The 244312-nt window shown below is 43.5% G+C and overlaps 2 protein-coding genes, 2 long non-coding RNA genes and 1 pseudogene across 11 annotated transcripts; 2 read left to right on the top strand and 3 right to left on the bottom strand.

The window, feature by feature from the left end:
• Positions 1–4988: 4988 nt before the first annotated feature.
• Positions 4989–104812, top strand: LOC105467660 (adenylate kinase 7). Of its 3 annotated transcripts, XM_071099636.1 has the most exons (18): positions 4989–5144; positions 11513–11701; positions 18130–18238; positions 22034–22128; positions 34874–34984; positions 51385–51465; positions 53478–53566; positions 57230–57320; positions 60657–60734; positions 62161–62310; positions 68701–68829; positions 70437–70566; positions 85603–85731; positions 87127–87195; positions 93448–93645; positions 97804–98024; positions 101687–101845; positions 103699–104812. In XM_071099636.1, exons 1-18 carry the CDS (start codon positions 5040–5042, stop codon positions 103735–103737), a joined length of 2172 nt encoding a protein of 723 aa, XP_070955737.1. In that variant the 5' UTR covers positions 4989–5039; the 3' UTR covers positions 103738–104812. The 3 variants fall into 3 exon arrangements, with proteins under 3 accessions (XP_070955737.1, XP_070955738.1, XP_070955739.1); XM_071099637.1 differs by lacking the exon at positions 60657–60734; XM_071099638.1 differs by lacking the exon at positions 62161–62310.
• LOC105467650 (phosphatidylethanolamine-binding protein 1 pseudogene) lies at positions 36855–51305 on the bottom strand (annotated as a pseudogene).
• Positions 104813–116896: 12084 nt separating the features above from the next.
• Positions 116897–118670, bottom strand: LOC139364188 (uncharacterized). The gene is made up of 2 exons (XR_011625571.1): positions 118540–118670; positions 116897–118311 (listed from the first exon to the last, which is right to left on the bottom strand). It is a non-coding gene; the product is annotated as an uncharacterized lncRNA (long non-coding RNA).
• Positions 118671–118716: 46 nt separating this feature from the next.
• Positions 118717–183832, top strand: LOC105467449 (poly(A) polymerase alpha). Of its 6 annotated transcripts, none has more exons than XM_011717054.3 (22): positions 118717–118942; positions 136547–136720; positions 137532–137598; positions 142658–142739; positions 144782–144891; positions 145310–145363; positions 148469–148580; positions 149304–149393; positions 149484–149622; positions 151179–151251; positions 152581–152701; positions 153673–153757; positions 158903–158956; positions 159436–159555; positions 160831–160940; positions 164486–164607; positions 168887–169029; positions 172636–172733; positions 172957–173195; positions 177402–177464; positions 179576–179650; positions 181678–183832. In XM_011717054.3, exons 1-22 carry the CDS (start codon positions 118935–118937, stop codon positions 181771–181773), a joined length of 2235 nt encoding a protein of 744 aa, XP_011715356.1. In that variant the 5' UTR covers positions 118717–118934; the 3' UTR covers positions 181774–183832. The 6 variants fall into 6 exon arrangements, with proteins under 6 accessions (XP_011715356.1, XP_011715355.1, XP_070955735.1 ...); XM_011717053.3 differs by having other exon boundaries at positions 118723–118942; positions 172633–172733; XM_071099634.1 differs by lacking the exon at positions 177402–177464 and having other exon boundaries at positions 118723–118942.
• Positions 183833–195823: 11991 nt separating this feature from the next.
• On the bottom strand, positions 195824–200921 carry LOC139364186 (uncharacterized). Its single transcript, XR_011625570.1, has 4 exons — positions 200618–200921; positions 199547–199716; positions 196518–196617; positions 195824–195906 (listed from the first exon to the last, which is right to left on the bottom strand). It is a non-coding gene; the product is annotated as an uncharacterized lncRNA (long non-coding RNA).
• Between the last annotated feature and the right edge of the window lie 43391 nt (positions 200922–244312).

Raw genomic sequence — 244312 nt, 5'->3', positions numbered from 1 at the left:
TTTACTCATTTTGAGTTAGTATGAAGAAAAGTGATTGTATGTTTAAGAATCGAAATTGTTCATTTTGTGATAAATGATTAATTCCAAGAGCTTGTTTCCATTTTTTAATTCTGCATTGTTACATTTGGATTTGAAGTGACTGAAGTGAGCTTTCTGTTGTTATTACTATGAAAGAGAAATGAGGAACAAGAGGAGAGGACGTTAATAAAACTACACAGATATACATGAGAATCCAGATATTAAAACCTCCATTTTACCTGTTCTGTTTAAAGAACTTAACCAGCAGATAGGCCAGGTGTGGTGGCTCACACTTGCAATTCCAGTGGTTTGGGAGGCGCAGGCAGGAGGATCACCTGGGGCCAGGAGTACAAGAGCAGCCTGCACAACATAGATCCCAGTTTTACAAAAAATTATAAAAGTGTGGCCTGGTGACACACACCTGCAGTCCTAGCCCGTTAGGAAAGCTAAAGCAGGAAGATTACTTGAGCCCAGGAATTGGAGACTGCAGTGAGCTATGATCGTGCCACTGCGCTCCAGCCTGGGTGACAGAACAAGACCGTGTCTTTAAAAAAAAAAATTACAAAACTTAACCAGATAAATTAAGCCTTGATTTCACTTCTAAAGCAAAAAGAAAAAAAAAAAAAAAACTTTTATGTAAATAACTCTTACAAATCAATAGGAAGAAAAAATGCAAACAGTGGGCAAATAATATTGATCAACTCAGAAAAAAAAATGCAGATGTCAGTAACTACTTGAAAGAGGTCCAACCCAACCACTAAGAAAGAAAAATTTTAAGTGATTGGGTCATTTCACCTACTAATTTTGTGATTCTTCTTATTTAAACTTAATACCAGTAAGGATTTAATGAGGAAGCACTCTTACAGTCTATTGGAGGGTATATTGGTGAAATCTTTCTGGAAACATTGGTAATAAATCCTTTACAAAGTTTATAACTTCTGAATTGGTAATATACTAGCAATCTAGCATAGGGAAATGATTCAGCAAAAAAAACTATTATATAAGGATGTTCATTTTCCCTAATGAAAAATTGGGAAGACTCTAAAGAGTGGTAAAGTTATACTACATCTTTTGATGGAAAAATATGCAACCACTAACAATCATGAAAAAATGGCAATGAGAAAAAATTATGCTACATAAAAAAAGGACATAAAACTATACATACTGTGTTTTGAAAAATAATTGTATATGTAACAAAGAAATGAAGATTATAGGCTGTTAGTAGTCATCACTAGGTGATAAAATAGGTAATTTTCATTTTCTTAATGCTTTTTCACATTTTATACATTAGCTTGTATGTACTAATTAGAAGCAGGAAATGCAATAGATGTGGGGTTTAAGCTAGCTAGAGGCTGTCTAGCAAAAGCACCAAGCCTTGCTGAGTTGTGTCTGCTCCCAGGATCCTTGAAGAGGCAGTATGATTATGAAGAGTGCACACCTCATTTCCCATAATGACACTCTTCCCACCTTTCCTCCAGGTCCGGCTGTTACTAATGTACTTAAAACCATTAGCTTCTTCTGTTGCACACTGTGCTGTTCTCTCCCCGGTGTTCGAAAACATAAAATGTGCTGTTTGAATGTTGAGGAACATAGTAAGAAAACACTGAGATTCTGATAGGTGCCACATCGACTTCAGAACTTTCTTTCCAATCCCTTTATTTTCTGGATGATACGGGTGAGAGAGACAGATTGAGCAACTTGCTCAGCAACTGCCTGTGAGCAGCGCAGTTGGATCAGAACCCAAGTCTTCTGACTCCACTGGCTGTCCCCCATACAGTATGTGTTAGAAGCCATCACGTTAACTTTGTGTTTATATGAAAACTGATTTTAAAAGAGGGAAATAATAACAAAGGAAACATACATTAGTTAGTATAATAGAATTAGCAGAATATCTGGCCCGGGCGTGGTGGCTCACACCTCTACTTTGGGAGGCTGAGGTGGGTGGATCACCTGAGGTCAGAAGTTTGAGACCAGCCTGGCCAACATGGTGAAACCGTCTCTACTAAAAATACAAAAATTAACTGGGTATGGTGGCACACGCCTGTAATCCCAACTACTCGGGAGGCTGAGGCAGGTGAATTGCTTGAACCCGGGAGGTAGAGGTTGCAGTGAGCCAAGATTGCCCCTGCACTCCAGCCTGATGGACAGAGTGAGATTCAGTGTCCAAAAAAAAAAAAAAAAAAAAAAAAATCTCCTTTTCTAACCTATCGATATATATAAAATTATCTAGAAGCCATCTCCCTTGTAACTATGGCAAGCTCATTTCATGAAAGAAACAGGTAAGTTATAATATTTCATTGTTAACATGACTGGTTGAATAACTTTCAAAGTATTTACCTGCTTAACTGCATATCAACAAGGAATGCAGAGATAAACTAAAAATTTGAATCAGATGAATTTTAGAATAGTTGAACTAGTAAGTCATTTGAAAGAATGCTGAAGTATATTTTCTAAGTTTTGCACTGATCTTGCATGAATACTTTTACATTTAAACTGACACTACTTTCTTGTTGATTTAAAAAAAAGCAAAAAAATGCCGGGCCTGGTGGCTCACACCTGTAATCCCAACACTTTGGGATGCTGAGGCAGATGGATCACGAGGTCAGGAGTTCAAGACCAGCCTGGCCAACATGGTGAAACCCCCTTCTCTACTCAAAATAGAAAAATTAGCCGGGTGTGGTGGCACATGCCTGTAATCCCAGCTACTCAGGAGGCTGAGGCAGGAGAATGGCTTGAACCCAGGAGGCAGAGTTTGTGGTGAGCCAAGGTCGCCACTGCACTCCAGCCTAAAGGATAGAGCAAGACTCCGTCTCAAAAAAATAAAAAATAAATTTGCTATGAGCAAACTGTTCCCAAATTGAGTTGGCAAAACCTCAAAGTGTTAGTTTTTCAAAACAAGTTTTAATGAGACTTGCATGCATAAAAAAGAAAACGGGGTGGGGACAGAAAAACGAAATATAAAGGCTCCCATCTGTAGAAGTGTGCCTTAGCCTTGCAGGAAAAAAAAAAAAGCAATAGTTTCTCACCTTTGGAGACCACTTCAGAAAATGCTTCACATGTGTCTTATTTAATCTAACAGCCTTGTTAGGCTAGTGGTATCACTACTATTTCACAGGCAATTTGACAGCCTAGGGAAGTTAAAAGATTGGTCCCAGCCTCCCACAAATGACTGGAGAGCTGAAACTCAAAGCCAAGTCTCCTAAGTGACTAAAAGCCCAACGCCTCCAAGCTGTCTAGAGATCGTGGGCCACCTCCGTTTTTTGAAACAACCAGTATTTAAAAAAAAAAAAAAAAAGGCCAGGTGACGTGCCTCACACCTGTAAACCACAGCACTTTGAGAGGCCGAGGCGGGCGGATCACTTGAGGCCATAAGTTCAAGACCAGCGTGGCCAACATGCTGAAAATCTCTCTACTAAAAATAGAAAAATTAGCCGGGCATGGTGGTAGGCGCCTGTAATCCCAACTACTCCGGAGGCTGAGGCCAGGAGAATCGCTTGAACCCGGGAGGCGAGTTTGCAGTGAACTGATATTACGCCATTGCACTCCAGGTTGGGTGATAGAGTGAGACTCCGTCTCAAAAAAATAAATGAAAAATTAAAAGAAGAAGAAGACTGGTGCCGTGGCTCATGCCTGTAATACCAGCACTTTGGGAGGACCAGGCAGGAGAATCTCTTGAGCCCTGGAGTTAGAGACCAGCCTGCGCAACATAGTGAGACCCTGTCTCTATTAAAAACAATAAAATAAAAAGAACGAGAAGAAACCAGGCACATACAATTGCTGCAAGTGTTAAATATTTGCATTTGACGAGTTAATTAATGCTTAAGGCATGAAAACAGTTCAACATGATCAGGCTATTCCAAGGGAACTGCGGGATGTATTCTTAGTCCACTACAACCTTTATGGTCCAGCGATCACCGAGTTGAATGTTATCTTTTAATTTGTGGATTTATCTCAGCAACTGCATGTATAATCTCGTCTGGAACGGTCAAGTCTAAATTTCGTCCCTTGGTAAGTGTGAGCGAATTCTGGGCACCCACGGCCTCCGGTCGCTCCCAGCCAACACCAGGGGTTTTCTTGGAACTTGCGTCTGGAAACATCCCCCAAGGGAGCTGAGCCCGCGGACCAAGCCGCAACTGCCCACGGCGGGACCACGCTAGCGTCGCTCGGGCGTTCCGGAGCCCGAAACTCCATGGCAACAGCTTTTCTTCGCAGCTGAGGCTTACGTCCCGTCACCAAGGCTAGAGCACCCCGTGGGAGCGCGCTCAGAAACTCCCACGCGTCGGGGAGAGGCCTAGGCTGTAGGGCATTCCCTCTTCTTCAGAATCCTCATTATTTTTAGTCATCGGGTCAGCGGACACTGGGATATGATTCCAGACTTTACCAACAACGGAGATAAAAAGGCACAGCAATCACATGGCCCCCTGGGACAGACGCCCAGGGAGACTCCGAAAGAAACCGTGCACTGCCCAAGGGCTCCCAGTGGGCAGCAAGCCAGGGTGAGACCCGGGCTGCACGCGCGGCGCCGCGGAGAGCACTCGCCAGGACATCCGCCTGGCGCCCAGCGGCCTAGAGAGCGCGCAACTGCGAACCCGAGCCCGGCATCGCCCAGAGCGCTCCGCCCAGCCCCCGGCATGACACACCACGCCCTGCCCGGCACGCCCCGCCCAGCCCCCCGGCACGACATGCCCAGCCCTGCCCGGCACGCCCCTCCCAGCCCCTAGGCACGACACGCCCCGCACTACCCAGCTCGCCCCACCCAGCGACCGGCGCAACACGCCCCGCCCCGCCTGGCACGCCCTGATTAGCGCCGGGCACGACACGCGCTGCCCCGCCTGGCACGCCCCGCCCAGCGCCTGGCTCTCCCTGCTTCGCCCACGACACGCCCCTCCCAGCTCGGCAAGCGTGCCCGGCGCCCAGGCCCCGCCCCCAGAGAGAGAACCTGCCCCGCCTCCCCGCCCCGGGCCCCGCCTCTTGGCAAGCGGAGTGACGCTTTCACCTTAGCAACCGGCGCGGCTCCCACCATGGCTGAAGAAGAGGAAACTGCTGCTCCCACGGAGAAAGTTATCCGGATCCAGAGGGTGTTTATAAACCTGCTGGACTCCTATAGCAGCGGAAACATCGGGAAGGTGAGCGGCGGCGGCGGCCCAGAGCCTCAAGCCAGCTCTCAGCTCCCAGCCCTCGGGCCCCGGTCCGCAAACCCAGCGAGGGTCTGCGCCCCAGGGCGCTGTCGGGGCCTTTCTTCAGGGAGGGTCCCGCGTCCTGGGCACCACCAATGCCCCTTGGACGCCAGTCTGCACCCAGGCTGGACAAGGGATCCTACGTGGAAGCCCAGGTGTCTGGACATCACTGGTCCATCCCCTGTTCCTCCTTTTAATGAGGGGAAACGGAGGCTAACAGGGAGGAAGGAACTTGCCCAAGATCACATAGAGTGTTGAGGCCAGAACCTGGACAGAGAGTCCAGGTCTCTTGCCTCCTACTAGGTTCGCTTTCTACCCCTCCATCGATTTTGCAGCGGGCAGCTAAACGAGAAAATAAATCAAAAAAAAAATTTTTTTTTTGAGACGGAGTCTACCTCTGTCACCCAGGCTGGAGTGCAGTGGCCCGATCTCGGCTCACAGCAAGCTCCGCCTCCCGGGTTCACGCCATTCTCCTGCCTCAGCCTCCCGAGTAGCTGGGACTACAGGCGCCCACCACGACGCCCGGCTAATTTTTTTTTTGTATTTTTAGTAGAGACGGGTTTCACCGTGTTAGCCACGATGGTCTCCATCTCCTGACCTCGTGATCCGCCCGTCTCGGCCTCCCAAAGTGCTGGGATTACAGGCATGAGTATATCAAATTTTTATATTGCCCATGAAGCGTTTTTCATTCATCCATCCCTTCAATATATGGTTTTTGAGCATCTATTATGGACCAGACACTGTTTGGGTCCCTGAGTTCCATTAAGTTTCTCACCTTTCTCTGTCTTTATCCCTGGAAAATGAAGATATTCAAAAAAAGGGCTCTGAGGCCCTTCGTGCTAATATGACCAGTTGTCAAAAGAAAGCCATGATTTTATCATTCTCCGTGGGTAGGACCCATCGATCTTAATTCTGTACTCTAGAGCTACAGAGAAATCTAACCTCACCATGAACAGACTTCTCTGAGGCTAATGACTGCACTTTCGAACGGGACAAATCTGTTTAAAATAGGATGAGGCTACAGTATGTGCCATCTGTATTAGTTTTCTAGGGCTGTGGTAACCAGTTGCCACAAACTGGGTGACTTTATAAAACAGAATTTATTCTCTCACAGTTCTTGAGGGCAGAAGTCCAAGATCAAGGTGTCAGCAGGGTTGGTTTCTACTGGAAGCTCCAGGGGAAGAACTGTTGCTTGCCCCTCTCCTAGCTTCTGGTAGTTGCCAATAATTCTTGGCACCCCTTGGCTAGTACACTCCAATCTCTGCCACCTTCTTCACATGGTGTTCTCTCCCCTGTGTCTCTGCATCAAAACTTCCCTCTTCTTCTAAGGACACCAGTTGTTGGATTAGGACTTACCCTATCCAATATGGCTTCATCTTAACTTGATTACATCTGCAAAGACCCTATTTCCAAATAAGGCCACATTCACAGGTTCTAAGAGGACAGGAATTTGGTGGGGGTAGACACTATTCAACCCTGTATACCTTCTAAAATGCATCCATCAAAAAACAGAGATTTAGGGTGGGGCGTGGTGTAATACTAGCACTTTGGGAGGCCGAGGTAGGTGGTTCACCTGAGGTCAGGAATTCGAGACCAGCCTGGCCAACATAGTGAAACGCTGTCTCTACCAAAAATACAAAAATTAGCTGGGCATGGTGGTGAGCACCTATAATCCCAGCTGCTCGGGAGGCTGAGGCAGGAAAATCACTTGAACCCACGGGGCAGAGGTTGCAGTAAGCCGAGATTGCATCACTTCACTCCAGCCTGGGCAAAAGAGCGAAACTCCATCTCAAAAAAACACACAAAAAAACAAAAACCAGAGATTAAGGAATATAATTTAGGTGTGTGTGTATATATACCTATATATATATGGCATATAATTATACAAGATTATATATATATGTATATTACATATGACCTATATCTACCAGAAGGGACTCTAAACACATGATACATCTTCCAAATTATCAGAAAAGGTAGGAAAGAAGAAGCAAAGACACAAACAAAACTGTAACAAAATATTTTTAAAGAAAGGAAGCATTACCACACAGGTGTAGTATAATCTTATTTGTGTTTTTCAAAAAAAAATACAGACATAGAGAAGACAGATGATTTATCTGTACACAGAAAATACACAGAAAATGTCCCTGAGGTCAGGAATTCGAGACCAGCCTGATCAACATGATGAAACCCTGTCTCTACCAGAAATATAAAAATTAGCTGGGCGTGGTGACAGGCACCTGTAATCCAGCTACTCAGGAAGCTGAGGCAGGAGAATCGCTTGAACCCGGGAGGTGCAGGTTGCAGTGAGCCAAGATTGCGCCACTGCACTCCAGCCTGGGCGACAGAGTGAAACTCCATCTCAAAAAACAAAAAGGTGACATTTAATCTAACATACACAGGATAAGGCTCAAGCCAGAGAAAATAGTTCTCAGAGGACACAGCAAAGGCACAGGTTCCAAAGTAGGGATAGGGTTGGCGGGTTTTGTGTGCACAGTGGCTAGGGGGCAGTGCACCAGGTTTCCTGGGCCCACTTCTTCATTAGGTGCAGCAAGTACTGTGCCCAGGGCCCATGAGACTTTTAGGGGCCCACAAAAAGTGTGTTAATTTCTTTTAAAATCAGAAGGAAACAAATCTTAGAGTCAATGAATGTGTTTGTCTCTACAGCATGCAATTGAGAAATATAATGTTTAATTTTTTTTTTTTTTTTTTTTTTTAAATGGAGGAGAGGGCCCACGGAGTCCAGAATGTGGCCCAGTCAGCTCCTAAGCAGGGATGCATTCATAGTCTGTGCTCCATAGAAATGTATTACATAGATTAGTGGAGCAGAGGCTAGCACAGACATGGTCAGGAGTTTCATTTATACTCTAAATTCAGTGGGAAGCCTTGAACAACGCAGGGGCTAGGGGTTTTGCTTTTCAAAAAGATACAGATATAGGACGCAGTGGCTCACGCCTGTAATCCCAACACTTTGGGAGGCCAAGGCATGTGAATCACTTGAGGGCAGGAGTTCGAGACCAGCCTGGCCAACATGGCAAAATCCCATCTCTACTAAAAATACAAAAATTAGCCAGATGTGGTGGCTTGTGCCTGTAATCTCAGCTACTCCAGGGGCCGAGGCAGGAGAATCACTTGAACCTGGGAGGCAGAGTTTGCAGTGAGCCGAGATCGCACCACTGCACTCCAGCCTGGGCGACAGAGTAAAAATCTGCCAAAAAAAAAAAAAAAAGATACAGATATAGAGAAGATAGTTGAAAATCTGCACGTAACTCTTATTTATTTATGTATGTTTAGAGACATGGGTCTCATTAACGTTGCCCAGGCTGGACTCGAGTACCCGGGCTCAAGTGATCTTCCCACCTCAGTGTCCTGAGTAGCTGGGACTGCAGGCTGTGTACAACGTTTGACTCCCCGGAACTAAACTACTAATAACCTATTGTTAACAGGACCCCTTACCAATAACATAAACAGTCAACACGTATTTTGTACACATAAAATATATTGCGTTCTTACAATAAAGTAAGCTAGAGGAAAGAAAATGTTTGTAAGAAAATCATAAAGAAGACAAATATATTTACTATTCATTAAACAGAAGTGGGTTGCCCTAAAGGTCTTCATCCTTTTTGTGTTTATGTTGCATAGGCTGAGGCAGAGGATGAAGAGGAGGGGCTGGTCTCAGGGGTAGCAGAGGTGGAAGAAAATAAGTGGACAAGTGTACCTACAAAGTTCAAACCTGTGTGGCTTAAGGGTCACCTGTATAAAAAAGGGAGGGGACATGAACATGGTTGAGATTAGGAATGAAGGAGAATCTAGGCATGGTGGCACACGCCTACCTTCCCAGCTGCTCAGGAGGGAGAGTGGGGAGGATCGCTTGAGCGCAATTTGAGGCTGCAGTGAGCTGTGATTGCATCACTGCATTTCAGCCTGGGAGGTATACATAGGGCCGAGTAAAACCTTGCCTCAAAAAAAAAAAAAAAAAAAAAAAAAGAATGAGGGAAGGGAATTTATCTCCTTCCTTAATCCCCTTTGATTTTGATTTTTTTTTTTTTTTTTTTTTTTGAGATGGAGTCTCGCTTTGTCGCCAGGCTAGAGTACAGTAGCACAATCTTGGCTCACTGCAACCTCCACCTCCTGGGTTCAGGCGATTCTCCTGCCTCAGCCTCCTGAGTAGCTGGGACTACAGGCATGTGCCACCATGCCCAGCTAATTTTTGTATTTTTAGTAGAGACGGGGTTTCACCATGTTGGCCAGGCTGGTCTCAATCTCCTGACCTCGTGATCTGCCTGCCTTGGTCTCTCAAAGATCTTGATTATTTTTTATAACAATATTTTTATAATGAAACTTCTTTTAGTATACAGAGATCTTTTTCTAGCAATCCCCCTGCCTTGGTCTCCCAAAATGCTGGGATTATAGGCATGAGCCACCACGCTCTGTACAGAGATCTTTTTCAAAAGCTTTGCAATAACAGAATTTTCTAGTTGGTCCTTAATTAATCAGGGCCTTTCTCAAATTCCAGGTAATTACTGATCATCTCCTCCAAGGAACATGGGAGTGGGAATATAAGGAATATGAGAGAAATGGAAGCTGTGTCTCGTCGTTAGGCTTACAGCCCAGTTGAGCAATGCCACCCTAGCCCCATCTCTTTTTGCTGCGCATCAATTTCCTCAACTGTGAAAGGGGATAATAAAATTGAATATGTACGTTTGAGAGATAAATGAAATGAAAACATACATAATTTACTTGGGAGAAATATATTCCAATAGGAGGTTGAAGCTGGCAATCTTGCATGCTAACCTGGACTGTTTTCTATCAAAAGAAATGAGGTGGGACTTTCTGTTTATTTGGTTTTATAATTTTTTATTCCCAAGGTATGGTAATTCCATCATTATTTATATATGCTTAATAGATAAAATAAAATGATTGTGGACATATATAAGTAGTTATTGACATATAAACAAATGAAACTCTTCACCACCACGGAGGCCACTTCTAAGGATAGCTTTTGGAAAACAGGAAGAGAAACTTTGCCAACTTCTGTCTATTTCATTATTCCATACTGCAGCCACTGGCCACATGTAGCCATTGAACACTTATGTGTTCAATGTGGTTAGTCCACACCAGCCTGGGCAACAACAGCAGTACCCCATTTCTACAAAAATAAATATAAAAATAAAAAATTAGCCAGGCGTGGTGGCACACACCTGTAGTCCCAGCTACTCGGGAGGCTGAGGCAGGAGGATTGGTTGAGGCCGGGAGTTTGAGGTTGCATTGAGCTATGCTCGCACCACTGCACTCCAGCCTGAGCAGCAGAACGAGACTCTGTCTCAAAAAAAGAAATGTGACTAGTCCACATGGAGATGTACTGTCAGTGTAAACTGCAGATTGAATTTCAGATAAAAAAATAAAATATCTCAATAATTTTTATATTGATTACATATTAAGTTGATAATATTTTGGATATATTGCATTAAATACCACAGCATTTCATTTTTTTTTAAAGGCAGAGTCAGCTTGCTCTGTTGCCCAGGCTGGAGTGCAGTGGCACAATCTCGGCTCACTGCAAGTGAGCAGTTCTCCCAGGTTCAAGCAAGTCTCCTGTCTCAGCCTCCTCAGTAGCTGGGACTACAGGTGTGCGGCGCCACACCTGGCTAATTTTTGTATTTTTAGTAGAGATGAGTTTTCACTATGTTGGCCAGGCTGGTCTCGAACTCCTGACCTCATGTGATCCACCTGCCTCAGCCTCCCAAAGTGCTGGGATTACAGGCATGAGCCACTGCGCCCGACCTCAGAGCATTTAAATTAATTTTACCCTTTGTTTTCACTTTTTAAAATGTTGCTTCTAGAAAATTCAAAACTACGTAAGTGCCTGTAGTCCCAGCTACTCAGGAGGCTGAGGCAGGAGGACCCCAGGAGTTTGAAACCAACCTAGGCAACATAGCAAGACCACATCTTTAAAAATAAATAAAATAAAATAACCTATGTGGCTCCTATTACATTTCTACATTTCTGTTGGACAACACAAATGTCATCCCTGTGACCCAGCTCTGCCTGCTGCTAGAGGAGTGCAGTATCCAGAAACAAGTTAATGAAGCTCTCTGACCCTGAGTCCCTCACCTGTAAAATGGGGAATTATAACAGTACCCACTCCTCCAGGAATTCAATCAACTTAAATGAAATGACAGTGTGCAAAGCATCTGCTTTGCCTTGCTGGTGCCCAGCAAGCACTCAGGAAAGGTAAGTTTCTAGAATCGTCATTCACTGGCTCCCTGACTCTAATTTGTTCTTACAACATTTGGGAAATTTCTGTTTCCTTGCAGTTTCTATCTAACTGTGTAGTTGGGGCTTCACTTGAAGAAATTACAGAGGAAGAGGAAGAGGAAGATGAAAATAAGTCAACTACGCTGGAAGCTTCCTCAACCAAAGTGAAGGAAGGCACATTCCAGATTGTGGGCACGCTGTCCAAGCCTGCCAGCCCGCGGCCTGACTTTGCGGTGGAGACGTACTCTGTAAGTCCCGGAGGCTCTGGCCAGGAGTAGACAGAGGGAAGAGTCGCCTTCGGCTCCAACGCCTTGACAACTTGTTTTACCGTTTGTCTCCCCTCCCCTCTCTTCCACAGACATGGCCAGGTTGAGGGAATGGCTTTCTGCTGTGATGGAGATTTACCTCATTGACCCCACTTTCAATTTTGGGCCAAAGCAAAGAGTTTAAATTAGATAGTGTGGGAAAGGATGGATCTAATTTGGACTTTCAGACTCATACAATTCTTCTCTCCAGCATATTCTGCCCAGGATTATCCAAGATGAGTCTGTGCCATGATGGGTGCTGTCTGTGAAGGACAAATAGGCCGGGTGCAGCTCACGCCTGTAATCCCAGCACTTTGGGAGGCTGAGAAGGGAGGATCACTTAAGGCCAGGGGTTTGAGACCAGCCTGGGCGACATGGCAAGCTCCTGTCTCTATTTTATATTTATGAAAATAATTTTTTTAAGAGAACCATCCTTTGGTAATGCGCCACTCAGGAATAATATACCATTGCTGTCTCCGGAAACAGTGCTGTCTCCACAAAACAAATTCAACACAGTCCTAGTCCTGAGACATTTAAATGTCTGAGAAGGAGTGGCCCCTTCTTCTCCCGGGCCATCTCCTCCCTTACCCTGCTTGCTACTCTCTGGCCTACCATACAGCTTTCTACATGCTGTACCCTGCAGCAGCCTTCTCTCTCTCTCTTTTTTTTTTTTAACCCAACCCACCTTATTCATCCTTCAAGACTTGTGTCACTTCCTCCAGGAAGCTGTTCATGATTCCTACTTCTCTCTCACTCCCAGTTTGGATTCTGAGCTCTTTTTTGAGCTCCCATATCATCCTTTATCTGCCTAGATCATAATGGTTTTCACACTCATTGTTATCACCTGTCTATCGTGGGGTCCATGGACATTGACTGTCAGCTCCTTGAGGATGGAGACCCTGACTTGTTTATCCCCGTGTTTATCCATGTATCTGTGGCACCTAACACAGCCACTGCCACAAAGTGGCCTTAATAAACACTAGTGGAATGGACAGATGCATCCCCTCCAGATATCTTTAGGACCTTCCCATTCACCCCCTTCCTCTGTCTTCTGGGTATTCTTTCTCATTCACCTCCCTTCTCTCTCTTCTTGCCACTGGCTTCTTCCTCTACACCTACACATATGCTCAATCATTCCTACGGTAAAAAGCACTTAACTTGACCTCCCTGCTGGCCACCAGCCTCTTTCTCTGCCCCTGGCCCCTGCCACCACTGAACTTCAGGAGACCACCCGCATTTGCAGGCCTCACCCATTCACCCCCACCATTCACTGGTCTATCCAATGCTGGCCGGCCCTGCCCACAACACTTCACAGGAGGTGCCCTGGCCAATGTCACCAGCAGTCCCCTGAGTCCCGAGGGCTTAGCTCACCTGGCTTCACAGCAGCAGCCTGGCTTCCGGAGAGAAACTCGCCTTCCCTTCTTGTGCCTCGGCTCTGCACTGACTAAGTGCCCAAGCCCTTCTTCCCAGCTGCTTTCTCTGGCTCCTTTTCCTCTTTTTACCCTTTAAAAGCAGTTTTCCCCAGAGCTCCCTCCCTTCCTACAAAGGTGACCTTCCTAAATTTTATCCAGCCCTATAGCTTCAGCTCCCCATATAGCTAATGCTTTTCTCACCTGTCTGTAGCCTCCAAATCCAGCTGCCTCCTAGACCAGTCTCCAGTTGTCCTGCAGGCATTGCTAAATCAACATATCCAAAATCATATTTATTAGACCCCCCACAAAAACACTCTTTTTTTTTTTTTTTTGAGATGGAGTCTGGCTCTGTTGCCCAGCCTGGAGTGCAGTGGCACGATCTTGGCTTACCGCAACCTTCGCCTCCTGGGTTCAAGCTATTCTCCTGCCTCAGCCTCCCGAGTAGCTGGGACTACAGGCGTGCGCCACCACACCCGGCTAATTTTTTGTATTTTTAGTAGAGACATGGTTTCACTATGTTGTCCAGGCTGGTCTTGAACTTCTGATCTTAGGTGATCTGCCCACCTTGACCTCCCAAAGTGCTGGGATTACAGGCATGAGCCACTGCGCCCAGCCCAAAACCACTCTTTGTGTGACTTTGTACTCTGGTTTGTATTAAAGACCTTGCTATCTCTATCAGTTGGGGCTGTCTTGGACTGCATGTCATAGAAAACAGAGGTGACCCAAACTGCCTTAATAAATAAGGAAATTCATCAGCTTATGTAGCTGGTGGCCCAGAAGTGGAACCAGCTTCAGAGCTGATCCACAGGCTCCAGCTCCTCTTCCTGCCCCTTCCTGGGCTTTGCCCTCTTTGAGGGATGACTTTATCTTCAGGCTGGCAGCAAGGCTGCAACAGTCCAGGGCCTTAGTTCATCATACACAGTGACACTCTGGCAAAGCAAACTTCCAGAAAGTCTCAAAAAAAGGAAGATGGACATTGCCAGCAGTCCCTGGCAAGCATCTCTTTGAGTCTCACTGTCGTGAATGGAGTCATTGTCCCTTTCCTGAGACAGGCACTTACCCTTAGATCAATTAGGCTCATCCTTTAAGCCAGAAGAGGGAGTTAATTTCCCGCAGGCTGAGGAGTATCTGAAGCAAAATTGGGGTTCTGTTGGAGAAAAGGAAGAGCTAACAGAAGTTTGTAGACAACAACAGTGTCTTTTATCCCATTCATCGTGCACTTGCCTTCCATCAAAGCTGAACCCCTCGGAGAGCTGTGGGCTCTTCGCTTGCCCTTGACCCTGAATCCTATTGGACATGGGGTCCTCAGCACATCTCTTTGTCAGGTGTCCAGTCTGCCCCTCCTTTCCATTCTCATAGCCATGTGCATTAGTTCCGATCTCCAGCATCTCTCACTACTCACCTGAATTTGATTCTGCAAATGTTTCCTGTGTACCCTAAGGATCCACAGATGAGCGTGGAGCTCACGGCTTGGCAGGGACTCTGTGACAGTAAATGTGGGCACAGAGCATCACCCAAAGCTCTCTGAAAGGCGCACCTAAGGAGTTCTCAGTCTTATCTAGAAAGACAGGCAAATGAAGCTTCAAATAGCTCCATGCCAAGCAGATCGAGGCCTCCTATGCTCTGATCTTGAGATCCTGGAGCCTCCATTAGCACAAAGTCCTGCAGATGGCCATCCCTTGGAAGGTTGGGATCTACTGGAGATGGTAGGGCTGAGGCTGGTCTTCCGTGGTTGAGTGGAGCTTGCCAGACAGGTAAGGGAGGAAGGAAACACCAAGCAGGGGGGAATGCCTGGGAAAGTATGTGGTGGCTGTGGCAGAGAAAGAGCATGGGCTATGGGGAGCCACGGAGAAGACACAAAGGTGGCAGAAAAGGTGAGGGAGAGTGCTCGTTTCAGCGGCACACATGCTGAAATTGGAACGATACAGAGAAGACCAGCAAAAATAAAGAAAAGAAAAGAAAAGGTGAGGGAGAGGTGAGAATGGAAACCGTTGGCCTGGTCCAGGTTATGAAAGGTGCCTCTACCTGGCTCAACAGGCCACCTACTATTCCCTGAGCACTCCGGGCTCTGCCAGGTGAGCTCGTATTCATCCTTCCAGCCCAACTCAAGTATCTTCTCCTATGAGACATAATCATGTCTTTCTCTTAGTCCATCGAACCTCAAATGTGCCTCTATCTATGACAGCCCTTTCCACATTTGGGGCTAGCTGTGCAGGTTGCACACTGTGCAAGAGTCCCTGGCTAAGGGAGTGAGTAGGGGCTGAAGAGCAGCCTGTTATGTTGGCTGTCCTGGGCCCCTTCTTATAATTTTTTCACCAAGCAGGTCACCTTTTTTCTCATTTGTACAAGGGCTTCATATGTGCTTGGTTGGGTCCTTGTCTACATTAGACCACAATTATTTGGTATAAATCTTCTCAAGAAAGCACATACACACACACGCGCACACACACACACACACAATGCTCCTTAGTATCAGCAGCTATATATTATGCATTTTTGCCTTTTTTACTACAGTCAAAAGCAGGGCCCACAAATGTTTGTTGAGTGAACAAATGAATGCACAAAAATAGTCACTCCACATTGGGTGAAGACAACCATTCTCTTGAAAATGTGGCTGTTTCGTCTTAAATAGATCCAACCATAATTTGACGCGTGTGCATGTTTTTCTATGGACACCACTCGCACCTGCTTTTACAAGCTGGAAACATAGATGCTGTAGCTCCTTTCTCTGGGACCACATCTAGAATACACATCTTTGAGCCCTTGTATTCTCCCAGTGTTTTCTTCTTTTCTTTCATGTGTTATTTCTGAATCTTGATGCATCCTAGGTGTACTGGGAAGGTAGTGTCCTTTCGCACTGTTATGCTACTGGTAAAGTAAAAATGGATGTTTTGTTCAGGATTGCCAGTGGCTCTCCTCTTGCACATTCAGTCCAGAGAAGGAATTGAATGGCTGGTGGTATGGGTTGAGTTGTTTCTCCCACACCCTGAAGAGATATATTGAAATCCTAACCCTCAGTGTTTCTGAATATGGCCATATTTGGAGATAGGGTGTTTGCAGAGGACATCCAATTAAATGGAGGTCATCAGCCAGGAATGGTAACTCACGCCTGTAATCCCAGTACTTTGGGAGGCCGAGCGGGCAGATGACCCAAGGTCAGGAGTTCAAGATCAACATGGCCAACATTGTGAAACCCTGTCTCTACTAAAAATACAAAAATAGTGGGTGCCTGTAATCCCAGCTACTCGGGAGGCTGAGGCAGGGAGAATTGCTTGAATCCAGGAGGTGGAGGTTGCAGTAAGCTAAGATTGTGCCACTGCACTCCAACCTGGGCGACAGAGCGAGAGTCTGTCTCAAATAAATAAATTAATTAAATAAATAAATGGAGGTCATGTAAGTGGGCTTATCATCCAGTATGACCAGTGAGCTTATAAGAAGGGGAAATTTAGACACAGATGGCACACAGGTAGAACACCATGTGAATATCAAGGCGGAGATCAGGGTGATGCATGTACAAGATGAGGAAAAGATTGCCGGCAAACCAGCAGAAGCTAGGGGAGAGGCACGAGACAGACTCTCCCTCTCAGCCCTTAGAAGGAACCAACCCTACAACACCTTGATCCTGGATTTTTAGCTTCCAGAACAGTGAGACTTTGGTTGTTCAAGCCATGCAGTTTGTGGCAGTTTGATACAACAGCCCTAGAAAACTAATGCAGATTCATCCAAAAGGATCTAGGGAACAGGACTGGAGAAACTAGCAACCTAGTGCATGCTGTTGAATTTAACAAGGATGTATTACCTTGCCAAAGCAGAACTGTCATTTCCTGAGGAAACGCATCAGCTTGCCTTTGTTCTTCAGCTTGGTTTAAAAGGTTCTACTTTAATACAGTTGGTCAAGGAACTGTGGAAAAAAGCTACTGTTCAGGACAATGGGAATAACAAATAATGCAAATCTTGGTTTGGAAATGCAGGCTTTTTTTATTGTTCTCTTAATGTACTCAAGGTATTGTACTATTGGGAAGTGTACTGGTATTCATGCAGCAAGGAATGACTAGTTAAAACACAGTGATCACCGGCTGGCACCATGACTCACACCTCTAATCCCAACATTTTGGGAGGCCAAGGTGGGCGGATCACCAGAGGTCAGGAGTTTGAGACCAGCCTGGCCAACATGGTGAAACCCCATCTCTACAAAAAAAAACAAAAAACAAAAAAACAAAAACCCAGGCATGGTGGCATGTGCCTGTAGTCCCAGCTACTTGGGAGGCTGAGGTATGAAACCACTTGGACCTGGGAGGTGGAGGTTGCAGTGAGCTGAGATCACGCCACTGCATGCCAGCCTGGGCAACAGAGTGAAACTGTGTCTCAAATTAACAAAAAAAAGCACCGAAAATGATCAGCAAAGTTACTTCTATTTAATGTATAAACTTTACATTTTTAATCATTAAAAGTTTCTGTATTTTTAAAATATTCCCAGATGTCAACTGTAATAAGATACCTTACATCTAGAAAGAGAGCAGATTAAATCCATCTTGAGAATTCTAAGACAATCCACATTCATCATTCCTCAGCACTTCTGAGTGATTCGTGATATCTAATTGCTCAAATAATCTTGCATAGAGTTTGAATTAGTTTTAAATGCCTCACTCATTTTCTTTCAGTGTGTTCTAATTCTTCCCTTCTGAATTGGAGCTTAAACAGCGTGCAGAAATAGTACCTAAGATTATTATGCAATTTTTAAATCATCTGTTCCAAGCTGTTTTCATAAACTTCTTTGTTACTTGAAAACTACACACAGAAGAGAGTCACAATTTCATTTTAAATAGAAATCCTCCTGCAAGCGTTTCCTGTGGGACTCTTTGGTGTAGCATACCTATTTTGAAAATTATCATTTCATCGAAATATTAAGGTTACCTTGTTAGCTGCCTGCTGCAAATGACTGTCAATTTTGTTTTTCAGGCCATCTCCCGAGAAGACCTTCTCATGCGCCTGCTGGAGTGCGACGTTATTATTTATAACATCACTGAGAGCTCACAGCAAGTGGAGGAAGCCATCTGGGCAGTCTCTGGTCAGTGAGGTGTACTCTTTTATCTCCAGAGATGCTATTGTAGTGCTGCTTACTTCACCTAATAGTCATCTAGGAACACTAGGCAAAGTAGGGCTATAGAAAAACTGGTCTGAGACATACCTAAAGTATGAAATCCGTGATAATAATATGAATAGATACTTCTGAAGAATAGAATATTTTTAATTATCAAAAAAATGAAGGCCGGCATAGTGGCTTATGCCTGTAATCCTAATACTTTGGGAGGCCGAGGTGGGAGGATTATTGAGCCCAGGAGTTCAAGACCAGCCTGGACAACATGACGAGACCATGTCTCTACAGAAAGAATAAAATAAAATAAATGTATTTTTTTAAATGAAACATTACCCAGGCTGAAGTGCAGTGACCTGATCATAGCTCACTATAGCCTCGAACTTCTGGGCTCAAGAGATCCTCCCACCTCAGCCTCCTGAGAGCTAGGACTACAGGCTTCTGCCACCGTACCCAGCTAATTTTTATTTTTTATTTTTTTGGTAGAGATGGGGACTTGCTATGTTGTCCAGGCTGGTCTCAAACCCCTGGAGGATGGCCTCAAGCCATCTTCCAGCCTCAGCCTCCCAGAGCACTGGAGTTACAGGCATGAGCCATGATGCCTGGCCAAAACATTTAACTTTTAAAATTCAACCTGACTCATTCCATAGGCACTGCTTAAGGAGGTGGGGTTGAATGTACTGGGGAGATACAAAGACAGATAAGAAAAGGCACCCCAAGGTACAAGTCATGACATAAGAGACAAGGCACCCGAGAGAAACTTTAACTTAACAAACAGGGATGTGCTCACAAGAAAGTTATGTATAAGGGGCATGTGACTTTAAGAGGGGAGGACTTATTTCTAACTCTAAATATTTGATTCAATTCAACAAATGTTCCCTGATGGCAAAGGTCAGGGAAAGCTTGTAGAGAATGCTTGTATTATGAAAGTGCTTTGAACAATGTAATGAATTCTAAGGACCTCAAGTCTAAGAGAACGAAGTGATGTTTATCAAGGTGGTGCTTTTGTGATTCATCTCCTCCAAAGCAACCTCATTTTTTTTTTTTTTTTTTTTTTTGAGACAGGATCTTGCTCTGTCATCTTGCTTTGAAAAATGTAATGAACTGTAAGGACCTCAAGTCTAAGAGAACAAAGAGGTGTTTAGCAAGATGGTACTTTTGTGATTCATGCTCCCCCAAAGCAACCTCATTTTTTTTTTTTTTTTGAGACAAGATCTTTCTCTGTCACCCAGTCTGGCGTGCAGTGGCGCTGTCTCAGCTCACTGCAATCTCCACCTCCCAGGTTCAAGTGATTGTCCTGCCTCAGCCTCCCAAGTAGCTAGGATTACAGGCATGTACCACCATGCCCAGCTAACTTTTGTATTTTTAGTAGAGACAGGGTTTTGCCATGTTGTCCGGGTTGGTTTTGAACTCCTGACCTCAAGCGATCCACCTGCCTTGGCCTCCCAGAGGGCTGGGATTACAGGAGCAAGCCACTGCGCCCAACCAAGCAACCTCATTTAATACATCAAAATGCCTCCATAGGTGCCTCTCGATTGTGAATTTCAGACATTAACCACTGACTTCTTGCTGTGACAGATGGGCATCGGCCTTTCTTAGGACCACCTTCTACCCCTCAAGGAAATGTAACCTTTTCTCAAGCTTTGACACTGCATTTCCTTTCATGAGCTTTAAAATGTAGAGTGTTTTACTGCTTTCTTCTAATAAAGAGGTTCAAATAATCAAGAAAATTTTACTTTTCTATTTAGACGAAAACTTTTAGCTGAATTACTTCCTTTTTGAGATATAGAGTGTTTGTTTGTGTCTGCAAGAAAGTATAGTCAGATATCCTTCAGTCTGTCACCAGAGTCACCTGGGAGGTAGGGGTTGGTTTACCTAATGCACAGTCTTAGATTTTGTTTTTCTCGCAATGGATATGTAATCCTTTCTTTCTTGTTTTTTTTAAAGATAGGATCTTGCTGTGTCACCCAGGCTGGAGTGCAGTAGTATATCATAGCTTACTACAGCCTCAAACACCTGGCCTCAAGCAATCCTCCTGCCTCAGCCTCCTGAGTAGCTAGAATTACAGGTGTGCATCCAACTATTTTTTAAAAACTTTTTGTAGAGACGAGGTCTAGACATGTTGCCTGGGCTGGTCTCCACCTTCTGGGCTCAAGCAATCCTTGGCCTCCAACAGTGCTGGGATTACAGGCGTGAAACACCACACCCGGCTATATATTATATTTAACAATGTTTTATTAAATTATTTTTAAATGTCTTAGAATTCTCCTATCCTTTTGCAGATACTATGGAAGGAAGGCAGGATGACAGAAGAGAAAGGAATACATTATTAGAAAGGAGAGAAAATATTTGCATATAGACGAAGGATGTGTTCAAAGGGAACAAGCAGATCATTCTAGACCTATTATAAATATCATAAATAAAAAAGAATAACCCAGTTAGAGGACCTCAAAGTGTGCCGAGTATTCACAAAATAGGCCAAACTGAAGCTCAGCAGAGCAGAAAGGTTAAAAGAGCAAAATTAAATTGAAGAGAGAATTTTTGTTATTAGACTAAAAATAGAAACAAAAGTAACACTTAAAGTTTGGAATAATACATGATCATAGTGTTCTTAGACTTAATTCAATAACACTTTCTTGTTTTAGGGTAGAAATCCATACATTTATTAGATCCAGGATATCAGCATTTCATTTTGTTGCTTATTTAGGGAATCACCTCATGATACTAGAATCATACCATGGCACCTGCACCACTTAGCCCCTCTGACAGTTTAATTAGACCTCACTTTGCAGCTTCAATATGTTTCTTGAAAATTATACATCATGAAGAATATGTTAATGGAATCCTTTAGCCAAATACATTCAAGGAGATTCAATGCTTAACTGTGTAGAGAGCCTTTTTGCAAAGCAACAAACCCTTTGGAAATAAAATGCTCACCTTTCCCTCTACCTCTATCCTAAATATGAATCCCTACAAGTTGTTGATAACCAAACGCTTCTGCCTTATCGGTGCTCTCCACTACAGCCCACAGCCCCGGGGTGGAGTGGGAAGGGCGGGCACACCCTGAATTACTTCCTTCCACGATGGCTTTCACTGAACAGGATTGCCTTATGGGAACTCCTAAGAGGCCCTTCTGATGTGGGGCCTCTGCTGCCCCATCCCCAGCCTGCTCCCTTTTTGGGCAGCTGGCTAGGTGGCATGGTGGGGACAGCACGGGCCTGGCAGCCAGACAGCCTGGATTGGACTCTCTGCCCCATCACTTCCCTCTATGATCCTGGGCAAACTGTGCCTCGGTTTCCACACCTGTAACCCAGAATACCTATCTCACAGTGGGGGAAATTCAACAAAGCCCATGACTTGTTCTAATTCATGTCAGCTATGATCCTATGATCCTTACTGTCACCAACCCTCCCAAAAAGTAAAAGCCCACGGCCAGAGGCCAGAAAACAGGAAGGGGCCACAATTTTGAGCTCAGCTTGGAAGGGATCAAGCAACTGATGAGCATAGTGGAGAGAAAGGGCTGCAGTGGAGAGCACTGATGAGGCTGAAATGCTTGGTTGTGAACACCCTGCGAGGATCCGCATTTCAGATACAGGTGGCGAGAAGGAGGAGGAATTTGAAGAATGATGATGGGAACAGGTCAGCGAAGCATCCGAGGTAATAGCACCCTGGTGTTAAGTGGCTCCTACTGGTGACTAATAGTACATGTGATTTAGAAACCAAATTGTGCATGGGTCCAAATAACCATTCTGTTTTTTGACCCCACAGCACTCAATGAAGAAGTCAGCCACTTTGAAAAGCGAAAGGTATTTATTTTACTATCCACAGTGATGACTTGGGCGCGATCCAAAGCCCTGGACCCTGTAAGTAGAACGTTAGCTTTCCTTTGGGTAACATTTCACCCTTAACACCTTGTAATCTGTGTGCGGAGGGAACTTCCTACAGCGAGTTGTGTATTCTCACACTCCTGAATCCTATCCCACGATAAGCACCCAACAGAGTTCATTGACTCTAAGCACATTCAATTCTAAGGGATTTCATCGTTTTATATGCCTCTAAGAAAGAAAAATATGCTGCCCATGAAACTATAGCAAAGCTTGCTTATCACTTCTGCTTTGTGTTTTAAACACACTGAAAAAGGTCTCTTTTAGACTTACTTAGACCATATTTTTTGTCATGTACATTCTTGTGCATACATTAAAAAGAAAATATAGGCCGGGGCGGTGGCTCACACCTGTAATCCCAGCACTTTGGGAGGCCAAGGTAGGTGGATCACCTGAGGTCAGGAGTTCGAGACCAGCCTGGCCAACATGGCGAAACCCTGTCCTGACTAAAAATACAAAAATTAGCCAGGCATAGTGCCGGGCACCTGTAATCCCAGCTACTCGGGAGGCTGAGGCAGGAGAATCGCTTAAACCGGGGAGGCGGAGGTTGCAGTGAGCCAAGATCATGCCACTGCCCTCCAGCCTGGGCAACAGAGTGAATAATAAATAAATAAATTTTATTTATAAATAAAATAAATGAAAAGCAAAAGAAAATGTAAGTAAATATAGTGATTATAGTATTCCCAAAACTTCCTCATATTCAGAGTCCATCTCTGAATCACACCACATTCTGTCTTTTTCCACACAACTCACGTCATTTATTTGAATCACATCATTTATTTGTAGGACTTTCCTATAAAGTACGTGGTTATTACGTTGCAAGAAAACATGAGCCACAGACATTCTTCCAACATTGCTTACTCTCTTGACTAATGTCAAATTGACATTTGCTGCTCTGTTCCCGTGCCTTGTGCCTATGCAGTACCTTTCCATTTCAGTGCTGAATCACGGTACACTCTTTTAAAAGGCAATTAAATCAACAGGAGTAGCACCTGACTCAAGTTGAAGTGATAACGATAGCAACGGTGTGTTCAAGGTCACAGTCACTGGCAGCAACATTGCCAGTGCTTCCCGACTGACTACAATGATAAACCATTGATCCCAGATATGTTCTAATTTCAGAAATGTTAAATGTGAAAAAGTGCATGATATGGTCAATGGACTATATTATATATAACAAGGAGATATTTAGGGATTCATCACACTTATTGCATCAAATGCTATGTATTTGTTTCACTGTCTCTCCTCTGGTGGACTGAGAACCCCCAGAGGGCAGGGACCACAGGTTTCATGCTCTTTCCTTGTAAAGTTTACTCACCTACTTTGGATGCCATCACCTCAAAGAGCAGGTCATGGTCATTTTATTCCTGTTATAATCCCTTTCCTCAGAGCGTCCAGCTAGGTGTCCACCATAAAACAATTATGAGTCAATGGACTGGCTGACCGCTGTGCTAGTGTCCTGATTGTCCCAACCAAAGTAAGCAAAATAATGAATAAGTTCAATAGCAGACTTCGGGAACAGCTGGGCGCAGAGGATTCAACAATGTCCTCAACGCTCACTGACTCTCTCTCTTTCTTTTATGGTTTATTTTCTGCCCTGAGTAGACTTCACTCTCTAGTAAGCCCCCTACACTGAATGGACTGAGAATGGGGAAGAGATGGTTCCACAAAGAAAACATGGGGCAGTGGCCCCTGTGTTAGCTCCTGTCCTGTGGCATGCACTCATCCTCTCACTGTGGTTTTAGTTTGCATTTCCCCAATGACAAATGATGGTTTTAAAAGATTTATCAAGGTGTAATCAATGTACTAGGCCAGGGGTAGTGGTGCACACCTATAATCCCAACACTTTGGGAGGCCGAGGCAGGAGGACTGCTTGAGCTCAAGAGTTCAAGACCAGCCTGGGTAACAGGGTGAAACCACATCTCTACAAAAATTGCAAAAATTAACCAGGTGTGGTGGCGAACCTGTAGTTTCAGCTACTCAGGAGGCTGAGGTGGGAGGATTGCTTAAGCTGGGGAGGTCGAGCCTGCAGTGAGCTGAGATCACGCCGCTGCACTACAGCGTGGGTGACAAAGTGAGACCCTGCCTCAAATAAATAAATAAATTTACTGTATTGTATACAGTGAAGTTAACCTTTTATAGTCCTGAGTTTCAACAACTGCACACAGTTGTGCAACCACCACAACAATTAGGATACAGAACACTTTCATCACTTTCCAAAGTTCTCTACCTCATGACACACACAAAGTCAATTCCAGTTGGATTACATAACTAAAATTAAAAAGCAAAAACTTTAATTTTTTTAAAGAAAAATTAGGCCCAGCACAGTGGCTCACGCCTACAATCCCAACACTTTGGAAGACCAAGGCAGGCAGATTACTTGAGGTCAGGAGTTCAACAGCAGCCTGGTCAACATGGTGAAACCCCATGTCTACCAAAAAATACAAAAATTAGCTGGGTAGCTGGGTATGGTGGCACACACCTGTAGTCCCAGCTACTCAGGAGGCTGAGGTGGAAGAATTGCTTGAACATGGGAGGCAGAGGTTGCAGTGAGCAGAGATCGCACCACAGTGCTCCAGCCTGGGCGACAGAGAGAGGCCCTGTCTCAAAAAAAAAAAAGGAAAAATTATAGAATTTATGGAGGATTCCTCAAACAAGACCAGATACTGCTAAATATGATTTTAATTGACAAATCTAGCTGCGATAGAATTAATGAAGTAATAAATAATATTTGTGTTTAAGATTTGCTTCTAAATAATCCAGGAGGATGAGGAAGTCAGTGAGGGTTTCGATATAACAGGACTGGTTATGCAAAACAAACAAGTTTATCCCCAACAAGTCTAATTGAAGGGGGCGTGGCAGAAGATGTGGCATCCGTTTGAAGTCAGAGTAAGCTGAGTAAGACTTTTGCTTGCAAGCAACAGAATCCAGCTTTCTTAATCAGAAAGAAGACGTGTTAGCGTAAACAATATCTTACAAAACCCACAGTCAGAGATGCCACTGGGCGTCAAGGACTGGGAGCCATGGGGAGCTCGGTAAAGTCTCCCACTTTCCTCTCTGCTTTTGTCTGCTTCTGTCTCCTTGTCATCGTCACAGGAAGTCTTTTTTGTTTCGTTTTGTTGTTTTGTTTTTAGAGACGAAGTCTATAACACAGAGACCTCCAAAGAAAGGTTTCCTCTGCCAGATTGACCAGGGTTGGCTTTTGAAAAGAGAGTTCTAATCATGGACTCTAAATCGTAATCCCTATAAGATAGACTTGGGATGGGAAGAAGAAAGGTGAGCTGCAAGGACTCCTGGTACTTACTTTCTTTCTTTCTTTTTTATTTTTATTTGTTTATTTATTTTTTGAGATGAAGTCTTACTCTGTCGTTCAGGCTGGAGTACAATGGCGCGATCTCAGCTCACTGCAACCTCTGCCTCCCGGTGTCAAGTAATTCTCTTGCCTCAGCCTCCTGAGTGGCTGGGATTATAGGTGCCCACCACCACGTCCAGCTAATTGTTGTATTTTTAGTAGAGATGGGTTTTCACCATGTTGGTCAGGCTGGTCTCCAACTCCTGACCTCAGGTGATCCACCTGCCTTTGCCTCCCAAAGTGCTGGGGTTACAGACGTCAGCCACTGTGCCAGGCCCTGACTCCTGGTACTTTCTTAGGTCTTCCTTGTCCTTGCAGTACTTTTTTTTTTTTTTTTTTTTTTTTTTTTTGAGATAGTCTTGCTATGTCACCCAGGCTAAAGTACAGTGGCATGATCTTGGTTCACTGCAGCCTCCACCTCCCAAGTTCAAGTGATTCTCCTGCCTCAGCCTCCCAAGTAGCTGGGATTACAGGCGCGTGCCACCACTCCTGGCTAATTTTTTGCATTTTAAGTAGAGATGGGGTTTCGCCATGTTGGCTAGGCTGGTCTCAAACTCCCGACCTCAGGTGATCTGTGCACTTCAGCCACCCAAAGTGCTGGGATTACAGGCGTGAGCCACCACCCCCAGCTACACAGGAAGTCTTAACAGCCAAGGAAACCAGTTCTAAGTAAAGAAAGAGTCACTAACATAATAGGTTGGAAAAAAATATTTGTCAGCTGATGACCTTATAAAAGATAAGCTCTGTCACTATGAAAAATGTCCCACCAGCAACCCTTCTGAGCACCCCCAATACACAAATTGTATTATCTGTTTTCCAGTAGAAGGAACTCCAGGACTCTGGAATTGGTAGGGAGTTGATTCTGTGTCTTGGGCCAGTGAAAACTGGGATAGGCTGGAACCTATTGTTGATGCTACAGAGCCAAGATCTTTTTGGAGATGTCCTGAGTAGGCCTGAGCGGACGAAAAGGGCCCCCATCGGCCACGCTGTGAGAAGGCGAGCATCACCAAAGTGATTCTGTCTGTTGGGTGTTTCTCATCTGCCCCTCCAGAGCTACTCTCTGCTCTTCTCCACCCTGCTCCAAACTTGTAGTCTAGATCAGCAAGCAACCTTCTCCTCTGCTCCCAGCTGGGTTTGGCCAGTGGGGCTCACCAGTGGGAGGATGGCGGAATGGAGAAGAATGAGGTCAGATCACTTATTCCCCTAGCTCCCTTCTTCAGAGTTGCTGTGGGTAGCCTGAGTCTCTGAACTCAAGCCACTGCGCCTGCTGGGCAACCTCCTGTCCCTGGGCTCTAATCGTCGCCTGCCCACTCAACACATTTGGATTTAGGATTAGTACAGAGCACCCTGTTCCCGGCTCCAGGTGATGTGGTTTCCCTACACCCTGCCCACATCTTCGTCAATAGTCCTATTATTAAACTCTCCTGAAATTACCCAACGTTGAATATGCTGTTTCTTTCCCACGAGGATCCTGACGAATACATTATGCTTAATTGAAATCAGTTGAGTTTGTGAAAAGCCATGCCTCCATAATGTAACTCAGAAAAGTGAATATTAGATTGTTGTAGATGCTGCTGGCTCCCTGTCATGAAGCCACCCCACTGTCTTCCTTGCCAGCAGAGCCATGACTTGTTAAGTTCAAGTGTCCACACTGCCCATGAGATCCAGAGAAGGGAGACTCTATCCACATTCCACGGGAAAATCCTGATGGATGCAAACTAGCCATGATGGTCCCATTCTTCTTGCCAATGATTGGCTACGGGGTGGGCATGCAATCCAATTTTGGGATGTGGGATGTAACAATCCTACTCCCCAAAATGTAGGGTGGCTTACACATGGAGGAAGTGTATAGCTTGCTCAGGTAAAATGTAAAACAGGTGTTCCTAATGATCAAGTCAGTCTTCTCCCAACTCTAATTCAAGATCCAGGCTCCTTCTGTTGGATGGTTCCAACACCTTCCAGAATGACCTCTGGGGCTGTTGTGCACACCTGCATCAGGCCTGTGGAGGGGGGAGAAACACAAAAAATTACGCATGGGAAGCTTTACGAACCAGGCTTGGAAGAGATGCTCATCACTTCTGCAAATTTCTTTGACTAAACCTCAGCCCATAGCTGAGGAGCCCAGAATATGTAGTATAACTGCGTCCAGGAAATCAGTCTGGTTTAGTCTCTGGCACAGAGGAAGGATGGCCAGGAGACTCCCAGGAAGGGCTCATCCCTGATTAGGAGAGACTTCAAGGAAGACACGGGCTTTCTTTCTCTGTGGATATTGTCACGTCTGGATGTGAAGCTTAGACTGCTGCTACTAGTCTTGCTATGATCCTGAAAAGAAAGGCCACATACAGGAGGCAGCGCTCAGAAGGCATCAGCAAAGCAGAGCCAGTTTCCAGTGGCAGGGTCTGGGGAAGGTGTGGTAGGCGCCATGTCCAGCCACAAAGGTGGCAAGAAAAAGTCCCTAAAACGGCCAGGGGCAGTGGCTCACACCTGTAATCCCAGCACTTTGGGAGGCCGAGGCAGGCGGATCATGAGGTCAGGAGGTCGAGACCATCCTGGCTAACACGGTGAAACCCTGTCTCTACCAAAATACAAAAAAAAAAAAAAATTAGCCAGGCGTGGTGGTGGGTGCCTGTAGTCCCAGCTACTCGGGAGGCTGAGGCAGGACAACAGCATGAACCTGGGAGGCGGAGCTTGCAGTGAGCCGAGATCATGCCACTGCATTCCAGCCTGGGTGACAGAGGGAAACTCCATCCCAAAAAAAAAAAAAAAAAAAGTCCCTGAAACAGCCCAAGTAACAGGCCAAGAAGATGCATGGAGGATGAAGAAAACAAGGCTTTCTTTCTCTTTTTCTTTCTTTATTTTTCTTTTTTTTTGAGTGTGCCCCAGATTGGAGCGCAGTGGTGCAACCTCAGCTCAGCTCACTGCAACATCCACGTCCTGGGCTCAAGTGATTCTCTGGCCTTAGCCTCCTGATTAGCTGGGATTACAGGCACCTGCCACCATGCCCAGCTAATTTTTTAAATGTTTTTGTAGCGATAGGGTTTTGCCATGTTGCCCAGGCTGGTCTCAAATTTCTGGGTTCAGTTAACCCACCTGCCTTGGCCTCACAAAGTACTGGGATTGCAAGTGTGAACCACCAAGCACGGCCGAAGATAAGGCTTTCAAGCAGAAATAAAAAGAGGAGCAGAAGAAATTTGAGGGGCTAAAAGCAAAGGCCATGGGGAAGGGACCCCTTGCCACAGGTGGAATTAAGAAATCTGGCAATTGGCTGGGCGTGGTGGCCCACACCTGTAATTCTAGCACATTGGGAGGCTAAGAGGGGAGGATCATTTGAGCCCCAGAGTTCAAGACCAGCCTGAGCAACACAGCAAGACACCATCTGAAAAAATAAAAAATTAATATTTTGAAAAAGAAATCTGGCGAGCAGTAAGCTGTTCCTTGTGCCTGAGGAGATGGTGACCCTTGATTCCATCCATGTGTATTTGAACATCTGGATTCCCTGCATCACATCTTTTGCCACCTGTAGCTGGAATGAAGTGTTGTCTTGGAGCCTATTGTACATTTAAAAATAAACTTTTGGAAAAAAAGAAAAACAAAGAAAAAAAACAGCAGAGGCAGGCCAGCCCGTGGTCCCTGGAGCCACCCTACTCAGGAACACTACTTATGGGAGATGATTTTCCCAGTGTGTAGGTCTTTTTGAGTTTGGTTTTCTGTCGCTTGTAGCCAAAAGCATCCAAATGGATAAAAACTGCGCAAAAATCAGTTTTGTTACAAATGAAGGGTAAATATTAATTTATTATTAATTAATTTAATAAATTAATTAAATTAATTTGCTAGATTCATTTAATTAAATTAATTAATGAATTAATAATTAATGTATTAATTTTAATAATAGGACAATCTTAATATATATTGGGGTTGGTTTTTCCCTTAGAACCTGTTCATTTTTAAAGTCTAGCTATGTGCTTGTTTCTGTATGTGTGAGTAAGGAGATATAACCCAGAGGTGACCCTGATTCAACCAAATATTCCAGAACAAGGGCCGATGGGCTCTGATTGTCACACATAATAACCAGGTAGGAACAGAGTCCACCAAGTGATCCACGTGGGCAATCAAACACAATGACCAATTAAAAAGAGAATCCAGGCCGGGCACCGTGGCTCATGCCTGTAATCCTAGCACGTTAGGAAGCCAAGGCAGGCGGATCACCTGAGGCCAGGAGTTCACAACTAGCCTGGCCAACATGGCGAAACCCCATCTTCACTAAAAGTACCAAAAAAATTAGCTGGGTGTGGTGGCGCATGCCTTTAATCCCAGATACTCAGGAGGCTGAGGCAGGAAAATTGCTTGAAGCAAGGAGGTGGAGGTTGCAGTGAGCCAGGATCGCGCCACTGCACTCCAGCCTGGAGACAGAGTGAGACTCCATCTCAAAAAAATAATTAAATAAAAAATAAAGAAAAGAAAAGAAAGAAAGAAAGAGAATCCAACAGGGTGTTAGAGTGTTACAAGATGACAGATTCGCCCGTTGGTCTAATAAAGGACAGGGGAGATTGCTCTGTAGACTGTGTTCTCTACCTCCTAGAAAGAGGAAGCCTCTAAATGACCTTAGTAATTATAACAAGATAGTAGTAAGGCAGGCTGAGTTTCCAGAAATGCTGACCGCCATCGATTTATAATGTAACAATGAAAGGATCACAGCTGCAACCCCTGCTAAAGGAAAGGTCAGCCACTCGCCCTTTACTGGAAAGGCAAAGGATGCAAACAGTTGGGAGGAACTAAAACCCATATTAAAGGTTTGGGTTCAAAATACACTTTATTTGTTGTGTTTGTAACAAGTGAAATTTAAGGACTAAAGGGAACACAGCCCAGCAACTGGTCGCAAAGGTGCGTCATACACAAACAGATCTCTGTCCCAACCAGGAATCGAGGAATGACAGCCCGGAACCTGCGGCCCCCTCTGGTTGGAGTTTATGGGCTCCAGTGCCACTGGCCAGAGAGAGATTGATCTTCCTTTTCTCTCAGTCACATTCTCAGAATGTCAGGGAAGAGATTGGCCATCCAACCTGTGGTTCTCTTGTGGTTCACCTCATGGAATGTGACCATTTCCCTGGCAGCCGTGGGGACAAAGGGTAGGGCAAATCCAGAAGAGGGGTGTTGGGCCAGTCACAGGGAGCAGGAGGGTGGGTTAGGCAAGCTGGCCCAGCACGCCATGTGAGCCAGGGCTGCAGAGGAGCCAGGACTCAATTTATCCTGAAGGCAAAGCTGACTACACTGTTTCCAGACTTGAGCTGGCAAGTGAAAATACAGGACACTGAGTTAGAGCTGAATTTCAGATAGACAGTGAATAATTTTTTAGCATACCTATACCCTGTGCAATATTGAAGACATGCTTGTACTAAAAAATTAGTCATTTATCTGAAATTCAAATTTAGTTGGGTGTCCTGTGTTCTACCTGGCAACTGTACGTGTAGGCCACTAGACCTGTTTACGAGGACAGTTAATTGTGCAGTATGTATTCACTAGGTATCTACTATGTACACAGAATTGAAGTGGATCTTCCCCTCAACAACTCATTCTCACAGCTTTTCCCCAAGGACATCTCCTAGCATCTCAGTTGCTCTAGCCTCACTCCCCTCCTCCCACCAGCCAACTCACTGGTAAATTCTGTTCATTCATCATCCGAAATGTATCATACACACATTTCATTCTCTTTGTATCTATGGCAACTTTCTAGCCAGCCTCAGCCTTTAGCTTCTTGAACTACTCAAATGGTTGTGCAGCTGTGGCCTACCTTTGTGCCCTCCAATCCATCCTCCACAGCACTGCCTCAGCCATCTTGTTGAAATGTCATTCACAACTCTGATATATCAGTAAAAACATGCGTCAGAATATCACAGGTACCTCCAGAATCTGTACAAGGGTGATATGTCAAGTTAAAAATACATGTATCAATCAATAGCAAACCAGGTGGCTAAAAGAAAGAAATACATGTATTGGAATATTACATGTACCCCAAATATATGCGCTATGATATATTAAAATATGTGTCAAAATATTAAATTAAATAAATTCAGATCATGTTGCCGTCCTGCTTTAAAAGCGTAAAACTCAACTGGGCTTCGTGGCTCAAGCCTGTAATTCCAGCACTTTGGGAGACCAAGGCAGGAGGATTGCTTGAGACCAGGAGTTTGAGACCAGTCTAGGCATCACAATGAGAGCCCACCTCTACAAAAAAAAATGTTTTTGATTAGCCTGGCATGGTGGCAAGCGTCTGTAGTCCCAGCCACTCAGGAGTCTAGGTGGGCTCAGCTGTTCCCAGGAGGTTGAGGCTGCAGTGAGCTGCGATTGTGCCACAGCGCCCCACCCTGGACAACAGAGTGAGATCTTGTCTAAAAAAAAGGCTTAAAACCCTTCCATAGCCTTCTGTTGCTATTGGAATGAATTGAAACTCCTTAGCATGGTTCAGAAACCCTGATAAATGGCTATCACCTACCACATCCCCTACCACTTCCCAGCTTGGCTCCAGTCATTTTCTCAGGAGCAATCGTACTCCTACCTCTGTAGGGTATTTTTTTGTTTTGTTTTGTTTTGTTTTGGAAAGGATTTTTGCTGTGTCACCCAGACTGGAGTGCAGTTGCACAATCTCAGCTCACTGCAGCCTCGGCCTCCCAGGTTCAAGTGATTCTCCTGCCTCATTCTCCCGAGTAGCTGGGATTACAGGCACCCGCCACCATGCCCAGCTAATTTATGTATTTTTAGTAGAGATGGGGTTACGCCATGTTGTCCAGGCTGGTCTTGAACTCCTGGCCTCAAGTGATCCACCCACCTCAGCCTCCCAAAGTGCTGGGATTACAGGCACCCACCACCATGCCCAGCTAATTTATGTATTTTTAGTAGAGACGGGGTTTCACCATGTTGTCCAGGCTCTTGAGGCCAGGTTGAACTCCTGGCCTCAAGTGATCCACCCACCTCAGCCTCCCAAAGTGCTGGGATTACAGGCGTGAGCCACCTCACCTAGCCTCAGTAGGGTTTTCATTGTGTGTTTCTCCTGCCTCTTCAGCTGTTTCCTTGTAAGCTCTGGGCTCAAAACTTTGGATGGGTTATTTAACTTAGACCAATGTGTTGTGATTGAAAGGTTCCATATTGAACACTATATTTTTAAAACCCTGAAACCCTGCTCCAACAAGGATCTCCGAATTTGGAAGGATTTTTACCAAATCACACTGTTGCATGGCTCTCAATTTTTTCTTCTGATTCCAGTAGGTTTTAATGTAGTTATTTTGGTTGCTTCCCTCTATGGGACTGCACAGGATGGGGGAGAGACTGAATATGAGGTACAGGTCAGTGAACTGTCAAGAAATATTTTTCATGCCTCATTCCCAGGGTGTACTTAATCTTAGCCAGTGAAACCAGTTTTTAAAGCCTGAGCCAGCGACCTGCACATGCAATGTTCTTTTTAACATGTTATTTATTTTGGGGAGGGCCAGTTTGGCAAAGAGAAAAAAGAAAAAACAATTTAGGTTAAAAAAAAAAAAAAAAAACTACAGGCTGGGGCGAGGTAGCTCATGCCTGTAATCCCACCATTTTGCGAGGCCAAGGCGGGAGGATTGCTTAAAGCCAGGAGGTGGAGACCAGCCTGGGTAACAATCGGAGACTCCGTTTCTACAAAACTCAAAATAAATCAGCTGGCATGGTGGTGCGTGCCTATATAGTCCCAGCTACTCAGGAGGCTAAGGCAGGAGGATCACTTGAACCCAGGATTTCAAGGCTGCAGTAAGCTATGATCAGGCCACTGTACTCCAACCTGGGCAAGAGAGCAAGGCCCTGTCTCTAACAAAAAAATATATATTTAATATTAATACCTTTATGGAATCTCAGTGGCAACCTGATACCATCTTTGTGAAAGACTTTTAGTTTTTAATTTTGTTTAGATTGAATTTAAATTATAAAATTTGTCTCCTAAAGCGTTTTTTTTTTCTTTTTCTTTTCTTTCTTTCTTTCTTTTTTTTTTTTTTTTTTGAGATGAAGTCTTGCTCTTGTCCCCCAGGCTGGAGTGCAGTGGCGCGATTTCGGCTCACTACAACTTCCGCCTCCTGGGTTCAAGCAATTCTCCTGCCTCAGCCTCCTAAGTAGCTGGGATTACAGGCCCCTGCCACCACACCTGGCTAATTTTTGTATTTTTAGTAGAGACAGTGTTTCATCATGTTAGCCAGGCTGATCTCAAACTCCAGATGTCAGGTGATCCACCCGCCTTGGCCTCCCAAAGTGCTGGGATTACAGGCGTGAGTCACCACGCCTGGCCTCCTAAAGCATTTTTAAGAAGAGTAAATCAGGCCGGGCGCGGTGGCTCAAGCCTGTAATCCCAGCACTTTGGGAGGCCGAGACGGGCCGATCATGAGGTCGGGAGATCGAGACCATCCTGGTTAACACGGTGAAACCCCGTCTCTACTAAAAAATACAAAAAACTAGCCGGGCGAGGTGGCGGGCGCCTGTAGTCCCAGCTACACGGGAGGCTGAGGCAGGAGAATGGCGTGAACCCGGGAGGCGGAGCTTGCAGTGAGCTGAGATCCGGCCACTGCACTCCAGCCTGGGTGACAGAGCGAGACTCCGTCTCAAAAAAAAAAGAAGAGTAAATCACTATTCAAATAAGTGGTATGGTTGGGTGTGGTGGCTCACACCTGTAATGCCAGCACTTTGGGAGGACGAGGCGGGCGGATCACAAGGGCAGGAGATTGAGACCATCCTGGCTAACACTGTGAAACCCTGTCTCTACTAAAAATACAAAAAATTAGCCGGGCATGGTGGCGGACGCCTGTAGTCCCAGCTACTTGGGAAGCTGAGGCAGGAGAATGGCGTGAACCCGGAAGGCAGAGCTTGCAGTGAGCCAAGATCGTGCCACTGCACTCCAGCCTGGGTGACAGAGCGAGACTCTGTCTCAAAAAAACAAAAATTAGCCAGGTGTGGTGGCAGGCACCTGTAATCTCAGCTACTCGGAGGCTGAGGCAGGAGAATCACTTGAACCTGGGAGGTGGAGGTTGCAGTGAGCCACTGCACTCCAGCCTGGGCAACAAAGCAAGACTCCATCTCAAATAAAATAAAAATTAAAATTAAAATAAAATAAAATAAGCAGTATGACCAGACTCGGTGGCTTATGCCTATAATCCCAGCACTTTGGAATGCCGAGGAAGGAGGATTGCTTGAGCCCGAGAGTTCAAGACTAGCCTGGGCAACACAGCGGGACCCTGTCTCAAAAATAAAAAAATAAACTGTAGTTTAAAACTTTATTTGAACTTAAAGGAACATATCTTTAGTCTTAGAAGTCATACGTATCTCTAATTCACCAAGTCTGTACCTTTTCTTTCTTTCTTATAATAGGAGGATTCTGAGGTTCCATTCACTGAAGAAGATTATCGAAGAAGAAAGTCTCATCCTAATTTTCTGGACCACATAAATGCTGAAAAAATGGTTCTCAAATTTGGAAGAAAGGTAAGTCTGGCATAGTGGAACATGGACATCATCTGAAGTCTTTAAACATCTCTGTTTAGTTTCCCGGGACTTACACCCGCAGATGTCTGAGCTTTAGGCTCATCCCAGGACACACTGTCCTTAGGGGTCCTGGCCCAGGTTCTGGTCCAGCACACTGGGTTGAAAGCCCAGTATCAACACTCAGCCGAGCTTGAACCCTCTACTACAAAGGGGTCTGTGTGTCTGAAAAGCTGTTTGGCCCAAAAGAGGCAAATAACTCAGAGTTGGAATGGGGAACCGGGGAGCCACGTTTTCCCTGTTCCCAGAATCTATCTCATTTGTTTCTGAACTCTGAAAAGTGCCTATTAACCTCCTCTTATGAATAAGGAGATGGGAGCCTCCAGAGGTTAAATAATTTGTCCAAGGTCACATAACTAGGATTTACTGAGCACTGTCCTGAGCACATCTCAGCCTTGACTCATCTACTCTTTCTAACAAGGCTATTCTCTATGCACATTGTTGTCTTCAGCGCATTTCCTGGTATGGTGCTGAGATTCAGACTGAGAGCCGTCAGCCACCAAAGCCTGTGGGGTTTGCTTTTTTCTTTGGAATCCAAAACCCCATCATTCAATAGAATTTATCTTGAGACATCCTTGGTCACTCACTGGTCGTTACGACGTTCCTGTAGCTTTTTTTTTGAGATGGAGTCTCACTCTGTTGCCCAGGCTGGGGTGCAGTGGTGCGATCTCGGCTCACTGCAACCTCAGCCTCCCAGGTTCAAATCATTCTCCTGCCTCAGCCTCCCGAGTAGCTGGGACTACAGGCGCCCGCCACCACACTAGGCTAATTGTTTGTATTTTTAGTAGAGGTGGGTTTTCACCATGTTAGCCAGGATGGTCCAGATCTCCTGAACTGGTGATCTGCCCGCCTTGGCCTCCCAAAGTGTTGGGATTACAGGAGTGAGCCACAGTGCCTGGTCCCTTCTGTTGCAGCAAAATTCATCATTTTGACACATCCATTATAAAATTATTTTATTTCTCTTGCCTTTCTTCAGAATAGATGATGGGTAAGGTCTGACAATGAATAAGTAGTGACAGCTGAAAAATTATGATGATGATTTTTCAATCAGGGTTTTTATTTTTATTCAACTATAAGCAAACAGCAGAATTAACACAACATTCAGCAGCTCCAGACCAGCTTTTCTTACCTCCATGAAGAACAATCAATTTAACAGACACAGATGTAGGGATTCCTGATAAGCTGTCAGCTAGCACTGCTGCCCATCTAGAGGGCCATGCCCCAACAACCGCAAAGCCACTCTCCCCACTCCTCTTTCCGGATCGCTCTCTAAAGGAACCAGAGTGATACTGACGCCTATCAAGGCATCTGAGAGGCCCGTGTTGGGGCTGAACCTCAGTGCCAGCCTCTGGTTGTCTAGCGACGGTGCCATAAAAACACACTGTGTACAGTTCTGGTCTCAGGATCACAAAGGCAGAGGCGACCAATGCTTTTTGTTTTGTTTTGTTTTTAACCTCCCTTAAAGATTCTTTGATGCTTTACTCTATTACTGTAGACCTGGTCTATTTCTGCCTAATTTTTTCTTTAAATTCTGGGTTGCTATTTTCATATTAACAATTTGATGACCCCATCATACACCAAAATATCCCCCAAAACGAAGTTCAAATTTGATCAAAACATAAACCAGAGTGAGTGACTAGAATGATAAAGGCCAGGCAGCGGGAAAAGTCGCCCTGAGCCACCACCTCAGTGCTCGCGTCTTGTCTGTCCAAAGGGGAGCAGGAAGAGGAGAAAGCTATTGACCATGCACCACTGACCTGGAGAACACAGCTGGGGGCCTCTCGGGCGGTTCAGGTCCCCGAGCTACCACCCCCTACTTCCCAGACAGCTGCTGGTACAGTTTGAGCACATAGTCGTCCCACTCGGCCTGGTAACACGTGCCGTCCCGAGCGCGTACTCTTTACGGAGGGACGACACCTTGAATTTGCCACGGTGGTCTCCGGATCGGTTGCTGAGGGTGGGCTCGTCACACTTCAGCGGCCTGTGCCCCCTGGAGGCCCCGAGCCCACATAATCTGGAGAGGACTGTGCCGCTGCTGATGTCACTGCCTTTCAGGTGGACCACCAGGAAATGATGCCATTCCCTGTATTGGGGGTCCTTCCTGCTGGGAGCATCCGGGCCTGTCAAGACCCAGGTGTAAAGTTTCCCTGAATCAAGAACAACCCACGAAATGCTGGTGGGTCTGTTCTTCACCTGGGTGGGGTCAGCACTGTGCCCCGCTCGTCCACCGCCACCCCGTTCAGGTGACATGCAGCGGGTGCTGCGGCTGCTCATCCACTTGCTGAAGGCTCCAGGGCCCGGACCGCTGGCTGAGGTCCACCCCCGGCAGCGGCGACACGGGAGTCACCGCCAGCTGAAAAATTACGGAGGGCGTTCTTCAGTGTTCTCAGTGTCTTACCCATTGTATCTCATGTCGTCTGTGTTTTTACTCATGGTAGCTCATGAGTTCTCGGTGTTTTACTCATGGTATCTCATGTCATCTTCAAGAGTCTCATATACGATTCCCAAAATTCTGTGAAGTAGGTACTATCATCCTCATTTAACTTGGAGAAAACCCCAAACTCTCTGAAAGTGCCATTACATTGTTCCCATTAGTGGAAGACCAGCGCTAAGTGAACTCTAATAATAGTTCTAAGATGACACCTAGTGGTCTCAGAGAATATTACAATAGGAACTTCTGTCCTACTATAAAAAGCACTTTACCAATAAAACACTGTGAGCATAAAACATTTAAAGAAACAACAGGAAATTAGGGATTCTAGCCCTTTTTATTTCTATAACCATATGACCTTAACCTAGTTATTACACTTTTGAGCGTACAATAAGTAAAGGGGCTAGATTGGATTTAAATTTATTCCAGTTCTAAATTCCATAACTATTATTTTATTAGAATCCATGATTTCTTGATCATTTATGTTTAATTTACAGGTTGAAAATGTATTCTCACACATATAAAGCTGATTTAAGTGAATAACAGTCTAAAATGAGAAGTATGATCAACTTAATATCTTTTTTATTACAAAACCTTACACTTGTCATTTAAATAATAAAATCAAAATTTCATTGTCAAAATCTATCCTTTTTATCCCCAACTTTCTTAATCACTCTTTTCTACACCATTAATAAGATTGATTCGGCCAATCTGGTCATCCCAATGATCCTTTTTGATCAGTGATGCTAATGTCTTCATCTGGGAGATAGACCCTTGGAAATCATCATTTAACACATTCATTAACAAATGTCCAGTTAGATCCGGTTACGGACCAGGCACTGTGATGAGGAGCTGTCCTCACAGCCTTCAATAAAGCAGACACAGTCTATGCACCCCAGAGGCTGGTTGTCAAGTGTTTATCTACTGCTATCACATCCTCAGTCAGCACATTCATTTACAAGATTACATACACAAAAGGTGGACTTCTATTCAGTATTTTGAGGCAAAGAGGAGACGCTAATAATTATACAAGTTGCAAAAATAGTCCTGAATTGCCTGATACCAAAATTGCGTTCCTTTTTTAATGAGTTGCATTGAATTTTTTTTTTTTTTTTTTTTTTAACACAGTCTCACTCTGTCGCCCAGGCTGGAGTGCAGTGGTGTGACCTCTGCTCACTGCAACCTCTGCCTACCCGGTTCAAATGACTCTCCTGCCTCAGCCTCCTGAGTAACTGGGATTACAGGTGCCTGCTGCCTGGCTAATTTTTGTATTTTTAGTAGAGACAGAGTTTCACCATGTTGGCCAGGCTGGTCTTGAACTCCTAACCTCAGGTGATCCACCGGCCTCGGCCTCCCAAAGTGCTGGGATTACAGGCATGAGCCACCATGCCTGGCCATAGTTTGTCTTGAAAACTGTTTTGTCTGATATAAGTATAGCAACTCCTGCTCTTTTTTGGTTTCCATTGGCATGGAATATCTTTTTCCATCCGTTTATTTTCAGTCTATGTGTGTCTTTACAAGTAAAGTGTCTTTATTGTAGGCAACAGATCAATGCGTCTTGTTTTTTTCATCAGTTCAGCCAGTCTATGTCTTTTGATTAGGGAATTTAGTCCACTTACATTCAATGTTATTATTGATAAGGACTTACTCCTGCCATTTTGTTATATGTTTTCTAGTTGTTTTATTGTCTTATCTTCCTCTTCTTTCTTTCCTTCCTATCTTGCTCTAGGGATGGTGATTTTCTCTGGTGATATGATTTAATTAGTTTCTTGCTTTTTTTTTTTTTTTTTTTTTTGAGACAGAGTCTCACTCTGTCACTCAGGCTGGAGTGCAGTGGTACAATCTCTGCTCACTGCAAGCTCCACCTCCTGGGTTCATACCATTCTCCTGCCTCAGTCTCCTGAGTAGCTGGGACTGCAGGCACCCACCACCACGCCTGGCTAATTTTTTTTATATTTAGTAGAGACAGGGTTTCACCGTGTTAGCCAGGATGGTCTTGATCTCCTGACCTCGTGATCCACCCTCCTTGGCCTCCCAAAGTGCTAGGATTACAGGTGTGAGCCACTGCACTGGCCTAGTTTCTTGCTTTTTATTTTTTGTGCATCCATTGTAAGTTTTTTTTTTTTTTTTTTTTTTTTTGAGGTTACAACGAGGCTTGCAAATACTATCTTATAACGCATTATTTTAATCCGATAACAACTGAAGGCTATTGGTGTAAAGAAACAAGCAAAAAGAAAACTAATTAAAAACTCTGTGCCTTACTTCTGTCCCCCCATTTTTTAACTTTTTGATGTTTGTATTTATATCTTATTGTACTGTGTCATAAAAAGTTGTTGTAGTTATTATTTTTGATTGGTTCATTGTTCAGTCTTCCTACTTAGAATAAGGCAGTTTACACACCACCGGTAAAGTGTTGTAATATTTTGTGTTTTCTGTGTGCTTCCTATTACCAGTGAGTTTTATACCTTCAGGTGATTATTTATTGTTCATTAATGTCTTTTTCTTTCTGACCGAAGTACTCCTTTTAGTGTTTCTTGTAGGACAGGTCTGCTATTGATGAAATCCTTCAGCTTTTGTTTGTCTGGGGAAGTATTTCTCCTCCATGCTTGAAGGAGATTTTCACCAGATATACTACTCTAAGTGAAAGTTTTTTTCCTTCAGTACTTTTCAATATGTCATGCCACTCTCTCCTGGCATGTAAGGTTTTCCACTGAAAAATCTGCTGCTAGGTGTATTAGAGCTCCATTGTATGTTATTTGTTTCTTTTCTTTTGCTGCTTTTTGGATCCTTTTTTAATCCTTTACCTTTGTGAGTTTGATTATTATATGCCTATAGGTTGTCTTCTGTATTAGTCCATTCTTGTACTGCTATAAAGAACTAACTGAGACTGGGTAAGTTATAAAGAAAAGAGGTTTAGGCTGGGTGTGGTGGCTCATGCCTCTAATCCCAGCACTTTGGGAGGTGGAGGTGGGCAGATCACCTGAGGTTGGGAGTTCAAGACCAGCTTGGCCAACATGAAGAAACCCCATCTCTACTAAAAATACAGAATTAGCTGGGTGTGGTAGTGCATGCCTGTAATCCCAGCTACTCAGGAGGCTGAGTTAGGACAATCACTTGAACCCAGGATACAGAGATTGCAGTGAGCTGAGATCATGCCATTGCACTCCAGCCTGGGCAACAAGAGCGAAACTCCATCTCAAAAAAAAAAAAATTGACTCACAGCACAGTTCCACAGGCTGTACAGGAAGCATGTTTGGGGAGGCCTCAGGAAACTCACAATCATGGCAGAAGACAAAGGGGAAGCAGACACATCTTACATGGCCTGAGAAGGAGGAAGAGAGAGTGAAGGGGCAGCTGCTACATACTTTTATAAACAACCAGATCTCATGAGAACTCACTCACTATTACAAGAACAGCAAGGGGTAAATCTGGCCCCATGAGCCAATCACCTCCCACAAGGCCCCTCTTCCAACACTGGGGATTACAATTTGACATGAGATTTGGGCAGGAACACAGACCCAAGCCATATCATGTTGTTTGAGTCAAATCTGCTTAGTGTTCTATAACCTTCTTGTACTTGGATGTTGATATTTTTCTCTAGGTTTGAGAAGTTCTCTGCTATTATCCCATTGAATAAACTGTCTATACCTATCTCTTACTTGACTTCCTCTTTAAGGCCAATAACTCTTAGAGGTGCCCTTTTGAGGCTATTTTCTAGATCCTATAGGCATGTTTCATCGTTTTTCTTTCTTTTGTCTCCTCTGACTATATACATATATATATATATTTTGTCAAGAATATATAGTTTTATTTATACTCAGAAACAAGTAGATCATGTATATATATATGAAGATAAAAATTAAAGGGATAATTGTATAAGTTTGCATGTAGAGAGCTTTGAAAACCTGTTTACTTTATATATATATATATATACACACACACACACACATACTTTAAGTTCTAGGGTACCTGTGCACAACGTGCAGGTTTGTTACATAGGTATACATGTGCCATGGTAGTTTGCTGCACTCATTAATTCGTCATTTACATTAGGTATTTCTCCTAATGCTATCCTTCTCCCATCCCCCCACCCCATGACAGGCCCCAATGTGTGATGTTCCCCACCCTGTGTCCAAGTGATCTCATTGTTCAATTCCCACCTGTGAGTGAGAACATGTGGTGTTTGGTTTTCTGTCCTTGCGATAGTTTGCTCAGAATGGTGATTTGCACCTTCATCCATGTACCTACAAAGGACATAAATTCATCCTTTTTAATGGCTGCATAGTATTCCATGGTGTATATGTGCCACATTTTCTTAATTCAGTCTATCATTGATGGACATTTGGGTTGGTTCCAAGTCTTTGCTATTGTGAATAGTGCTGCAATAAACATACGTGTGCATGTGTCCTTATAGTAGCATGATTTATAATCCTTTGGGTATATACCCAGTAAGGGGATCACTGGGTCAAATGGTATTTCTACTTCTAGATCCTTGAGGAATCACCACACCATCTTCCACAATGGTTGAACTCATTCACACTCCCACCAACAGTGTAAAAGCATCCCTATTTCTCCACATCCTCTCCAGCACCTGTTGTTTCCTGACTTTTTAATGATACCATTCTAACTGGCATGAGATGGTATCTCATTGTGATTTTGATTTGCGTTTCTCTGATGACCAGTGATGATAAGCATTTTTTCATGTGTCTGTTGGCTGGATAAATATCTTCTTTTGTAAAGTGTCTGTTCATATCTTTTGCTCACTTTTTGATGGGGTTGTTTGCTCACTTTTTTTTTTTTTTTTTTTTTTTTGAGATGGAGTCTCGCTCTGTAGCCCAGGCTGGAGTGCAGTGGCCGGATCTCAGCTCACTGCAAGCTCCGCCTCCCGGGTTCACGCCGTTCTCCGGCCTCAGCCTCCCGAGTAGCTGGGAGTACAGGCGCTGCCACCTCGCCCAGCTATTTTTTGTATTTCTTAGTAGAGATGGGGTTTCACCGTGTTAGCCAGGATGGTCTCGATCTCCTGACCTCGTGATCCGCCCGTCTCGGCCTCCCAAAGTGCTGGGATTACAGGCTTGAGCCACCGCGCCCGGCCGTTTGCTCACTTTTTGATGGGGTTGCTCACTTTTTGTTGGGGTTTTTTTTTCTTGTAAATTTGTTTAAATTCTTTGTAGGTTCTGGGTATTAGCACTTTGTCAGATGGGTAGATTGTAAAAATTTTCTCCCATTCCATAGGTTGCCTGTTCACTCTGATGGCAGTTTCTTTTGCTATGCAGAAGCTCTTTAGTTTAATTAGATCCCATTTGTCTATTTTGGCTTTTATTGCCATTGCTTTTGGTGTTTTAGTCATGAAGTCCTTGCCCATGCCTATGTCCTGGATGGTACTGCCTAGGTTTTCTTCTGGGGTTTTTATGGTTTTAGGTCTAACATTTAAGTCTTTAATCCATCTTGAATTAATTTTTGTATAAGGTGTAAGGAAAGGATCCAGTTTCAGCTTTCCACATATGGCTAGCCAGTTTTCCCAGGACCATTTATTAAATAGGGAATCCTTTCCCCGTTTCTTGTTTTTGTCAGGTTTGTCAAAGATCAGATGGTTGTGGATGTGTGGTGTTATTTCTGAGGCCTCTGTTCTGTTCCATTGGTCTATATGTCTGTTTTGGTACCAGTACCGTGCTGTTTTGGTTACTGCAGCCTTGTTGTATAGTTTGAAGTCAGGTAGCCTGATGCCTCCAGCTTTGTTCTTTTTGCTTAGGATTGTCTTGGCAATGCAGGCTCTTTTTTGGTTCCATATGAACTTTAAAGTAGTTTTTTCCAATTCTGTGAAGAAAGTTATTGGTAGCTTGATGGGGATAGCATTGAATCTATAAATTACCTTGGGCAGTATGGCCATTTTCATGATATTGATTCTTCCTGTCCATGAGCATGGAATGTTCTTGCATTTGTTTGTGTCCTCTTTTATTTCATTGAGCAGTGGTTTGTAGTTCTCCTTGAAGAGGTCCTTCACATCCCTTGTAAGTTGCATTCCTAGGTATTTTATTCTCTTTGAATCAAGTGTGAATGGGAGTTCACTCATGATTTGGCTCTCTCTTTGTCTGTTATTGGTGTATAGGAATGCTTGTGATTTTTGCACATTCATTTTGTATCCTGAGACTTTGCTGAAGTTGCTTATCAGCTTAAGGAGATTTTGGGCTAAGACAATGGGGTTTTCTAAATATACAATCATGTCATTTGCAAACAGGGACAATTTGACTTCCTCTTTTCCTAATTGAATACCCTTTATTTCTTTCTCTTGCCTGATTGCCGTGGCCAGAACTTCCAACACTATGTTGAATAGGAGTGGTGAGAGAGGGCATCCCTGTCTTGTGCCAGTTTTCAAAGGGAATACTTTCAGTTTTTGCCCATTCAGTATGATATTGGCAGTGGGTTTGTCATAAATAGCTCTTATTATTTTGAGATACATCCCATCAATACCTAGTTTATTGAGAGTTTTTAGCATGAAGGGCTGTTGAATTTTGTTGAAGGCCTTTTCTGCATCTATTGAGATAATCATGTGGTTTTTGTCTTTGGTTCTGCTTATGTGATGGATTACATTTATTGATTTGCATATGTTGAACCCCAGTCTTGCATCCCAGGGATGAAGCCAACTTGATCTTGGTGGATAAGCTTTTTGATGTACTGCTGGATTCAGTTTGCCAGTATTTTATCGAGGATTTTCGCATTGATGTTCGTCAGGAATATTGGTCTAAAATTCTCTTTTTTTGTTGTGTCTCTGCCAAGCTTTGTTATCAGGATGATGCTGGCCTCATAAAATGAGTTAGGGAGGATTCCCTCTTTTTCTATTGTTTGAAATAGTTTCAGAAGGAATGGTTCCAGCTCCTCTTTGTACCTCTGGTAGAATTCGGCTGTGAATCCATCTGGTCCTGGACTTTTTTTGGTTGGTAGGCTATTAATTATTGCTTCAATTTCAGAGCCTGTTATTGGTCTATTCAGGGATTCAATGTCTTCCTGGTTTAGTCTTGGGGGGGTGTATGTGTCCAGGAATTTATCCATTTCTTCTAGATTTTCTAGTTTATTTGCATAGAAGTGTTTATAGTATTCTCTGATGGTAGTTTGTATTTCTGTAGATCTGTGGTGATATCCCCTTTGTCATTTTTATTGCATCTATTTGATTCTTCTCTCTTTTCTTCTTTATTAGTCTTGCTAGTGGTCTGTTTTGTTTATCTTGTCAAAAAACCAGCTCTGAAGGGTTTTTTGTTTCTCTATCTCCTTCAGTTCTGCTCTAATCTTAGTTATTTCTTGCCTTCTTCTAGCTTTTGAATTTGTTTGCTCTTGCTTCTCTAGTTCTTTTAACTGTGATGTTAGGGTGTCGATTTTAGATCTTTCCTGCTTTCTCTTGTGAGCATTTAGTGCTATAAATTTCCATCTAATACACTGCTTTAAATGTGTCCCAGAGATTCTAGTAGGTTGTGTCTTTGTTCTCATTGGTTTCAAAGAACGTCTTTATTTATGCTTTCATTTCGTTATTTACCCAGTAGTCATTCAGGAGCAGGTTGTTCAGTTTCCATGTAGTTGAGCAGTTTTGAGTGAGTTTCTTAATCCTGCATTCTAATTTGATTGCACTGTGGTCTGAGAGACAGTTTGTTATGATTTCTGTTCTTTTACATTTGCTGAGGAGTGCTTTACTTCCAACTATGTGGTCAATTTTGGAATAAGTGCGATGTTGTGCTGGGAAGAATGTGTATTCTGTTGATTTGGGGTAGAGAGTTCTGTAGATGTCTGTTAGGTCTGCTTGGTGCAGAGCTGAGTTCAAGTCCTGGATATCCTTGTTAACCTTCTGTCTCATTGATCTGTCTAATATTGACAGTGGGGTGTTAAAGTCTCCCATTATTATTGTGTGGGAGTCTAAGCCTCTTTGTAGGTCTCTAAGGACTTGCTTTATGAATCTAGGTGCTCCTGCATTGGGTGCATATATATTTAGGACAGTTAGCTCTTTTTGTTGAATTAATCCCTTTACCATTATGTAATGGCCTTCTTTGTCTCTTGATGTTTGTTGGTTTAAAGTCTGTTTTATCAGGATAATTTGACCTCCTCTTTTGCTAATTGAATACCCTTTATTTCTCTCTCTTGCCTAATTGCCCTGGCCAGAACTTCCAACACTACATTGAATAGGAGTGGTGAGAGAGGGCATTCCCTCTCTCACCAGGATTGCAACCCCTGCTTTTTTTTTGCTTTCCATTTGCTTGGTAGATCTTCCTCCATCCCTTTATTTTGAGCCTATGTGTGTCTCTGCATGTGAGATGGGTCTCCTGAATACAGCACACTGATGGGTCTTGACTCTTTATCCAATTTGCCAGTCTATGTCTTTTAACTGGGGGCATTTAGCCCATTTACATTTAAGGTTAATATTGTTATATGTGAATTTGATCCTGTCATTATGATGTTAGCTGGTTATTTTGCCTGTTAGTTCATGCGGTTTCTTCCTAGCATCCATGGTCTTTACAATTTGGCATGCTTTTGCAGTGGCTGATACTGGTTGTTCCTTTCCTCGTTTAGTGCTTTCCTCATTTAGTGCTTCCTCGTTTAGTGCTCTTGTAAGGAAGGCCTGGTGGTGATAAAATCTCTCAGCATTTGCTTGTCTGTAAAGGATTTTATTTATCCTTCACTTATGAAGCTTAGTTTGGCTGGATATGAAATTCTGGGTTGAAAATTATTTTCTTTAAGAATGTTGAATATTGGCCCCCACTCTCTTCTGGCTTGTAGAGTTTCTGCCGAGAGGTCCACTGTTAGTCTGATGGGCTTCCCTTTGTGGGTAACTTGACCTTTATCTCTGGCTGCCCTTAACATTTTTTCCTTCATTTCAACCTTGGTGAATTTGACAATTATGTACCTTGGAGTTGCTCTTCTCAAGGAGTATCTTTGCGGTGTTCTCTGTATTTCCTGAATTTGAATGTTGTCCTGCCTTGCTAGGTTGGGGAAGTTCTCCTGGATAATATCCTGAAAGGTGTTTTCCAGTTTGGTTCCATTCTGCCCGTCACTTTCAGGTACACCAGTCAAATGTAGATTTGGTCTTTTCACATAGTCCAATATCTTGTGGAGGCTTTGTTCATTTCTTTTTACTCTTTTTTCTCTAAACTTCTCTTCTCGCTTCATTTCATTAATTTGACCTTCAATCACTGATACCCTTTCTTCCAGTTGATCGAATTGTCTACTAAAGCTTGTGCATGCATCACGCAGTTCTCATGCCATGGTTTTTAGCTCCTTCAGGTCATTTAAGGTTTTTTCTACGCCGTTTATTCTAGGTGCCATTCGTCTAATCTTTTTTCAAGGTTTTTAGCTTCTTTGCAATGGATTCGAACATCCCCCTTTAGCTTGGAGAAGTTTGTTATTACCGACCTTCTGAAGCCTACTTCTGTCAGCTTATCAAAGTCATTCTCCATCCAGCTTTGTTCCGTTGCTGGTGAGGAGCTGCGATCCTTTGGAGGAGAAGCAGCACTCTGGTTTTTTCCTCTGACTATATTTTTTAATAGGGGGTTTTCAAGCTCACTCTTTCTTCTTTGATCAATTTTGCTATTAAAGGACTCTGATTCATTCGTCAGTATGGCAATTGCATTTTTTAGTTCCAGAGTTTCTGCTTGATTTTTTTAAAAATTATTTCAATCTCTTTGTTAAATTCATCTGATGGAATTCTGAATTCCTTCTCTGTGTTTTCTTGATTTTCTTTGACTTTCCTCAATACAGCTAATTTTGAATTCTCTGTCTGAAAGGTCACATATCTCTCTTTTGCCACGATTGATCCCTGGTGCCTTATTTAGTTCATTTGGTGAGGTCATGCTTTCCTGGGTTGTGTTGATGCTAGCTGATATACTTCAGTGTCTGGGCATTGAAGAGTTGGGTATTTATTGTTGTCTTTACTATCTGGGCTTGTTTGTACCTGTCCCTCTTGGGAAGGAATTCCAGATATTTGAAAGGACTTGGGTGTTATGATCTATGTTGTATCTGCTTTAGGGGGCACCCCAAGCCCAGTGATGCTACAGTTCCTGCAGACTCATAGAGGTAGTACTTTGATAGTCTTAGACTAAATCTGGAAGAATTCTCTGGATTACCAGGCAGACTCTTGTTCTCTTCCCTTACATTCTCCTAAATATACAGACTCTCTCTCTCTCTCTCTCTCTCTCTCTCTGTTCTAAGCCACCTAAAGCTGGGGGTGGAGTGACACAAGCACCCCTGTAGGCACCACCACTATAACTGTGCTGGGTCAGACCTGAAGCCAGCACAGCACTGGATCTTGCCCAAGGCCTGCTGTAACCACTCCCTGGTTACTGCTTTTGTTCACTCAGGGCTCTGGGGCTCCACAATCAGCAGGTCACATAACCAGCCAGGCCTGTGTCCTTCCCTTCAGGGTGGCAAGGTCCCCCAGGCCCCAGGTGGGTCAAGAAGTGCCATCTGGGAGTCAGAGACTAGAGTGATAAACCTTAGTGATAAACTAAGTCTACCTGGTGTTCTGTTGTATTGTGGCTGAGCTAGCACTCAAATCACAAGACATAGTCCTTCCCAGTCTTCCTTCTTCTTTCCAAAGACAGAGGAGCCTCACCCAGTAGCCACCCCAGGCCACAAGGAGTACTGACAGACTAGTGCTGATGTTCCCTTAGGGTCCAAGGTCTCTTAAGTCAGCTGGTCTTGACTGCTGCCTGGCCTGGGACTCACCCTTCAGATGGGACTCACCCTTCAGGAAAATGGGCTCCCCTCTGGCCCAGGGCAGGTCCAGAAATGCCATTCAAGAGTCAGGTCATGGGCCGGGCGCGGTGGCTCAAGCCTGTAATCCCAGCACTTTGGGAGGCCGAGACGGGCGGATCACGAGGCCAGGAGATCGAGACCATCCTGGCTAACACGGTGAAACCCCGTCTCTACTAAAAAATACAAAAAACTAGCTGGGCGCGGTGGCGGGCGCCTGTAGTCCCAACTACTCGGGAGGCTGAGGCAGGAGAATGGTGTGAACCCGGGAGGCGGAGCTTGCAGTGAGCTGAGATCCGGCCACTGCACTCCAGCCTGGGCGGCAGAGCGAGACTCCGTCTCAAAAAAAAAAAAAAAAAAAAAAAGAGTCAGGTCATGGCAGAGACCCCGAGAGCTTGCTTGGTGCTCTACCCAACTTTCGCCATGCTGGCACCTAAGGTGCAAGACAAAGTCCCCTTTATGTTCCCTCTGCTTTTCTCAAGCAGAAGGAGTTTTGCCCCGTAGTCACCACAGCTGGGAATGTGCTGAATGTCACCTGAAGCCAGTAAGTCTCATCCAAGGCCCTCGACATAGTACCTGGGTATCATTGCTGGTTATTCAGGGCCCAAGGGCTCTCCAGTTAGCAGGTGATGAATGCTGCCGAGACTAGGTCCTTTCCTTCAGGGCAGCAGGTTCCCTTCTGGCCCAGGTTGTGTCTAGAAATGTCATCTGGGAGCTAGGGCCTAGAATGAGGGCCTCCCTACTCACAGGTGCCCCTTCCTGCTGTAACTGAGCTGGTGTCCTAGATGCGAGGCAAAGTTCCCCCCACTCTTCCCTCTCTCTTCCTCAAGTGGAAGGAAGGGGTCTCTTTGGAGCCGTGAGCTGTGCAGCCTGGCGTTAGAGGAGAGGTGGTGCCAGCTCTCCCTTGGCTGCCCCAGCTGGTGTCTCGGTATGTTGTGTGCCCTCCCCAGTCCACTGTCATTGGGCCTCGCTCAGCACTGGAACTCACCTAGAGTTGCAGTCCTTAGGGCCTGGACTGTCTTTCAAGTTTGCTTGGAGACACAGAGCGCTATAGCCCTCGGTGGCGAGGTTTGGAGGCACTTAAGTTCTGACCACTGATACCGGAGAGTCCTCTCTGACTCGGACTGGTTTAAATGCTCCTTCCGTGGGCTGGGCTGGTGTCAGCTGCGTTTGGTCTGGTTTTCCTTTTTGCTCTAACAGGACAGTGCTGAGTTCAATGCCTCTCAATGCTGTGTTCTCCCTCCTGCAGCGCCCAGAGATGCTCTCCTGCTGGCGGGGGTGGGTGGCTTTGGCAATTCCAAACTGTTTTTTCTGGTTCTTCAGTGCTCTTTCAGCAATATGAAGTTAAAATAGGTACTATGAGGGCTCACCTGATTTTTGGTTCTTATGAAGCTTTTCTCTGTGTAGATAGTTATTGTCCTTGCGGGGGAGACTTCCATCCCGCCATCTTGCTCTGCCTCTGGGCTTATCCTTTGACTGTTTGGTAGACTTTGGTTGAAAAACTGTCCGGGACTGTGGGAAGGCAGTTAGCAGGAGTTTGGGGGCAAGAAATGAGCCCTTTAGGCTAAATTTTCAAATTAGTTGGCAGAAAGTTTTCCATAAGTCCCTCTTATAATTTTTGAAATCTTTATCGTGTTTGTGGTTATGTCCCCCTTCTCAGGCCTAATATTTGTGAGGTGGGATTACTATCTTCCCACAAGAGCCTGAGTAACATTCTTCCTAAAAACTCCTGTAGGCTGGGCATGGTGGCTCACGCCTGTAATCCCAGCACTTTGGGAGGCCGACGCAGGTGGATCACTTGAGGTCAGGAGTTCAAGACCAGCCTGGCCAACATGGTGAAACCCCGTCTCTATTAAAAGTACAAAAATTACCTGGGCATGGTGGTTCTCACCTGTAATCCCAGCTACTTGGGAGGCTGAGGCAGGAGAATCAGTTGAACCCAGGAGGCCAAGGTTGCAGTGAGCCTAGATTATGCCACTGCACTCCAGCCTGGGCAACAAGTGAAACTCTGTCTCAAAACAAACAAACAAACAAAAAACTCCTATCTTCTTGCACCATCCCCTGTTTGCCTGAAGAAGCTCAAGCGAGTTTTCTCATTTGTGGGTTTGGGGAGGGCCTGGCCATGTGAGCTTGGCCCCTCTTCCTTCCCTTCTCTCTGGGACTCTGTGCATTTCACCTTCCTCATGCCCTGAGACTTATAGCAGCAGGCCGTCATGTGGAGAAGTCCCTCGTTGTCCAGTGTTGCCTGGGACTGGTTGGAAAAGTTAATTTTATTCCAGATTCAGGGTTAGGAAGCTCATCATCATAGATCACCTAAGGCATGGCCGCCAGTAGAGCTCGTATCAATAATAAAGATGGTATTTTGAGCTTATCTGGTTAAATATGGAGGCAGACAGTAGAGGCTGAGAAGGGTACTAGGGGATGGGGGGAGGGAGGGATAGTGAATGAGTACAAAAAAAGTTAGAAAGAATGAATAAGACCTACTATTTGATAGCACAACAGGGTGACTATAGTCAGTAATAACTGAACTGTAGGTTTTTAAATAACCTAAAAAGTGTAATTGGAGTGTTTGTAACTCAATGGATAAATGCTTGAAGGGATGGATACCCCATTCTCCATGATGTGCTTATTTCACATTGCATGCCTGTATTGAAACATCTCATACACCCCCATAAATATATATACTTAGTATATACCCACAAATATTAAAAATTAAAAATAAAGAAATATTGAGGCCCGTTCTTACAGTGCCTAAACTGCTCGTCCAGGGTGAAATGGACAATCCATGTGAATTTCCATCCTTGTGTTAAGACCCATCACCAGCTTCTTGGTTTCATGTGCTAGATCATTAAAGATCCTCATGGAAAGACCTGTTTTTCTATCCTCTTTTCCCCCTCAGTGCCCAGCACAGAGCTTACAGGTACTAAGTTTTCACAAAAACCCAGGCTTTAATTTAATTAGGAGTCCTTGTTAAATTTTAATAGTGGTCAGAGGTATTCCTGAATAGCATAGGGGTGTTGTTTCTCCCTTTAAGAGATACGATTTGTATCCCGAACAATACCTCAGTAACCTGCAAGTGTTGACGGAAGTTCCAAAAGTGCTCATTTTAACTACTAAAATAATCTAATTCAATATGATTAATAATATTACAGCCAGCTTTTTTCTTCTGTATTTTATCTAATAGACCAGAAAATTTGCAACTTACGTAGTTGCTGCTGGACTCCAGTATGGAGCAGAAGGAGGCATGTTACACACATTTTTTAAGGTATGGCTTTTCAGTGATGACATGGAATGTTTAAAAGTGTCTTACGATAAAGATACACAATTTGAAGGGAAGGTGTTTCTGATTGCTTTGGATGTGGTTAGTGCAATAGAATAGCAGAAAATGAAAGAAAGTATGGATGTGATACTTTTAAATACTGAAGATGTGCTTCAGTATTTAAAGGGAAAAGGGTAGATATTAGAGAAAGAGGAAGAATTTTTTTAAGATGTGGGTAAGCCAGGCGTGGTGGCTGATGCCTATAGTCCCAGTAAAGCACTTTGAGAGGCCAGTGCGAGTGGATGGCTTGAACCCAGAAGTTTGAGACCAGCCTGGGCAACATGGTGAAACCCTGTGCCTACAAAAAAAAAGTAAAAGGTGTGGGTAGATAAGAGGCAAGCGGGTGTATTCTTTTGAGTCTTTGATCAGCTGTTCAACATGAGGGAAGGGTAGAGGAATAGTCACTTATGCATTTATCTAGCTCAGCGAATCTGCATTTTTACGTAAGATAAAATAAACATAGGGCAGAGGAAGCAATCAGATATGCATTTATTTGTCAGGTGAGCCTAGGGATGACTTTGAGTTCTGTCCTTGTCCTGTACCTGTGAAGATAAGCTGTCAATTTACATTGTCAGGGTGAAATTCAACAGAACTGTTTTCGGGTAAAGCTCTGGGGGCCTACAAATAATTTCCTAGTGGGCAAATTGTGAGGAAGGTATGTAGCTTTTAAAATCTTTGAATGAGGCTCACGCCTGTAATCCTAGCATATTGGGAGGCCGAGGCGGGCGGATCACCTGAGGTCAGGAGTTCGAGACCAGCCTGGCCAACATGGTGAAACCCCCATCTCTACTAAAAATACAAAAATTAGCCAGGTGTGGTGGCACATGCCTGTGATCCCAGCTACTTGGGAGGCTGAGGGAGGAGAATCGCTTAAACCTGGGAGGCAGAGGTTGCAGTGAGCCAAGATTGTGCCACTGCACTCCAGCCTGGGTGACAGCAAGACTCCATCTCAAAAATCTCAAAAAATAATAATTTTAAAAAAGAAAACAAAAATAAAATCTTTGAACGAGAGACAGGTTTGCTTTATGTAGTTCCCAGCTTGACTTTTCCCTCCGGCGTAGTGATTTTGGGGTCCCAAGATTTATTTTCCTTTCACATTACCCATCACAAAATTCCCAGTTACTACAGTCAGCCTCCTCAACATCTCCCTTCTCTCCATCCCCACTCCGTGCACTTCCCACTTCCAAGCTAGGGTACCCCATCTCACCTGCACACCTGCCATCATCTCTCTCTCCCCATCGGACTCTCCTTCCCACCACTTCTCCACAAGGCAACAGAAGCAAGCCTGCTGGTGTCACATCACTGCTTAGAACCCTTCAACACTTTCTCGAAGTCCAAAATATCTTACAAGACCCAGTGGTCTACTGTGACCCCCACCCCTACCTCTTTCACTCTTAACAACAATTCAAAATAATCTAACACGTGACACTTAAACAGTACTCAGGATGTCTGTTTGGTTACTGAAATACTTAATGAGAAGAAAAGACGAGGATTTGGACTCTGAGGATTGGGGTTCCAGTCCAAGCTCTCACAAGTGTAACCTCCTGCATGCTACTTTATCCACTAAGCATTTCACTCCTGTACCGATGGTAATTATTTCCCGTCACCTCATCCCTACTGGTGGGGGTAATTTTAAATTTTAATTTGTCTTTTTTGTGAGAATTGAGACGTCATGCATGTGAAAACATTTCTTCTCTATATAGATGGCATGCGTATAGCTACTAAATACAACTGGTTGTAGATCTCTTGAAAAGTATTTCAGTCCCAAGGCTACACATTATTTCTCTTGGCAGAATTTGATCCTAAATCTCATCAGGGCTGATTTATAAAACACCCCCTGGAGGAAATTACTTAAGCAGATAGCTAGGCCTTGTGGATGCCTCTGACTGTAGACTTATGTGTGAGCTGTAATAGCCATCCACGTGTAACTGGGGGACATGATTTTGCTTTTCTTTCAGATGGCTTGGCTGGGTGAGATTCCCGCATTACCAGTTTTTGGCGATGGAACAAATGTAATTCCAACAATCCACGTTCTTGATCTAGCAGGGTAAGCATTCTCCCAGAGACATGACCTTCATAGAATTGGTTAATGTGTTTGTTTGTAGGCTAATACTTTTTGAGCATCTGCCCAGTGCTAAGACCCTTACATGCATTATTGTGTTTGTTCTTCATAACAACCCCATGCAGAAGGTACCATCTTCTCCATTTTGCATCTAAAGAAATAGTGTCCACTGTTCAAAAGTTCTACTTTCTGGTGACAAGTTCAGGTTCATCTCTTAGAAACTATCGGCAGAATAGCAATGCCCTCCAATTTTGGAAAAGAAAGACTTTGGTATGTGCATTCTGAGGACGTAGTTTCTTATTCCTTTGTCCCAGATGAGATTAATATGTGTAACTCACCAATTTAAATTCTAGAATTCAGATGGAAAACTGTAAACCTGAAGCTTTTTTCTTCTTTGACAGTTGTAGGTAAAGTTGACATATGTTTTTTATACTCACAGAGCATCTAAACCCTGTATTCAGGCAGGTCCAGAAACCCGTCTCCTCCTTTGAAGACCCTGACTTAAATGTAAGGTCAATGAGCTGGTTCACTGTGTTTGTGGTTCATCAGCTCCAGCTTCCGGGGACTTCATTCTGTCACCTCTATGGCACATGCCCAGAAGGGAGCAATTTCTGCACTTCCCCGAGGTTCTGGTTTTCAGATTCCCACTCTTTCCCTCATCCACTGGCCACTGGTAAATTAGTCACAACCTCAGATGAATTTCTAGATTTACTGGGAAATGAAGGAAGTTTAAACTTCAGGGCCACATCCCTGAGCAGATCCCTTTCCGAGACCCTGAACCTCATTTTTATTATTATGATGATTTTTTGAGACGGAGTCTCACTCTGTCCCCCAGGCTGGAGTGAGTGGTGCGATCTCCGCTCACTGCAAGCTCCGCCTCCCGGGTTCACGCCATTCTCCTGCCTCAGCCTCCCCAGTAGCTGGGACTACAGGCGCCCACCACCACGCCCGGCTAATTTTTTTATATTTTTAGTAGAGATAGGGTTTCACCGTGTCAGCCAGGATGGTCTCGATTTCCTGACCTCGTGATCCATCCACCTCGGCCTCCCAAAGTGCTGGGATTACAGGCATGAGCCACCGTGATCCACTTTATTATTTTTCTTAAAGGAGGATCCTCTAAGTCAGGGATATCCAATCTTTTGGCTTCCCTGGGCCACATTGGAAGAAGATTTGTCTTGGGTCACACATAAAATACACTGACACTAACGATAACTGATGAGTTTTTTTAAAAAATCTCATAACGTTTTCAGAAAGTTTATAAAGTGTGTTGGGCCGCATTCAAAGCCATCCTGGGCCTCATGTGGCCCACAGGCCGCGGTTTGACAAGCTTGCTGTAAACGGGCTAAGCTTCAGGCACTACAAAACCCTGGATCTGCTCCATCCCTGGGGATGGAGGGGCCGTAACATACCCATTTTTTCTGCAGAGATTTTACATTATGACATTACTGGATTTCAAAGATATAGAAGAGTCTTCTATATTATTAATATAACTTACTTGGCATTAGTCCTTAACATATTACTTCCAAACATAAATTAGAGTGTGAAATTATTCCCATTACAGAAGGACTTGGGGCCTGTTAAAAACAAGTTATAGGAGGCCATTGTTTTGGACTAAGTTCTTGTACTAGGCCCCAACAGACCAGACTGAAAATCAAAATGGAATCACCCATGCTAAAGCTCCAGGCACCAAACTGAAACTAAGCTGTTATCTGACCTTTCGAGAAAGCTAATTTCCCAAACAAGCCAGTTTCAATCTTCAATAGCTATGATAATAAAACTCTCTGTGTTTTCATCCTTATGACAAAAAGTAGCCTGAAGTAACTTGGTGCTAACCTATCAGTTATCTTTCCTTTTTTTTTTTTTTTTTTTTTTTTCTCTTTTGACATGGAGTCTTGTTCTGTCACCCAGGCTGGAGTGCAATGGCACAACCTTGGCTCACTGCAACCTCTGCCTCCTGGGTTCAAGCGATTCTCCTGCCTCAGCCTCCTGAGTAGCTGGGACTACAGGTGCCAGCCACCACGCCTGGCTAATTTTTGTATTTTTAGTAAAGACAGGGTTTCACCATGTTGGTCAGGCTGGTCTCGAACTCCTGATCTCAGGTGATCCACCCGCCTCGGCCTCCCAAAATGCTGGGATTACAGGTGTGAGCCACTGTGCCCGGCCCCGTTAGTTATCTTTCTGTTGTTCTACCTGTCCCTGTCTTACAAGGAAAGTAACTTTGAAATGACCAATGTGCTTTTTGTTTTTTGTTTCTGCTTTCTGCAGCCCTTTCTGCCTATCGAACCACCCGCCTCTGCTCATTTCACTGGCACACTTGTTCTATTTTATGGAATGAAATGTTGCCTGATTCTAGAATCACAAATAAAGTCAATTGAAATCTTTAACTAGATTTGTTATAATTTTATCTTTTGACAGGCCCATTTAAGTAGCATTTTTCCCCCAGAGGTTTCTTTGAAGATTGTCAAATATTTAACAGAGGAAAAAGCAAAAAGCTGAAATGTTCTGAGAAATGGATACAAAATAGGCTAGGCGTAGTGGCTCACGCCTGTAATCCCAACACTTTGGGAGGCCAAGGTGGGAGGATCGCCTGAGCCAAGGAGTTCGGGACCAGGCTGGACAACATAGTGAAACCCTGTCTCTACAAAAAATACAAAAATTAGTCAGGTTTGGTGGCTTGCGCCTGTAGTCCCAGCTACCTGGGAGGTGGAGGTGGGAGGATCACTTGAGCCTGGGAGGTTGAGGCTGCAGTGAACCGTGATTACACCACTGCCTGCCAGCCTGGGTGACAGAGCGAGACTCAAAATAAATAAATAAATGAATGAATAAATAAATATAGAAAGAAAAGAAATAAATACAAAATAAATGTGACCTGCACATTTGGAAGCATGGATCCGATTTATTTTCATTTTACTGAAAGGAAGCTAAGATGGAGGTAGAATTGACAAGTCATTGTGATAGACATCTATTCACTATTTTTTTCTCTCTGGAATTATTTAATTTTTGTTCCAATTCCTGCTCTTCCTCTCACTAGCTGTGTGAATTTGGGAAAGTTACTTATGGGAATAGCAGCAGTACCTACCTGCTAGGGCTGTGAGAATTCAGTGGGATCACACCTGTGCCGCCCTCAGCACAGAGGCAAGCACTCGGAAACCTTGGCAACTCGGAATAGGAAAGCAGGCTCAGGCACTGTTGCTACGTGACTTCCTTAAAAGAGCCACAGCTTGTCTAAATCTGTGTCTTATTTGTAAAATATCTCCCTAAAGCACTGTTGTGAGGCTCACATGAGCCACTAGATGGGGAAGGCTTCATAAACTGGGGTCCTACTGGGCTCAGGTCCCCTTGTTGGGAGACAGGGCAGTATGCTAGAAAGAAGACAGGTCCAGAAACAGATGGATCTGACGTCAAAAGCTAGCTCTTCCACTTTCGCAATAGCTCCTCAGCCTGAGAAATGTCACCGAACTCTTTAGCATCTTCCTCATGTGGAGAATGCAGATAACCATCCCAACCCTGACCTTACTGAAAATGGAGATAACTTATCAAAGCACCAAACCCCACGCCCAGTCATGGGGGTGGTGGTCAGTGAATTCTAGTTTACTGCATCTCTTTCGCCTTTTCCCTCTGATGATTATTTTACCTGTGGGTCTGCAGAGTGATACAAAACGTCATAGATCACACGCCGAAGCCTCACTACCTGGTTGCTGTGGATGAGTCTGTTCATACCCTGGAAGATATAGTCAAGGTACAGTGGTTTCACCTCATACTTTGATGACATATCATAAATAGTTTTGCCGGCCAGGCATGGTGGCTCATGCCTGTAATCCTAGCACTTTGGGAGTCCAAGGCGGGTGAATCACCTGAGGTCAGGAGCTCAAGACCAGCCTGGTCAACATGATGAAACCCCATCTCTACTAAAATACAAAAATTAGCCAGGCAGAATGGCGGGTGCCTATAATCCCAGCTACTCGAGAGGCTGAGACGGGAGAATCGCTTGAACCCGGGAGACGGTAGTTGCAGTGAGCCAAGATTGTGCCAGTGAACTCCAGCCTGGGCGGCTGAGCAAGACTCCATCTCAAAAAAAAAAAAAAAAAAAAGTTTTGCCTACTGGAGTGTAGTTATACAATCAGTTGTGCTAGCAAAACTGGGACTCCTCAGTAGAATATCCATAAAACCCAAACTCATTATCTGCATTTGCAGTGTATACTTTAACGTTACTACCAAAATATCCTTTCTGTGTCACATGCACAGAGGGAAATAAGAAAGACCACTGCAGGGCTAGGTTAAGAAGATGGCGATCACTGCACCCCAGACACACACGCAGCTGACACACCAGAGCCCTGAAATCCACCAACAGGCACTTGCCCCAAAGTGTTGATGTGCTCAGGTTCACCAACCTACTGGCCAATTCCAGGAGCTCTATTTTTAATATTATTTATTTGTTTATTTATTTAGTTTTTTGATACAGAGTCTCGCTCTGTCGCCCAGGCTGGAGTGCCATGGTGTGATCATAGCTCACTGCACCCTTGACATCCTGGGCTCAAGAGGTCCTCCTGCCTCAGTTTCTCAAGTAGCTGGGAACACAGGCGTGCACCACCATACCTGGCTAATTTTCATTCTTTTTCTTTTTTTGTCAAGATGAGGTCTCACCATGAGACCAGACCATGTCTGGTCTGAAACTCCTGAGCCCAAGTGATCCTCCTGCCTCAGCCTCCCAAAGTGCTGGGATTACAGGGGTAAGCCACAGTGCCTGGCTAAGTTTGTTTGTTTGTTTTTAATTTTTTAGAGACAGGGTCTTGCTCTGTCACCCAGGCTGGAATGCAGTGGGGTGATCATAGCTCACTGCAACCTCAAACTCCTGGGCTCAAATGATCCTCCCACCTCGGCCTCTGAAAGTGCTCGGATTAGAGGTGTGAGCCATTGTGCCCAGCTTCAGGAGTCTAGATCTGGGAGAGCTTCCTCTTCTAGTCCAGGCTGCTCTGGCTAAAGCAGCTACCATGTGGCCCAGCTAATGCAGCCTTCTCCTGGCTGCTCCCTATTCATTTTTAAGATTCAGCTCAAGCCTGAGCAACATGGTGAAACCCCATCTCTACCAAAAAAAAATAATAATAATAATACAGAAATCAGCCAGGCATGGTGGTGTGCCTGCAGCCCCAGATACTCAGGAGGCTGAGGTGGGAGGATCACTTCAGCCCAGGAGGCAGAGGTTGCAGTGAGCCAAGATTGTACCACTGCACACTAGCCTGGGTGACAGAGCAAGACCCTGTCAAAAAAAAAAAGAAAAAGAAAAAAAGAAAAAAAATTCAGTTCATCTATCTTCCTGTGCACCCTCCCTGCCTCATTCCCACCTCCTGCACGGGACAGGTGTCTCTCTTCACCCCAGGTTGTTTTAGTCTGTTTGAACTGCTACAACAAAATACCATAAACCAAGCAGCTTATAAACAATAGACATTTATTGTTCACAGTTCCAGAGGCTCGGAACTGCAAGATCAAGGCAGATTCAGCCAGGCACAGTGGCTCACACCTGTAATTCCAGCACTTTAAGAGTTCAGGTGGAAGAATCACTTCAGGCCAGGAGTCCAAGACCAGCACTGGGCATAGTGAGACCCCCTCTCTACAAAAAATTTTTAAAATTAGCCAGACTTGGTGGTGCACATCTATAGTTCCATCTACTTGAGAGGCTGAGGTGCCAGGATTGTTTGAACCCAGGAATTCAAGGCTGCAGTGAGCTATAATTGCACCACCTTACTCCAGCCTGGGCAATAGAACAAGACCTTGTCTCTTCTCATGCCTGTAATCCCACTTTGGGAGGCCGAGTCAGGCAGATCCCTTGAGATCAGGAGTTCGAGACCAGCCTGACCATCATGGTAAAACCCCTTCTCTACTAAAAATACAAAAATTAGCCAGGCGTGGTGATGCATGACGGTAGTCCCAGCTACTCAGGAGGCTGAGGCAGGAGAATTGCTTGAACCTGGGAGACAGAGGTTGCAGTGAGCTGAGATTGTGCCACTGCACTCCAGCCTGGGTAACAGAGCAAGACCCTGTCTCAAAAACAAACAAACAGAAAAATTGTGGGAAAAAAAAAAAGGCAGATGGTTACTTAGTTTTTATTTAAGATATATTCATAGATTAAAATTAATATTTATAAATATATTATAATTTATTAATGTAGTTTTATTTTATATATATATACACACACACACACACATACACACACACACAGCAGCGTGCAGAAAATAAGATTAAAAAGAAAAGGAATTGACTGGGCGCGGTGGCTCACACCCGTACTCCCATTCAGTGTCTGACGAGGGCCCGCTTTTCGGCTTCATAGATGTCGCCTTCTCCCTGTGTCCTCACATGGTGGAGGGGCGAAGGTACTCTCTGGGGTCCTTTTATAAGACACTAATCTCATTCTTGAGGGCTCTACCCTTATGATCCACTTTCCTAAAGGTCCCAACTCCTAGCACCATCAGCTTAAGGGTGAAGATCTCAACATGTGAATTTTGTGGGACACAGACATTCAGACTATAGCACAGAATCCCCTTTGCTGAGCTGCAGACGCTCCACATGATCATTATCTGTGTACAATTCTGTCTTTCTTTTCACACTGGGAGCTCTTGAGGGCAGATCCCGGGCCAGGCTCATCGTTATCTCCACTACCTGGCACTAATGCTATTTTTAAAAATTCAATTATGTTCACATTCATTTGGGGTTGTTTATTTGTTTGTTTTTGAGACAGAGTCTCACTCTATCACCCAGGCTGGAGTGCCGTGGTGTGATCTCGACTCACTGAAACCTCTGACTCCTGGGTTCAAGCAATTCTCGTGTCTCAGCCTCCTGAGTAGCTGGTACTACAGGCACGTGCCACCACGCCTGGCTAACTTTTGTATTTTTAGTGGAGACGGGGTTTTACCATGTTGGCCAGGTTGGTCTCGAACTCCTGATCTCAGGTGATCCGCCACCTCGGCCTCCCAAAGTGTTGGAATTGCAGGCGTGAGCAACTGTGCCTGGTCCATTTGAGTCTTATATAAAGTAAAGCCTTCCAGGTAAACCAAATAATATTTCAATTTTCCTCTAACAGTGTATCAGTAAAAATACTGGCCCTGGGAAAATCCAGAAAATACCCAGAGAAAATGCATACCTAACCAAGGACTTAACGGTTAGTATATGAGGTGTTTTTTGTTTTTTTTTTTAAACTATCTTTCTCAATAATATTATTATTTTTTTAATATCAGATAGGTTTTGGCTAAATAACATTGATCCATGAGGGATTTGGAGTCAGAAGGCCTAGGTTCCAATGCCATCTTCAACTCCTACCACACCAGATGTTCTACCCTAAGACAACTTACTCTTGTCTTCAGCTGTCTTTCCTGAAAAACCCCCAGAGGTCGTGGTCAGAAAATGTATTTGGGCTGGGCACAGTGACCAGCGTGACCAACAGGGTGAAACCCTGTCTCTACTAAAAATACAAAATTAGCTGGGCTTGGTGACACATGCCTGTAATCGCAGCTACTTGGGAGGCTGAGGCAGGAGAATCACTTGAACCCAGGAAGCGGAGGTTGCGGTGAGCCTAGATCGCACCATTGCACTCCAGCCTGGGCAATGAGAAACTCCATCTCAAAAAAAAAAAGAAAAAAGAAACAAAACAAAATGTATTTGGAAGCTATTTGATACGTAAAATGCCATTCAAACACTGGGAATTATTTTCTTTGGCCTCTTTCTAAAATTCAAACAGCAGGCTGAGATTCCAATTCCATCACAACAACAAAAAAACAGGGTTTTTTGCAGTGTGTTTTTTAAGCTTGCATTAGAATGCAATTCTTTTTAAGAATAAATTGCATTTAAACACTGCACTCGAATATGTTTCTGAAAGGACTGATACTATGGGTTGCCTTGAGGAGCAGAACTGGGTTGTTGGTGGTCAAAGGTCAGAGGGAATTTTTTTTTTTTTTTTTTGAGATGGAGTCTCGCTCTTCGCCCAGGCTGGAGTGCAGTGGTGCGATCTCGGCTCACTGCAATTTCCACCTCCTGGGTTCATGCCATTCTCCTGCCTCAGCCTCCCAAGTAGCTGGGACTACAGGCGCCTGCCACCACACCCGGTTAATTTTTCATATTTTTTAGTAGAGACGGGATTTCACTGTGTTAGCCAGGATGACCTCAACCTCCTGACCTCATGATCCGCCCACCTGGGCCTCCCAAAGTGCTGGGATTACAGGTGTGAGCCACCCCACCCGGTGGGAATATTTTTCTCTACACCTTTTGTTCTTCTAGATTTTGAACCATGAAACTACAGTATTCAAAAAGTAGATGCAATTAAAATATTTTAAAAAGAAAATTTGGATTTCCAGTATCTTCCTAGTCTTTCAGCCAGAATGTGGCCCGCCATCAGAGTAGACATGGAGACTGTTCAGAAGTAACATAGTATCACACAGGTGCTCTGTAAATACTCAGTGCTGGATTAATTGACTTCCACATTTAGTGAATGGATATTGTCTTTCTTTAATAACCGTAGTGATTTTGGTCTGTTAATGACAGTCAGAATTAAACAAAAAAAGACAAATCTCTAATTTTCCTCTATCTTTTAGCAAGATTGTCTCGACCACTTACTGGTCAACTTAAGAATGGAAGCGCTTTTTGTGAAGGAAAATTTTAATATCCGGTGGGTTGCCCAAACAGGATTTGTGGAAAATATCAACAGTATCCTCAAAGAGTACAAGCAAAGCAGAGGATTAATGGTAACTATCACCGTTTCCCATTGAAACTTCTGATTCAAGAGAAATAAATCAGACTTCTAAGTGTGATGATGCCAATGGAAGTATTTGCTTTTTCAAACATTCACATTTCTAATTTCAAGTTGTTTTTCAAATTTGACAAATTTGTCCAGGTCTAACAAATTTATGTGTATGTTAAATTAATACTTGTCAACCAAACATGAACAGTTTTAAAGTTAACATAGATAATAATGTATGCAAATTGCACATGATAGAAAGCTCCAGTGATGTCACGGTGTTGTCCATATAAAGGAGAATATTAAATAGGGAAAAATATCAAGCGCCTTGCTGGCTGGCTTGTTTCAGTCCTAGGTATACATGTGAGAGGTAGAAGAAGCCTGATTACTACTTCGATCTCTTTCTAAGTGGTCAGAGGACTCACTGGTCATTTTAATTATCACAGCTTTTCAAGGTCAATATTCTTTTTAAAAAATTAATTAATTGAAATGGACAAATAGATTACATACATGTATCCTGTACAACATAATGTTTTGAAATATGTAGACACTGTGGAATGGCTAAATCGAGCTAATTAACATCTGTGTGAACTCACACACTTACCATTTTTTATGGTGAAAGGTAGATATTCTTATCTCCATAGTATAGATGAGGAAACTAAGGCTCAGAGAGATGAAGTAACTTTTTTTTTTTCTTTTTCTTTTTCTTTTTTAGACAGTCTCACTCTGTTGCCCAGGCTGGAGTCCTGCAGTATGATCTCGGCTCACAGCAACCTTTGCCTCCTGGGTTGAAGCAATTCTCATGCCTCAGCCTCCTGAGTAGTACCTGAGCTTATAGGCGTGCACTACCACATCTGGCTAATTTTTGTAATTTTAGTAGAGATGGGGTTTCACCATGTGGACCAGGCTGGTTTTGAACTCCTGGCCTCAAGCAATCCACCTGCATTGGCCTCCCATAGTGCTGGGATTACAGGTTTGAGCCACCGTGCCTGGCTGCAGCAACTTTTTCTTTTTCTTTTTCTTTCTTTTTTTTCTTTTTTTGAGACAGAGTCTCGCTCCATAGCCCACGCTGGAGGACAGTGGCGTGATCTCGGCTCACTTCAACCTCTGCCTCCAGGGTTCAAGTGATCCTCCTGCCTCAGCCTCCTGAGTAGGTAGCAACTTTTTCAAGGTCACACAGCTAGTCAGAGATTCAAACTAGGTAGGACGCAGACGTAACTGGAATGTCCACGTCTAACTGCAGGGCCGCCGCACTTGGCTCTCTGAAATCAGATCGATGAAGCATCTGTGCGGAGCTTTGGCTGGATCCCAGGGAAACATTCGAAAGACAAACGTAGGTCATACACAAGAAAGTGTTTTGAAAACTGTCAAATGGCCTATGTGAGTAACAGGTGTCATCATAATCATAATTACCACTGTTGAAGGGAACGCTCTACATAAGCAAGTATAGTGTCACCGTCATATCCTTAGAACCATATTCTCTTGGGAGAAAAACATGTCTAGTTAAGAATAAGCAAAACATGTATCACTTAGCAAAAGAAATAATGATCCCTTTAAGCATCTAAGATCCTCATGGTGGCTGTACTGGGAGGTTATCCTGAGATATACACCAACCCAACCTCAGAGGTTAGACTAATGTCCTCTCTAGGTCAACTGTAACAACAACACACAGAGTAGAAATATGACAAGACAGTTTGAAGAGACCGTATGGTTCCTGATGAGCAAGACTGGACAAGAACATGATAGAAGGAATAGTATATCTAAAAACTAAATAGAATATGTCTGTCCCTAGGGGCAGTTAGCCACAGGAAACACTACCGAGGCCAGTGTAGACCCACAGGTGTCACCCAGAGACATCCCCAAAAGATGGAGTCTCAAGTCATGCACTTGCGTGATTGCAGTTCCTTTAGCAAGGAAAAGTCATTGCTGCTTCAGAGACAGATGCATCAAGCCACCTTGACCCATTGCCTCCAGTCAGTTCATCCTACTTCCCTTGTTCTCATCAAAGCTCATCAAGCAGCCCTGGAAGACTTGGCTCCCAGTGTCCGTCGGCTTGAAGGGAGTAAATGTACCAAATATGTGGACTTGGAGTGTGTGATTCAGTGGCAGTCATTTGATTCAGTGGCAGTCATTTGATTCAGTGGCAGTCATACTTCTCACTGTAAATAAATGAATGGATTGGCATCCTGGTTTTACGCCCGGATAAAGTGAGCCTACGCCAGGAGAAAGGACCCACTCTTGGTCCATGGACAAATGAGACACCTGAACTTGCTCAGTTGACAGCCGGATCTCAGGCCTTGGTGCATGCACTGCACCTCTCCAGGGACCCAGCCCGGCTCATCAGGACTCAGCTCCGGAACTGCCTCCTTCCGCTGCTGCCATCCTCCCTATCCGATGGGGCCTCACTCCTCACCAGTACCATCCATACTCCCTATCCGATGGGGCCGCACTCCTCACGAGAACCATCCATCCTCCCTATCCGACGGAACCGTGCTCTTCACCAAAACCATCCATCCTCCCTATCCGACGGGACCGTGCTCTTCACCAGAAACATCCATCATCCCTATCCGACAGGACTGCGCTTGCCAGAACCATCCATCATCCCTATCCGATGGGACCACGCTCCTCACCAGAACCATCCATCCTCCCTATCTGACGGGGCCGCACTCCTCACCAGAACCATCCATCATCCCTATCCGACAGGACTGCACTCGCCAGAACCATCCATCATCCCTATCCAAAGGGGTCACACTCCTCACCAGAACCATCCATCATCCTTGTCCGATGGGACAGCACTCCTCACCAGAACCATTCATCATGCCTATCTGACAGGGTCACACTGCTCACCAGAACCACCCATCATCCCTATCCGACAGGACTGCACTCCTCACCAGAACCATCCATCATCCCTATCCGACAGGACTGCGTTCCTCACCAGAACCATCCATCATCCCTATCCGACAGGACTGCGTTCCTCACCAGAACCATCCATCATCCCTATCTGACAGGACCGTGCTCCTCACCAGAACCATCCATCATCCCTATCCGACAGGACTGCGTTCCTCACCAGAACCATCCATCATCCCTATCTGACAGGACCACATTCCTCACCAGAACCATCCATCATCCCTATCCGACAGGACCATGCTCCTCACCAGAACCACCCATCATCCCTATCCGACAGGACCATGCTCCTCACCAGAACCATCCATCATCCCTATCTGACAGGACTGCGTTCCTCACCAGAACCATCCATCATCCCTATCTGACAGGACTGCGTTCCTCCCCAGAACCATCCATCATCCCTATCTGACAGGACCGTGCTCCTCACCAGAACCATCCATCATCTCTATCTGACAGGACCGTGCTCCTCACCAGAACCATCCATCATCCCTATCTGACAGGACCGTGTTCCTCACCAGAACCACCCATCATCCCTATCTGACAGGACCGTGCTCCTCACCAGAACCATCCATCATCCCTATCTGACAGGACCGTGCTCCTCTCCAGAACCATCCATCATCCCTATCCGACAGGACTGCGTTCCTCACCAGAACCATCCATCATCCCTATCCGACAGGACTGCGTTCCTCACCAGAACCATCCATCATCCCTATCCGACAGGACCGTGCTCCTCACCAGAACCACCCATCATCCCTATCTGACAGGACTGCGTTCCTCACCAGAACCATCCATCATCCCTATCTGACAGGACTGCGTTCCTCACCAGAACCATCCATCATCCCTATCTGACAGGACCGTGCTCCTCACCAGAACCATCCATCATCCCTATCCGACAGGACTGCGTTCCTCACCAGAACCATCCATCATCCCTATCCGAAGGGGTCACACTCCTCACCAGAACCATCCTGTGTGCTGCCTACTTCCTTCGCCGTCTTGGTTTTCTCGCCTGTCAAATGGTAGTAATGATAATAACCAACTCGGTGGATGAAATTATATAATCTGTAAGCATACGGACACTCTACCAACGGAAATCCTTTTCATGAGCACAATTCCAAAATTTACCTTGCAAAATACGGGCCCTCAGTTTCACAACTGTTTGGATCTTTTTGAAATAAATAACTATATGTTACTGATATTTTGACCTCTGTTAGAAATGAATATTTACTCACTGATTAGGAACACCACAGGGCTTCTTTAGCATTCAATCAAATTTATCAGCAGGATAAATGGTGTTTTTTTTTAATGAGTATGTTTTTTAAAAATTAGAATAAATTTTTTAAAAATTGAGACAGGGTGTTGCTCTGTTGCCCAGCTTGGAGTGCAGTGGTGTGACTGCGACTCACTGCAGCCTAGACCTCCTGGGCTTAAGCACTCCTCCTGCCTCAGCCTGGGCCCCCAAGTAGCTGGGACCACAGGCACATGTGACTATGCCCAGCCAATATTAAAAAAAAATTTTTTTTTTTTTGTAGAGACGGGGATCTCACTATATTGCTGAAACTGGCCTCGTTTTTTGTAGAGATGGGGACCTCCCTATATTGCTCAGGCTGGCCTCGAACTCCTGGGCTCCAGGGATCCTCTTGCCTCAGCCTTCTAAACTGCTGGGATTACAGGCATGAGCCACGATGCCTGGCCTAAAAATTAGAATAAATTAACTGTGCTAAAAATAATTGGCTAAGCATGGTGGCTCACACCTGTAATCCTAGCACTTTGGGAGGCTGAGGTGGGTGGATCACCTGAGGTCAGGAGTTCAAGACCAGCCTGGTTAACATGGTGAAACCCCATTTCTACTAAAAATACAAAAAATTAGCTGAGTGTGGTGGCGTGCACCTGTAATCCCAGCTACTCAGGAGGCTAAGGCAGGAGAATCGCTTGAACCCGGGAGGCGGAGCTTGCAGTGAGCCGAGATTGTGCCATTGCACTCCAGTTTGGGCAATAAGAGTGAAACTCTGTCTCAAAATAATAATAATAATAATAATAATTAAAGACCAAGCCAGGTGCAGTGGCACACACCTGTAAACCCAACACTTTGGGAGGCCGAGGCAGGAGGATTGCTTAAGTGCAGGAGTTTGGGACCAGCCTGAGCCACACAGTGAGATCTCATCTCTACAGAAAGTATAAAAATTAGATGAACATGGTGGTGTGCATCTGTAGTCCCAGATACTTGTGAGGCTGAGCTGAGAGGATGGTTTGAGCCCAGGAGTTTGAGGCTGCAGTGAGCTGTGATCGCACCACTACACACCAGCCTGGGCAACAGAGGGAGCGCCTATCTCAATACAAAACAAAACAAAACTAATAATTAAAGACCAAATTCAGTACAGAAATAGTATTCAGGCAGTAAATTAGGCCCCTTGCACACTGAACCAGAAATTCTTTGCTTTGTTACTGTTACAAAGGTAGCAAAATGCCCTGTACTGTGCACTGTCTTGTGAAACTGGCAGCATGTAATTCCTGAGCACTTACTCTTTAGTGATTTGAGTTGTTCCTGACACATCTTCTTACGTGGTCCTATCCACCAGGCCCAGATCAGCCCACATAGTTGGTGCCTATTGAATACCTACTGAATGAATGGACATGAACCAGAACATGAACTGTCTGACCAGGGGGCAGATGCTTTAGGGATGACATGGCAGCCACCGTGGTGGTGGTGGGGGTGGAGGCGTGGCTCTGGAGTCTCCACAGAAGAGTGACAGTTAGCCTGCAGAGTCCAGAGACTTTGTTTTCTTTTTTTTTTTTTTTTTTGAGGCGGAGTCTGGCTCTCTTGCCCAGGCTGGAGTGCAGTGGCCGGATCTCAGCTCACTGCAAGCTCCGCCTCCCGGGTTCACGCCATTTTCCTTCCTCAGCCTCCCGAGTAGCTGGGACTACAGGCGCCCGCCACTTCGCCCGGCTAGTTTTTTGTATTTTTTAGTAGAGACGGGGTTTCATTGTGTTAGCCAGGATGGTCTCTATCTCCTGACCTCGTGATCCGCCCGTCTCGGCCTCCCAAAGTGCTGGGATTACAGGCTTGAGCCACCGCGCCTGGCCGAGACTTTGTTTTCAAAAGACACTCCCAGCTGGGCACAGTGGCTCATGCCTGTAATCCCAGCACTTTGGGAAGCCGAGGTGGGTAGATCATGTGAGGCCAGGAGTTCGCGACCAGCTTGACCAACATGGAGAAAACCTGTCTCTACAAAAAATACAAAAATTAGCCAGGCATGGTGGTGCGCACATGTAGTCTCAGCTACTCAGGAGGCTGAGGCAAGAATCGCTTGAACCTGGGAGGTGGAGGTTGCAGTAAGCGAGATGATGCACACCACTGCACTCCAGCCTGAGCAACTGGACTCTGTCTCAAAAAAAAAAAAAAAAAAAAAAGCACTCCCCTGAAATAGAAAACCACTGTGTCTAGCTACAGATCATTCATAGCTTGCCCTATGTTCCTTACTCTCTCCTCTTTCAGCCGGTCAAGATCTGCATTCTCGGTCCCCCTGCTGTGGGAAAATCCAGTATTGCTGAAGAATTGGCCAAGTACTACAAACTGCATCACATCCAGCTGAAGGATGTTATTTCTGAAGCCATAGCAAAACTGGTAACACTTTAAACTATTTTCCTGGGCATTTTAATTAATTACTGTATTGTTCTTAGGGTGAAAATATGTATATTATTCGAATTAGCCAGCCGGACGCAGTTTAGATGATCCCAATTTTGTTGGCAACATCCGAGGCGTCCTAATCAGTAGCCAGGGGAACATCTGGCTTCTCTTCCCCCTCAGGCCTGAGCAGAGTGTTGACCTTGGCCACACTGGCGTCAGGGAGCTTCTTCACAGCCTGTTGGATGTGGCGCTTTCTGGCTTTGGCATCCGCATTGAGTGCAAGTGTGTGTTTGTCTCCTCTCTTCTTCGTGGCCAACTCAGAGGCCGGGGGAAGTTAGTTGATGATGGCACAGTGGTCACGCTGGTTTCTCCTGAGGACACTCTTCGGAGGATATCGGGGCTGCCCCTGGAGCCGCAGTGTCCTGGGACACCAGAAGGTAGATGACGTTCAGATCTTCTTTTCTCTGTGGCTGTGGACACCTTTCAGCACTGCCTTCTTGGCCTTCAAAGCTTTTGCTTTTGCTTTGGCTTAGGGAAAGAAAGGATCTTCCTTCTTTACCTTCAGAGCCATCTTGTAAAATAGCTTTTTTTCTGGGGGGGGGATGGAGTCTCACTTTATTGCCCAGGCTGTAGTGCAGTGGTACGATCTCGGCTTACTGCAACCTCCGCCTCCCGGGTTCAAGCGGTTCTCCTGCCTCAGCCTCCCAAGTGGCTGGGATTACAGGCATGTGCCACCACGCCTGACTAATTTTTGTATTTTTAGTAGAGACGGGGTTTCACCATGTTGGCCAGGCTGGTCTAGAACACTCCTGAACTCAGGTGATCCGCCCGCCTTGGCCTCCCAAAGTGCTGGGATTACAAGTGTGAGCCACCACGCCCAGCCTGAAATGGCTTTTAACTACTTTATTGGGAATTTTGACATTTTTAGAAATGCTTTTTTTAGTTTTATAATAAACAAGTAACTGATTTTATATGTCAGTAAACAGAAGATGTTATTTTCATTGAATTTTGTTGTTGCCCCCAGTTATGAAAACACAGAATCTACAGGGCTTTCCTCTGAGATGGAAGCAGCTTCCATGGGTTGCCCTTGAAATGTAGTCTGCCTCCAGCTGCGGTTCAAAGTGTAGCTTGTGTTCTCTCTGTTGCCTGGAACACTTTTAGGTGCTTTATTCGTGTTGTATGTTTCTCAGGGTATTATCAAACTTTATTTATAAACTGCTTTTTATCATTTTATTGGAAATGGCTGATACTGAGGTAGTTTTCATAAATGATTATTAAAAGTCTTGATTTCTACAACATGTGGTTCCTTCAAGGAAGATACAACCCAATACCTTAGAATAACACATTAGAAAAATGTTGACTCAAGCAGTTCCAGCATTAGCACAAAAATATACTAATCTCTTAAATATGCTGTTAAGAAAAACCTCAAGGATCTCATGTGTCTTTGTGGATATGCGCATCCTGCAAAATTTTGCATGACAGCTGTCATAGGGTACATGTCCTATTTGGGTCCCAAGCTTTTTCCAGGATCACCTGCCAGCTGATTTGTGAGTAGCCAATCAATGTGGGGCATCATCCAATGTGAATATCCCTGTGGTATGCAGGAGACGATTGTTGCCCCTAAGGATATAGGGGAAGGAGAAGAAGAAGTCGAAGAGGAAGAGGAGGAGGAGAATGTGGAAGATGCACAGGAGCTCCTAGATGGCATCAAGGAGAGCATGGAGCAGAACGCAGGTAATGCACACCCAGCAGAGAGCCGCGCCGCTCTTGTGAAGAGTGGCTATTTTTTAAAATCTGGTTATAAAAGACTGTTTACAAAAAGAAAGAGAAATAAAAGACTGTTTACTATTAAAAGTGAAGTACAGGCGGCATGGCTTATGCCTGTAATCCCAGCACTTTGGGAGTCTGAGGTGGGAGGATCACTTAAGGCCAGGAGTTTGAGACCAGCCTGAGCAGCATGGTGAAACCCCATCTCTACAAAAAAAAAAAAAAAAAAAAATATTAGCTAGGCAAGGCCAGGCGCAGTGGCTCATGCCTGTAATTCCAGCACTTTGGGAGGCTGAGGCAGGTGGATCACCTGAGGTCATGAGTTTGAGACCAGCCTAGCCAACATGGTGAAACCCCATCTCTACTAAAAATACAAAAAATTAGCCAGGTATGGTGCCGCACACCTGTAGTCCCAGCTACTCAGGAGGCTGAGGCAGGACAATCGCTTGAACCTGGGAGGCGGAGGTTGCAGTGAGCCAAGTTCATGCCATTGCACTCCAGCCTGGGTAACAAGAGTGAAACTCTGTCTCAAAAAAAATAATTAGCTGGGCATGGTGGCATGTGCCCGTAGTCCCAGCTATTGGGAGGTTGAGGCAGGAGGATCACTTGCACCCAGGAGGTTGAAGCTGTAGTAAGCCATGATCGTGCCCTTGCACTCCAGCCTGGGTGACAGAGTAAGATCCTGTCTCGACAAAACAAAAAAAAGAAAAAAGTAAAGTACAGAAATTATAACAAAAAAAAAATTCCTTCATAATCTCATTGTTAACATTTTGGTGATGATCTGTTGGTAGGATGGGGAAGAACTTCCTAAGTTAAAAAGAAAAAGAAAATCGGCTGGATGAGGTGGCTCACGCCCGTAATCCCCACACTTTGGGAAGCCAAGGTGGGTGGATCACCTGAGGTGAGGAGTTTGAGACCAGCCTGGCCAACATGGTGAAAACCCGCCTCTACTAAAAATACAAAAATTAGCCTGGCATGGTGGCACGTGCCTGTAATCCTAGCTACTCGGGAGGGTGAAGCAGGAGAATCACTTGAACCCGGGAGGTGGAGGCTGCAGTGAGCCGAAATCGTGCCATGGCACTCCAGCCTGGGTGACAGAGCAAGACTCCGTCTCAAAAAAAAAAAGAAGAAAAAAAAAATCACACGAGTTCATAAATTGGACAAACCAAGAAAAAATATTGTCACTGCTATGATAAATTAATATCCTTAATATAGAAAATGTTCAGGCAAATTGATAAGAGAGTTATGAAATCCTTAATAGAAAAAGAATGGATGAGGCCAGGCGTGGTGGCTCACGAGGTCAGGAGTTCAAAATCAGCCAGGCCAAGATGATGAAACCCATCTCTACTAAAACTACAAAAATTAGCCAGGCATGGTGTTAGGCACCTGTAATCCTAGCTACTTGGAAGGCTGAGGCAGGAGAATCGCTTGAACCTGGGTGGCAGAGGTTGCAGGGAGCCAAGATCGCGCCACTGCACTCTAGCCTGGGCAGCAAAGTGAGACTCCCTCTCAAAAAAAAAAAAAAGAAAAGAAAAAAATTGATTAATGAAATGGGCCAATAAGTAATACAGGAAGATGTATAAATAAATGGAAACTTATTCTTACTCGCTTAGTAATTAATTGTAACCAGTTTGCTGAACAAAGTAATCACAGTAAGGTGTTGCTTTAAACTCAGACTGGATTCGCTCTTTCCCTTGGATAGAATTTCAGGCTGGTTTCATTGCCACTCTTAGATAGTGAGTAGCCCCTTTGTTTATTCATGCTTTAGGAAGTCTGTTCCAATCAAATAATTACAAAGTGGGTTTTGAGCTGAGAGGTCTCTAAGGGATCTTGCTACCTGCAGGAAAGCAGTCAGTAGCAGTTATTAGAAAAATAAAGCCATTTCTTCATTTTTACACTTGGACAGTTGAGATCCTCCATCATCTGGTTATTGTAGTATCGCCTTCAGACTCATCTAATGCAGTTTCTCCTCTTGCCGACTTCTCAATCACCTTTATTTTCTCTCCTCTTCCTTCCTCCTCCCTTCTTGCTGGTGGCCATTTCTGATCCTCCAGGGATCAAGGACAGGGGAGAAGGACAGGGACGGATGTGGCCAACTCAGATGTAAGTTGGCATTGGATGACAGACGGCATGCTCACTGCTCCTTCATCATCTCTCAGGGGCTCTTGAGATTCTCCCACTGAGAACTGCCCACTGCACCGCTGGGGCATGGCTCTTGACTGCCTCCATGGCCATCACTGGTCTTCTGGTTCTCCACCCCTTTGTCCCAGAGGTTGCCCTCTTCCCAGTTACTCACCTCCACCTGGGTTGGAGACCCAGTTTCCCTCTCCTAACTTCATCCTATTACCTACCAGGTGTCCACATCACCCACGTTCCACTCAGGGAACCAGCGACTGTCCGGGGGCTATTTGCCATTGGCCAGCTTGAGGAGGGTTCGCTCTGGTCCCTGGTCCTGGTTCCTTATGTTTGTCACTGCCCGCTTCCATCGAGGTCTCTAGTCCCCCGACCCTTTCCCTGAAGGCCAGGTTAGCCCTGAACCTCTCTCCTCCTCCCCTCTACCAGATCAACCTAGTTTTCTAGGATGGAGAGGTGGTTTCGTGTGCAAACACCAAGTGTCCGCTGAAAGCAGCCCATCATCTGAGTCTTGGTTTCTGCTTCCTTGTGAGCTGCACCAGAAGGAAATGGCAGCTGGAATTCCAGAGAGATTTCCCAGAGGGGAAAGGAGTGCACAGACGAATGCTTGGGGGTATAACGTTGCCTGTGCCTTCCCATAAGGCATTTGGGGATCACTATTTTGGTTTTAGAGAGTCTAAAAGGGTGGAGTTGGGCACGGGGGCTCATGCTGTATTCCCAGTACTTTGAGAGGTCAAGGTGGGAAGATTGTTTGAGGTCAGCCTGGGCAACAGAGCAAGACGCCCCATGCCTACAAAAAAGAGTCTAGCAGAGTTCTGATGCTCACCTTTTGGGTGAGGTGGAAAAAAACAAGACATTCCATTGTGAGGACATCTGTCGATGGATATCTGTCAGGGCCACATTGACGGGTGTGGGGCTGGGAGTTTTAGGAAGCCACAGTGTACATGGCCATGTGTAAGTAAAGCTTACAGCTGGGGTGTAAGGCTAGAAACAGGGTGCCAGGAGCAAGGAACTATGCCAGCCCCTAAGGAGAGACAAGAATGTCTAATAATCAGGCTAACAGGACTCAGCAAACATTGAACTTTATTTATCTACTTATTTATTTATTTTTGAGAATGAGTCTCACTCTGTCACCCAAGCTGGAGGGCAGTGGTGTGATCTCGGCTCACCGTAACCTCTGCCTCCCGGCTTCAAGCAATTCTCAGCCTCCTGAGTAGCTGGGATTACAGGCACGCACCACCACACCCAGCTAATTTTTTGTATTTTTGGTTGAGATGGGGTTTCGCCATGTTGGCCAGGCTGGTCTTGAACTCCTGGCCTCAAGTGATCTGCACACCTTGGCCTCCCAAAGTGCTGGGATTACAGGTGTGAGCCACTGTGCTTGGCTGAACATTATTTATTGACAGAGGCCTGTATAATTGGCCTTTGCAAGGGCCCAAAAATCTTATCCAAGGCTTAACCTAACAGTTAAGTACCAACTGAGCTCTTTTCATGCTTGGGGAGGTGACCACATGGAACAAGAATTAGAGCAGAGACAGTGCCCAGCTGAGAACACTCACTGAGGCCCCCAGGCTCCTGAAGGGCCTGTCCTCGCACTCTGTTCTTCCCCCAGAGGTGAGAGGCCAAACAGGTTCAGCAGCCTCTGTCAAGAGAGATGTAAGAGGGGCCCTGGGAGGGGGCAGAAGAAGTGGTCGTGTGGGGAAGATAAGTCTTTAGAACAGCCAGCATCCTTCGAAGCTGCTCTCCCACATGTGACTCTCCGCTCCCCCACTTCCTACAAGATTGGAATCATTCAATTCCTTTTCACTTTCTCAGGTGTGTCCAAAAATCCCTCCGATCCATATTTACCTGAGACGAAAACATAGACCTGACCTATGTTTGAACAAAACAAGACCTTTGAACCCATGGCACTGAGGTCAGCTCACTTTTCCCTCACATGGCTGCATTTGTTATCACATGATTCCAATGATTCTAGCAAAATGAGTTTCCCAGTCCCACAGTGAGGCCCCTCCATGTCCCAACTCCACTCCCATCGGCCCCTGACGGTGCAGCAAAATAAGGGCTTTGTTACACCATAGAGTGTGCTAATTACAGATGTTGTGTTCACTTTACATATTTCAAAAGCATTGTGAAATTACTGGATCTAGTTGGTAGGATTCCTGGTGATCACTGGACTAGTCTTTCAACTTTTCTCTGAGTTTGAAAATAAAAAGGGGAAGAAAAGTCTGTAAATGTACCAACCTGATGTCTCTACTATACATGGGTCATTGTAAAATCTTGGCTTGCAGCTATCTAATTTTTTAAAAAACAAAACGCAGGCCGGGCGCGGTGGCTCAAGCCTGTAATCCCAGCACTTTGGGAGGCCGAGACGGGCGGATCACGGGGTCAGGAGATCGAGACCACCCTGGCTAACACGGTGAAACCCCGTCTCTACTAAAAAATACAAAAAACTAGCCGGGCGAGGTGGCAGGCGCCTGTAGTCCCAGCTACTCGGGAGGCTGAGGCGGGAGAATGGCGTAAACCCGGGAGGCGGAGCTTGCAGTGAGCTGAGATCCCGCCACTGCACTCCAGCCTGGGGGACAGAGCGAGACTCCGTCTCAAAAAAAAAAAAAAAAAAAAAAAAACAAAACAAAACAAAAAAACGCATGTTACTGTAATCAAGGCAAAGTTTCTTAAAACAGTTAACGTTGGCCGGGCATGGTGGCTCACGCCTATAATCCCAGTACTTTGGGAGGCCAAGGAGGGCGGATCACAAGGTCAGGAGTTCGAGACCAGCCTGGCCAACATGGTGAAACCCGTCTCTACTAAAGATACAAAAAATTAGCTGGGTGTGGTGGCGGACACTTGTAATCCCAGCTACTCGGAAGGCTGAGGCAAGTTGAACCCTAGAGGCAGAGGTTGCAGTGGGCTGAGATTGTGCCACTGCAATCCAGCCTGAGCGACAGGGTGAGACTCGGCCTCAAAAAACAAACAAACAAACAAACAAAAAACAGTTAACTTTGGCAGTGGAAGTCTAATCAGAACCATGACTCATGAATTAACATTGCGTTCTTTTCTGCTGTTGAGACTCACTGTTTCACATACTATCTTCCACAAGACTTTATTAAACAAGAAGATGAAGAATGCACTTGGAAGTCACAGAGCATGGCTTGACCACTTGCTTAGTTCCTCACTTCAGACCAGTCACTGCCTCTCTCTGAACCTGTTTCATCCTGTGTTAAAGAAAATAATAATAATAAGGGAGAGGAGCCGGGCACGGTGGCTCACGCCTGTAATCCCAGCACTTTGGGAGGCCGAGGCAGGCGGATCACGAGGTCAGGAGATCGAGACCATCCTGGCTAACACAGTGGAACCCCGTCTCTGCTAAAAATACAAAAAAATTAGCCGGGAGTGGTGGTGGGCGCCTGTAGTCCCAGGTACTCAGGAGGCTGAGGCAGGAGAATGGTGTGAACCTGGGAGGTGGAGCTTGCAGTGAGCCGAGATCGTGCCACTGCACTCCAGCCTGGGCGACAAAGCGAGACTCTGTCTCAAAAAAAAAAAAAAAAAAAAAAAGAGGAGAGGAGAAGACAGAATAAATCCACCAGCTTGGAGGATTAACTGAGGATAACATAATGATAACCAAGGGAACATGAATGAAATTGCACTGTAAACTCTAAAAACTTACACAGAGTACAGTATCACCAATAACAGGGAAGGGTGGGAATCACCACCGAACGGTCTGTGTCCATGGAAGCCTGGACATGGCTGCATTACAGTCACTGAGAATTCAATCCTGGCGCAATGTTACCAGAAAGGGGGTCTCATCCTAGATCCCAGGAGCAGGTTCTTAGATCTCACGCTGGAAAAAATTGAGAGTGAGCCGCAGAGTATAGTGAAGTGAAGATAGTTTATTAGAGACTACCCTATTACAGAGTAGGGTGTCCTCAGAAAACAAGAGAAGGAACGCCCCATAGTGAGAAGAAAGAGTTTATTGAAAGCTACTCTGTCACAGAGTAGGGCGTCTTCAGAAAGCATGAGGAGGAAGGCCATACTATAAACAGTGCTTGATTGTACAGGTTGTTTTTTTTTTTTTTTTTTGAGACGGAGTCTCGCTCTGTCGCCCAGGCTGGAGTGCAGTGGCCGGATCTCAGCTCACTGCAAGCTCCGCCTTTTGGGTTCACGCCATTCTCCTGCCTCAGCCTCCCAAGTAGCTGGGACTACAGGCGCCTGCCACCTCGCCCGGCTAGTTTTTTGTATTTTTTAGTAGAGACGGGGTTTCACCAGGTTAGACAGGATGGTCTCGATCTCCTGAACTTGTGATCCGCCCATCTCGGCCTCCCAAAGTGCTGGGATTACAGGCTTGAGCCACCGCGCCCGGCCTGTACAGGTTGTTAAGAACAGTATACTTGGCCAGGTGCTGTGGCTCACACCAGCACTTTGGGAGGCCAAGGTGGGAGGATCCCTTGAGGCAAGAAATTCCAGACCAGCCTGGGCAACATAGCAGGACCCCACCTCTACAAAAAATACAAAAAAATAGCCAGGTGTGGTGGTGCATGCCTGTAGTTCCAGCTACTTGGGCGCAGACACAGGACGATGGCTTTAGCCCTTGAGCCCAGGAGGTCGAGGCTGTAGTGTGGCCAAGATTGCACCACTGCACTCCAGCCTGGGTAACAGAGCAAGACCCTGTCTCCAAAAAAAAAAAAAAAAAAAAAAAAAAAAAAAAAAAAAAAAAAAAAAGGAGAGAATGAGAGAATAGTGTACTTTTTTATAAAGGCTTATGATCAACTTGTGACAGGCTATTAGTATTGTTTCTTATGTTACTTAAGAACATAAGTATGCTATGTTACTATTGATTTCAGCGAGAATTTACAAGTGTACTATTTAAAGCAAAACCTATTCTTAAACTAAGAATGCTTTTTGTTCTCGAAATATCAGGACATTTCCTTAAGTTCTCAGTCTTTAGTTAGTTAGCATCATTAACTCGGTCCCTCAACCATAAACATCTTGTGACCAAAAGTGCTCAACCCCCTGGGAATGTTACCCAGCAGGTTTGGCTTTATCTGGCCTTTATTCAAGATGGAGTCACTCTGGTTAGGACAAAGGATATTCATGACCAAGTCTCCAGACCCACTAAGGATGTATCTAGCTTGACAAGCCACTTAGTACGGATCCAACTGTACCCTAGAAATATTTTGTCAGTTTTATTTTACCTTAATATACATTTGTACAGGCAATAATTAAACAACTATTACACAACAATTCAGTGAGTTTACTAATTTTCAAGAATAATGCATGTAGTTACAAATGAGAGGCAGAAACACTGTATTAAAGACCTAAAAATAAGGCCGGACACAGTGGCTCACGCCTGTAATCCCAGCACTTTGGGAGGCCGAGGTGGGCAGATCACGATATCAGGAGATTGAGACTATCCTGGCTAAAACGGCGAAACCCTGTCTCTACTAAAAAAATACAAAAAAATTAGCCAGGCGTGGTGGTAGGTGCCTGTAGTCCCAGCTACTCAGGAGGCTGAGGCAGGAGAATGGCAAGAACCTGGGAGGCGGAGCTTGCAGTGAGCCGAGATCGCGCCAGTGCACTCCAGCCTGGGCAACAGAGTGACGACCCGGTCTAAAAAAAAAAAAAAGACTAAAAATACAAACATCATATAAATCAATGTCCACATTAATTCTGGAATTCCATACAAATAAGGTAAAAATTATATTACTTTGTCAAAGTAAAGGAAAATCATGTTTGTTTTTGTTTGTTTTTATCAATACACTAAAAGTAGATTAATGCCAAAAAGCTTTTATGAAACTTGTCAGAGTTCAGATTATTATGTAAAAGGATTAAAATAAAAGGATTAAACTGGTGAATGGTTTACCCAAGTATTCAAGTAGGTGAGTAAAAGAAACCAAAGAGGCCGGGCACAGTGGCTCATGACTGTAATCCCAGCACTTTGGGAGGCCGAGGCAGGCGGATCTCAAGGTGAGGAGTTAGAGACCAGCCTGGCCAAAATGATGAAACCCTGTCTCTACTAAAAATACAAAAATTAGCCAGGTGCGGTGGCAGGTGCTTGTAATCCCAACTACTCAGGAGGCTGAGGCAGGAGAATTGGTTGAACCCGGGAGGCAGAGGTTGCAGTGAGCAGAGATCACGCCACTGCACTCTAGCCTGGACGATACAGCAAGACTCCATCACAAAAAAAAATATATATATATATATACACACACACACACACACACACACACACACACAACATAGGAAGGAATGATACTTGGAGGAATTTTTTTTTTGGCGGGGGAGGTTAGGATTTTGCTCTGTCACCCAGGCTGGAGTACAGTGGTGCAATCATAGCTCACTGCAGACCCTATTTCCTGGACTCAAACAATCCGCCCACCTCAGCCTCCCAAGTAGCCACCATGCCTGGCTAATGTTTTCTATTTTTATTTTTATTATTTATTTTATTTTATTTGAGACGGAGTCTTCTCTCTGTCACCCAGGCTGGAGTGCAGTGGCACGATCTTGGCTCACTGCAAGCTCCGCCTCCCAGGTTCACGTCATTCTCCTGCCTTAGCCTCCCGAGTAGCTGGGATTACAGGAGCCCGCCACCACGCCTGGCTAATTTTTTTTGTATTTTTAGTAGAGATGGGGTTTCACTGTGTTAGCCAGGATGGTCTCGATCTCCTGACCTCGTGATCCACCCGCCTTGGCCTCCCAAAGTGCTGGGATTACAGGCGTAAGACACCACACCTGGCCTTGTTTTTTATTTTTTTTATTTTTTTTATTTTTTTGAGACGGAGTCTCGCTCTGTCGCCCAGGCTGGAGTGCAGTGGCCGGATCTCAGCTCACTGCAAGCTCCGCCTCCTGGGTTCACGCCATTCTCCTGCCTCAGCCTCCCGAGTAGCTGGGACTACAGGCGCCCGCCACCTCGCCCGGCTAGTTTTTTGTATTTTTTTTAGTAGAGACGGGGTTTCACCGTGTTAGCCAGGATGGTCTCGATCTCCTGACCTCGTGATCCACCCGTCTCGGCCTCCCAAAGTGCTGGGATTACAGGCTTGAGCCACCGCGCCTGGCCTGTTTTTTATTTTTAATAGAGATGAGATCTCCCTATGTTGTCTAGGCTGGTCTCAAACTCCTGAGCTCAAGCCATCTTCCTGCCTCACCCTCCCAAAGTGCTGAGATTACAGGTGTGAGCACCTGGCCCGTTCCTGGAGGGATATTAGCTGCCTACATACTTCATGATTAGGTATTTGGTGAACTTTGGGGATTAACATGAAAAATACACAGCCGGAGAGAGCTGCCCATTTTCCTAATAGAAAACAAACCTCATTTTTCACTAATGTCATGTAGAAACTCCATACCATTAATAAGCCTTTAGATCACCAACTTTGTTTTGGCCTTATTAAAATGCTGGAGAGTATCTCTTGATTTACAGTATTTTTTTTTTCTTTTTTTTTTTTTTTTGAGACAGAGTTTCGCTCTTTTTGCCCAGGCTGGAGTGCAATGGCGCGATCTCGGCTCACCGCAACCTCAGCCTCCCGGGTTCAAGCGAGTCTCCTGCCTCAGCCTCCCGAGTAGCTGGGATTACAGGCATGTGCCACCACCCCGGCTAATTTTGTATTTTTAGTAGAGACCGGGTTTCTCCATGTTGGTCAGGCTGGTCTTGAACTCCCGACCTCAGGTGATCCACCTGCCTCAGCCTCCCAAAGTGCTGGGATTACAAGCGTGAGCCACCGCGCCCGGCTACAGTATTTTTTTTTCTAATACTGCCCAAATAAACCTATAATGAACCTAAAGTCACGGGTAGGAATGGACATTCTGCATGCACAATAAAAAATGCAACTGAAAGCAAATAACCAACTCAAAATATTACTGAGGAAATCTGTAAGTGTAGATGAATATGCAAAAAAAAAAAAAAAAAAGTTCACATGAACACAAGTTTTGACCAGTTAAAAGTTCACTAGAGATTACATAAGAATTTTGGAGGCCGGGCGCGGTGGCTCAAGCCTGTAATCCCAGCACTTTGGGAGGCCGAGACGGGCGGATCACGAGGTCAGGAGATCGAGACCATCCTGGCTAACATGGTGAAACCCCGTCTCTACTAAAAAGTACAAAAAACTAGCCGGGCGAGGTGGCGGGCGCCTGTAGTCCCAGCTACTCGGGAGGCTGAGCCAGGAGAATGGCGTAAACCCGGGAGGCGGAGCTTGCAGTGAGCAGAGATCCGGCCACCGCACTCCAGCCTGGGTGACAGAGCGAGACTCCGTCTCAAAAAAAAAAAAAAAAAAAAAGAATTTTGGAAAGTGTATATGTATAATCAAGTAAAATATTTTAAACTAGTCCATCATGCCTCAGTTAGTTTTAAATTGCAAACTCCAATACACAGTTCTTTTAATAAATTAGTGCAATATGAAAGATTTGGGAATATTAATGTATCCATATTAGATCAAATTGAAGATTCCAAAATTTCTTCCAAGAGCCATCTTTTGCTGCTTCTTTTTTTTCTGGAGATGGAGTCTCACTTTGTCACCCAGGCTGGAGTGCAATGGTGCGATCTCGGCTCACTGCAAACCCCGCTTCCCAGGTTCAAGCAATTCTCCTGCTTCAGCCTCCCGAGTAGCTGGGACTACAGACGCACATCACCACACCCGGCTAATTTTTTTGTATTTTTAGTAGAAATGGGGTTTCACCGTGTTGACCAGGCTGGTTTCGAACTCCTGAGCTTAGACAATCCACCCACCTCGGCCTCCCAAAGTGCTAGGATCACAGGCGTGAGCCACCCTGCTGGCCGCTTCTTCTTAAGGTATTTCTTCCCTGAGCTGCTTACAGATACATTACCTGATTTAGACAAATTTATCCAAATATCAAACTGCCTGGATGAGATGTAGATTTTTAAACTTCTGTATCTCAGCAAAAAATGGAGTTTTACCCATTGCCTGGTGAAGTGAGTAAAAAGCCACTCATTTTGTTTCATTTCTAATTACCTTTAAGAATAGCTGTATGGATAATTCTAGTTCTGAGGTACATTTATTTACCAAGCTCAGGCTGGGACCCAAGTGGAACACTTCTGCTTCTGCTTCTACAAAGAAAAAGGAAAGTCACATACGGTGGCTCAACGCCGGTAATCCCAGCACTTTGAGAGGCTGAGGCTGAGGCAGGAAAATTGCCCGAGCCCAGGAGTTTGAGACCAGCCTGGGCAGCATGGCAAGACCCTGTCTCTACAAAAAAAAAAAAAAAAAAAAAAAAAAAAAAAAAAAATTAGCTGGGCATGGTGGTGCGCGAGGCACCACCTGAGCCCAGGAGGTTGAGGCTGCAGTGAGCCAAGATCCCGACATTGCACTCCAGCCTGAGTGGCAGGAGTAAGACCCTGTCTCAAAAAAAAAAAAAAAAAAAAGAAAGAAAGGGTGATCTCTCCCATGAGGCAGATTTCCTACAAATACATAGCTGTTGGACTCTTTCCTTTCTGAAATCACCGCTTGCTGTTTGGTCATCATCAGTTATGACAGTGCAGTTTCCTGGGGATGAGGGAACAGAAGCCAAGCTGTAATCCCAAATGCATTCCCTCACATTCCCACCACTGCTCAGGGGAGCAGCTCTCTATTTGTAAACATGTTTTAGTAATTATGAGTATGTGTTAATATGAACATTTTGAATATTACTGGTATTTGAAAGATACATTTAAATTTTTTTGTTTTTTTTTTTTGAGACAGAGTCTCGCTCTGTTGCCCAGGCTGGAGTGCAGTGGCACGATCTCTGCTCACTACAAGCTCCGCCTCCCGGGTTCACACCATTCTCCTGCCTCAGCCTCCGGAGTAGCTGGGACTACAGGTGCCCGCCACCACGCCTGGCTAATTTTTGTTGTATTTTTTAGTAGAGACAGGATTTTACCATGTTAGCCAGGATGGTCTTGATCTCCTGACCTCGTGATCCGCCCCCGTCGGCCTCCCAAAGTGCTGGAATTACAGGCGTGAGCCACCACGCCCGGCCAAATGTTTTTTTAGAAAAAGGATGACGTTTTTAAAAGCTATGTAGGAGGGCTGTGCTCATTCATTTTCAAACAGCACAGTTGCTGGCCATAGAGCTGAACCCTGGCCAAAGGTCATCGGATTATCTCTAAGAGATCACATTTCTCAAGAGAAAGGCACTTGGGCTGGGTCCTTTGTGTACTGGGTCACGCCTCTTAAACATCCCATAATTACCAAAAAATGCTGCTGAAGGTCCCTTCTTAATTACTGAGCACTTTCGTTCCGAATCAAGCAGAAATGAATGGCTAAACTCAGGGCCTGAAATAAACTGAGGGAGGCATTGAAGGGAATTGCAGCTAGATTTCTAGATTAAGTGCATTTAATTTAATAACAAAGCCATTGAAAAATGAAAATAGACTGCTTAGGCCGGGTGTGGTTACTCATTCCTGTAATCCCAGCACTTTGGGAGTATGAGGTGGGTGGATCACCTGAGGTCAGGAGTTTGAAACCAGCCTGACCAGCATGGCAAAACCCTGTCTCTACTAAAAAATACAAATAAAATTAGCCAGGTGTGGTAATGCACACCTGTAATCCCAGCTACTCAGGAGGCTGAGGCATGAGAATCTCTTGAACCCAGGAGGCAGAGGTTGCAGTGAGCCAAGATTGCACCACTGCACTCCAGCCTGGGAAACAGAGTGAGACTCTGTCTCAAACAAACAAAAAAGAAAATAGACAACTTAATAAAATCAGACTTAGAATATTAGTGAATCCTTTGACATGTTTTTATTTGGCTTCATTTTTTTTTTTGAGATGGAGTCTCGCTCTGTCGCCCAGGCTGGAGTGCAGTGGCCGGATTTCAGCTCACTGCAAGCTCCGCCTTCCGGGTTTACGCCATTCTCCTGCCTCAGCCTCCGGAGTAGCTGGGACTACAGGCGCCCGCCACCTCGCCTGGCTAGTTTTTTGTATTTTTTAGTAGAGACGGGTTTCACTGGGTTAGCCAGCATGGTCTCGATCTCCTGACCTCGTGATCCGCCCGTCTTGGCCTCCCAAAGTGCTGAGATTACAGGCTTGAGCCACCGCGCCCGGCCTGGCTTCATTTCTTGGCACCCCTGTGAACCTTACTGGGAAGTAATGTAGAATCATTCGGAGGAATTTCATTATGTTAAATACTACTTAAGATTTTTTTTTGTCTTAGCCATAATATTTAAATTTCTGAAAGACACAGTTATTTTCTGAACGTGTTACTGCCTAATGGGTGGTGTGACACTGAAAGGTAGAAGAAGGGAGAGGTGTTTTTTTTGTTTGTTTTTTTGTTTTGAGACAGAGTTTCGCCCTTGCTGCCCAGGCTAGAGTGCAATGGTGCGATCTTGGCTCACTGCAACCTCCGTCTCGCAGGTTCAGGTGATTCTCCTGCCTCAGCCTCTCGAGTAACTGGGATTACAGGCATGTGCTACCATGCCCGGCTAATTTTGTATTTTTAGTAGAGATGGGGGTTTCTCCATGTTGGTCAGGCTGGTCTCGAACTCCCAACCTCAGGTAATCAGCCCGCCTTGGCCTCCCAAAGTGCTGAGATTATAGGTGTGAGCCACTGCTGGGGGAGGTGTTTTAATTAGATCAGTTTATTGTCATTGATAGAGTAATAAAAAGAAGGCTGAACTTATTTATTTTACATTATGTAAAATGAGGGGGGGGAGGGAAGGAGGAGGGGGAGGATGAGAAGGGGGAGGAGAAGGGGGAGAAGGATGAGGAGGGAGAGGAGGAGGAGGACTCACTGATAAGGTAAAAGAGTAGTACAAACTCTGGCAAGAGCTTTGAAGATCAAGTTCTCTAACTTGTCAAACTTACATTACTATAATGTACACATTAAGCAAGGTAAGGATAGGGCTGTTTCTTGAACATTGTAGCTGTTCGATAATTATGATGGAATGATAGATGAATATTGTGGTGGAGTTGCAGCATGTTGTTGTTAAACCACTGTACCGGTTTTAGAACAAACTCCTCCCTCCTCATCCTCCCCAAGCAGTGCCAGGAACCCAGTGTCAGGGCTTGAGAGGGAACTGTCCAGTGGGGCTGAGGTCAGAAATGCCAACTGGAAAAGACAGGGAGAAGGGAGCCACGTTCTTTTCTGAAGCATTACAGAGAAAAGTGCCTTTGAGGGTTGGGTCAAGTTTGATTGTTAGTCAAATCCAGCACCTTCTTTTAGTAAATCATGTGCTAGCAACATCCATGAATGCTATCTCACAATTCTCACAACAGAAGCATTTATTATTGTATAGTAAGGTTACAGAGGTGTAATATCAAAACAGAAACCCTGCGGGGGGTTGCAGGGAGCTCTCTGCATTGCTCCAGTTGCTTCTCCTCAATCAATTTCACCACAAATTGGGATTACAGAACATTTTGAAAGTGCAGACATCAGCACTCGCCCATGCTCTTTCTTGCAGATGAGTTCACTGGGTTCTCCTACATTATTGTGCATTAGAATTCACGTCACGTTCAAAATACAAAATCACATATTTTTTACTTTAAGGGCCAAAATGTAATCCCAGCATTTTGGGAGGCCAAGGTGGGAGGACTGCTGGAGGCCAGGAGTGCAAGACTAGCCTGGGCAAAATCGCAAGACCCTTTCTCTATAAAACATTTAAAAATCAGCTGGGTGTGGTGGCAAGCGCCTATAGTCCAGCTACTTGGTAGGCTGAGGTGGGAGGATTGCAGAGCCTGGGAGGCTGAGGCTGCAGTTAGCTGTGACCACACCCCTGCATTCCAGCCTGGGCGACAGAGTGAGACCCGTCTCTTAAAAAAAAAGCAAAGCAAAACAAAATAGGGATTTCCAATAGTACCTTTGACTACACAACAATTTTTGAGATAACTTTAAAACAACTCTTATGCAGAATATGACCCCACAGTAATATTTACATATATGCTTTTTTATCAGGTCAACTAGACGATCAATATATAATTAGATTTATGAAAGAAAAGCTAAAATCAATGCCTTGCAGGAATCAAGGTTACATTTTGGATGGATTCCCAAAGACCTATGATCAAGCAAAAGACCTGTTCAATCGTAAGTTTGAGTGTTCTATTTTGAGTATTTATATTCAGGTAAGTTGCAACTTTATTGTTCAGAGAAATAGTCACTCAATTAAAGTAAACAGAAAACTAGAGAGACTATTTTTGAGCCTTGGCTCACCTTTCATTAGGTAGCTTTTTTTTTTTCTATGTTTTTCCCCCCCAGATGATGGCTCAAGGTGCATAGCCTTTTACAAATTTTTTACAATTTTATTGTATTGTATTGTGGCACAAACACTTAACATGAGATCTGCCCTCGGAACGGGTTTTTAAGTGTGCAATACATGATCATTGGCTATAGGCACTGGGTTGTTCAGCAGATCTCTAGAGCTTATGCATCTTTCCGGATTAAAATTTCATGCCTGTTGATTAGTAACTTTTGTATTTCCCCTCCCCAGCCTCTGGCAACCACCATCCCACCCTTTCATTCTTTGAATTTGACTACTCAAGTTCCCCATTTAAGTGGAATCATGCAGTATTTGTCTTTCTGTCACTGATTTCACTTAGCATAATGTCCTCAAGGTTCATCCTTGTTGTTGCACAAAGCAGAATTTCCTTTAAAAAAAAAAAAGCAGACCATTCGTCACCCCAGCTGGAGCACAGTGATATATATGATCACAGTTTACTGCAGCCTTGCCCTCCTGGGCTCAAGCGGTTTTCCTGCCTCGGTCTCCCGAGTAGCTGGGAGTACAGGCGTGCATGAGCACACCCAACTAATTTAAAATTTTTCTGGAGGTTTCACTCTGTTGCCAGGCTGATCTCTGAACTCCTGGCTTCAGGTGATCCTACTGCCTTGCCCTCCCAAATTATTGCGATTACAGGTGTGAGCCATGGTGCCCAGCCATTTCCTTCTTTTTTTTTTTTTTTTTTTTTTTTGAGACGGAGTCTCGCTGTGTCGCCCACGCTGGAGTGCAGTGGCGCGATCTCTGCTCACTGCAAGCTCCACCTCCCGGGTTTACGCCATTCTCCCGCCTCAGCCTCCAAGTAGCTGGGACTACAGGCGCCCGCCACCGCGCCTGGCTAGTTTTTTGTATTTTTAGTAGAGACGGGGTTTCACCATGTTAGCCAGGATGGTCTCGATCTTCTGACCTCGTGATCCACCCGCCTCGGCCTCCCAAAGTGCTGGGATTACAGGCTTGAGCCACCGCGCCCGGCCCATTTCCTTCTTTTTAAAGGCTGAATAGTATTCTGTTGGATGTCTATACCACATTTTCTTTATCCATGCATCTATCAATGTACATTTAGTTTGTGAGACTATTTCTAAAAATACATGTGCTCTTTATGGCTAGTTTTCATTAGTGCTTGCTACTTAAGATATTTGGATTTTTTTGCTGTGATCCATGGTAATAATATATTAATAAACACAATGAGGAATATTTTGTTTTCTTAGAGGAAGATGAGGAGGAGGAAGATGAAGTCAGAGGCAGAATGTTTCCCTTTGATAAATTAATTATACCTGGTAAGTTTATTTTCCCAAGATCACATTTAAAAGAATGTAAAATGAGGGGGGAGGAGGGAAGGAAGAGGGGGAGGATGAGAAGCGGGAGGAGAAGGGGGAGAAGGATGAGGAGGGAGAGGAGGAGGAAGATTCACTGATAAGGTAAAAGTAATTTTGTAAAACTACAAAAATTAGCTGGGTGTCGTACTGTGCACCTGTAGTCCCAGCTACTCGGGAGGTTGAGGCAAGAGAATCACTTGAACCCAGGAGACGGAGGTTGCAGTGAGCCGAGATCACGCCACAGCACTCCAGCCTGGGCAACCGAGAGGGACTCTGTCTCAAAAAAAAAGAAGAATGCTGTCTGATACCTGTCTCTTTTTTCTTTCTTTTTTTTCTCCCAGTAGCTGGGACTACAGGTGCCTGCCACCATTTCCAGCTAATTTTTGTATTTTTAGTAGAGACGGGTTTTCACCATGTTGTCCAGGCTGGTCTCAAACTCCTGGCCTTAGGTGATCCACCTGCCTTAGCCTCCCAAAGTGCTGGGATTACGAGCGTGAGCCACCTTGCCCAGCCTCTTTTTTTTTTTTTTAAACTACTCCTTAAGGAGCAGGGCTACACCATAGGCAGTGTGCCTAGAGTAGCCCCGATACCCCTTTTGTGCCAAAACAATCTTTTTGAGTTTAATAAAGTAGGATTTTTTTTTTTAGGAAAAAAATTAAAAGATATTCTCAAGCATAAACTTGCAAACTAGAGAATGCACCGAGGGATAAACATGAGGAATATTAAATTGCTGAAATGAATAGAAATCCCTGTGGGAACATTGTCTTCCACTGCTCTCTCCTGTAACAAAGCAAAAGGTAGCAAATCTATTGATGGCTTGACTTCCTGAGTCACGTAGGCTCCTTCCCTGCCCTGGTTTTGGTGCTAACCATGCCATCATCAAGACCTTCAGCTTCTGACTTGAGATTGCACAGGTCCAAAGCTTTTCAGCTCACTCTTAACTCCACAGCGGTTTTATTCCATCACATATTTACACAGGATTTCACAAAGTACTCTTGAAAGCAAGGCATAAGCAATTTATCGTACACAACAGGATTTATTTAGTACTGAGCAGGCATTTCTTGTGACCTTCCTACAAACGTTAACAAGTGTTGTTTTCAGTCAGTTTGCTTGAGGTGTATATTCATAGGGAATCATTTTGGGTCATAAGATCACTAGAAGAAAATCTATTTTCAGCAACTTAGGACAAGGCTGTAACTGAAAAGGGCCTGCCTGCTCAGTGGTATCCAGTCCCCAACGAAGGCAGCTTGTGTCTGTTACCTTCTCTTGGTCCAACACAGTTTGCAGAGAAGCTTCTGGAAGCACTGAGGCCACCAGATAGCAGTCATCCTTGGGGATGGATATTTATTGTTTGCCTGTAGGCTGTGAAGCCAATGGCAGAGGCATGAAATGCCACAGGGATGGTTTGTCTCAGATTTCCCATTAATTTAGGCAAATGCCTCAGAAAAAGTTAAAAACTAAAGTTGATTGGCCAGACACAGTGCCTGTAATCCCAGCACTTTGGAAGGTCAAGGTGGGAGGATCTCTTGAGCTCAGGAGTCAGAGACCAGCCTGGGCAACATAGTGAGACCTCATATCTACTAAAAAAAAGAAAAACAAAAAATCAAAAAAATTAGCCGGGGTGGTGGCATGCACCTGTAGTCCCAGCTACTTGGAAGGCTGAGGTGGGAGAATCACCTGAGCATGGGAAATCAAGGCTGCAGGTGCCCTGATTGCACCACTGCACTCCAGCCTGGGCAACAGAGCAAGAACCTGTCTCAAAAAAATTAATTAAAAAAATAAAATAAAAAGTAAAGTTTATTGTTGATTATTAGATTCTGGGTAGGTATGTCCAGTGTATGTATGTTTATCACTTCTAGGCAATATTCACTAATTGCAAACTGCGCTAAATCATAACACCCTCACTGGGGCAGCTGGATACATTTCAGCTCAACTGGCAATTTTTCGTGTGCAATTTGTCATGTGCCGGGCACTCATTGAACCTTTTCACAATCCTGCAAGGCAGGAATTACACCCACGTTTACCCAATCCAGAAGCTAAAGCCCAGAGATGTATACAAGTCCACTCACTAGTAAATGGTAGGGGGATTAAATTAAAACTCAGGTCTTCTCACTCCACCGCCTCCAAAACAGAATTAACGAAACCTGCCTGTAAGATAAGGAAATGGAAGCACAGAGGTCAAGTGACCAAGAACTCTTAAACGTAGGCCACTGGGCTGTCCTCTCTTTGTTGGACACAGTGCAAACACGTCTAAGACGTAATCTATTTGGAATGTTAATCTGTTGTTAGCAAACTACCCTCTTTCCAGAAATTGTCCCTATTTTCTATTTCCCTAAAAGAAATACCTGTGGGATTTTAATTGAGGGAGGGAACTGAATGGTAACACGGAAAGGTCAATGCCATTGAAATAATTTACTGCTTAGGATTCCCTAGAGATGGGGGCACATGGGGAATGCCAGGTTTGGTCAGGCGGCAGAAGCAAGAACAAAGGGCAAGATCTAGATTAAAGCCGTTGTTGGGGTTTCTTTGGGAAAGCCGAGACAGGCCACAGTGAACCATTCAGGACTGGCTAGTTTGAGTTTAGGGGTGGTCTCTAGTTGCCTGGGGCCTGGTCCTGGGATGATTTAGGGCAAGGGAAATACTGGCTTGCTGTGTGAGATTAGATAAACGGACTGAGTGGCTTGCATAGGAGGGGCATTCCCAAGTAAGTTGTTACTATCTTTAGGTATTGGCTAGGCCTGGGAAGGGCAGCAGTCTCTCCCCAGATCTGTAAGGCCCCCCTCAAGATATCAAAACAGGCCAGGTGGGTGGCTTACGCCACCTGCAATCCCAGGGAGGCTAATGCAGGAGGATTGCTTGAGTCCAGGAGTTGGAGACCAGCATGGGCTACATAGCAAGACCCCCATCTCCACACACACAAAAACATTTTTAATTAGCCAGGTGTGGTGGCATGTGCCTGTGGTCCCAGCTACTCAGGAGGCTGAGGTGGGAGGATATCTTGTGCCCAGGAGGTCAAGCCTGTGGTAAGCCTTGATCATGCCACTGCACTTCAGTCTGGGTGACAGAGTGAGACCCTGTCTCTTAAAAAAAAAAAAAAAAAAAAAAAGAAATCAAAGCATAAGACGGCCGGGCGCGGTGGCTCAAGCCTGTAATCCCAGCACTTTGGGAGGCCGAGACGGGCGGATCACGAGGTCAGGAGATCGAGACCATCCTGGCTGACACGGTGAAGCCCCGTCTCTACTAAGAAATACAAAAAACTAGCCGGGTGAGGTGGCGGGCGCCTGTAGTCCCAGCTACTTGGGAGGCTGAGGCAGGAGAATGGCGTGAACCCGGGAGGCGGAGCTTGCAGTGAGCTGAGATCCGGCCACTGCACTCCAGCCTGGGTGGCAGAGCGAGACTCCGTCTCAAAAAAAAAAAAAAAAAAAAAAAAAAAAAACAAAGCATAAGACACAGAAAATAAAAGAAACACATTCCAACCTATGATAATCCAGTTCTAGATGGTATTCTCTCCCAGTGAGAAACCACTGCATTTTACCACTGCTGTTAGCCTATGTCCAGTTTGATCCTTTCAAGACCTTAGTTGAAGGAGATAAGTTTAAAGTTGTACCTATCTGATGAATATTTGGAAATTTGTTAAAACAGATTTTTCGGCCCAGCACGGTGGCTTACACCTGTAATCCCAGCAATTTGGGAGGCCGAGGTAGGCAGATCACCTGAGGTCAGGAGATCAAGACCAGTCTGGCCGACATGGTGAAACCCCGTCTCTACTAAAAATATAAAATTAGCCAGGCATGGTGGTGCATGCCTATAATCCCAGCCTATAATCACTCGGGAGGCTGAGGCAGGAGAATCACTTGAACCCGGGAGGTGGAGGTTGCAGTGAGCCGAGACCGCGCCACTGCACTCCAGCGTGGGGTACAAGAGCGAGACTTTGCCTAAAAACAAAACAAAAACCCATAGATTTTTCATGTGATTCCAGATAGCCAAATACAGTGACCTCCTTGTTATCTACAGTCTCACCAAGCAGAAATCTATTACTTGCTATCCACAGTTAGCCAGTGCGAGGACAATAGACATTCTGAATAACTGTCTTGAGATACTGCAGAATCTTGAAGTTCTCTGTGAGTCACAAAGAGAATGAATGAACATTTTTTTTAAAAATCATCTAGTGAGAAGTATATTTTATCATATTAAAAATCTTTGCAAATTGGAAAGCCAAGGATGTTACTCATTATTTGATTAACTGGAATCTTACACCTCCCGATCAGCCTGGAAGAAAGGTAGAATATATTTTTGAAATTCACAGATTATTAACATAATTCACACATTTTCTAACAAATGAGTATCATGTTAGGGAAAAAAATAAGAAAGTTTTCATATAGATGTCTGACATCACAGAGCTTAAATGGATTCAATTTTCAGCAAATCTGTTGACATCATTTTGATTTCAGTACCGTACCAGCATTTGGGGGTTCAGATGTCTACCTTCCTTTTCAAAAGGCAGCCACTCATGAAAATCATGACAATCAAATGGTAAAAGATGAGCAAAAGATAGAACAACTTCCTTGCGAAACTGCCTCTCATATGCAGAATGGAGGTAGTATCAAACTATTATGAATTTACAGGATCTTATTCCACAGGCTGTCTCAGCCTTTGCTTTCACAGTTAGTATCTGCAGCAGATGATGTTCACATATGTCCACATGCCTCGGGGACACACCTCCTGTGGGCTTTCCCCAGTGCGCTTTCCCTTTTCACCCACTCAAGGAAGCTTATTAGAATACAAGTAAACAAGAATGGCATTATGATGTTACAAGCCAATACAATTTTAGAACAAAAATCAAATCATTCCTAAGTTCTGTTGAGCTCTAATAGATAGCAAGGTATTTGTGATGCACCCAGCCACTGATCTGGGCACCAGTGTACACTGGTCCTGTAGTTGAGAACCTCTAGGCCGGGCGCGGTGGCTCAAGCCTGTAATCCCAGCACTTTGGGAGGCCAAGACGGGCAGATCACGAGGTCAGGAGATCGAGACCATCCTGGCTAACACAGTGAAACCCCGTCTCTACTAAAAATACAAAAACTTAGCCAGGCGAGGTGGCAGGCGCCTGTAGTCCCAGCTACTCGGGAGGCTGAGGCAGGAGAATGGCGTGAACCCGGGAGGTGGAGCTTGCAGTGAGCTGAGATCCGGCCACTGCACTCCAGCCTGGGTGACAGAGCGAGACTCCGTCTCAAAAAAAAAAAAAGAGAACCTCTAAGAATCACAACTCACCTTGGAAAGTTTATTTCACTGATCCACACCTGAATCTCTCATTCACTCAACAATTATCCATTGAATTTGTACTAGAAGCTGAAGGAACAGCTGCTTTCACAGTTTAAAAGAAAATCACAGGTGGGTAAAATGGTCATTATTAACATGATCTGTGTGTTGAATTTGATAAGTGCTGACCATATCATGTTGAACGTGTTTCATAGTCAATGGCATTGAGGAAAGAGCTGGATCCATTAAAATTCCAAGAGGTGTTCCCATTTTTATTAATTTGGCAAACTGGCCATCAAAGCATGTTGCTTGTAGCCATAGTTCTCTTTGGAAGCCTGTGATAACTGTGCTGGACAGGAGGCAATGTGAGGCCAGGAGCCGTGGCCTATCCCTGCCAGCACTCGGGGAGGCCAAAGTGGGAGGACTGCTTAAGGCAGGAATTTGAGACCAGCCTGCACATAGTGAGACCTTGTCTCTCTCTAAGATAGATATACATACATATATGCATATATATGTATATATTTTTTAAAAAAGAGAAAAGAGACAATTTGAAAATTAGGAAGCTGATATCACAGGGTTATCTGAGATTTGCTACTTATGATTTCTGCTGCTTTTATTCGGAAGGGAGGAAGGGAGGAAGGAAGGAAGGACCGAGGGAGGGTGGGGGAAGGGAGGGAGGAAGGAAGGAAGAGAGGGAGGGAGGAAGAAAGGGAAAATAACAGATTGCACAAAATAGCAATTGGGCCTCATAGGGTGGTCTCTGGAAATGGGGTGATTTTCATCTATTTATCCTCCATGAGAGGCAGCAAAGCCAATTGGACAGGCTATTTGTGGCAACAGGAGGTCCTGGCGGGTAACCAGACACTTGGGTTACCAGGGCCCATGCGTTCTCCAGCACCCTGCTAGTTAGCTGCGCTGTACTGTGCCAACTCTGGAGTCTCTCCTTCTCCCCAGAATTCGTTTGTGCACTGGATGCTTCGGATGAGTTTCTGAAGGAGCGTGTGATAAACCTTCCTGAGAGGATCGTGGCCGGGACCCACTATAGCCAAGACCGATTCCTCCGGGCTCTGAGCAACTACCGGGACATCAATATCGAAGATGAGACTGTCTTCAACTATTTTGATGAAATTGAAATTCACCCGATACATATTGGTATTAAATGAATTCAAGGATAATGTGAATGTCCAGGACCCCCAGTAAAGCTTGGTGCAGGTCTAGCTGTAATTGTGGGGCTGGGGGAGGGTGGGGAGTATAACCATGGGTTGGGGCACAGGAAGCCATGGAATACACAGGGCACTCCTTCTGGGGAGTCATTCTACGTGGGGATTTGGTGGTGGGTGTTATTATTGTATGAGAATTTATGGGTATATTATGAAGTAAAATGACAAATCCTTTGTTTTTGAGACGGAGTCTTGCTCAGTTGCCCAGGCTGGAGTGCAGTGGTGCAATCTTGGCTCACTGCAACCTCTGCTTCCCGGGTTCAAGGGATTCTCCTGCCTCAGCCTCCCAAGTAGCTGGGACTACAGGCATGCACCACCATGCCTGAGTAATTTTTGTATTTTTAGTAGAGACGGGGTTTCACTATGTTGGCCCGGCTGCTCTCAAACACCTGACCTCATGATCCACCCACCTCGGCCGCCCAAAGTGCTGGGATTACAGGTGTGAGCCACCATGCCTGGCCAACAAACTCATTTTTTAAAAAAGAAATGTGTGTTCGGTGCTGGCTGCTTGGCCATTACCCCAGGTTCCTTGGGGGCAGTGCTCTGTCCCTGTTAAATTATTGGGCACTGGTGCTTTTCCAGACCCTTTCCTGGCCTTCTGACTGGCCAGCCCATCCCCGTAGCTACCCAGAAGAGCAAATAGCTCTTCACCGCATTCCTTCTTCTTTCCTGTAAACACAGCGCTGAGCTTAGCACCAGCAAGCACTTGTGATCCCGCATCACATCGTCACATCGGCCTCATCACCACCATTATGATTCCTGGCTCCAGCTCTTAGCTTTCACAGCTGCTGCGACTTCCCTGGGCTTGTTGAACCCCTGACCTACCTTTCTGGTTTTCTGGACCTTGACACTTATTCCTCCTTTGGGCTTGGTGAGAAAGAACCAGCTTCTGCCTGGTGGAAGCTTCCTGGCCAGGCCCACCCTTGGGACTCCAGGGGCTGCTCTCTACCCCCAGCTGCCCAATGGGAAAGCATTTGGGCCCTGGAGTATCGGGAGACTTAGTGCTAAGGGATAATGTCAGCAGGAGGAAGGAGAGCTAATTCCAGTTGTGGCTGGGCCTCAGTTTTCTCATCTGTGAAATAGGAAAATAATCAGGCTTGCAGGATTGTTATAAACAGTAGAGATGAGAGACACAAAGTGCCTGGCATGTTGAAGGAGTTCAACAAGTGGTCATTTTGTTATTCCTACCAATACTAAGGCATAAAATGACATACTATTATGAAATTTAAAAATGGCTGGGTGCGGTAGCTCATGCCTGTAATCCCTACATGTTGGAAGACCAAGGTGGGTGGATCACCTGAGGTCAGGAGTTCGAGACCAGCATGGCCAACATGGTGAAACCCCATCTCTACGAAAAATACAAAAATTAGCTGGGCGTGGTGGTGCACACCTGTAATCCCAGCTACCCAGGAGGCTGAGGCAGGAGAATCGTTGGAACCCAGGAGGCAGAGGTTGCAGTGAACTGAGATCATGCCACTGCACTCCAGCCTAGGTCACAGAGTGAGACTCCGTCTTAGGAAAAAAAAAAAAAAAAAAGAAATATAAAAATAACAATTTGTAAATCTGCAAATCTTTCTTGTCTGCACCCTCAGCAGTCACTGGGTTTTGTTCTCATCTAGACATGTTTCTGCATGTTGGACATGCTTTATATGTAAAAGCTAAGGGTTCTGCACCTCCTAGTATGGAAATTAGTTTACATTATTTAGAGAACTAGGAAAGAAGGAAGAATATATTTCAGAAAAATAGTGATTGTCATCTTTTCAGTTAGGTCCAGAAAACTGTTTACAGGAAGATCAGGAGAGCCCAGGGAAAAATGTTGAGAAAAAAAGAAATAACAGGGAGGAATGAATGAGTGGCCATTGTGTTCCGTCTCATCCTGTGCCCACCTCATTTGGCCTCATCTGCAGCTGACAACTGGGAAAGAATATAAAAGCATAGGGGAGAAATGCATCCTAAGGATGGGAGGCGGGGAGGGCATCTCACGGTAGGGGATGCAGCCCAGCCTCTGCAAGGTCTGGAATGGGGCCCTGGAAAGATGCTGGGAATCGCATCCTCTCATCAGCTCTGGCCTCTGCTTCTCTCTCAGTGTCTCTTTGTCATCTCTCTCTTTAGGCCAGGGTTCTCTCCCGCTCTGTGGCCTGTGTGGTAGGCTGAGGCCACCCCACACCCAGAGTTACAATGCTACACTGGGAGCTAAGGCCAGAGCTGACTTTACTCTGTTCAGTCCCACATTCCCTGAAGGGCAACTCTGCTGGTCACAGTTTGGGCTGAGGTGCCCCACCCCAGTCTAATCAGCAGTGGCCCGGCTCTGGGGTCAGAGTGGAATATTGCCAGGGGGAATCATTCCTGAGTACCTTCTCAAAGGTGTCCAGTTAGTGATATCAAGGTTGTAATTACTCAGAGTAATCAGGGAGAAATGCATTTATATTATATTATTTTATTTTACTTTTTCTTTTTGAGATAGAGTCTCCCTCTGTCACCAAGGCTGGAGTGCAATGGCACAATCTCAGCTCACTGCAACCTCTGCCTCCTGGGTTCAAGCAATTCTCCTGCCTCAGCCTCCCAAGTAGCTGGGATTACAGGCGTACGCTGCCATGCCCAGCTAATTTTTGTATTTTTGGTAGAGACAGGTTTCACCACGTTGGCCAGGCTGGTCTCAAACTCCTGGCCTCAAGCAATCTGCCCACCTCGGCCACACAAAGTGCTGGGATTACAGGCATGAACCACCACACCCAGTGAGAAATGCATTTAAATGTCACAGGTCAGGCAATGAGGAGCTACTCGATATGACTTTTTCTTTTTCATTTTTTTGAGACAAAGTCTCACTCTGTCACCCAAGCTGGAGTACAGTGGCTCAATCTCAACTCAGTGCAACCTCTGCCTCCCGGGTTCAAGTGATCCTCCTGCCTAAGCCTCCCAAGTAGCTGGAACTACAGGCGTGCGCCACTATGCCAGGCTAATTTTTGTATTTTTAGTGGAGATGAGGTTTCTCCATGTTGGCCAGGCTGGTCTTGAACTCCTGACCTCAACCTACTCGGCCTCCCAAAGTGCTGAGATTACAGGTGTGAGCCACCGTGGCCAGCTGTTTTTTGCTTTTTTAAGGGCTTGCTTCTGTTCACCAACTAGTGCATTGGCTCTGCTCCTCCCCTCTTCCCATGTTAGAACCCGGTGGTGCTTCTGGTCTAGGTCAAGGTCATACAAACATGGGAGGGGTGGTGGCTCATCCCTGTAATCCCAGCACTGTGAGAGGCAGAGGCAGGAGGACTGCTTGAGCTCAAGAGTTGAAGATCAGCCTGGGCAACATGGGGAGACCCTGTGTCTACAAAAACAAAACAAAACTATAAAAAACAAACATGGGTGGGGTGGGCACAGCAGTGACTATGAATGGGAGTGGGGTAAGCAGTTGCCCAGAGGAAGGTCTGAAGGGGCTTAGTACCAAAATTTGTCCGCTGCACACCGTTCTCTGCAGACACCTTCCAAGCAGCCCTAAGAAAGTGGTATAGAATTTACCACCTCAATGACCGTGGAGATCTCAGTATTTATCCATACACCATTTTTCTTTTTCTTCTCTTCAGTCTTGATACTAACATTTTTCAGATATTCTGGAGTCTGGATTTTTTTTTTCCTATTCAAGTAGACTCACTGAAATGGTTATTTTTTTGTGAATTGAAAACGTATCCCAGAATCGTTGATTTTCAGAAAGGTCACCCTGTTTGGCCTCCCACAAGTGCAGGACTTCCTTCTGTAGAAACCTCTGAAAGAAGTGTCCCAGTCTTTGCTTGAATACTTCCAGGCATGGAGAGCTCATTACTTTTCAGGCAATCCATTCCCCCATCCAACCACACTAATCAAGTCATCGTTAGAACTCATAGACCCAAGTCCACATTTCCCTACCCACGACTCTCAGACTCTGGTCTGATATTTGCCCATGAGGGAAAAAAGTCTGAACTATGCTGGCAATTAGAAAAGAAAGCCCCATGTGGTAATTTACATAATTGACTATCACAAGTTTATAGTAATAAAGAATTTTCCCAATTGCAGGCAGGCCTAGAATATAAGTATGTGTTGATCTCTCTCCTGGTATTTAAAGATGTAGGAAAACTTGAAGATGCTCAGAATAGACTTGCTATCAAACAGCTCATCAAAGAGATTGGGGAGCCTCGAAATTATGGTTTAACAGATGAAGAAAAGGCAGAAGAGGAGCGGAAGGCTGCGGAGGAGCGGCTGGCCAGGGAGGCTGCTGAGGAAGCAGAACGCGAGCACCAGGAGGCCGTGGAGATGGCAGAGAAGATAGCTCGCTGGGAGGAGTGGGTGAGTGGTGTGTGTGTGAGTCTGTGTGTGTGCGGAGCAGGGGTGCGGTGCCTGGCAAAGCCATTTAGGCCAGTTCCACTTCCCATCCTGCTTTAGGGAAATGTCATGAAAATACCCCAAACAAATTTGCGTTTGCTTTTTGTCATTTGTAACGTTTGAAAAAGGATATCCATGGTCTTTTGCTTAGTTTTTTCCCTTTTTGTTTTTGTTTGAGACAGGGTCTGGCTGTGTCGCCCAGGCTGGAGTGCAGTGGCGCAATCTTGGCTTACTGCAACCTCTGCCTCCTGGGTTCAAGTGATTCTCCTGTCTCAGCCTCCCCAGGGGCTGGGACTGCAGGTGTGCACCACCAAGCCCAGCTCATTTTTCTGTTTTTAGTTGAAATGGGGTTTCACCATGTTGGCCAGCTAGGCTGATCTGAAACTCCTGATCTCAAGTGATCCGCCCGCTTCTGCCTCCCAAAGTGCTGGGATTGCAGGCGTGAGTCACCGTGCCCAGCTTGCTTAGTATTAATAACAAAAACTAGCCATTATCAGGTGTATTAGTCATACAAATTCCTATAAATATGTAACATTTTACTATGCATTGACCTCATTATTTTATTTTATTTTCCTCCATTTACCCATGTAACCTACCCAGGTGGTCAGCTTCATTCAACCCCTCCTCATTCCCCAAATCACTGAGTGTAGCAAATAATTCTGCTTCCAAAAATAGCACTCTTAGGCTGGGCATGGTAGTTCATACCTGTAATCCCAGCACTTTGGGAGGGTAAGGCTGGAGAATCACTTGAGCTTAGGTGTTCAAGAACAGCCTGGGCAACATAGCAAGACCTTGACTCTACTAAAAATAAAAATAAAAATTAGCTGGGCATAGTGGCATGCCTGTAGCCCCAACTACTAGGGAGGCTAACGTGGGAGGATTGCTTAAGCCTGGAGGATTGTTTGAGCCTGGGAGATTGAGGCTGCATTGAGCTATGGTGATGCCACAGCACTTCAGCCTGGATGACAGAGTGAGACCCTGCCTCAAAAAACAAATACCATCACCAAAAATGACACCCAAATCTGTCCCCAGCTCTCTAATTCTGATTAGGGGCAGTGTTTCTCATCCGAATTATGCAGTGCTTTCTCACTGTCCTCCCCAACTCCAGCCTGGTCCATCTCCAGTCTGTTCCCAAGCAGCTGCCAGGTGATCCTTCCAAACTGCAGACCCACCATGGCCATTCTCTGCTTACAGCTCCTCACAGGCTCTCGATTATCACAATTTGATAAAAGTCCAAACTTGTCATTGTGGTCAAGGTCCTTTGTGACCTGGCTTCTTCTGATACTTCCTAGTTTCAAACAGTGCACCAATGATGGTCATCTGCATGACTCACTGCCTCACAGACACATGGCATCTTGACCAGAAGTCGTCTTTCTAGTGAGGCATTTCCTGGTCTCTGTAAAATTCAATGCCTACCCCTTCCCACAACCTGTCACATCCCCTTTTACACTTTTTAATTTTCCTCTTTGTACTTACTCTACCTATTTTACAGTTTATGTATTTACCTTGTTTCTTGCCTTTTCTCTGCACAGAACTTAAGTTACATGAGGACAGCGATGTCTATGTTGTTCACTGCCATATATCCAATGCTTAGAATAGTGCCTGGCACGTAACAGGCACTCAAAAAATGGAAGGAAGGAAGAAAGGAAGAAAGAAGGGAGGGATGGAGGGAGGGAGGCAGGCCCAATGCACACATTTTGGGTGCCTGATTAATCTTAAATTCCTAAAGTTTGCTGTGTCAGACTAGACATGGTTTAAGTTTTGATACATATTTTATTTTATTTTATTTTTTATTTTTATTTTTATTTTTTTTGAGACGGAGTCTCACGCTGTTGCCCAGGCTGGAGTGCAGTGGCGCGATCTCGGCTCACTGCAAGCTCCGCCTCCTGGGTTCACGCCATTCTCCTGCCTCAGCCTCCTGAGTAGCTAGGACTACAGGCGCCCGCCACCATGCCCGGCTAATTTTTTGTATTTTTTTTTTAGTAGAGACGGGGTTTCACTGTGGTCTCGATCTCCTGACCTTGTGATCCGCCCGCCTCGGCCTCCCAAAGTGCTGGGATTACAGGCTTGAGCCACCGCGCCCGGCCTTGATACATATTTTAAAACTGCCCTCCAGCAATGGCAAACCAGTTTACGTATCATCTAACAGGTGGTTATTTCCCTACACCTTCTCTAAACCTACTTTCTCAATTTTGCTCGCACATGTCAGGCTGATAAAAACTGTTCTCATTGTTTTGATATTCATTTCTCTGATCACTAATCTTACAGCTTTTTCTATGTTTGTTAAGCATTTATGTTTCTTCTCATGTTGCATATTTTCTCTGCCCATGTTTGGGCTGTGTGTCTCTTTCTAATTATTTTGCAAAAAGAACTCCTGATAAATTAGTTCAATAGAAACAGGAATGGCTCCAGTTGGCCTCCTGAGTCGTGCTGCTAGAGTTCAAATCCCACTCCACTCTCTCTGTAGGTATGTGGCCTTGTGCAGGCTCCTCTCTGTGTCTCAGTTTCGCCATCTGTAAAGTGGGGATAATGATAGTACCTACTTCATACAGTCATTGAGGTGACTAAAGAGGTAATATACGTAAACTATGCACAGCGCCTGGCAAGTAGCGTGCATCACGTAATATCCTCATCACATCTTTTTTATAATGTGTTGCAGTTTTTCTCAATTCATCATTTATCTTTTAACATCATTTATGATATTTTCTCTGACCACACAAAAGTTTCATGTTTACATGTAGTCAAATCCATCCACCTGTTTCCCATTTTGATTTCTGGGTTGGCAATCTTGCCAAGACCTCCTTTCAAACAAATATCAGCTAGGACTCTTTATCTTGCAAGTGATATTAAAAGCAAACTCAAAATGACTTCATCATAAAGAAACCCAGAGAAGTCCAGGGGTAGGGCTGGCTTCAGGTAAGGTGTGATATAGTGGCTCAAATGATGTTGCCAAGGACTTAGGATCCCCCTCTCTGTCCTGCCTTGCATGGGAGGCTTCATTCTTAGGTGCACCTACCATGCATGGCAGGGCACTTGATGTGCTCATCTTTAACTAGAATTTTTTAAAAAGACAAGTCAACAATTTACAAGTTATTATTAGTCATATATTTGTACTAGTACTGTTTACAATTTAGGTATTGTAAATTGTAACCAATTTTGATGTTGTGCCGATCCTTAATTAGAATCTATGGCCAGGAGGTGGCTGGATGATGGGTTTAAATCCCACTCAAACTAAACCACTATGCTGAGAAGGGAGATTTCTCAAAAGAAATCTGGAATTATGACTCCCACAAGAGAGGGTGGCTGTATGCTGAGCAAAGAATTGCACACGTCACTATCCCAATGCCCTCCAGACTTTCTAGTGGCATTTTTTTTTTCTTTCTATTTTGCTTCATCTGGGCAGCTAGACATTATTTTGGTGTAAGATGTGATCCAATTTATTATTTTCCAAATGACTAAGTTGTTATAACGCCATTTATGTATTTTCCCTGCTGATTGGAAATGCCATCTGTATCATAGATGGTGACTATTTCTAGCAGTGTCTCAGTGCACTCTAAGGTGAACTGTGTGAGTGTTCTCCCCTTTCTCACTACATATTTACTTTGCCCCCAAATGTTCTATTTTAGAATAAACGACTAGAGGAAGTGAAAAGAGAAGAAAGAGAATTACTGGAGGCTCAATCAATTCCCCTGAGAAACTATTTAATGACCTACGTGATGCCAACTCTTATTCAGGGCCTGAATGAATGTTGCAACGTCCGACCCGAAGACCCTGTTGATTTTCTGGTAAAATATTTAATTATTTTAAACATTTGAGGTCGGGTGCGGTGGCTCACACCTGTAATCTCAGCACTTTGGGAGGCCAAGGTCAGGGGATCACTTGTGGTCAGGAGTTAGAGACCACCCTGCCAACATAGTGAACCCCACCCATCTCTACTAAAAATACAACAACAACAACAACAACAACAACAAAAATTAGCCGGGCATGGTGTCGCACACTGTAGTCCCAGCTACTCAGGAAGCTGAGGCAGGAGAATCGCTTGAACCGGGAGGCTGAGGTTGCAGTGAGCCGAGATCGCACCACTGCACTCCAGCCTGGGCACGACAGTGAGACTCCGTCTCAAAAAAATAAATAAATAAATAAAACAAAATCTGCCTGAATCTTTTTTTTTTTTTTTTTTTTTTTTTTGAGACGGAGTCTCGCTCTGTCGCCCAGGCTGGAGTGCAGTGGCGCGATCTCGGCTCACTGCAAGCTCCGCCTCCCGGGTTCACGCCATTCTCCTGCCTCAGCCTCCCGAGTAGCTGGGACTACAGGCGCCCACAACCGCGCCCGGCTAATTTTTTGTATTTTTAGTAGGGACGGGGTTTCACCGTGGTCTCGATCTCCTGACCTTGTGATCCGCCCGCCTCGGCCTCCCAAAGTGCTGGGATTACAGGCGTGAGCCACCGCGCCCGGCCTTTTTTTTTTTTTTTTTTTTTTTTTGAGACGGAGTTTAGCTCTGTCGTCCAGGCTGAAGTGCAGTGGCACGATCTCGGCTCACTGCAACCTCTGTCTCCAGGGCTCAAGCGATTCTCCTGCCTCAGCCTCCTGAGTAGCTGCAATTACAATCCTGCACCACCACCCCAGGCTAATTTTTGTATTTTTAGTAGAGACGGTTTCACCATGTTGGTCAGGCTGGTCTTGAATCCTGACCTTGTGATCCGCCCACCCAGGCCTCCCAAAGTGCTGGGATTACAGGGGAGAGCCGCCACGCCCAGCCTAATCTGCCTGAATTTTAACAGAAAACCAGTCGAGATAACAAAATTATGTTTCTGGGCCGGGCGCGGTGGCTCAAGCCTGTAATCCCAGCACTTTGGGAGGCCGAGACGGGTGGATCACAAGGTCAGGAGATCGAGACCATCCTGGCTAACATGGTGAAACCCCATCTCTACTAAAAAATACAAAAAACTAGCCGGGCGAGGTGACGGGCGCCTGTAGTCCCAGCTACTCGGGAGGCTGAGGCAGGAGAATGGCGTGAACCTGGGAGGCGGAGCTTGCAGTGAGCTGAGATCCGGCCACTGCACTCCAGCCTGGGCGACAGAGCAAGACTCCGTCTCAAAAAAAAAAAAAACAAAAAAAAACAAAATTATGTTTCTGGTTATTTGGGAAATAGCTTCTAATACATTCGCCATTTATAATAAGATTTTTTTTTCCTCATTGGTCAAACCCATGTAGGATTTTTATTATTCATTTGAAAGTAAAAAATGTATGTACTTTTACTTATTTATTTATTTATTTAAGATAGAGTTTCACTCTTGTTGCCCAGGCTGGAATGCAATGGCACCATCTTGGCTCACTGCAACCGCCACCTCCTGGGATCAAGCGATTCTCCTGCCTTAGCCTCCCGAGTAGCTGGGATTACAGGTGCCCACCACCACACCCAGCTAATTTTTTGTATTTTAGTAGAGATGGGGTTTCACCAAGTTGGCCAGGCTGTTTTCGAACTTCTGACCTCAAGTGATCCACCGGCCTCGGTCTCCCAAAGTGCTGGGATTATAGGCATGAGCCCGGCCCTAGATGATTTTTAAATTGTTACTAATACAAATACATGACTAATAATAACTTGCAAATTGCTGACTTGTCTTTTTTTCAATTGTAGGCAGAATATCTCTTCAAGAACAATCCTGAAGCGCAGTGAAACTTTAAAGATCTAGTATTATCTACCTTTACAGAACCACAGATCACTTATTGTACTTTGAAAAACTGCTTTGAAAAATGCTTTTCCAGTTCTTAGAAAATTCTTTTTTTGTAGACAAATATACTATCAACTAGAATCCCTATTAAAAGCTATATGACATGAATGACTACGTCATTAAAACTGTATTTAAAATGTAAATTGATAAAGACATTTGTGCATAGCTCATGAGACAAATACCAATTGAACATTTTATTTGTTAGTCAGGTCTAAATATTACCGCTTCTGTACACTAATGTTTATAGGTATTTATAGCATGAAGAAAATCAGACTATATATTGTAGACTATATATTATTCTAACATGTAGGCTAATTTACATGACTTGTTATTGCCCCAGTAACAATGTTATTAGAAATGGAAATAAACTGAAGTGGTTTATGCCTGTTGACTCACAGTAAATCAGACAAGATTGGTGTCTGTAAGATTGCTTTTTTTTTTTGATGAAGCAATGGCTAGGGAAAGGTGGCTTTGAGTTCCGGGTCAGGATCCCAGACAATGAATCAGAGAAAACTGTAAACCTTTAGGCAGAGAAATTTGCATAACAGGATAATTCCAATCTTTGTGATAAGTAAGAAGTTGCTAAATATTTTCAACACACTTTATAACATAGGCATAAGTTATCAATCCTATGGTCTTTTCCAGTTCTAAAAATCCCGTAAGATTCCTAGAATTACCCTAAATGAGAAACTAGGTTTAACGGCATATGTATTTTATCCCTTTAAATAATGTAACCTAATACAACTGCCTGATTTTTTATTTGTGGTAAAATACATGTAACATAAAATTGACCACTGTCACCATTTTAAAGCATATAATTCAGTGGCACTAAGTTCATTCACAATGATCTGCAGCCACCACTATCTAGTCCAGAACTTTCTCATCACCCCAAATGGAAACCCAGCACCTATTAGGCAGTCATATTCCATTATTCCCTCCCCCGAGTTCCAGGCAACCACGAATCTGCTTTCTGTCTCTATGGATTTACCTATTATAAATAAAACCATACAATGGGTGGTCTTTCATGTCTGGCTTCTTTCACTAAGCAAAATGTTTTCAAGGTTCATCTATGTCATACAATGTATTAGTACTTCATTCCTTTTCATAGCTGAATACTATTCCATTGTATGGATATACCACATTTTGTTTAATTGTTCATTTGTTCGTGGACATTTGGGTTGTTTCCACCTTTTGGCTACTGTGACTATAACTGGCATGAACATTTGTGTGCAAGTTCTTATTTGAACACAGGTTGTCAGTTCTGTTGGCTAGATACCTAGGATTGGAACTGCTGTCATGTGGTCATTCTATGCTCAACTTATTGAGGAACTGCCACACTGTTTTCCACAGTAGCTGCACCATTTTACATTCCCACCAGCAGTGTATGAGGGATTCCAATATTCTGCATCCTCACTAACACTTGTTATTTTCTGTGTTTTTGTTTATTGTTTTTTTTTTTTTTTTTGAGTCAGAGTCTCGCTTCTGTCACCCAGGCTGGAGTGCAGTGGCCGGATCTCAGCTCACTGCAAGTTCCGCCTCCCGGGTTCCCGCCATTCTCCTGCCTCAGCCTCCCGAGTAGCTGGGACTATAGGCGCCCGCCACCTCGCCCGGCTAGTTTTTTGTATTTTTTAGTAGAGACGGGGTTTCACCGTGTTAGCCAGGATAGTCTTGATCTCCTGACCTCGTGATCCGCCCGTCTCGGCCTCCCAAAGTGCTGGGATTACAGGCGTGAGCCACCGCGCCCGGCTGTTTATTGTTTTTAATGGTGATCATAGTGGGTGTGATGTGGCATCATATTGTGACTAAGCATCTTTCAATGCACTTGCTGTCCATTTCGATGTCTTCTCTGGAGAAATATACAGGCATACCTCATAGATATCGAGGGTTTGGCTCCAGACCCCCACAATAAAGCTAATATTGTAATAAAGCAAGTCACCCCAATTTTTTTGTTTCCTAGTGCATATGTTATTTTTCCACTATATTTTACACTATCTGTTAACTGTGCAATAATAGCATTATGTCTAAAAAACAAGGTGCCTATCTTAATTTAAAAATAATTTATTGCTTCATGCCTGTAATCCCAGCATTTTGGGAGACTGAGGCGGGCGGATCACGAAGTCAGGAGATCGAGACCATCCTGGCTAACATGGTGAAACCCTGTCTCTACAAAAAATACAAAAAAATTAGCCGGGCGTTGTAGCTGGCGCCTGTAGTCCCAGCTACTCGGGAGGCTGAGGCAGGAGAATGGCATGAACCCGGGAGGTGGAGCTTGCAGTGAGCCGAGATCGTGCCATTGCACTCCAGCCTGGGTGACAGAGCAAGACTCTGTCTCAAAAAAAAAAAAAAACTTTATTGCTAAAAAACGTTAACAATAACTGGAGCCTTCAGTGAGTTGTAATTTTTTTGTTGTTAGAGGGTCTTGCCTCAATTCTGATGGCTGATGACTGATCAGGGTGGTGGCTGCTGAAGGTTGGGGTAGCTGTGGCTATTTCATAAAATAAGACGGCAATGGGCTGGGCGCAGTAGGCTCATGCCTGTAATCCCAGCACTTTGGGAGGTTGAGGCAGGTGGATCACCCCAGGTCAGGAGTTCGAGACTAGCCTGGCCAACATGGTGAAACCCCATCTCTACTAAAAATACAAACATTAGTTGGGCGTGGTGGCGTGTGCCTATAATCTCAGCTACTTGGGAGGACGAGGCAGGAAAATCACTTGAACCCAGGAGGTGGAGGTTGCAGTGAGCTGAGATTGTGCCACTGCACTTCAGCCTGGGTGACAGAGTGAGACTCCATCTCAAAAAAAAAAAAAAAAAAAAGACAGCAATGAAGTTTGCCACATTAACGGAACTCTTCCTTTCAAGAAAAATTTCTCTGTAGCATGTCATGTTGTTTGATGGCATTTTACCCACATTAGTATTTTTTCAAAATTTGAGTCAATCCTCTCAAATTCTGATACTGCTTTATCAATTAAGTTTATTAAATGTTCTAAATCCTCTGTTGTACATTTCAACAGTGTTCACAGCATCTTTACTAGTAGATTCCATCTTAAGAAACCACTGTCTTTGCTCATCTAGAAGAAACAACTTCTCATCTGTTTAATGTTTTATCACGAGATTGCAGCAATTCAGTCACATCTTCTGTCTCCACTTCTAATTCTACTTCTCTTGCTATTTCCATCACATCTGCAGTTACTTCATCCATTGAAGTCTTAATCACCTCAAAGTCATCCAAGAGGGCTGGAATCAACCTCTTTCAAACTCCTGTTAATGTTGTCATTTTGACCTCCTTCCATGAATCCGAAATGTTCTTAATGGCATATAGAATGGTGAATCTTTTCTAGAAAGTTTTCAATTTACTTTGCCTAGATCCATCAGAGGAATCACTATCCATGCCACCTTTAGCTTTATGAAATGTATTTTTTTTTTTTTTTTTTGAGACAGAGTCTCACTCTGTCACCCAGGCTGGAGTTCAGTGGCCGGATCTCAGCTCACTGCAAGCTCCGCCTCCCGGGTTCGCGCCATTCTCCTGCCTCAGAGTAGCTGGGACTATAGGCGCCTGCCACCTCGCCCGGCTAGTTTTTGTATTTTTTTTTTTTTTTTGAGACGGAGTCTCGCTCTGTCATCCAGGCTGGAGTGCAGTGGCCGGATCTCAGCTCACTGCAAGCCCCGCCTCCCAGGTTCACGCCATTCTCCTGCCTCAGCCTCCCGAGTAGCTGGGACTACAGGCGCCCGCCACCTCGCCCGGCTAGTTTTTTTTTTTTGTATTTCCTAATAGAGACGAGGTTTCACCGTGTTAGCCAGGATGGTCTCGATCTCCTGACCTTGTGATCCGCCCGTCTCGGCCTCCCAAAGTGCTGGGATTACAGGCTTGAGCCACCTCGCCCGGCCTAGTTTTTGTATTTTTTAGTAGAGACGGGGTTTCACCGTGTTAGCCAGGATGGTCTCGATCTCCTGACCTCGTGATCCGCCCGTCTCGGCCTCCCAGAGTGCTGGGATTACAGGCGTGAGCCACCACGCCCGGCCTGAAATGTATTTCTTTCTTTTTTTTTTTTTTTTTTGAGACGGAGTCTTGCTTTGTCACCCAGGCTAGAGTGCAGTGGCCGGATCTCAGCTCACTGCAAGCTCCGCCTCCCAGGTTCACGCCATTCTCCTGGCTCAGCCTCCCGCGTAGCTGGGACTACAGGCGCCCGCCACCTCGCCCGGCTAGTTTTTTGTATGTTTTAGTAGAGACGGCGTTTCACCATGTTAGCCAGGATGGTCTCGATCTCCTGACCTCGTGATCCGCCCGTCTCGGCCTCCCAAAGTGCTGGGATTACAGGCTTGAGCCACCGCGCCCGGCCTCTGAAATGTATTTCTTAAATAATAAGGCTTGAAAGTCGAAATTACTCCTTGATTCATGGGCTGCAGAATGTTTTGTTAATAACACGAAAACATTAATTTCTTTGTACATCTCCATCAGAGCTCTTGGGTGACTACATGCATTGTCAATGAGCAGCAATATTTTGAAAGGACTCAGTTTTTTTTTTTTTTTTTTTTCTGAGCAGTAGTTCTTAAACAGTGGACTTAAACTAGTCATTAAACCAAGCCATTGCACAGCAGTTCATGCCTGTAGTCCCAGCAAGTCAGGTGGCTGAAGCAGGGGATTGCTTGAGCCCAGGAATTTGAGGCTGTGATATGCAACGATCACACCTGTGAATCGCTACTGCACTCCAGCCTGGGCAACATACTGACACTCTGTCTTTTAAAAAAAAATTTTCAGTAAACCATGCTGTAAATAGATGTGCTGTCATCCAGACTTCACTGTTCCCTTAAGAGAGCACAGGCAGAGTAGATTTAGCTATACTCTTCAGGGCCCCAAGATTTTGGGAATGGTAAATAGACATAGGCTTCAACTTAAACGTACCAGCTACATTAGTTTCTAACAAGAAAGTCAGTCTGTCTTTTGAAGCTTTGAAGCTGAGCATTGACTGCTCTTTAGGTAGGAGAGTCCTAGCTGGCGTCTTTTTCCAATACAAGGCTGTTTTCGCTATGTTGAAAATGTTGTTTAGTGCGGCCACCTTCTTAAATGATTTTAGCTAGATCTTCTGAGTAACTTGCTGCGGCTTGTACATCAGTTTCACCTCGCACTTTTAGGTTATAGAGATGGCTTCTTTTCTTAAACCTCATGAACCAACCTCTGCCAGCTTCAACTTTTCTTCTACAGCTTCTGCACCGCTCTCAGCCTTCATAGAATTAAAAAGAGTTAGGCCCTTGCTCTGGATTAGGCTTTGGCTTAAAGGAACGTTGTAGCCGGTATGATCTTCTGTCCAGACCATTCAGACTTTCTCCATATTAACAAGAAAGCTGTTTCACTTTCTTATCATTTGTGGGTTCACTGGAGCAGCACTTTTAATTTCCTTCAAGAACTTTTCCTTTGCATTCACAACTTGGCTAACTGGCACAAGAGGTCTAGCTTTTGGTCTATCTCAGCTTTCAATATGCCTTCCTCACTACTCTTAATCATTTCTACCTTTTAATTTAAAGTGAGAGACTTGTGACTCTTCATTTGAATAGTTAAAGGCCATTGTAGGGTTATGACGTGGTCTAATTTCAATATTGTTGTGTCTCAGGGAAAAGGTAGGTCCAAGAAGAGGGACAGAGATGGTAAAATGGCTGGTTGGTAGAGCAATCAGAATACACATTTATCAATTAAACTTGCTGTCTTATATGGGAATGGTTTGTGGCGCCCCAGAACAATTACAATAGTGACATAAAAAAAATCACTAATGGGCCGGGCGCGGTGGCTCACGCCTGTAATCCCAGCACTTTGGGAGGCCGAGGCGGGCGGATCACAAGGTCAGGAGATCGAGACCACGGTGAAACCCCGTCTCTACTAAAAATACAAAAAATTAGCCGGGCGCGGTTGTGGGCGCCTGTAGTCCCAGCTACTCGGGAGGCTGAGGCAGGAGAATGGCGTGAACCCGGGAGGCGGAGCTTGCAGTGAGCTGAGATCCGGCCACTGCACTCCAGCCTGGGCGACAGAGCGAGACTCCGTCTCAAAAAAAAAAAAAAAAAAAAAAAAAAAAAAAATCACTAATGAATAATAGCAATAAACTTAGAAACAGTGCAAGAATTATCAAAATATGACACAAAGATATGAAATGACCACATGCTGCTGGAAAAATGGTGCTGATAGACTTGCTTGATGCAGGGTTGCAAAAACCTTCAATTTGTAGAAAATGGTATCTTGCAAAGTGCAGTAAAGGACAATAAAATGAGGTGTGCCTGTATATTCAAGCCCTTTGCTCACTTTTTATTTGGGTTGTCTTTTTGTTGTTGAATTGTAAGAGTTCTTTACATGTTATGGATACAAGACCCTTGTCAAACGTATGATTTGCAAACATCTCCCCCATTCCATGGGTCTTTTCATTCTGTTGAGAGTGCCTTTTAAGACACAAAAGGTTTTAATTTTGAGGAAGTTTAATTTACCTATTTTTGGTTTTGTTTCACTGCACTATTTTTGGAAACTTTTTTTTTTTTTTATAATTTCAACTTTTAGTTTAGATTCAGCGGGTAACATGTGCAGGTTTGTTACATGGGTATATTGTGTGATGCTCAAGTTTGGGACACAAACAACCCCATCACTCAGGTGGTGAGCATAGTACCCAATAGTTAGTTTTTCAACCCTTGTCCCTGCCTTTCCTCCCACCTCTAGTAGTCTACAGGGTCTATTGTTGCCATCTCTATGTCCACGAGTACCCAATGTTAATTAGCATAGGATAATGGTCCCGAGCTGCATCCATGCCGCTGCAAAAGGCATGATTTATTTTTCATGGCTGCACTCTATACTATTTTTGACCCTTATATTTTAATAAAAAATCTCAATAAAAAGAATACATTTTCCACAGTTTGAAATCATTAGTCTTTATAATAGTTACATTTTCATGCCTTCATTTCATGACCTTGCTTCCTGGTTTACTGAAAACTAACACAAAAAACAAATCAAATCAAAAAACAAGCCATCAAAAGAGAGCTTCTTTGTCTTCATGGGGCATGGAACCAGTAAAAGAAAAAAAAAGAATAAAAGAGAGCTTCTACATTCTCCCACTACAAACCTCTCTCTGCCTTCCCATTTGCTACAGAGAACTGTGTGTGCTCACATCTGAGGTCAGCCCTCCACTTCTGCCCTCGCTCCTGTCCCTCCTCACATAATCAGATTCAACTCTTAAAATTGTCTGCTCTCTCGTAGCTTAATTTTTCTCTTACTTCTGGATCATCATGCCAAGCTTTAAACATGAGGTACTAGCTTCCGTACTTCAAAACAAGACAAAACCAAATTAAAATGCAAAAACCTTCCCACACCTCCACATCCTCCTCCAGCTATGGTCCCAATATAGCAAGGTTACTAGCCAGCTCCATATTTCCAAATCCAATTGGTAATTCTCAGGCCTCATCTTACTGGGTGTCTCTGAACATCTGACACATTTTATCATTTCCTCCTTGAAACACTTTCTTTCCTCCATCTGAATGTCTCATAGGCATGCTAAACTTTAACATGGCCAACGCTGATTCCTGATCCCCGTCCTCCCTCCCCTCTACCTGCCGCTCCCCCATCTTCCCACCTCAGTTATTGGCAACTCCATCCTTCCAGCTGCTCAGGCCCAAAACCTTGGAGTCATTCTCTATTCTTTTCCTTTTCTTTCTCTCTCTTTTTTCTTTCTTTTTTTTTTAGATGGAGTGGCTCAATCTTGGCTCACTGCAACCTCTGTCTCCTGGGTTCAAGTGATTCTCCTGCCTCAGCCTCCTGAGTAGCTGGGATTATAGGTGCCTGCCACCACACCTGGCTAATTTTTGTATTTTTAGTAGAGACGGGGTTTCGCCATGTTGGCCAGGCTGGTCTTGAACTCCTGACCTCAGGTGATCCACCTGCCTCGGCCTTCCAAAGTCCTGGGATTACAGGCATGAGCCACTGTGCCCAGCTCTTTTCTCTTACCCCCCCATCCAATACATCAATGTATTATATTGGCTCAACTTTCAAAACGTATCTGGAGTCTCTGTGCTTCTCATCCTTCCAACACTACCATCCATTAATCCATTAACCCATGATTCCATTAATCTATGAATAGGTTAATGCATGTATGAGGACAGGGCCCACATCACCCAAACATCTCTTAAGGGTCCCACCTCTTCATACTGCCACATTGGGGATTAAATTTAAATATGAGTTTTGGAGGGGACAAATATTCAAATCATAGCAAGCTATCATTTACAATAAAACAGGTAGGGGTAACCTAAGGAACATGTGTAAGACCTCTACAGAAAATTATAAAACATTACTGATAGTAATTAAACATGAAATAAATGGAGAAATGAAGGGACAGACCATATTAATACTTTATAAAACCCAATATTGTTAATACTTCAATTCTTCCCCAAAAATGATTTATAGAATCAATGTAACTCCAATGAGAATCCCAGTATCTTTCTCTCCTTCCTTCCTTTCTTTTCCTTCCTTCCTTCCTTCCTTCCTTCCTTCCTTCCTTCCTTCCTTCCTTCCTTCCTTCCTTCCCTCCCTCCCTCCCTCCCTCCCTCCCTCTCTCCCTCCCTCTCTCCCTCCCTCCATCTTTCTTTCCATCTTTGCTTGCTTCCTTCTACCTTTGTTTTTTGGGGGGATGAAAATCAGTAATCTGGGCCGGGTGTGGTGGCTCATGCCTGTTATCCCAGCACTTCGGGAGGCCGAGACAGGCAGATCACCTGAGGTGGGGAGTTCAAGACCTGCCTGACCAACATGGAGAAACCCCATCTCTGCTAAAAATACAAAATTAGCTGGGTGTGGTGGTGCATGCCTGTAATCCCAGCTACTCGGGAGGCTGAGGCAGGAGAATTGCTCGAACCCGGGAGGTGGAGATTGCAGTGAGCCGAGATCACGCCATTGCACTCCAGCCTGGAGCAACAAGAGTAAAATTCTGTCTCAAAGAAGAAAAGAAAATCAGTAATTTGGTTCTAAAATGTATATGGCAATGCAAAGGACCTAGAATAATCAAAACAATTTTGAAGAACAAACCTAGAGAACTAAACTCTCCAGATATCAACACTTATTACAAAGCTACAGTGATTAGAACAGACACATACATCAACGGAGCAGAATCAGGAACCCAGAAATGGACCCACACATTTATAGTCACTTGACTTACAGCAAAGGTGCCATGGCAATTCGATAGGAAAGTATGATCTTTTAAATAAATGGTGCATCAACTAGAGATCCACATATTAAAAACAAAGCCAAGCCTTGTTCTCTATCTCATACTGCACACAAAATTATTTTGAAGTGGAGCATAGAATTAAATGTGAAAGTCAAAATAATAAAGTGGCTGGATGTGGTGGCTCATTCCTGTGATTCCAGCACTTTGGGAGGGCAAGGCAGAACTGCTGGAGGGCGAGGTAGGAGAATTGCCTGAGGCCAGGGATTCCTGACCAGCCTGGGTGACATAGCTGGGACCTCATCTGCACTAAAAATGAAATAAAATAAAAATTAGCTAGGTGTGGTGGCATGCACCTGTAGTCCCAGCGACCTGGGAGGCTGGGGCAGGAGGATCAGTTGAGCCTGGAAGAGGGAGGCTACAATGAGCTATAATCACAGCACTGCACTCTAGCCTGGGTGACAGAATGTAAGACTTTGTCTCAAAAAATAGATATATAAAATAAAAGGGGATATGAATTTAATGAAAGGACTGCTCAAGAGTATAGTACTCATGGGATAAAAATGCTTATATTATTATTTTTATTTTAGTAATTAATAAGTCTGGTCTTTAATTTTTTGAAAAGTATTGGCCCAGTGGATCATCAGAGTTCATTACCGGGATAAAAATCTCTGTGTCACACAGTATCTCCTATGACTACTCCTAAATGACAATAAAACACAATTCATGTAGTTCCCTCTGTATGAAGAGTTTCTGCTCTCAAAAACATTTTCATGTATTTTTTGTTTGTTTGTTTGAATGCACTGGGGGCCTCTGGGAACCAGTTTTGAAATTCTTTCCACTATTTATGACATTGTTCTGTGGAAAATGCAATCCGAATGACACAGTAGTTCCCCCGTAACTGGGGTTTCTCTTTCCTGTTTTGGTTACCTGTGGTCAACTGTGGTCTGAAAATAGTAAATGAAAAATGTTAGAAATAAACAACTCATAAGTTTAAAATTCCCTACCACTCTGAGTAGTGTCATAAAATCTTGCGCCTTCTTGCTCAGGTGGACATGAATCATCCCTTTGTCTGGTGTTTCCACACTGTATACACACACTGTATACACTGCCCGCCAGTTAGTCACTTAGAGCAGCCCTCTCCATGATCAGATCAACTGTCCAATAGTACAGTGCTTGTGTTCAAGTCACTCTTATTTTACTTAATAATGGCCTCAAAGTACAAGAGTAGTCATGCTGGTATATTGTTCTAATTGTCGTATTTTATTATTGTTGCTGTTTACCTCTCACTGTGCCTAATTTATAAATTAAACTTTATCATAGGTATATATGTGTAGGAAAAAACATAGTAAATACAGGGTTTGGCACTACCCTGTTTCAGGCATGTGCTGGGACTCTTTGAAGGTATCCCCTGGGGGTAGAGAGAGATTACTATACTTAAAATTCCAGTAGAACACATCTTCCCCCTTCTCTGCAGCCAGAAGAAAACAGGCACTAGGTGATGGGGCAATAGTCATGGAGACCAGCAGCAGCTGGAGGGAGGTGTGGGCAGGACTCAGGACAAGCAAGGCAAGGGTAACAGTAGACTGTACCAATATACTATTAATTGGTCTTATCTTACTCTTCACTTTCCTTGGCTAGAGTTTTATTCTTAACTGGGTCCTAAATAGGATCTGTGAGCATCTAGCTCGTTACTCATTCATGAAATTTGAGTTGGAGTAGTCGCTGGGTGTATATAAGGTCCTTCCAGAGCCGAAACATGATTCCAAGCCATGATTCTTGTTTTTAGAGTTTATAATGTTTCCAGCTCAAATTTCTCCTCTTAGCTCCGGAAGCATATTTTCAACTGCCTCATAGACATTTCTGAATGTCCCACAGGCAGTTCAAAATCAACACATAGTTACTACTCTCTCAATCTCATCCACTTACCTAGTTATACTCCTCTATTTCCTATTTCATTTATCAGTAGCTCCAATCATTGTCACCTGCCCCCATCCAGAACCTCTGAAATCACTTTGGTCTTCTTCCTCTCCAACACTTCTCACATCCAGAATTAGCTATGCCTTCTAAATCTTTCTCAAATTGCTCCCTTCTTCTCTTCCTTATTTCAAACTTCATTTCTCATCTGAATGATCGCAAGAGCTACCTCACCCATCTTCCAGCTTCAAAACCTCTCCTAGTTCAAATTCATTCCTTACACTTTCTGTCATCTTTCCAAAAATATCAATGTAACCTCACTCCTGTTTTAAAACTTTCAATGGCTCCTCCATTCACAAAAAGAAAAATTTTAAATCTCTCAGAATTAACTTCAGGTCTCAGCTCAAAAGTCAGTTCCTCTGAAATCCTTCTCTATCTGAAGTTGGCCTCCACCACAACTCTAATGCCTGGTTTACTAATGCCTCTTATCACAATCTATAATTCCCTTGTCTATTTATGGAGTCATTATATGCTCTCCCATCTCCCCCTACTCCCTTTATTATGAGACATGGTCTCATTCTGTCACCCAGGCTGGAGCGCAGTGGCATGATCTTGGCTCACTACAGCCTTGACTTCCCAGGCTCAGATGATTCTCCCACCTCAGCCTTCGGAATAGAGGACTACAGGTGTGCACCACTATGCCCCTTATCTTCTGCCTCTCACTTTCCAGCTTTATTTTCACCACTCCTCACTAAATATTTTGTGGTTTAGTCACTTCAAAAGTCTCCCTTTCTCCAAATAAATTATTTGCACTTTTAAATTTTTATTATTATTATTTTTAGATGGAGGTTTGGTCTTGTTGCCCAGGCTGGAGGGCAATGGTACAATTTCGGTCCACTGCAACCTCCGCCTCCTGGGTTCAAGTGATTCTCCTGCCTCAGCTTTCAAGTAGCTGGGATTACAGGCACCCGCCACTATGCCCAGCTAATTTTTTTGTATTTTTAGTAGAGATGGGGTTTCACCATGTTTGTCAGGCTGGTCTCCAACTCCTGACCTTGAGTGATCTTCCCGCCTCGGCCTCCCAAAGTGCTGGGATTACAGGTGTGAGCCGCCGCGCCCGGCCTCATTTTATTTTTAAAAATTGTTCTCTTTACCTGAGATGCCCTTCTATTCCTTCTGTCCACTTACCAAACCCTAACATATCAGGACATGTCTGAAGTGACCTCTCTTACATGAAGTCTACCTTGACTCCATCCTCAACCCTCGATATTGTTCCTTTTAAATGTCTTAGGCAAGTAGCGTGGTATCTAGCACATTCTAGGTACTATTCATCAGCTGGCTATCTAGCGGCCTCATTCTATGGAAGGCTGAAACAAAAATAGTTTGAAGCAATTATAGACCAAAAGCATGGATGTTTAGCATCCCTCTCTTCACTGCCTTCTGAGATGCCTGGCAGAGGACAACATAAGCTGAAAAAGTCCCATTCTTTTATTCATAAAGTACATCATTAGTGCATTTTTTTTTTTTTTTTTGGACAAGGTCTTGCTCTGTTGCCAAGCTAGAGTGCAGTGGCATGATCAGGGATCACTGCAGTCTCGACTTCCTTGCCTCAGGTGATCCTCCCAACATCAGCCTCCCAAGTAACCGGGACTACAGGTGTGTGCCACCAAGCCCAGTTAATTTTTTTGATTTTTTTTTTTTTTTTTTTTTTTTTTTTAGTAGAGACAAGGTCTTGCCATGTTGCCCAGGGTGGTCTAGAACTCCCGAGTTCAAGGAATCCTCTGCCTCCCAAAGAGCTGGGATTACAGGTGTGGATGAGCCACTGTGCCAGGCCCCAGGGCATATCTTTATAAGCAGCTTTTAAGTCCACAGCCTTAATACATTATTGAATTTTCTGGATCTCAGATTTTCAGTCTTTTAGGGACAACTATGCTGCTGGGTCCCCAGCCAAAGCCACCTTGATGACAAAAGGAAAAGAGACTAAGTGGAAGAAATGAGAATCAAACATAAGTCTGTTTCCAGATAAGTACTATTTAATGGAAATGAAGGCCACATATATAACTTAAAATTTCCTAGTGATCACATTTAAAGAAACAGGTAAAATTAATTTTAATAGTATATATATATATATTTTTTTTGAGACAGGGTCTCATTGTGTCATGCAGGCTGGAGTGCAGCAGAGAGATGACGACTCACAGCAGCCTCCACCTCCCACTCCAGCAATCCTCCTACCTGAGCCTTCGGAGTAACTGGGACCACAGGCACGTACTACCATGCCCAGCTAACTTTTTTTTAACTTTTTGTAGAGACAGGAGTTTCCCTATATTGCCCAGGCTGGTCTCCAACTCCTGCTCAAGCGATCCTCCCACCTCAGCCTCCTAAAGTGCTGGATCACAGGTGTGAGGCACCGTGCCCGGCTTACATTTTCTTTACCGCAATATATCCAAAATATTTCAATGTGCAATCAATACAAAAAGTGATCAGAGAGGTATTTCACATTCCTCGAACTGACACCCGTGCGTATTTTGCACTTCCAGTGCATCCTAAACGAACTAGCCTCATTTCAAGTGCTCAGTGGCCCTAAGTGGCCAAGGGGCTACCCTAATGCACAGGGCAGGTTTAAGGACAGGTCCTGTGCTTTTCCCACTCGGAGTCACTAGTCCTACTAGACATTCTGTGAAAAAGGGGAAAGCCTTTGTGAAACTTCCTGACGACTCACAAATGCGTATTACATTTAAGAGTTTAAAACTTTGGTTAATGCAGCGTCCTGTATTTGATTCTTTCCCTCCTCCTCTCCACTAACCCCCTATGTGACACCGTAGAACTTATAATTCGTTACAATTCGCAGATGGAGGGCATATGAGAGAGGAGGCTCTGCCTCAAACACTTTCTCACACTTTTGCCGAGAGGTCGCTACAAGGTAGACTTCCAGGTCCCACCCGAGATAGATGACGGGCTGGAAACACAGTCAAGGGAAAATTATGACCAAGACAGCCTTTGCTAAAATGCCAGCGGTGACTGCCATTGATGTTCCTATAAAACAGGTCAGCTCTGTCAGGAAGTTCCAGTGCATCATTTGTTCAAAAGTAAAATCAGCCCGTGTTCCTGTATTCGGGGACTGTCCTCACAGTCCTAACCTACACATTTATTAGCTCAACAAATACTTCAGAGCCTGGGTCAGGCATCACGTGTTAAAACAGACGGAAAGCTCCATCTGGGTCCACTGGGTGGGACGCAGTCTGGGAGGGAAACGGAGTACTGGGGACATGTTTTCGTCGGCTGTGGGATAAGACCTCGCGCCGTGTCACACGCGGCCGGCACCGCTGCCCGGTAAAGTACTTGTTACTTTGCAGTCGAGTACGAAGCGGCTGACTAACCGGTTCCAACCCAAGGCAGCGACTCCTGCGAGTCGTTCTAAGCGCCGCGCTGTGGGGTACACACGGTGCACGCGTGGGTGCCTCAGCCCCCTGGCAGCGCCTTCAGGGACGCCGCTCCAGGAAAGAGCAGCCGCCGCGACCTCAGGCGGCGGGAAAGGTGGGACCTCACAATGCGCCGGAAGCGGTGCCTCGTGGGCTTGGGATCTCTCCGGGTTCTTCCTTGCGCCGTCCACGCCGCACTGCCCACGAGAGCGTCCCCGCCCAAGGCACAACTCACCTCCCGGAGCCTCCCTGACCGTTCCCTTCCACCATCTGACACCCACAACTAAGCAGGAGAAGACCGGCGTGGTAACTGCCGGGCCGCCGGCTGCCGTAAGAACTCCGCTTCCCGTGAGGCTTCGCGGCGAGCGGCGCTGGTGCGCAGGCGCGCGCACGGCGTGCGTGGTGGCGTCAGCAGTTCTAGAACGTTGCTGTGGTAGCGCTCGGGCGCCATGTTAGGACGAAGGGGAAGGAGGAGAAGCGCTTAAAGCGGCGGGAGCGGTGCGGGAGAGGGGTTGGACCCAGGGCTGAGGCAGGCCCCCCCCTCCCTCCCGCCTCAGTGGATCATGCCCAGGGCGGCAGCGGCGGCGGTTGCGGGGGGGAAGTGACTGGGCGGTGCCGGCGCAGGAGACGATGCCGTTGTAAGTAATTTGTATTCTGTTTTCTTTCGCTCGCCGGCTGGGCCTTGGGGGGCGTCCGGGAAGGGGAAAGGGTAGGCGGAGAGGGTGGCACGCGAGCCCGACCCTCCCCCCGGTAGGAGGCAGGCAGGACTGGGGACCTTCCTGTTTCCTCGCCCGCTCGCCGCCGCACTTCTCCCGTGTGCTGGGTTCCCGCGTCCCCCGACCCTTCCTGGCTGGGTCACCTGCCGTCGGGCCGGGGGCCTTCCCCTTCCGGAAGAGCTGGAGGAACCTCTAACTAGCCCGGCCACTCCAGCTTCTCCGCCCCGTCCACAAAGAAAACCAAAACAACCCCAAAACAAAACATTGCCTGGCGGCGGGGAACCGAGACCCTGCTCCACGCGGGATCAGCACTTGGGGTTCGGGCTCGCTCTCGGCGCCCCTCGGGCCCATTCGATGTTGCTTTTCAGTTCCTGGTCTGCCTCAGCTTGCTCACTCTGTTCCATTTCCAGATGCCTGTGTTGTGCGCCAGAGTTAGCTCCTTTCCACTGACCTTGTCTGAATGTAGGAGCACGAGTTAAAAGCCCAGCTTTGAGTGTTGAGTCCCCCTGCCTCCACCTCCGCCCCAGTCCTCCCTAGCGTTCACGGTCGGTCGGAGAAGGGGGCACTTCCCAGGGTGCCCTCCTCCGAAACGGCTTATGTATTGCTTTCCCTGTTTTGTTTTGATGGGGTAACCGGGTTTCATTCTGCTTCCTTTCTCTGTCTCTGGTGATACTTTTTTTTTTCCCCCCCTGGTTGTAAGGCTTAAAGCTAGTCTCTTTATGCTTTCTAATCCCACTACGCCTTTTTCTTTTTTTAGAGGATTTTTAAAAAGTTTTTTTCCTCCCCTCCCCCTTTCTGATAATGAGATATAATTTGGCAGCTCATTGCCAGTAGATTACGGATTTTTTTTTTCTGCAAATATACAGCATTGTAGAGGCCTAAGTAGTGAGACCGCATTTTTCCATTTTTGAAGATTGAAGCGTAAGAGTGCCTCTTTGAGACCAGGGACCGAGTTTTCTTCATCTTAGCCTCAAAACGCAACATGTAATTGACACTCAAAGTTTTGGTTAAATTCAGGATAAAGATTTTTGTGGTTTCTAGACATCGAATGTAGTAACTCAGGTCTATTTTTTTTTTTTGAGTAAGGATAATTTCTTTTGCATATAATCACCGATTGTAGTTTTACGATTATATGTGTGTGTGTCGATGTGTTTCTTTACAGGTGAGACTTTAACTTTGACACAGACCCTCATGACTTCTATCGAAATTTATGTATTTTAAAATAATTTTTCAAGGCTCCCACCCACCCCCTTATGTTATTAGGAAGTTTATCACATTACTTCTGTGATGAAAACGTTTGTTAGACTTAATTAACTATACATGTCTAAAATCTTGGAATCTGCATGGTTTCTGTTTATCGATTTTTTCCCTTTCATGGAATGATAAGAGACCCTAGGAGAACTGAGTCTAAGCAAGATTTTTGTGGTGTTTCTCAGTTCAGTAGGAAATAAATGTTTGCAGTGATGTCATGTGATGACGGCGTTATGAACAGTTAACATTTTGCTGTCTTTGAAAAGGGACTTCTTTTTCTTATAATCATACCAGCATTAAAAATGATAGATGTACACCTTAAAAGGCTTCAATGAAGAAATAACATTAAGTAATTTTGTGTCTTATTTCTAGGAATTAAAAGTACTTTTTTTTTTTTTTTGAGGCGGAGTCTTCACTCTGTCGCCCAGGCTGGAGTGCAGTGGCACCATCTCGGCTCACTGCAAGCTCCGCCTCCCGGGTTCGCGCCATTCTCCTGCCTCAGCCTCCCGAGTAGCTGGGACTACAGGCGCCCGCCACCGCGCCCGGCTAATTTTTTTTTGTATTTTAGTAGAGACGGGGTTTCACCGTGTTAGCCAGGATGGTCTCGATCTCCTGACCTCGTGATCCGCCCACCTTGGCCTCCCAAAGTGCAGGGATTACAAGCGTGAGCCACCGCGCCCGGCCAAAAGTACTTTTATACCTACTTTCCCCCAACGTTCTTTGAAGAGGGAAAGTATACATTTCTGTGAAAGACCTTAGGTATTTCAAATTCTTCGTGAGTTCGTTGAAGTGTGTAAAATGGAAGACGAGGCCAGGCGCGGTGGCTCACGCCTGTAATCCCAGCACTTTGGGAGGCCCAGGCAGGTAAATCGCTTGAGACCAGGAGTTTGAGATCAGCCTGGGCAGCATAGCGAAACTTAATCTCTACAAAAAACACATAAATTAGCTGGGCGTGGTGGCTCATGCCTGTAATCCCAGTTACTTGGGAGGTTAAGGTGGGAGGATTGCTTGAGCCCCAGGAGACCGAGGCTGCAGTGAGCCTTGATCATGCCACTTCGTTCCAGCCTGGGCGACAAAGCGAGACTCAAAAACTAAGTATACCATAATTACTATAGTGAACAGTAGAGAGCCCAAAGAATTAAAGAAATATAGGGCTTCTTCCTCATGAATTTGCTTGGTTTTTCATGTACTGCTGTCACACTGTCATAAATTTTGTTTTTTTGATGTGTTGGATTGTGATTTCCCCGCTATGTTGTGTTTGACTTTCATTTTTGGTACACCTGTCCTAATGTTAAATTTGGATGGGTGAGTGGCATTGGGGAATGGACCCTAGGTGAGTTGTCAGAATGAATTTAAATCAAAATTATCGAATTTTAGGATGTTACAGAACATTTTGATCAAGTGTCCATATTTTGTCTAAATTTCATATGTAGCTACAAACATACTTTTGAAAAGATTATAGTCTGATTTAAGAGCTATGGTGGTAAAGCTTCTGAAAGTTTTGATAGTCTTTGGATTCATTAAACAGAGTTTCTCACCTACTCATTATTGACTTTTATGCCAGATTCATTCCTTGCAGGTGCCTGTCCTGTGTATTGTAGTTTGTTTAACAACATCCTTGGCCTTCCACCTACTGGATTCCAGGAGCTCCACCCCTCCATTTCCCCAGTAATGACAACCAAAAATGTCTCCATGTATTGCCAGATGTGCCCTGGGGTGCAAAATCTGGTTGAGAACTATGACATTAACAAAAAGTGTGATGCCCTTATGGAAATTAGATGTATTTCTGCCCTACTCTGTGTTGGTCAGATATTTTTGGCATCAGCTCAGTTCTGAATATCAGACGGATGATAAAAAGGTGTAAAGTAAGAGTAACCAGTATCAGTAACATTTATGCTTCACGCATAGAATGTTGTCGAAGTTACCAAAAAGAGTTACTGCAAGACTTAGGTGAGACAATAGCTTTCCTCTCAAATATTTGCGGGTGCTGCACAAAAAAGAGGGAATTGGAGTACTTTTACATCGCCATAACAAGCAGAACCAGTACCTGCTGGTAGATGTTCTGTACTTCCCAGAGCGTGATCTGTGGATGCTTGGGGAGGGGGACCACTGAGATCTTAAAGAGGGTACATAATATTAAAACAGTTTTCATGTTACTGAGATGTTTTGTCTTTCAACATTTGTACTTATAGTGCAAAAGCAGTGGTGGGAAATGCTGTATCCATCATAGGAACAATCAAGGCAGAGATCCGGTATTGTATATAGTCATTTCCTTCCTTCCTTCCTCCCTCTCTCCCTCCCTCCCTCCGTTCTTGCTGTCGTCCGTTCGTTCGTTCATTCGTTTGTTCATTCGTTCATTCGTTCGTTCGTTCGTTCGTTCTTGACAGTCTCACTCTGTCGATAGGCTGAAATGCAATGGCCCGATCTCGGCTTACTGCAACCTCCACCTTCCGGGTTCAAGCGATTCTCTTGCCTCAGCTTTCCGAGTAGCTGGGACTACAGGTGTACGCCAGCCACCACGCCCAGCTAATTTTTGTATTTTTAGTAGAGACGAGGTTTCACCATGTTGGCCAGGATGGTCTCTATCTCCTGACCTCGTGATCTGCCCACCTTAGCCTCCCAAAGTGCTGGGATTACAGGCGCGAGCCACCGCACCCGGCCGTCATTTTATTTCTTAAAGACTGCACACTCATAGTTTAAAAAAGCTTTTGATGAAACAGTAAAAGGAGGTTAATTTTTATCAAATCTTGACACTTTATCTTTTTAATGTACTGTGACCATGGAAAGTACTTGTGAAGCTGTGTACTGGGGAGTAAAATGGTGGTTTTGAGGAGCACTTGTATGTTGATTTGTGAGCTAAGCTGGTGTTTTCATGGAGCTCCGTTTTTATCTGAAAGAACAAGTGATGAACTGTGGATATTCATATTTGAGTATTTAGGAGACTTACATGAGAATAAAGCAAGTCTGTCACTTCAAGGTAAACAACTGACTGTATTCCTGGCCAGTGAAAAATTTGAGCTTTCAAGCAAAATATAGAATTTTAGAAAGCTTGCTTTTCTGACATGAGCTTGACAGTTTTTCCCAATACTTAAAAGATGTTTCTGCTGACATTGGTGGATTAATGCATATAGTTTCAATGCTGTATAATGTGTGCTTAAAAAAATAACGTTTTTTAATATTTGGTAGACCTGTATAATTCAGTGAACCCAAGTTTTCCAAATGACCATTTGTGATGTAATAAAATCGTGTATGCATTCAAGGGTACAGAGTGCAAGGTAAATCAGATTTTAATGCAACAGAGTACCGAGAGTTTATTAATAGGGTTTTAACTTTCGTATTGTAACTAATCTTTGCAAAACTACCACTTGGGGAGTTCTGGTGTAGTATCAAAGAAGACTACCCATAATGAATTGAAAAGACGAAATACTGCTCTTTTCCAATTACAGTGTTGCTCCCAGCACTATGGGAGGCCAAGGTGGGAGGATTGTTTGAGCCTATAAGTTCAAGACCAGCCTGGGTGACATAGCCATCTCCACAAAACAAAAACAGTTATAATGTTGGTTTGATGCCAAGTTTTCTTCATATGCTTCAACTAGAACAATTTGTTGCAACAGATTGAATGCAGAAGCAGCTATGAGAATCCAGCCATCTTTGATTTAGCCAGAATTAAAGAGATTTACAGAAATGCAAAAGCATGCCATTCTTACTAAATTTTTTGTTTTGGAAAACAGTTTTTTAAAGCACGTTAACATGTAATGAGTTTCTTGCTATTTAAATGAATAAATACTTTACAAGTTTTTCAGTTATAATTTCCAATGCAGTGGATATTGGTAAGCATAATACATGTAAGTAAGAGCTCTTTGCAGTGCTCAGTACATTTTAAGAGTTGTAGAGGGGTCCTGAGACCAAAATGTTTGAAAACTTGAGAAATCCTGATTGAGAACAGCTGCCCCAAGATGAAGTTGACTTTTCAGTGGTGGTGTGAGCTGCTCATGCAGCACCTCTGGTGTTTTTTTTGTTTTTTTTGAGATGGAGTCTTGCTCTGTTGCCCAGGCTGGAGTGTTAGTGGTGCTAGTTCAGCTCACTGCAACCCCCACATCCCAGGTTCAAGCGATTCTCCTGCCTCAGCCTACCGAGTAGTTGGGATTAGGCCTGTGCCACCACGTCCGGCTAATTTTTGTATTTTTAGTAGAGACAGGGTTTCGCCGTATTGGCCAGGCTGGTCTCGAACTCCTGACCTCTGGTGATCTGCCTGCCTTGGCCTCCCAAAGTGCTGGGATTACAGGCCCACCACACCCGGTCTCTGGCGGTTTTCTGAACACTGTCTGGGGATGGACCTGCACCCCACTCCACCCCAACCCACTGTGATTTAAATAAAATTTTTTTGTTGTTGTCAGTGAAAAACAATGTATTAGATAACCTTTAGGAAAGATAACAGAACTGTGAGATTTTGATTCTCAGATTTTAAAATTTGGAGTTTTTATAGTGAATTGCTGCTCAGTAAATGTTGACTATGGTTTTGAGATGTGGTGGTTTACCTGAAACATATTTTCAGTCCATATTTTTTGGTAGAGAACTTGGAAGGGTATGGGAGTTGAGTAAATTTATGAGCCTGCTCAGTTCCTATCCCTGATTGTTTTCCTCACTTTCTTAAGGCAGAAGCCAGTTCTGGCTTGATAACGACTTTAAAAATGTTTTGACTCATCAGAACATTCTATTCCTGGTTAACTAAGTCAACTTTAGGTTAGCATTACAATTAAATTTCATCTTTAGTTTTATCTAGGCAAGTTTATAAAGCTAGCTTCTTTCAGGTAAAAAGAGACCATTTGACTTCTCAGCTAGTTCTAATTTTGGGAGGGTATGTGTATCTGTTTTATTCTGTATGTTCAGGGTTCTAATTACTTAGCAGCTTTTAAATAATTGGACAATGCCAGTTTATGATTTACAAAGCAGCAACATTATAGGAGGTAATTGGTTCCCCTAAAAGTTGGTTAAAGTGGAGGCTCAAAAGAATACTTGACAGAGGTCATAAAGGTACTAAATTGTAGATTGGGGCTTAAATCAGCTCTGGATTCCATGTTCCATTCTCATTCCAGTACACTATACCATTTCCTGTGGACACTGTAGGGAACCATGTGTGGTTAGCTCAGTTGGAGTCTTTATTTTTGAGACAGGGTGTCACTGCTACCCAGGCTGGAATGCAGTTGTGTGATCATGGCTCACTGCAGGTTTGACCTCCCAGGCTCAAGGGATCCTCCCACCTCAGCCTCCTGAGTATCTGGGACTACAGGCATGCCCCACCATACGTGGCTAATTTTTGTATTTTTTATTGTGAGAGTGTTTTGCCACGTTGCCTAGGCTGGTCTCAAACTCCTGGGCTCAAACAATCCCGCTTTGGCCTCCCAAAATGCTGAGATTACAGGCATGAGCCACCACGCCTGGCCAGTTGGAATCTCTATATAGTTTCAAGTAGAAATAATTTTCAAGCTCAAGTTTTTTGTGTGTATAACATTTAAATCTCAAAGTATTTATATAGTGAAAAATACATACAAAAGTATATAAACCAAAGTAACATATAGTATATACTTGTAGTATATGCAGAATGTAACATACTATAGAACCTGAGATCTTGTGCATCGCTTAATGATTGGATATATTCTGAAAAAATGTGTTAGGTGATTTTACTGTGGGAACAGTGTACTTACACAAACCTAAATGGTATAGCCTACTATGCACCTCGGCTGTGTGATACAGCCTGTTGCTCCTAGGCTGTAAACCTGTACAGCGTGTTACTGTACTGAATACTGTAAGTAGTTGTAATACATTAGGAAGCATTTGTGTATCTAAATGTATGTAAACACAAAAGGAATAGTAAAAATACGGTCTTATACTGTTACGGGACCATTGTTATATATGTGGTCTGTCCTTGACTGAAAAATGCTGTTATGTGGCACACGACTATACTTTTAGTGACTTTATTTGTGTATATATTCTTATTTAAAGCCATGCACAGATTTGCCACTTACAGACCCCACTTTGTGGCCAGTACCTTTTGTGGGAGTTGCCTTTTTTTTTTTTTTTTTTAAATCTTTGGATTGTATGTAGGCCTGCTGAACTGTATAGCAATCTCATTTGTGGAAACTTAAGGATTTGGGAAGAAAAAATAGAGGCATTCTGTTAGATTTCTTTCTTCCTCTTTTGTTACATAATTATTTTTCAAATTTGTATTCCCTCTGTATTTTGTCCAGAAATTGGCTTCTTGCATTTTATGGCAGTTTTTATAACTTTTGGGTTGATCAAGTATAGTGTTTCCGTCATTTTGATCCTTAGAAACATTTAAATTGCATTTCCTGAAATTAGTAGTATGAATCTGTAGCACTATGACTTACTATGATTTTGATTATTTTCTGATACATTTTCGCACTCTTTCATACTTCTTCAGGTCCTGTTTCATACTTTATTAAATTTACATTTCTTTCATTTGCAAGTTGTACTTGGCAAGTTGATGTAGGAGTGCACAATTCAACTTTTTTTTTTTTTAAGTTTCTCCTAGCCATATGAGAGAGAGGGACATACACACACAAATACATGCACTTGTGCGCAAAGGGGCAGTTGGAAGTACTCTTATGAAGTGAGGAAAAATAACTTGGCTATTGTAGTAATTGAACAGCAAGTACCCTTTCTGTGCATAAGCAACCTTGAATTTTCAGTTTGGCCTTGGGCTTTATCATACATGCTTTATTCTCCTTGAGCGTAAACAATTATGTCATCTTTGAGCCTCTGCTACTGCTTTACTAACTATTGACTGGATTGCCCACCTGCAGTACATTTTTAAGAATATAGTGGGGTCTAAATATTTTTATTACCACTTACACAGAACACCTTATGGTGGGCCATTTAACCAGCCTTTTAATTTCTTAGCATATACGTTATTTTGGCAATATTCTTGCCTCTAAACTACTATCATCATATGCTGCATACCTTGTTAAAAAGGAGATTGTATTATTTTGGCTCAGAATTAATATTTAATGCACATTGAGATACTTAGAGAGATCCCTGTGTCTTTTTTGTTCATGTCCTTCGAATGAGCACATTAAGGTGGAGACCTTTCAGCAGCACCTGGTACTGTGGGGAATTGTGCCTTCTGTCAGTTACTGCAGTCTCTCCGATGGCTTCCAAAGAACAAGATTAGCAAGTTTGGCTTTCAGTTTTAACTCCATCATGCACATCATCAAGCATTTTCTGTTAAGTAGTAGCTATGAATTGGGACAGTTGACTCTGTTAATATCATGGGCCACAACTTGTTCCAAATGCCTACTATCAGTAGTGCCTGATGAGCTTTGTATACATTGAGACACAGGCGGGCTGTGGTGGCTCATGCCTGTAATCCCAGCACTTTGGGAGGTCAAAGTGGGAGGATTGCTTGAGCCCAGGCGTTTGAGACCAGCCTGGGCAACGTGGTGAGACTCCGACTCTGTTAAAAAAAATTAAATTGAGATGCAAAGTACTTAAACATTAACTATTTGAGGAAAACACCAATGGAAATACGATATTCTGTCCTTTTGTGTGTTAGTAGTCGTCTGTCTAGATTGCGCTTCTCCCTTCCAATCATTTACTGTGTACACCTTAACCTTCTGGCATAGTCATGTTTTTATCTTTGTTTCTTTAATTTTTTTTTTCCAAGCTTCTACTTTGGACTTGTTTAAGGATCTGAATCCCAGACTAAATTTGAGATTGTCATTGAAAACAGAGACTACCTTAAGCATCTTTGTATATCTGATTTTATTTAACATTGTCTTTTATGCATATTTAGGAATTCGGTACATTTCAACCTAATAAATACTGTACTTTCTGACAAAAGGTAGATGAGAAAAAAAGTGCTTTTAGGAAAATTGAGTTGATGTTTAATAACCTTGGTTGGCCTAGCAGCTTCCTGGAGCAATAAATAAAGCAATATTTGCTTTGGATTTACTATTTCTAGCCACAGAGTATTGCACTAAAAAGCTATTTAAAAAATCTTGGTTTGTTTCACAAAATAGTGTTTTAATTAGCATGAACTGAGTTTTTAGCTAATAACCAAAAGCGAATTATTTTAATTTGAGGATTTATTTGGTGCCCCTTGCTGACATTTTAGGGGTGATTTTAGCCTCTTTGCTATAACTATTCTAATTTAATGGTGAATGGTAGAATTAGTTGACTTTCAACTTTTGCAAGATTATTAATATCTACTTTAAATAATTTAACAAGTTGAAACAAGTTTATAAAATATAAGGCAAAATATTATGGTCTCAATTCTGCTTGGTTGTGTTTCTATGAATGTGTTATAGACATAATATACAAATAGTTAAAAATAAATAACTAGGCCGGGCGCGGTGGCTCAAGCCTGTAATCCCAGCACTTTGGGAGGCCGAGACGGGCAGATCACGAGGTCAGGAGATCGAGACCATCCTGGCTAACACCGTGAAACCCCGTCTCTACTAAAAATACAGAAAACTAGCCGGGCGAGGTGGCGGGCGCCTGTAGTCCCGGCTACTCCGGAGGCTGAGGCAGGAGAATGGCGTAAACCCGGGAGGCGGAGCTTGCAGTGAGCTGAGATCCGGCCACTGCACTCCAGCCCGGGCTACAGAGCAAGACTCCGTCTCAAAAAAATAAATAAATAAATAAATAAATAAATAAATAAATAAATAACTGGGTGTCATGGTGCATGCCTGTAATCTGAGCTATGAGGGAGGATCACCTGAGCTCAAGAGTTTAGATCAGCCTGGGCAACAGAGCAAGACCCCATCTCTAAAAACAATAATAATAAAAAAACTGTATCTATATGACTACATATTGTAAGTGATGTACAGAGGTGCTTCAGTATAGAGATGATTATTATAGACTATGAAATCAGATATCTAGGTTCATATTCTGGTCCAGTAAACTTAGTCAAGCCTTCTTTCTTAGTTTAATAGTAAGAGTTGTTAGAAAAGTTTAGGAATAATGTAAAGTGCTTGACTTAATATGTGGGATATGTTGAAATTTCAGTAGATGGCAACTGATCATAATTATATTCTGCCACTTTTTTTTTCTCCTGATATGCATGCTGCTACATGTACTATCTCATTTCTTTATTGTGGCATAGTTTTAAGTTGTAAGCATGTACTGTAATTAACCAGTTCTTTATTGATGGATATTTAGGTGGTTTCCAGTTTTACTTCATTGCATACTCTCCTCAGTGAACAACCTTGAATACCTTTCTGTGTTAGTTCTATGAGAAAGGTTCAAATTCCAGAACCTATGAGATCAAGAGAGTTAACTTACAAATGAATGAACTAAGTACCAAATGAACTCCCTTTTTAGGGGATAGCCCTGGGATAGACACTGCTCATTTCAAGCTTATTTCTATTGTGCCGGAGTTTGGGTCCCTATTTTGGTCTGTCTTCCAGTCTTTGCACCCATACTCTAGGAGTGGCTGGAAATTTATATATTTTTTATTGTTTGTTTTTTACTTTTTTGGGGGATGGAGTCTCGTCACCCAGGCTGGATTGCAGTGATGTGATCACGGCTCACTACAGCCTCAGCTTCCTGGGCTCAAGAGATCCTCTTGCCTCAGCCTTCTGAGTAGCTGGCACTACAGGTGCATGCCCCTACAGCTGGCTAATTTTTAAACTTTTTGTACAGATGGGGTCTTTCTATGTTGTCCAGGCTGGTCTCAAACTCCTGGGCTCAAGGGATCCTCCTGCCTCAGCCTCCCAAAGTGTTGGTATTACAGGTCTGTGCCACTGCACCAGGCCTGGGGATTTAGCTTTTTATGTAATATTTTATAGTTTAAAAATGTGTGATTAAAGAGAATATGTCTTCCAACTTCAGGGCTTTCAGTTTGAGCCTTCTGCCCTAGTATTTCTGTCCTAGTATTTCTGTAATAAGTAGATCGCTGGAGATAAAGTTGCTAGACAAACTTTTAAAATTGGTATGTGCATTTTTAATTTTGATAAATACCAGATTGCTTTTTAAAATGATGTAACAAGTTTGCTTTCATCCTGATGAATAAGGGCTCATTTTTTTTTTTTTTTACACCATTGCCAACATTGGAGGTTTTTTGGTCTTTCATTCTTACCACATACATTAAATTTTGTTTTTCATTATCTGGTTGTGTTAATTTGCTTCCCTGATATGCAGTGAAACTTTTTAAAAAATTGATGAATTCTTTATGTATTCAGACTATTACTGTTTTGACATAAGTTGCATGTATTTTCTCCTTTTATCATTTGCTTTAACTTTCCTTATGTGCTATATTGTTACTATATAAAAGTTGGAATATTTTGATACAGGTAAACCTGTTTTTATGGCTTTTGCGTTTTGTGTCTTGCTTGAGTAAGGCTCTGAAAATGTTTTTTATTTTCTTTTAGTGCCTTTATGCTTTTTAAATATTTTTGAAATAGCATCTGGGATTTAGATTTTACTATGGACAATCAAGGCCATTCAAGTATTTCATAGTCGTCTTCACTGACTTGAAATGGGATCTTTGTATGTGCGAAGATGATCATACTTTGCCTATTTGAATGTATGACCATTAAACTCCAGTTAACAAATCATAGGAACTTGCACTGTTTGCATTAGATTTCTAACTACTGTACCAAGGTGGTTCTTGATAGTTGAGATTGTATGTATTAGTTAAGTTGAATGTCTAACCTTTTGAAACAAATATCCCGCCAAAATAGCCAACAGTCAACAAAAATGTCACTATTCTAAGTTCCTAGATATTTATCCTAATTAGAGTCATCTTGACAGCCCTGAATGGGGAAAGGAAAGACCTGTGTCTCAGCTTTGGTCTAAAAACTTTTGTATTTGGAAACTTCTTGTTAGTGTTATATGCTGTACTTGTAAAATTCCTAGTTTGTTATCCAAAGTAACGAAGAGATATAATAATTCTAAGGTAAATCCACAGAGATGCAGCTTACCAAGAATAATATAACTAGTGGCAGAAATGAAACCAGAGTAATACGATGAGTAGAAGTGGAATCAGGCTTGCTTTCTCCCTTTTTTATCAGATTATTTTTGAGTTGAGACCAGACTTTGTAGTCTGTCTTGAATGCCATTACCAGAAGTTACAGTTTTTTAGTATACAGTTGTATTTTAGGAAGACATACTTAGTAGTAGTATGCCTGGTGGAACCATGTGACAAAGGAGTAGAAGGAAAGGAGTTGGAACCACGATTGCCAAGAGTTAGAACTAGAATAGTTGAAAAGGAATTGTTATATAGAATGCTAAAACAATTAAAAGGCATGTGTTCTATGTGAACTTTGCCTTGATGAAAATAATTTAAATATTATAAAGAAAACTCTGCATATTCTAAGGAGAGAAGAGTTCTGAAAATTCTTTATACAATACCTTGAACCAGTAAAAAAAAAAGGTGTTTGTAGGGGAGGAGTGTTTGGCTGTCTTTTGTGGTTTTGAGAGGGGGCAGAATTCATATATGTACTATTATATGTAGGTATCTATTTATGTGTAACTCTGATCCAGAAAGGATGAAAACTTTTAAGAATGCTTTAGTCATAATATTAAAAACTGACAAGATGTTTGCATTAGATGTGGATGAAAAGGAAGAATAAGGATAGATACACAATGGAGCAAAAAATTGGGTTACTAAAAATAGTTCTTAAGGAAATACAGTAATTTTTGTATTTTTATAGAGTAGAGAGCTTGCTAGATGGCTGCCAGTCACACTCTAAAAATTCAGGCGGTACCCTAAAGGTAAATACTAATTATATTGGTGAGATGAAAATGGACCAGTTGCTCAAGCAAAGCACAGTGTTCTTGATATTAAAAACCAGGAAGACATTTTAAGGAATCACAAATACTGCAGCTATATGTCTGGTTTGTGTTTTTTGTTTTTGTGTTACATAAGTTATAGAAGTTTATTTTTCAAAGTACAATAGTATCTGAAGAAAATTAAATACTGGTAAAATGTTTCTAGAATGGATAGATGTCTAGTGCGTTCAAAAATGGGAGGAAGAACTTTGTATTCTTGGGGTTGGTAGCTGTCTGGTGTATGGTTCCAGGAGAGTGTCAGTGCATATATAAGGCAGAAGAATCCTTAATCTTTGGAGGTTTATGTTCCAGATTGCCCAATATTGGAGTATATAGTTTTGTTGGAAGGAGAACAGCAACAAAAAGATTTCTTAAACTGTTTTATCATTCTACTTTATTTCTAATGTTAAATGGAAAATCTTCACTTTCATTTAAAGTGTTATAATGTTTAATGTTTCTACTTTGGACATTTTGGACATTTGAAATATCTGGGAGTCTGGAATTCTTAGTCTAGCTCCTTAAGCTCATGCTGAGCCATTTTTATTGGATACACAAGTATCTTGTAAATTTCAGAGTATGCATTTGTTTTTTTTTATTTGGTAGGTCTTGTTACATAGTTTTTCCTTTACTTTCTTTCCTTCCTTCCCCTTCCATCCTCTCCTTCCCTCCATCTCTCCCTCTCTTCCTTCTTCCCTCCCTCCCTCCCTCCTGGGTTCCTATCTCAAACTCCTGGGCTCAAGCCATCCTCCTGCCTCAGGCTCCGGAGTAGCTAGGACTACGGGCTTGTGCCACTAAGCCCAGCTAATTTTTATTTTTCATACAGATGACTGTCTCGCTGTGTTGCCCAGGCTGGTCAATTCCTGACTTCAAGTGATTTTCCCCTGCCGTGCCTCCTTAAGCATTGGAATTATAAGCATGAGCCACGGTTCCTGGCCCATATATGTTCTTTCTTGAATTAGGTGGAATACATGTGGTTTTATATTGACACAAAGTAATACTGAGGCTGGATGATGTGCCTACATTTGGAATAAAGTAAATAAAAATTTCCAGCTTGCATGTGATTTATTTCCCTATCAAAATGTTAGTGTAATCAGTATTTTTTCAAATTAGGCTGAGCAAATCTTGTGCACGTTTAGAAATCAGGGCCTGTATTCTAACATTCTAGTGAGAAAGTTAAAGTAGACAGGAGCTTTCCAAGCGTTGTTTATTATGACAATGAAAGTCTGAAGATTTGAATAAGAAAAAAATGGGAAAGATAGAGGAATCTTACAATGGATACTCTGTTTTTTTAATGATCCAAACTGAACTGGTAATGAATTTAATTCCTTGAGAATGGAAAAGAATGCAGAGAAACATATTACTTGCACAAAACAAAAATAGAGATTTATTGCTTGAGGCTACAAAAATACGATTTCAGCTTATACTTGACTTACAAGCTTTCCTTGCTTGAACCAGATCTAGCCTAGACAAAATGAAGTTTTTACACTTCTTTTTTCTGGCTTTACTCATGTTAAAATCATTTATGAAAGCATTCATAATCCCAGGATAATTGTGAAGGACTGTAGTTTACTAAGAAAAACTCATGAAGCAATGAATAACACAAGATAATACAATTACGTTAGGATAGGTGGTAAGCATAGTTTGTATTGTGCACTTGAAAATTTAAGAGTGATCTCTGCCGGGCGCGGTGGCTCACGCCTGTAATCCCAGCACTTTGGGAGGCCGAGGCGGGCGGATCACAAGGTCAGGAGATCGAGACCACGGTGAAACCCCGTCTCTACTAAAAGTACAAAAAAAATTAGCCGGGCGCGGTTGTGGGCGCCTGTAGTCCCAGCTACTCGGGAGGCTGAGGCAGGAGAATGGCGTGAACCCGGGAGGTGGAGCTTGCAGTGAGCCGAGATCGCGCCACTGCACTCCAGACTGGGCGACAGAGCGAGACTCCGTCTCAAAAAAAAAAAAAAGTAAAAAAAAAAAAAAAAAAAAAAAAAAGAGTGATCTCAAGTTCCGTGCTCTTACGGCAGAAAACCAGAGGGGCACACAGGGAAACTTTTGGAGGTAATGGATGTGTTTATTACCTTGATTATGCTAATGGAACTACAAGTGTACGCATATGTCCAAACTTACCAGATTATATACATTAATTACGTTCAGTATTTTTGGTATGTCAATGATACCTCAATAAAACTAGGGGGAAAAAAAACCTGTGTGTAATGACCAAGACATTATGAATTCAGTTATACTTCATGTGTATATTTTAACCTTAGGAGATGCTGCATATGATTAGAAAACAGAACATTTTTATTTCGTCTTCAGCAAATACTTTTTTTTTTTTTTTTGAGGTGGAGTTTTGCTCTGTTGCCCAGGCCAGAGTGCAGTAGGTGCTGCATACGATTAGAAAACAGAACATTTTTATTTCGTCTTCAGCAAATACGTTTTGTTTCGTTTTTTTTCCGAGGTGGAGTTTTGCTTTGTTGCCCAGGCCAGAGTGCAGTGGCATGATCTTGGCTCACTGCAAACCTCCACTTCCTGGGTTAGAACGATTCTCCGGTCTCAGCCTCCTGAGTAGCTGAGATTACAGCATGTCATCACACCTGGTTGATTTTTGTATTTTTAGTGGAAATGGGTTTTCGCCTTGTTGGCTGGGCTGGTCTTGAACTCCTGGCCACAAATGATCTGCCCTCCTCGGCCTCCCAAAGTTTGCTGTGATTACAAGTGTGAGACATCATGCTTTTTGCAAGTCTTCAGCAAATGCTTAGTGCTGATGTGGATGAACATTGTATCGAGTAGCTATGCAGCTTAGATTAAAGGGGCAAGAGGAAACGATCCAACGTGAATTAATTTCTGCAAGAGATATGTCTGATTCGTATTTATTCAGTAAATGCTGTTATAAAATCTGAATTAAAATTAAGACAGTATGTAACTAGACCAGGCAACAGTAAACAGATGACATGCAGTCCAGCAGCTAATTAGTAACATACAGTATGGGCTTCCTGGCATTCTTAGATCTGTGTTGATATCACAAGACAAATTACAGAACAGTCTAGCAGTCGCAGTGTAGACCAGAACCCAGTGGATTTGTGTAGTAAATGCATCATAAGCCTTACCTGTATAGCATTCTTAGATTTAGCACTTTATTGCTTATGTAGATTATCACACTTTAACTTATAAAGTAGAAATTGTATTTAGAACTTGGTAAAAAAGTAGCTGTGGTTGGGCTTGGTGGCCTATGCCTGTAATCCCAGCACTTTGGGAGGCAAAAGGGAGCAGATCACTTGAGGTCAGGAGTTTGAGAGCAGCATGGCCAACATGGTGAAACCCTGTCTCTACCAAAAATACAAAAATTAGCCAGGTGTGATGGCATGCACCTGTAATCCCAGCTACTCGGGAGGCTGAGGCAGGAGAATCAGTAGAACCCGGAAGGCAGAGGTTGCAGTGAGCTGAGATCGCGCCACTGTACTCCAGCCTGGGTGGCAGAGTGAGACTCCATCTCAAAAAATAAAAAGTAGCTGTGTGTGTGTGTGTGTGTGTGTAAAATACATTTTTTTTTTTTTTTAGTAGAGACGGGGTTTCAACATGTTATCCAGGCTGGCCTCAACTCCTGGGCTCAAGCCTTTCTCCCACTTCAGCCTCCTAAAGTGCTGGGATTACAGGTGTGAGCCACCACACCTGGCCTATAAACACTTAATTTCTTAAGGAATGGAATTTGGAAGAAATAACTAATCCAGATTTGGGGTCTTTCCTTATCATATACTTGGTTTTGTATGTTATTCAACTGTTAGTTTAAAAATATTGTGTTGACTTTTTAAAGTTAATTTAATGAAAAAAATTATGAAAAAAGATTGAGTCAAATTTATTTCCAAAGCATTTAAAGCATGCTATGCCTTTTTACAAATTTGGAACTTATCTTAAGATGGATAAAAATGTAGCTGTGTGTGTGTAAAAGAAACCTTTTAGACTAGCATCATTATTGAAGTGTAAATCTCTTTAAAAGATCATTAACAAGCCTAGGGTGAATACAGTTCTTTCCCTTCAAATTTTGTTATGCTATTTGCTTCATTATCTATGAACTTCGTTCATTGTGAGTCAGATGCCAGGTTTCATTTGGGGAATGTCTTATATTGGTAAAATAACATTTTTGTAGCGTGTTTATCAATGTTTAAGAAACAGATTTTGGCTTATTTTCAAGAGGTGAAATTTTACAGAAGTTTACTATATTCTGGATAGTGTTTTCTCTAGCAGTGTATTTGGTCTGGATTCTAACTTAGGTGTTTAAGTAGTGACAGAGTTAAAATCCTTGGGGTAGAATTTTCTCTTTTTGGTCACTTGCTTTTGGTCACTTTTTGTCATAAAAATTTTGGGGGTATTGCAGGGAACCAATCATGTTTAGAAATGTGTGTTACTAAGTTAGTTTTTCTGGTCATGCTGATTTGTTTCAAATTGTAGAATTCTTTTGGGAGTAATTTTATCCAATTTTATTTATAGTCCAGTTACAACACAGGGATCACAACAAACACAGCCGCCACAGAAGCACTATGGCATTACTTCTCCTATCAGCTTAGCAGCCCCCAAGGAGACTGACTGCATACTTACACAGAAACTAATTGAGACATTGAAACCCTTTGGGGTTTTCGAAGAGGAAGAGGAACTGCAGCGCAGGTAAATAGATATTCTGTATTTTTTTAACTTGGAAATTTTTATTGATGTTAACATAAACTGATTTTGAGGCATTCTGTACTCACTCAGAAGGCCAGGGTTATTTGCCCAGATCTATATATCTGTTTCAGAGAAGAGCGATACTTAAGAGAGAAAACTTTTTTTTGTTTTTTTGAGACAGAGTCTTCCTCTTGTTGCCCAGGCTGGAGTGCAATGGTACGATCTTGGCTCACCACAGCCTCCGCCTCCTGGGTTCAAGCGATTCTTCTGCCTCAGCCTTTCGAGTAGCTGGGATTATAGGCACCCACCACCACGCCCGTACCCGCCACCACGCCTGCCTAATTTTTTGTATTTTTAGTAGAGATGGGGTTTCACCATGTTGGCCAAGCTGGTCTTGAACTCCTGACCTCCGGTGATCTGCCCGCCTTGGCTTCCCAAAGTGTTGGAATTACAGGTGTGAGCCACTATAACCGGCTGAAAACTTTATTTTCTACATAGAGTTCTCTTCCCTTAATTTTGATGTTGTTTATTTTTTTAAAGCAATAATTCTGATTTTTTAATGCTTTTGGTTATTATAGTACTGAATTGTCTGGAGAAAGAGGAATACCTTACTCAGGGTAACAGTGCCCGTATATATATAGAGAGAGAGAGAGAGAGAGAGAGAGCGCGCACGCGCGAGCACGTGCTAACTACAATATACTGTGTTTCTGATCACTTAAAAAATCATAATTTAGGAAGAATGCCTATTTAAAACTTTGAGAAACTTAATCAGTAATGATCTGGAATACTTGATTGATAATTGTTTTATCAACAGGATTTTAATTTTGGGAAAACTAAATAACCTGGTAAAAGAGTGGATACGAGAAATCAGTGAAAGCAAGGTAAGGCAACTTTTTTGTGTATAAAATAATTGGTATATAGCCGACTGAACACAGCAAATGTCTTATGTAACCTGTCCTTATTTGAGTAGATTTAGAGTCTTTAATGTGGAGTCAATTTTAGACTATTGATAACAGATTTTACATTACTTTTCTTTTTTTTTTTTTTTTTGAGACGGAGTCTCGCTCTGTCGCCCAGGCTGGAGTGCAGTGGCGCGATCTCGGCTCACTGCAAGCTCCGCCTCCCGGGTTCACGCCATTCTCCTGCCTCAGCCTCCCGAGTAGCTGGGACTACAGGCGCCCATAACCGCGCCCGGCTAATTTTTTGTAATTTTTAGTAGAGACGGGGTTTCACCGTGGTCTCGATCTCCTGACCTTGTGATCCGCCCGCCTCGGCCTCCCAAAGTGCTGGGATTACAGGCGTGAGCCACCGCGCCCAGCCTACATTACTTTTCTAGTTAATTTGGAAGCAGGAAAAACTGAACTGAGTTAAGCAATTTTTAAAAATAAGTACTGTTTGTTTGGAACATTTGAAAACTGAAACTCAGTAATTGTAAACTGCTCACACTCTTCGCAGAAATGATGGATGTTTCTCTAAAAAGGTGCTTTAAACATTTGAGAATCTTGTTGCCTTTTAAGAAATTCTGCCACAGTTTTTAAAAAAGGTTTTCAGGTATTTTTCAAACTGAATATTTGTTTATTTAGTGTTTTTGTTTTTAAGAGACAGGGTCTCGCTCTGTCGTTCAAGCTGGAGTGCAAGTGACACCATCATAGTGCACTGTAACCTCAAATTCCTGAGTTCAAGCAATCCTCCTGGCCTTAGCCTCCCAAGTAGCTGGGACTATAGGCATGTCCCTTCGCACCTGGCTAATGGTATATGTAGGGTCTTGCTTTGTTGCCCAGACTGATCTCAAACTCCTGGCCTCAAGCAGTCCTCTCACCTTGGCCTCCCAAAGTGCTAGCATTCCAGGCATGAGCCACTGCCTGGCCTATTTAGTTTTCTATAATAACATTCTTTGTCCTTTTTTCTTTCTTATTGAAACAGAGTCTCACTCTGTCACCCAGGCTAGAGTGCAGTGGTGCCACTGCAACCTCCACCTCCTAGGTTCAAGGGATTCTCATGCCTCAGCCTTCTGAGTAGCTGGAATTACAGGCGGGTGCTACCATGCCCAGCTATTGTTTTTATTTTTAGTAGAGACGGAGTTTCTCCATGTTGGCCACGCTGGTCTTGAGCTCCTGACCACAAGTGATCCGCCTTCCTTGGCCTCCCAAAGTGCTTGGGATTACAGCCGTGAGCCACTGCACCTAACCTCTTTCTTTCTTTCTTTTTTTTTTTTTTTTTTTTGAGACAGTCTCACTCAGTCGCCCAGGCTGAAGTGCAGTGGCACGATCTTGGCTAGCTGCAACCTCTGCCTCCCGCATTCAACTGATTCTCCTGCCTCAGTCCTTCAAGTAGCTGGGATTACAGGTGTGTGCCACCATACCCAGCTAATTTTGTATTTTAGTAAAGATGGGCTTTTGCCATGTTGACCAGCTGGTCTCAAACTTTTGGCCTCAGACGATCTGCCCACCTCGGCCTTCCAAAGTGCTGGGATTACAGGCGTGTTCCCAGCCTCTTTTTTTTTTTTTTTTTTTTTTTTTTGAGACGGGGTCTCCCTCTGTTGCCCAGACTGGAGTGCAGTGGCATGATCTTAGCTCACTGTATCCTCTGCCTCCCGGGCTCAGGCGATCCTCCCACCCCAGCCTCCCGAGTAGCTGGGACTATAGGCGGGGGTCGCCAAGCCTGGCTAATTTTTTGTATTTTTTGTAGAGATGGCTTTTCACCATGTTGCCTAGGTTAGTGTCAAACTCCTGGGCTTAAGATATCTGCCTGCCTTGGCCTCCCAAAGTGCCAGGACTACAGAGGTCAGCCACTGCCCCGGCCCCTTTGAATTTCTAACTCTTCATTATGAATACTTGTACATACAAGTCATAAGTACATGGCTAGGATTCTTCTGGTAGAGAAAATGTTTTTGTAGAGTTGTATATGGAGTTTGACCCATTTAAAAAAATAACATAGCGGTAATTTTTCCAGGGTAGTGCAAAATCCATGTTTATAATATAACTGAAAGGTTGAAAAGAGAACCAAGGGTAAAGGAAAAATTTCATAGAGCAGGGAGAAGAGGGTGTCATCTTAGAAGAAAAGTTGTAGTCTTTTGGTTTTAGTCAAATTTATAGGACTGTTTGCTTAAAGCAATGTATATGTATATTTCAAAATAGAAATTAAACTTCAGCAAATGTAGTATTCTAAATTGTGGACTTTATGTACCACGTGTTTCTTACTGATTTTAGTTTCTAATAGAAAATAAGATTTTTTGGGGGGTATGTTTGACATCTAATACTCTGAACTTTAAAATGAAAAAAAGATTTCACAAGTGAAAATGTTTTTCCATGACCTGAATTAAGAAATCTTAAATTTCTGGGTTACAATGATGATAATAGGTATAAAGATACTAATATCTATAAGTGTAGTTTATAATATACTAGTCACCAGCCACGTGAGTATTTAAATGGAAATTAAAATTAATCAAAATTAAACATTCAGATTCTTGACTACACTAGTTACATTTCAGGTGCTCAACAGTGATGAGTAGCAGTGACAGAATGTTTACATCCTTGCAGAAAGTACCATTGGAGAGTATTCTTCAAAAGGCTGTTATGTCTTAATAGAGAAGTCTGTGGACCAGTGTTTTAAGATAGTTTCTACTTCATCTCCTTTGTAGGCTACTTCTGCACACATCTTGCTGGCTAATTTTAAATAACCAGGTCAGCGTTGCCATTGAGGTTTTAAAATATCTAAACAAAGGAAGACAAAGGCTTTGCTTACTTTTAAGAAATACAACATTACAGCTGGGCACCAGTGGTTCACGCCTGTAATCCAACATTTTGGAAGGCTGAGGCGGGCTTATCACGAGGTCAGGAGTTCAAGACCAGCCTGACCAACATGGTGAAACCCCGTCTCTACTGAAGATACAAAAATTAGCCGGGTGTGGTGGTGTGCACCTGTAATCCCAGCTACTCAGGAGGCTGAGGCAGGATAATCACTTGAATCCAGGAGGCAGAGGTTGCAGTGAGCTGAGACTGTGCCATTGCACTCCAGCCTGGGGGACAGAGTGAGACTCTGTCTCAGAAAAAAAAAAAAAAAGACAGCATTACATACATAACTTGTCTATTTTCTATAGTGATGATTAAATATGCTCTTAAAAAAACATTCTGATCGCTTTAAAGAAAAAGATTATATTCAATGATTTTTACCAAATATCCCAAAGCATATTAGAGTATTTTTTTAATCATATCAAAAGTGACTTGAAAGCCAATACCAGCCACGCGCGGTGGCTCACGCCTATAACCCCAACACTTTGGGAGGCTGAGACGGGCCAACTGCTTGAGCCCAGATTGAGACCAGCTTGGGCAACATGTGAAACCCCGTCTCTACAAAAGATGTTTTAAAAATTAGCTGGGCATGGTGGCGTATGCATATAGTCCCAGCTAATCAGGTGGCTGAGGTGGGATCTCACTCTTTAGAACTTGTCTTTAGGGTTTTTTGGAGTATGAAATAGCACTTCATTTTATGTTCTTTTTTTTTTTTTTTTTTTGAGACGGAGTCTCGCTCTCTCGCCCAGGCTGGAGTGCAGTGGCCAGATCTCAGCTCACTGCAAGCTCCGCCTCCCGGGTTCCCGCCATTCTCCTGCCTCAGCCTCCCGAGTAGCTGGGACCACAGGCGCTGCCCCTTGCCCGGCTAATTTTTTGTGTTTTTAGTAGAGACGGGGTTTCACTGTGTTAGCCAGGATGGTCTCGATCTCCTGACCTTGTGATCCGCCTGTCTCGGCCTCCCAAAGTGCTGGGATTACAGGCTTGAGCCGCCGCGCCCAGCCTGTTCTTTTTTTTTTTTTGAGGGGGTGGGGAGGTGGTCTTTTACATGTTTTGGTACTGAATAGATACTTTATTATACCGAGGAGTTAGGTAAGAGGAAATATTGACTAAACACTTACTAAAATTGTTTTTGTTTGTACAGACCTTGTCATTCTTATGAGCAGGGCCATTGAATACTAAACTGTGAAGCCTGGGATTTTACACTAGTGCCAGGGCTAGGAAGGCAGTTTTTGAATGCTTTCTCCCTCTTCCTGATGACTCTACTCTTTCTGAGTAAGAAAAGTAAATTTAGCTGTTTCTAAATTACTTCACCAAAGCCTTTTGGAAATCTAAAAAACTAAGCAATTATTTACCAATATTGGCTTTCTCTTCTCTGCTTTGCTGTCCCCTTCCCCTTCCCTTCTTTGCCTTCCTCTTTTTTTTTGAGACAGGGGCTCACTCTGTCACCCAGGCTAGAGTGTAGTGGTGTGATCATGGCTCACTGCAGCCTCGACCTGTAAGACTGAAGCAATCCTCCTACTTCAGCCACCTGATTAGCTAGGACTATATGCATACGCCACCATGCCCAGCTAATTTTTAACACATTTTTTGTAGAGACGGGGTTTCACATGTTGCCCAAGCTGGTCTCAATCTGGGCTCAAGCAGTTGGCCTGTCTCAGCCTCCCAAAGTGTTGGGGTTATAGGCGTGAGCCACTGCGCGTGGCTGGTATTGGCTTTCAAGTCACTTTTGATATGATAAAAAAAATACTCTAATATGCTTTGGGATATTTGGTAAAAATCGTTGAATATAATCTTTTTCTTTAAAGTGATCAGAATGTGTTTTTATTATACTCTAAATTGATGATTCATTTTATGTACAGCATCTTTGTCAATCACAGTCTTCTTTATAGCAGTTTCTAGAAATAGGGCAAAAATCTAACAATGAAGAATAAACTTCTTTAAAAGTTGAAAATTGTTTGAATTTCAAATATGATTGATTTGAGGGGCTGGGGGCTGGTATTTTTAAAGAGCTTTTATAGACTTTGAATACCCTTTATATAAATTTATACTGTAATCTTTCTTGGGATCCACTCCCCCACCCAAGTGTAGTGTCATTTGAATAGTTGCCCTTGTGCTCCACTGGCAAAATAACCATTTTTTGTTTCAACAGAATCTTCCACAATCTGTAATTGAAAATGTTGGAGGAAAAATTTTTACATTTGGATCTTACAGATTAGGAGTGCATACAAAAGGTAAGTTTTATTTCATTTTTCCTAGAAAGGGACCCTTTAGTTCTTAAACATGATGACATACCCATCTCAGTTACTTGTGTGTCATATAGCTTAGGCTTGCGTGGAAGAGAGAGTGCTTTGAGGAGTCTAAATTTTCAGTAAGAAAGATGTAAAATAATGCTGACTTCTGTATCACCACTATCCAAAAGTAGTATTAAGATTAAATAAAATTAGCTTAGTGTGAAGACTCATATCTATAATCCTAGAAGTTTGGGAGGCCGAGGCAGGTGGATTGCTTGAGCCCAGGGAGGTCAAAGCTGCTGTGAGCTGTGATTGCACTGCTACACTTCAGCCTGGGTGACAGAACAAGACCCCGTCTCAAGAAACAAAAATAAAAAAAAATAAAAATTCAGAGTTTCAGTAGAGGTAGCCGCATTTTATATGTTCAGTAGCCACATATGTCTAGTGGTTACTGCATTGGAAAGTACAGATATAGAGTAGTTTTTCTGTTGGAGAGCTCTTTTGGACAGTGCTGCTATCTACATGTATATCATTTTCCCTTACCAGCAGAATATCATTCTGGAAATAGAACAAAAACGAATTCCAGCTTTTAAGAAAACCTCGTGGATGCCCCCGCTAATACCTTTATAGACAAATTATAAAATATAGCTAAGCAAAAACCCCAAAAATGTGTGTTCATAGCCATTGATAATCAGTTAATAGTTTATACTTGTAGTTATTTCCTCTATGCAGATAAATACACAATAAAAATGTTACCACGGCAAAGAACATTTATTGAGCTTCTTTTCTTTCACCGAGCACTGGGATCTTCATTATCTTATTTAGTTCTTCCAGTATTGTTATTCTCACATAACAAACAGAAGCCTGAGACTAAAAGAGGCAGTAAAGCTTGAACAGTTCTTCTCAGCCTTCTACTGGCAGGGTAGTGACAACTCACACATCCTGAGGCTCTACTGTCTTTGGGTCTTGCTCTGTTGCACAGGCTGGATGCAGTGGCACAGTCTTGGCTTACTGCACCCTCCACCTCCTGGGCTCAGGTGATTTTCAGACCTCAGCCACCTGAGTAGCTGGGACTACAGGCACACGCCACCATGCCTGGCTAATTTTTTTATTTTATTTTGGTAGAGACAGGATTTTGCCATGTTGCCCAGGCTGGTCTCGAACTCCTGGGCTCAAGCCATCCACTTGCCTTGGCCTCCCAAAGTGCTGGGGTTACAGGCATGAGCCACCACGCCCAGCCGAGGCTGTATTCTTTAACCATGAACTGTATCTACCAGGTTAGTGTTGTCTGTTTTCTAGTATCCTTCCCTTTCTCCATCTCCCATCACTCTGTCCCATTAGTACATTACTTTTGATATATCCTGTGTGCTATACAACCTTCCTCCTGTTCTTGAATATTCTATTATAATAAATAGCTTTCAGAGTCATACCTCAACATCTTGGCTTTTAGGAAAATGACTGTTGACCTGATTCCACATTAATCTCTCCCCTTTGTGACCCCAATTAGTTGATTTTAATTCTCCTTTTTAAAATTCTGCCTATGTACTCAGTGCTGGCCTCTTATCAAGCACTGAATTAATGACAAATATTTTACCATTGTCTACCTCTTTGGATTCTTCTGCTTGAAGTTTATTTTGTAGGTCCCATTTAGGGGCCTGGTAGAGAGCGTATAAGCACCAAACACGTAGTACATAGAGGAAAACTATGTTTTTGTTTAACCAATGAACATGGCTATGACTAATGACATCAAGATGTTGGGTGTATGTTTGAATAATTCCCTCTCCATGAAAGTACTTGCTGAACCATCTTTCTTTGGGCTCCCAGTTTATCTGGGCCACTATAAATAGAGGATGCTGCAGGATCAAAATATACCCCATCAATTAAAATCATGTTTGTCCTCCATTGACTGGTAATTTTTAGTAAGTTTCTAGAAGCTCACCAATATGTTAAACAGATTCTCAACATCAAATACTACCATGATAGGATGCAAAATAATTTTCTTGTAATATTAATTAGTGGTTGATGGGCTTAATTTTTTTTAGGTGCTGATATTGATGCGTTGTGTGTTGCACCAAGACATGTTGATCGAAGTGACTTTTTCACCTCATTCTATGATAAGTTGAAATTACAGGAAGAAGTAAAAGATTTAAGAGTGCGTAAATGTTCGGGGTGTAATGGGAGGAGTTATGAACTTTCATTTAGTCAGTTGAGTGAATTTTATGATACAGCCATCATTTATTGAGTTCTTGCAGTTTACCAAACCCTTCTAAGCACTTGGCATATGTGTTTGTGTTTTATTCTTTACAGCAAGTGTAAAATTATAAACTCATTAACAGATTAGGAAATTGAGGCAAACAAAATAAATATGAAATAATCTGGCTGCAGTCATACATCTGATGAGTGGGTGAAATCAAATGTTTGAACCTTGATTTCTGATCTGATTTGTCCAATTCAAGAGCTCAGCCTTAAAGCTAGCTATTTTTGTGTCAGGTGTTTTGCTAACGTACTAAAACTAGTAGAGGCCTAAAATGTAGTTTCAGAGACCCTAAACTTGTTTACTTTTCTTATAGGCTGTTGAAGAGGCATTCGTACCAGTTATTAAACTCTGTTTTGATGGGATAGAGGTAAGGTATAGTTCAAATTGACAGTTCTTGCTATGTGCTGTCACTAATTTTGATTGATATAGGTTAAAAACTTGGTTTATTTTAAAGTTTACAATTAGTAGTTGGTTGATATTAACGATTAAGGCTTTTAAATGGAAGTGACTGCCTGTTGTTTGTAGAATATACCATTTTAAGTCTTTTTAAAAATGCCAAGTGAAATTTGGAGCTAAAACAGAAGTAATGAAACCTTAAGATTGAAATGCTATTACAAAAAAGTTTTTTTGGTAGCTTTTCCATATGCCAGTTTTGTGTGCTTTTAGTCTCATTAAGGCAGTAGCATAATGTATTTTTGCAAGTAACACTTTGCTTTGACTTCATTTAAAAATTGGGAGGAAAGTGTCAGTGCTGAAATGTTTTCCAATAGGGGAGGATTTATGGACTCAAATTCTTGAGATGTTCATTTCTTCTTGCTGCTTTCCGTGTGTGTAATTAAAGTGATGAGAATAAAGTTGACAGTGAAGCAGCTTTAGTAATTCATTACTTTTGCTGTACCGAATGGTACTGGAAAGTCACAGATAATAAAGTGAAGATTGTAACAGTTTGGAAACTGTAAGAGAAATAATTTATTGAAGCTGGGCACAGTGATGTGCACCTATCAGGAAGCTGCTGCAGGAGGATCTCTTGAGCCCTTAAATCTAGCCTGGGCAACATAGCAAGACTTCATCTCTTTAAAAAATAAAAAGATAAATCACTGTTGTGCTACTTTGCAAAAAAAAAAATGGCTGCTTCTAAGGTTGCTGCGTAAGATGCTCAACTCTGTATTTTATGAAAAGTCAAGTGGCTGACCTTAATAAGTAGACATAAAATGTTACATTTGGTAAGAGATTATCAAGTTCATGTAGTTTTGATTTACTGTCAGTGTTTTAAGTAAATGTAAAAATAATCTGTAATATAAAGTATAAGGTGATGCCTCATTTTCCTTAAAAGAATATTACTGACAAAGAGGACATTTTTTTGGAAGGAGACCTGACCTAACTTTGTAAACGTTACAGGATCAAGATGGAAAGTTAGATGGCTACTTAAAGCATTTAATGTGTTAGTTTTCTATTATACATGCTATATTAAAAAATAGTATTTTAGGAACATAATATTTTAGGAAATTTAGTAATCATTTTCACATTTCAGTATTTTTTGAAGTAATTCCATCCTTTAAAAAATGTGTCAGTATTATTACTGAGTTGTTTTTTCAGTTATCTAGTTTTATGAGCCTATAATCTTTATTTCTGTCCAAATTGCGGAAGATACTAGACTTTGAAATCTGTTCTTTTTCATTGGACAGTTTATCCTAGACGACAGGTACTTATTTGTATAACAGTACAATTTTTTTTCTGTAGGTGTGTTTAAATGATATTTTAAAATGTGCTCCTAAAATAATGCTTTTTAAAAAATGATCTAATAGCCGGGCACAGTGGCTTATGCCTGTAATCCCAGCACTTTGGGAGGTTGAGGCGGGTGGATCACGAGGTCAGAAGATCGAGACCGTCCTGGCCAACACGGCGAAGCCCTATCTCTACTAAAAATAGAAAAAAGTAGCCGGGCATGGTGGCGTGCACCTGTAGTCCCAGCTACTCAGGAGACTGAGGCAGGAGAATCACTTGAACCCGGGAAGAGGAGGTTGTAATGAGCCAAGGTCCTGCCACTGCGCTTCAGCCTGGGTGACAGAGCAAGACTCTGTCTCCAAAAAAAAAAAAAAAGTTATCTTATAAAAGGCTTGTTTACAGCAGCATCCGCATTTTTGGAACCATGAAATCATACCCTCAGGGATAACTACCAAATCTGTGCTGTTTCTTTGCACTGTTACCTTTCCTTTAGAAAAGAAACAATTTTGTAAGCTGAATTCTATGTCTTCAAAATTAGCCTTAACTCTGGTTGTTTTAGACTGTACTTTCCCCAGTGTTTTTGTTTTACTTAAAACTCAATTGGAAAAACATACTGTAGTATTATAGACATAGAAGTTCTCAGATACAAAGAAACTCTCTTTATTGAGAGTTACTTTTGGCTAAATATAAGGATGCTTGCCTTATATTTGAGTACTTTTAAGTTCTCGTGTAATGAGATCTCCCCTTACTGAGAAGTATTTTTGGCTAACTGTAAGGCTATTTGCCTAAATTTGGGTACTTTTTAGTATGTAATCAGTCTCTAATTCATATAGATGAAGAACTAAACAGCTAACTTTAATTCAGTGTATGTATTTAGTAGACTTAGTATACCCAGTAGATGGATTTAACAACCTTAATAATTGTGATTAAAGTGACAACTGGGTATTTGTACATTTCCATTTCTGTTTTAAAAATATTGCCTTTTTTTTCCTCCCCTGAGACAGGGTCTCCCTTTACACAGGCTAGAGGCAGTGTTGCAATCACAGCTCACTGTAGCCTCAACCTGGGCTCAAGGGATCCTCCTACCTCAGCCCCCCAAGTAGGTGGGACTACAGACACTTGTCACCATGCCTGGCTAATTTTTAAATTTTTTTGTAGAGATGGGGCCTCGCTATGTTGTCCAGGTTGATTTCGAACTTGTAGCCTCAAGCAGTCTTCCTGCCTTGGCCTCCCAAAGTGCTGGGACTACAGGCGGTAGCCACCATCCCCAGCCTATATTGCCATGTTTTAAAATTATCTGGTTAAAATACCTATGATACGAAATAATATAGTTTGGACTTTTGGAGGGACACTGTCATGTTCCCAGATAACGAAAAGATCCTGGCTTTAAGGATAATTAAGTTTTTGTTTTGCTGTTTTGAGTCAAGAGTTTTACTCCTGTCACACAGGCTGGAGTGTAGTGGCACAGTTTTGACTCACTGCAACCTCCGCCTCCCAGGCTCAAATGATTTTTCTGCCTCAGCCTCCCACATAGCTGAGACCACAGGTGCGTGCCACCATGCCTGGCTAATTTTTTTTGTATTTTTTTTATAGAGGTGGGGTTTCACCATGTTGCCCAGGCTGGTCTTGCTCAAGTGTTCCACATGCCTCAGCCTCCCAGAGTGCTGTGATTTTTTTTTTTTTTCTTAATAGAAATGCCTTAAAAGTAGTTTGACAGATATGGATTGTTGTTTTGTTTGTGTTTCAGATTGATATTTTGTTTGCAAGATTAGCACTGCAGACAATTCCAGAAGATTTGGATCTACGAGATGACAGTCTGCTTAAAAATTTAGATATAAGATGTATAAGAAGTCTTAACGGTATGAGAAAGCCTACTTCCTTTTGTGTACTTCAGTTTTTGTCAGATATTAGTTATTTTTACACAAGTTTTGTATTGAAGCTTTTTATAGCTATATTGTTAACACAGTAGTGAGTTAAATAAAATGTACTTTGCCTAATAAACTACAGAAAGAGTATGTAGTAGTTTATTTCACTCTTACAGTATTTTATACTGTATTTCTTCTGTCATTAATGGTATTCAGGACACTTGAAAAGACCATCTGGCTTTTGTACTCTGTTGCTAGTGATTTAGGTTTCATGGCCTAACCCTAATTAATTTTGATCCTGTTATTCTTTAGTAATGCTTTCAGCATTGCTGAGATCAGAAGGACTACTTTGGTACAATTTTATATTAGCATAGCTTATTACTGTGCTCTTGAAGAGCAATTCTTGGAAACTTGAGTGGATTAAGTCTTCCTCAGTATATGTGGAAAGTTTTAATTGTGAGTCTAAAATTCAAAATTAGGCAGGTTACAGTTTACTTTGATTTCTTTGGTCAGTGCTTATGATAGGAGATAAATGCTTTAGTTTTTTTTTCCCCCTCTTAATTGAATTAGCTTTACTGGTTCTACCAAATGAAAATTTATGTTTACTTTTAACTTCAATCTCAGAAAATTTGGAAGCATTACCATTAAACTTTTGATGATTTAATGTTCTGTTTTTTTTGTTGTTGTTGTTTTGTTTTTTTTACCCCTATTAATTAGGTTGCAGGGTAACCGATGAAATTTTACATCTAGTACCAAACATTGACAACTTCAGGTTAACTCTGAGAGCTATCAAACTATGGGCCAAACGTGAGTTGAGAATTTGTTGGCTGGCTTATTAGAAATGTTCAAGCTTTTGTTCAACACTAACTTATCTTTTTGCTTTTCCCTTATCAACAGGCCACAACATCTATTCCAATATATTAGGTTTCCTCGGTGGTGTTTCCTGGGCTATGCTAGTAGCAAGAACTTGCCAGCTTTATCCAAATGCAATAGCATCAACTCTTGTACATAAATTTTTCTTGGTATTTTCTAAATGGTATGTGTTTAGATTATATTAAAATAAAATTGATTGTAGACACTGAAGTTTAGTCTTATTTCTATGACATTTCTGCAGCTGGTTTCAGATTCAAATTTTAGTTCATGATGTAGTCATGTAGGCAGCCTTGGAGATCACATTGTATTTAAAATGGCAAACTGAAACTCTATTTCTTTTCCCTAGTTTGGCCAGGATAGTAAGGCAGATTCAATTTTGCTTCCTTGCATAAACTTACCCCTGAATAAACTCTGAATTTTAGCAGCTAAGATCCAATTTATTGATAGGTTGGGAAATCGGTTACTATACTTTTGGATAAAAGTTGTACACACCACCTCTTGCACTCTTTGAATCCTCTGTCAGTATAGGCCATTAGTTTCCTGTGATTGTTTTTTTTCTTTTTGCTTTCAGCATTTATTTTGGCCTAATATTAAAGATATAAATTTTCATAAGAAGCTTTTAAAGAATAAATTAACATTAAGTGCTTCAGGACAAAAAAGGAATTTGAGATTAGTCATTGACCCAGGAGAGGTTTTTTTTTCTTTTTTTTTAAGTTTCTTCATTTCATTTCCACATTTGTCAACTATGATTTAAGAAAAAATAGGATAAAAGATTACTGCCATTTTATATTAATTGCCTTGGCCCAATAGGTGAGAGTTCTTGGTTTTTAATCAAATTAAGATAAATCGTCCATTCCTGTTCTTACGAACTCCTGCTCCTCCCTCTGCAAAAGAGATGTTCTTTTCTAGTAATTTTATAAAAATTAGAGTTATTTGAGACAATTTAGAACTGTGTTCAACTGGAGGAAAAATAAAAAAAATTTAGAACCATGCCACACTTTTCAGTACACATTCTGGCTGTTTGGGGATTTAGTAGCACTAATAACCAGGCGTGATAAGATTAAAGAATATCAGAATTTCTCTTAATGCTACACATATATAAGCAAATAATGTTTTAAGAAGCTAACCTTGATGTTAAGAATGGCAGGTGTTCTCCAGTTTTTACCTCTTTCATGTGGGACCAAAGTAGCTAGTATATGGAACACATATGAACATGTGTTTATGCCACCCAAGTTTTACTACTATACTTGTCTTACGACTTTTAAGTCATGAATCCTTATTAATTTTCATAATTATTCATACCCTTTTGCCTGTGATCAGAAGTAACTTTTAAAATTATCAGTTGACTTTGGATGGAACTAGTATAAAGGCAGGAATTTTGTCTTTCAGTGGAGATTTATTCTGTTCAAGGTTGAAGTGGACACATCATTATCTTGGGATGGTACTTCTTTATTTAAATAGTCCTTTAAAGTTCTTTGAGTGGCAGAGAATATATTTTGTTTCAGTCTGAGAAGGCTACCAGATGATTTAAGTTCATTTCATAGTTAGGAGAAAAAGATTTTTGAGTAGTATAATGTCGTCAGAAAGGAATAAAACGTTGTATGTACCAAGAAGGCAGAATGAAGAAGGATCACATTCACAAATGCTGTATGTTTAACAAAATACGTTTAGATGGTAATATCCAATAGTCTTATCAAGTGCTACAATCTTTTTAAACAGGGAATGGCCAAATCCAGTGCTATTGAAACAGCCTGAAGAATGCAATCTTAATTTGCCTGTATGGGACCCAAGGGTTAGTGTATTATTTTTTCCCCTACCAATTCACACTGTGCAATAACAAGTAAAAATCATCTGCATAAACTCCAGGGAGACTTCCAGCCTTTTACTTATGAGTGGTCATGTCCGTATTACACTTTCTTTTAGATAACCTCAACTATAATTGTCCTCAACTATAATTGATGTGAGAAGCATAATTATGTACCCTGTAAACCACATTTAATTGTACATAGTTTTTAATACAGATTTTACTAACATTTTAATTTATTCTATATAGAACTACCTTGTAAGTCAAAGTTGTGTGGGCATTTGTGCTTTTAAAAAAATAAAAGGATACTAAAAATCCCTGTATTTTTTTATTTTATCTAAGTATTTTGCTAAAGTTGGGTTGTTATAGGAAAGCTGTTACTTAATGTTTACATGTGGCATATAACTTCTAAGCAGTCTCACTTTAATTACCATGATGTAATTGTAAAAAAAAAAATTGGTTTAGATTATTTTAGAGATTATAAAAACATGGTTGGGCTAAAGAAGACCTTCCATTCTGTTTCTTGGGAAGTTACAACATTTACCACTTACTCATTTTAAATGTTAACAACATGCACTTTATAAACTGATAAAAGAAATTTAGGTTTGAATAAGATTTCCTAAGTTTATGAAATCCTATTTTTCTAAATTTATCTTACTGCAATATCAAAAATTTTAAATTCTGTTGAATTACATCAAGCTATGCATTTTCAGGTTTTCCAAACCTCAAGGCATTTACTTTTAGAGGATGTGAATTTACAACTTCCTTTGTGGAAGTGTGCCACTTACCTGATATACAGATTTAAAATTAACAGTATATCATTTCATTATCTCCTAACATTTCAACATGGATAATGTAGTTTCACCGTGTGTTAATAAGCTTGAACTCCTTAATAGTTTAAGGGTATAGTAAGAACTTACGTTTCTATCTTGTTGAAAATTAGCTTTACAAAACATATTGTAGCATGACATGTCTCTAAAGGTAATTGTATGTGCATCCCTATTTCTGTTGTTGAATAAAGAAAAACTAAACATCAATAGATTCCCAAGCAGAACTTTTTTGTTGTTGTTCAGCCAGGCACACTTTCTAGTAAGGTTGCCAAAATCCAAATTGAAACAGATCGTTAGTTTAGATGAAATCTTTGATTCTATAAAAAATTCCTATAAAAACAATGTCTCTACATGGTTTTTCTTTCTCAACTCCAGCTATGAATGAAATAAAAAATATAATCATTGGTTCAGTTTAACAAGGGGTAAAAAGCCCAAGTATCTGTTGCATATGTACTTGAAGAAACTGATTGGCTGTTGTTGTATGTAGGTAAACCCCAGTGATAGGTACCATCTTATGCCTATAATTACACCAGCATACCCACAACAGAACTCCACGTACAATGTGTCCGTTTCAACACGGATGGTCATGGTTGAGGAGTTTAAACAAGGTAAGTGTTTATCCTTATGCTCTGATTTATACACGAAGGATTTACATACCATTGTAGACCCGGTAGTCAACTGTGCAACTTAAATTGAAGGATTCACTGAAGTGGATTTTGGTGTTCATTTATTACAGTATATATTTGAGAACTGCAAAAAATTCCTTTTAGGCAATTTATGTTTTATAACAAGTTGGAAGATTAACCAACAGTTAAAACCAGTAGGCTGGTTTAGTTCCATACTATTGCCTTGTAAAATTATAAATGATGACAGTTTGTCTACACTGGTTGAAATGAGAGATGTTTAGCAGGCTGCGTACTCCTGGGAAAGAACTTTGAGCAGCAATGGGGCCAAACCATCCAATTAGATTCCATTATTTTTTGGAGGAACCTTTTAACTTTTGAACCTACTTGTGCTGTTAATTTGAAGGTATAGCTACTACCAAATAGTCTTTGAGAGAACTGAAACAAGATTGGTTTGACTGAAAACAGTGGTTTGACTGAAAACAATGAAATAGAATCAGCTGTTTGACTACTAGCTTTAAATTTACACATTTAAAATTCCTGAGTATTTTATGCTTTAGTTTCATCTTTAGTCTAAAGAGGCCCATCAAGGGAAGATGCCTCTATCCCTTTAGAAACAACAGGAAAACTTGTTTTTAGAAAGGCAAGAAACAAAGTATATTGGAAATTTTTCCTTCTCGGGTAACTGGAGTGTTTAAGAAAGAAGGTCATTCTATGAGCATGGCATTTTAGAATAATCGTGCTTTACCAGAAACCTGGTTCTGAAAATATCTTCCAGCTTTTTAAAAAAAGTATGTATGTATATAAGAATATGCTCTAAAATCATAAGCTAAAACTATATATGTTAAAGTTCTGGTTTTAGGATTATAGTGAGTGCATGTAGTATGATTAAGATTATGTAAAATTCTAGATTATAGACTGAAGTATGCAAACATTTTAATATGTTTTTAATTTAGGTCTTGCTATCACAGATGAAATTTTGCTGAGTAAGGCAGAGTGGTCCAAACTTTTTGAAGCTCCAAACTTCTTTCAAAAGTACAAGTATGTATTTTAAGGCATGTCGGACATGTTGCTCTCTTAAATAATGGTTTAATGGTAGCACATATGAGCTTTCTTCTTGCTGGATTAATGTTTTGGATTTTCCTTTAAACATCTGTAGAATTTTCTTTCCTGTCACAAGGACATACTGTTTTTAGTGAACTCCTTAGTTTTTTTTTGGTTGTGGTAATGAATGTGAAGCCCCTTTGATTTTTCTGCTCCGTCTAACTGAGCTCCTGCTACGTTTGTAGCAACATCAGTTCCGTAGGCATACCTCAGTCATGACAAAAACAGTACATCTGTATAGTGGCAAGTGGATGCATCCTGAAAATCTGTAGTTAATAATTCTCTACTAAGACACAGTATTTTCATCTAATTCTGGAAACTCGTTAATCACTAAGAATCTTTAAAACAAAGACAAAGCTAATAAAATGTCAATATATATTCAATTAAATGTTTTCAATAGTTACAGCACATTATTGGCCTGCCATTTTCCCCCAATTGTTAATAAAACCCCTTCAAATATTTCTACAACTAGCTTTCATGAATCTAAGTGGGTGTTAATAATTTTAATTAATGGTTTAATGCCTTAGTACAGGTTAAAAGCTTCATTAATTGTGTTAGTTTTGATGAAAAATGTAAGTTATAATCTTATTTTAAAAAAACAGGCAAACCACAGGCTTGCACTTTTATTTGCCCTGGGCTGAAAATGTGCCAAAGTCCCACTTAAACAATTTTTTTTTTTTAATGCTTGAAACTTTTCTGACCATTTGATCTTGTGTTGGATTGTGTTTTGTAATAATCTAAGCAGGATTGCTTTATGCTATTCCCCAATTAAAAGCAAGAATGGTGACCTCCACGATGTCTCTGTGTTTTGTTTCTGTATCTTTTGCATGAGGAAGCAGTAACGAGCCAGGAAGGAAGCACTGTGTTGTCAGTGAACGTTAAAGGAGCATGACCATTAAATACTCTTATTTTATCACAACTTCCCCCATAAATTGTGATTTCTGTTTGACAGATAATTTTTCTTTGTTTTTATTTTAACCAATGTAGAGGAAGTACCTTGGAACATTTACACTAATAAACATGTATATAGATACTTTTAAAACTTGATACACAGGAGACACAGTTACATGTAAGGAGAATAATAAAGGAATTGGTTTTACAGGAAAGTATTAGTACCCCTTAATTCCTGGAATCAGTGATGAAACTAGATTTAAACTTTGTTCTATTCACTTTCTTATAGGACTGTGATGGGGCTTCTTTCACTTTAAGAAAGATTAATGTTTACATTGAGCAAACCTTAATGTCATTTTATTCAAATTCACATTATTAGCACTTTGGTGCTTTTTCTAAAGCTTGCTTACTGTTTCTTTTAAAAGTTTTAAACTATGTTTCAGTCCTTGCTGGATAGTACCTATAAGTTCTTTGACTGGTTAAAAGATATATTACTAATCTTCACTGAAGTTTTTGTGAAACAATCAAATTTTTTTAGGTTATAAAAAAGGAAGCAGCAACAAATAGAGGAAATTACATCAGGAAAATTTACATTTCTGCTGAGTGTCTTCTGAAAACTTTTGAAATATGACAGTGGGCTGTTTTTATCCATACCAAATTCTATTTATATTTTTAATTGTTCTCCAGAAATTTGCGTCTAAGATAAAGTGATGACTATCATTAGGCTTTTGGAGGTATTCACAGATTTGAATTTTTAAAAACATCCTCATGTAAAATACCCCAAAGATTGACTGTACAACCAAATGGAAATGTTTAGTCTTCCCATAAGTCAGAGTTGATTCAATCTTAATTGAGACATACCATGAAATACTGCCTGTTGATATGTGTAGGATTTTAAATCATGTGAAATATACCTGACATTCTTGGAAGGAGCCAGAACCATGGAGAAAAATCTCATTTGTCTTAAAAGGCAAACTAATCATCTTCCAGAAAGACATGTCAGTGTTCCTTAACAAAAAGGGGTAACATTGTTTTGTGAAATTTTTGGAGTTCTAAGAAAACAGTTTTTTAAATGCCGCCTCTGAGACAATTCGAGTTAACAAGTAACTAGCAGTAAATCACTAACATTAGGAAATGTGAATACTTACTTCAGGTGTTAGATTTCACTAGGAATAAAGGAAAAGTATTAGGTAAACCAGTGTATTCTCTAAGGTGCAAGATGATTTTATAATTTCATGTGTATGTATAGTAACCTTAAATTTGTTAAAAAAAGTTAAAAACAGGAAACTAAATCTTGGTCTTGAATTACGTAGATAGAGACTTACAAACATTTTTGACTAAGATGTGCCAGCTTTTTATTGTATGTATCTGAGTTATCTTCCCAGGTGAGATGAAATGATCTTCAAGAGATTCACTTAGAGAATTTGTTTTGCAAATAGCAGTTAGGTAATACAGTAACTAAATTAATTGTTTTTAGGGCACTTTGCATAAATACTAATTATTTTGGGATATATTTTTATAGTTAAATTTACTTTTAACTATTTTAAACTATTTTTATTGGAAACTGAATTTTTTTTTAATTTGGGGAAAAGGTAATGGCAATTGCATTAAGACTTCAAAATCTCACATGGAGGCATTTGAGCATCATAAACATGACAGTTTAAACATGGCACTTGTAAAATAGGGGATCGTTTTTTGGTACATCAACAAAAAGTAGTCTAATTTAGATGTACATGTACACTAGGTTTCTGTGGTCTGATTGGGACCTTAAGAATTGAGTACCAGTCCTGGTTTTAAAAATTAAAAATAGAGATGTTTAGAGAATGCAGTTGGAATTTTGTTTTGTAAATGAATTCCTAATGACTCAAGATATTTGCAGGTTATTTTTTATTAAACTTAACTATTGCATTTTATATCTCTCAACTCAAATTTGTTTAAATGTGGCTGAGTAAAGGACATTTAACTTCAGCGTAAATACTTGTTAGAATTAACATTTCTACCTATATGTGAATATTTGCATTTGTGTGTAAGATATGTACAGAGTAGGTACTCTTTCCCTTTTGGATTTTGGTAAGAAGTAATGTTGAACTCTAGGATTCAGAGCTTTGAATTGCCAACAAAACTGTGTCCAAATGGATTGTGTATTTCCTCTTTATAAATAAAGAACATTGTATATCATTTAAGGTTTTGTTGAAGACTAAGGTGGTTATTAAGAATTTCCATTTTAATAATGTGTTGTAAGAGTGATTTAGAGACTGCGGGAGTTTTGTCCCTGCCCTTAGATGGACCCAGACAGCTTTGTGTTTTTGTGTACGTGCCTGATTTCTGTACTTCATTGTCTCCTGTTATAAGTTGCTGTACTTTTGTGAGAGAGCTCTTTCTGCATGTTCTTTACCTTTTTTTTTTTTTAAACCAGTTAGCCATTTTTAATATTTTAGGGACCTAGAAATCAGGTTACTGAGCTTGTTAGGATTTTGATTTAAGAGCATTTGGAACTCTGAGTATGGATTTTTCTATACATAAAATACATGAATTTTTAATGCTTTTATATGACTTTTGTTGACTTATTTGGGCCATCTGTGCTTGCTCATGTATTTGACATTTTCCAAATAATGCTGAGCAAATTAAACTGGTAAAGGAAGTATTGGTTTGTAGGGGTTTGGACTGCATATTCACATGGCTCTATATTCCTTGTTTTTTATATATCTATCTCTGTTACCTTAAGTTTATAGACTTCAAGTTAACTCCATTGAACTTTACATACCTCTGCCAGTAGAATGTGTACTATTATCCCATTTTACAGACGATGTACACAAGACTTAGAATTGCCTAGGATTACATAGCTGTGAAGAATTGAAACCATTTTTCAAATACATTTTTTTAAATAGGTTTGGTAGTTTTTTCTCTGGGTCTAGGTCAGATTTTTGCTCTTGGTTAGAAACTACACTTATAAAATGTGTTAGAAAGTATTAGGTAGACTTTTCAAAGAGTAAAATAATTTTAAAATTTTGGTGATACTGCTACTTTTGAAACTAGTATCAATACTTATCAATACTAGATGATGTCAGTTTGCTTTTTGCTGTAGAGATTCTGGTGTGAAATTTGGCTCCCAGCACTGGGTACTATAGAAGAGTATATTGGATTGAACTTTTTTAGTCTTAGAAAACTGAATCATAGTAGTTACATTTGAGTTGTAAATAGTTTTAAAAAGACTTCAATATTTATTTGATCATGATGCTATTTTCTGAAGTGAAAACTTGGCTTTTGTCTAATATGAATGGGATTGAGTTTTGGATAAAAATTGGATTTCTTTGTTGCTGTCATATTAGTGATTTTTTTTTTTTTTTTTTTTTTTTTGAGACGGAGTCTCACGCTGTTACCCAGGCTGGAGTGCAGTGGCGCGATCTCGGCTCACTGCAAGCTCCGCCTCCCGGGTTCCCGCCATTCTCCTGCCTCAGCCTCCTGAGTAGCTGGGACTACAGGCGCCCGCCACTGCGCCCGGCTAATTTTTTTTTTTTTTGTATTTTTAGTAGAGACGGGGTTTCACTGTGGTCTCGATCTCCTGACCTTGTGATCCGCCCGCCTCGGCCTCCCAAAGTGCTGGGATTACAGGCTTGAGCCACCGCGCCCGGCCTAGTGATTTTTTTTTCTTTTTTGATTATAGAAACGTATACTCTTAATTGGGAAAAAAATCACAGGGCCTAACTGTAGTATTTAGTTTAATTTTCACTACTGTTTAATTTGAATTTAGAAGCATGATGTGTTCGATACTGTTTTTGAAGTTACTGTTGTAGTGTGTGTATTTAGTGATAAATTGTGTCTAAAGCCATGGTGTTTTGATTCCATTGAAACATTTTTAAGTAGATTATATTTTAGTGAGCAACTCTTTAAGGCAGAGCACTCAATCGGTGTCATTGAGCAAAACTATTAATGCTTATTTATACTTCTTCAATTAAGCTGCTTTTCGGTAATTATTCATAAAGTCACTGCTTTTTTCAGAAGAATTAAACTCACTAGTAGTTAGAAACGTGGAATTTAGCATATATGATTTTATGTGCATATTGAGATTGTAGTGCCCCTTGCTAAATTGATGTGGATCTATAATTGTAAGGAAGCTTATTACTTTATGGTCTAATATCCAGCACAAAACATGTAAATAAAATAAATAGCATGTTGTCTTTATCTTCAAAGGCATTATATTGTACTTCTAGCAAGTGCACCAACAGAAAAACAACGCCTAGAATGGTGAGTATAAGAATAGACTTTACAGAAAAAGCAAACTTCAGAATGAATCACATAGCCACTGAACACAGTAGGAGATGGGAGGAAGTCCTTAAAACTTCTAGTTTGGTTTGATTTGTTCACAAATGGAGCTGCTTTACTGTGTGTAGTGAAAACATAGAAATCAGGGGATCCATATGCAACTTATTTTTTTGTTTGCTTTTTAGAGATCCATGCATCATTTCTTAATTGTATATTTAAATTGCACTTATAGCTTGTTTTTCTTAAAATTTCTGTGGGGAGAACTTTTGCAGCCTTGCTGGTGTGAATGGAGTGTTTCTTGGCTCTTTTTTCCCTGTTGTTTGGCAATTTGGGGTAGAACATAAGGCTTCTGGTTTTATTTGTGGGAGTTCAGCCAGTTGAAATGCCCTGGTATGTGCATTTTTTTATTTATTTTTAAGTTAACCAAAACTCTTTGTTAATACTAAGTGACATTTGTTCAGGGTGGGCTTGGTGGAATCAAAAATCCGAATCCTGGTTGGAAGCTTGGAGAAGAATGAATTTATTACACTGGCTCATGTGAATCCCCAGTCATTTCCAGCACCCAAAGAAAATCCCGACAAGTAAGCCCTTTTCTAATTTAATTTCTTCTTCCCATTTCCAATTTTTATTCATAGAAGCTTTTACAGGCAATTTTTATAACCAGTATCACTATTCTGTTGACTACATATGGCTAATAGACAATTTAGAACTTGTAACTTAGTTTTTCTGATCAGAAACATTGAAAAGAAAGACTGTTTTATGAGAAAAATCAGCACACATTTTTTTTCCTGATATTCTTCCAGTGATGAGGTGCCTATTAGCTAGAGTTCACATTCTACAGTTTTCCGTTAATACTGTCTTTACCATTCCTTCTTAATATTTTCTTCTCCTGTTTTGTGCAGTAGTTGTCAGAACAGCTGGTATACCATACATCAGTCTTTGCTTTTTATCTTAATTTTTTGTTAAAAGGGAACAAACATTTTGATATGAACTTATAAAAATCTGATTTATGCTTGATTCTGAACTGTTGAGAAGCTAACGTACGTAATAGCAGAGTCAGTTTGCCTTTTTAGAGGTCTTTTATTTATATAGGTTAGTTGCTGATTTGATTGTTTGCTGTTAATATGAGACTAGACTATACTTTGTTGCATTGGAGAGTTGGAGAGTACTAGTAATAAGCTTATTTTAAAAAATAAAGCAGCATTAAAAAAAGATAAGTGGAAGGATCATTAAATTTGTGTTACACAGTATTCTTAATGATTATATAGATGTTTTTAATTTTGTAATTATATGATAAGAGTTTTTTTACATTTTGTGGTAATTCTGATCTTAATTATTACAAGACTGTTTGATGTTCCATTCAGTAGATACACTGTTAAATGTTCAAAAGTAGCTAAATCACAAATTACTCCTGGTATTATGCTTCTGTTCATGTGGCCTTTTAAAGTGAATTTTTGAAGTTTAAGAAATAGCTGTTAAGTTCTAGTTAAATTTCTGTATTTAGAAAATCCTTTTTTTCCCAGACTTTCTAAAAAGTCTTTTTCCTTCATTAGTTTAAAGATAATTTTTCTTTGATTTCAGTGGATTTGGTTCTTTAGAATCATCATTAAGGACATTGACTATCAATGTACAGTTAATAAGACTGTATTTCTCCTGGATCTCTGTTTATGTTGTAGTAGGAATATAGAGGACAGGTGTCGGTGAGAACTTTGCATTTTGATGGAGCTTGGGCTTAGAACTTTTAGTTTGCTCATACATTTGTATTACAAGTTTTTCCATGTCTCAGATTGTCAGCCACATTGATAGCTACGTTTTCATGAAATCCAGATAAACTATGGTAATGCTTTTCTTTGCAGGGAAGAATTTCGCACGATGTGGGTGATTGGGTTAGTGTTTAAAAAAACAGAAAACTCTGAAAACCTCAGTGTTGATCTCACCTATGATATTCAGTCTTTCACAGATACAGGTATGTCTTTACTTGGATAATCAAAACACTTCAGTTCTTGCATATTTGAAATTGTCTTGATGCACACCATAGTGATATTTACAATAATTATTGAAATTACTTGCGAATATTGAACTGTCATCAGAATAATGGTTTTGTATTAGTCTAATACAGATTGAGTATTCCTTATCCGCAATGCTTGGGACCAGAAGTGTTTAGGATTTTTTTCAGATTTTGGAATATTTACATTACACTTACCAGTTGAGCATCCCTAGTCTGAAAATAGGAAATTTGAATACTTCAATGAGCATTTCCTTTAAGTGGCATGTTGGCACTCACAAATTTTTGCATTTTGTAGAAGTTTCAGTTTCAGATTTTTGGATTAGTGATACTCAACCTGTATATACATGATTTTTCGCTTTTGTGGCAACCTTAAAGTTAAGTAGAACCATTCCAAACTTGACTTCTCCATAATTTCCTAAAAAATGGGAAACAACTTGAATATATGGTTGTCTAGACTGAATCTGTGTCTGATTGCCTTCATCATCTTGAACCTGAGAAATCAATGAAGTGTAACTTGTGATGACCTGGAGAAATTTTCCTACTATGTCTCAAATACAGATTCAAATGTTAATGCATAGGTGGGAAATAGGCTGATTAAGTGTAGATTTCAGATTGACCTGTACTCTAAGATGAAAGGTAGTTCATTTTAACTAAAGACCAAATGGTGGATGTAGTTGAGAGAATGAGTCTATATGTAGGTGCACAACTTTTCATGGGAATGGCGAATACTACACATAGGGACAACTGCACATCTACTTTAAGGACTAATCCTTTTCTCTCTCAGACACTGTCCTTCTCTCTCCCATTAAAAAAAATCTAAATGGCATTTTTATTCACGATGAGGAGTTTTCCCTGGAGAACATATAGACTTAAAATTAAGAATTTTTTTACCTAGTTACAGGAGAGAAAAAAATTAGTGCCAGTTTGTTAAAAAGTCAGTATCATGCACTAACTGTGATACAAAGGAGAAAATAAAAGGAAAAGAATATGTATTTCAATATGTCACTGCTCAGATACAATGACGCTAGAAGATAACTTAAGTGTCAAGTGATTACACTTTATGTGGATTCGCTAGCAGTGTGACATCTATAAATTCTGATCAATACCGGTGTTGTCTGTGGTGATTCAGGTATCACCAGCAGCGTTAGCATTGGTGACCTTGTAAGAGTGAAAGTTGCAAATAAAAAGAGATCTAATTTTGATATGCTTGGTGGTAGTTGTATTCCTGGAAATTGCAAATTAAAATACTCTGTTTTTTGTTTGTTTTTTTTCTTGTTTTTTATTTTAAATACTCCATTTTTAAAATGTAGAATTGAAGTGATTTCTTGTTTAAATAATTGCTAAGTAGGTTTTTTGTCTTAGGAATGTAGGAAGGACATGGTATAATTCTGTGTTGGGTAGAACTGTCCATGTTGAAGGATATATATATATATATATATATATGTTTCTAGCCATAGTACCTTTTAATCAATACAACAACAAAAAGACCTCTACAGATTTTTAGAATGTCGTATGTAGGGTGATACTCCACCTGCTGAACACCACAGAAGTATTTTTTCCTGAAGTAAAAATTCTGATGTTAACTTACTTATGAACTAGTAAGTCACGGATACCTACCTGGATTAGAAATTTGTTCTGTATGTTGCGTTCAAATTAAGATGTTTATCAAAGATTACACTAATGAACCATCAAGATTTTCAAGGATGTTTGAGATATTTTGGGAAGGAAAATTTAGTTGTCCTGTATATTGAAACACTTTAATCCAATACTTTATGGGATTTTAAAAGAAAATAGATTTCACATATTCAGCACACAAATGTTCACTCCCAACCCCTACCAGTTTCTTTTCAAGTAATTTTGGTTGTTCATCCTAGACACCTTGGAATCAGTCTTTGACCCTACTCCATGTTAATCCATTATAAAATCTTTTTGCTTCCTCTTTCAGAATATATTGAAGTTTCTGCTACTTAGTACTAATCCCACTGTTTTCACCCTAAGTCCTAGCCACTATAGTGCTGTTGGATCACTGTCATTGCCAAAACTTTCTCTTTTGCCCTCGCGCCTTCAGCTGTTCTTACCTAGAGTCCAAATGATATTTTTAAGCCAGATCATGTCTTGCCTGCTTAAAAGCTTTGAGTATCTGAGTATCTACTCAGAATAAAAGTCCAAGTCCTTACTGTGGTTTGTAAACTTCTGCCTGATCTGCCCTTTTCATTATGTCTGTGACCTTACCTCCTATTATAAGTTCACAATCCTTTATTTGTAAGTTTTGGAGCCAGAAAGGTAATACAGTTAGTAATATACCCATTGAGGCCTGGAGCGGTATTTGGTACTGAAAGACAGTATCATTTCTGCAGGGAACCATTGATACTCACATGGAGCAAAAGATAAAGACCAAATAGCCACAGCCACAAGTAGTTCAGAACAGGGTTTGTTACTAGATGAATTTTGTTTCCTATCTTAGAAAAACTTGTGTGTTGGGAGTTTTTAGGATTTTAGAGTTGCACATAAGGGATTATGGATTTCTACTTGTCATCTTCTCCATTGGCATTTTTGTTGTTTCTCAAATGTTCCAGGCATTTTCTCCTGCTTAGGGCATTTTGTTCTTGATGTTTGCTCTCTCTGGAATGCTATTTCACCAGGTACTCTCAGCTTACATCCTCATGTTCATTTAAATCTTCAGTCAGATGTCAACTCAGTTTCCAGGCTGAGCTTCCTATCCTACTCCTTGTGTGGTTTTTCTCAGTAATACTTATCATCATCTGACATGGACTGTGGTTTAGGTTTTATTTTTTTCTTGTTTATTCTATTCTCCCTACTGTAATGTAGACCCTTTGAGGCTACATTGGTCTTTGTTCACTGCTTATCTCCAGTGTCTAGAACAGTACGAATCAAGTATAGATGTTTCATAAATATGTTTTGTATGACCGACTTTTACCTTTTGGGGCCCTCTGGATCTAAATAATTTGAATTTATTTAATTGTAGCATTTTCTTTTTGTACCTGTGACCTCTATTATTTAAGTTATTACTATATATAGAAAGTATGTCATTACTTAGTTTTATCTTGCAGATTCTTGTAAAGGTACCTATAGGTATAGTTTAATAAGTTTGACTTATTTTACAGCATGTGTTACATACTTGGGTAAAGTTTTAAACAATAGTACTGGTAGCATAAAAGGATATGAGTTTAAGAAACCCTTTTCCCCTCATTTCTGCCATTTCTTAAAGAGTTACTCTTTAGAGTTACTACTTTAAGAGCTATTTAAAGAGTTACTACACTGGAAGAATTAATACATTTTGTGCTTTTATTCAGCGCATCTTGTGGTAAAAGGAGTTTACTCAGGCAATGAATTATGTCAGATTAGGAATAGGTCTTAACTGATTTACAGGTATGCAGTATTGATGGAAAAAGGATCCCTACTTAGAATAGTTTCTCTGGAGTGAGTTTAACTGCCTTTATTAAAATGTTTCTATTTCTTGTAACAATTTCCTAATTGTATAGTTTATAGGCAAGCAATAAACAGCAAGATGTTTGAGGTGGATATGAAAATTGCTGCAATGCATGTAAAAAGAAAGCAACTCCATCAACTACTACCTAATCATGTGCTTCAGAAAAAGAAAAAGGTAAATTTAGAAAGTACTTACAAAAGCATTACTAACATAATGTTTTATGCATCTGGACTATCATTATTTCAGAATTTAGGCTCAGTTAATAAGTCATATTTGAAATAGATGACAGCTTTTTAAGAATCTGTTTCATGGGTTTCATGGAGCAGTTTCATTATGTGAAATCTGACTCTAATCAGTTTTCTTGCACACAGTTGCTTTAGATTTTAGAAGGATTAGTAGTGATGCTTCATATCCTTACTTTGTATATACCCATATTCTCTTTAAGTACTTTTTATTCTTATTCATTAAAAAATCCCACATCAGTATTTAATTTTCTTTCCTTTAAAAAGTAAACTCAATTAAATTAGTAAGGAAATATGTGGGTCAAGTAAATTATGTGAGACTTTTAAAAAATGAAAATCGCTTTTTTGGATGAATGTGAGAAATATAACATGTATATTATTTAAAAACCAAAAGTTGCTGAGTATAAAGGAGGTCATGAACAGAGGTCACTGAGTTAATATTTTGCATTACATTTTTCTAGTGTTAGTGCTTCTTTTGAATAACTTAGAGCTATTTTTTCCTTATTTGAACTTTAGTGAGCATATTGGAATTTTAGTGCACAGATACAAATTACATTTTTCTTTAGGTGATTTCAAAAATAGATGGTTTATTCTTATAATGGAATATTTCACAGTATGTAGCAGTGAAAATAAATGAACTACAACTGCGTATACTAATATGTTGAATAAAAAAGCACACGTATGTGTGTCTCACTTGATACTTCCATATAAAGATTACAAGTTTAAAAACTTAAAAAACAATGTATTTAGGAGAGAATATGAAATAAAAGTATATATTACAGAATGATAACCACTGCATTCAGGAAGATGGCTGGTTGTCTGGGATTGGGGTTGGGAGGAAAGGAATGAAATTAATACACAGAAGACTTTAATCTTATAATGTTTTGTTTCTTAAAACAGAATATATTGTAATACAAAAGCATTGAAGTTAATTAAAGGCAAGGACTCTGGAGTGGACTGCCTTGTTCAAATTCAGGCTCTACTGTTTCCTGCCTGTGAAATTTGAGCAAGTTACATGGCAAACATCTTGTTCTTGATTTGTCTCATCTCTAAAATTGTGGCAGTATTTTTACCTATTTTATTAGGTATTTCATGAGGATTAAATGAGCCAATACATGTAAAGGGTGGTTTAGACTAGCTCCTGGCATATAATAAATGCTCATATTGGCTTTTGTTATCACATAACATCATTATTATTCACAACTTGGGGATAGGTAGATAAATGAGGAGGGGTGTAAAATCAGTTTTTAAGGCTTAAACGTGATGTTATTTTAAAATGTTTTATTCTTAAACTAATGGTTTACTAAAAATTTAGTTAACTAGATAAAAATTGACAAACATGTACTATTCTCAGTGTACTATTTATACACAGACTGTTCAGTGCATGTTAACATATTTATTGTAAAATTTTCCATCAAACAGTTTTATTTTAAAACTAAAGTATCTCAGCTAGAGATTAGCCTCAGGAAAACAAACCTAAAATATCAAGTTAAACATTTGCTTTCTAATTGTCCTTTAGCGTTGTATTATTAAGGGGTTAAATCAATTGTACTTAAATGTAAATTTATCACATACAAAAAATATAAACACTTTGGACTCAGGAATGGTGGCTCAAGCTTGTAATCCCAGTGACTTGTGAGGCTGAGGTAGGAGGATCCTTTGAGGCTGGGAGTTCAAGACCATCCTGGGCAACACAGCAAGACTCCGTCTCTAAAAAAAAATTTTAATTAGCCGGGTATGGTGGCATGCGTCTTACAATCCTAGCTACTCGAGAGGCTGAGGTGGGAAGATCACGTGTGCCCAGTAGTTCAAGGCTGCAGTGAACTTATGATTGTGTCATTGCACTTCAGTCTGAGTGACAGAACGAGACTCTGTCTCTTACAAAATAATAATTTTTTTAAAAAAGTATATAAAGATTTTATGTTTTCAGAAGTGAAAGTAGATTATGTTCTTTAGAACTTTGCTATTTCTTATTAATATTTAATTCATAATCAAATAGCTATTAACAGCTATTTATAAACAGATAATTAGATTTCTCAGAATCCTATATTCAGATTTCCTTTTTAAGTTCTATTTCCATGACAGTACTGATAGTTGGAACCATCCTATGTAAATTTTAAGTAAATTTGAATATAAGATGTTTTATTATTTCTTAAGGTATTATTTCTTTAAATATAGTCATCTAGAATATAAAGAGAATCATTAATGATTGGAAATTTGTTTTTTAGTCCAAAAATTCTATCAGATGAAGTAACTATAATTTCACAGCAAACCTACTTTTAACATTTTATTTATACACAGACTGTTCAGTGCATGTTACCACATACAGATTTTTAAAAGGTTTTTGATGAAACTTGCTATTTTGTGACCTGCCTTTTTTTGTGTTAACATATCGTGACCATCTATCCAAATTATATTTTTAGTGGCTGTTTAATATCTCTTTATCTAGCTACAGTATGATTACATCTACCCTGTATTTGAGATCATTTAGAGTATTTCTAAGTTTGCATTAGTAAAATAGCACTTTCTTGCCTAGTAAGTAACAAGTGTCTAGGAGTCAAGATCTATGAATGTTTTGTTTGGACTCTTATAAATAGCTTCCTTTTATTAACTGCTATTTGCATAACACTGTACCAGTCCTTTTTATATTTAATGTTCCAGCAACCCATGGGTATTGTCTTTTAATAGCAGAAACTGAGGAGTTAAGAACCTTGCCCTGGGTCATGTAGTATGAACTGTGAATTGGACCTAAGTCTGACTGCAAAGTATGTGTGTATGTTTCTTTCTGTAGTATGTTCTTTGTTTTATTTTTTTTATTAAAAATTATGATAGAATATTTATGACTCTTTGGCTTTGAGGTCTCTTGCTACCAAACTTGATCTGGATATAGAAGCAAACAAAGCAAAGTAGCTTAATGCTGTTTTGTGTTTAGACTAACCAGTTAAACTTTCACAATTTATCCCCAACGGTGGCCTGTTAACTCACAGCTGTTTGGTCACTTAGGGAGGCAGGTAACTGTAGAACTCAATATAATTTACTTAGTGAATAAATCCTCATATCTAGGGGAGAGTAAGATTGGTAGCATTGTTGAATAGTAAGAGATGCTCATTTATAATATTAGGTACTTTTATTTCACAACTGACTTCATAAGCAAATGGCGTTACTCTCTCTTCCTCTCCTTTCCACCATATCTCACCTTCCCCATTTGATCAATTTTCATTCATGTACATAAGTGATATGTCTAGTGCTAAATCAAAGATAAGAATATTTTGTTATTTGGGGAACTAGAAAGCACAGAATGCAGGCACATATATAAGAAATGTGTTTTTGTCAACAGTATAAATTATTGTCATTAAAATGTTTGTGTAGGTAAGTGAACCCAGGCTAAACATTCTGGAAAAAAAAAATGAACCTGAATGTAATGTTACAGTAGCACCAAATAGCAAAAATTTAAACGTTGTTACTAGAAAGCAACTTTAATTCCATGAAACCATCCATAGTTTTTGGTTTTTCTGCTTTATTTGTTTTGGAGTGCTTTGATTTTTAAGGAGGACCAACATTAGGATTTGTATATTATGTTTAGTTTTCAGAAAATTATTTCTGTTTTTCTTTTCACAGGATAATTTACAGTATTAAGCGTGCCATTTAAAAAATTATAAATTGCAATTAGAGCACTAAAGTCTCTCGCTTTTGAGAGAGGCTCTTTTTATTGACAAATAGTAAGGAGTGGCAATAAGTTTGAAGTTTAAAAAATTTTATGTTTATTGTAGGATAATTAGAGATCTATATGTAAACAGAATCACTTCTAGACCCACTTTACAGAGAGTCATTGTAGTACCATGTTTATTGTTGAGACATTTTTTTCTTGTATGTGTATATATTTAGAGTTCTCTGATTGGAGATTCTTTTGTTTTATATTATAGTGTTTTTAATTTGTGTTGTATCTTATGGTCAGTAGATACATTTAATACAGCATTTCTTTCTCCTTTTTTCTCCCACATAAGAACTATATTTAATTTGAGGCCTTCTTAGAAGAAAGTACTTGACTCCCAAATTGTTGCCTTTTAGAATCAGCATGGCACATCTAACTTTCGTAGATTTAGTGATTTGTGCTTTTCAGTAAAAACCATATATGTTAAGTAAAAGGTTTCCATGTTTCAGCATCTGGATGAAGTAAAGATATATTCAGTAAAATGTTTCATTGTTTGCAGCATTCAACAGAAGGTGTCAAATTGACAGCTCTCAATGACAGCAGCCTTGACTTGTCTATGGACAGTGATAACAGCATGTCTGTGCCTTCACCTACTAGTGCTACGAAGACCAGTCCATTGAACAGTTCTGGCAGCTCTCAGGGGTAAGGAAAAAGAGGAAAACAGAAATGGAGTGGCTGTTTGCTGAATCAATCAGATACATTCTTATTTTGCTATTAAAGTCATCTATTTAGAATGTTATTTTCATTCCATCTACTAATTTTTTCTAATAGCAATTTAATTCCTAGTTTTGGGGATAGTACTTTTTGGTTTTGTCTTGTCATACTTAACATTTTATTTTTGACACTGATAATGTCTTCAGTCAGATGTGAATGAATGTTAGCGCATAACCCCTCCAAGTTCATGTGTTTAGATGGCTACTGCTACAGTGCACTGTATGGTGTGCTAATGAGAACAGACAAAAGGAACAAAACCACCTTTCTGTCCTAGAGCTGCTTATAGCTTTGTAACAAGGGAATGTATCTACGATAGTTAGGGAAACCTGTTCTAGAGCTAGGTATCTCTCTTAACATTCACAGCAGGTAAAAATTTAAAAATTTATTATTATTTTAAGAGATGGGGCCTGGCTGTTTTGTTTAGGCTGGCCTTGAGCTCCTGGATTCAAGCGATTCTCCTACTTCAACCTCCTGAGTAGTTGAGACTAGAGGCGCATGCCACTGCCTTGGGTATGAAGCAGTGAAAAATTTTCAGCCAGGTGCAGTGACTCACACCTGTAATCCCAACACTTTGGGAGGTTGAGGTGGTAGGATCACTTGAGGCCAGGAGTTCAACACCAGCCTGGGCAACATAGTGAGACTCCCATCTCTAGAAAAAAGTAAAAAAATTAGCCAGGTTTGGTGGTGTGCACCTGTAGTCCTGGCCACTAAAGAGGCTGAGGTCGGAGGATTGCTTGAACCTGCAAGGTTGAGACTACAGTGACCTGTGGTCCCACCACTGCACCCCAGCCTGGGCAACCAGAGTGAGACCCTGTCTTTAAAACAAATAAAAATAAAATAAAATAAAAGTAATAAATATATATATATATTTATGTGTGTATATTTATATATGTGTGTAATATATATATAAATATACACATATAAAAATATACATATATAATATATAAATATATATAAAATATACACACATATATAAATATATAAAATATATACAAATATATATTATATATAAATATACACATATAAAATATATATATATAAAATATATATACACACACACACATATATACACACACACATGCACACATTTTGTTTGTTTTTGTTTTGTTTTGTTTTTTGTTTTGAGATGGAGTCTCACTCTGTCACCCAGGCTGGAGTGCAATGGTACGATCTCGGCTCACTGCAACCTTCGCCTCCCAGGTTCGAGCGATTCTCCTGCCTTAGACTCCCGAGTAGCTGGGATTACCATCACCTGCCATCATGCCCGGCTAATTGTATTTTTGTGGAGATGGGGTTTCACCGTGTTGGCCAGGCTGGTCTTGAATTCCTGACCTCAGGTGATCTACCCACCCTGGCCTCCCAAAGTGCTGGGATTACAGGCGTGAGCCACCACGACTGGCCTATATTAAAATTTTTAAAAGGCAGTTTTAGAAGTCTGTTTGTCAGTTAACGTATAACCGATGGCAGAAGTGCAAGCTGGGGAGGATTCCCTGGATGAGTGTGAAATAGAAAATGCTGAAGTCTCGTGGATGTCTTTTCTTTCTTTTGGACTTGGTGTGTGTGATATGTTTTTAGGCAAATCATGCATAGTTCAAAGACTTTAGGCCTGAATATGTCCTGTAAGTGTTAATCATTTTAAAAGTTTTTTTTTTTGTTTTTTTTAAGTGAAGAAGCTGACTAATAAGAATTTTGGGATGTGTAAAAGCCTTTGTGTCCTTTTGAGTTTGTGCACGAATATAAAACGTGTACAACTGTACTAAATTTCACAAATTTAGTTTTGAAATTTAGTTTCTTGAAGTAATACTAACTTCTGTAAATAAAACTTCTGGGTTTTTAGAATACAGTTGTATATTTGTTCAACAAGCATTGAGTGTTTATTATATACTAGGCACCTTGCTAGCCATTTCAGGCTTTCCTCCTGCATGTGTGGTTGTTCTCTGGCCAACTGTCCTTTTCTTTTTATTCATTTAATATTTGTGCCCTTGAGGGCTCTCTCATTATTCTTTTGTCTGTTTATCCCATCTTGATATTGTCCCTGAGTGGTAACACCTTCTCTGTTGACTACATTTACATTCATGTACCAGTGATATCCGTAGCTTTAGTAAGCTGACTGCTCTGTGGTTCCACGTGGATGTCATGTAGGTACCAAAAATAACAAGTCTTCCAAGTGTTGCCTACCTCCTTATGGCGTCATCATTCACCAGTTTCAGAGTGTGGGTGGTAGCTCTGAGAGAGAGAGAGAGAGAGAGAGAGAGAGAGAGAGAGAGAGAGAGAGAGAGAGAGGGAGAGAGAGGGAGGAACCAGAGGACTTTTCTGCTTTTGTTTTTCTTTTAGGAGATAATAAAAACTTGAGTTTATTTAAATGCTAATGTGTAGAATTTACTTGAGACAGGAAAGTTGGTTGGGAGAGTAAAGGAGTGATGATTTGAGTTTCTTGAGATGACAGGAGATCTTATTAAAATAATTAAAAACCAAAAAAAAAAAAAAAAGAGAGATGACAGGAGTTAGTGAGATTTAGAACATAGATTGGGCTTTTTTATATAATAAGGAATAATAAGGAAAGAATAGGGGTTAATTATAGAAATAGGTGTGTCTCTTTAATATTTATACTTAGAATTTGGGGTAATATTTGGCTAGTGGCTTTTGGTTGTTAAGTAGGAAGGTCATTTGAGATTGACATGAGAAGGAGAAAATGGGAGAGAAACTTCAGGGGAGTAAAGAGGGTTTAAAATAAGTTATTTTTAAAGTTAAATATTGAAATATTTCCTTGTCACTTAAAAGTCTTTGTTTAACTGAGCCACTGGATGGGCTTTTAGGGTTTTACAAAACCCTTATACTTTGTGTACAGAAGTTTATTTCTGTTTTCTGTTTCTCAGAACATTTTCTCATTCATAAGTTTTTTTTTTTTTTTTAATAATATAGGTTTTTTTTTTCTTGTAGAGACGAGGGCTCACTGTGTTGCCCGGGCTAGTTTCAAACTTGAACTCAAGCAATCCTCCCGCCTCGTTTCCCAGAGTGCTAGGATTACAGGCATGAGCCACCATGCCTGGCCTCTTATTAATAAATAATTTTTGTTCGAAAAAATCCTTCAGTTAAGTCTCTTAGCCAAAATCAGTTAAGAATAGATCTTTTAGAACCACTCTGGCGATATAGTAGCCAGCCGCCATATGTGACAATTTAAATTTAATTAAAATTAAATAGTCTCTCACTGGTCATATTTTAAGTGCAGAGTAGCTATGTTTTAATAGTGGCTACCATATCCAGTAGCACAGATACAGAACATTCTGTCATCTCAGGAAGTAACATTAGACAGTGCTGCTTTGGAAGGTTTGTGTACTTTTTATTGTTGTTATACTTTATCCAATAAAGTCAGTTGCTAAAGTGTATGTATAGGAAGTAAAATCAGAGAATCATTTACTTTACAAAATAACTTCTGTGCATGTTATAGATCATTGTATTTTATTTTTATTTATTTTTCTACTTTTAAATTTTGAGACAATTTTTAATTTTTTTTTTTTTTTTTTTTTTTAGCAGAAACAGTCCTGCTCCAGCTGTAACAGCAGCATCTGTGACCAACATACAGGCTACTGAAGTTTCTGTGCCACAAGTAAATTCCAGTGAAAGCTCAGGGGGTAAGGAGATTGGGTTTGTCAGGTTTGAGAATTCTTACATTATATTTGGTTTAACCTTCATTTTGAAAAGCGGGTTTGTTAAGTAGTTGAAATTCAATTTTTTAAATGCCAGTTTATTTTTTGCATGTAAAGTTATTCATGAAATCAAATTCAGAGAAACAAAAACTTAACAACTTGATACTGATGTGGTTAATTTGTATATGCTCATATATTTACTCCTTAGGTACATCGAGTGAAAGCATTCCTCAAACTGCCACACAACCAGCCATTTCTCCACCACCAAAGCCTACGGTCTCCAGAGTTGTTTCTTCAACACGTCTGGTAAACCCACCACCTAGATCTTCAGGAAATGCAGCAACTTCAGGAAATGCAGCAACAAAAATACCTACTCCTATAGTAGGAGTCAAGAGGACATCCTCACCTCATAAAGAAGAGAGTCCCAAGAAAACCAAAACAGAAGAGGTATATATATAAAAAACATATTAGTTAGCCATGGCAACACCAGCTGCCTATTTTTAAATCCATTGGAAGAAAACTTTATGAACCAAAATAGAGAAGGATCAAGGAACAAAGCTTTTAGAAAATCATAGGTGTGTCTGTAGTGTTTTAGTGCCATAGTTTCTCTTCACCTTTCCCATTCTTCTCAGTAACTACCTCTGCCATAAAGCTATGCCCTCTCATTTAAACTTCTTTAGTGCGTGTAGTTAGCAGGTATTGTCTACAACAGAATTTAACATGGAATTATATGTATTCTTAACTTATTATTCTCTAATGACTGTCTTTTTTTGCACTGATTTTTTGATGGTCCTTTGGACAGTTTTTTGTTTCTATGATCCAAATGGAGTTTTGAAGTTTCTCTCCTGTACTTGGTATTATAGGACCATCGAATACTAGAGGTTCTCAGGGAATTCTTATTGAATGATAAACAAGTACACACAGCCACATTAGTTTTTGAACCCTAAATGGTTAGTTCCCTAACCCTTAAAGAAACTTTCTAGCATCATTTGCTTTTTTTTTTTTTTTAAACTCCTGGGCACAGACTCCTGCCTCCCAGGTAGCTAGACCCACAGGTGCATGTCACCATGCCCAGCTTAGTTTTTTGTTTTTTATTTTGAGACAAACGAAAAAGAGCCCAACCTGGGCTCTTTTGCCCAGGTTGGAGTGCAGCAGAGCAATCTCAGCTCACTGCAACCTCTGCCTCCCAGACTCAAGCAATCCTCCCACCTCAGCCTCCCCAGTAGCTGGGACTACAGGTGCGCACCACCATGCGTGCCTAATTTAAAAAAAGACTTTTTTTTTTTTGTCAAGACAGAGTCTTGCTATGTTATCCAGGCTTATCTCCAGCTCCTGGGCTCAAGCAGTCCTCTTGTCTTGATCTCCCAAAGTGTTGAGGTCACAGGAACCACTATGTTTTGTGAGCTTGTATTAACTTTTTATACTAGCTGGTTTACAATTGTTACAGTCTTAGTTTTGGGAAAACCATTAAAAGTGTACATTGATTTGGTATGAGTCTTAAAATAGAGGTAGTCTTGTTACACAATTTTATTTCTCCCTCGAGTCACTTTCATGTTGTTTTCCAATCAATGAGGCATTCGCTATTTCCCCAGAGGTGACAGTCTAAAAGCACCAATTTCATTGTGATTTTTTTTTTAAGCTCAGAATGTATTTAGTAATTTACTTATTACAACAAAATTTCTTTAGAGTGGGAAAAAACCCTCTAGATTGCTCATGGATTCTATTATGTTTTGATTAAGAATGGTGAAAATTATTTTATTATTTAGCTTATTCTCTGAAGACTTCAGTTTTTTTTTTTTTGAAATAGCTGCTATTAACTAAAAGTAATCTGATGAATTTTGTCACTCTTAAGATGGTAAATGAGAATGAAAAATGAGTATTGTGTAGTACTTTAAATCCCCCCAGATTACTTATGATGCCTAATACAATGTAAATGCCGTTTAAGTTATTGTTATGATGTATTTTTTAATTTGTGTCATTTTTATTGTTGTATTATTTTTTATTTTTCCAAGTATTTTTGATCCATGGTTGGTTGAATTCGCAGATGCAGAATCCACAGATATGAAGGGCCCACTGTAAATCATCGTAACTTAGAAGATGTGTTCTGAAAACTCATCTGTGTCTGTGTAATTATCTCTTAAGGCAGTGATTTTCATTGTTGGTTTTGCAACAGAATTAGTTTTTGGGTTTTCTTTGGTTATTGTTTTTCAATAAAGATTTTAGGGCTTTCTCCAGACGAACTGAATCAGAGATCTTCTAGAAGTTAGGCCTGGAGATCTTATTAAGAGCCCCACTGCCACATGATTGTGTTGTGCAGCAGCTTAAGAATATGCTAAATTTTTGTGTCAGTTACAAACCGGTTTGAAGTTGTCAGGGCATTTCAGAATTCAGATTTCTTTTGACATTAGTAAAGTGTATTTAAGTATAATTCTATGCATTTAACATTGGGTTTTTTTTTTTTTAATGTTAAAAATGGCACCCTAAGAGTTCTAAATAAGTTTGTACCAGTGCGGTATTTTGCAATTTTATTTGCACTTACCTTGGTAGAATAACACTTGTGTTTCTTGTCTGGTTTAGAAAAGCAATAAGAATATAGAATTTTTAAACTTAAGTATGGAAAATTAAAAATACATATAGAAGAATCATTTTATGTACCTGTGTACCCATCACACAGCTTCTGTTATAATTAACTCTCAGCCAATCTTTGTATTCTTAATTCTTTCAGCCTTTTTCGTTTTCTCTTGCGATTGAATTACTTAACAGCAAAATCTAGACATGTTTAATTAGAATCTTAAAAATCATATCTAAGAATGAAAGCATTAAGAGTAAAATTAGCCTACTCACAAAAATTAACAATTTATTAATATCATCAAACATCTAGTCAGTGCTCAAATGTCCCGATTGTTTCATTGATTGTTTTAAAAATAGGCTATTTGTTCAAATCCGGAAATCGAAAAAGATCCCTGTGTTGCAATTGTTTGATATCTGTAAGTGTCCTTTAAAATACAGATTCCCTCCTCCATCCCTCCCCACTTTTTCCTGTAATTTTTTTTTTTTTGGTATATATTTTCTCAGTCTGAATTTTGCTTATGGCATTTCTATGGAGTTGATTAATAGAAACATAGCATTTTAAGAAGATAAGGGATATTAGGTTATTCCATGGGCTAATCTCATTTCCTACCAGAAGAACTTGCTGTTCAGTGGCTTTTCCAGTTACAGATCTAGTTACAGTTAGAGGCAGGATTAGAACCCAGGCCTAAATCTCATAGTGCTTTAGTCAAAGAAATTTGCTGTAGTAGAAATAATCCTCATTTTGAAGCCCTTCTAAATTGGGTCTTTTATTATCTGCTAATGAGTACTCGGTATTAGAAATTTTAGCAAACCAGAAATAAATACTGGCCTCACTCAGTAATGCACTAAATGTATATAGATAGGAGAGTTTTAGATACTCTGAGGTAGTTTAGTTCTGCTTAATGGTCATCATATCCTAAGGTTTTTCAAATAAATATAAATGGTAATGTGAAATAAAAATGGAAAATGTTTACTCTGTTTCCTGGATTATATAGCTAAATTAACCTCTCTCTCTCTCTCTCTCTCTCTCTATATATATATATATATATATATACACACACATATATATATATATAAAAAACTTTTTGTATGGAAAATTTCAAACATGTCATAAGTATAACGAACTGTCATGTTTGCATCACCTAGCTTCAACAGTTAACAACTCACAGCCAGCCTTGTTTTATCTACGTACCCACATCACTTCCTTCCCCATTGTTTTGAAGCAAACCCCAGGCATAACCAAAAATATTTCTTTGTATATCTAAAAATAAGGACTTCTATAAAATATAAGTACAGTATATTTATCACACAAATATTGATAATCCATAGTTTTACATATCAGTCAGTATTCAGATTTGGCCAATTGTGACACATTACTATTTTTAAAGTTTGCATATTTGCAGGGTACAAATAAAGTCCTTATTGGAATTGACTGGTACTGTATTAAATCTCTTCTAAGCTGTAAGTTAGCCTGTGGTTTTTCTATGCCTGTTTTAAGAGTCACATTTAAAATTAAATTTTAATTCTGCTGAGAAAATAGTGTCAAAATAGTTCTTAAGACCCAAGCAAGGCGTTTCTCGAGTCTTGTGTTCTGTAGGATGTTAGTAGGTTGTACCAGGAACAAGGATTCTCCGGTTAACTAGGCTTGGGAAGATTAAAGTGGTGTTCTTTCTTGGTAGAATTGATTAGAACCTTCTGTGTGCCACTCTATGTGAGGCTTCCAGAATGGGGGTGATAACTATGCCAAATTCCTAAAGTTGTTTGATCAGGATCTCTTTTTTTTTTCTTTTCCTTACAAAATATATTTCTATGAACTCTTAGTGGTTTTGGAAACGTTCTTTAGGTGGTAATCTGCAGTAACAGTTTTCCTGATGCTTTTTAAAATTTTATTAGCTTCTGAAGCCAAATTTAATTTGATAAAAACATTTTAAAAGAAGAACCAGTTATCTATTTTAAGGCTATAGTTGATCTTACAGGTTTAATTATTTTGTAGTTTTAAAAAAGTTTATAAAGTAAAGCATTGATTGGCAAATAATCTAAATTTTTCATTTTAGAGAATAAAGCTTTTTTTTTTAAAAACAGGATGAAACAAGTGAAGATGCTAACTGTCTTGCTTTGAGTGGACATGATAAAACAGAAGCAAAGGTATACTAATTTAGCCTTTAGAATACATACACAATTGAGAGTTCAGAAGATGTAATAGAAATGTCTCTAAAATATTGTATTTTGTGCTATAGGTTTTAGATTTTTTTAGTGTTGTTTGTGGAGAAGTATTTGTTCATTTTTACTGTTAATTATGTAATGCTGAACACTGAAGGGAATATAGTGATGAGTGTAACACATTCTGTGCCTTTAAAGGAGCTTATAATTAAGTAGAGAAGATAAGTCATGAATGTAATTAATTACATTATCAAAGAAAATCAAAGTAATTGAGGGCTGGGGGCCAAGGGGCGAGAGAAGTAAGATGTTATTTCTGACTGCAGAAATAGCAGTAAATGTCTTCACTGAAGAAAGAAGTAGCATTTGAAGTGGCCTCGAAGGATACATAGGATTTTTGACAGTCCAGGCTGAGATCATGATCTCTCTCTGTTGGGTTGAGAATATGGTATGATTACAGAAGCAGTTTTTGGCATAAGGTTTTGGCTAGAACCTGGGGTGCATGGGGCTTGAACGAGTTGTAGGGTTGGAAGAAATTTTTTTTCCCCAAAATGTAAAAGACTCATTTTTTCCCCTAGAATTTGAAATATATTGAAGGCTTTTAACTTTCTTTTGTTGTGGAAAAATTAGAAATTCTCCCCCTTCTCCCAAATTCTCCAGATTTCTCTGATGGATATTTTAACAAATACTCTCTTAGGTTTTGTGCATAATGCCCTTGTTTTATAATTTCAATGTACTTTGTAAACCAAGAAAAAAATGTTTGTGTCATTACGTAATCTACAAAATTATTAATGGCTTCACAGAATGCCGTCTTAAGGCTGTGATTATTTTTATCCAGCCAATTTCCTATCCATAGCAATTATTTCCATTTAAAAAAGCAAGCTGTGCTTTCCTACTGTAATACTGGTTACAGCTAAATATCATATCTGCCATTCATTCATGTTTATTTACTTATCATAAATCAATGGAAGAAGAATTATTGAGGAAAATAGTATGCTTAAAGTTTGGTATACATCACCAAGTTGTCCTCTAGGAAGCCTGCATGTCTTCCATTCCTACTTCTTACATCTTATTTACGTTTTTTAATTTCATAGGAGAAAGCAGTGTTTCATTTTTTTGGTATAGTTTCATTCAAATTGAAGTTTTCATATTTTTATTTTCTTTTTTAAATTGTTTTTTTTTTTGAGATGGAGTCTTGCTCTGTTGCCCAGGCTGGAATGCAGTGGCATGTTCTTGGCTCACTGCAACCTCTGCCTCCCGGGTTCAAGCGATTCTCCTGCCTCAGCCTCCCAAGTAGCTGGGATTACTGGCATGCACCACCACGCCTGGCTGATTTTGTATTTTTAGTAGAGACGGGGTTTTACCATGTTGGCCAGTCTGCTCTTGAACTCCTGACCTTCTCATCTGCCCACCTCGGCCTCCCAAAGTGCTGGGATTACAGGTGTGAGTCACCAGGTCTGACCTATATTTTTATTTTTATATGTATGTGTATATATTATTTTCTTTTGTGTACTGCTTTTAAAAAGTTTAGAGTAATGGTATGACATACTTTACCCTGTGTTTTCTGATGAGTAGAACCAGTGCACTGATTACTGAGGAGGGGTGAAGAGACCATAAGGAGGGAGAAATCTTTTTAAGACATATTTTCTACTTTTAATTAAAGGTGTGGGGTTGTTTTATTTAGTAGTATTGAATAAGTTTTTTGTTTTTTTGTTTTTTTGTTTTCTCCCTCAAAGCTAAGAATTTTCCTTGGGTTTATGCTCTGTTATTGTCTGGGCAACATTTCATGATGTGCCTATGTGTGTTTTTAATTATCATTTGCTTAAAATGTCCCAAGTTGGAGCTGGTTGGAAAGTCATGAGCTATTTTGACCCATGCCTTATAAGATTTAAGTAGGCAAATAGAAATTTATTAATATCTGAAATGGTGAAATAACCTACAGCATCTACACACTAGGTGTTTTTGTAATGTAGTCACATCTTTCTCTTGATCCCTCCTGTCTTCCAGTTTGTCTTCTTTATTAGCCACCAAACCCAGTTATGTTCTTTTATTCTTTTTTAAGTCTCTTTTCCCCCTTCCCCATCCTCTTTGTCTCACAGGAACAACTTGATACAGAGACAAGTACAACTCAATCAGAAACTATTCAGACAGCGGCTTCTCTGTTGGCCTCTCAGGTACTAAGTGCAAAAAGCAAGGAGAATTTTGTAAATGTCCTGAAGATTAGTGTGGTATATTGAATTAAAGTGAGAGTTCATAGAAGACTATTAAAATTAATCTTTGTGAAAGTAATTACTTGCTAGCCTATAAACGTATTTATTGTAGTTTTAAGGCAGGGCCCTGGATTTGACGGAACCGTTCTCTGGGACTGTTTCAATGTTAACTCATCCCCTTATATTAATATATTATTTGATACTGCAAATCATTTAAATTTTCACTAGTCACTTATACAGGTTTCATATGTAAGTTTTATTTGTAGGTCAAAGAGTGAAATTCAAACTAGGAATGAACTAAAAAACATTCTTCATGTATTTCTTTTGTAAAGGCTAATTTATTTTTATTTTAAAAATGTATTTCTGCCTTATTTTTCCACTACTGATTTCAGTTAGTTATTAATATAGCCCATAGCTCTTCAGAATTACTTTTTCATTTGTCCTAGCAATTCTACTTGTGACAGACCCTCACATACGGAATCTCACAGTAGGCATCTGGAATCTTTTTTCATTGATTTGTTTGTGAACCTTCATTTTGTTAAATAATTTTCTTAGTGAATCCTTTCACATGAATGAACCCTAACGTCTAGCTCAAACTCTGACACAAAGTAGATATATTCTTTAATAGATGATAAAACTGGTTAATCTCTACAAAGTAACTGAGATAACAACTGCTGCTGTACTGATACTATGATGATATTTTGCTGCTTTGCAGCTCAGAGTTATTTTAACGTGATCATTTAAAAATGTGCTTTTGCTAGATGTTAACTTTTATAGTCTCTAAAGATATATAAATATTATGTTTAGTTTCCAGAATACCTTTTCCATAATCTAATAAAACTTTAGGGGGAGTAACTAACATCAGGAAGCATGTTTAATATTGATACGTGGACAAACTTGTTTATCATTCGTAAACTGTCCTGTGATTGCATGTGTTTGGTTTGCCACATACTCTCTAGGGACTTATTTTCATAGTTTTGTCTTACTGAATTTATCCCTGTAGTAATTAGTACCCATGGGCATTTACCTTTCAGATATTTTTATGAGTGAGTAGAATTTTCTTTCTAATGAAAGGATTCATAGAGCCATAGAGAGAAAAATCACCCAGTTATGTAAGAAGAATGATTATGTTGATTTAAAAAAAAATACATTCCTATGTTTGGTAATGTTAGGTATGTACTTATTTCTGGGGAGGTGATAATATTGTGGCTATACCTAATAAAGAATTCTTACTGTTTTGAGATAAATCTGGAAATATTTATAAATGAAATGATAGGATCGCTAGGATTTGCTTCAGAATAACACAAGGTGAATTGAAAGTGGGAGGACGGTGGCTTAGATTTGACAATTGATGAAGCTGGGTAATGAATACATGGGGATCCATTATACAGTGCTCTCTACTTTTGTGTATGTTTGGAATTTTCCATAATAAAACTTTAAAAGATCCATCTCTGTATTTTTTTTAGTGTTAAAGAAAGCTTGTGAATTTAATCTAATTAATATGAAAATAATCTATCTAAAATGTAGGATGATTAAATTATTGCTCAGCTGTATAGATTTAATTGTATAATTTACAGTGTCAGAAAATAAATTTACTGCTGCTGCTTTGTATAAAATGAACTTTAAGTATTCTCCCACTTGGGGGTGCTCCAATACTAGTTAATATTACCGCTATTAGTGTGGTAATAAGTGAATACGGTTTAGCAGTAACTTAAGCATTATGTGATAGGTGATTCTTAGAGGAACAATTTAAAAAACTATTTGAAATTACTTAGGAGTTTTTAAAATATTGTTAAAATATACCTATTTGAAAATTCCTTTGTTGAACACATTATTTGTTAAATAATGTGATAGTCATATTTACATTCCATTTTGACAACATTATAGAGTTTTTAAATTTGTAATGCTTTTCTCATAAGGTTTCTTAAATACATCTCATTGTTAAATTATGGTGCTTTGAACAATGTTGTGTTCTTTGCTTTCATTCTCAGAAAACATCCAGTACAGACCTTTCTGATATCCCTGCTCTCCCTGCAAATCCTATTCCTGTTATCAAGAATTCAATAAAACTGAGATTGAATCGGTAAAAACAACCTCAGGGGTCCATAAACAATATCTGCCAACTCAACCTGTTGTCTTCAAATGCTAAAAAAGGAGAATGGAGGGTACAAGACTAGACATGACTGAAATGGATTTGGGTTTTTTGGTGACCTCCCTTACTGGGCTAATCAGCACTTGATCGGAAGTCCAGGTTAGTATGTGAAGCCAGGAGTACTATTATTATTGTGTTAGCAACAGTTGCATTAACTATTTCAAAAATTACTGCCTTTAAAAAAACAACCTCAAGCTATATTTGTATTCATAATTGACATCTGGATTGGATTTATGTTTGATGCATTGTTTGGAAAATTTGCAATACAAACTGGCATAAGAATTACTTATTCTGATGATGCACTTTTATGTATTTTTCATTAGAAAGTAGAACTAATTTTAGAGTTTCAGCTTGATGGATTTTCAGTTTTTCCTGAAGAATTTTCTTTACCTTTAGTCTTCAAATTGGATACCGTTGTGCAGTGGTGTACTGTTATACTTCAGAGAAAGGGTAAGAGTACATCTAGTTCAGTTCCTGTGAGGTAGCTGTAACCCTTAAAAATGAAACGTCAACTCTAGGGTACATTTGACATTGAAAGAATAGTTAGGAAATAACTTGGTTTTGATAGGGTCATGATTAAGAAATGATATATTGGTTTTATTTATGGAATTGTTTTACAGTGCATACAAATCAGCGATCAGCCAGCAAATATTTTTCTTTGAGCTTATGAAAGCTCTGTATTCTTTTGCCTTCAATCTGTTGTCTTCAAAACAAACAAACTAAACAAAAAGCTTCTTGCACCTTCCCCTTCCTTTTTCTTTTTGCTTGTATGCACAAGGTAGGACTTATTTTGTAAGAAACAAAATGCCAGTATTTTCTTAAGCCATGATGTGAAACCAATGACCCTGTGACCACATGGCACAGAACACTAAATTTTGGTCCCATGGCTGAAACTTGAGGGTGACTAAAAGTAATGCCTGTGAAACATGGTATCTGTCTGGGATGGCCATTTGATCTCTAAGAGGAATTTTGTACACTCCACAGAACTCCTATCTATAGTAAAATTGATTTTCAGTTTTAAATGTGGGCAAAAAGTCATTTTCTCCAAGATTTTAAAACTAATTCTTATTTTTAAATGGTTTACCAAAATTTGTCAGTACATTTTACATGTAGAAGCATTTTAAAAATCATTTCTAGCAAGCACTTGACATCTAGTCAGCTCTCTACTCCTTCTTTATTTTGTTTTTTTCAAAAGATTAAGAGCTCTTTTCTTTGAATAAAATAATTTCTCATAATTAAGCAGTAGAAGATCAATCTTTACAAAGTATGAGGGATGCCAGATGTTGATAAACTTACTCTTTCTTAATCTGGACAAAGTAAACTTAACAGATTTTTCTGATGAGCATGTTTTATGAATCCTCCATTGTGCTCCATTCTATCACATGTGCATTTTTCATGTTAAACTGCAATTACTTAATCTCTTCCCCTATCCTTCTAAATTAATTTTCTGAAGTTGGAGTGTAGTCTTTTCCCCCTTAGGCTATGCATTAATCGAAGCTTTCTTTTCACCATGACTTTATAATGTCTAGTAAACAATATTTCTACTTCCCACATCTTTGCTTTACACAGTCACCTTGCCCTTCCTTCCACCACCGAAGAAAAAAGCTGGTCATACTAACAGGTGAAGTGTACAAGGTGTCTGTGTGTTTTGTGTAGCTTCAGAGTTAGATTGAAATTACCAGGCACAGATTTAGTCTTGTCATTTTGTTTACACATTGGGGAAAACAATTCAGTTTATTAAACGTTTCATGTAACTGCACCCAAGTTTTGCCAAGCTGGAAACTTGGACCTTTTCTGTGTAGTGACTTTTTAATTATAGTTTTCATAACCTGGAGATCAGACTGTTGCTTTCGCATGATGTATGTAGTGTCTCATGACTGGAGTTTGCTTTGTTTTATAGTATCTGTACTCCTTGTATTTTTCAAGAGCTATTTTGTAAACAGATGATGTATTTCTCCATTGAAAACACAATAAAAAAAAACAGCACAATCTCACAGTTGCCTGATTTATTTTGACTACTCCTTTTTTTCAGTAATTTAATTGGTTCTGTCATAAGTTTATAGTGTGATTCTAAGTGAAGATTTGCAAAAGAATTTGGTTACATTAGAAAAGATTTGTTTCTGGTTAACTTAAGCCATTGGCAGCAGCCTTGTATTTATAGCTCAGATAATAATTAGGTGTTTGTTTTTCATATAATTGATCTTTAGGGAAGAAAACATTAATATAGTTACTATTAATTCAATTTTAGCTGTTCTGTCCTCTAAAGTATTCTGTGTCTGTAGACACCATACTTATCTGTATATTTATTCTATGCCTGTAGACAGTGTACTGTCCTTTTCAAAGCATTTAGCACTTTAATGTCAGCAGGTGGCACTGTTGTTTTTCAGTGAATTTAGAATTACAGACAACAACCAACCAGGATTCCATTTCTTATTTTACTAAATGCAAATCAGATATTGCTTTTCTTAATCCCCCAGATGCTCAGCACTGAATACTTAACTCATGGTGTAGAAGTGAGCTGCTCTGTGTACTTTGTGATGGTCAGCTCTTGGGTATGGTTATCTTGTGTTTTGAGTGGAGAGATGGACCTCTTTATGTCAAAGCCATTGTTCTGAAGGACATGTAGTTGTTCATATATCATTTCTAAAATTCTATTTTAAAATTCTAATATAACCTTCCCTATATATAATAATGGGGATGTGGCTGCATTGTAGGATAACTTTTTAGTAAAAGCAAAATTTAACTTCTGAGACTATTCAGTAAAAGGGAAAATATTGTAGGAATTACCCTTGTCTCCCTTGTTAACACTAAAAGAATTGGACTGGCTGTACTTCCTCTACTTTGGTAGACATCTAGATGCAGGACTATATATCACAGTTTCTGAGTTTTATCATCCACATGGCCTCTTGGCATTTTCATGCATCTTGCTGAATTAGTAAAATTATAATGGAAAAAGTTGTGTTTTGTGGTTGTGGGTATAGTCTAGAATAAAGTTTTTATTTTTCTAATTAAGAGGTTTTTTTCCCACCACAAATTAAAATGTTTTAGAGCTCTGCATAGTATTAATTCTGGCTGCCTTCAAGGTGGCAATAAATGATCAGCAGCTCCAAGTTGTAATGGACATATGAACAGAGAAATCCTTAATGTATACGGACGTGTAGACTGAGCCCTGGAAATACTGTTAGTGCACTTAGATGCACTTAAATTATAAAACTGTTTACCTGAAGCAGCACTGAGCAATCCTTTGGATATACTTTTACCTGTTTTTATTCTAATGAAAATGATGAGTACAAGGAAAATTAGTTGGTTTTTAGCCTGAATTACATGTTTTATTTTGATTTTTATTTCTCCGCCTTATTTTGCTTGTTAGCTTTTCTTTGAACCAGCATCACAAATGGATGCTGTCTTCACTCAGACCTTAATTTGGTAAATGAAATATTATGTTCTGTAATAAATAGGACCTTCAGTTATATAAAAACAAGTGGTCTGTTTAATTCTAATATCTGTTTCTCATAGAATCAATTCATTCTTTTATCAATTTAAAAATTATTGTTAAATTTTACATAGCTTTTATTGGCACCAGTAAGGGAAGATAGCCTCAATGTTTTTGAGCCATGTATTTCAGAAGTGATTGTACTTTATTCTAGAAGTGATTTTACATACTTGGGAAATCATTTCAACTTCTTTTCTTCTTTGGAGACTTGCTTTTGTCTCAATATTCTGGGAACATCATTACAGCTGATCAAACCACACAAGTATTCTGTTGAAAGGGATGGAATTTTAAGTACATTTTTTCTTTCTTCATCCCTTCCCAATTCATAGGCCTTTCCTTAAAAGGGTAGAATTTAAGACTGTGCTTAAGCTCACATTTCGGAAACTTTACATTTGTGTGAAAGGTTCTGATTTTAGTTATTGTGCTTTTTTGTGCAATTATCTTTTAATATGTTTTCTATTTTAATCCAGCTAAGAGTCACACCTACAAAGGGCACAGTTTTTGTTGAGTTTATAGAGTTTACCTGCTGTTTAAAATGTTAACTTTCAAAGTATTCATGCTTTAATGTAAATAAGAGTGCAGTCATTTTTTTCCTCTGGTTTGGGTATCTTTAAATTCCACCAGTAAGGTGGGAAATGTGTCTATTCAGGTAAAGAACAGAAGAGTGAGCAAGAGTGAGGGTGTGTGTGTGTGTGTGTGTGTGTGTGTGTGTGTATCAAAGCATTATTTTTTGCTTTGGTATTTCTTTTTTTTTTTTTTTTTTTTGAGACGGAGTTTCGCTCTTTTTGCCCAGGCTGGAGTGCAATGGCACGATCTCAGCTCACTGCAACCTCCGCCTCCCGGGTTCAGGCGATTCTCCTGCCCCCCGAGGAGCTGGGATTACAGGCATACGCCACCATGCCTGGCTAATTTTGTATTTTTAGTAGAGACGGGGTTTCTCCATGTTGGTCAGGCTGGTCTTGAACTGCCGACCTTAGGTGATCCACCCGCCTCGGCCTCCGAAAGTGCTGGGATTATAGGCGTGGGCCACCGTGCCTGGCTTGCTTTGATATTTCTAAGGTACAGAATAATGCTTTGTGCCACCAGCTTAGAGTTTGTTTGTTATATGTTGTTTTAGTTTTTTAATGGTGAGAATGGACTTATGTTCAGCCCTTCACACTTCCTCTCACTGAGTTGCAGAATTGACTAGGGAAAGGTGTGCTGGTTTTGTTTTTCATTTTGGTATAAATAGAGTCTGGATGCTAGAGAACCGATTCACCCTGGACTTGAATGGCACTGCCAACTTGGTCTAAGCAGCAGCGTTCCCTTTTCACATGAGCACAGGTGTCAGAACATTATGACATAACACAGCAAAATGCAAAATTTTGCAACAGTATAAATTCAGTTATATATTACCAGTCTTAAAGTTATAGAGTTTTCCTCTGTAGTCACTGAATACTATTCTTTTTGTCAGTTTTTCAAATAAGTCAACAGATTTGTTATGGTAGGTTTTAGTCTTGGGCTGGTTTTAATGTTACTAGTAGTTAAATGATAAAGTCTCACCTCTTTTAATCACCACACGTCACAATATTCGAAACGACGTAGATGGTATCCTCATTTTTCACATAACCTGGATGGTTTTTATTAGTGATATGATTATGACCTGATTTTTTTTTTAATTATCTCTAAGTCTCTTAAAAATACTTCACAAGCCTTTTAGAAGTGTTTCCTTTAATTAATTTGTAGGATGTTATTTTTTGATCCAACAGATTTCATGCTGAAAATATATATTTTGAATAATTCAAACATTTCAGTTTTATGGGTTTTTTTTTTATAGCTCATTGGAGACATTTATCTCAGTCTTGTGTGTTTTCTAATAATGTCATGTAGTCCTAAAATAGTTAAAACTTTTTTTTTTTTTTGGTATAATACTGTTTTTGCTCAAAGACTTCTGGAAGTGCAAAATAGCAAAGTTATTTCTGGGGAGTAAGGTGATCTCTGTCTCACTACCGTGCCCCTCTCAATCCCCATGCATATACATATATGTGGGTATTGGGGTTCTTTTCAGATTCTAGGCATCAGAAATTAAGTGAGAGAGAGAGAGAGAGAGAGAGAGAGAGAGTGTGTGTGTGTGTGTGTGTGTGTGTGTGTATGTAAAATGTCCCAACTTTGTGTTCTTCCTTGTGGATGCTGTCTCTCTCTTGGCACAGCACCCTCCTTAGAAACTTTCACACTGTGTGATGCCTGGTGCTATGTGATTTCCAGAAATCTGGCATGAGAATTGGTCCTTGTTTGCGTTTTCTGACTGCAGTGGAGCTGTTAATAAAGAGATTGATGATAAAGTTGTCGAAAAGAGACAGTTGGGCAGAACTGCTCCCCATGAGTGACAGAGGGCATGATCTGCCTTCACAGCCAAGAAAGTCGCCCCCAGCAGAGAACCGACCGTGCCTGGACACTGTGCCAAGACTGTTAGGGGAGCTTTACTGCACTATTAGGCTACTACTTCTCTCTCTGTCGCTTTGGCTTACTTCACATTACCATTTTTATCCTGAAGTTCTTGAGATACTCAGAACAAATCTCTGCATATATGACACACACTTTCCAACTGTAAAATAATTATTTTTGAAAATTCTTTAAAGCACTCAGTTCATCCTAATTTGGCTTTTATAGTAAAATAGTAAAAGTTTTAAAACTATTACTACAGTTTTCATACAAAGCCTGGCTCAAGAATAAGCATTGGCTTCAATAAGCATTTGTTATGGGATATTAAACATTTTAGCCATACTTATTGTAACTGTATTTTTCATCTATCACTGTTAGTAAACTTAGGCTACTGGCATCCACTTTAGCTGTTCATGTTTTTTGTGGTCTCCTTGATAACCCGTAAGATTTTTTTGACTCTCTTTAATGTGACTTTAAAGGTACAAATTTTTCCTGTAATTTTTAAGCTGTGTTAGGTTACATGTTTTTCACTTAGGTTTTCTTAAATATGAGACTATTTTAGTAGACTTCTCTTTTAAGGAAACCGATACCATTGTGGCCTTTGTCATGTTGAATGACCCAAATGTGAACACTTTGGTTTCTTAACAATGAAAATTCCCATAAAGCTAGTTTTCCAAGCATGGTCTTTGTCATCTGCCTAAATTGTTGAATAACTTTTTTTTTTCCTTAAAAATAACCAGTCTTCTTTAAAAATTTAAATTTAAAATATTTAAATTTTAAAATCTCAAAGTAGAAGGCACCTAATGAGCCTTCTCATTCATTTTGTCTGTGATGGCCTCTTCTCAACCATTTCCATTGAGAGAGGAGTCTGTATTTCATGTTGCCATCTCTAGGCAGCAACTGAAGTTTTAGCTTGGCTCAAGGTGATTTTCTTAATCCCCATAGTTTTCTTAGAAGCAAGTTATGACCCTTGTCTACTTCATTTAACAGGGGACCTTAAAACATTTCTCAGGAGTCACTAGCTGGTTTTCTTATCCCAAGTCAAATGTAGGAATGTGTTTTATAACCAGAGTATGTTAGCACATCACTAATTCCCTGGAATTTGAGTGGTGGTGGTCTAACAGCACTCATTCTGTAAGAACCGCACACCTGAAGAGGGGAATAAGGTTAGCTCATGTCCTCGGATATATCGTAATCAGGATAAATCCCCCAAGTGAAGTAGTACTTGTGGGTGTAGTGGAGCAACTTGTACATTAGGGTGATACCAGGTTTTCTCAGTAGGCTTTTGTGAGGTTTATGGTGAGCATGAGCTATTGCTAAGCTAGAAATCCACTGATAGGAAGATGAAAGCAGTAATTTGCAGTAGTTGAAGAAACTGTCAAGTGACATCAAAGATCATATAATTTCTCTCTACTTCTGCCCATCTCGTAAAGTGTGTTCTTGCTATTCTGTATTATTTGTTCTACTGACTCACTTTTGATGTGGGAAGAGGTCAAATGGAATGTCTTACAGGACTCTGGTTTAGTGAACTGAACTGTAGCATGTTGAGAGCATGTTTTCTGAGGCCAGATTTGTTCTCAGAAACCTCCAAAGAAGGGTTTCCTCTGCCAGACTTGCCAGGGTTGGCTTTTGAAAGGAGAGTTCTATTCATGGACTCTTAAGTCGTAATCCCTATAAGATAGACTCAGGATGGGTAGAAGAAAGGTGAGCTGCAAGGACTCCTGGTATTTTCTTAGCTCCCCCTTGGCCTTGTGGCACTTTGTCTAGAGTCTTGCTGTGTCGCCCAGGCTGGAGTACAGTGGCACAATCTTGGCTCACTACAGCCTCTGCCTCCTGAGTTCAAGTGATTCTCATGCTTCAGCCTCCCAAGTAGCAGGGATTACAGGCACGCACCACCACACTTGGCTAATTTTTGTGTTTTTAGTTGAGATGGGGTTTCTCCATGTTGGCCAGGCTGGTCTTGAACTCCTGGCCTCAAGTGATCTGCCTGCCTCGGCCTCCCAAAGCGTTGGGATTACAGGTGTGAGCCACCGCACCTGGCCCCTTGCAGTACTTGTATGAAGAGCTTTGAATTTGGCTGTTAACCAAACAGGCTGTAGGAAAGCATGAAAATCTTCATTTTCAAAAGGGTTTGAAGTAGAATTTTCACATGTTAGGAACAGAATTTTTAAAGAAGAGTAGTATAACTGGGATGTGGGGAAACAAGTATTGAACAGTAAGGTGAGGCCTGAAGCCTAGAGAAAATAACTTAATCTCTCGTCCCTTGTTTTTTCAACAAATGTTTTTGAGTTGTCTCTGTGCCTGAAATCTTCCTGGTTGCTGACTTCAAGGAACATAGATTCCAATGAAAGTTAATTTTTTTTGTTAAATTTTTGTATTTTAATTAGTAATATGGCTAGTAAGTGGCTGCACCATATAAATTAGCATGACTTCATTAATTCTGAGTTCTTTGGAAATTCTTGTTTGTAATCTTATTTTGATCACCACTCAAGATCATAATATCCAAAGCATCGGAGCTTCCGTGAAGGAAGGATTAGAAGTTGAAGCACCTTGAGGCTCTGACTTGAGTGGTGTTTCACTTGAAACCTGCCATATTGGTTTAACATGGGGGAGAATACAGGGAGTTTGAGGCATGACCAGATGTTGGGGCCAACTAGAAGATTGGGGCCTCGTGGAAAATAAGTGGTCTCTGTAGGCCTTTTGTTGAGTGGAAGGGAAATGGCATTGGCATTGTGATAAAGATGCATGGAAAATAAGAGGTCTGTGTGGGCATTTTGTTGAGTGGAAGGGGGATGGCATTAGCATTGTGGTACGGATGCCTAATTTCTGGTTGTAAGAATTAAATTCCATAGGATACATCATCTGCCAGGTTTGGCACATGCTAGAAATACTCAGCAAAGTTGCCCATCAGGCAGTTCATCTTGACTGCCATTTTATCATATCAGCTGAATTAAAACATTTAGTACACAACTTTTCTGTGTGTAGTGGAAAGAATGCCTCTTTTCAAGGCAGAGCTGCATTCAGGTCTTAACTTCAGCACTTACTAGCTGTTGAGCTCATGCAGTTACGGCATTTTTCTTTTTTTTTTTGAAGCTCGTATTCCTTTTCAGCAGAGATGAGCAATGTCCTTTTAAGGTGATTGTGAGTATAAAAGGTAAGTAAATGAAGAGCCTCATACTGCAGCTGATACTGCTGTGTCCTGATGCTCTCTGAGCATTCACCCTTCAGCGCTCATTGGCTTAAGTGTTCTAACAAACAATTCTTCCTCACTTGGGATAGCCAAGTGATCTATGGCTATTTGAATTTTGGTCCAGGTTAGAATTGAGGAAATCTAACACTGGAAAGAGGTTGAATGCTTGAGATTCCATTAAAGTTTGTGTCTAGGTCATCCTGGTTGTGGATTTTGTTTGTAAATAACGCATTTCAGCCTAACACTGTCACCAGCTAGTTTCTTGAAATTTTGCATATCTAGTTGGAGTGAGCCTAAGTACCCATTGAAGGTTCCCAGATAAGAGTGGGAGGAAGGAAAAGACAATTTCTTTTTTTTTTTTTTTTTTTTTTGAGACGGAGTCTCGCTCTGCCGCCCAGGCTGGAGTGCAGTGGCGCGATCTCGGCTCACTGCAAGCTCCGCCTCCCGGGTTCACGCCATTCTCCTGCCTCAGCCTCCCGAGTAGCTGGTACTACAGGCGCCCGCCACCTCGCCCGGCTAGTTTTTTGTATTTTTAAAGTAGAAACGGGGTTTCACGGTGTCAGCCAGGATGGTCTCGATCTCCTGACCTCGTGATCCGCCCGTCTCGGCCTCCCAAAGTGCTGGGATTACAGGCTTGAGCCACCGCGCCCAGCCTCAAGAAAAGACAATTTCTGAGCAAATAAGAAAATAAGATGTCAGACAAGATCAAGGCAGTAAAAGGGGATGCAGCTGAATTGGAGAGAGAAATTCCATTGTTTTACATCCTGGCTGAATTATACAATCAATCTAGGACTTGGATATTGTTAAATAATTTTTTATGATGTACAAATTGAATATTGCCAAACCTTGGCCTCTCAGTTGAATTGTACTCCAAGTTGCATGAGGTCTACCTTATGCTTCTGAAGCCACCACCAGTGTGGTGCAGTGTTTGATTAATGTCTGAAGGGAGCCTGGTCCAGTGGTTGGAAGAAAAAGCCCTGGCCTTCAGGAAGGACAAATCTGATCCTTCTCTCCTCCAAGGCCTGGTGACCGCGGGTAAGCTATTTAACACCTTCCCCTAGTTTCTGAGGAAAATGTTAAGTTTTTCTTTAGATCTTTCTTATTGGAGCTTTATGTGGATTAGCAAGCAGGTAGGACATGTTTAAGCAATCAGACTTTTTTTTTTCCAGTACTAGGTTAAACCTAGTTTGAATTAGTCAGAGGGCAGTCACAAAGGCAGACTGCAAAGGAACATCTGGCAAACCACCCCTGCTAATTCTCAAATCTGTCTTCCTGCTAGGAAATTTGGGCAGGCCCAGAGTAGGGAGAAAAAAGTGGAGTCAAGCAAAGCCCTGTTTAAAAACAAAACAAAATTAATGTGGGTTTGGGGCAGACTGACCTTTTCATTAAAAAACGTTCTCTCCCTTAGTGCCAAGACAAATGCAGTGCGCGCTTCTGAGGAGACAGCGTGCCTGTCTGCTTCTGGCAAGGGTTCAAGTGCAGTGAGTGGGTCTGGGAAAAATTCCTGACAGTAGCTGCCTTTTATTGAGTATATCTACTAGGTGTTAAACGGTAGAGCCATTGTTATAGCAACCTATAAGATTTGACACATATTCATTGGCGTCACCATTTACAGATGAGGAAACAGGTTTATTTTGGCAGAGTGTCTTGTCCAGGGTCACACAGTAAATTGGATTTGAGCCTGGTTCTGTTTGACTCTAAAACTTAATCCTGAAATATGACCCTGTGTTTTCCTATTCAACAGCATTGCCTTAGTATCTCTTTGGATATTATCGTTGAGAAGGCAAGGGTAATTAGCTCTATTTTGCATATGCCTCTAGTTTCAGAACAGCTAAAATACATTTCTGCTCTTTGGATGCCCTTAAAGCTGGCCTGCTGGAGGTGAGGAGGGGGAGAGATTTGCAAAGAGCGATAGTGAACAGCTGGGCTCTGATGACACTGGTGTACTATATTTATTAGTGCTGGAAGATTTGGGTCCTGACTAGTTTGGGGTGAACTGACCTGTTCACACTCAAGTCACTTAACAGCTTTAACTAAAATTTGGGTGTTTAAGTAATTTTATGTATTGGTTGGGATGGTTTCTCCTTGAGAAGTTTTGCATCTCAGAAATGTTTTTCATTTTAAGCCAATTAAAACAAGACCTCCTAAAAGAAATGCTAAAAATCCTTAAACGTACTCAAGACTAGAGTAAATGAAACCTCAACAGAGATGCCTTAGAGGCTGTCGAGGAGGTGCTTTACCTATCACATCTGAAGGCATTAATTACACTAGACAAAGTTTTATTAAAAATAAAGGCAGAGGTACTTTTAGAGGAATTGGATGAAAACAATACTTATTTTTTAAAAAAAGAAAAATTGGCATCTAAAAATGATTTTTTTTTGTGGGGAGGGCTTCATTATGTTGTATGTAAAATGTGAATGTGGTAAATGTCTAAAATGTGAATTGTGGGTGAATATGTCACTGGGCAAATTGATTATTAGGTGAATTGGTTTTAGGCAAATTTGATGTTATCTTGAATTTGTTAATGTTGATTTTTTTCTAATTATAGTCATAATACATACTCATTGTAATACTTAAAAAATACAGAAAAGCATAAAGAAGAAACTTCACCCATAAACCTTTAAAAAAAAAATGAGGTCATACTAGGTAAGTAATTTTATATCAAGCATTTTCCCTGGAGATTGTCATGGCTGTTGAATCCTGTGTGTGTCTCCACAAGCTGGGGACCTACCCCTTGGATTGAGGCCTGAGGAGAAATGTGGGAGAGCCTGGACGTAGGAGGGGTATGGAGAGGGAAGCAGGCTGTATAGTGGAGAAAGACTCCCTGGTTTGCCAGGTGAGGGTTTAATCAGGGAGGCTCACAACAATGACCGACTTTAGCTTTAAATGAATACCCCTATCAGAAACTTAGAAAAAAACCAAACTCTTGTAGTTTAATGGGCATGGTTTTGCCTCCTGTGAGGATTCGTTCATTCAACAGATGTTCGTTGATCCCCTATCATGTACCAGGTGCTGTTACGGCGAGAAGAAGGCAAGCAAGGAGAGGGAACGGGTTCCCTGAGTGTCCACAGTGTTCTAGGCACTTTGGCACACTCTGAGTGGTGGGCGTCACACTCGGCTGCCATGACAGCTGCCTGGGGGTAGTTACAGAGCAGTGAGGCCCGTAATAAGTTGAACTTGTCTGGTTCTAAAGCCCAAGCTGTTACCATTTTGAGGCACATTTAACAGTGAAGGAGAGGCCCTAGTTATACATGGGGAACAAAACTGGTAAGCCCCTGTGCTTAGGAAAGCTTATAGTTCACAGGGGATACAGATGCCTGACAACACAAATGAACTGCAAGTCACTAGGGGGCTCTGAACGGAAATAAGAGTGCTTCTGGAGGGTTAGGAGCACACTTTCAAACTGGACAAGCTTTGACCTGAAGAATAAGGTGGCGCAGAGGGAGGGAGCAGCATTTTTCTGAAGAAGGAGCTTGGCAACTGCAGAGGAACAGGAAAGTGCTGGAGTTTTAGAGCTCAGTGGGGTTGGGAGAGATGTAAATGCCCAGATGTATCACAGTAGTATAGTAAGAGGTCCAGAAGTGCTGAGGGAGCATGCAGCTTCCTGGTGGCTTTGGGGAGGGTGTGGGAGAGCAGGTGCCATTTGATGGGTAATTTGGTTGTGATCCGGAAACAGCAGAGGAGACAGCCTGCTAAGCGGAGCGAAGGGCTTGCACTAGGGCATGGGGTATGAGAGCATGTCAAGGTCAGAGAACAAAGCAGCCAGCAAAGCTAGTGTGTGACTGGGTGGGGTGGGTGGGGAGCAGTAGGTTAGATGTTACTGCCCTATTGAGAAAGATCTTGAGGCTCAAAGCAGCTCAACATGATTTTTTTTTTTTTTTTTTTTTGAGACAGAGTCTCGCTCTGTCGCCCAGGCTGGAGTGCAGTGGCGCAATCTCGGCTCACTGCAAGCTCCGCCTCCCGGGTTCACGCCATTCTCCTGCCTCAGCCTCCTGAGTAGCTGGGACTACAGGCGCCCGCCGCCGCGCCCGGCTAATTTTTTTTGTATTTTTAGTAGAAACGGGGTTTCACCGTGGTCTCGATCTCCTGACCTTGTGATCCGCCCGCCTCGGCCTCCCAAAGTGCTGGGATTACAGGCGTGAGCCACCGCGCCCGGCCCTCAACATGATTAAGGATGTGGTCCAGATTCTTAGTGGTGGTAGAAGCTAAGTAAAGGAGAATAAGGAGCACACACACAAAGACCCTGGTCACTCGTGCTTGTACCTGGTCCCATATCCCCATATTGGAGACTTGTACCGTCGCACGCTTGCTCTCACACCTCCCTTCCTTCCAGATCCAGCTTCATGCTGGATAAAACAAACGTTTACATCCCAAATAGGATGGAGTGGACAGCGCCAGATTTCACACTACCCAGAGGGCTGCACAATTTACAACTTAGAAATTGTTTATTTCTGGCATTTTCCATTTAGCATTTTCAGACTGGTTGGGCGCAGGTAACTGAAACCACAGAAAGCGGAACCATGGATAAAGGGGATCACTGAACTACAAATTCCAAGGTCCTGATGGAGAAGCCTCTTCCTTAGGGAGCCAGACCGCTTGCCTTAAAGTGCATTTGGCTTGCAGGATGGGTACGAGGGAATGATATGTCATGAGCCAGCGGAAGCTGTGGGCAGTGTACCCTTTCCGTTCTGACACGTTTGGGGGCCCACATCTCTGCAGAGTCCTCCCCTTGAAAGCCTTTTAGTCCCTGACATCCATCATTGTGGGGCTCAGCTTGGCTGACCTGAATATTTATGAGTCGTTATTTAATTAAGTCTTTCATACCTTCATTGATAAATGCAGTCAACCCCTTGCCCCATTAGTCCTCACCACACCTTGCAGCCCACCGCCAACTTCTGGCCCAGGCACTGCTCCTCATTCTGTTTCTGGCATGCTGTTGACTGCCTTCCAGTCTCTACCACCCACTGGAAAGAAATCAAGGCAGGGATTCCTTTCAGTGCCCCCAAAATGTGGAGGCAAAGAGAGACATTTGCACTGACCATTATTTGACCTAAGGGCCCTATCCCAAGGTGTTTGGCAACTTGTAGCCCAAGTGCAAGACTGGAGAAGACAACCCAACAGGCATCTGGGGAGGTGCCTGTTCTCCTGACGCTGCCTGTCTGGTGGTTCTAATGACAGCCTTCAAGAAGTATGAAGGGGAGGGTACAGCAGTGAACAACAAACCTCTCAGGAGGGGAATTTCAAGAGGGGTGCACCTGGGTGGGAAGAGGAGAAATGAGGACAAAGCTTTGGAAACTTTGCTAGGAAGATGTAATGGGAATGCAGCCCGAGGTGAGGCTCACACACCTGGCCCCTGCGTCGTCAAGAAACACCACATGGCAGGGGAGGGTGCTTCTTCCCCACCCCTGGACAACTGTGCCTAGCATCTTGGTTTCTGAACTTAAACCACTTGAGTCCACTTGCAGCAGCACTTGGGGCCCCAGCCTGTCCCTCTCACTGAGAATCTGGGATTCTGGGCACCCGGGGGCATGGGCAGTCCTCTGGGGGTTGGAGTGCTTTCCCATGGCATCCTGACCTGGCATGTCCAGTGATGCACTTCTCCATGGGCTGCCCTCTTCTTCCTGGCTATGCTTTGGGTTAGGCGCCAGAGGGAGCGGGCATCTCTTCCCTGGAACCTGGAGCAGCAGGTAGGAAGGGAAGATGTGAGCCGTGTACAGCAAGCTTGTTTATTCATTCAGCAACACCTCCTGAGCCCTAAGTGCCTGGCATGAGTTCTGGGTGTGTCAACGAGTTAGCCGAAGCCTGTCCGCTCTCCCACTTGCCACGACATGCTCTTCTGTGTGCGTGGAAGTTCTTGCCCCTGCACCTCACTGCTCACCCCCTGTTGTACTCATCATCCCATGGGATATACCTTAGGTATCATCATCTCTGAGAAGTCTTCCGATCCCTCAGGCTGGGTTAGATCTCCACTCCCAAAGCACCCTGTAGCTAAATCTCTCAGCACTTACCATATTGCAGTATTGCCCTAGGTAGGACCAGCTCTTGCACAGCTGAGGCCGTGTCTTTTTTTTTTTTTTTTTTTTTTTTTGAGACGGAGTCTCGCTCTGTCGCCCAGGCTGGAGTGCAGTGGCACGATATCGGCTCACTGCAAGCTCCACCTCCCGGGTTCACGCCATTCTCCCGCCTCAGCCTCCGAGTAGCTGGGACTACAGGCGCCCGCCACCACGCCCGGCTAGTTTTTTGTATTTTTAGTAGAGACGGAGTTTCATCATGTTAGCCAGGATGGTCTCGATCTCCTGACCTCGTGATCCACCCACCTCGGCCTCCCAAAGTGCTGGGATTACAGGCTTGAGCCACCGCGCCCGGCCGAGGCCGTGTCTTGATGCATGCCTGTAGCCACAGTGCATGATGTGTAACTGCTTGTCAGTGTCTGTGGAAAGCTCAGTGAATGAGGGACTTGACCAAGTTCTTCCTGAGGAGCTCCCCGTGTACCAGCGGAATATGAGCTCGTGTGTATTAAGACTTCACATGGTCTAAAGATTGTGCTAAATGCCTTACATGGACTGTCTCATTGAATCCCCCCAACAATCCTTTGAAACACATATTACAGTTCCCATTTTCCAGATGATGAAACTGAGGCACCGAGAAATACTTGTCCAAGGACCCATGGTGCCAATCGCAATGATGGGAATGTTTAAGGGTGATGGGACAGAGAAGAGAGGCACCTGACTGTGTACTATGCACACCTCTCATCTAGTACCCAAAACAGCCCTGCAGGACTGGTTTTGTTACCTGGAACCTGAGAATTCAGAGAGAGTCAGTGGCCACCAGCTGGGAAGCAGTGGAGCCAAGATTCAAACCCTCTGACTGTTCTTAGGCAGACAGACCCTAAAGAGAGGACTCTCGGGTATCGTAGCTTGAACACTAAGCTCGAGGCAGGAGCTGTGTCTGCCTGTGCTCTCTCCCACTTTGCAGGAAAGGGGCTCTGACATGAGAATTCTTTTTTATTTTTGAGACAGGGTCTTGCTCTGGCACCCAGGCTGGAGTGTAGTGGCACAATGACGGCTCACTGCAGCCTTGCCCTCCCGGGCTCAAGTGATCCTCCTGCCTCAGCCTCCAGAGTAGCTGGCACCACGGTGCATGGCACCACAGGCCCAGCTAATTTTAAGTTTTTTCTTTTGTAGAGACAGGGTCTCTCTTTGTTACCCAAGCTGGTCTCAAACTCCTGGGACCAAGTGATCCTTCTGCCTCTGCCTCCCAGTGTTGGGGTTATAGGCATGAACCACCACACGTGGCCTGACATGTCAATCCTTACCGTCATTTGCTGAATAAACCGTCATAGGGAGCCCAGCTAATGGGGATGCATTAGTAACTGGACAGTCCTCTCAGATCTCAGGGGCCACTGTCAAAGCCTTTTCTTGGATTAAGACTCATGGCTGGTTACCCTAAGTCTTCCAGTCCACCACCTCTCTGGCTATGGCAGGTTTTGCAGAATAAAGTGACTGAGGCTAAACAAGTTTGTGAGTGTGGCCAAAGCCAGTGTAGCATAGGACTGGACCAGTGCTGGTGAAGGAAATTAACCTGTAACTTACGGGATTTCAAGAAACCAGTCTTGGTCTGTAATTCGTTTTTATAAAAATGAATACGCGATAACTGCCCTAATTCTCATTTCTTTAAACGGATGCCAAGAGCATTCAAGGGAGAGCAATGCCAAATTTACATTCAGCTTTAACAGTTTGTCCTTCCGAGGAGCACAGGCTGACTTTAGAGTAATTTCTGTGATCATCACAAATGGAGTTGGCATTAAAAAGGGTGAAGGCAGGAAGGAGGACAGACACTCCGTGCTACACACGAAAGCTTGTTTATCTGGAAGCCTGGCTTGCAGTTCCTGCATCCCTCTGGAACCCAGCCCTGCATCTGAACTGAGCAGTAAGTAGAAAAGGCTTGTAGGCTCTGGGAAGAAATGTCACACAGCCCATGCACCAAGGTCACGCCCTGTCCTCTAGGTGCACAGCAAAGGTCTTCACGGCTGTCTCCTGTGTCATTTGTGGTTAACACTTGACTTATGTGCCTCTTTTCACAGCTCACAGCAGATTATCCTGGAGGCCTGTAACTTCAGCTAGCTTCAGGTATACCAGGTATGACACTAAATGTCATCACATACCTGATCCTTTTTACTCCTCACAGAAAACAGGCCTCATAAACCGTATTTCACAGATGAGGAAACAAGTTCGCTTAAGAGGTGTCTAGCTTATAGGTTGTATGTCTAGTATAGACAAGTGCTGTGTTGATGATTTGCTAATTGTTGTGAGGGGATGGGCACAGGAGAGCTTTTTGGCCTCAGTTGACTTTTTAAGAGATGCACACTTAGAACCGCTGGAGCTGTGTCCAGCTAGAGAAACTGTATCCATCTCTACAGACTGGTGAGGTTTTGCCCATTTCTCCCAGAAAACCCAAAGGGAGGGGGTTTGGAGAGGGGAGCCAGGACTGGGGCTCAGAGCGGAGCCGAAAGGAAAGCGCAGGGTGGGGTGTGACTCTGAGCTCCTCCACCCGCCCGGGGACCTCTGAGATAACACCAACTGCACCCAGTTCCCCAGCCCACACCTGGCGGGTGGCACGTTCACTTCATGACCTCCTTGAACACACGGTGCCCCATTCTTTGAGTTCTTATTACATGTCGAAGGCAAGGACCATGGCCTCTCTTTTTCTCCACACGGTGCTCATATGGTCTTGATAGGACTGACCTTCTAAGGAGCTCCTTGATCTTTCTTTACCTATATAAACAAAAATTAAATTTAAACACAGCTGTATTCGCATATGAACAAAAAACTACCATTAGGTGTTTGTCTCTCAGCAAATTATTTCTCCTCTCTAGGTCTCAGTTTTTTCATCAATTAAATGAGACCATTAGGCGGAGGAGGAACTTCTGGCTCCAAAACCCTTTGGGTTCTAAGTCTCCTCTTTGAGAATGTTCCCCACCCCCCAAAACTGATGTGACATAATTTGGTCTCTCCTCCCATTCCAGTGGCCTCTTTCCTGCCTGGTCTTTGCCTACCAGCCACGCCCCCTCTGGCATGCCCCACCCACCTTTCTTTGTTTGCTGCTCTGGAAGAGAAGGATCCTGGCTTCTCAGAGCCCTGATGAATACAGATACTGCCTCGTTTGCATATTGACACTGGTGCCAGTCTGAGCCCAGCTGTGTGCAACGTAAGGTGAAATATAGATTCCCCCAACCTGGTCACGGCGTCTCCACGCGGCTAATGGAAAAGCCTACAGAGTGGGCCCATGTTGCATATGCATAAGCTTTCCTTTGGCTGTGGATGGGCATTGGGTGCTCTTACTCCCATTTCAACTGTGTCTCTGTGCTTCTTTGGGTTTCCTTCAAGATTAACAGGCCATCTGGGCTAAACAGCTATTTGAAGTGACTTGGCCAGGCCCTGGGCTGGCCTCTTGGGAACTCTGGGACTTGAGTGTTGAACCCGACCCCCACCCTCCTGCCCATCCACTCAGCATGGCGGCGGCAGCTTTTATGTATCAGCAGCGACCTAGAACTAGGCCGAGCATCCCCTTCACCTCCTGCAGGATAAAGGTCAGGCTCCTTACATGGTGTCGGAGGTCCTGCTTCCCCTGCCCCTGGGCTCTCTGTTACACCCATCATCCCGTGTCCAGACTTACCGCAGCTCCTGAGCAGGCCTGGTGTTCTCCTGCCTGCTAAGCCTTCACACCTGCTGTTTCTTCTGCCCTTTGGGCATTCCTGGGGGTGGGAGGTGCAGAGAGAAGGATCCAGGGCTCCCCTCTGTGTTCCTGCAGCCCAGTGTGTCTGCCTCTGGCACACACCTGCACTTGGAACTCACATCTGTCCCTGCTGGACCCTGGGTCCTCCCTGGGACTCTGGCCTAGCACCTGCACACAGTGGATGCCACCAAGCGAGGAACGCTTAGGGCCAATGTGCTTTTAACCCCTTTACTGAGAACTTGAGTTCTAAGCACTTGCTGAGTCTTGCTACATACAGATGTGGCATGTTTAATGGAAATGGCTAAATAGAGGTTTTGCTGGTGAAGGTTTTTGTTGCTATTGCTGCTTCTGCCACTGAAGGTTTTCTCAGGAGGAACCCCCTCAAACCACCCCCTCACCCTGGGAAATAGGAAGGTAGGCTGCCTGTCTGTGTGGCCAGCTCAGTCACTGGGGAGCCGTGAGCACAATGGCCGGACGCCACAGAAGCCTCCCCACCTTCTCTTCCCTGCCCTCTGTCTGCCCCTGCCAGGTCTTCCAGGCACCCACTCTCTCCTTCCACTCCTCGATCAGGGTAGCTGGAAGAGCAGAGGGGCTAAATTGAGTTTATATAGCCTTCCCTGTATATATTTAGAGATAAGAAGTTCATTTAGGGATCAGGGGCTGCTTCTTGTCTATGCATCATTAAGCACACCACATCTGCTACTGAGCTAGCAATCAGCAGAATATTGAGAAAAGTTATAAAGAAATCTTTGCATCGGTTCATTTTCATTCCCAACTCCCTGTGTCCTGGCTCTCAGATTTCTGTGAGCGAGTGCAGGGGAGGAAATGGAGCCGCGGCTGTTGGGGCCATGCTTTGGGAGCTGGGGCTGGACTCAGATAATTCATATTGGACCTACTGTCTTTTCTCAGCGTGCATGCCTGTGTGCAAGCACGTGAGTGTGTTTGGGGGAGGGTGGGTGGTGGTGTTGAGGAGATGGTCTACGGAAAGATGTGCATGCATTGTCCCATGGTGACCACGCCAGGAAGGGCATGTCGCCTGATCAAGTCCTGAGCATGTCGCCATGGCAGTCCTGAGCACTGTCCTGCAGGTAGGCAGAGGTGGGAGACCAGACTTAGGTACTATCCCCCTAGATGACCTTGACTAAGCCACCTACCCTCTGTGGTCCTCAGTCTTCCGGGCTGTAAAGCGAGGGCACTGGGTCAGGTGGTCACGCCTTGCTGAGAGGAGCAGGGGGAAGGTGAGAAAGTGCTGCACAGAGCTGGCTCTCAGTAAAACCTGTTTAGATGCTGCTCCTGTGGCAACTGGTGTTCTCTGGTTCCTGCTGCCTCCCCACCCAGCAAGTTCCCATGGCCTTGGCTTTCTTAGGTTGGTGGCTGAGTGGGGAGAGCAACAGGCACAGGTGTTGGGTTCTGGAGTCTCAGGGCTAGAAACTGTTGCCTTGTGGCCTCCTCCCAGAACAGCAGGTGGATCTGCCCTCTGTCTGGCTCCTACACCACACCCAGAGAACTCAGTCTCCTCAGCCCTCTCCCTGGGGACCCCTGGCAAGGGCAGTGGTGGCCGAGTGGCCCAAGGTCCCTCAGCCCCCTCCCAGGGCAGTTGTCCCGCAGAGTGACATGTGGCAGGTTAAACTGCAGGTGTCACTGTTAGCCCTGAAATGGGGGCTTGGTTGGGCCAGCCCCTGGGCAGCCGCAAAGGAATCTCCCTGGCTAGCAGCTTGCCCGGCTGAGGGAGCCCTGGAACGGGCACAGCACTCCCTCGTCTTACACTGTGCCTCCCTGGCTGTGTGGACATTGCCCACCCGTAGCTAAAGTAAAGACGATACTAACTGACCATAGCCTGGCCCCCAAGAAAGCACCGTTTTCACAAGGCACGCAAATGGCTCTCTGAACACCTGTAATTAGAAGGAATGCTCAAAACCCGGACATTTGTGGGATCAGCATTTAACCTTGGCCAACCCCTCAGGAAGGAGGGGTGCAGGGAGTCTGAGTGTGGCCACGTCCATGCAGTCAGTGTGGCCGGCCTGGGGGGCCTGTGAGGACTGAGGGAGGGCGGGGACCCCTGGGTAGAGGAGGCCAAGAGCTTTGTGCTTTATTGAGGAAGCTGCAGAGGAGGAGAGACCCAAATAAACATGGGGTGTTGATGCTCTGTTCCTTGTACCTCAAATGGTGGCACCCTTGCCCTCTAGACATTAATAATGACTTCGAGGTTCAGGAGTCACAGACAAAAAAGGCCCCCTTTTCAAAGTGTTTATAAAAAGGACTGGTGGGGTGCTATTTTTGCAGGAAATTTAACTGCATAAACCACAACCACTGACCAGGAAATGCCTGCCACCACCAAATTGCCGCCGGGAACTCAGGGCACAGTGTCCCAGCCCCGGGCCAGGCAGGTTCCTACAGCTGCCGAGTAGATTATACCCTGGCTTCGCTTTAGCAGGCTTGTTGAGCCTCAACATAGTCTCCCCATGTTGTTTTACTCCCCTTTTAAAAAATTCTGCATTTCATTCTGGACCAAGAAAGCTCTTGGACTTGAGAGAAAACTAGTATCTGCTTGAAGCAGGTTTGGACGGTTCTCCATCTCTCTGGGAGCTGCAGTGCCTGCCCCAGGCCCAGTGGCTGCAGGAGAGGGGGCTGCTGGGCTTTCTGGGCTTCCGTATCTTAATTTCCATTTAAAGAGAACGTAGAAAGAAGTGTGTGTGTGTGTGTGTGTGTGTGTGGGGAGAGAGGGCATAGAATACTTCCAGGCCTTAAAAAGAAGAAGGAAAAAAAATAAATTTTTGAATAAGAATGGTCCATGTACTATGACCACAGGGCAAATGCAAATGTCTGTTTTCAAACACAGACTCGTGAATTCTTATTAGGAGTTCGTGACTGCGCCTCCAAGCAGGACATTACATATTCATAAGTGTGAGCAACCCGGCTGCCCACTTCAGGTGTGGCCTTCCCAACACCCGTGTCCCTTTCATCTTGGGGGAAGAAGGAGAAGAAGAAGAAAACCATGACCAGCCACATTTGGTCTGTTTTCTTCAGTTGCTAAAGTGTTAAGGGAATAGGAGATAAAAAGATGCATGCAGAAAAAGAAGCAGCCGCAGCGATACTCCACAAAGATCTTTTTAGTGTCAACTTAAATGTACACAAATAGCGGATGATGATCTCTTTTATTGGACTAACATTTATCCAGTAATATCCACACACTTTTAAAACCATTGAGGCCTCCTCTTCAGGTGTTCATTTGAATAGAAATAGCTGAATGAGTGTTTTTATAATTGATCCCCTGAGAACTGAATGTCGAGTGCTGCATAACCAACATTTTCCCATTGCTGGGTTTTCTTTTCCCCCCAAATTGCCACTCTGCAAAATTAGGATTTTGTACAGTTTTGATAAGAGAATTAACCTCCCACGTGCCAAACTCCCTGAGTATGAGGGACTCCCAAGGAATCGGCCTGTGCGAGGTCGGCTTTGACACCAGATCTTTTACGGGGGCTTTGCTGCTGCTCGGTCTGAGTGAGAGAACCGCAGAGATCTGGCGGGAGGTAGACTTGATAGAGGCAGAGGGAGAGGAGGAGGCTGTTGCACACCCTGAAAGGTTCCTGCACCCCAGAATCTTGTGCTTCTGACTTTTCCTTCTGCACTTGCCAGAAACACCCAGACGCTCACTCTGGCCCAATGTGGCATCTGTGGGTGCTGGAGCCCTGGATCTTGATGGAAACATGAAAGATTTTCCTGTCCTCTCCCTCGAAGTGTCTCCCCCAGGGTTGCCAAATGTGTCCTCGGGGTCTTCACCCTAGTTCTCAGGTTACAATCATAATATATGCTTATTGTAAAAAACTTGAAAAATAAGCAGAAGTATAAAGCTGGCAATAAATATTACCCCAAATTCCACCACCCAAACACTGTGGTGTTTCCTTCCAGTCTTATTTTATGTGTGTGCATATTAAAAAATATACATATGATCATACTGCATACACAGAGTTTAGTAACCTGTGTTTTTTTCTTTCATTTAATAGTAACATACAAAGCATCTCCAGTGTCTTTAAGCATCATCTGTCAGCATCAATTTAGCGGCTGCGCACACAGCTATCAAATGGCTGTAGTTGAATGAACTTAATTACCCTCTATTGATGGACAGTCGGGTGGGGAGCTTTCTTTTTTGACTGTGTAGAAAGGAAACGTCAGTCTCTGGCCATTTTGTGGGAGGCTTATTTAAACCAGGGTAAGAAAGTTATTTAGGAAACAGTTTTCCCTTCATGACCTAGAAGTGAAGGAAAAAGCAGTTTTTTTGCAGCAGAAACTGACCGATGTGTCTTCAGTAAGACAAGCCACAGGGCTGGCTCAGGGCCAGTGGGAAGCTGGAGCAGCCGGTCCGGTTCCCCTGTCACTCGTAGTTCACGCTGATCCCAGCTCTGACTCCCGGTGTCAAGGAGGCTGCTTTCAGCTCCGGACAACAGAAACGCTGCTTAACCCGCTGCAAAAGCGAGTACGGGGACTGCATTACCTGATGGGCTTTCCCGAGGTGACGCCACCACCACGAGAGGCCCTGGCTCCTTGGCTCCCTGGCCACCTTCAGCTGCTCCGCGTGGCTGCAGCCTGGCTGTCCGCTCCAGTCCTGCATGCCACCCAGACTCAAAGCAGTCCAAAGGTGGAAACTGGACTCTTTCTTCAAATGGGATTTTTTAAAATTTAAATTATCAATGAGTAAGGAAAATATTGTCCAGAAGCCCAGGCCGTTCCTTCCTCCAACTCCCCGCCCCTGTCGTGGGCTAGAACGGGGACACATGCCCATGCCCATGCCTAAGGCAGGCAGTCCCTGGCAAGGAGAGCGAAATCCATGCCCTTCTGACACTACACTTTGGGTGCCTGGGATGTGCCCTCCTGCCCTTCTGGGCTTAGAACCCTGAAACCCCAGCATCCCGCCTTCTCTAGGCTCTTCTTGGCAGTGGGCATTGACCCCTCTAAGATGCAGGCTCACCCAGACCCTGAGGCAGCCCACATTAGGGACCCGAATGTTAACTGTCCCAGCCCTATCAGCTCGTGGGGGCACCTGGGGCTGGGGTCCAATGTGAGACTTGGGCCAGCCTCACTGGTGGTCTTCCAGATCCCACTGAGTGTCCTCAGAGCTTTGGGGACAGCCCTGCTTGGCTGGGTCCTGATACCATTCTCTGTCCTCTGCTCCCTTGCCATGTTATCTGCCCTCTCAGTTCTATCCCCACTACTTCTGGAAATGGCATGTTAATTTTCCCATGGAGAACCCCCACTTTGCCCCTAGTGCCATGGGTGGCCCAAGTGTTGCATGGCCAATCACAGCACCATATGCCTACACCAACCTGATTGGTTGCTATGGGATTGGCATGTGATCCAAAACTAGTCCAATAAGAGTTGCCCTCAGGATGTCTCCTGGGATTCATGGGATCTGAAGATGAGTTGGTGGGCGCCATCTTACCACCACAGGGGAGCGTCTGCCTGAGAACGAAGCCAACACAGAGGAAAGCAGAGTTAGAAGATGGGGAGCCCAGGTCCTGAGGATGTCAGTTGAACCACTGGATCCAGCCATGCCTGAAGCAGTTTACCTCTGAAGTGATCATTTATGGAAGCCAACAATTTTCCTTTGCACATGGACCAGTTTGACTTGGGTTTTTGCTGCAACTGAAAAGAGACACCTATTCAGTCGGCTACTCTTCCAAAACCAGAATCCCTTGGTCATGCCTATAACCAACACTGTCCACATACTCCAGCCATTGTGCCTCTTATGCCAGGTTGGATCCACCCCCAGTGCTGTCCTTCTATTTTTGATGTCAAGGCAGGCCAGGCCCCAGTGACCCTGACTTTGCCGCTTTGTGTGCTGAAGGCTGAACAGCTGGTCACCCCTCCTGGAGCCACTTCTGCAGTCCACACAGCTTCTCTGCAGAGCTGTTTCCTGAATGCCCAATGAATGGATCTGGTGACCTCTTTTGAGAAGTCAGGAAGAAACAGAAACGATATTTTCCCCTCCCTCTCTGCATCGACACCTCCGCTTTGCACAGGCGTTCAATCCAGAGGTAGTTTCCTGATAATTCAGCTGAAAATTTCCCCGGCTCAGTTTCTGCTTCCCTGAGTTGCCCCCCTGGGCTTCTCTCTAACTACTCGGCTCCTTCCTGAGGCCATGGTTGGAGCGCATCTCTGCCCACGTCACTGTTCAGCCAAGGTCGGCACATTTCCTGTGTTCATTCTTCATAAGTCACATCTCCAGCCTGCTCATCACCGTGGACGCATTTCGAGGGAAACTTTGCAATTTTCATTGGCTCTGGTGCTGAGAGGCCCCCTGGCTTTTTCTAGGCAGGCCAAGGGCTCTCCCTCTAAAAGGCTGTGTGTCCCACATCCAAGCGTGCACACGGGCCGAGGGGGAAGGAAGTGGATGAAGCAGGCCTGGAGGAAGATGCTGAGGGCCCGGGACCTGCCCGGGGGAGGCAGCTACTTCTCAGGCCAGCCAGCTGTCTCCATGTGGGAACCAGGCCCAGCATTTGCAGAGGTTATAATTTCTCAAGGGAAGCTGCAAATCTGTGCTTTTATGTGTAATTTCCCACTTAAAAAAAAATTCCAGCAACAAAATAAAAATTCAAATGCCGTGGAGACCAAAATGGTCTCTCATATCACCAGATTGTGACTCTGTCCTGGTAGATTAATAAAGTGACAGAGTGTCAGGCCACTTAGAGCAGGATGGCCTAGTGAACAAACACAAGGCTGGGAACAAGAACCCAGAGGCCTGGATCTGGTCCTAGCCTGGACACCGCGTGACCTTGGGCAAGTAAATTACTGAGTCTCCAAAAATTCCTGGTTGTCCACAGTCATCTTCTTAACCCTTCCAAAAATCTCATAAGGTGGAGCTCATTATTCCTTTCTTGCAGAAGTGAAAACTCAGCTCAGAAGGCAGCTGCAGGAGGGCCGTTGGGTCCCACGGGCCAGCTCGCAGCTCTGTTTCTGGGGTGTTGGGGAGACTACCGTCTGGGCAAGGAAGAGCTGGATCTGTCTTCAGCAGCTTGAGCTGGTTGCAGAGTCCAGCGTTCTTCAGGGTCACAGGTGGCTTTTCCTCCTCTGGATCTGAGATGTTCCCTCTGTTTTCCCTGCCCTCCCCTCTCTATGCTCAGCATATTTTATTTCTGTAGCTCCATATTCTTGCCATGTCGCTGGTTCTGGGTGATGTTTCAAACACTATTGGCACAGGGTTAGAAATGTCATTATCTAACTCAGAAAAGCTCCAAGAGGAATGTTGTGTATACGCATCTTCTCCCCATGGGCTTGTCTCTGCCTTGTGACCAGAACTATGAGAACTATGAGTCTCTGTTGCTTTCCAATCTTTGATGCTCTTTCCTTCACCTGAGATGCTGCTTTCTGAAAAGAGAGATTCCAGAGTTCAGCCATTTAGACCCATGAGTTCTGGGCACTGGTTCTTCTTCCAGTTTTGTGTTGATAATAGTGCTTAATAGTGATAACAGTGATACACTGGAGTGGCCCCTCGCTTGTCCAAGGCTGCAGGCTCTGAGCACATCACCACAATTTGTAAGAAGCTTCGAGCTTTAATAATGACATTATAAAATGTAAATGAAATATTTACATTATAAAATGTAAATGCCATTATAAAACAGAGAAGGGTAAGCTGTTTGTATGCTCCCATTTTAGAGATGGGAAAACAGAGGTCATGCCTGGTTAAATAACTTGCTCGGTAAACCCACCTAGCCAAGTAATAAGTAAAACTCATTTGGCCCAAATGTTTGATCTTAAGGTCTACAGTGATGGCCTCCCCCTCCCCGGCTTAACCTTGCCCCCACTTGCCTTCGTTGGGGCATATTCACTAATTTGGGTTCAGAAGCAGAACTGACATTCTCCTAGACGTTGTTATCTGGTGCTTGCTCTTTGTTCTGTCTCTCCATGGTCTCTTCTTTGGGAGAGATCCTCCAACTACTGAAATATGGAACCAGGAGTGGGCCAGGGGAGGGGAGATGCGTGTCTTGTGCTAGGGCTGGATCTGACTCGCTGTGAGACTCTGGGAGATTTTCCTCACTCTGGGCTTTGGTTTCCTCTTCTCCAAAGGGTGTGGGGAAGAGGAGACGGGCTAGCCCAGCCTCCAGGAGGCAAATTGGTCACATATAGGCAATTGGTTCACAGTTACATTGGAACTGGTTGCCAACCTTTAGAAACCAGGAAATGCCAGGTCAAGAGCTAGCTCACCACCTTTCTTGAAGAAGACTATGTGGCCCCTTCACAGCGTTAGGCTGGAGGGAACATTTCCACTTGCCACTGTCCCTACCTGCCATTCCTCTCAACGACGATGCCTGCCTGGCCCTGCAGGCCCTGGGTGTGGGACCCCTGGCTCAGTGGCTTCCAAGGACCCAGCATCCAGTCCAAGGGGTCTCATTCTCTATGAGGTGGTCACCCCTGTGATCCTCATTTTGAGATGAGGAGACAGAGTCATTTGCAGTTGGAGTGACTTGCCCAAGGTCACACAGCTGGTCAGCAGCAGAGACAAGACTGCCCCTAGGCTTGTGGACTGTGGGGTCGGTTCTCAGTTGCTGGAAAACAGATCTTGGGATTGAGTTCTTTCAGCAACATGGGTGTGCTTTGGCTTCAGAAGTTTTAAGAAAACGTGATTTATTTTTATTGGTATTATGGAAACTTTAAACATGTACTAAGAGTAGACAGACTCATGTGATGGACCCATGTGCCCATCACCCATTTCCAACAATTTTTATGCCCAGTTTTGCTTAATCTGTGCACCCCCACCCCATTATTTAAAAACAAATGGGCACCAGACATCATATCCTTTCATTTGGGAAGACTGCAGCGTGTCTCTCTAAAGGGAGGGGGCTCTTTTTCAAAGTATAACTGTAACATTACTGTATTATCACACTCCCCCCAGTAATAGAAAATCCTTAATTATGCAGGGCAGTTTCAGTGTGAATTTACATCACTGATATGTCTAAAAGATGTCCATCATGCTTCCTTTCAGAATGAGCCAGCAGCACCCCAGCTTTGGAATCAGAAGACTTGGGTTTCAGTCTTGGCTTCTTATCTTATTTTATTTTATTTTTTGGAGACCGAGTCTCACTCTGTCACCCAGGCTGGAGTGCAGTGGCGCGATCCCAGCTCACTGCAACCTCTGCCCCCTGGGTTCAAGCAATTCTTCTGCCTCAGCCTCCCGAGTAGCTGGAATTACAGGTGCCCACCAGCACGCCCCGCTAATTTTGTATATTTAGTAGGGATGGGGTTTCACCATATTGGCCAGGCTGATCTCCAACTCCCTATCTCTTGTGATCCACCCGCTCAAAGTGCGGGGATTACAGGCGTGAGCCACCGCGCCCGGCCGGCTTCCTTACTTTCTAGCTGTGGGACCTTGGGCTGGCCACTAAATCTCTGAGCCTCAGTTTCCTTATCTGGAAAATGGGAAGAATCCTAAAATTTATCTATCTCAAAAGGCTCGTGTGACAGTCAAGTGAGAAGGCATACATGCAAAGTATCCTGTCAAATTACAAAAAGTTAGTAGTGATTTTAGTAGAGGAAAAGCAAGCTAAGCACTGGGTGGCGGAGAAATCCTTTTGGGTCTCATCTTGCTGAGACTAGGTAGGAAATATAAAAAGAATAAGAATAGCCCTTCCTAGGCGTCCACAGGAATGCTCAGCGCTGCCGCACAGAGAGCCCGCATCCGTGCCTGCCATCGGCCTGTTATACCCGGAGCTACCACGACCTATGGGGTGGGCGACTCTAGGACCCTCATTTTCCAGACGAGAAAACGGAGGCACCTGCAGGTTCAGTGACTTGCCCAAGGTCACGCACCTGGTCAGCGGCAGACACAAGACTCCGCCCACCCGGGCCGCGGATTGCCGGGTCGGTTCTCAGTCACCGCAGAGGTGTCCCGGAGCGCGTGGCGGTCCCCTGCCCTCCGCCAGGCGCCCGCCTCTAGGCTCAGTGCCCCGCCCCTCCTGGAGCACGGCCTGCGCATGCGCGCGCCCCCGGGCCCAGCCCTGCTGCCGCTGCTCCGGCTCCTGCCGGGATGCTTCACCGAGTGAGCGAGTAAGCGAGCCGTGGAGCCCGGGGCCCTGGGTATGCCGTCGGCTCAGTGCCCCGCGGTGAGATAGGCATGGTTATCAACCCACGCCAAGGTGGCTGTGTACCTGGCATAGAAAACACTGCTGTTAAATGTTGTTCCCATAGTTATTCGCCAGCGTCCACTGGTGAGAGGGGCCACCGCGGACACCCGGCCTTGCTCCGTCGAAGCTTTGGTCCATTTGGACCAAAGTCAGGCTCCAGCGGGCCTCCCTGCCATTCCTGGACGGCCTCGCGTCCTCCCAGAGCCTGACTTCTCTTGATCTTTGCAGCCCAAGTCGCAGAAGCGTAGACACCCAGCTCTTCCGGCGTGCTCTCTTGGGTTCCCCTGGACACGGAGGGTGGAGCAGAAAGAGCAGAGGGGCCGGTGGGAGCCATGGGGAGTCGGCCTAGCTCCAGAGGTAAAGGCAAGAATGGCTTCATCATCCCCCTTCATCCTCCAGGCCGGCCTCGGACCCAGCAGCATCCTGCCCAGGGGGCACCCCCACCTCCCTGGATGCCAAGCAGAGCTGCAGAATATTCACGACCCAGAGGAGGGCCCGGCCGCCAGAGAAGGGACTCCCCTTCCTAGTGCACTCTGTGTCCGTGTGTATCTGACTTCCTGTCTAGTGACAACCATTTTTATCCTCCCAATTCCTAGGACACCTTACCTGGATCCGCCTTTGTGGCCTCCTCCTGGCTCTGGGGGCTGTCCTGTGGGGTCACAGTAGCTGAAAGACAGCCCCCCCATGTGAGGAAGCATCCAACTGGGGAAAACCCCCTCTTGGACTCATTCCTGTCCCTGCATGTGGCCTTCACCTGACTGTCTGCATTGAGGCGTCCTCTACCAAGAGCAATTTCAAAGTGGCAGATCTTGGGAGATGGGGCGCTGTATTTGGGAGTAGAGGCAGGGAAGGGTTGAAGTGTCCTGGGAAAACTGGAGGAAGACATTTTTAATGCTCTTGTGAGGCTGGGAGCAGAGGCGGACAGGGGCAGAGAAGAGCAGGGGTGAGGAGAATGAAGCATTGGCCTGGGCACGTAATTGAAGGGGTGCCAAAAATCGCAGTCATCAAGAGAAATCGTATTTTAATGCCATGTTTTAAAACTCAAAATTAACAAAAGAAATCCATGATGAACAAACTATCAACATTTCAAATAAAGACGGGATCTGTTTCGTGGATGTCTCCTTTTGCCTCAGGGTCCAATATGGGTCGGCATAGTTGATCCTGTCTTTATTTAAAATTTTGATTTTTTGTTCATGGTTGATTTTTTTCCCCATTACTTTTTGCATTAACATTATTCATCTTGAATTCTGGCGCACTCTTAAATTCTGCACCCAAGGCAAGTGGGCTTCACTCTAGTCCCATTTCGGGAGGATGGTGGATTCGTAAGCATTCGGGAGACTACCACAGAACCCCTAAGCTGTTTCACTGCCGCAGTGGGATCCCCTGTAGCCCCAGGCTTCAGTAAAATCCCATACACAAAGGTCTTACATGAGTGTTTTCTTGTGAAAATTAAAGGAAAGTGCTGCTTTCAACATCTGCCACATTTGCAAGAAGAGCATAAGGTGGGCTGCTGACTTCTGGTGACGGTGATGCCAATTTCCTGGCTGTCCAAGGTTCAAATCTTGGTCTTAATCCTCCCTGGCCTTCTCTCATCAATGGCCAGAGCCACCCTAGCTAACAAGGCGCCCAGGGACTCTGGGGTGGGAGGAGTCCAGCTCCTTCTTAGCTGAGGACATTTGAGTCTAGTCACAGGCCCCAAAGGAATACTCATTTTTGTAGCCGGAGGGCCTGGCCTCTGTCTATCTTTGCTTTTCTGGAAGCTGACAAGTACCTGCCAGAAAAATTGCCTCTCTTCCTTCCCATGCTTGGAGCAGGCATTGCTGACAGATCACAGCTGCTGGGCCCAGAGGTCCCTTCGCACGCAGGACTGCAAGAAGTTGCTGCTGACCTATGGGAGTTGGTGCAGAAAGATGAAATTTGTTATCCTTGGCTATATCAACTCTCTCTCCTCTCCTTGGTGGTGATAGTTTGGTTCTTAAAAGCTCCTTGAGAGAGAATTTGTGGATGAAGAAACTGCAAGATCACAAGTGAAACTTAATTTATCAATGTCAATAGATTTATACACATTCACTAAAAATCAAAACTAAAAGTAAGACATCAGTCTGACTAAAGAGACCACCACAGACATTTCATACGTTGTACACCAGTAACAAAGTGTACCAAGCAGTTAATATCCATGTACTGGTCACATGAGAAATGTTTTAGGGTCACTGACCAGTGTCGTCAGTACACTGGTGCTGTGGTATTTGTGGGGGATTGGTTCCAGGAACCTCTTGGACCCTAACTCCATGGATGAACAGACAATATAAAATGTGGGTCAGGTGCAGTGGCTCATACCTGTAATACCAGCATTTTGGGAGAATCACTTGAGGTCAGGAGTTCGAGACCAGCCTGGGCAACATAGACTCCACCTCTACAAAAAAAAAAAAAAAAAATTAGCTGGGTGCAGTGGTGTGCACCTGTAGTCCCAGCTACTCACGAGGTGGAGGTGAAAAGATCACTTGGGCCCAGGAGTTTGAGGCTGCAGTGAGCTGTGACTGTGACACTGCACTCCAGCCTGAGTGACAAAGCAACACCCTGTCTCTTAAAAAAATAAAATAAAATAATAGCATTGGAATGTAACCTACACACATCTCCCATATACTTTAAATCATCTGTAGATTGCTTATAATACAATGTAAGTATACATTGCTTATAATACAATGTAAGTGCTATGTAAATAGTTGTTATTCTGTACTGTTTTTAAAAATGTGTATTTCTTATTGTTGTCTTTTTGTTTGTTTTTGTTGTTTTTGGAGACAAGGAGACAAAGTCTCTCTGTCACCCAGGCTGGAATTCAGTGGCACCATCTGGGCTCACTGCAGCCTTGACATCCTGGGCCCAAGCGATCCTTCTACTTCAACCTCCCGAGTAGCTGGGACTACGGGTGCTTGCGACCATGCCTGACTAATTTTTGTATTTTTATAGAGACAGGGTTTCACCATGTTGCCCAGGCTGGTCTTGAACTCCTGGGCTCAAGTGATCCTCCTGCCTCAGCTTCCCAAAGTGCTGAAATTACAGATGTGAGCCACCATGCCCGGCCATTATTGTTGTATTTTAATTTTTTTATTTATTTATTTTTTTTATTTTATTTATTTATTTATTTATTTATTTTTGAGACGGAGTCTCGCTCTGCCACCCAGGCTGGAGTGCAGTGGCCGGATCTCAGCTCACTGCAAGCTCCGCCTCCCGGGTTCACGCCATTCTCCTGCCTCAGCCTCCCGAGTAGCTGGGACTACAGGCGCCCGCCACCTCGCCCGGCTAGTTTTTTGTAGTTTTTAGTAGAGATGGGGTTTCACAGTGTCAGCCAGGATGGTCTCGATCTCCTGACCTCGTGATCCGCCCGTCTCGGCCTCCCAAAGTGCTGGGATTACAGGCTTGAGCCACCGCGCCCGGCCTATTGTTGTATTTTTATTTTTTTCAAACATTTTTGACTTGCAGTTGGTTGAATCTGTGCATATGGGAACCATAGATACTGAGGACTGTAATTTCACCAAAATGCTTCCGATCACTGTGCCGGTCCGTCAGCTCCCGCACACATCTGAGCACATGACGTGTCGTGGGAAGAGTGTGGTCTCCAGGGCCCACCGACCTGAGCTTCAATTCCAACTCCACTTCTGCAGACCAGTTACTTCTTTGAGGTCCATTCTCATTTGCAAAATGGGAGAACAACTTTTCCTCAGATTGCTGGGAAGATTAAACAAGATCACGATTCAGAATGCTTAGCATGTATGTGCATGATGCACCTAAAGAATGTCGGCCACCCTTTCTGTTCCGCTTGCCACCCTCACTCCCTCGCTACCTTCTCTGTGTGGGTCCTCCTTCCAAAAGTCAATATATTTCTGACTTAAGACTTGGCCTCTCTGAGTCCCACCTTGGTGACTCCTGATTTGAATGTAGATATCCCACATTTCAATGTAGATGAAAAGGTGGAGTTGAAAATTTATACCAGAGTCAGATCCCGGTTTTAGGGGTCCTAGAACCTATACAATTTAGGGCACCTTCTTACAGAACTATAATTCTAAATTCAGCTCAGGGTCTTGGAAGGTACCTGGACAAGTGAGGGGGCCTGGAGCTTAAGTTTCACTCGCTTCTCGGCAAATCCCCTTTGATCTGCCCACGTTAGAATTTCACATGCAGTAGGCCGGGCACCGTGGCTCACGCCTGTAATCCCAGCACTTTGGGAGGCTGAGGTGGGCAGCTCACTTGACGTCAGGAGTTTGAGACCAGCCTGGCCAACATAGTGAAACTCTGTCTCTACTAAATTAGACTAATTACAAAAATTAGTCTGGCATGATGGCGGGTGCCTGTAATCCCAGCTAGTTGGGAACCTGAGGCAGGAGAATGGCTTGAACCTGAGAGGCAGAGGTTGCAGTGAGCTAAGATCGCACCACTGCACTCCAACCTGGGAGAAAGAGCAAGGCTGTGTCTTTAAAAAAAAAAAAAAAAGAATTCCACACGAGTGAGCTGGGGCTCAGGGACCCTTCTGTTTGTGTGCCTCAGAGCCTAGACGTAATGCCTTACTCCATGAAGGCCTCCTTGGTGGCTTTCTGGAAGCCCCAAGAGCAGAGCCTGGGGAGGGGAGACCCAGAGGGAAGGCAATGCCCTGACCCCCTCGCCCATGCCCAAGTGCGTCAGTCCAGGACGAGAGCCGGGAAAGCCCTGCACTTTGCCAAGGCTGCTCTTGAGACCCAGCCGACATCCCGTCAGAAGCCTCCCCTACATGTCCTCTGCTGTGGGAATGAGATGATACCCTCGCCCCTCCGCTGGAGCCAGAAGGCAATGGAGCAGGGGTCCATGGAGCCTGCCAGGCCCACCTGAGCATGTTCAGCTCAGAGGTGCAGCTCCCAGCTCCATGCCTGGGCCCCAACCCATCTCTGCCTCCTCTTTTTGGTCCTCCTCCCCTCTTCTCCTTCCTCCTCTCTTCCCCCTCCTCCATCTTCCCCCTCCTCTCTTCTCCCCCTCCTCTCCCTTTCTCCTGCCCCCTAGCTTCCTTCCCCCTCCTCTTCCCCCTTCTCCTTCTTCCTCCTCCTCCCTCTTCCCCATCCTCTCCTCTTCCTCCTCCTCTCCTCTTCCCCCTCCTCTCTTCTCCCCCTCCTCTCCCTTTCTCCTGACCCTCTAAGTTCCTTCCCCCTACTTTCCCCCTTCTACCTCTCCTCCTCCTCCCTCTTCCTCCTCCCTTCTTCCCTCTCCTCCCCCCTCCCCTCCCCCTTTCTCCTGCCCCTCTAGTTTCCTTCCCCCTTCTCCCTCTTTCTCCTCCTCTCCTCTTCCACCTCCTCGCCTCTCCCCCTCCTCTCCCTTTCTCCTACCCCTCTAGGTTCCTTCCCCTTTCTTTTCCCCCTTCTCCTTCTTCCTCCTCCTCCCTCTTCCCCCCTCCCTGTTCCTCCTCCTCCCCTCTCCTCCCTCCTCCCCTCTACCCCTCCTCTCCCTTTCTCCTGCCCCTCTAGGTTCCTTCCCCCTTTCTTCCCCCTTCTCCCTCCTCCTCTTCCCTCCCCCTTCCTCCTCCTTCTTCTTCCTCCTCCCTTCCTCCCCTCCTCTCCCTTTCTCCTGCCCCTCTAGGTTTCTTCCCCCTCCTCCCCTCCTTCTCTACCTCCTCCCCTTCCCTGTCTCCAGCCTCCCCAGGGTAGATGGGCTCTGGAGGCCTCTTCTCCCTCTAGAGGTATCTGCTAGAGTCGACAGGACCCCACCCCCACCAGCTCCTCATGCTAACACAGGCCCAGCTGGGGCGTTCTGGTTATGACAGAGCTGTCCAGTTGCCTGGAAAGGGCTGACAGCAGACACAGCCCTGGTCGGGCAGAGCAAGTCCCCGGCCAGCTGGTGAGGGGATGGGCCCGAGCCAGGTAATTATTGCCTGGTGCAGAGGTCGAAAGCCGCAGAGCGGCTGATGTACTAATGAAACACAAATGGGACATCTGTGTTCAGGAGTTCAGCAAACCATGGAAAACCCAACTTTGCCAAGAGTTTATGTACTACTGAGATCAGGGACCGTCCCTGCAGCTAAGGGAGCAGTGCACACACCAGAAGCCATTTCCCCTGCAGCTCCACACATCCTTTATCTAGGGGCGTGGCAACTTTTTCTTCCCTAGGAAATTGTTGGAGCTGGAGGTGTGTTCACCTGTGGAGCGCCCTTTCCTGGTAGCTCGGAAAGCCCGGACGCCAGGCCCTTGGATGCGCTCCTGGAGAGGGATGGTGGCGAGGGTGGGTTTCCCTCCCCACAGGTCTGGGTCCACTTGGTCCAAGCTTACCACTTGGTCTGGGCAGATCGGGGCCTTTGCCTTCCCCAGCAGCACCAACACGGGGCATGTGGACTCCTCTGAAGCCAGAGCCAAGAGGGCCCCAGGAAGGGGCCGAGTCCACACATTTACTAAGCGGATTGTCAGAAAGAGGAGTGAGGGGGTGTCTAGAAACCACGGTTCTCTCAGACCTGCATGCATGGTCAGCGCAACCTCTGCAAGTCACACTTGCCGGGCCCCAGGTCACACCTGTAAAATGAGGGCGTGACTGAGGGCCCTGTGTTCATTCGGACTCAAGCAACAGAAACCGTGTCTTATCTGACCAAAAAAAAAAAAAAAAAAGAGTCTCCTGGCAGGAAGTGAGGGTATTTCGTGGACTAGAGAAGTTATTGGCCCAGGAAGAATAGGCAGCCGTGGGGACTGGGCCAGCAGGAGGCGGTGGCCATCTTCTGGGGGCCCTGCCCTTATGGGACTCGACTTCAGTGCCCACTGGCCTGTGTCTTGGTACCACCAGCTGTCAATTCCCAAATTCTGGTGCGCAGACTCTTTGGCCCATCCACTTGGGTGTCTTTGCAGTGCATGGGTGGGAGATACTCAGGACCTGGCCTGCACAGGGGGCTACTTCTGGAAGAGGGGAAATAGCAGGGAGCCAGCCAGCCACGATGTGGATACTGCGGCATCGTGATGTGCAGCTACAGATGGGTGTGCCTGTCTCACTGCGGTCCAAAGCCAGGACAGCCAAGGGCCTCGCCTGGCTCTGTGCTCCGACTCTGTGCCTCACTCGTAGTCCCCCACTTACCCTGGGGCCATGCTTGAGCTGGGGACCAATGCTTTAGGAAGCACACCGCCACTGCGGTCCACGTTTGCCCTCGGGAGGCTGCTGCTTCTGTAACGACGATGGCTAACGCGTGCTGGGGGCCCAGCCCTAGCACCTCCCAGACTGTTTGCTGGGTGCCGATTATGGGACTGGGGTCTTAGCTGACAGTTGCTGTGGCTCATGGCAGTGGCGTCAGGACCGCCCCCTCCTCCGCTGGCTAATGCGGCCAAGTAGGGGTGGGGGTTGGCTTTCCTGAGGTTAAGGCTGAGGCTGAGTCTGGGCTGCGTGGCCCTCCCCAGGCAGCAGGGCCTGAGAGTCAAGCCATGCTGAAACTGACCCAGCAGCTGAGGCTGTACTTCCAGCAGGGCCTGTGCAAGTGCTGGTTTTAGAGGGGCCAGAGTGTGGTCCACAGACAGGAACATGAGGCCAGGAGATGGATCTTGAGAGATCCAGCTCCAGCTCTTTGTTGAGAGATGGATCAGAGCAGAAGGAGATCAGGAGCGAGTGGGTGGGTTGGCAGGACAGGTGACTCACCCTCCTGGGGCCAGTGACCTCCCTCCTCCCCTCCTTTCCCAGTTGGTTGCAATCCCTAGGCTGGGTGGGAGGATTCAGGCAGATCATCTTAGGCATTTTCCAGGAAAGGAATTTTGCCAGGCCATGCCTTTGACTGGAGGCCTGGGGTCACAGGCAAGGAAGCCACCAAAGGCTGCTTCCGCCTGAGGGGTTGGGAACCCGTGGCTCTTGGGTGTGAAGCACCAAGGGCAAGACTGTGCATTTTTCCTGACCAAGGTTTTACCAAAGCTCTTCCTGTTTTCTCAGCATCATTAGGAAATGCTAAGTAAGAATGCTTTGCAAGTAGATGAGAAAACTCACCTGCAAAGCTGTTTCGTAAGCAGGTGTGGCAGACACTCTTGTTGCTCACTCCAAATCCACTCCCCTACTTCCCTGCTGGCGGAGTCTGATTTGCTCAGGCTCCACCCTCTTCCTGGCCAGGTTTCAGGTAAGTTGTGTTTGGTCTATGGTTCTCATTCCTCCGACATTGAAGCTGGTCTGAAGTTGGCCACCTGAGGGTCTTTTGTGCATGAGGTCGTGAAAACCCTCAGTGTTTAAACATCTTTTTTTTTTCCCCATAGGTTATTGGGATATAGGTAGTGTTTGGTTACTTGAGTAAGTTCTTTAGCGGTGATTTGTGAGATTTTGGTGCACCCATCACCTGAATAGTGTACACTGCACCCTATTTGCAGTCTTGTGTCTCTCACCCCCTTCCATATCCTTCCTCCCAAGTCCTGAAAGTCCATTGTATCATTCTTATGCCTTTGCGTCCTTATAGCTTAGCTCCCACATATCAGTGAGAATATACAATGTTTGGTTTTCCATTCCTGAATGACTTCACTTAGAATAATAGTCTCCAATGTCACCCAGGTCACCACGAATGCTGTTACTTCATTCCTTTTTATGGCTGAGTAGTATTCCATCATATATACATATATACACACACATATATATATGTCCATCATATATATATCTCACAGTTTATCTGCTCGTCGATTGATGGTCATTTGGGTTGGTTACATGATTTTGCAATTGTGGATTGTGCTGCTATAAACATGTGTGTGCAAGTATCTTTTTCACATAATGACTTCTTTTCCTCTGGGTAGATACTCAGTACTGGAATTTCTGGATCAAATGGTAGTTCTACTTTTAGTTCTTTAAGGAATCTCCACACTGTTTTCCATAGTGGTTGTACAGTTTACATTCCCACTAGCAGTGTAGAAGTGTTTCCTGCTCACCACATCCATGCCAACATCTACTGTTTTTTCGATTTTATGATTATGGCCATTCTTGCAGGAGTAAGGTGGCATCACATTGTGGTTTTGATTTGCATTTCCCTGATCATTAGTGATGTTAAGCATCTTTTCATGTTTCTTGGCCATTTGTATATCTTCTTTTGAGAATTATCTATTCATGTCCTTAGCCCACTTTTTGATGAGATGTTTAAACCTCTTTGAGTTGGTGTGTCTGTTACTTGCAGCCCAAAGCACTCCAGTTGACCCCACATAAGAAGGGTAACTTTCTGGTTTTGTAGGAGATTCATGCTGTCTGCATGGAACACTGCGTGGGTAACAAACAGATTCTGTGGATGCTGTCACCTTTGATCCCATGGCAGCCCTTAAGGGAGGGAAGTGTGGCATTGGCTCCCTGTCTCAGATGAGGGCAACTAAGGCTAAGGACAGAGAACAACGTGGTGATAGGGCCAGAACTTCAACGCAGGAGTGGGGATTGGAGGGCCGCAGGGGACAGCCCCAGGTTTTCCTGTTACCTGACAGCTGAGAGTAAAAGTGAAGCCACCTGGAAGCTGGAGAAAACCACACCAGGCTTTGTGCAGCACCAGCGTGTGCAGCGTGGCCCAGCACTGATGCAGGGAGGTAGAAATGACTCTCTTTCATAATAACAACCACAACATTTATTAACTGTATGCTCTGGGCCAAACCCTATGCATGTTCTCACTTAATTCCTGCAGAGTTCCTAGAAGGCTGTCCTTATATTGTTCACATTCTTAGATGAGGAAATTGCGGTCAAGAAAAGTAAGTGGAGGCTTCTGAGCTGGGACTCAGTTCTGTCAGATGTTGCATCATGGTGCTAAATGGAAACTATGGCCTCTCCATCTGGGAGGCAAATGCATAAAGCTCATGCATGGCATGGAGCTCTTTCCCCGTCCTGGGGTGAAGCACAGCCAATGCATTTGTAGTTGAGTAGGCACCTTCTTTAGGTGGCACCCTGGGCCCTGGGCAGCGAACAGCTCATGGGTGGGACCTTGCTTCAAAGGCTTCAGCACCCCAAGACCTGGCATAGTGCCTGGGACTCAGGAGGTGCTTCCCCGGTATTTGTTGAATGAATGAACAAGTGTCTGTGTTTGTGGCTGAACTATCCAGAGCAGTTGTTTAGAAAGCGAACATCCACCGTGGGCCAAACATCCACCATGGGCCTTTGGGTAGGAGCCTCTCATATGGCAGATGTAGAAAGAGCTCAGGGAAGGTCTAAGATCATGCTGTACGTCGGGGAAGGGTCAGGACTAGAGTTCGGGCCTCCTGACATGCAGTCCAGGCCAGGCCAGGGGACTTCCATGTTTTATTTGTAGGAAAGGCCACATGGTCAGAAGCTGTGTGGGGAGGGGAAGAAGGAGGTGGGTATGTGTGTCTGGGGAGGGGAGAGGGAAAGGATGCAGAAGCCTGAGTGAGGACTGCATTCGAGAGGGGCGCCGCCAGGAGCTGCTGTCCCTCTCTGGGCAAGAGATCCTTCGGCTACTGCGCTCTGCCTTGCCATTTCTCTGGGCCAACTTGACAGAGAAGCCATATTGGATGGGGAGGTGCTGTCGGCATCTGGCCTCTCTGGCCGGTGTACCGAGTATGTCAGGGAAGGGAACATTTTTTGGACTTCTAATCCCAGGCTGCTGAGCCTTAGGGGTCCAGGGGTTGCATCTGGAGCAAAGAGATGTCCCAATAGCCTTGCCCTGAGGTTGAGAGAGGGTGGGCTGGGATAGGGGCCCGTGGGCTTTGCCTGCCCCTAGGAGTCCCTCTGGCACCCATTCGAGCGGGCAGGACCAGTGTGAGAGGCTCTGTGGGGCTTGACTTTGTACTGCCGGCAATGAACTTTGCTCAAAAGTGCTCTGTAGGCAGAAAGAGGAGTAGCAAAAAGGCTTTCATGTGCTATTTCAGGATTGCTGGCCCTGAACATTTATCACTTACTGATGCATATAATTTGCCTGATGACTCAGTTTCATATATTTTAGTTTCCAAAGATAAACAGTTTTGCATATTTCCTGCAAATGGGGGTTATATTTAATAATCTCTGGGTAGGAGGGTTGGATGCTGGGGACAGGGAGTTAGAGGAAGGCAGAGGACTTGGGTCGGGGCAGCTTGGGCACAGTGATCTGGAAGCTTGGCCCGTGATTAGAATCTGGGCAGGAGGCAGCTTCAGTCTGCAAGACTTACGGGAAAAGGTGCAGAAGGCTGGCACAAAGATGAGGTTGCCTTTAGAGGGGGTTGAATTGAATGAATACAGGCTTTGGTGCCTGTTTTTGAGGTCAACTAGACTGGGCATCAGGGTGGAGCATGGAGGTTTTCAGCCAAAGCCAGCTGGACTCTGCTTTGACCAAACATTCCAGACCTCGCCCTGGCCAGCCTTCTTATCAGTCCTGCTCACAAATAGGTCAGCCCGAGAGCAGAGCTGTGTTGCGTCCATCCTTCCCCTGAAGACACTGGGAACCTTGCATAGCACACTAGGCAGTGGTGTGGAAGACCTAGGGGATAATACTGTCCACATCACAGCCAAGGTGGGCTGCAGTCCCAGTTCTGTTACTGATTCGGGTGCGACATTGGACAGAGAGTTTAATCTTCTTGAATCTTGACAGTAACATTGGCCTTACAGGATTTCTCAAAGATTGGGATGATATAGTACATGTAAAAACATGTAGCACAATGCCGGGCTCGTAGTAGATGTTCAATAAATGCTTCTCTCCCAAAATGTGTGTTAAGATACTCAGGGTCATGAAAAATGGGTGCTACAGGTTTCTATCCTGAAGGTGCGACTGTCTAGTTGAGAAGGCAGAGCACACCCTCAGGGAAGTCAGGCTGCCATAGCCAAAGAGTGGGTCTGATTCAATTGTGGTATTGAATCAGACTCTGGGTGGCAAGTGTCAGAAACCCAATGCAAATGGCTTGAGCAGATTCTTATAATCAAATAGGCCAGGGGTAGCTGGCTTCCACCACATCTGGCTGCAGGACCCCAAGAGACATTGTTGGTGTCTGGTCTTGTGCTTGCTGTCTCTGGGAGGGCCCTGTCCCCTGTAGTGCCAAGACAGCTGCTGGAAGCATCAGGTTCACAGCCACCTCCTCAGAAGCAACAATGGAAATGAATCCTTCTCTTTCCCTTCAGCCCAGATGAAAGGCTTAGCAATGAATCTCATTGACTCAACTGGCCTCGCGTGGGTCACATGCCCGTCCTTGAACCGATACCTATGGCAAAGGGGTCACCAGGTGACGTGGGTGTAGATTGTATTCTTGCTCTCAACTCTTCAGTCTCCTTTTCTGTAAGAAGACCATATATCTCCTCCCATACTTCATGCCTTGCAGTACCTCCTGTGGGAGGAGTCTACCTCCCCTCTCCACTAACCTTGAACTTGGCATGTGCCTTGCTCTGGCTCACGGTGTGTGAGCAGATGTGATATGCACCATGTCTGAGCGGAAGCTTTAATATTACAGACTTCCACCAGCTCTCTTCCTCTTTTCCTTCTCCCTCTAGAAGGGGCTGTCCCAAATAGATACTGCTCCTTCAGCCTGGACCCAAGTGCGAAGAAGCCACATGGAACAGAGCTGCAGTTAACCTGAAGTCTGTGTGAACTGAGTGCAAGAGACAAATGTTTGCCACTGGAAGTCACTGAGATCTGGGGATCATTTGTTACTGCAGCATCTAGCAGAAACTGACTGATACACAGAGGGAATGGGTGCTGGATGGGTGAAAACAATATATATGCCCCAGAGAGGCCGACTCCAAAAGCTCTGTGAATTCAGAGAGAAACAGCCCATGGCTTAGGGCTTGAAACAAGAGGCAGGAGGTTGGGGGATATTGGTTTTTGGTGAACTTACTGGGCTTTCTGAGGAATAGCAACACCTGTTTCTCTGGACCATTACTACACAGGTCAGATTGCGAGTCTTGTCCTAGATTTGGCATGCTTTGAGAGTTTTCCTTAAGACACAGTTTGATCATATTACTTTCCTGCTTAGAATCCCTCAGTAGGTCCCCACTGCCCCAGAAAAAAGTCTAGACCCCCAAGCATGTCCTGCATGGCCTTCCTGACATGTCTGAGTCTGGGCATTCTACCTACTAGTGAACCACAAAGTGTGCAGGTCCTGGTGCCCACCCCATCTCCACTGCAGCCCCAGGGATAAATCCACAGCACCCCTCAGCTGGACTAGGGCTAGTGCCTCCTAACTAGAAGGATTCCACTCAGCTCCCTTCTAACCCACCCTCCACCGAGCCACTTCTCAAATGTAAACCCAGTCTTGTTGCCATCCTACTGTCACGTGTACGATAACATCCAAACTCCTTCTGGAGTGGGTGCGGCAGCTTGGATTTTCCAAAACTGACCACATTTGTATTCTCTTCTTACAATGTGATGCTGACACTGCTCCCATGGAGGGGGCTCCGTGTCCCCTCCCCTCATTGTGGTTGGGCTTCTGACTGTGGTGAAAAAGACACTCCTGAGGCGAGATCATGAGAGGTGACATGACTTCGCCTGGCTTTCTTGGCACACGTACTCCTGGAACCCAGCCACCCACCAGGAGAAATCTTGAGCAGGCTGTGGAAAGGAAGGCAGGTCTCTGACCACAGCCAAAGCCAGCATGAGAGTGCGCTGCCTGGGAAGTGACCTCTTCAGCCCTTGACCAACCGCCCCAGCTGACTCTGCGTGGAGCTGTTGGTGAAGGAGACTGATAGATAAGGTGCCTTCAGGAAGGAGAAAGAATGAGAGGGAGAGGGTTGGGGAAGAGGAGCGCCAACCGTATGCATGGCCACCTGAACACAGGATGCCTTTCTTATGAGAGAAACTGAGGCTTCAAGAAGCCAGCTCTTTTATTTGTGGCCACTCTGATGGCAAGTTGACACCTATGGGTGAAGTCCAGCTCCTCTAGGAGGCCCACCCCCTCTTTCTGCCCACTTAGATCCTTCTCTTCCTCTGCAGGCCCTGGACCCAGTGAACTCAGCTGCTTCGTCAGTGAGGAAGTGTTTTGGCCAGCCCCTCTGCTCTAGTGACTTAGTAGACTCTTTCTTCTTGGGTGTTTATTCTAGAATAATGACGCCATGGGAGAGGGCACTGTGGTGGGCAGAGATATGTAGGGCTCCTAGTCAGGGTGGGGTCAGCCATCTCCCAACTCTGCCCTGCAACCTGATTCCCATGTGGATGCAGTCTCCTTGGGAATGGTTCTGGTTCCCTGGCTGGAGCCAGTAGTGTAAGGTGGAGGAAGGTCTTAAGGTCCAAGTATTTCCATAGCAGTGAGACCAATGAGGAGGACAGACAGCTCTGGGAATCCAGCAGGAAACAAGAATTGTCACTGCCTATGCAGAGCTGGTCTGGTCCAGGAGACACACAGACACTATAGTGTGATTAGTGGATGTTCAGGGCTGAGATCAGGGACCCCAACCTGCTGTGGGCATCCAGGAAGGCTTTTCAGAGGAGGAGGCAACTATGTGAATCAGACTCAGTGGCCTTGGGCATGGTAGTCAAGGTTAGTTCACCTCTCTGAGTCTCAGCAACATCTGAACTGGTTTCAAAGTCTGGGTAGAAGGCAGCCACATCGAAGGAGGTGAGAAAGAGGTTCTGGACAGAGATAGTGCAGGAGTAAAACCTGGAGGTGAAAGAGTGCAGCTGCTCGGGATATAGGGGGGGTCAGGTCCCAAGGGTGTGTGGGCAGGAGATGGGGCTGGTACTGGATCTGGCCCACCTGGGCTTGGACAAGGTGTGAGCATCAGCCGGGGACTTGATGACTGCATCACTTGTGTACTTGTACATATCTGAAAGATGAGGCACAGTTGGTCTGCAGTGATTATTAATTGTGATGGTACCCACTGGTCACTGTCATTCCAGTTCATGTCAAAAAAGAATGGGGACATGATATGGTTTGGCTGTGTCCCCACCCAAATCTCATCTTGAATTGTAACTCCCATAATCCTCACATGTCATGGGAGGGACCTGGTGGGAGGTAATTGAATAATGGGGGCAAGTTTTTCCTGTGCTGTTCTCATAATAGTGAATGAGTCTCATGAGATCTGATGCATTTATAAAGGGCAGTTCCCCTGCACACGCTGTTGCCTGCAGCCATGTAAGACGTGCCTTTGCTCTTCTGTCACCTTCCACCATGATTGTGAGTCCTCCCCAGCCATGTGGAACTGTGAGTCCATTAAACCTCTTTTTCTTTATAAATTGCCCAGTCTTGGGTATTTCTTCATAGCAGTATGAAAATGGACTAATACAGGACTTATCAAGGGCACATTTGGATTCTGCTAGAAAGACGTGCACTTGCCCCTGTGACTTCCCTTCCACCTGGCAGATCGCCCAAGGTGGGTAGAAAGTTTTACATTCCTTAGTGGGGCCTGGTAGAAATCGAGTTGATAACCCCAAATTGGAGCAGTGCTATGTCTTCAATTATTGCTTTGGTTGTCCTGGAGATGCTGGGAACTGAGGGGTGGGCTCCAGGCTGACCTGCCGAGGTTGTGGTGCTCTGAGCCTGGGAATGGTGAGGTCTGGGTAGGACACTCGGCCAACAGGCAGTGGAGAGTTGGAATGAGTGGGTGTGTGTTCCTAGACTGACCCTGTCTTAGTCTGTGCAGGCTGCAATAACAGAACATCACAGACTGGAGAGCTTATAATAAACTCAGATTTTTATTTCTCATGATTCTGGAGGCTGGGAGGCCCAAGATCAAGGAGTCAGCAAATTCTGCTTTGGGTGAGGGCCCACTTGCTGATTCATAGAAGGTACCTTCCTGCTGTGTCCTCACATGGTGAAATGAGGACTGGAGACCTTTCTGGGGCCTCTTTCATAAAGGCACTAATCCATGGATAAGGGCCCCACCCTCATGACTTAATCACTCTCCAAAGGTGGGAGTCATACCATCACCTTGGGAATTAGCATTCAACACTGAATTTTGGTGTTGGGGGATGGGCATACACATTCAGACCATTTCAGGCCTTTCCTGCCCACCCTGCATCCATCACCTCATGGGTAAATTGTCCTGTGCTCTATCTCAGTGTGGCTGGGGGAAGCTTGGAGCCCAGAACGTGGAGTGGGGCTGGGCTGGGGCTGGAGCTGGGCTTTGCCACTTAGCAACTTGGCCTCCTGTGGGAGATGCCTCTACTGCTGAGCCTCAGTGTCCTCATTGTGGCCACAGAGGTGGGCATGTGTGCCCTGCGGAGCTGCTGGGAGAGCTGAGGAGGGATGAAAGGCCTGCAACAGTCCCAGCAAGCATTAGGGCCTCTCCTCACCATTGTCATCTTCTTCTTCATGGACTTATCATGACCATAATCACCACTGTTCTCTGCCTTTGTTCTCTTTTCAAAATCTTTCTCACCTTAAGAGAGCTGTCAGAAGAGCTGGGCCTCTCCTCTCCCTTCCTGAGTCCCTCACCACCCCTGAGGTGTAGAGTTTAGGGGGCTTAGAGCGGGTCTGGCCCAGCCCTCTGATTTGGGGCTTGGTGAGGCCTGATTCATTGCTATACGTCCAGTGCTAGCGAGAGCCTGGCACAGAGAAGGCGTTTGCTTGAGCCTTGCTGGATGACAGCCTGAACTGAAGTCTTCTTGAGAGGTGGGAGCTGTGACCACACTCCTCAGCTGTGTGAAAGACCCCAGCAAGTCGTCCTGCTTGGTAGCTCCCAGACATTCGTGTGGCACTCCTTCTGTTTGGTCCTCTGTGGACCTGGAGCGCAATGACCCATCTCATCTAAATCCAGGCTCTTCCTCACTTTTCAGCCCCTGCCCAACTGGCTGCCCCCATTTCCAGCCTCCCATAGGCTCAGTACCACTCAGGCCCTGAGCTTCTGAAAGTCTGTCCTGGGAGGACTCTGGAAACTCCCTCCCCCTGCCAAGTGGGCCCCCAAAGCCCCTGCTGCCCATGAACTTGCATCCCCATGGGAAACGGGGGCCCTGCTGGCAGCCTCCCTCCCCAGCCCACCCCAGCCCTCGCTCCCGAACCCCCAGCATGCTGCCCATTGTGTGGTCATGGGCTTTTGACAATGACATCTTTATATACTTTTTTCTTCTGACTATAAAATTAATATGGGTCCACGGTGGAAAATTTGGAAAACACACAAAATGACAAAGAAGAAAATTTTGTGGCTGAATTTTGGCAGCTGAATTTGTGCTGTGAATGTATCTCTTTGCCTTGCCTGGTTCTGTTTTTGAGATTTCTTCAACTTTGCCTTCTTCGCCATCTATTCAGTTTAAAATTTTTTAGTCATACTTTTAACTTGGTAGTCCCTTTCTTACTCTCTGGTTTTTTCTTTTGTTGTTGTTTCACTAGCATTCATTTTTGTTCAACAAGTGCAGTACCTTCTATTATTTCTGCTGCTGTTTCCTTCTATGTTTTGTTCTTCAGTCTTCTACTTTTCTGTGAAAGGATCTTCTCTAATCTGGTGATCACATCTGGTGATCCTTGGCTGCCCTAAAGATATTTAAGAGTGAGGCACTAAAAAGCTGAGCAGAAATGCTGGGTCCGAGGGCTGGGCTTGTGGACTGATGTTTCTTGTTATGGGATGGTTTGGTGGCAATCTGGTCATTTTCTTGTGGGGAGGGTACCCCAAATGTCCTTATCTGTAGATCGTTTTTCTTGAACTAGTTCCTCAAAGGACACTCTCCAAATCTGTAGAAGTGGGAGTGTGTGTGTGGAGGAGATTGTGAGATATAAACCTGGCTGCCAAGATTCTGAACCAAGTGAGGAAAGGGACCTTCCCCCATGTTCCCACTTCTGGCTTTCTCTTACCGCCTCTATTTTCAGTAGGATCTTCACTGGGCCTGGGCTTGTTGAATATACAATCTAGTTCATTTTTATCACAAAACAAGCTTTATTCTAGTCTTCTACTGGTGTGGAAGGGGCAATTTCATAAGTGCCCCAAGTTAGGGTCAGGGAGGAAACCTGGTGGTAAGATGATCAACTAATCCTGGTTTGCCTGGGGCTGTCCTAGTTTTTGTACCCAAAGTCCCAGGCACCCCCCTGTCCCATCCCCTCAAAGTCCCAGGCAAACTGAGACAGTTGGTCATGCTATTTGGTCATCCTGCTGCTTCTTTCCCCAACTTTCCACCAATCCTTCTGTCTTCAGCCCCACCCCACTCTCCAGCCTTCAGATGTCTTTGATTCTTCTAGCTCCTCAGCTTTTCTGGAGTGATATGGGAGGTGGGAGACAGGTTTGCTTCTCATTGCACACCCTCCTCCCCACCCCTTGAAATCAATTAAGTTTTGGCTGTCTGGTCTGCTGAGTCAATTACTACTGATCTATCAACTGTCCATCTTCCAGAATTTTGTCAACATCTCCCATCTCCTGGTTCATCTTTCCTGTGTTCTTTGTCCTTGTGGGTTGATAGCTCTTTTGTTCTGTTACCATCCCTTGGGTGGGCTTCCTAAACCCAGAGTGAAGGTGTATGTCTCATCTGTCCGGCTTAACTGCAAGTCTTTCTGTGTTTCCATTTGTGCCGCTATCAGCCAGCCTTGCGGCTCCTTCCTCTCAGCCCCACTCCCCAGTACTGAGTATTGTATAACACTAAGACTCTTCTAAAACCGTCATTCCATGGCTGTTGAATTTTAGCTCTGTATTTAAATGGACCAAATCTCTGCCACCTGTGCTTTCACCATACTTCCTTCTTTCATGGGTCTTTATGGGAACTGGATGAATTTGATGAGAGTCATTTTTTCAAGGGTGCTATATTCCCAGGGTTTTTCATGTTTGAGGACATCTCCTGTTACCATTATATTCCAATAGCGTCTTTTTGGGTTATAATCTCCTGGTTACACTTTGTCACTCTAGAACCCTGCAGCTATTTGCTCTGTAGTTGCCCGGCATTGAACATGACTGTAGATGTCTTTAGTCAGTTAGCTTTTTCTCTTTGTGGTTGATTTGCTTTTTCTGTCTTGACCTCCAAAGAATTCATTTTTATCTTTGATGTCCAGGCAATGTTTCAGTGTTCATGGCTCTCCATTAAGATTTTCTGGAACACTGTACGAGTATATTTTTGATCTTTTGAAAAAGTCATCCATTTAAGAGAAACAGTGTTGTATCATCTCTTTAGACATCTTCTGTTCAATTTGTTGCGTTCTTTACTTCAGGGACGCAAATTTCTTACATTGTACCATCCTTACCAGTTCCCTATGTGTCATCTTTTTTTTTTTTTTGGAGATGGAGTCTCACTGTGTTGCCCAGCCTGGAGTGCAGTGGCATGATCTCGGCTCATTGCAAACTCTGCCTTCCGGGTTCAAGCGATTCTCCTGCCTCAGCCTACCAAGTGGCTGGGACTACAGACATGCCACCACACCTGGCTAAGTTCTGTATTTTTAATAGAGATGGGATTTCGCCATGTTGGCCAGGCTGGTCTCAAACCTCCTGACCTCAAGCAATCTGCCCACCTCAGCCTCCGAAGTGCTGGGATTACAGGCATAAGCCACTGCACCTGGCCTCTCTGTGTCATCTTATCTCTACTTACTTTAATCTCTTTATTTCATCTGCATTCACCAGTTTTCTCAAGCTTTTCCACTATGTCAATAATTTTACTTTTAAGAATGTCTTCTGTTCCTGGTTTGGAAGGTCATTGTTGCTCTTGTGGCACTGTTTTGGCTTCCATCTGTACCTTTAGGTCTGAGCAATGTCCTTTTCCATCTTTTCCTGTTGTTTTAGTATCTTGTCATTGTGCGTCTGTTTTGTTGAGTCACCATTCTCATTCGGTGTTCAATAATGAGGAATTCCCTCTCTTCCTTGAGCTTTCTGTTAGGTCAGGATTGTTTCTCCATGTCTCCCTCCCTCTCTCCCCTTTCATTCCTGAGGACTATCTGCATTCGTGGTTATTTTCAAGTTGCCCCATTGGAATGGACTTGGGTACAGGCCTGTGGGCATGTGGGTGGCCATGGGGTAGGGGAGACGGTTCAGCAAGGGAGCAGGGGGTCTTTGTCAGGCTTAGGGGCTCCTCTGCTTCGTCTGAGAGAATGTTAAATGCCTTCTACCAGAGTGTGCGTCCTTGGTTCATGGTGGGCTTCAGATGGCTCCCCAGTCTGGTATAGCCCTGAGATCTCCCTTCTACCTGCATGTGGGCTGCTGAGTTTCGGGTGGGCTCAGAGATCTGGGCAGGAGAGAGTGACATGTGGTCTTGGCGGATGAGAGTCTAAAGACAGACCTGGCATGGATGGGAAGAGGGGGCCCTAGGAGCAGGCAGTTGGATGCTGGGGCCCCAGGGTGATGTGCAGCTGACAGGAAACAGTGACCATCATCCAATCTGATGTTAAATATTTTTAATATATGCCAGGCACGGTGGCTCATGCCTGTAATCCTAGCACTTTGGGAGGCCAAGGTGGTGGATCACCTGAGGTCGGGAGTTAGAGACCAGCCTGGCCAATATGGTGAAATCTCATCCCTACTAAAAATACAAAAATAAGCCAGGGGTGGTGGCGGGTGCCTGTAATCCCAGCTACTCGGGAGGCTGAGGCAGGAGAATTGTTGAACCCAGGAGGTGGAGGTTGCAGTGAGCCAAGATGGCACCACTGCACTCCAGCCTGGGCCACAGAGCAAAAACTCTGTCATATATATAATTTTTAAAAATATGCTCCTGCTTGGGCCCCATCACTGAGAAGTCAAGGTGGCCATGGGTGGTCAGCAGCCTGGCATGTGCAGGTTCTGGGAGGAGAGTTCTCACATAGGTCCAGGAGCTGTGAGGAAGCAGAGGATAGAGCACAGCCCATGGGCCCGTGATGTGCTGGGCAGGCAGGCTGAGTTCCAAGACAGGTCCCCTGCCAGATGCGTGGTTCCACCCCCTCCTGGTGCTCTCGGACCTCAGGCACCACCATCCACCCTGTGAGGACACCTCAAGCCTCTGCAAACCTGGGGAGGACCAAAGGGTCATTAGTGGGCTGTAGGGAAAGGACCAGTCTGGGGACAGAGGGGATGGTCACCCCAGGGATCCACCTGCTACAGATCCCAGCTGCTCAGATTGAAGGGGCTTGGGGAAGACCTTGGACTTAGATGCTTTTCTCACCGGGAACCGATTCCAGACCCTCAAAGGGAAGGGGATTCCTCCCGTCAATGTTCCTGATGGTCCCGTTTTTATCTTGTAGAACTATTGCCCTGGGCTGGAACTGCCTCATCCATGAGCTTCCTGAATGCAGACGCCATACCTCATTCACCCAGTGCCTGGCACACAGTAGGTGCTCATTAAATGACTTCATTGACAATAAGCAGGTCTTCTCATCTTCACTGGCGCCTCTCCACATCCCCCCCACACCAAAGCCCATATACACAGGGGCACACCTTTAGTGAGCAAGCCATTTTAAGGCTAATGGGATTCGTCCATAATTGCATAGTTAAGGAAAATTTATGTTTGGTGGAATTAGCTGGGCTCCCTGAGGGCGGCATACACCAGAGAGAGATTCTCTGTTTCAAAGTCCCGTCTCCCTGTTTAAAATAGTTTGTCATTCTTTTGTGGCAATGGTTAAGAGCTCCTAGAGGCACGCGGATGCTTATTTACTGATCCACAGATGACGGATGGTATATCCCTGCTTTGTTTGGAAGGGAAAACTTGAACAGCTTGTCTGCACCTCTCCACTCGGACATTAAATCAACATGGCTCTATTAGTGGCCTTGGGATGCCAGCTGAGCTGTCTCTGAGCCTGTCACCGTGATGTCTTCATCTGTAACCAGAGCAGACGTGAGCTCCTGGCAGCTTCAGGAGCTGACAACAAATCCAATTAGCTCCTCTCCACGGCGCCGCAGTGCCACTGCGAAACGGCCTGATGGGGAGGGTGGCTGCAGAGCCCCGCACAGTGGGACACTCGCAGGAAGCAGAGAGAGAGAGAGAGAGAGAGAGGGAAGAAGGGGAGGAGAGACAAAGGGACCAAGCTTAATTGTTGGAGCGACTTTCAGCACGATTGGACAGATACTCGTGCCAGACCGGCCTGAAACAGGCCAGACCCTTGGGCTCTCGGATGGCTGGCGAGGCCGCCAGGAGCCCAGCTGATAGTCCGTCCCTACCTTGAAACCTTGCTTGACTTTGATGGTGACTCTCTTGAGGAGGCAGTTAAATATCATTTTCCCTTCCTCCTCTGCCACCTTCCAGCTTCTTTCCCTGTTTCTGAGCTCTGTGCACAGTCCAGAAACAAACTGGAACTCTGGGTGCTGGTGGGAGGGGAACGTTTGATATTCCTCTTGGTCAAGGGCGTCGTCCAAAGACCAGAGCCGATGTGAGCAGACGGACTTTGGCATGTGAGCTAAGAGTGTCTTAGAAGTGAGGTGGGGGTGAGGGTGGGAGTGTGGTGACAGCGGCGGGGTGGGTGGCGTGGGGGGCGCAGAAGGGCAGCAGACTAAAAGCTCACAGTTTCCAGCATCCAGCGGGAGTGGAAGAGGGAGAAGCCGCCTGGATGCTGAGGCGTGGCTGTTTGTTCTGTGTTTAGATCCTGGGGACGTTGGGGCGCCGGGCGGAAAAAGAGAACATCTTCTGAAGAAAGGCCAAACTCAAACCAGCTCCAAGAGTCTGAGAGTTCACTGAACTTCCCAAGTTCCCGGGAGGAACACAATATTAACAGTTTCTTGGGTCATTTATTTCCTAAGAATGACTCCCCTGCAAGCCACGGGGCGTTTCCCACCATCCGCCAGCCCCGGATACCCTCTGGAGTCAGGCGTTCTCTGTGCTCCGAGAATAGCCAAGGAATGGATGAGAAGAGGGAGGTGGGAACTGGGACAGTCCCCTTGAGATCTCTGGGATGACGATGTGAGGGTTTGGAGGAGAGGGGCAAGAAAAGGGGGAAGGAGAGGAAGTAACTGAGCTTCTAAATGCTGCCTCTGAATGCTGACATCTGGCCTGCAGGCTTCTACTCTACTGCCCCCTTGATAAAGGGCCGGAGTGATGGGGGCGGCACTCTGGAAAGAGGGGGTGTGAGTCAGGAGGCTTTGACCCGGATCGTTGACTAGTAGGGGGCCACACTCATCCTCTCTCCAGTTCGCTTCTTTGTTGAACAGGAAGAAGCGCACAGCCTCCCAAGGCTGCTGGGAGGGTGACGCAGTGACAGCACCTGGCAGGTCCTCACATCCATTCCTTCCCTCCCTCTTTCCCTCCAAGGGGTTTCTGGACACTTTTTTTTGCCTCACATCTTCCTGGTTCTTTGGGGAGCATTAAGGAGGGGAAACAGTTCCCTGCCTGCAGAGGCCAGGCCTCACCTCAAGAATGCCTCTGGAGTTTCAGTGCATGAAACAGGCCAATGTCACATTCCAGGGAAGGGCTCGGTGCACGAACTTCTCCCAGAGAACAGGAATTTGCAAGCATTGCCTGCTGGAGCCAGCAGGACTGTAGTCAATGGCTAATGGCTGGCAGTGCAGGGGTCTCTGCTGCCAGCTTGCCGGTGGGCTGTCGCTTTCTGCCACAACCTGGTGCTGTCTACCTGTAGGGGCTGGCAGCAGCAGGGCCCTTGGGGTGAGCCACAGAGCTGGGAGAGGCAGGGAGGAGGGAGGGGAAAGAACCAGGAAGTAGCTTTGTGATCCTTCTTTCAGTAGCAGGTTGTTGCAAAATGTACGTTATCATAATCCAACTCATTCCAGATTAATTGGGCAGGATATAGAGGCATCTGGCTGCCGCATAGAGCAAGCAAAGATTCGGCGTGCACTGGATCACTGGACGGCTTTTGGAACCAGCCCCAGTGCTGCCAGGCACAATTATTTTCAGCAATGTCTTTCTGCCATTGAAACTTAGGACTGTGGACTTTGGCATGCAAGCTAAGTGCCGATTTGCAAGCTCACAAATTGACACAATCCTTGACGCAAGATGTTGTACCAGGGCCGGAATGGCAGCGAGACGGACCCCCGCCCCGGGCCATGTGGTGGTGGGGCGTGCCGGGGGAGTGCTGTGTGTGAGTGTGTGTGTAAGCGGGGGTGAGCAGAAGGAGGATGGGGTAGCCTGGGACCAGCTCACAAAGGGTCTTTCAGGCCCACTGGAGGTTTTGTTTGGACTTTAGCCTGTGACAATGAGGGGGACTTCACTCATTTCTGCCATTGGTCCCTCCAAAAATCCTTTCATGGCCCCCTAAGACTGCCAAATGGCCCCATGTGCTTCCTCTATGCCACTTAATGTTTACTGTGATTTGTAATCTGCACGGGCACCTCATTCCTTACTTGCTGTTACTGTGTGACTTGGAGTTACTTAAAGGAAGAACCATGTTTTGTCATCAATTCCCTCATATCCAGAATTGTGAAGGCACATTAGACACTCAGCCAAGTTCAAGGAATTGGCCACTATCAATGGGAGAAATATGACCAGGGTGGGGAGGGGCTGAGGACGGGGAACTTGGATCAGCAAAACCTCCTGGGATAAAATGTCTATGGTCCAGATAAGAGATGAGGAGGCTTGAGTTTTGAGTAGAAGACGTGGAAACGAAGTGACAAAAGAAAAAGATATTAAGGAAGTTGAATTCATAGGATTTGGTCACTCTTTCAATGTGAGGCAAAGCAAGGAAGGTATCCAGGAAGATTCTGGATTTCAATTTTGGGTGGTAGATGGTGGGAATACAGCCAGGGGAGGAGTAGGCATCCAGGAGTGAGGAGTTCAGGTCTGGGTGGACTGAGACCGCTGGGGTGACTGTGGGACACCCTGGTGGAGAATTTCCACTGGATCCAGGGGTCAGGACCCCCAAAGAGGAGCCTGGGTTGAAGTTCTGTGGGTCATCAGCTGTGGTCATGGATGAGCCCAGGGAGAGGCTGAGAGTTGAGAACAGATGAGGGTGGAGGATGGAAGGCAGCATTTCAGGCTTGGGAGGAGGAGCCTAAAGGGAACCCCGGAAGTGAAACTGGAGAGCTGTGGGAAGGGCAGGTGTGTGCAGGCTTGGCCCTGCAACTGTTAACAGATGAATATTAAATCAGCAAATGTGCAAGAAGGAAGATAATCAGATAATGTCACTCTAGGGAGAACTGGAGTGTTGCATGAACCACAGAGTTTAAGCAGAAACCCTTGCCCCCCCTGGGCTTTGGCTGGAGCCTTTGGTCCTGCAATAGAATCACACGGTGGCTGTGCTCTGAGGGTACCTTCTGAGTGTGACTATAGCTTTGGGGCTCCTACCTATTTTCTGAGACATATGAGGGCCCAGCTAAAGCCACATCCTCCCCTGGGCATTTTGCAGGGAGTGGCCAGTATTCCCTCACCTTTCTGTCTCCCTTCAGTTCCCTTTCCCCTCTTCCAGAACTTAATTATTGCCCTCCTCCCTCCTTCTGTGCAGTGGCATGATTTCGGCTCACTGCAACCTCTAACTCCCCAGTTCAAGTTATCTTCCTGCCTCAGCCTCCTAAGTAGCTGGGATTTCAGGCATGTACCACCATGTCTGGCTAATTTTTATTTTTACTTTTGTATTTTTATTAGAGACAGGGTTTCACCATGTTGGCCAGGCTGGTCTTGAACTCCTGGCCTCAAGTGATCCACCCACCTTGGCCTCCCAAAGTGCTGGGATTACAGGCATGAGCCACTGTGCCCAGCCATAAGCAACACTTTTTTAAAAGCAAAGCACTGAGTACGAATTGTCTGTATGTGTTGGCCCTCCCACGGGAACATGGCTCCTACCGCAACATGTTTTGCTAACCCTCCTTCAACTTTCTACAAATCTCCCTCCGCCAGTTATCCCTCTTTATCTTCTTCCTTCGTGGCTTCCTCTCATCAAGTTTATCTTCTTATTTTGAAATTGTTCTGTGTGTGTGGATCTCAAGAGCACAACCTGGATGATCTATTTACTCATCTTTCTCCTCCGTTAGAGATGACATGCCCTCATTAGTCCAGTCCAGCCTCCCTCCATGCCCATTCCACTTCTCCCCATTGCACGGAATCTCATCTCATTAATGCTGAACCTTCAATTTCCTCCTGGCCTTTTACATGCATGTGTATATGAAAATATACAGTATTATCTTTGTATTTGAAAAGTTTTCCTTAAAATTATATCATACTATACATTTATTTCTTCTCCTTCTCCTTCTTCTTCTCCTTCTCCTTCTTCTTCTCCTTCTTCTCCTTCTTCTCCTTCTTCTCCTTCTTCTTCTTCTTCCTTTTTTCTTTGAGACAAAATTTTGCTCTGTCACCCAGGCTGGAGTGCAGTGGCACCATCTTGGCTCACTGCAACCTCTACCTGCTGGGTTCAAGCGATTCTCCTGTCTCAACCTCCCAAGTAGCTGGGATTACAGGAGTGCACCACCATGCCTAGCTAATTTTTCATACATTCATTCTATAACTTGTTTTTTCCAATCAGCAAAATCTTTGATTCATCTGAGTTACAAATAGAGATCTAGTTCCTTTATCAATTGCTGTTTTCCAGTGCATGAACATGCCATTTTTAATCTATATATTCTCCCAAAGGTGGGCATTTTTGTTTTCTATTTTGCCATAACATAGGATGCTGTAATGAACATTCTTGTTCCTGTCAGTTTGTATAAGAGTCTCTCTGGGTCTAGGCTACACATTTAGAAATAGAATTGCTGAATTGTGGAGTGTGTGTGTGGTAGATGATAAAACATGGCCATGATATTTTCAGCTCCTCTTGTTAAGAGGTGCAATCTGTTTCCTCACCTTTTGCATCTCAGCTGGCCTTGTGACTTGCTTTGACCAACAGAATGTGGCAGACATGATGCTGTGCAACTTCAGGGCCTAGGTGTCAAGAGATCTTGCAGCTTCCATCTTTGTCCTTTCAGAAATTGACTCCACCTACAGATAAGAGGAGCCTCATCAACTAGCATGACCTTAGGCAAGCCACCAGCTTGGCTCACCCCAAGCCACCAGCAACTTGATTCCTCCCCTCTTGGCTCTCACCCAGGCTCTCTTTGGGACCAAAGTTTCCTTCCAGAGAGAGCAGCTGTCAGTCCCAACAGCATTTTCCTGGACTAACCATCCAGCAGAGAGAAAGGTGGAAAGAGGACAAAAGAGGGGAGCACAGTTTCTACAACCTGTGATTTTTTCCCCACCTGCCCATCTCCTTGGGATGCTCTGGGTAAGGAAAGGTCTCCTGGGAGAGAAGAGGAGAGGGGAGGAGAGGGGAGGGGAGGGGAGGGGAGGGGAGGGGAGGGGAGGGGAGGGGAGAGGAGAGGAGAGGAGAGGAGAGGAGAGGAGAGGAGAGGTCTTAGGAAGAAGAAATGGGGCTCTGTTCTACCTATTTCTAGGTCTTTCTTCTCTGTGGGATTCTTTAGCCCTCTCTGCAAAGGAGTCCTTGATGCCTGAGGGTACTCCCTGGGAAGGTTGGGGAGAGGATGAAACCAACTTCCCACGGATGCTGTGCCTCCAGGCCTGGGGTCAGCCAGGCATGTGGCTGTGTACTCCTGGGGAAGAGATTAAGGCATCTCAGAGATGATGCACCTTGGAAGTTCAATTTCTAACCTTTCTAGAGCTCCTCAAAACCCTCTTAAGTCCAGGATAATGGGAAATTCAGCTCCTCTGGGCCGTGAGCATCTAGTCTGTGCTGCCCCAGAAGCCCCTGAAATACGCCAAGCTATGTCTACCACGCATTTATCCAAGTCTACTGGAGACAAGGCTCAGGTCTCCACCTCAGCCGCCTAATCTGCAAGGTTGTCAGGAGTGTCACCCAGAACAACCCATCAGCCTTGGTCATATCATCTGCAGCAGGTGTTTCTGTCTTCACTTTGACAACAAGATGGTCAAAGCACATTATCCACGGCCGGAAGCACTGAAATACCAGGTCAACTTGCAAATATGTCACTTAGCACTCTCTCCTGTTGAAAAGTTAGACGTGGCTATCAGTCTCTTGCTTTCTGAAATTGATTTGGAGAAATTAAATGGTAACACGTGGACGGAGTCTCCCGCCTGTCTACGCTGTCTTCATGTTCTACCCGGTTCTAGCTGAAGTGCACTCATCTGGGCCTCTGACTGAATCTAGGTCTTTCAGTTTCTGTCTGAGACGGTGAATCTGCACTCTCCCCGAGGGTCAGTAGAGGTGTGAGTCTGCTTCCTCTCAACTTGGCTTTCTCCAACCTCAAGTCCAGTTGGAAGGGCGATGCCATGCCCCCGCCATCATCCTCATGTTCCACCTCAGCACTGTTTCTGGGCCTTTGGGCCTCTTTGGAGCACCCTGCCAGCCTCACACTGACTAACACCCAGATCCTACATCCAAGAGAGCCCACGGCAGGGGCAGCTGACCGTCTCTGATGGCCACTGGTCCCACGTTCCTCAAGTCATAGCTGTTCTCTCAGAGACCCATAGTGACCTGCTTTTGGGTGGCAGTCTAGATCTTTGGCCACAGAGAAGAGATTTTTCCAGCTGGTGTATCTGAGAGGGGCTGAGCGTGTTGAGAGGAGATGGTGTGGTCAAGCTCTGTGTTGCAAGCTTCTACGCGACTCCCCGGGGTTGCTCCTCTGTGGGCCATGAATGCACTTGCAGAGGATGTTTCAACAACAGATTGATCTGGGCTCCCTGTTCCCCCTTTGGAGAGATTCTGTTCCCTAGCAGAAAACCCACCATTCTTGAAAAGTAGCACCCAGAATACCTGTACCGCCTGGGGTATGTAGGACTTTGTGGGTTGTAATCCCTGAGTTTCCAAGTTTGGTCCAGGTCTTCCCCACTACTGGCGTCACTCACCACGTCGCCTTTTCCAACCTGCCCCTTCTCTTTGTCTTCTATTTTCCCCACCCAGGGACCCCTGATGGAGGCAGGGTTACCGTTGCTCCTCGGCAACAGAGCGCAGTGACATCAGGCCGCTGGGCAATCCTAAATGCAGCTCCCCTACTGCTGCAACTCCGTGCGGCTCCGGGGCCAGCTCCTCTCCCGCCCCCACAGAGATCCCAGGCTGGCCCAGCCAGGCGAAGCCCCTCCCGGACTCTGCCCTCTGCGCCGATGGCGGGCGCACTTGTGCTCCTGCCTGCCGGGATTGCTGCTTCCCTCCACCCCTCTTGTACCGCATCCTTGGAAGTTGGAAAGATCTGAGAGCTCTCCAGAGGCCCAGTGAGAACCACACGGCACTTCTCCCCCATCAGGAGTCTCTTTCTCCTTCCCGGCCTACGTTCCATCCCACCTGGACGGCACCCCAGTGGCCCTCACAGTCACTCTCTTTCAGGCGACAGCCCTGGCTCCATCTCCCTGAGGTCCCGGCCCTCCATGACTGGCTCGGGAACCCCCTGCTTCTTGCTGTTCTTCTGCCTCCTAAACCCAAGAATTCCCTTGCTTCTCTCTCCCACAGTTTCTGTCTGCACCGCAAAACGTTTCAGCTGACTCCATGTTTTCTTGCGTTCCTAGTGGGTGTCCCCTTCTCCCGACCAAGTCAAGAGAGGCTTGAGAGGTGGTCTGCTGTCCGGAGCATAGCCTGACCCGTCTCCTTCCCCTCTCACCGCAGCTCCGTGCTGACTGTGAGGCGCACACTTTGATTGCTAAGCTTCCTGCTGGCGTTGCTGTCAAAGCCAGCTGGCTCTCCAGCAAGGCTGCCTCCTCCACACAGGGCTCTGGCTGGAGGCAGAGTCAAGGATCCACTCTCTCCCTCCCAGACACCTTCTCAATCTTCCACCCTCGGGTCTGGAGCAGGCGAGATGTCCAACGAGCGCCTCTGGGGCCAGTGCAGACATGGACAACGGAGGCCCACCAAAATGACTCCAGATCGGCCCAGGAGGGGTTTAGGGTGTTCTGGCTCCTGCTCAGGCACAGGCGAGGGCGCAGCAGGTGGGGACAGACAGAGTGGCCGGGGATCCGTCTGGGAGGGGCTGGGCTGCCTCGCAGGTGGAGGGCCCGACGGCCTTCTTACAGGTGCTCTGGGCAGGCCTCCACACGGGCCACGGCCGCCTGGAGGCTGAGCGGGCTCCAGCCGTCGGAGCTGGATTCCACCCCGAGCCTGGGCAGAAGAAATAAAGGGGCTCTCTTGCCAGCGCTTTCTTCCCAGTTACGGTTTTTGGCCCTGCCCCTGGTGCTCGCACAGCCGCCATCTGGCTCTCTCTGCTGTGGCCCAGCCCCCGCAGGCTCGCAGGCCTTCCTGGAGGGGCTGTTCGTCTGTGAAGATCCAGGGTCTGGGGAAGCAGCTTGTGGGATGCCAGGCTGGAATTTCTGAAATTCTGGGACTGTCTCCCTAGCCGGGTCCCTGGTTGGCCTCCGCCAGCTCCTGCGAGACTTAGGCCTCGGTTTCATTTTGAGAGCGGTGGACAGAGCAGGCAGGTGCCCATTTGAGATCTCAGCCCTGGGGGAGCAGAAAATCAGAGCTGTCTTTGGGGGTCGCTGAATCCTGCCCAGGGGGTCCAGTGTGCTGGAGCATGGGCAGAACCCCGCTGCACGGCAGACAGCTTTTACGGACGGGGCCCCTCATCCTCCCCTCACACACATTCCCCAATTTTGTTTTGTAGGAAATAATAACAACGCAATTAGCTATTCCTTTGTACGGGTCCAGTAAAGGAATAATTTAAAGGGACCGGCACGCTGGAATCGCCCTTCTCCTCCTTGCTGGGAGGCAGGGGTGGGAGCGAGCTTGGGAAGGAGGACAGCCTCACTGCCCGTGAACCTGGGGCTCACCGTGGCGCCCCTGGTCGAAGGCTGCCCACACTCTCTGGGGACGCTCTGCCCCGGTGTGACCAGGAGGGGTTAAAACACACACTCTAAAGGAGTTAAAATAAAAACTGACAGACAAGCTAACACATCAAACACGACACTTCAAAGAGAAGAAGAGCCACAAGGATGGAGCAGTGGAGCGTTTCAGTCCCCAAATGCTGGGAAACAAAGGCTGCTTCTCCGTGCCCAGGGCTCGCGCCGCCATCCGCATCCTCGCCCAGAGCGCTGGGGATGGGTCTTCAGGGACGATGTGACCAGTTACTGCACTCTCCGTGCCCAAGCACTCGGAGGGGCTAATTAGTGCTTTTAATATGCAAATCAGAGCCTGAGCAGATTAAATCTAGAAAAAAAAACAGCTGGTGAATATGTTATTTTAATTATTACTCCAAAGAAAATATGGGCCTGGCTTAAGAGGATAGCAGGCGGGTGTATGAAGTTCTTATAGAAGGACTGTTGGTTAGTGGGAGAAGGCCCAGCTCAGAAGGGACTGCAGGGAACTGGTGTGGGGTGAGGAGGCTGGGAGGGACCAGAACCCTCATCCTGGCCAGGCACCCCCAGCTGTGCACTCTCAGGCAATTGCTTTTTCCCCTGGAGCCTCTCAGCGTCATCATCGCCAACATCGGGGGCTTGGATAAGATGATCCCATTCATTCATTCACTGACTCATTCAGCAGATATTTATTTATTGGTGGCCTACCATGTGCCAGGCACTGTGCCGGGTGTCAGGGATGTTCTGGTGAACAATAGCAGCTCGGTCTCTGTCTCATGAGGCTTACATTTTAGCGGGGAAGGTGTGGCAACAAGTATCACACAAACAAATCAGACAACTGCAGATTGAGGGAGGCGCTGAGAAGGGAGCAAGCACTTTCATTCTCCCATGTTTCTGGCCAGGGTGGTAAGGAATGCATCCCTGGAGAGGTCATGTACACTGAGACCTGGAGGGTGACATGGAGCCAGGGGAGTGGTAGGGACAATCCCAGTCCCTTCGGGCAGCACTGAACAAACCCATGGCACTCCCATCTGTCACTGATCCAGTCTCATGGAACCCAGTCGTATTGGGGGAAACAGAGGAGCAGGGAGGGATGGGACATCCTCAAAGTAAACAGAGAACGAGTCCAGCTGAGCTGATCCTAACTCCGTTTCTCTTTTGAAATAAGAGAAAGGAAGGAAAAGCTCATTAGGGGAAGTCTGTTTTCCCCACAATCCTCCCTGTCCCATGGGCTCCAGTGACTCAATACCCTTACCTGGTAAACATATTTGTCAGGAGGTGGGGGACAGCCACACAGGAGCTCCCGTGAGTGTGCGTGTGTGTGCGTGATGTGTGTGCTCGCATGCACACATGCACTCAGCTGGCGTCCTTGGCTAGAAACCTAACTTCCAGCTCCGGCATCCTTGGAAACACACAGCCATTCTAACAGGTTCTTACCCTTCCGGTGGGACAGAAGGCAAAGGAAGCTCCCCATCTCCCATGGCTGCCAACAGGGTGAGGTTCACTGGATGTGCCGATGGGCTTGCCGTTCTGATTCCCTGGGCCTGGCACCTGACTTTCTGAACGGGTTTTACTTTTATGGGAAGTGACAAAGCAAAAACTCAGAGATCAAGGTGTGTCGTATCTCCAGACACATACAGAGGGACCTTAGTTCCACTTTCTTGGGTACAGGAGCAGAATATGGAAAAACAAATGAAAAATTCATTCTTCTCCACCAACTTCGCCTGGAGGCAGGAGGGGAAAAATTCTTTGCACAGAATGGAGAGTAAAGAAAGGGAGGGTATGATAAACAAGACTAAAGCAATCAGAGAGAGAGGAAAAAAAGAAAAGAGAGGGAAACAAACAGAAACAAGACAGAGAATGAGAGGCAGAGAGATGGTGCTACAGAGGAGGCGAGGCAGATAGGGGAGCAAGAGGAGATGAGAGGAAGTAGAGAGGAAGGAGAGGAGACACGGGAGGCAGAGAGGAAGGAGGAGAGGAGACAGGAGAGGAAGAGAGGAGAGAGGAGAGAGGAGAGGAGACAGGAGAGGCAGAGAAGAGAGAGAAGAAAGCCAGAAAGAGGGGAGAGGAGGGGAAAGCAGAGAGAGAGAAGGGAGGAAAGGACAGAGGGGCTAAGGAAAGGAGAGAGAGGAGAGGAGGTGAGAGAGGCAGCGAGGTGAGCGTGGGCCAGGCACCCCGGGTGCAGGTGGGCAGCTCCCTGGCCCCGTACTCCCACCAACACACCTCCCCCAGTGAGACAGGCTGTCTGCAGGCACCCGCAGGCAACCACAAGGACAAAATGATGCCTCCTTTCCAAGAAAACAAGTTTGCAGCACATATGTGTGCCCCCCAGGCTCTCCACGCTGCCTGGCTGGCCTGGCAGGAAGAAGTGGGGAAAGGACCCACTGCACCCATGCAGGGCTGGGACAGGACGGTCCAGGGCCCTGCTGCAGTGCAGTGGGTTCACGCTGACCCTGGGTAAATGGGTGTCCCTGTGCACAACCCCCCTGTGCACTCTTAGAGCCCCTGATTTAAAGGTAACCAAAACTCTCTGAGCTTTGGTTCAGAGAGTTGGGGTCACCTGGCCAAGGCCACCAGGCCATGGATGATAGAGCAGGAGGGGCCCGGCATGCTGACCACTATGCTGTACAAGGGGACAGGTGCTTCTTGCCTTTCCTTTCACCTTTCAGCTCTTTTGTCTAGTTCAGAGATGTTGACTGAGCACCTCCTCTATGCCAGGCACTGTGCAGGCTCTGGGGGTGGAACAACGCCACCTCTCTTTCTGTCAGCAAGCTCCCAGTTAAGGAAGCAGCCTAGAGTCGTGAGGGTTGGGACAGGGTGGTCAGGGGGTACCCTAGAGAGCACAGAGGCTACTAGTCATGGTTGCTACAAGCTGTGAATTGTTGACTATGGGCCAGGTCTCATGCAGAGTACCCTGTTGTCCTTCAGTGGGTCCTGGTGACAGTGTGGTGAGGTGGCTGTTACCCTCACTCTGCCCAACGTCCCACACATGCAGGTCAGAAGGTTGCAGTAGAGATGGAGGAGGATGTTGCCAATGGGGGTTTGTGGGAGATGATGCGGGAGCTGGGTTTTGGAAAATGGCAGAGAGTTGGCCAGGGGAAGAAAGGTAGAAAGGGCATACAAGGCAGAAGGACCCATACAAGCCAAGGCTGG

This window comes from Macaca nemestrina, chromosome 7 (assembly GCF_043159975.1).
Source record: "Macaca nemestrina isolate mMacNem1 chromosome 7, mMacNem.hap1, whole genome shotgun sequence".
Classification (NCBI taxonomy): domain Eukaryota; kingdom Metazoa; phylum Chordata; class Mammalia; order Primates; family Cercopithecidae; genus Macaca; species Macaca nemestrina.
Note: the sequence above shows the minus strand (reverse complement) of the source record. Positions and strands in the feature narration are given on the sequence as shown.

What these genes read in the sequence shown, in the direction of transcription:
- LOC105467660 (XM_071099636.1), top strand. Translation starts at nt 5,040, where the DNA reads ATGGCTGAAGAAGAGGAAACTGCTGCTCCCACGGAGAAAGTTATCCGG. An exon ending in CACGTTCTTGATCTAGCAGG is followed by an intron (nt 53,567 to 57,229) that starts GTAAGCATTCTC and finishes GTGGGTCTGCAG; the next exon opens with AGTGATACAAAACGTCATAG. An exon ending in TAGCTCGCTGGGAGGAGTGG is followed by an intron (nt 98,025 to 101,686) that starts GTGAGTGGTGTG and finishes GTTCTATTTTAG; the next exon opens with AATAAACGACTAGAGGAAGT.
- LOC105467449 (XM_011717053.3), top strand. An exon ending in TTCTTGGTATTTTCTAAATG is followed by an intron (nt 149,623 to 151,178) that starts GTATGTGTTTAG and finishes CTTTTTAAACAG; the next exon opens with GGAATGGCCAAATCCAGTGC. An exon ending in CTTCTCTGTTGGCCTCTCAG is followed by an intron (nt 179,651 to 181,677) that starts GTACTAAGTGCA and finishes TTTCATTCTCAG; the next exon opens with AAAACATCCAGTACAGACCT.